At 42.1% G+C, this 288,358-nt stretch overlaps 2 protein-coding genes, 1 long non-coding RNA gene and 1 pseudogene across 4 annotated transcripts in view; 1 reads left to right on the top strand and 3 right to left on the bottom strand.

Annotated features, from left to right (window-relative positions):
• The window catches only part of LOC112915879 (uncharacterized), a 2,600-nt gene extending 479 nt beyond the window's left edge, over positions 1-2,121 (bottom strand). The window contains exons 1-2 of the long non-coding RNA XR_003234177.2: positions 1,762-2,121; positions 1-1,416 (exon numbers count right to left, since the gene is read on the bottom strand). The exon at positions 1-1,416 is cut by the window's left edge and continues 479 nt beyond it. This is a non-coding gene — a long non-coding RNA (uncharacterized lncRNA). The remainder of the gene's footprint in view (positions 1,417-1,761) is intronic.
• Positions 2,122-56,198: 54,077 nt separating this feature from the next.
• Positions 56,199-105,417, bottom strand: PANX1 (pannexin 1). Its single transcript, XM_072726187.1, has 5 exons — positions 105,105-105,417; positions 76,687-76,823; positions 63,068-63,291; positions 61,343-62,001; positions 56,199-60,833 (listed from the first exon to the last, which is right to left on the bottom strand). Exons 1-5 carry the CDS (start codon positions 105,283-105,285, stop codon positions 60,754-60,756), a joined length of 1,281 nt encoding a protein of 426 aa, XP_072582288.1. The 5' UTR covers positions 105,286-105,417; the 3' UTR covers positions 56,199-60,753.
• A 5,011-nt stretch (positions 105,418-110,428) lies between these two features.
• HEPHL1 (hephaestin like 1) lies at positions 110,429-197,670 on the bottom strand. 2 transcript variants are annotated; one of them, XM_025993237.2, is made up of 20 exons: positions 197,419-197,670; positions 183,500-183,744; positions 176,156-176,368; positions 175,056-175,235; positions 171,746-172,000; positions 168,925-169,093; positions 166,232-166,371; positions 165,949-166,080; positions 164,106-164,317; positions 158,259-158,409; positions 154,945-155,157; positions 149,346-149,559; positions 144,225-144,364; positions 141,552-141,692; positions 138,118-138,224; positions 119,951-120,173; positions 118,334-118,473; positions 113,032-113,194; positions 112,508-112,579; positions 110,429-112,413 (listed from the first exon to the last, which is right to left on the bottom strand). In XM_025993237.2, the coding sequence occupies exons 1-20, from the start codon at positions 197,586-197,588 to the stop codon at positions 112,211-112,213; spliced, it is 3,483 nt and encodes a 1,160-aa protein (XP_025849022.1). In that variant the 5' UTR covers positions 197,589-197,670; the 3' UTR covers positions 110,429-112,210. The 2 variants fall into 2 exon arrangements, with proteins under 2 accessions (XP_025849022.1, XP_072582287.1); XM_072726186.1 differs by lacking the exons at positions 144,225-144,364; positions 149,346-149,559 and having other exon boundaries at positions 197,419-197,647.
• A 23,672-nt stretch (positions 197,671-221,342) lies between these two features.
• LOC112915831 (cardiolipin synthase (CMP-forming) pseudogene) lies at positions 221,343-221,983 on the top strand (annotated as a pseudogene).
• Positions 221,984-288,358: the final 66,375 nt, after the last annotated feature.

Below are 288,358 nucleotides of genomic sequence, written 5' to 3'. Positions count from 1 at the left end.
TATTTGCAGATTTTTTTTCCCTTTAGAATGATCTTTTTAAAAAGTAAAGGTGGTTAAGATACTCCCATGTGAAAAACCCTTCCAGGCTTAATGTAAGCCCTAAATGCTTAACTTGTCACAAGGACCCTGTTTCATTTGGTCCCTGTTTCCTTTTCCGTGCTAATCTGCTGGGCTTTCCTGCCTGACTGCAGGCACTCATCCTGACATTTGTGACTGTCCTGTGCCCTCACTCTGCCTGGCTGTTCTCTCAGGGCTCACTCTCTGTGGCTGCTACCTCCTACTGACCCCTCAGCTCAGAGGACAGATGGCTTCTCAGGGAATTTGTGTGCCCCCGCAGGATTGGTGAGTAGTTCTCTCGGGCTTGCCACTGTCGTCGTGGAATTTACCACCCATCACTGTGAATGGCTGCTCGCAGCCTGGGGGAGGCAGGGTAATGTTCACAGCACCAAACACAGAGCATGGCCCAGAGTGGCTAGTCAATACACGTTTGCTGAGTAAATGAGCAGAAAATACCTGAGTAGAATAAAACTGCTTTTCTTCTTCCTCTTCTTCTTCCTCTTCTTCTTCCTCTTCTTCTTCCTCTTCTTCTTCCTCTTCTTCTTCTTCTTCTTCTTCTTTTTTCTTCTTTTTTAAGATTTATTATTTATTTCAGAGAGAGAGAGAGGGCATATGAGCCAGAGGGAGGGAATCTCCAGCAGACTCGTCACTGAGTGGGGAGCCTGACACAGGGCTCAATCTCACGACCCTGGGATCATGCCTTGAGCTGAAACCAAGAGCCAGACCCTCAACTGATTGAGCCACCCAGGCACCCCTAAAACTGCATTTCCTATACACACTGTTTTAATTCATATGGTTCCCTAGTTTAACCTGACCTATCCCCTTTCTTTGCTTCTCCTTCTTCCTTCCCTCCCTTTCTTCCATCCTCACCTATTCTTTCCCACGTTGAGTTTAACATAACCTCTCATTTTCTGTTCCCTGTCCTCTCTCCTCACCTTCCTCTCCTTTCTCCCCTCCTTTTCTGCTCCACCTTCCCTCACCCTTCAATTTTCTCTCTCATTCTCAGACTTTCACGGGATCATCTTTAGCTTCTGGTGATTTCTGTGAGATTTCAGTGTGTTAATTCTGGGGCCTTTCATCACCTCACTTTTTCGGTCTAATCATAACAAAGGAAATGAGTGTGAAGTCTGTCACTATTGAAGAGACCAAGTAGGTGGAGAGAGATAGAAAAGCATCAGAGTCCTGTGGGAAAGAGATCCTCTGAAAATCAGAGGGGAGAAAGGTATGTCACAATGAACAACTGTCTTTAGTCTCTTACTTATTTTTCTTCTCAGGCTGCTAGATTCTTCTCTCTTCAACACAGTTTCCCCATTGCCAGTGTCTCACTGTGACATTCAAACCTAGTCTGCTGCTGGGTATCTGGAAGACAATGTTAACAGGTAACCAAAGTTTGCAGGCAGTTTTATGATGTGCAGCTGAGATCAATCCATTTTCTCTTTCAGGCTTCCCAACATCCCTCCCTCAAATATCTCTTGACTCAAAGTTTTCCCCCAGCTACAAACCCGTCTTTCTCTCTTCTAAGCCTTGTTTCATTAAAGACTTGAGTATAGTCATTGTGGCTGCTGTGTGCCTCCTCACATTGATTTGTCAACCACTGCTATTCAGCTTCTACTCACTGTCCCATAGAATCTCCTCTTGCCAAAATCACCAGCAACCTCCAAAATGTTCTATGCTATGGGAAGGATCACTCCATATCATACTTACCTCTTGGCTGCTTTTGACCAAGGTAATCCCTCCAGTCTTCTTGAAATTCACCTCCTCCTTTTCCTTAGGGCTCTTACTCTGTCCTGGTTTCCCTCCAATATCTCCACTTGTTCCTTCTCTGTCTCCTTAGTAGGCTCCATTTCTTCCATCTGCCACTTGAGTGTTTTTTTGAACTCTATCTTTGGGTATCTTTTCTTTCTACTGTGCATACTCTCACTGCGTACAATCTCCTATATGGAGATAACTCTTAAATCTCTCTCCAGTCCTGACCTGTAGAATAACAGATATGTGTGTGTATCTGTTGATTTATTTCCAGTAGCAGTTTACTTGGATTTCCAATAGGCACCTTACACTCAGTATGACCTAGTTATTCTTAGCTCCCCATTCAATCTGCTTTTCTATTTGGTTAATGGAACCCTATTCTTCTAGTCATTCAGGTCACGGCCCTGGAGTTGTCTTGGAAACTTTTTCCTCCCCCACCTCATACAAATACTTTAAATGACATGCAAAATTCTTCATGGCCTCACACTCGGTTACTCTGGAAACTCCTGTTTCTCTCATTCCCATCCTTACCCTATACTTTCGCCATATTGAAGTACTTGCTGCTGTCTGAATTTGCCACTGCTCTGTACCTTAGTATCTATAATTCTATCTGCCAGGAACTCCCTTTCCCTGCTTCTTCACTCAAGTACTCATCCTTTGGGGCTCCACTCAAGCATCGTCATCTCCAGGCAGCCTGCCTTTGCCCCTCCCTGGGTTTGGGGCCCTTCTGTGGACTCCCATGGCTTTCTGTACATTTTAGTATTGCATTTATCACAAGGTAGTATAATCTTCTGCATATTTCTTTGCCTCCCTGTGTACTTTCTGAGTTCCCTGAGTTCCCTTATCCTGCTGCTTCTAACCCCTAGCATAGTTTATGATGCATATACGAGTCTCTAAATGCTTGAATAAATGAATGAGTGGTATGTGCTACATCTGGCCATCCACAGGGGCCTGCACCTGTATGTAGAACTCAGTCTTTCTGAACCCATGGAAAGCGCTCTTTCCGCATGATCCAATTTCCAGCACCCATCCCTTGAACATCCCACCTCATCTGCCTAGGATATTTAAAATTAAAAATTTGTTTGGAAAGGTGCAAACCTATCACTAGGTCCTCTCAAATGATCTTGAAACATTCTTCTGTATGTTATTTCAGTATGAAATAAATTTAAATAGTTATAATGTATATAGTTTAGTGACCCTGTCCAGGCATGGCTGCTTAAAGCATGACTCTGAGCACCACTGTGCCTTCCCTCTATCCCTCCCTTGCCACCATCGATGGGATGTGAGCCAATGCTAGTGTTAGCTTTAAAATTGTAAACACAGTCCTACCTGGTGAGAGAAAGAGACAGAGTCCCAAATCTCAGCTAAACCAAACTATCTTTAATACTTTTAACATTCTGTGGTCACTCTTTCCTTAGGAATTCACACATGCTGTTCCCTTTTGCCTGGGACCTTGTCTCTATCCTCAATACTTTTCATACTTCCCTTATTAGACACATTATTTTTTAGGTCTCAGTTTGGAGCAGTCCACATTCATCGAAGCCCGAGTCTAACTCAGGCGTCCTTCCTGGTGCTGTCACAGCCCAAGGATGATTTCTGCCATGATGCCACACTATCCCAGAACTGCCTGTTGACTCACATGTTCCCTACTGGTCTAAAAGCTTCTGGGCCAGGACAAACTGTGTCTGTCAGTTTCAGAGCTGTAACTGAGTGCCTGGTACATGGTAGGCACTCAGTAGGTGTTTGTTGAATGAACAAGTAATATTTTTGGTAAGAAGTATTCTCTCCTACGATTCATTTTTACAAAGAAGCATACCAGGACAAATTCTGGGAAACCTCAGAGTTTTCTTGTGTGGTCAGAGTGATAAGAGTTATGCATCCACAGTGTACAAGCTCATAGGTTTCCACCTTTAAAAAAAATTGTTTTTCTGCCTCTGATTCCCCTCTCACTTATTACTAAATGATCTGTGCTTGGAAGGTCTCAGCTTGCTCACCTTGACTCCCCACAGCTCTGCTAACCATGAGACTTGGCAAATGTGGTTGGTGAATTGTTTTTACTCTTAGGCGTGTATGCAATTTCAAGTTCAAAGAAAGGAATTGGATCAGTTTATATTTCATAGACTAAAAGAAAATAAATATATATCTTTCTAGATTTGTTTTAATCTTTATATCTTGGTCTTGATCTTACAATGAAAATATCTGAGAAAATGCACAGAAGGTTTTGAAGGTCCATAATGTGTTTTGTTGTTTATAGAAAAAAGCAGCAGAGAATGAATAATTTTAAGTTGGCAAATATTTGACTCCTTATATCCTTTTGCCTACAAAGGAAAAGATAGAGATGGGGAAAATCAATTTTGCAAGAAACTGTGCTTAAATCCCCTTCTGGAAATGCAATGATTATGCAGTTGCCATTTCTAGAAAAGTGACTTTGTGATTCTTTGTGACCTCTTTTATAAACCAGTTTAATATAACACTATTTGAAGCTCTTGAATGTATTATGTTTACTTAAGACTTAATTCTCTGGAAAATGTTAATGGTTGTGAATAGTCAATTACTTCAGTTTACAAAACTAGATTTTAACTTGCTAAGTGTCTTTTCACACTTGAGTGGATGATTCTGTTTTTTTTTTTTTTTTTTTTTACCAAAGCCCATGGAATGTCTGGTTGCTATGGATACTGGGACGTAAGAAGAACCACTGAGTCATCTTACTGTATTGTCCTTAAAGACAAAACACTGCACATATACACAGAAATATGGAAATTCTCTGTGTTCTCCAAGTTCCCTGGCATGGTAGCTTCTTTGGATTCTGAAGAAGTTTCCTGGACTTTCTAGTGCAAGATTAATGGCCCCTTTGGGTAGAGTAAAGAGACACAAGTCGCCTCTGGTTATTCTTAGAACTGTGCCTTCCCCATTCCAGGAGAAGGGGAAGTCAATTGAGGCTTCTCAAGCATTACTCTATTCTAGGCCCTATGGCAAACTCTTGATAGACCTCATTTCATTGCTGTATGTGCTAGTCAGGGACAAAATGTGTCCAGTTGAATACTGTATACCACATAGTTTGAATTGGTTGATATAAATGGTTGAGCAAATAATCCCACATAGGTATTATAAACCTATTTTACAAATGACCGGTTATTCAAGTTGTTTGAGGTCTTATCTCCTTATCCTCTAACATAAGATGTATTAGTAGCAAACTATATATCACAGTACTTAAGTTATAGGATATCAAAGGAGAAGAATGAACATCACCCCAAGGATCTGAATCTTCTTCTGGGGAGTGGATTAGCACCCTTCTGGTTGTATGTGGGATAACTGTATCTTGTGGAAGTATGACTGTATTGTCTTTACATGGAGATTAAGTATAGTTGAAGATGTGAATGGGTCCAAGCTGACAAGAGTAGACTGTAATAGTCAGTTTTGTACGTCAGCTTGTCTAGGTTATTATCCCCCTGTTATTCAGTAGCACTAATCTAGGTGTTGTTATGAGGCTGTTGTGTAGGACTTATTAAAATCCATGATTAGTGGTGAGGAATAAATAAGGATTTGAGTCTAGGTATATTTAGCCTCAAAGTCTGTGTTCTCCTGTTTTACATTAAGAAAAAAAGACCTGTTGAATTATTCCTTGGCACTTAAATCTTATTATAAAATCTGCAAAGTATTGCATGCCTCCTAGGACACTGGGCCAGAGATGTCACTCAGGTTAATACACAGCAACCCTAGATACCATCACCTCATCTATGGTCTTGAAAAATGTGGAGTATAGAAAAACCTCCATACAATGTTTAACTCTTTCCTGCACCATTTCTTAAAGGATGTTCCCTGAAGTTTCAGTCTTCAAAATGACAGATTTCTTGCCATGAACAAAAAATTTGGGAAAATATTCACGGTTACCATTTCCTGAGGACTCAGTGTATGTGCATGATATATTACAGACTTCAAAGAGTCCTATAGTAAAGACATTTCTTGAACTCCTCTGAACCTAGCATTTCCAAACATATTTGACCACAGCAGCCCTTTGTGTTATAACCATCAATGTCATGGTATGAGTGATTTGCTTAGGGAAAATCCTGGGTTGCTGTGTGGCACTAGGCATCAGTTTCACAGCAGCAACAGTGGGAAAGCTTCTCAGACCATGTCAAGCTCCTGGGCTGTGCATATTACTTAGATAATGCTTCACATTCATATTACATTTTTGCTAAAGTCTTAATGTGGGCTAATTTCTATTCAGAGGAGGATCTTTTTGCTCATAGGCTACATGTCAGATTCCAGTGAAAGAATTCTTGCATCATTTGGCAGAATAAGCCTGAGAATCTCTAAATTTTTTCATTTTTTATCTTGTGTGCCATTTTGATTTCCTCTCATTTCTTCTTTATATATGTTTTAAGTTCTTTTTAAAAAGATTTTATCTATTCATGAGAGACACAGAGAGAGGCAGAGACATAGGCAGAAGGAGAAGCAGGCTCTCTGTGGGGAGCCTGATTCGGGACTCAGTCCCAGGACCCCAGGATTGTGACCTGAACCAAAGGCAGACGCTCAACCACTGAGCCACCCAGATACCTCTTAAGTTCTTTTTTTAAATTAAAAAGAATTATTTATTTTTAAGTTATTTTCTAAATGATTATCTTGGTGATTATAATTAACATCCTAAAGTTCTAACAACGTAGTTTGAATTGATACCAACTTAACTTTAATAGCATGCAAAAAGTCCTCCTATACAGAATAAGAATCAGTAACTTGGAGATAGCTTCACATTACAGCTCCACACCCCTCTTTATGTTGTTTTTGTCACATATTACATTTTTATACATTGTGTGCCTGTTAATATAAATTTATAATTATTTTTATGCATTCATATTTTAAATCATATAGGAAAAGAAAGAGGAATTACAAACCAAAAAAATATAGTAATACTGGTTTTCATATTTGCCTATGTAGTTACTTTTACTGATATTATTTATTTCTTTATGTGGTTTTGAGTTACTGTCTGGTGTCCTTTCATTTCATCCTGAAAGACTCCCTCTAGTATGCCTTGTAAGGCAGGTCAACTAGCAATAAATTCCCTCAGCTCTTGTTTATCTGTGAATATCTTAATTTCTGTTTCATTTTGGAGGATACTTTTTCCAGGTATAGAATTATTGGTTGAGAAGGGGTTTTTCTTTTTCTGAGTACGTTAAATATATCACCCCATTTTCCCCTGGCCTCCATGGTTTCTGATGAGAAATCAGCTGATATTATTTTGAGGATCCCTTGTACCCAACTAGTTGCTTCTCTGTTGCTGCTTTCAAGATTGTCTTTGTCTTTTGCCAATTTGATTACAAGGTGTCTCAGTGTGGATGCCTTTTAATTTATCCTACAAGAACTCATTGAACCTTTTTGGAGGTATAGATCCATGTCTTTCATCAAATCAGGGACTTTGGGGACATTATTTCTTCAAATATTTTTTCTACCTCTTTCTCTGTTTCGTCCCATAATGTACGTGCTGGTATATTTGATGATGTCCCACATGTTCCTTCAGCTCTGTTCACTTTCTTTCTTTCTTCCTCCCTTTCTTTCTCTTTCTCTTTTTCTCTTTCTCTTTCTCTTTCTCCTTCTCTTTCTCTTTCTCTTTCTCTCTCTCTCTCTCTCTCTCTCTCTCTCTCTCCAGACTAGATAATTTTAAAAGAAGCTATCTCCAAGTTACTGATTCTTATGCCTGTTAGATCTTTCCTTGAACCCCTCTAGTGAATCTTTCATTTTGGCCATTGTACTTTTCAGCTCCAGAATTTTTATTTGGTTCCTATTATTGTTGATTGATATTTTCTATTTGTTGAGATATCATTCCTCTAGTTTCCTTTAGTTCTTTGAGCATGTTTAAGACAGTTGTTTAAAGTCTGTCTGGTTAAAAAAAATAGTAAAGTCTGTCTGGTAAGTCTAATATCTGGGCTTCCTCAGTTTATTGTCTTTTTCCTGTGAATGGGCCATAGTTTCCTGTTTCTTGACATGCTCCTAATTTTTTGTCAGAAACTTGGCATTTTATTTTTTAAAATATTTTATTCATTTATTCATTAGAGACACAGAGAGAGAGAGAGAGGCAGAGACACAGGCAGAGGGAGAAGCAGGCTCCACGCAAGGAACCTGACATGGGACTTGATCCCAGGTCTCCAGGATCACACTCTGGGCTGAAGGCAGCGCTAAACCACTGAGCCACCCAGGCTGCCCAAACTTGGCATTTTAAATATTATAATGTGATAACTCTATAAACCATATTCTTTCCCTTTTCCATGATTTGCTGTTGTTACTTATTGTGAGCTGCAATCATCCACTTAATTTAGTGACTTTTTTTTTTAAGATTTTATTTATTTATTCATGAGAGACACAGAGAGAGAGAGGCAGAGACACAGGCAGAGGGAGAAGCAGGCTCCATGCAGGGAGCCCGACGTGGGAGTTGATCCTGGGTCTCCAGGATCACTCCCTGGGCTGAAGGGGGCACTAAACCACTGGGCCACCCAGGCTCCCCAATTTAGTGACTTTTCCAAATGATTTTGCACAGTGTATTTCTTGTGATGTGTGGTCATGCCTTCTATTATCTCGGTAGTCATCCAGTGATATTTCCTTAAGTGCTCTGGATCCAAAAAGAAAACAAAATGGAAAATACTCTGTGGTATTTGCAGTCCTTATAGGTTGTTTCTGAACTAGAGCCCTTCTATGCTTAGCCAGACCATCTACAACTGCCTTAACACTTACCTCCTATTACATGGAGCCCAAAGATCAACCATAGATATAAGCATAAGATCACCTCAGGCTTTTTCTGAGTACATATTCAGTCTTGGGCATGCACATGACCCCCCAGATTCCCTGACATACCTGGGAGCCCTTCCAAGCCCTTATTCCTTCAGGTATCTTTCTCCTCAGGCTCCTCTTATCCAAACTTTCTGGTCTGTCAGCTGCTTGTCTCATTCTCCATCCCTTCCCCAGGTGACTGTCAGGAGTTAAAAAATAACCTTAAATCCTTTTGACAAACACTGTCCAGAAAGCCATACTGTCTGAGAAAATTCCAGGAGGATTAAAACAAAGGCAGCAGAAAGGGAGACAGAACATGGAAGACTCCTAACTCTGGGAAATGAATTAGGGGTGGTGGAAGGGGAGGAGGGCGGGGGGTGGGGGTGACTGGGTGGCAGGCACTGAGGGGGGCACTTGACAGGATGAGCACCGGGTGTTATTCTGTATGTTGGCAAATTGAACACCAATAAAAAATAAATTTATTATTAAAAAAAACAAAAAACAAAAAACAAAGACAGCCTCTGAGCCAATCACTTAGGGAACCACCAGACAGTTCTTTGATAACAAAGTTTTAATTTCCCCTCTGGCATTAGCAAGCTGTCCCACCAGGGATGTGAGTCTATCACCATGGCTGCTGGCCAAGTTAGGGTTTGGGGGATGGTGGGTGGATAAGAAAAATGCCACATGCGTTTACTAAAATTTAGCAGCTGCTGCTTCATTCATTCCCCTGGTTGTTGCGAGTCTTCTTTTTATTACATTCCTGATTCTGAATGTTTTTGCCAGCTTAACGTTTTCTTCAGTGGAAGGATAGATACTTGGAGCTCCCTATGCCGCTATTTTTGTGACACTTGTCTTCCAATACCTAAAACATATAGAAGCAGAGATGCTCTGCTAGAAGCAGGAATAGGAGGCCTGGGTTCCACTCTTGCAGGTAGCTACTCCACATTATCCTTTGTGGCACACAATTTAAAACCACCAGTACATAGGATACAGCATGAACTTTTGGGCTATGCAGCTCTGCCTACCTGTTGGCTTACTTGCTTTTTCATTTTATTTATGCATTTATTTATTCATTTCTCAATAAGTATTTATTGAAGACCATGTACTAGGCACAGGTTTGAACCCTGGCCCCATGGTTTATGAGCTGTGAGACTTTGACATATTCTTAGGAAAATCTGTTTCTTCACTGCTGGTGGAAAACTAAACACAGCCTGGCTTCAAGAGTGGCTATTAATGACTGGGCTTAGTACAGGTTTCCAATAGTTTCCACTAGCACCACTATAACATGTTTAAAATCGTATCATTCAAGTTAGCAAAGGAAACTGTATACATTTTAAGTTTTCTCTAAAATCAAACACTTCATCTCTTATATGGATAGTGTAATGGCTAAGAATAGAGCCTTTGCAGCAAGACTGCTTACATCCAAATCCCAGTTCTCCCTCATATCTGTAGTGTGACATTACATAAGTTGCTTAATTTCATAATGCCTTGACTATCTTTTCTGAAAATAAGCATATTAATAGTACCTAGCTCGTCATACTCTTATGATGTATAAATAAGTTATTAAAATGCTTAGAACATTGCTGGACACACAAAAAGCAGTAAGTGTTGCCTGTTATTATCATTTTCATCATCATTGTTTAAGCAGTGCTCTAGATAGTGTTTCCAGAGCTCTGGAGAGTGGATGAGTAAAGCTCAGGCAAATTATAAGAAATCAAACCTTTGCAGGATGCGGGTAAGAGAGAGAAAAAGAGGAAAGAGCATCTATAAGGTGAATCCTTTGTGGATACATTTAGCTCTTACCATAGAGCAGAGGGATTGTATTCATATCCTTGGGTCTTTCTCTGCCTTTTAAAAAAATATTCTATTTATTCATTCATGAGGGACCACAGAGAGAGAGAGGCAGAGACGTAGGCAGAGGGAGAAGCAGGCTCCCCGGAGGGAGCCTGATGTGGGACTCAATGCCAGGACCCCAGGATCACGACCTGAGCCAAAGGAAGACACTCAATCACTGAACCACCCAGGTATCCTCCCTGCCTTCTTTCTAGGGTTGTAGCAGGTACACAATCACAATTGTGGAATGAATGAATAAATGAATGGAAGAGAGGTGAATGACTGTATAAGTGAATCAGTGATAATGAAATGAACCAAGTCATGTTCCTTTTCACAGTCTTTGACACTCAGTTTATCATACTTCACCCAGACACAGAGGTCTGCTTATTTTAGTCTTTTTCAAATTAGGAATATGGCTATTTCTGCACCTCCTTCCTCCCATACCCGCCAAAGAGAGGATTCTCAGCTTGTGGCTGTGCTTTCTGGGCTCTGTGATTCTGTTCCAAATCTTCTGTGCTTCATAGATCTGCCCCTTTGCTTCCCTTCTCCAGGAGGGAACTGCAGGAACCCACCTGGCTGGCACAGAGAAAGCTGATGTTATCAGCAAGTCCTGACATAGTCCTGACAAGAAACAAATATGGTGTCATGTGACCCTGCTTTCCAGAAAGACTAGAGGACAATCACAGAACACTGGGACATTCAGGAGTAGCAGGACCAAATTTTCTTGCAAGAACTCTTGGATTAAAATTTCATGATAGAGAGAATGACCCTATGAGGTTACAGAGTGTTAGCATATCCGCTGGGTATTTATTTCTGTTCTACGTTGATCCTGAGGTAGGCACTTGTTTTCTGACATGGCATTGACATAAAGAATGGGTGGGGGGGAATCCCTGGATGGCTCAGCGGTTTAGCGCCTGCCTTGGGCTCAGGGCATGATCCTGGAGTCCTGGGATCGAGTCCTGCATCGGGCTCCCTGCATGGAGCCTGCTTCTCCCTCTGCCTGTGTCTCTGCCTTGCTCTCTGTGTCACTCATGAATAAATAAATAAAATCTTTAAAAAAAATGAAGTAGAATGGGATGAGACAGTGCAATGTATAATTTCAGAAATCTTTCAGTTCCTGGTATAGGAGCTCCCTTCAGTTTCCTAATGCACTGGAAGGGGAAGGAGGCTGTACTCACAACTTGGTCAGACCAAGTAGGTAGCAACAGTTCAGTTGAGCACGAGACACAGTGAATTGGTTCCCCTCTCACTCCATGTGGCACAGGCCCCTCTAACCCTCCCAGGCTCCAAGGGAGGTCACACTCCTGTTCTATAATCTCTGCATCAGGAACAAGGTAAGGGGACACCGGTCTGCCGCATCTGCATTTCAGGATGTGTTTTGTTTCATTTCCTCTTAATATTTACCAGATTTAGGGTTCTGACTCTCAGCCATTTTTCAGGCTTTTGGTAATTTGCATCCTTATTCTTACCTCACTCTCCACAATACTCTTCCGGATGTGTCCTTGGGACTTACAGGGTCTCTTCCTCTAGAGAGAGTTGAGATGAGGTGGCCAGCACTTGGGATTAATGCAAACACCACTTCAGTGATTCTTTGCAATCCTGTGGTCAAGCTTGTTCTAACCCTGCTTCCAGTAGCTGCTTCTCCAGTGCAGAAAAAAGGAGTACAAAATGGGCTGATGGTGGTGAGGTACAGGAAGGGAAAGAAAAATATAATTGTAGCACAGGTAAGGCACTTAATGCAATTTTGTAATTTCTATACATGCAATTATAGAAAATATAGGCCATTGAAATCTACATTCATAGCTTCAGTAATACTATCTTTCTGTAGAAAACTTTTACTCAGACTGCATAAAAAGGTTCATAGCGGGACCCTTATCCCAGAGAACACATGTAGTGAGGGACCTCATGGCCCAGGAGGCAGTACTTGTGATATCTGGGGTTGGAAATTGGAGGCTAGATTTCAGCTGTGGCTTTGCCATCAACTCGGTGTGACCTTCGATAAATTACTCTTTCTGGGCCTCAGAGTGCTCATATGTAAACTAGAGATAATAGTACCTATCTGGCAGTGCATGCAGATTAAATGAGAGAATGTGTATAAAGTGCCTAGCACAGGGCCTGACACTGTGAACTTTATGGCATTTCATAGGTCCTAACACCTTTATTAATTGAAGATAACGAGGTTTGCCTTGAGGACCTTGTTGCTAATGAGAGTGAGGATGTGGTTTGGAATGAGCCCTGTAAAGTGTTGTAGGGGTCCAGCACAGATCTGTTTACAAATAGCCCATTCTTGGTATTCAAGAATATACATTTGAATTCAGTAATGAGGCGTTGACAGACTCTGGGGAAGCTCTTGTTTGGTACCCCAGAGAAGCATGAGCTTTGTCAAGAGTTCCCCATTAGCTCTTTGGATGTCTGCTTCATTCACATTTATGTTCAGAGGGTTTCAAAATCCAAAATAGAAGTTGTAGATTGGTACAATTTACTGTGCTTCGCTTAACCAAGTTAAAACCATTCTCCTGGTTTCTGACTTTGTGGGGGAAGAAGGGGCAGATCCATGGGTCTATAGGAGCTTGGGCTTGGGGCCCCAGCAGGTGGAACATGGACACAAAAGGCATGGAAACTAAATTTCTGAGACCTGGGAACCCCTTGGAGTCTGGGAGAAGGATTATTGCTGATACTTGGCCTCGCACCTCATGCAAAGTTGGTACCTGGTTTTTATGCCTTAAAGAATGAAAGAAAACAAGTGCTAAGCTGGTGGGGCTGGGGGACATTCAGAAATCAGTACAGCTGAGTTCTGCTATCAATTTTATCATTTTCTAAGTACTGTACTTAATTACATATAGGATATGACCAACTAACTTTGGCAATTTATATTTTATTGATAATAATAGCTGTAATTCATTAAACACTACTTAAAAGTCTAGCACTGTGCTAAGTACTTTACAGATATTATTAAATTTATTACTATAGCCCTGTGTCAAATCAAACTTCTCTGGTTCCCTACCATTTAGCCGTACTTCCCTCTTACTTGGTAAAATGGTTCTCAGACTTAGTTCTAATGACCACCACCAGTTCTCTGGGGATACTAACTGGGTTTCCAGCAATTCAATTCAATTCTATCACTATCTACGTGGAGATAGTATTGGATCTCACAGGTTAAGGGTTCAGTCCCATAAGACTGCCCTATCCATCCTCCCACCCCCACTTCCGATGTCAGTCACACGCCCAAATGATCTGTGCTTCTGATCAACTCCTTGTGCTTGCTCTCTCTCTGTCAAATAAATAAATAATCTTAAAGAAAAAAAGAGTTGCCATACGTCCCAGTTCTGGCTAGTAGGACCTAAAGAAAAGTCCAGCACAAGGACTATTGGGAGGACTTCTATTTTCATGTTAAAAGGAAAGATATAGGTACCTTATATATAAATATGGTATCTGGATCCACAGCAGCCTTTTTGCAAGCATGAGGCACTAAGGATGACATAAAGACCAAAAGAATCAGGGAAATATTGAAGTACTCAAACAATATAATTAGTCACCACTTTCAGAGCTCTTAAGTGAAAGAAACTATTCCTTTTTGTTTAAGCCACTGAGTCTGATTTCTTTACTTGCAACCAAATTTTGAAAAAAAAAATGTGTCCTATAAATACTACCATATTCATTTTTGGATGAGAAGATAAAGTAACTAGTTAAAGGTCACACAGCTGGTAAATTGTGGTACGAAATTCAAATCTAGTTCTATTCAAATTTAAAGCCTGTCTTCTCAACCACTGGGTTATGTTGAAATTGTCATTGTCATTGATAAAAAAATATGTATCTCAGTGTCTGGGAACTCTAAAAAATAGAATAAGACAAGAGGAGGGAAAAAAAGGGGAAGAAGTAGGCTTCTCAGAGCCTTTGCTATATCTGGGGCCCAAGTCTTTCTGAATCTGGGATGCTGATCTCCAGTTAGAGGCCAGAATGGTCCTGCAGACTTATTTGCTCTCACATCTGGGGGTTCTTCCAGCTGCTGAAGGAGATAAGTGCCTACGTGGGGGTGAGGCCAGAGAGGGAAAAGCTGGGATTGAGGTTTTGGTGTACTAGTTCCACTGGATTGGTGAGGGAGCTGGGAGCAACCCTGGGAAGCTAGTCCAGGGACTGGATTGAGACCCAGCCTTAATAATGAGTTAGCAGGAACTGGACATCCAGCTACATCCCCTGCACAAAGTCAAGGAACATGGCAACTCAAGGCAGATTCACATCCAGAGAGCCAGAGACTGCCACTTGCTTGCATCATGCTTATCATGTAAACAGAAAGAAGGGAGAATCTTCCTGAAAATCACTCCCTAGAACGTGCAGTAGTGACAAGGGGGTGTGGGCCTAACTGTGGGGCATGGAAGTCAGCTGGCTCCTGTAGTCCCAGAGTTTTCTTCCAGGAAGTGAGGGCAAGGATACTTTCGACACCAGCTATATCTAGGCAAGGGAGAACAAAGATGTATACATTTTTGTACAATGTGTTAGACTCTGAATTAGGTACTTTATGCATAATATTTCATTTAATTCTCACTATAACACAATGAGGTAATATTGAGTAGTTAATTTTTAAAAATTAAATCTCAAATGACTTAAGAAAATTTTCAGGCTGCATAGCTAGAAAATGGTGAAATTGGAACTCAAGCCTAGGTCAATCTGTTTCCCAAGCCCATGGCATGTTATATCGACTCTCAGGAAGCTCAGGGTGGAAGGAAACAGATATATTTCTTCCTACAGCAGAGAGAAGGCAATAACAGTTCATGGTTCTTTGTGTGTGAGCTCTGCAGAGGATAAGATTGATGACAGGTCTAGAATTAACAGTGCCTGGCAGTTGTCACCACCCTAGACAGCAGGGTTAAGAAGGGGAGTTCTGAAAATGTGGGCCAGTGGAGGCAGCTCCTTTTCCTGAAATCACTATGGTTCTGATTCAAATGGTCAGGCACAGACACATTTTCCTTCTGTTTCTTCAGTGTCCAGGAGCTGTGACCCAGCCCAGTGTCTTGGGACAGAATGGAGGTGGAGGCAGAAATGATTGCTTGAGTACATTCACTCTAAGGATGGGAATAGAGGTTGCCAGGAAGTAGGCCACAGAACAGACACTCAACTGAGCACAGCCTAGATCAGGGGTTGTCCTTCAGTGGTTTTCATGCTTCATTGATCAGATTCTTTATGGCTATGAGTTCATTCTATGTCACAGAATCCCTGGGGTGAGCTTGGCTCCTGGACCATGCAGCCAAAGCCCCTCAAGATAGACCACATGTCCTCCTACGCAGGCCTGTAATGCCCACTCTTTCCTGAGCAATGACTGCTAAAATCACCACAGTGCATCTCTCTCACCACAGGGCTTTGGCTGTGTTGCCCACACCCCTGCCTTGCTGTCCTTCTGGCCGTTCCCTTTGGAGCCACTCTGTTCACTTCTCTAAACTCCATGCCATCTCTCTCATTGACCCCATGCCTTCTCCCTGCCTTTGGAGTAGAACCATTCTTCCCTGCCCTCACTGCTCATCTCAAATCTGATGCCCCCAGAATCTCTCCCAGACCAGAGCCAGCCTGTCTCAGTGCCTCTCATTCTCTCTCACATCACTCCATCCTGAAATGGACCCCCTTCCTACCACTATCCTTCCCCATGACCTCTCCTGCTCCCTGAGTCCTAGAGCTATGGAGGACCCAGCTGTAGGTAGTTTGGGGGAGAATGACAAGAGGGTTTAGAAGGGGTCAGACAAAATAGACCTCTGGACACCCTTCTTCAGGGGTCATTGTTGCCCAAGATGGTTAGATTCTAACATACTATTAGATATGTGCTGTAAGAGGGGTTGAACTACTTAAACACATGTTTTTGTATATAGACAAGTAGGTACTTTCTTAAACAGTTTTTCACAGTGCTTTTATATATATATATATATAATATATATATATATTGCTTTAAAAATTGTCAACTTAAAAAACGATTTTATTTATTTATTCATGAGAAACACCGAGAGAGAGAGGGAGAGAGAGAGAGAGAGGCAGAGACATAGGCAAAGAGAGAATCAGGCTCCCTGAGGGGAGCTCAATGTGGGACTCGATCCCAGGACCCTGAGATCACACCCTGAGCCACCCAGGCATCCTTAATAGTCAACTTATAGCAATAAATAAAGCAGAAGGGGCAACACAGTATATTTCTAGAGGCTTATTTTATATCATACCACTATTAAAATATCCAGATGTACAATTATAGGGCCAAAATCTTCTCAATGTGTATTGAGTCAAATGGCTCCCAGCTGCACCATTTCAAATTCTTTGCACAAAATTTGGGATCATAAAGCCCTGACATCAGGTCTTTTATGAAGCATTTAGGCTTAATGTAAGCCACCCTGATTGTGCTGGTTAGAAATAGCATTATTATAGTTTTTTAAAAGTATAATTATTAAAATAACTTCTACTTAGAAGAGTTCAAAGTAGTGCAAAATGAATCAAGTGAAAAACTAGTTTCTTAAATTCTGCTACCTCACCGATCAGTCTTCTTAGAGGCAAGAACTTTTACCCATTTCTTTCTTTTTTTAAAAAAAAAAAGATTTTATTTGAGAGAGAGAAATAGAAATAGCAGGAGCAAGGAGGAGAGGGAGAAACAGGCTGTCCACTGAGCAGGGAGCCTGATGCAGAACTCCATCCCGGGACCCCCGGGACCCTGAGCTGAAGGCAGGTGCCTAACCAACTGAGCCACCTAGGCGCCCCACTTTTAACCATTTCTAAGTATTTTTTGTTTTGGTTATTAACGTAATTGTAGATGAGCCTTCTGCCATTTCTCTGCTGTCAAAGAGGATGAATTTTGGTCACTTGCACTCTCCTCCCCATTAGCCCATGAGCCCCACGAGGGCTACCTGTCAGCATTGTAGACATGTTCAACATTGTCTCTTAAGAACTAGAGCTTCATTCTTCTGCATGTGCATGTCCAGTTTTCCCAGCACCATTAATTGAAGAGACTGTCCTTTTACCAATGGATAGTCTTTCCTCCTTTGTCGAATATTAGTTGACCACAGAGTTGAGGGCCCATTTCTGAGTTCTCTATTCTGTTCCATTGATCTATGTGTCTGTTTTTGTGCCAGTACCACACCGCCTTGATGATCACAGCTTTGTAGTACAACCTGAAATCTGGCATAGTGATGCCCCCTGATATGGTTTTCTTTCTCAATATTCCCCTGGCTATTCGGGGTCTTTTCTTATTCCACACAAATCTTAAGATTATTTGTTCCAACTCTGTGAAAAAAGTCCATGATATTTTTATAGGGATTGCATTGACCTAGAGCAATGAGTGGCATGTGCAGGGCGTGTAATAAGGTATTGTAGGGCAGCCCAGGTGGCTCAGCAGTTTAGTGCTGCCTTCAGCCCAGGGCCTGATCCTGGAGACCTGGGACTGAGTCCCACATTGGGCTCCCTGCGTGGAGCCTGCTTCTCCCTCTGCCTGTGTCTCTGCCTCTCTCTCTGTGTCTCTCATGAATAAATGAATCTTAAAAAAAAAAAAAAAAAAGGAACTGAACTAAATGATATACTCAAATATGTACTTCTGGTTCGATAAACCTGGGATGATCATTGCAGGGGTAATGGGCACATTAGAGCCAATGCAACATCTATGTTTCCTTTTGTCAATTACAGAATATCATTTGTACAAGTACCACTTGAGTTCTTTTCTGTACCTATAATTATGTCTCATGTTCTTTCTACAGACTGACTAAAAAATAATCACTACCAATATTATATTTTTCACTTATTGCAGAACCAAATATTAATTAAATCATATGTCACCAATCCCATGCAGTTCAAAGAATATTCAAGCCTATGGAGCAAATGAATTCTCTTATGTTCCATCATTGCTCAAAAACATGTCATTTTAGTTTGCTTCATCTTTGTTTTTCCACTGGGATTTTTTCTCACCTTTGTTTGTTTCTCCTGGAGTCTCTATTTTTTTTCCTTTTTTCTTGTTGAGAGAAATAGGTGCCTTTTTAAAAGCGAATTACAAGTTATTTCAGGTTTTAATGCTATCTGTTAAGCAAAATCCTTTTTTTTTTCTTGGAAATAGTCATCTTGGAGTCCTTTGAATTCAAATTCTAGTTTGGGCCAATTATTTTATAAACTCCCTATATAGTTGTCATCTAACACACCTTTTCATTGCATCCATGGAATAATTCTTTCTATTGCTATTGTTGTAGACATGCCTCCAATCCACATTGTTCTTAAATGAAGCTAAAAAAAACTTCTTTCCTCGATTTCCAAATAAGTCCTCATATTTTCAGAAAGACTATGGGAAAGAAACTCTTTGACCCATTGTGATTCTGAAATGAATTTAGTTCCCATGGTGAATGACTACAGCAGGAAGTGGGTTCAAGGGGCCTCACGTGTGGATCCTATGACATCCCAGAGAGGAATGCCTGGGAGATTCACCAGAAGACTAAGAGAAGGTTAATCTCTTCTAACTAAGAAGTTAGAAGAGACTAACCTTGGATTCACCCTGTCTCATCATAAACGCTCTGGAACATGCTGAAGTTGGAATGGGTTACATGTTCCTGGTGGGCTGGCAGAAAGAGGAAGAGGGTTCAATACAAAAATACACCAAGAGAGCTTCTTGACTGGGATGCTTACCTGAGGCAGATGGTGCGAAGCAGCTGTGTACCTGCAGGGAGATGTGAAAACCGAAGTTTTCGCTGAGTGTGCTGTTGCCCTATGCTCCGTATGGCTCTGCGTATACCTTCCCTCTGCATGGAGGGCCCCAGATGCTCTGCTTGTATCTGTTGCTTCTCTCCAGCCCTCCCTTGGACAGCCATGCCAATGGGCATACTGTCATTGGTTCCATTTTCTCAGTACTTTCTGGGTAGTGCTGGATTATACTCTAGCTTCCAATACTGATGGTATAATGTCTGCAGTCCCTCTAATATTTGTCCCTTTGTAGTTGACCTACTTTATGTGTGCTTAGTTTTTCTTTAATGGCAGCTTTTAAGAGTATCTATTCTTAGTAAAATTTTATACAGACGAACTTGTATATGTATCTTTTTTCATTCTTCTCAGCTTTTGAAGGTCACATTTCATTTGGAAGACGTGAATCTGGGGGGACCCTGGGAAATTTATATATTTTTAATTCCTCAATTATGTCCTCTTTCATGTACTAGATTCAGTTTTTCTGGGATGCATGTTGGATGCTTGGTTTGGTGCTTCGTGTCTTTTCTCTTGTGTTTTATATCCTTTTTCTTTTGTTCCATGTCCTCAACAATTTCCTTAATTTTATCATCCAGCCCTACTATTAAATTTTTGTTGCAGAAATCACATTTTAAATTTCCAATCAATTATTTTTTCAATGTCCTATATACTAGCAGCTGATTCATGTTCCATTGATGTAATAGCTTCTCAAATATCTGAGCATTTTAATAAAAATTGTTTTATATTTTCCTTTTTCTGAATATTGTTTCCTCTAAGGTCGGATTTTCTTTTCTTTTTTGGAATTAGTTTTGAATGTGTTTCTTGTTTTGTTTTTTCACCTTGGTCTTTCACTTTTAACCTATTGATTTTCCTCAAAAAAAAAAAAAAAAAAAAGCTTGTCATCCTAGGTTTCCTTTTGTATTTATGAAAGAGTAGGTCAGTTAATAGAGATGCTGGCAGAGGTTTTGCCATTTTTCCACCATATATGTTCCCAAGTGAAAAGGGCTGTCTGTGAGCTCTATATACTTGTACAGAGTATGTTAAGTGAATGACTATGTTTGGGGGAAGCAGACAACCCTCACCCACATCTCCATCCTTACAGATAAATAGAAAGATTTACTCTGAGGTGAACAGCAAATTCCTGCACTGAAAGCCCTGGCCTCTCTACATACTTTCTTCCTTATAGAACAGGTCTCAGGTTTTTCCTAGGGGTAAATACTGGTACCTATCAATTGTTCCATGTACTGAGGGGTTGCTGGTAGAAACAGAGAAAGGCACTTGAGTAACTTACTCAGCTGTTCAGTAGGTTAATTGTATGACACATGCCTCTGGTTAGCTATACACTACTAAGTAGAAGGCGGTATGGACTTTGAGGATTCATGTGTGTGCATGCACGTGAAGAGAGGAAGTAGAGAGGTAGGATGGGACTGAGAGAATGAATGATTTATTAGTATTCGATTATGTATCTGCCACTTGACTAAACTATTGGAAAGGCAGAGATGTCTTTATTGATTGGAAGTACACTGAAGAGAGAGGTTGGGCTACAGATACAGATCAGGGATGTAATAGCTGCAGAGATGTAATAGCTGGGACTGAAGAGACACATGAGGCCCTGGAGAGAGTGAGTCCCAGGGAAGAGGACAAGCACAGGGCCATGGCCTGTTGAGGCAAAAGATCTTCACAGAGTACATTATTATAGGGCCAAAAATAGAGTCTGGAGCAGACAGCCCAGCTCTGCCTTTTACCAGCAGGGTGGCCTAGGACAGGTAGGTGTCTTGAACTCTCTGTGCCTCAGTTTCCTTGTCTATAAAATGAATATAATGCAAACACTGAGAATTTTAAAAGTTAATAGATGTAATGAATTATAGCGCACCTGGCACACTCCAAATGCAATGCGTGTTAGTTGCTGTTATTACATAAGGGTTAGCTGTTCCTGTGGTAGTAGTTGTTGTTATAAGGGCTGGGCACTGTGCTAGAAGCTGTTCATACAATAATGAGTTGAATACACCCTTACCCTTGATGAGGAATATAGTGGTAAAGAAAGTAAGTAAGCAGCCTATTACAATAGCCTGATCCTGGTGCAGTGGAGACAAGCGCAGGACACCTCTGGGCCTGCAGAGGAGAGGTGCCATCCCACTTATGGGGTGTCAGGAACTTCTTCCTGGTGGGCATATTCTTCCCCTCCCTATTTTCTTCTGCCTGTGTTTTTGCCTTTTGCCACCCGCACAAGCCTTGCTGGATTTCTTTGGAATCCCTGTGGCCTAAACAGGTGGGACATCCAGGCATCCTCCCAGCCCCCTAGGCTGCAAGATACTTTTGCCAGGGCTGGGTAACCCAAGACTTCATCTCCTGAGCTCTAAACGTGACTTTCAACTGACCAGCTTTGGAACTCAGTCTTCTCAGAATGTAGCCAGTCTTTGTCCAAACTGCCTTTCATAGTTTCCATAGAAATGAAGGCTTCTGGCTGTGCCTATCCCTGTGGAAACTTCAAGGAGATTAATAGGCACCATTGCCATATTTTATTTATTTCCCACTTTCTGATTTGATTAAAACCTCATATCCCAGCTCTTTATCTTACTGGTGTAAAGGAGGACGAAGTCAGCAGTTCACAAGCAGCTTACATATAACATATATGTTTGATTTGTAAACACTGCTTCATGGTTGTGTCAACATCCTACTTGCTGGTTTGGATAAGAAAACATACATGAATTTGTATAGATGCTAATGTAGAGATGAAAATGACTGACTCTTAATGTTCCTCTGTTAATGGATGGGAACCTGAGGAACAGGACAGTGTTCTTTCTTTCTTTCTTTCTTTCTTTCTTTCTTTCTTTCTATTTATTTATTAGACAGAAAGTCAGAGACAGAGCACTAGTAAAAGGGGTGGGAGGCAGAAGGAGAGGGAGAAGCAGATTCCCTGCTGAGCAAGGAGTCTGATGTGGGGCTCTATCCCAGGAACCCAGGATCATGACCTGAGCTGAAGGCAGATGTTTAACCAACTGAGCTCCCCAGGTGCCCCACAATTGTTGTTTCAGCAGGAGTAGAAGGTCATACTGATTCTGAGTGGCCCTGATCTTACTCTTCCCAGGGCTGAGTCTGTATGCCCCCAAATGCCAAATTCTCCAAGAGGTCGTGACCCCAATCTGGGCAGCTGTCCCAGTGGGCTAGAACAAGAAAATGATTGTGTCTGTACCTTTTTCTTCCCCTTATTTTTCAAAGCAGGTGTATTGAGATATAATTTATATATAGTAAAGTTCATCATGTTTATGTACCAATCTGTGAATTTTGACACATAGTCATACAATCATCACTGTATAAACAAGATATAGAACAGTTCTATCACCACCACCCCTAAAAATTCTTTTGTAGTGCTTCGTGGTTCGCCTTTCCTCCCACTCCTTGCCTCTGATCGGTTTCCTGCCCTCTGGTTTTGCCCTTTCCAGAGAAAAGGTATACACAATTATTCATTTTTAATATTAAATGCACAAGAGTGTCACACCTACAAAAAGTGAACATCCCCAGATGTGAGATTTCAGAACTTACATGCTATCTTAATTGTGGAGGGTGTAGCAACTTAGGGGAGAGTAAACAATTTTTAGGGAAGATGAATAGGCCCTTAGGAAAATATATGAGAGATAGTATAGCTTGTAACAAAGTTTGCCTGGGTGCGGTGTCTGCTTCTAGTCTCCTTTCCTCTGATAGGAGTCAATCTTCTGGTTGATGGAACCTCAGCGAAGGGGATTTATGACAATTGAGTTCCTTTTGGAGGCTCTGTCTTTAAGCAGAGAAAGGTGTACAGAGAAAATCTCTCCTCTGCATTTGCTGTTTTTCGAGTGCTTTTTGCTCAAAATAATCACTATACCAAGTGGCATATCTTGGGGTGGCCCATCCTGGGCTTCTCCAGTGCACTAAAGCTCACCTGGCTCATGAAGGTGGGTCCAAGTCCAGGTCCTGAGCTTCCAGAGTCCACACTCCCTCCACTATTTCCCCACAAAGGAGATCCTGGCTGAGGAGGAACTCTCTCTCCTTACCAGCTAAGAGAGTGGAAGATGTGAGGAGGATGTGTGTGGTAAAGACCATCTGTCCGAGGGAAGAGATTGCCCCTCCCTCCATGAACCTTTCTGGATATCAGCATGTTTGAATTCCTTGTACACCTCAGAGTGAGGAATGTTCCACAGAATGTGGAGAATCTCTCTCCCTGTGCTTCAAAGTCTTCCAAGAATATGTCTGCACATCCTACTTATTTTTACATTGTGAAACTGCTATTCTGGAAGAAGGTTTTCCAGGGAAAGATTTGGGGTAGGCAACTGAGTGGATCGTGGTGGGCAGAGCAGATCCCCTGAGCTAGGAGAAGAACAGAGGCATGTATTTCCAGGTACTGCACTTTCTTTTTAATAAGTTGTTTGTCTTTTTTTTTTTTTAATTGATACAGAACAGATTCCATTTGTGTATCCATTATCTATTGCTGGATAACAAATCACCCCAAAACTTAGCGGCTTAAAATTATCAATATTTATGATTTCACCATTTCTGTGGCAGAGGAATCCAGGTACAGTGTAGGTGGGTGGTTCTGATTCAGGGTTTTTTTTTTTTTTTTACAAGACTATAGTCAAGGTAACAGCAAGGCAGATCAGGGAAGGGTCCACTTTCAAGTTCATTGGCTGTTACCAGGCCCCAGGTCTTTCCTGGCTGTGGGTCAGAAGCATCACATCCTTGCCATATTGCCCTCTCCATAGGGTAAGTTCACAGCAGAGCCATCAGCCTTTCCCAGAGTAAAAACAAGAGAAGAAGAGAGTCTCCTGAAGCCACAGTCTTTTCAACCTAACCCCAGAAGTGATAAACCATCACTTGCGCTGTATCAATTTGTGGGAAGTCAGTCATTAGGTTTGGCTCACACACCCAGGGAGGGCCTCATACAAGGGTATGAATACCAGGGATTGAGGACCATCTAGTGCCTGTCACAGGTATAATGTTATCACAGTTTAATGTACTTTAAATCCTAAGGATTCAAGTCAATGAGTTTTGACAATTGTATATAACCATGTAACCATCACTCAAAGTAGAGAACATTTCCATCCCCATAGAAAGTATCCCAATGACCCTTTCCAGTCAATTCACCCCACCTCTACCATCCCCCACACACCCACAGACCCCACCACCCACTTTCTTTTCTTTTCTTTTTTTTTTTAGAGACAATATCAAAAGGTTTATGTTGCCATACACACTTAGAAGGCAAGTTAGTGTACATTAAGGTTGTTTTTAAGTCAATAAACCCAACACTATTGGTATCTGCTATATTTTCTTCAAAATGTAAAAATGATCACCAATGTGTACTGACAATCTTCATCAAATAAATCTTACTACAAATTGTAAGATGTCTATGTACCTTATTTTTTGAGATGCAAAGGATGATCTGCTTTAGGTTGATCTTGTGTGGTTTTATTTTTTTATTTTATTATTTTTTATTGGAGTTCGATATGCCAACATATAGCATAACACCCAGTGCTCATCCCACCAAGTGCCCCCCTCAGTGCCCATCAACCAGTCATCCCAACCCCCTGCCCACCTCCCTTTCCACTACCCCTTGTTCATTTCCCAGAGTTAGGCATCTCTCATGTTCTGTCACCCTCACCGATATTTTCACTCATTTTCTCTCCTTTCCCTTTATTCCCTTTCATTAATTTTTATATTTCCCAAATGAATGAGACCATATAATGTTTGTCCTCTGATTGACTTATTTCACTCAGCATGATACCCTCCAGGTCCATCCACCTCAAAGCAAATGGTGGGTATTTGTCATTTCTAATGGCTAACATTCCATTGTATACATAGACCACATCTTCTTTATCCATTCATCTTTCGATGGACACCGAGGCTCCTTCCACAGTTTGGCTATTGTGGACATTGCTGCTATAAACATCGGGGTGCAGGTGTCCGGCATTTCACTGCATCTGCATCTTTGGGGTAAATCCCCAGCAGTGCAATTGCTGGGTCGTAGGGCAGTTCTATTTTTAACTCTTTGAGGAACCTCCACACAGTTTTCCAGAGTGGCTGCACCAGTTCACATTCCCATCAACAGTGCAAGAGGGTTCCCCTTTCTCCGCATCCTCTCCAACATTTGTTGTTTCCTGTCGTTAATTTTCCCCATTCTCACTGGTGTGAGGTGGTATCTCATTGTGGTTTTGATTTGTATTTCCCTGATGGCCAGTGATGCAGAGCATTTTCTCATGTGCATGTTGGCCATGTCCATGTCTTCCTCTGTGAGATTTCTCTTCATGTCTTTTGCCCCTTTCATGATTGGATTGTTTGTTTCTTTGCTGTTGAGTTTAATAAGGTTTTTGTAGATCTTAGATACTAGCCCTATATCTGATACGTCATTTGCAAATATCTTCTCCCATTCTGTAAGTTGTCTTTTAGTTTTATTGACTGTTTCTTTTGCTGTATGGAAGCTTTTTATCTTGATGAAGTCCCAATAATTCATTTTTGCTTTTGTTTCTCTTGCTTTCATGGACATATCTTGCAAGAAGTTGCTGTGGCCAAGTTCAAAAAGGGTGTTGCCTGTGTTCTCCTCTAGGATTTTGATGGATTCTTGTCTCACATTTAGATCTTTCATCCATTTTGAGTTTATCTTTGCACCACCCACTTTCTTATTTCTATCACTATGGATTCATTTTGCCTGTTGATGGACTTCATATAAATGGAATCAGTCTGATTTTTAATTCATGTTCTTTCATCTATGCTTGGTTATGTGGAAATAAACAAAGACCACCCACATGAGAACAAGTAAAGGCTATTTATTCAGAGCTTGCCCTAACAGCAAACGGAGTCAGCCACCATTGCCTGCATTTTGGCAGAAACTCAAAGGCAGACAAAGGAGTAAAAAATGTTTTATAGTAGGAAGAGAGGGAAGGCCTCAGGTGTGCACCAATTGGAGGCCGTTGCATAGGGATGCTGGAGGTGGGATAGCCAGAAACAGAGCATCCTGTGTTATTGGTGAGCAGAATATATTGGCATTCTCCGGGTAATCCTAAATTGGAAGTGAGGACAAAACTTAAGGAAACTGTCAGTTACTGGTCAAATCCAGACCACCTGGGGCCTGTTGCTACAGAGGTTTGATTCCGTAGACTGCTTGCTGCAGACTGGTTTGGCTTCCCAGGCCACTGTAGTTTGTGGGTCAGAGTCCTACTTTAACATATAGTTTGGCCATTGTCCATTTGAATATTCAAGCTTTTTGTTGCCTTCAAGGAAGTGAGGAAAGAGACGCTGGCCCAGAGACCAGTATTTTGTAAAAGCTTTCCTGAGCATCTTTTAGGTGCAGACAAAATGAAGAATCACTGCTCTGAGGGCATCTCTGGGCTAGCTGCCCAACAGAATAAACACAGGCCACCCTAACTTTCCTCCTGAGTACCTTGTGTCTTCTCTCCCAAGCTAGTGCACTATGCCTCCCCAACTGTCCCTCAGTGGTAGCCAAACTCCCACTCAGCAACTAGTGTTTGCCCATCCAGGAACTTGGCAGCTGAGCTGATTTTTGCCCTGTAATCCTGGTCTTATCACTCAGGTGGACATGACTCTCATCTCCACACCCTTTTTTCTCTAGTCAAGATGCTCAGTTTCCATCTAGTTTTGAGCAAAGACTCCCCTATTGGTGTGTGCTATTGCATATGATTCTCAAATTATTTCTTGAGAGTTCACTTCCCTAAAGAGATTTTAAACCCCACAAATTCAGAGTCCAATCTATTTCCAGGAGGGGCTAGCCAACAGTAGGCAGAGCCTCAATGTCTTTATCTGTAAAATGAGATTCTCTACAAAATATATGGGTGGGCAAATTATATCCTGTTTCAAAGGAGATGTTTGAAATGATGTATACAAAGTGCCCAGGATGATCTAGAACATAGCAAGTACCCCATGAGTGGTAGCTATTGTTGGATCAGTTGAAACCTAGGCATTATGACTTCAAGACCGGGTCTTCAAGACCCGGTTAGAAGACCAGTTCTTCTAGATCTTCTAGATAGCAAGTGCCCAAACTGACCTAGAGACTCAGAACTCTTAAAGTTTTGATGTGGAAGTTCTGAGTGATTAGCTTCATTGATTGCCTGCTGATTGCGATCTCTGCTCAGGAAATGAACATTTTGACAAGCAGGTTTTGCAAGGCCAATTACCATGAGAATGTTATGTCAACATGACCTCCTAGAAAACAACAGTGCTTGAGTCATTCAGAATACTACGGGGGTGACACTCAGGACTCCATCAGCCTTATCAAGCATGCTTGTGGTCCTCCTGCCAGGCCAATGCCTACCTTACTCTGTGAAAGACATGACTAGCTGGAGTTGACTCCCCCCCCCCCCCCCCCCCCCCTGCTCTGCTGAGCAGACTGTGAGGACCTGCTGTTCCCGACAATGTGCCATGTGGGCAGCCCATTCTGCCACTCAGCAGGAGGGATGCTTGCTTTGTGTTTTGTCTTCAAAGGAAACTGGAAACTGCAACTCTCAGATGTTGCAGTATTGCTAATTCAGAGAGAATGGAGAACTTCCCAAATTCCACCTCCATTCGGTCTCTTCTGGCAAGAGAAATGGATGTCAGATTGGAAAGGATGAGGTCATATTAGCCAGAGTGTATAGAGATCCAGGAGAAAAGAAATCATAGGAGGGCTCAGAATTCATCTAAGTGGCTTCGAGCGCTCCCCAATAGGATATTTTCCATTGTGCTTGGAGAGGTGGCAGATGAAATTTTGGAACACTTGTTGATGCACCAGGGAAAGGGGATGAAAGAGAAGTTCAAGACAAGGGAGGCCAGTGTTATCCCATCTGTTTTAGTTAGGATGGCACCAGCTGCTCTAACAGATAAATGCTGTGGTCTCAGTGGCTTAACACAAGGGGAACCTCTCCCTGCCACACAGTCTGCCGTGAGTGACATGGCCCAGCAGGCTTCCAACCCAGCCTCTTTCTAGCTTGTGTTCCACTCTCCTTATGGGAGATCAGAGTCTTTCTCATTCAACTGGGAGATAGGAACAGAGGTACACCTGCCTCGTATCAGAGTTTGCCCAGAAGTGACATGCAACACTTCTGCCCATATTCCCCTGGTCAGAGCTCAGTCACATAGCCACACCTGACTGCAAGAGAGCTGGGGAAGGTGGTCTGTGTTCCAGGAGGAAAGGGCAAGGACAGGACAAAGCAGCAAAGCAAAAACTTAAAGTTAACTGAGATAAAGATGCCAGAGCACAAGGCCAGACCAAGCCTTACTCCTCTGGAACTACTGGTTTTGTTTTCTTTCAATGACAGTCCGAATCTTCTTGCTGATTCGTTTTTGTTTTTTTTTTTTTAGATTTATTTATTTAGGGATCCCTGGGTGGCGCAGCGGTTTGGCGCCTGCCTTTGGCCCAGGGCGCGATCCTGGAGACCCGGGATCGAATCCCACGTCGGGCTCTCGGTGCACGGAGCCTGCTTCTCCCTCTGCCTGTGTCTCTGCCTCTCTCTCTCTCTCTCTCCCTCCGTGACTATCATAAATAAATTAAAAAAAAAAAAAGATTTATTTATTTATTCATGAGACACACACACACACACACACAGAGGCAGAGACACAGGAAGAGGGAGAAGCAGGCTCCATGCAGGGAGCCCGACGTGGGACTCGATCCCGGGACTCCAGGATCAGGCCCTGGGCCGAAGACAGAACCACCCAGGGATCCCCTTTTTTTAATCTTCACTTTAGCCACTGCAAGTCTCAACTGTAGAACTTTACAATGTCTGCCACTATGTATAATCTTTTTCTTCGGGCCTTATATTTATTCATTTGTAATAAATCTACATTTATTTTCCCCTTCCTCAGATTATTTATTTTGGAAAGATGGGTTTGCATATGAAGCAGATGATTTCAGGCTCCCACTTTTGGGGAAAGCTCAAATCAAAATTCAAAGTTTGGTTGTTTGTTAAGGCTCTTATAGATCTGTTCTCACTCTTTGGGGATCTAATTTCCTAAGCTGATAGAGAGGGCTTTTGCATTTCTGTATGGTTTGGAGGAGAAAGGAGAAACAAAGGATGGGAGAGCTGTGTGTCCTGGTGCTTGGGAAGACAGACAGAAATGATGCTTATGGAGAGAGTGGTATGATCTGGCCCCAGCCTAGACAGAAGCCTCTGTGAGAATACTCAGGGCCCCAGGCTGTTGGATTGGCTCAGGACAGACTTTGTAAAATGGGGTGACAATGTGACAAAGTTCAGCCAGAGGAAGGACAAAGACCTAAATCCTTTCCACAGCCACAAACCACAGCACACCTTTGTCAACAGAAATGCAGGGAGCCTACAAGTGGAGAGTACTCTCAGAGTGTTACCACCCACAGAGGTAGTAAGATGTGGCTCAAGAGTGAGAACCTGGTGCTCCTCTCTGATGGGGAGATCTCTTAGAGATCCTAGGTTTGTTGTTGTTTGGTTTTCTTTTGGAAGTTCCCTATAAACAGAGAGAGGCTGCCACTATAGTTAAGAGATGAATGCTAGGATGAGTGTGACCTCCTCATATGATCCAGACAATAAGAGGCTTGGAACATCCAGTTTCATTCATTTTTGTAAGTTACCTCAAACCTTTTGAAAATTGGATGAAGCCTGTTGAGTGTCCTCTAAAAGATATGTCCTCCAAGAGTGCCTGTAAATGTGACTTCTATGATGTAATTAAAAGATTAAGAAAGAGAAAAAAGACTGTCCAGATAAGTTCTTTTCCAAATTAGAAATGTATTTTATTCCTTTGGAATCTGGTGTGAAATCTCTGCCCCCAAATTGCCTCTTGCATTTCAAGTATCAGAGTGAGCATAAGACATTTAGGAAAACTACAGGAAAGCAAGATACCTCTATGAGGGCGTCTGGGTGGCTCAGTTGGTTAAGCATCCAACTCTTGATTTTGGCTCATGTCATGATCTCAGGGTCACGAGATCAAATCCCACTTTGGGCTCCTCACTCAGTGGAGGATCTGCTTGGGATTCTCTCTCTCCTTCTTCCCTTCCCCCTGCTCATGTATGCTCTCTCTTTCTCTTTCTCCAAATAATTACATAAATCTTAAAAACAACAACAATAACAACAACAACAAAAAAAAACCCTACATCTATGGAGACCAGCAGCTGAGAATGAGGGAGTCTCTTACTCCTTTCTGTACCACCACCATGTGGTGTCTGATATGGCATAGCTGCTCAGTAACAGTGTGATTCATTTATTGGTTATCCTGTTCTCCAACTAGAATACAAGTTCCTTGAAAGTGGGAGCCATGTTTTATTTTCTCAGTAGTCTTCTCTGGAAGCTGCTGTTTTTTTATCTCCCAGGATGCTTTCATTTCTCCCTACTTCCAGTAAGGGGGATGTCCTTTCCTTTGGGGATCTCTTCTTCACTCTATGTAGTCCTGGTAGGCTTTTACTTATAATGATTTTCCCCCTTCAGAGGGTTAGGCATGTGACCCAGAAAGGGCAAACCATAATTCGATATTCCTTTAAAGCCATGGATTAGTCTAAAGATGAGCACATGATTCAGGGTCAACCTTCAGAGTCCTTCATTGAATTCTCTCAAGTGAAGGGGACAGGGTAGCCATTTGTCTTGGGTTCTGAGCTGAAAGAACATTGCTTTTGGGCTGCAGCAGCCTAGTTCCCTGATACCAAGTAACCCTATTTGCAAGAAAAAGAATGAGGCCGAGACATAAGGAGAATTGATGTGTAGAGTAGGGAGTCTTGGGTCTCTACTCCAGTTTCTAGCTCTTATACTTCATCCCTTGGTTCTCTCACCTCCCCATGACCACTACAAGCTTTGTAATTCAATAAGTACTGCTTTTTTTTGTTTAGTCTGAGCTGAATTTCTTTTGTTTACTACATGCTGAGGTACACATGGTTACACATGGATAATGCCCATTGCAAATATTAATAGTGGAAAGTATTTATACATATTTGCTATGTACCAGATATTGTTGAAATTCTTTATGTATATTAATTCATTTAAAAATAGTACCATTAGATAAGTACTGTTATTATTACCACTCTTTTAGGGATCAGAAAACTGAGGTATAGAGAGGCCAGAGAACTAGTAAGTAGCAAAGCTAAGATCTAAAACCAGGAAGACGAAGACCGGTTCCAGAATGTGTGTTCTTAACAGGTATGCTGTTTTGCTTCTTAAACATTAGCTGCTTACTGATATTCTGTAGGGTGATTGGGTGACAGATAAGGAATAGTAGGAAAGCCATATGCCTCAGTGATTGTAAGGGAGAACTAATGCTATGGTCCACACATGAAGGCAGAGGAACACTCCTGCACTAAAAGACTAGAAGGAACCAAATGTCTGTCAGTAGGAACCAAGTACTCTAGTACTCAGATTGTGGTTTCTAAATACCACTTCTCATTAATAGAAACCAGGGCTTCTTGCAAAAATGGCAGTTTCCAGATCTGAGGCAGAAAAACGCACAAGTGATGTTTAGAACATTATGTCATACTGGCAAGAAAGAGGTCTATTGAAAACCAGTAAACCTTGTCAAAAGAATTCAGGAAGTAACTTGAAGAGACTCACACTGGCCAAAGATGAGACAGTTTGAGCAATAATAAAGATAATAGCTGCAATGGAGTAGAACACATTAAACGGGTTTAAATCTAAGTTTTTATCACATAATGATGCCAAGAAAAATTTTATTGATCATTTTTGCAGGATGCTCTAAAACCAATTTATTTGAAAACTAGCAAATAAAAGAAATGACATTTTTTCCTGTCTTTTCCATGAATAACAAATGGTCAATGAGGGGAGGGTTCTCTCTATATAAATAATGAAAAGAAAAAACTAGAGAATCACTGTTTGCAACCATTAATTAATGGATCTAGGCAATGATCAGCAACAACTGCTGAAGAAAGAGAGATGACCAAACCTTATATGCCTCCTAGAGGAAGTACCCAACATCCCCTAAAAGATTCTTGCCAAAAAAATCAGATGTGAATCTGATTATGTCCCTAGACCTAACTATCAATTTACAGGAAATACAGAGGGCAGAGACAGATGTTAAATGATGCCATACACATGCAACCAGCAAAATCAAGACTGTGGGAAACTACAGGACAAGCAGCTTGTTTTCTTCAACAAATAACTGCAAAAGGGAAAGAAAAGAGGTGGGGGGTATTGCTGGGTCAAAGAGACTTGTAAGATATAAAACTAAATGTCATGAATGGGTCTTAGTTAGAACCTAGTTAAAACAAGCACACTTTTTTCAAAAAGTTTAAAAGGTAACTAAAGCTATTCAAAAGTTCCCTGAACCCATTCATCCTCCAAGTTAATTTTCTCAGCTAGGCAATCCATAGCATCTCTGGCCATCATAACACTAATTAGACTATCTTATAAATGCTGGTTAATCGTTAGGTTCCCCTAGACTGTTAGCTATGGAAGGGCATAGCCATATTAATTTTGTTCTGCACTGTATTCCCAGAGTCTAGTATAAGCCTGGCACATGGCAAGTGCTTGATATTTGCCAAATGAATAAAAGAGTGTAGGAGGGAGTAGGCAGTCCCAGGTGCTTTGCCTTGGTCGTCTGGACCTCTGTCCTGGCTATGAGCATAATTAGATTTGGGAATAGCACCCAGAGGAGTTGGAATTAAGTGATGGAAGACCCAGACCTAGCTTGACCTAAAGGTTACCTAGAAGATCTAGCCGAGCCCCTGACAAGTAGAGGGCAAGGAAGGATCACTGGATTGGAAATTCCCATGAGAATATTACAAGTGTGATCCCCTCAGTCCATCAAGGACCTAGGATAGGTGGAGCTCACAGGTTTGTCACCTCCAGGGAGAGGCAGCCCCAGATATTTATCTCAGGATGCCAGGTAAATATTTCCATGCATGATATAAAATGGAGAAAATTAAGTTGGGAACACTGTGTTGGATGAATAAGGATATGGTCCCTGTCCTAGGGCGCGACAAGCTCTTACTTGGGAGGCACTGAGCATTTGGAACCTACAATGATACTTCAAAGTCAGGGCTAACTTGAGAAGATTATGCTGCCCAGGAAAAATCATCAGATCTCATGGGATCTGTCTATCGTGCTGAATTAGCTCCCAGCCAGGTTGACCCTTCTCTCTTACTTGACCCTGATCTCTACTACTTTGATCTTTTCTTTCTTACTGGTCTTGGAATAATGATCTTGACTTCATCTCATTAGGCCATTGCAATCAATCATGGGAAATTCATATGGCACCCAGCCCACAAAATGTATCACACCTGAGGGGATCTCTGCCCTCAGCCATGCAGCGATCTGCCATTTCCCAGCTCTCCTCCTCTGGACTGTATCCCTTGACCTATCCATGGTTTAAAATGTGGTACCTAAAGGCTCCAGGTACCAAAGAGAGTGATGAATGTGAGGAAGGAAGTACAGTTGGGCATGACTGGTGCCTCTCAAAGAACCAGTCTGAGCTCCAATCCCATATGGAGTCTGTCCATATTAATTAGGATAGGGCTAGCTTATGCTGTGATAACAAAAATCCCCAAATCTTCTTGTCTGCCCACAGTAAAAGGTAAATTCTTGCTCTAGCAAGGTCAACTGCAGGATCATGTGGCTCACCAGAGTAAATGTCTTCCATTTGTTGTCTCCTCATTCCAGGCCACTTTGATCTTGTAGTACCTCCATATGAAAATTTGCTTCTATGTGTTGGAAGTTGAAACTAGAAAAGGAGAACTAATGAGTTGACCACCAAGAATTAAATGCTTTGGTGCAAAAGTGACACAATGCCTTTTCTCATTTTACTGGCCATATCTAGCCAATATAAATAACCATCTCCAACTTTAAGGAACCAGGGAGGCACAATTCTCTGTTTACCTGAAAGAGAACCAGATATTGGTGATCATTTGTATGTCTACCACACTGCCTGGCATGGGGCCTCAGAGTAATGAATTTCAAGTCAGACCCACCTTGTTTGAGTCCCGGTTGTGCCACTCACAAAGTCTAATTACTCCATCTCTCTTATTTTTAATCTTTGTGTAAAATGGAGAGGACACCTGTTCTTCCTCTGGAGACATGATCTAATGTAATGGTAAGTGTTTTGGGAAATGTAAACATTAGCTATTGATTGTTAAAATTAATAGAAGCCCTTGCAACATTGAATAAAAGCTGAGGCTTCTAAATAGAGAAACAGCAAAGTATGAAAATGCCCTTAAGGGAATTGTTTCTAGCAGCTAGAATTAGAGAAGAAATTAATTTCTCATTAGATCCTTAGTCCTTACTGCCCTGTACAGATATTTTTATACTTCGTTTATTCATGAATTGTTGATCACCTCTTCGTGAACATATTTAAGATTTAGGGGACAAGAAATAGTAACCCTCTTGTCTACCTGAGTTTTTGAACCAGCCGAAAAATAGAAAGGGGTCAGGTTCAGGAAGAATAAAATACTGGTTTTGTTAGCAATAAAACAGTGGAAAATATGACACTAGGCATGATAGTGGATTTCTTAATACTGAATCCTAGGATTAGACATACGTCTTAAAGTCATTTAAATATAATCTAAGTGACAAGGGAAATGTAAGCAAGGAGCTATGGAAGCAGGGAAAGGGCAAATTATTTCTCAGTTCTTTGGTGCTAACCATAAGATGAGAATAGAATAGAATGCAAGCCCATCATTCATGGGCATACAGGTTGTGCTTTGCACATTTCTATAAGGTGTTATAGTCCATGAATCTCCCCTCCCCCACCCAAGAGTTGTGTAAGGAACAGCCTGAAGGGCTGTATACAGCGACCCTTGTAGAAAGAATGGATACCAATTGGGGGTGAGGGGTGCAGAATCTAAACTGTTTGGAGGATCAGATGAAAAACAGAGATACCAGTTATTCCTAGAAAGATGTACATGTTTATGGAGGAATTCTGCAAATAATTTCAGGAGTGACACAAGTGCCTGAAGCACATCTCTGAAGAACTAAAAATTCCTTGAGAAGATGATTTCCAAAGTCCCATATCGCTCTGATATTCCATGATTCTAGGCAATCTTCTGGTGAGATTGCCTAGAGATTTCTCCATTTTCTGGAGAAAATGCCTCAAGGTTGAGAGAAAAGACCACCTACGAAACTCAAGGCATACTTTAGCACAGAGTACATGTGGCCCAAGACTCTCAAATGGTCATGCAAAAACCTATCTCTCTTTTGACATTTAAAAATTGTGGTTATTTTTATTTTTAAAGCAATGAGAGAGAGAGAGAGATAAATAACCCCTGTGGTTTCATGCTGGTGGCTCTTATTTGAGGTTTGTTGTTGCCTGGAGGAGAGCTCTGCCCCGCTTGGCTTGCCATTTGTGTGACCTCTCCAGTGGCTGCAGTCAGTCAGGCTCAACCTCTGGGCCCTGCCCTTGACCTGGCTTTACTTTTGAAATCGGGTGGAGGAGAAAGTTATACAAGTAGGGCTATGTGAATGCCTGACTTTGACAGAACTTTGAGATCTCCTAGGACATGGTGGGCCCCCTGTAAAGATACAGGGAGGGGTACATTTAACCTTTCAGCTGCTTTATATCCATAAACAAAGGTGTTTGTCCTTCCTTCCCCCTCAAATTTTCATGGTATGATAATGCAGTATGTCCAAGCAGGTTTTTGAAAGACTTCACTCTTTGAATGCCTGGATGGCTCAGCCTTTGGCTCAGGGCGTGATCCCAGGGTCTGGGATTGAGTCCCACATCAGGTTCCTTGTGGGGAGCCTGCTTCTCCCTCTGGCTGTATCTCTGCCTCTCTCTCTCTCTCTTTGTCTCTCATGAATCAATCAATCAATCTTTTAAAAAAATAAAGACTTCATTCTTTAATATGAAATGTATCTCAATCTTTTTGTTGGAAGAAACATATTCATTCCCCCATAGATGTAGAAACACTGGAGGGGCACACAGAGGGCACCGATGGTAATGTCCCCAAGGACACTGGAAAGAAGGAGGGGTGAGAATATGGACAGGAAGGCTGGTATTTTCTCCCTGTAAGGAGTGCCTTTCTGAGAGCCCTGAAAAGTGAGAAAAAGGCAGCAGTAATCTGCTGGGAGTGCTCTCAGGGAATGCTTAGCCTGGGCCAAACAGGCACTTTACAGAGGTGCTTAATTTATTACCAAAAGTTGGGGCCTTCCATTCTATGCAATGGTTTGAACCAGTTGTTCTCAAGCTTCAGGATCACCTGGATGGTTGTTAGAATAGTTGGAGAAGGAAAAAAAAAAGAATAGTTGGTGAAGGTAGCTGGCCCTACCCTCAGAGTTTCTGATTGACCGGCCTGGGTTGGGGACCAAGGGTTTGCATTTCTACCAGCTGCCTGGTGCTGCTGCTATTGCTGATCCAGGGGTTACACTGTGAGAACCACTGGTTAAATTCTTCCCATTTTCCTATTCTCTTTTTTCACTCAAGGCTGACAAGAGATATACAGAGAATCCAAAGAGTTCACTGGGCAGAAGGGGAGAAAGGCTGAGGTAAGGGAGGTGGTTAGGAAGCAGTGTGTGGCTAATAATGGCTTAAAGTATATAATGAGGATCCAGTCTGTGAGCTCTTAATTGTATCACCAAACCTTCAAATTCAGGACTCCAGTTTTGGTTCTCTATAATACTCATTATTCACAAGGCATAAAAGGAAATAAAGATGCAACAACACACATAGCCCACCAAGCAGATCATGGATATTGTATAAATTGTACCACAGTGCTTGCTTTAAATTTCTAAGGCAGAAAATTAAGGAGTTACTAGAAGAATGGGTGAGGAGGGTGTCACCATGTGGTAATGGGAGACAGAGTTGTGACATTTCAAGAAGGAAGGCATTTAGTAGTAATACATATTTGTTGAAGAGTAAATGTATGCATAGGTATGTTATTTAAGTGTCCAATTCAAGACTATTGAAAAGACTAAAAATGGGGCAAACCTTTGAAGGCTACAAGCCCATTGGTTTTCAGATCATGCGAATTAATAATCTCACTGGACCTCTGTTCTTTCGTACTACAGAGGAAGACGGTGCTCAGCTCATGCCAGGACATACTGAGATGCAGTCATGTTTCTTGCATTGAGAGGAAGACGGCAGCTCTAGAAAATTCCTAGGTGAGGAGCTGCCATGTTATGCTTGCTTTTGGATGCTTGCTTCTGACCACCATTAGAGAGCTCCTGATTATCTCCAACATGCCTTGTCCTGAGCCTCAGCCTCAGAATTATGAGCACACTTGGCCTCAGGCTGGCCCAGGTACATAGGGGGTTTCCTCCTTCACATCAGACTCTACATGCTCTACTCCTGGTACAATAGAGCCTGGGACCTGGCCTGCAGCAGCACAGTGATTCTGACAATGAAAGAGATTTAAGATATTTTCTCTTGCAAAACAACTTCCCTTTTTTCCCCTGGAGAAAATTCCGAACTTCTCGCAAGATTGTTTCTGGATGTGATGTTCATTTTATGGCTACATATGTCTTATAAAGCTGAGACATAGTGTGTGGTACCCAGTCTCCCCTGGTTCTGGTTCAGGACTGCCTGAATTTTATCTTCATCACATCCTTTCAATGGGTCACATTTGGGTCACAAAAAGTGATTTCTATGGGCAGTTTGGACTTCAGAGCCCTATAAAACTCTGGGTGAAGCTCAGCAGAACTTTGCATTAAATTTCAGTAGCTCACTATTTTAACAGGCTCAGTTAACTGTGCACATGGGGTGCCTGCTGCAATCCATGTCTGTTCCTGAAGCCAAGCAGTTCATCCAAGTGAAATCGGCTGGAATCAACAATGAGCTTTGAGACAAGCACTCAACTTCAATTCCATACAAGGAAAAATGCACATGAAGCTATTCACAGGAAAAATAATTCTGTTCTTGGGTATGGGATTTGGGCACACTCAAATCCAAAGTTGGTTTCTTAAGGATGTCATGCTCCATACATAATACCGATAATGAAAATAATGGCTAATTTATATTGAGCATCCTCTGGCCCAAGTTCTTCATATACGTTTTCTGATTTCATCACGACATTGGGAACAATAACATCTGCTACAGGATGTGGCTTTCCATGGGCCTCGGTGATTTACATATATTCTTCAATGGGTCTTCTCCACAATTCTGTTCTCATCACCATTTTATAAATGAGGAAACTGAGGGTCTGAGAGGATAAGACCAGACTCCTTTGAGTGTGGATTCTAGAATCCTCAGAAGCCTAAATTCACTGGGCTCCTTTCGGAGTCAGGAAAGAGGAGAGATTCCCATTGTGAGGTGGTCACCAAGAGCCTGAAAAGGCAGAAAAGGTGACTGAGAGTAACATTGTACAGCAAACACGAGGGGTTGGAATCGAGGAAGGAGAGCTAACGGACGCCACTGGTGCCATCTTCACTTATCTTCCCTCAGTTAAGCCTCATAAGGGGGTTCTGAGGTAGGTGACACTCTCCCATTTTTCAGTTGAATATGGAGTTGTTGAAGAACCCCGAATTCATGCAGTAAAACCACACTGGGAGCCAGCCTAACAGCACCCCCTCTTAACCCTCTTTAAATCCACCTGCAAAAGAATGCCTTTCAAGCCAGTACTGCTTGACTGAAATGTCACAGGTTGCTAGAAAAATATATGTGTTAGAAAATTATGATGTTCTTCCTCTTCCTGAATGATTCAGTCCTAAAAGAACTAAGTGGGCAGAGCAAGGCCCTGGAGGGGGAAAACCCAAAAGGAAGAAAGGGGGAGAGCAAGAGCAGGGGCCCTCATTCCTCACAATCTCAAGGCTAGGAAGGGGGTTGCAGGGCCCACCCATGGGAACGGGGGTGCTGGCTGGCGCAGGACCTGCGCTCGCCTCCCACAGCACAAGGGCGTGGAGGCTGGGGGTACCCAGGAAGCTTCTCCAGCCTCCGCTGCAAATGCTCACAGGTTCACACCCACAGGGCCCATCTGGCTCCTCTTCGGGTTCTCGCTGAGTCAGGGACACTCCTGAATTGTTCTGGAAAGCCCCAAGTACCCTTATGATCCTCCCTCTCTGCTGCCACTCCTGTGGGGCCCAGCCACAAAGCCCGGGGATTAAGGGCAGGGTGTCCAGCTGCTCTAGGAAAAGGTAAAAGTTCTCCTGTTTTAGCAATGAGCTTTCCAGATATTTTCCCAGCCAAACGTCAGGCCATTGGGTTGTATGAAGACCTCGAAGCGGCTTCCCTTGCCCTCAGCTGTTGTGAGTGGGTTTCTATTTGAGGTAAGATTAGTAGCTACTGTTTGTTGAACTCCTATTCAGAGCCAGGTGTCTCATTTCATTGAATTTTCACAACAGCCCTGAAAGGGGGACTTTGGCCCAAGGAAAAACATGTAAATAGCGTTCCCACAGTCACCTCTTGTAAGTGTTAAAGCTAAGGAACTGAGCCAGATTTTCTGATCAGAACTCAAATTGAGCCTTTTTCCGATGCCAAGCTGCCTTTCATTATGTACCAAGAGTTTGGGCATTTCTAGTTTTCAAACATGGTTTACTTTGTGAACAAAGAAAATGCTGTTAGACTTTCAACCAACGTTTAGTGCCTTTATTTAGATGATCTACTTCGATCGTCACCAAAACCCTGTGATGGCATAGATATTATAAAGGAGGAGACCAAGGACCAGAGGAGTCCGGGACCAAGGTCATACAGAGGTCAGATGGAACCCTGGCAGTTTGAGGCATCCATTCCCTTAACCCCTTAATTAGGTCTCTCATCCCAAAACTAAGGGAACAGGCTCACCCTCACCAGAGTGTGAAGATTTAGGGAGCTAATGTGTATTTTTAAATGTCTGGCATGCAGGTGCCCAACAAATACTAATTCCTTTCTTCTTCTGTCTGAGTTCCCAGGATCTAGTGTGTGACAGTATGATCCCAGAAACACGGACGTTAGGCTTCAGAGGCTGGTTAGTCTAGCCCACTCTGAGCAGACGCCTAGGGGCAGTGAACTGATGGATGGAAACAAAGCCTTTCTCAGCCTTCCCCGCTCTAGCCACCAACATCCCCAGGAAGCTCCATGAAGCCCGGGACCTACTGGCTTGTTCAAATTTATATCCACCATGGGTCATAGTAGGAGTTTGAAAAGGCTTTCTTGAATGAATGAATGCCAGCCTCATCTGGCAGTGAGCAGAGTTTGAAGTCATGAAGTCTCCCCCCTGGAGCTTTGTATCTAGAGAAAAACCGACTATTTTTGGCTCCCTGCCCCAACTCAATCAGTGTTCAGAGGTGACTCACTGGCTTGGTGAGGAGCCAGTGTCCCAGCTGATGTGCTGCACACAGACTGCCCCTGGCCAAGTGAGGGATTAAGCAGCTGGCGGAGACTGTAAGCTTGGAAGCAGGCACGGTACAGTGGAAAGACGCTGGGAAGGGAGTACGTGACCTAGAGGCTCATATTTGGCCTCCTCTCTCTCTGGGCCTTCCTTACTACCCTTCACTCTACAAGGAGTGGACCAGATGAGCTCTGGCCACAGGGCTTTACACGACAAGGACAAACAGCGGGAGGGTGAATTCATGGGTAGTGGGAACCGCTGCCCTAGGCTGGTGTTCATCTTCAGCAAGAGCTCAGAATCAATTGCCAGGAACGTTTACCAGGAAAGTAGTGTGTACTGACCACTGTGCTAGTGACTTGCCTCTGCGCTTTTCTGTAGGACCCTCAAAATAAGCTTGTATGGAATACTCTTCATCAGTAAAAAGGAACAATCTATTGATACATGCAGCAACTTGAATGGATCTCCAGGGCATTATTCTGAGTGGAAAAAAAGGCCATTTCAGAGGGTTATATGCTGTATGATTCTACTTATACAGCATTCTAGAAATGACAAAATTATAGAGATGGAGACTAGATTAGCGGTTGCTAGGGATTGGGGAGGTGTGGGTGAGGCCTGACTATAAAGGGGTAGCATGGAGTTCTTTTGTAGATACGAAACAGTTCTGTATCTTTTTAAAAATTTTATTTAAATGCAGTTAACAAGCAGCATATTATTAGTTTCAGAGGTAGAGTTCAGTGATTCATCAGTTGCATATAACACTCAGTACTCATTACATCATGTGTCCTCCTTAGTGCCCAACACCCCACCCACCACCCCTCCAGAAACCCTCAGGGTTTTTTTTCTTGTAGTCTCATGATTTGTGTCTCTCTCTCTGATTTTTGTCTTTATTTTTCCATCCCTTCCACTAGGATCCTCTGTTTTGTTTCTTAAATTCCACATATGAGTGAAATCATATGATAATTGGCTTTCTCTGATTGCCTTATTTTACTTTGCATAACACCATCTAGTTCCATCCACATTGTTGCAAATGGTAAGATTTCATTTTTTTTTTTTTTGATGGCTGAGTAATATTCTTTATATACCACATCTTTTCCCCCCATTCATCTGCTGATGGGCTCTTTCCATAGTTTGGCTGTTGTGGATATTGCTATTATAAACACTGGGGTGCAGATCCCCCTTCCAATCACTACGTCTGTATCTTTGAGGTAAATACCCAGTAGTTCAATTGCTGGGTCATAGGGTACCTCTATTTTTAACTTCTTGAGGAACCTCCATATCATTTTCCGGAGTGGCTGTACCAGCTTGCTTTCCCATCAGTAGTGTAAGAGGGTTCCCATTTCTCTGCATCCTTGCCAAAATTTGTTCCTACTTGGCTTGTTCATTTTAGCCCTTCTGACTGGTGTGAGGTGGTATCTCAAATGCTGAGTGATGTTGAACATCTTTTCATGTATCTGTTGGCCATTTATATATCATCTTTGGAGAAATGTCTGTTCATGTCTTCTGCCCATTTCTTGAGTAGATTATTTGTTTTTTAGGTGTTGAATTTGGTAAGTTCTTTATGGATCTTGGATACTAGCCCTTTATCTGATATGTCATTTTCAAATACCTTCTCCCATTCCATAGGTTGCTGTTTAGCTTTGTTAACTGTTTCCACTGCTGGGCAAAAGCTTTTTATCTTAATGAAATCCCAATAGCTCATTTTTGCCTTTGTTTCCCTTGCCTTTGGAGATGTGTCTAGCAAGAAGTTGCTGTGGCTGAGGTCACAGAGGTTGCTGCCTGTGCTCTCCTTTAGGATTTTGATGGATTTCTGTCTCACATATAGGTCTTTCATCCATTTTGAGTTTATCTTTATTGTGTAAGAAAATGGTTCATTTTCATTCTTCAACATGTGGCTAATTTTCCCAACACCATTTGCTGAAGAGACTTTCTTTTTTATCCATTGGATATTCTTTCCTGCTTTGTTGATGAGTTGACCATCTTGGATGAACCCTCTAGAGTTGAGGGTCCATCTCTGGGTCCTCTGTTCCATTGGACTATGTGTCTGTTTTTGTGCCAGTACCATACTATTTTGATGACTATGACTTTGAAATATAGCTTGAAGTCTAAAATTGTGATGCCACCAGCTTTGGTTTTCTTCAACAGTCTTCTGGCTATTCGGGATCTTTTCAGGTTCTATAAAAATTTTAGGATTATTTGTTCCAGCTCTGTGAAAAATGTTGATAGTATTTTGATAGGAATTGCATTGAAGTGTAGATTGCTCTGGGTAGCATAGATGCTTTAACAATATTTGTTCTTCCAATCTACGAGCATGGAATGTTTTTCCATTTCTTTGTGTCTTCCTCAGTTTCTTTCATAAGTATTCTGTAGCTTTTGGAGTACAGATCCTTTGCCTCTTTGGTTAGGTTTATTCTTAGGTATCTTATGGCTTTTGTTGCAATTGTACATGGGATTGAATCCTTAATTTCTCTTTCTCCGGTCTCATTGTCAGTATATAGAAATGCAACTGATTTCTGTGCATTGATTTTATATCCTGCCACTTTGCTGAATTCCTGTATGGGATCTAGCAATTTTGGGGTGGAGTCTTTTGAGTTTTCTACATAGAGTATCATGTCATCTGTGAAGAGTGGAAGTTTGACTTCTTTGCTGATTTGGATGCTTTTCTTATCTTTTTGTTGTCTGATTGCTGAGGCTAGGACTTCTAGTACTATGTTGAACAGCAGTGGTGAGAGTGGACATCCCTCTCATGTTCCTGACCTTAGAGGAAAAGCTCTCGATTTTTCCCTGTTGAGAATGATATTCACTATGGGCTTTGTGTGTGTGGCTTTTATGATTTTGTGGTATGTTCCCTCTATCCCTACACTGCAAAGAATTTTCACCAAGAAAATCTGCTGTATTTCATCAAATGCCTTTTCTGCATCAGTTGAAAGGATCATAGCGTTCTTGTCCTTTCATTAACGTGGTGTATCACGGTGACTGATTTGCAGATGCTGAACCACCCTTTTGCCCTGGAATAAATCCCACTTGGTCATGGTGAAAATCCTTTTAATGTACTAATGGATTTTATTGGGTAGTATCATGCTGATAATTTTGGCATCCATGTTCACCAGGGATATTGGTCTGTAGTTCTTCTTTTTGGTGGGGTCTTTGTCTGGTTTGGGGATCAAGGTAATGCTGACCTCACAGAAAGAGTTTGAGGTTTTCTTCCTTCCACTTCTATTTTTTGAAACAGCTTCAGAAGAATAGGTATTAATTCTTTAAATGTTTGGTAGAATTCCGCTGGGAAGCCATCTGTCCCTGCTTTTGTTTCTTGGGAGGTTTTTGATGACTGTTTCAATTTTCTTGCTGGTTATTGGCCTGTTCAGGTTTTCTATTCTTGTTTAAGTTTTGGTAGTTTATATGTTTCTAGAAATGCATCTGTCTCTTCCAGATTGCCTAATTTGTTGGCATATAGTTGCTTTTAATAAATCTTATAATTGTTTGTATTTCTTCAGTATTGTGATCTCTCCTCTTTGATTTATGATTTTATTTATTTAGGTCCTTTCTCTTTTCTTTTTGGTAACTGGCTAGGGGTTTATTGATCTTATTAATTCTTTCAGAGAACCAGCTCCTGGTTTCATTGATTGTTCTACTGTTTATTTGGTTTCTGTTTCATTGATTTCTGCTCTAATATTTATTTTTATCTTCTCCTGCTGGGTTTAGGCTTTATTTGCTGTTCTTTCTCCAGCTTCTTTAGGTGTAAGGTTAGGTTACGTATTTGAGACTTTTCTTGCTTCTTTCTTGTTTCTCGAAAATAGCTTGTATTGCTATATACTTCCCTTTGCTGCATCCCAAAGGTTCTGAACTGTTGTGTTTTTATTTTCATTAGCTTCTATGAAGTTTTTAAATTTTTTAATTTCCTGGCTGACCCATTCATTCTTTTTTTTTTTTTTAAAGATTTTATTTATTTATTCATGAGAGACACACAGAGAGAGAGGCAGAGACACGGGCAGAGGGAGAAGCAGGCTCCATGTAGGGAGCCCGATGTGGGACTCGATCCCGGGACCCCGGGATCACACCATAGACCAAAGGCAGGCACCAAACCACTGAGCCACCCAGCGATCCCCTGACCCATTCATTCTTAAATAGGATGCTCTTTGACCTCCACGTATTTGTGTTCCTTCCAAATTTTCTCTTGTGATTGAGTTTGAGTTTTAAAGCTTTGTGGTCTGAGAATATGTGAGAAATAATCCCAATCTTTTGGTACTAGTTGAGACCTTATTTATAACCCAGTATGTGATCTATTCTGGAGAATGTTCCATGTGTATTTGAGAAGAATGTGTATTCTGTTGCTTTAGGATGAAATGCCGTGAATATATTTGCAAAGTCCATCTAGTCCAGTGTGTCATTCAAAGCTCTTGTTTCCTTGTTGACCTTCTGCTTAGATGATCTGCTCATTGTTGTGAGTGGGGTGTTAAAGTCCCCTACTATTGTTGCATTATTATCAATAGTTATTTAATCTTGTCATTAATCAGTTTATATAATAGGATGCTCCCAAGTTAGGGGCATATATATTTATAATTGTTAGATCTTCTTGTTGAATAGACCTTTTAATTATGATATAATGTACTTCCTCATCTCTTATTATAGTCTTTGGTTTAAAATCTAATTTTTCTGATAAAAGGATGGCTACCCTAGTTTTCTTTTGATGTCCATTAGTATGATAAATGGTTCTTCACCTCCTCATTTTCAATTTGGAGGTGTCTTTGGGCCTAAAATGAGCCTTTCAGACAGCATATTAATGGGTCTTGTTTTTTTTATCCAATCTGATACCCCGTGTCTTTTGATTGGAGCATTTAGCCCATTTACATTCAGAATAAGTATTGAAAGATATGAATTTAGTGCTGATGTATTATCTGTAAAGTTACTGTTTCTGTATATTGTCTCTGTTCCTTTCTGGTCTTTGTCACATTTGGGCTCTCTCTTCACTTACAGGATCTACTTTTATATTTCTTGTGGGGCTGATTTAGTGATCATAAATTCTTTTAGTTTCTGTTTGTCCTGGAAGCTTTTAATCCCTCTTTCTATTCTGAATGACAGCCTTGCTGGATAAAATATTCTTGGTTGCATATTTTTTCATTTAGCACCTTAAATATATCATGCTAGTCTTTTCTGGCTTGCCAGGTCTCTGTGGATAGGTCTCTTGCTGGTCTGTTTCTACCCTTGTAGGTTAAGAACTTCTTGTCTCAAGCTGCTTTTAGGATTTTCTCTTTATCTCTGAAATTTGCAAGCTTCACTATTATATGTTGACTTGTTGACCTGCGTTTATTGATTTTTGAGGGGAGTTCTCTGTGTTTCCTTCCCCAGATTGGGGGAAGTTCTCAGCTATAATTTGTTCAAATAAACCTTCTGTACCCCCACCACCTCTCTTTCTTCTTCTTCTGGGACCCCAATTATTCTAATATTGTTTTATTAGAATTTTATTGTATCACTGATATCTTGAATCTTTTTGTCATGATCCAGTAGTTGTTTATCTCTCTTTTTCTCAGCTTCTTTATTCTCTGTCATTTTATTTTCTATGTCACTGACTCTCTTGTCTGCCTCATTTATCCCAGCAGTTAGAATCTCCATTTTTTTTTTTAGAATCTCCATTTTTTATTGCATCTTAGAAATAGCCTTTCTTATTTTGGTCTGATTATATTTTAGTTCTTTTATGCCTTCCAGTAAGGGATTCCCTAGTGTCTTCTATGCTTTTTTTCAAACCCAGCTAGTGTCTTTATAATCGTTGTTTTGAATTCTAGTTCTGACATATTACTTATATCCATATTTATTAAATCCTTGGCAGTGAGTACTGCCTCTTGTTCTCTTTTTTGGGGGGGTGAATTCTTCCATCTTGTCATTATGTTCAGAAAAGAATAGATGAAAGAGTGGGAAAATATAATAATAGCAACAATGACATCAGAAAAACATACACTACACAAATCAGAAGAGAAACCAAAAAAGAAAAGAAAGAAAAGAAAAAAAAAGAAAAAAAAGAAAAGAAAAGAAAAGAAAAGAATGAGAATAAAAATCAAACAAAAAGTTGAAAAGAACAGTAAACTAGATTCTGGGTGTATTTGGGTTTGTTAGAAGAAACTTGATAACAAAATAGGAAAGAAAGAAAAAAATATATATATATACAAAAATAAAATTGAATACAATGAAAGGAAGCCAAAAGTGAAAGGCATATATACATATATATATATAGGAATTTTATATAAAAAATATATATATAAAGTAAGTGGATGGAACTGGAGGGTATTATGCTGAGTGAAGTAAGTCAATCAGTGAAACACAATCATATGGTTTCACTCATACGGGGAATATAAAAAATAGTGAAAGTGATTACAGGGGAAAGGAGAGAAAATGAGTGGGGAAAAAGTAGAGAGGGTGACAAAACATGAGAGACTCCTAACTCTGGGTAACAAACAAGGGGTAGTGGAAGGGGAGTGGGTGGGGGGATGGGGTGACTGGGTGATGGGCATTGAGGTGGGGACTTGACAGGATGAGCACTGGGTGTTATGCTATATGTTGGCAAATTGAACTCCAATAAAAAATATTTTAAAAAATGAAAATTAAAAAGACTTTAAAAATAATTGATAAAATAAGAAAATAGCTAAAAATGAAAATAAAATATAAAACTGAAGAACTAAAGAATAATAAGAAAACACCTTGAATGCTATCTTCTCTTCTCAGAAGTTGGAGTTTTGCAGTTCTATATAATGGGGAAATTTGGTATTTGCCAGAAGTTCCTACTGGTCTTTTGGGGGAGGGGACTGTTGTGTTGATTCTCAGGTGTCTTAGTCCAGGAGGAGTTGCAGCCCCTGGCCTGGGGGCCGGGTTCAGTGTATGTGGCTCCAGAGCTGGTGAGGAGGGGATGAAAATGGTGGTGCCCCGATCTCCAGCCCTGGAGCTGAAAGATCTCAGCCCCAATCTTCAGTGGGCCCTCACGGAAAAGCAGTTGATCACTCTTGTCTCCCTGGTTTCCACATGTACTCTGTGTTCACCCAGACTATAACCAAGCATTCTTATGTTTTTATCTCTGGCACGTAACCCCATTTAGAGTCTCCAAACTTTACGGATTCTTGTACTGTGCACCTGCGTCACTCTTCCCGGGGAAGGGAGGGGAGGTCTCCTCGCGGTTTTGCCTTTTGCTGCCCCCCCATGGGAGAGTGGTCACCTGACTGTGCAGTGGTTGGCAGTTTATGGCAACATCTAGTAGAAAGGCAGTGCCTGGGCTCCCTATTTGCAACTGATTTCTTTGCTCTCATGCTGGGGGCTCTGCTGTACTCAGGCACCCCCATTCTTTTTGTGACCCCAGGGATTCGGAGACCCCGCTCTCCTACCTGGGGTTCTGCCCTGCTTTACCTCCTGAGTGCCTTTTAGGCAAACTTCTAAAAGTTCTGATGTTGTGCTCTGCTGCTTATGGCACTTTCCCATAGTGTTAGAAGGCTCCCTCCCCCTGCAGTTTATCTTCCACTATCACCTCAGATTCCTGTCTCTGTACCTCCTGCCTTGCAAAAAGTGGTCACTTTTCTCTTTGTAGAAGTATAAAAATTCTTTTTTTCAGGTCTTTGGTTGATTTTGCAGGTGTTCAGAATGATTTGACAACTATCCAGCTGAATGCCAGTGACCAGACAAAATTAGAGTCTCTTATTCCTCCTCTATCTTAACTTAGGACTCCAAAACAGTTCTGTATCTTGATTGTGGTGGTGGCCACACAAATCTATGCATGTGATGAAATTGTATCAACTCTGCATACACACACACACACACACACACACACAAATGACTGTGTATAAAACTGATGAAATCTGAATAAAGCATGTAGATTGTACTAACATCCCCTTCCTGGTTTTGATACTGTACTACAATTATGTAAGATGTTACCATTGGGGAAGTCTGGATGAAGAGTAAAGGGGATCTTTCTGTGTTATTTTTACAACTTCCTGAGGGTTTATAATTATTTCCAAATTAAAAGTGAAGAAAGCTTAAAAGGTATTATTATCCCATTCTACAGATGGGAGACCTGAGGCTTATTGAGGTCGTAATGCTCTGGGCAGAAAAAGTAAGAATTTGATTCACTTCTCCTCTTGAAACTGCTTAAAAGCATAAAGTTGAACAAAAATCAAAATGGCTGGGCAGCCCCGGGGGCACAGCGGTTTAGTGCCGCCTGCAGCCCAGGGTGTGATCCTGGAGACCCAGATGGAGTCCCATGTCAGGCTCCCTGCATGGAGCCTGCTTCTCCCTCTGCCTGTGTCTCTGCCTCTCTCTCTCTGTGTCTCTCATGAATAAATAAATAAAATCTTAAAACAAACAAACAAACAAACACCAAAATGGCTATACTCATGCTTCATCAAAGCTCAGTTTTGTACTAAGTAAACTTTTCCTCTCTCCCCCAAACCTCCTGTCCTCCCTTCTTAGCCTTTGTTTCAGGAACCTGGTACCACCTAGAAAATGTAACAAAAGAGGATGACAGGAAGTACACAATTCCTGCTGAAACCAGCTAGATCCTGTATTTCCCTGTAAAGCCTCCAGCTCCTTCCTCTGGCCAGCTTACAGTTTCTGAAGGCCTTAGCCTACTATGGCCTCCTTTGTCTGGCAAAGCAGTAAAGCTTACTGTATTGTTCCTCTTTATCCCAAACTCTGTCTTTGAGTTATATTTTGGTTCCAAAGCACGCATGTTAGTTTTCAACAATGTTCTGACCCCAGAGCTGTGAGCTTCTCCCTCCACCACAGGGCCTTGGGCACAGACTGGGAGCTGCCAGAAGCCAGCTCAGGCCGTCCCAAGTTCTCCTCCACTCCTAGCTTCGAAGGTTTCTCTTTAGAGTTTCAGTGCCTCATCCTGCCAAGGGAATTCATGATTCATGTTTTTCTACCTGAGAGATGAGAGTCTATGACTTAGGCAGTTCACTAATAGGCAAGCCTTTTTGGAGGGTATCTACTGTGCGTCTTACTACATACACCTCTTTGCCCAGCTTCATCAAGGCTTTGGTTAAAGGAGAATGAGTGACCCTGAGCACCTGCAGTTTGATTGCTCTCCTCCCCACACACTTAACGTTCTCCGGCAAATTCCATCTCACTTCGTCTTGCTGTGCTTGGCACTTGAGGGACAGAGGTTGGGGTGGAGAGGTCTGCTGTGAAGACACCTGAATTTAACAGAGTCTATAGCCCATTTGAGGGGAACAAGGACAAGTAGCAATATACAAACAAAACAACAATGAAGGCAAGAGAACATGTGGTTGGGGAAGCAGCTATGAACTCTTATTCCAGATTATAGCTGCTTCAAAGGCAGGTATGTAATGTATATCTCATTGTGAGCAAGTGGTAGGTGATGTGGGGAAAAAAAGGCAGAAAAAAAATTATTAAATTTCCTTACTACCTACAGCCCATTAACAAGTCCTTGAAACAGGCAGAATGACTGACATTCCTAGGGACTCAACTGCCTCCATGTTAATACTTTGCTAAAGGCAAAAGGCAATCTTAGCCCAACCCCCAGGATCCTGTGAGTCTACTTTAACATATAAAATTCCTTTAGAAAAAAAAAAAATCCTTTAGAATTTTCCTTTCTTTCTAAACCCCCCAAAATACGTGTTGGCCACCATCCCCCACTGATGTACATGTGAAGGGTCTCATGACTAGGGTTTTGTTAGATGGTAATACATGACCTTTTCCCAATAATAACTAGCCCCTCAAGGTCCTGGAAACTTTGTTTCCAAAATTCCTTGGAGACTTACGCCATCCCTAACCCCCTCCCTACCTGAAAGTATATAATCAGCTGCCCCCCCATAACCCCAGTGCAGCTCTTTCTGCCCACGGGTCCTATCCCCGTGCTTTAATAAAATCACCTTTTTGCACCAAAGATGTCTCAAGAATTCTTTCTTGGCCATCAGCTTCGAATCCTAATGTCTTTTCCTGCATCAGTAGATACTCACAGACTTGAGTTTCAAGGTAGCAGAGAATATGCATCCTTTTGATAAGAAGGACACGTATTCTTTCAGAAAGGAGGTAGGCATCAGGAAAAGAGAACCCCAGACCAGAAGAAAGACACTGGCAAAGATATAAGCAGATTAAAGTACATGCCTTTAGGGTGGAGCAGATATGGGCAAAGCATTCTGTTGTGACATACCCTGTCTAATATGGTAGCCACTGGCCACATGTGACCACTGAACACTTTAAATGAGGCTAATCTGACCTGAGATGTGCTGTAAGTGTAAAAGACATGCTGGTATTTCAAAGACTTTGTGCCCTAAAAAATGGACCTCTCAATATTTTTTATATATTGAAATTCTATTTTTGATATATTGGGTTAAAATAATTACATTATTCCACCTGAACATTAATTTCACCTGTCTCCTTTTACTTTTTTATGTGGCTATTAGAAAATCCTAAATTACTTATGTGGCTCTTTATGTGATGTAGGATCTGGGAGCAAATGGTCAAGAAGGAGTTCTTGAGATGTTTCTTGTGCAAAAAAGTTGCTTTTATTATAGCACGGGAATGGGACCTGTGGGCAGAAAGAGCTGCACTGGGATTGTAAGGAGTGACTGATTATAACTTTTTAGTTTGTGGGGGGTTAGAGATAGCATAAGTGTCTAAAGAATTTTGAAGCATGGCTTTTAGGACCTTGAGGACCATGGCTATCCTAGCTGCTGGTAGGACAAGGTAATTTACCACTAGCCATTAGCCATGAGACCCTTCCGATATCTATCAGTGGGCCTTACGTTTGAAGGATGATTGTTAAAATGTATCTTGGGGGGAGTAGAGGTAAAGGAAGTTTCCAAAGGGATTTTCTTTTTCTTTTTTTTAAAATTTAAATTCAATTTGCCAACGCATAGTATTAACACCCAGTGCTCATCCTATCAAGTGCCCTCCTCAGTGCCCGTCACCCAGTCAACCCCCTCCCGTCCACCTTCCCTTCTGCAACCCTTTGTTTATTTCCCAGAGTCAGGAGCCTCTCATAGTTTGTCTCTCTCTCTGATTTTGCCCACTCAGTTCCCCTCCTTTCCCTTATAACCTTTTTCACAACTTTTTTTATATTCCCCATATGAGTGAAACCGTATGATGATAGTCCTTCTCCGACTGACTTACTTCACTCAGCATAATACCCTCCAGTTCCACCCAGGCCATGTAAATGGTAGATATTTTCATTCGTTAAGTCCTGGAGGGCTGAACAATGTTAAGCTAAGGCTGCTTTTTGTCCCTGGCAAAGCATTACCATTAAGGCAGCTGTGAGTTCCTGCAGGAATGTCATATTGGGCCTGCCTCAAGTGTTTGTCAATGGACTGCAAATTGTAAGGAAATTTAATTTTACCTACATTTCTCTTGCCTTTGTTCTCTCATCAGCTCTCATCTTATTCTATTGAACAGCCTGTCCAGGCCACGCTTCTTTTAATGCTTACTCTCTTTTCTGCTCCCTGCAGCCATAGTTTGGGATAATTACTTTTTTCTTAAATGAACTTCTCTGATCTCAAGGGTGATATTACTTATAAAGTACTTTAAGAGATGGTAAAGAGCCTCAAGGGCCTCGGTGCTTAACAGTGCTTCCTTTGAAGCAGTTTTGGTATCCAAACGAGCAAAGGAGATGAATGTTAAAATCTTTTCCTCTGAAATTACCATCAGAACGTTCCCTCTTACATTCCTGAATTTTCCAGGGAAGCTCGGATTCTGCTGGACTCAGCTTCCTGAGGGTCATGTGAATCACAGTTTGGATTTGGAAGTGATTTTTTATAGCATTTCAGTTTCTTTGGTTTCTCTTTTCCTTGCATCTGAAAAGCCACACTGAAACAATCAGGGCTCTTGGAAATTGAATTTTGGTTTTCTTTCATTCATTGGATTTGACTTGCTTTCTCCTTTCTTTGAAGGGTCTGCAGTCTCTGGTGTACCACCAAGGAGCATTTATGTGCTCCTGCTTTCAGCTCACTTTCAAGAAGAACTCAGAACACTGATGTCATTCGAAGGGGGAAGAGGTAGGATTTGAGTGGACACATTCTCCATTCTGTTTAGTTATTGTAATTCAGTTTTGTCAGGAAGGGTACAGCCTCCAGCCCAGCCTCTCCCCCCTTTCCCCCATTGTCCTCATCTCTGGGTGGTGGTGCTGGGGAGTGTGGTGGGGGTGGTGGGTGGGAGAGTTGGCAGTATAGTGGGAGCAGGGGAAGCACCAAGCCTCTCTAAGACTGTGACTATAGAAAAGATGTCATGGTTCTCCTCTTACTACATCACCATCAGCATTTCAAATCAGAATGCCGAGGTGCATAAGGTGGTGTATATTAGAGTCCCTGGAAAATGAAATGAGCCTCTCAGGTGTAAATTAGCATGGGCACCAATGGAAAAACCACCCACCGGGAAAGCTCTTTAGAAGTGTTTCAGAAAGGCCCCAGTTAAGCCCTCAGCCACTGAAGTGGGAGAAGGAAACGGGATGCTTGTCTTCGGCCACAGGAATTGGGCAAACTGGAGGGAGTGGTGGCGAGCCCAATGATGGGCCAGGGGAGTGTCCCTTCTCACCTGATGCTCCCATCCACACTGGGCATTCTCAGGAGATGAAGGGAGAAAGAATGGTGCGGCTGTGGGCCAGGTGCCCGGATTCAGGGACTAGGACGGGAAGGCGCTGCCTCTGTGGAGGGAGAAGGTGGGTGCTGCCTGGGGCTGAGACAGAGGCTGTTTGTCATTTCATCTGAGCAGGGCGGTGGGGGGGGCGCGGGGGGGAGGTGGGTGTAAGAGCAGAGGGCAGAGGGAGGTCTCAGAGAGCTGCCTACGGCCTATCCAGAGCATTTTCTTATCGTGGTAAAGTGCATGTGACATAGCAGTCGCTGCTTTCACCATTCTTAAGTGTACAGTTCAGTAGTGATAAGTGTATTCCCACTGTTGTGTGACCAACCTCCGGAACTGAGGTTTCATTTTGCAAGACTGAACTCTGTCCCCTTTAAACCACACTACTCTATTCTCCCCTCCCCAGCCCCCCGCCCGCCCCATTCTACTTTATCCCTGTGAATCACTCTCTCCAGCTTCCTCACACATAGTTGCCTTTTTGTGATTGACTTAACCTCACTGCATGATGTCTTCAAGGTTCATCCATGTTGAAGCCTGGTCAGAACTCCCTTCCTTTTGAAAGGAAGGTCTGGGTATGTACATTTCTTCTAATTGTTCATTCGCCGATGGACATTTTGGTTGCTCCCACCTTTTGGCTATTGTAAATAATGGTGCTATAAACATGGATGTACAAATACCTCTTCAAGATCCACTTTCCTAAAAAAAAAAAAAAGCTTCAATTCTGAGGCAAGTATCCTACTTTGGACTTGTGGACTGAAAAAAAAATCAAACTCAAAGTACGTTAGTAAAGGCTTCATTTCTTGTCTTGTAAGGACTACAGCCTGTGAGACAGTATTCCAGATAGTTCTGAAGGACTGCTCTGAAGCTTGTTAGCTTATGTTATGTTATGCAAAGAAGGAAGGGATATGCGTGCTCACAAGCAATTCTCTCAAGGTATGATTACGTGTCACAAAGTATAATTTGGTTATAAATGTTAAAGTTTACTGATTTTCACAGACACGTGAGAGACATTCTGGTTGTCTTAATACATTGTTTCTGTCATATCTGAGTTTTCAGAAATATTGCTTGCCTGCCTCTGCTTAACTGATTTTCTGGTTTTCTTGTTTTGGGTTTCTCCTTGAGGTCACTTGATGTGGTCACAGAAGGCTGACAGCAGTGGCCTGTCTTATGCACTGCACTTTGAATGCACAGACTAAATAGTTCTCTGCCTGCCCCCCCCACCATTCATAGGTTGAAGCCATAACCCCTAAGGTGACTGTATTTGGAGATAAGGTCTTGAGAAGACCTGAGGTCATAAGGGTGGGGTCCTAACACCATAGGACTAGTTGCCTTAGAAGAAGAGGAAGAGAGGGGCACCTGGGTGGCTCAGTCGGTTGAGTGTCCAACTCTTGATTTCAGCTCAGGTCATGATCTCAGGATCCTTATGGAGCCCTGCATAAGGATTTTTTTCTCAGCATGGAGTCTGCCTAGAATTCTCTCTCCTTCTGCTCCTCCCCCCCACCCACCCACTCTCACCCACTCTCTAAAATAAATAGACAAAAATCTTAAAAAAAAGAAACCCCCACTCCTACCCCCAATCACCAAACGCACCAAGGAAAGGCATGTGTGGACTAACAAGAAGGCTGCTATCTGCAAGCCGGAAGAGAGTTTTTTACCAGACAGTGAATTGGCTGGAAACTTCCACCTTGGATTTCTAGCCTCCATACCGAGTCTCCCTTCTCCTAAGAAAATAATTCTGTTGTGTAAGCCACCAGCCTCTGGCATTTTGTTATGGCAGCCTCAGTTGATGAATACAAACCCAGACATGGAACTGCTGATCAGGTGGTAATTCTCTGCTTAATTTTTTGAGGCCCTGACGTACTGCTTTCCATAGTGGCTCTGCGATTTTACATTCCCACCAACAAATGGAAGGTAAGAGGGGTCAGGGCAGGGAAGAGCACTGGAGAGAGGAGGGAGGAGGGGGGCCTCTAAGGAGCAGTACACAGAGCTGCATCCGAGATGGGAGGAATGGTGTTAGGTGGTACGGGATGAGCCTGACGAAGTGGGGCCTTTTGTGGCAGACACAAGTCTGTTCTTTATCCACAAAGCCAGGAAAGGTCCCAAAGGAATTTAAAATGGTGGAGGTGAGGTAGGGAGGGTTGGCAGTGATCAGATTTGTATTCTAAAGAGTCCCAACAGGAATGTCGAAGATGGCTCTATACGGTAAGACTCTAAGAGGAATTCAGGAGAGAAGTGATGAGAGTCAGCACTGGGAACGGAGTGAGGCCCGAGGAGGATGTTGAGGAGGTTATACTAGAAGCTCAGAGACAGGCTAGGATTTAGAAAAACTTCTTTGGGCGGCCCCAGGATTCCCTGATGTTTGTGCCCTGTGTTGTTCCCCCCACTCCCCAAGTGTGGATGGGACCTGTGACTTTGCTTCTGGGCGACAAAATATGGCAAAGCTGAAGTGATTCCACAGATGTTACGAAGCTCCCAAAGCAGCTGATTTTGAGTTCACCTAAAGGGAGAATATCCTGAGTGGCAGGACTTCAGGTACAAACTCCTGAAGGAAGGGTTGGGCCTTCCCTGAGGTGAGACACAATTCTTCTGGGCTTGAGGACATGAGCAGTCATGTTGGAGAAACCCACATGGCAGGGAACTGCAGCTGGCCTCCAGCCAACAGGCAATGAGAAGCAGTCAGACAGAAGGAAACAAAATCTGCTAGCAACCCGAGGGGGCCTGGATGCAGCTCCATCCCCAGCTAAGCCTCCAGAGGAGGCTGCAGCTGGTCTACACCTTGGCTGCGGCCTTCTCAGACCCTGAGCAGAGGATCCAGCTCAGCCACATCCAGACCCCTGACCCATAAAACTGTGAGATGATAAAGGTGTGTTGCTTTGAGGTGTTAAGGTTGTGGCAATTTGTTCTGGAATGATGGAAACAGAGTGCAACTTCTAAGGTTCTGTGGGGTGCTGCCCTAGGAAAACAGTTGGGGAGTGGGAGGAGGCAAGGAGGGCTGCAGCCAGTGTTTACGGATTACTTTCAGCCAGGCACCGCCGCTCTGGATGGCTGGGATTTCCTACCTACAGCAGTAAATTGTGTTAAGTGAGCACATACAAGGGAGTCCCCCTCTTGAGAGAGGCAGGCAGGCCAACCCGTGTTTAGCAGCATATCGTTTCCGTTCCCGCCTCGCCAAGCCCGGACAGACAATCCCCAATCAGAAGGCATGTGATTTCACCTTTGGAAATTACAAGGGTTGTAGGCCCTTAACCAGGGACTTTCCTCCTTTGCTTACTGCCAGCTGGATGTTAGTAAGCACCATGGCGCCTACTGAATGCTATGTATCCAGCAGAGAGAACCAGCCTCATGACATTTCAGGACTCATCTTCTGTTACATCTTCCCTGAAAAGACCAAAAATATTAAGATACATTTTTCCATTATGGAGAGAAGTTTTATTGAGGTGGATGGGACAGTACAAAACCAAAACATTGTTTTAGCTTCATCTACAGACAGGGCAGCCTCTGATCCCTCCTTAAAGGGAAGTCGGCTTGATGAGAATGCAGAACTTGGACAAATGACTTACGTGGAAATATAAAATGTCCCAGTGAGAACCATCAAACTGCAGAGCTTCCAAGATTCTTGTGCTTTTTCAAAGGATCATTTTCTAACACAATACGCTGTCATCTTTTGATCTTTGTGGACTAGAAAGCGATCATGATTACCGAATGGCACAGAAAGGAACACGCGTATTTTTCTTTAAAAGTTTTGAAGGTGTTTAGTCATTAAAAAGAATTTAAAGTATGCCCAGAGCAACACTTTAAAGAACTCCAATAGACTGTAATTATGGTGCTTTTAAGAAGCCAACTTGTTTAAGAGGAACTGGCGGCTTCAGCTTTTGTAGGGAACACTTGTGACACTGTTGAATTCTACAAGGATTTTCCTCCTCCACTGGGCAGGGGGAAGCACTCCAGGCATGAGAAACTACAGCAACTTTTAAGAACTTGAAGAACGATCACAGATCAAACTGCATGCTTTAAGTGACAAAGTATTTTTAACAGCTAAAAAGAAAACCCCCTCAATCATAATACACTTCATTTCAAGCAGGCCGAAAGAACCAATGGTTAATTTACATCTATTCTGCTCCACAAATGACACAGTGTCCTCTTTGACAACCTTTTTTAAAGGGTTCATATTACCTGTGAAAAACAAGGCCAATGGCCAACGATTGCCCAGAGGGGCCATTTCATCTCCATGCCCTCGTCAGAAACCCCAGTCAGTGCTAATTACACATTTCAATCTGCGATCCGTTTTGAGAGGTTGTTCTGGGAAATCACTGAGATCCGGAGCTTCAAAATTTCAATTCCGCTAATCATCGCAGGGCAAGAGTGAACTTGTGTTGAACTGAAAAGGAGGCCGCATCTGACTCCACAGTAAGAAGTTAAGAACCTTCTGTTCACTGCTTACTTGTGGAGGCCGGGTCATGGACACAAACACTCCTCTCTCCACCAAGAGGCTGAGTGAGTCTCCCGTTTCGTCTCCTGCGGAGGCCTGTTTGCCTTTTAAAATCAAATCACTGTTGCCAACACACCAGACTTCTCACAACAGTGTGTTCATTTGTTCAGCAAATATTTACAGACTGCCTATTACAGGCCAGTCACTGTCTTCACTTACACTACAGCGGTAGATAAAAACTCCCCTCGTGGATGTTCTATTAACCTGGCACTGACAATAAGCAAAATAAGCCAATACAAACACACATTAAGAACTGCAATAATCTGCCCTGGGAGTGGGGCTTGCCCAGGAGCAAGGCCAGAGGCGCCCAGCCATCCCAGCTTGGCTCGTTCTTGGATAGGACAGGATGCTCAGTTAACAGGTAGCTTCTAGGAACAAACATAAACATGCAACAAGACCTGCCACCCAACTGAAGTTTCTAGCATTTTCACAGTACCACCACAAAGTCGCACAAAGATCTGTAGAAGCGTTAAGCTCACCCTCTCCACATACTAGAGAGGCTTCACAGGGGTCACTGGCAACAGCCTGATCTCTCCAGGGTACTGCCACCCACCCATTCCCATAACCCGCTTTTTCAGCCTGTCTCTAAAAAATGAGATCTGCTCCTCAAAAAAGGTCTGGCACACTGGTAAGTGTGCAAACATGATTTTACTAAGTAAACACAGAGCTGAGACACCACTGGAAGCCTTGGCTTTCCACAAGGGCACAGGGGACTCTACTGTCTGCCTGTGGCCTGGTCTCTGGCCATGGGAGCACAGCATTTGAACCTTGGGTGCGCGGACGCCGGTGGCCTCAGAAGGTGTATTTAGTCTTATATGTGTATCACAGGAAAGGGTTTGTAGCTTTTAAAATATTTTGGGTTTGTAACTTCCCGAAAGTTCCAACAATGTACACGCTGGAAGTCTCTGCCCGTCCTGTGGTAAAAGCAAACACGTAGGTGGACACTGCTTTCAGAGTGATTGGTTCCAGCTCCAGCAGGTGGTTTACTAGCAAGGCATGAGCTGGAAACAAAGTCAGTAGCCCTGTGCACGCATTTAGGATCTGTCTGCCCATTTTCTGGAAAGCAATGAAAGGGAACCCTCAGAAGTAGTCCTTTAAGTCAGCAACTTGCAGGAGATGGATGAGTTCACTTTTCTGATAACACTTTTCCCCAAGCCGGCATGTAGGACTGGGGATCTCCGTCAGCCTCTTACCTCCATGACGGTCACTCAAGGGCTTGCCCCCTCCCCTCCCCTGCACGGTAAGGTCCAGAAAGCCATTAGAGCTCTTAGTGCTCAAAATCACTACGCTAGGGTTTTGTTCAAGTTTCACAATGGAAGACTGGTGCTAAAATATCTTTGGAAAAAACTACAACTAGACTCTAGAGACCACCAGCTACAGATGTTATGGGAGAGAGGAGAATAATATGATGCCTCCCGAGAACACAGAGCAGTTGCTGGGAGTTTTCTGGAAGGGCTTTTATTGTGGCAACTCTTCTTTATACCTGCTGCTGCCTTTGACTAGGCTCTGAACTCCTCCAAGATGGGAACTAGCCTGATTCATATGCAACGATCAGCAACGAGCATGACGAGCCTGGGACACCCCAGAACCTACTGGAGCTCAGCATGGAAGAGGGGAGAAGAATAGAGGTCAAGGAGTCCCACTATACCAACTCTGATGAAAGGATTATATGTGATAGGGCTTAGGGAGCTGCTGGTTTCCTAAAAAATGGATCCACTTTACTACTTCAAAACACAAATTAGGGTCAGCCTATAGACAAGATGGAGCTGGCGGGGAGCTGGACTGTACCCTAGAAAAAAATAGCTCTCTGAAATCTTTTCAAAGTATAAAAAGAAACCAGTCTGGAGAGCTGTGATGGACACTTGGATATGGTGATATAAAAATGAGGAAAATGGAGTATTTAGGTTTTGCTACTTCTAAGTCGCACTGTGATTCAACGGTAATAAATATCATATAAGAATAATTTAAAGCACTGATTGCATCCTTAAGATTTAGCATTAATTTTCCATCTCAGAAACAATCAGAGAAGTGCAACTAAATCTACTTCTGTGAATATTCCAAAAAGAGAGTAGAATGTTCTCAGAATACTCTGAGCAGCTTATATAATGTTTGTTTTTCAAACGTAATTAGGTTAGGTAAACAGCTTTCCCTAGGGTCCAATGTAAACTTTGAGGTTCCTGAGGATTACTCACTTTAGTTATGTGTTAACTTTCTAAGAGTAAAACCAGGGAGATCCACAGATAAAGTTTCAAAGGATTTTGTATAAAATGTAAACTTAGTTTGGGCCTAATTTACATGGTTAGAACTGAGAGGTGTTTATATATTCTGAATTGGCCTTAAATGTTTATGAAATAATTCTTGGGTGTTACATAGCCATCTGTAAATTCTCCATCAATGCTAGAACATCCTTCCCACATGGCTTCAATTCTGACATCACACGATTCTAAATTAAAATGAATTTTTAAAAAATGCGCTTAAATATAAATAAAATAAACCACTAAGCTGGTCTGGTTCCAAGCACACCATATGGCAGATGTCATTTATATGTTCTGATCAGAATAAGCAAAATGTCCCCTTTTTAAAAGCAATTCTGTGTTCTGTTCATAGTTTAAGTAACATCCTGTTTCAATTCCTTTGATAGCAAAGGAATGACCTCCACAAAACCTCTTGGAAAACTGATTTAAATAATTTGTTCATTATGTCCAGGCTTCCTCACTGGGCTCTCTGAGAAGCATCCTTGCCTGTACAGAAGTCACAATTAAATATCCCGGGGGGAACAGTCTTCACCAAGTTTCCAGGGGAAGCAGTGCGTGGGCCGTGGCCCATAGGAACAGAGAGCAGCAAACCGTGGTCGGCGATTTCAGCCTTGGCTGACAGGCAGCAGTGCAAAGAGAGCCTGGGTGGAACAAGAACCATTACACCAGCACTGTCCCCAACACAGGCCCCTGCCCACCACAGGCTCCACCAACGGCAGGTCCAGCTGTGAGTCCACTGCTGGCCAGTGAATGTTTTTCTTGTGCAACAGTCATTAAGGGCACATAGAAGTTTCATAATAAAATTGGATCCTGACATGTTTATATTCTTTCATACCACAAATAAACCCTTCCTGAAGTCCTCACTGGCACCTCTGAGTCCCACTGCACCATCTCTACAGAAAGGTGTTTTCTTGAGGCACAAACAGGGCTTGGACTTTGACTGTGATGCCTTCCCTCTTTCCATGTGACAAGGACTTACACATGCTCGCTGTGCTTTACTTATCATGGTGGTTCTCATCGGGAGTTCATGAACCACTCTCCCACAATGTTTTGCGGGTCGTCATTTTCATTGGAGACTCAATCAGGCACACTCAGTATCTCTACTCTACCAAGAACCACCTGCTGCAAATCAGCTGGGCACCTGACAGAGCGCTTCGGCCAATATAAATCTATGTCACTGGAGTCACGGATCTCAAGTTCAATGGGAAAAAAAATTATCAGCAAGAAGAATCCAGAAGTCTCTGTCGAGCATTTTTCTCTCCGTTGTTTACTTTAGTTTCACTGGGTACATTTGAATCTGTCAAAATGGAAAACAAATAGGACAAAAGTCACATAGCAGGAACCAGCAGCATGAATTGCCTTCTCGTCTATAAGCCTAACGTTCTTTGCCTTAACCAGGTTTTGCTTCTTAGCCAAAGTTCAAGGCATAGTGAAGTGAGGTTAGGGCTAGAGCTAAATTAACCAACTCTCTTTTGAAAGAGATGGAGGACAATGGGCAAGAGTGTCAGAGGTACAGGGACAAAGCCACCAGGATGAATGACAGCAAGGAGGGATGCCTGAGCCAGAGGCAGAGACGGCAAGAGAAAGACAAGGAAGGAAGGAGGACTGTCTGAAGAAAACACACTTTCCTTTGGAGATCTGGGGCAGTACCAATTCTTCTCCTCTGTCTGCTGGTACTAAGGGGTTTCACCCAAGACCACACAGGAAAAAGGCTTCGTGATGAGGGGGCAGGGGCAAGACTGCCGCTTGCTGACAAAGGACAGCTCTGTGGGCTCCCTCAGCCTCTGCCCTGAGAGCTAACCCTACCTTTGAGCTCTGTCATCGGGTCCTCTGGCTCCTCTCCCATCATTTCCATGGGTTCAACTCTCTTGCCGTCGACGACATCCATCTTGATCATGCCAAGGTGAGTCAGGAGGACCATCGGGTCAATGCCTTGGCCGCTGCTTTTAATATTCTCCAGGACCTTCAGACACTTGTATGACTTGAGCTCACTTATATTCTCCTCCAAGAAAAGGTTGTAGAGACTCAGGTCGCTGTATCCTGCAGACTGGAAATGCAGGACATCAAAAGTGGGCAGGAGTTCATACACTCTGAGGACGTCTGTCTTCTGTCGGAACGGAACAAAGAGTGTGTAGATGACCACGGGGGCCAGCAGAACATAGACCACGAGGTTGATGAGGCTGAGCAACTGGAAGACGCCGACAGCGACTAGTTTGCACTGAAAGCCAGCGGGGATGGTGCTGTCGTTCCTCAGGATCCCCGTCTTGATGCTGCACACGAACTCATCAGACCGGGAGGACAGGCTGAAGTAACAGCCCAGGTAGACGCACGCCAATAGTACGATGCAGAGCGTCAGCAGCCGACAGCTGAGGTACTTGACGATCAAGGTCTTACAGTTTTTCTTTGTCTTTAAGTACTGCTCCACAACTGGGTACTTGAAATGGCTTTCGGAGATCTCCCACAAACTGACAACAACAAAGGAATGAGAGAAATCTATACTCTTTGGAAATCAGATATCGAAGACGTAAATGCACAGAGCGGTATCCCACTAAGCATCTTGACCACCTTTCCTCCCTCCCTACTTTACCTGCAACTGCACTGGCGCGGTGGGGAACAAAATCGAGTTTTTAAAAAAAAGAAGAAGAAAAGCAAACACAGAACAGTGTCCCCCTGAGTATTTTAAAGGAGGTCTGGTCAGTTAAATGAGTTAGAGTTGGAAATTCTTAAGATGCCTGGCACCTGGTAAATGCGAAAGGTTGACTGCTCTTATTTTACTGTCTCTAAACTATAGTTTTCTCAATGTGCAGAATAAAGGAGACGTTCCAGCCTGAAAAGAACACATGCACCTTCTCCAGGCAGGAGGGGCGGGAGGCAGACAGCCCAATGGGCACAGGGCTTAGGCTTCGGGCTCAGGGACCTGGGTTGGGTTCCAGCTTTCCCACTGATCGCTGTAGGGCAGTTTTTATCTGGGGAGGGGGCAAAAGAGAAGGCAAGAGAAGGCAGCAACTGCAAGGACCCGATGCAGTTAGTTGTAATGACGTTCTGAGGGCTAAGTGAGATAATGTACCCAGAGAACTCCAAACAGCCTCTGGGAGATAGTATTTTAAAAAATGAGAGCTATTAATATGATGACCCTTGTTGATAACAAGAGTGAGGAATAATGTGAAAAGGAAAAGGTGCTGCCTCCCACTTCTCTCTCAGAGGTTCTCCAATCTTAGTGGCCCCATAATCCTCTGCTCTCCTCCATTTATGGAGTAGGTCAAAGCCAGCAAGTACCTGTTACCCCAGCTGCAACTGCCTTTCAGGACATGAGACAGTGGGAAAGCCTCTGTGTGTGAGGACAGGTGCTGGGGCAGGCAGGTGGGAGTGAGATTTGGGGAGAGTGGGCCTCCCTGGCTGACAGAGTGTCTGTAGGTGGGTGATAGCCCCCACTCATCTACTATAGTGTGAACACTAAGCCCAGGTGGGCTGGAGGAGGGCTGAGACCTCATGCCCCCAAACCTGCCAAGATATCTGCTGGGGTTGAATTACCTTTGCCCCATGTTCTCATTAACACCCACAACTGGGCTGCCACCATCTCTCATGTCCTGATCACACACGCTCTTTGCGGCTTTAATTGCACGGTTGTAAACTTTGTCAAGTTCTTCCATGATAAACTTCAAATCTGAGCAAAGATGAGGAGCAGCTGCAAAACGCCAGAACAGGGAGGGCAGGTACAGGAGGATGGCAACTAGCAGCAGGATGTAAGGGAAGAACTGCAAAACAAGAGAGCGAATTAGGAGATCCATAGAGTCCTCACATCAGTAACCTGAGTGTACAAGTGAGGCTCTCAATTTTTTTCATTTTGAGACAAATGTGCATGCTCATGTCAATTACTGAGGAGGCTCATCACCTCCTATTTAAGGCTAAATTCACCTGCCCAGGCACTTCACATCACTACACCTTTTTTTATCCCCTTCAATAGACTTTAATTTGAAATAACCAGCAACTACATGGTGACACATGGTGGCTCCTCTATAATCACAGAAAGAAACAAAAAAAAATAAAATTACTTCCACATCCTTTACAGCAATCCGTTAATAAAATCCCAATTAAGGAGTAGGTAAATGTCACAGTGGCCTCTGCTGGGTTTGGAGGGTTGATTTTAATTGCCATGATTTTAGGAGGTCACTAATCTTAGAGTTCTTTTCTTCCCCTTGCTCTAGAATATGGGAAAATGACACAGAAATGCCGACTTTGCCCAAAACAAATTAGAAAAATTGTGCCTTCGGTGATCCAGTGATCATGCCATTGAACAGCTGGAATAAGCAGTTAAAATTCACAGAATGGACCTTCCATGCTGGGACACACCTGAGGAGTACCCAACACCCTCATTTTACAGCTGAGTGATCTCAGGCCCAGATAAGCCAACCACACTAGGGCCACAGCACGTGGAGAGCACAACACTTATGTTGCACATATGTCCACCAACAAACACAAGGAGATTCTGAAGTCAGAGAAAACAAAGAGCGACCAGTAACTAAGTGCATCAGGCCATGGGGAAAGGCTCAGCCTTAAGAGAAGGTAAAGGAGGACCATGGACTACAGTTAGCACGGATCTGAATTTAAGTTCATCTTCATGTCCTTGGGAACTGAGGTCACTGAGCCTCTGACTCTCAGGTTCCCTACCTATGAAACGGTTGGGTAATATAGGAATCATGACAGTTGAGATAGTTTGTGCAAAATGTTCAGCGTGGTACCTGCTGTGTAAAATGCACTACAACACACCAGCTGAAAACAACGAATGGAGTACTGCATGGGCACATTATCTTTATCTCACCTCGACCCTGGTAAGGCCTTTCTTGATGACTTCACTGCACGAAGGAGAAGAGGAAGCCCTGAACACTTCCTGGCCATGGAGATGAAACCAGGGACGGAATGTGAAGCCTGCCCTCTGAACCCAGAGCCATGCCTTTTCCACCATTAATACACTGCAAATCATTTTACTTCTCTGGAAAACGTCTCCCTAGGTTTGAGTTAGTCTCTCCAATTTCCTCAGAGTTGTAACAGTCATGGCCTTGAGAGGACACGGAACACACACATCTGGGAGCAAACAGCAGACCCATCACTGGGCCTCTCTCACTGTAAATTCAGAGATACAGAAAAGTTGCAAAGACAGTAGTGTTCCCACTGTTAACATTTTTCATTTGCACGGTATGCTTGCCAAGCCTAGGAAGCCATCATCAAATAAATTTCAGGCTTTCACTTGGATTTCTCCAGTGTTCCCACTTTGTTGCATTTAGTTGTCATGTCTCTCTAGTCTCCTTGGTTCTGTGACAGTTTCTCAGATTTTCCTTATTTTTTCATGAAGAATGATGTATTTTTTAAAGACTTTATTTTAAAGTAATCTGTACACCCCATGTGGGGCTTGAACTCACAACCTCAAGATCAAGGGTCCCACACTCCACCGACTAAGCCAGCCAGGAGCCCCAAGAATAGTATTTTTAAATGTATAAAATAGTATCCAAAAGTTCACAAAAGAAAGGGATGATAACTGACATAGTTATCATGACATTAAAAACCAAATTGAGATGTGTTTATTAATAGGATCCGAAAAATGGTCTAACACCAACTTTGAAGCGGTGAAGCAATCGTGACAAAAATCACAGTTACCACTAATCCCATTAGGGATTGTTGCCTACATAATACATATCTTTTGATGTTAAATTTTTGTTAGAGATGCATTAAAAAAAAAAAATTAAGCTGTCACATGTTTTTCTATCCTGGTTCACAGACTCCCTGACACAATCTTGGAGGCCACGTTCGGGATTCCCACCCCACGGGAAAGAGGGCAGCAGCACCAATGTTTCCGAAGCTCTGCAAAGCCCAATCCTCAATACCACTGCTTCCATATGGGGTGCTGGCCTGGGATAGGGTTTCCGAAAACCATCAGCCCAATCTGCAGAGGGCCACTACACAGTGAATACACACCAGTCTGTCATCAGATGGATTCTGGCTACATAATTCATAGTTGGCGGAAGTGAGAAGCACTGTGCCTTTGGTCCTCACCTGCTCTGAAGGGGGCCCATTAGCACAAAAATGTCACTGTGTGATGCGGAGTCTGTGCTGCTTTCATAACCAAGACAGCCAAGCATTTTCTGGGGAAACTACACGGAGAACTCTATTTCTAATTCAGGGCTGTGGGATATCTTTACAGGTCAGTTTTGTTTCAAGCTTTTTTAATTAAAGAATTTTACCTCAAACTGTTCTTCTGGATTAAAAAGTGACTGTTTACAGTCTGTGACACTTTTTCCAACATGTCTACGTGGTGCAATAATTAGAACCAATGAATAGATCAGTATAGCTCACTGTAATTGGAAAATGAGTATTTAAAGCTATTACATATTAGGTGTTTGCTTTCTCCTCAGATATCCTCGTACCTTGATCGTTGGTACCTCGTACCTTGATCTGCAAGGAATGCAGGTGAATTCTCCATTTCTCAGTTTCCTCCACAGTTATTAAACCTCTTGTTTCTTTTTCATCAAAAATGAAACTGTGATTTTGAGTGACTCTTGTAACAAGCCGGTATTAAAATCAATTTCAACTGAAACAGGAATGCCAAAAAGCATTAAATTATAGTCTTTAAGATCCTTTTGCCCACATAAGGAACACAAGAAAACTGCCGAGCTTTAGGAGTGTATCTGCTGGATGGGAACGGCTTTGTCCATTAGCTCTGTCTACTCCAAACAAGGTCTGAGACCCTTAGCATCCCTCAAAGCCATAGACAGAATGGTTGCAGACAGAATACAGAGTCGGCTCCAGGACCACACAGACCAGGTGGGAATACACACTAATAAATAAATAATCAAAACATAAAAGTAATGGCCACAAAATATGCAGGTACTAAGTGCTGAGGACTAGAAGTGTCCTTGGGGAGGTCAGGGAAGGCTTTGCAAAAGAGGTGACATCTGAACTATGTTTTCAAGTACTGTGAGGCAACAAAAACATACAATAATGCCATTCATACATTAAGACTCCACTCAAATTGCACCACTTCTGTGGCCCTTTGGACATACTCTTTCCTCTGCATGGAATTCTATCCCCTTTTTTGCGCTGCGAATGCCCATCCATCCAGGGCACCAAAGCAGACAATTGAGCCCACGGTGAGGACATAATAAGAGCTAAGGCCAGAGGGATGGACTAGGATGAAAGGTGTCCTGCCGCCAAAACTCACACCAGCAACCTCAGGATGTGAGCTTGTTTGGAAGCAGAGTCTTTGCAGATGGAATTTGTTAAAATGAGGTCATACTAGAGTGGGTCCTAATCCAGTGACTGGTTTCCCTCTAAGAGGGCCACCTGAAGACACAGAGATAAACAGGGGAGAAGGCACATGAAGACAGGGGCAGAGACCAGAGTGACATACCTACAAGACAGGCAACACCGAATGTAGAAGAGGGTGCACAGTTCTCCCTCGGAGCCCCCAGGAGGGACCCCACCAAACTGACACCTTCATTTCTAGTTCCTGGCCTCCAGAAATATGAGAGAATAAACTGCTGTTGTGGCAAGCTACTGAGGTGGTAGGAACTTGCTGCAGCAGGCCTCGCCACTCACACAAAGTGGAAGTAGGAACTAAATCACGAAGCCCACGGCTTCCCATATCACATGCAATGGGAGGCCCCTGGTAGAGGACATGATGGAAATTGATGTTAGAAAGATTGCTATAGCCATGGAGAAGGGAAGCCGGTGCAGGGGAGAGAGACAAGGCAGGAGGTTCCCACAGCAAAGCAGCCAGAAGTGCTAGGCACTGGACCGAGAGGCAGCAGAGGGAGGGGGGAGGTGTATGGAAGAGCCGCAGACAGCCAGGAACAGATGCTGCAGTGCCCTTTTGGAAGCAAGGGTGCTGGTGGCAGTGCCACTGGTTGAACCACAGAAACAAAAAGGAACGGATTCCCAACAGAGGGGAGTGAGGTGGGAGGCAGACCCAAGAAGATCACAGTTCACAAACTGTGAACATAAAATACTCATCCTCAAGAATTCAAACCCTAGTAGAGATGTGAGGAGGTAACTGAAAATAAAGGGGAAATATCCAGCTGACCTTACAATTCAGGATTTTGTAGCACACAGAGATGATCCAAGCCAAGAATGGCTGAGCTCATCCAAGGAGCATGTGTAGAAGGAGACAAGAGGGCCAGGGATGGTCATGGGATCCTAACAGCAGGGTTGGGCAAAAAAGAGAACCCTGGAAGAGATGGGAAGAAATGGTCCAAAAGTAGGAAGCAGGTAAACCAAGAACAAACTGTATTAGGAAAATGACATAAAAAGACACATGAGGGCAGCCCAGGTGGCTCAGTGGTTTAGAGCCTCCTTCAGCCCAGGGCCTGATCCTGGAGACCCGGGATCGAGTCCCACGTCAGGTTCCCTGCATGAAGCCTGCTTCTCCTTCTGCCTGTGTCTCTGCCCGCCCCCCTCCTTCTGTCTCTCATGAATAAATAAATAAAATCTTTAAAAAAAAAAAAAAGACACATGAAAGATGACTGCGCTTGGCCACATGTCGTTCAGACAGTAAGATAATTCCAAATGTGGGAAGTCATCGGTGAAGGGCTACCCAGAATGGCTAGTGCATCCATGAGCAGCTTCCAGAGGGCAGGGAAGAAAGGTGGTATACTCCATTCCACTCTGCACTCACAGGAAGACACCCATAGGCTTCATGATTCAGACATTCTGGGAGGGTCCTGGCATGAGGAGAGGTCGACAGAAGACAGGATAGTAAGCATGGCGTTTATGTGTGCGGCGGAAGCAAGGACGAACTTTCCTAAAGATCTGTGTGAAAATGGAATGAACTTTCCCAGGAGGCAGGGAGTTCCTTTCAATGAATCACCTGGGAGGGCTTTAGAATTCTAGATCAGGGGCAGGCAAACTTTCTCCTGCAAAGGGCCAGACAGTAAATGTTTGTGAGCCATAGGACCTCTGGTGCATAGGCGAAAGCAGACACAGGTAATGTGTAAAGGAAGGGGTATGGCCGTGTTCCAATAAAGCTATTTGCAGAAAGAGGTGATGGAGGGCCTAGATTTGGCTGGAGCATGTAGTTTTTTAATCCCTTGCTCTGGATCCTTGTTTCTCAAAGAGTGGTCCACAGAGCAGCACCTTCAGTATTACCTGGGAACTTGTTAGAAAGGAAGAGTGCAGGCCCGGTCAGACCTACTGACCCCAAGCCTACATTTCAACAAGGTCCTAGGTGACTTACACAGACACAGAATCTGCAAGATACTAGGCAGTATCAGCATCTCCTGGGAGGCTGAACAAAACCAGATTCCTGGCCCTCAGGTAAGGCTAAAGTTTGGAAACCTCTGGTCTGGGAGCCTCAGGGGACCCCTCCAAACTAAATTTCTGTGAATCCACTTAAAAGAAATAAAGACTTGTCCATTCTACTAATCTTATTTTCTTGTTCTGTTGCTTTTGGGTTTTGTTTTGTTTTTTCAAGGAAAACCCTGCTGTCTTGTTTCAGAAAAAAAAAATCTTGCCTAGTAGCTGCCTACGCGATAAACTTGAACAAAGAGAACTTAAAAAAAAAGGGGGGGGGGTCACTTATCAAACAGTCCTAGAGCACCACCTGCCGGTCCCCTCGAATGCACACACATTTCAATTAAAAACTCCCTTAGAGGTCACCAGAAATGGGGAAGAAGAAAGGAGACGTGAGTCTAAGTGGTAGCTGAGGACAAATCACAGCATTAAGAATACCAAGGCCATAAACTTCACACTGATAGATACTTAAATATTACAGCGAGCAATCTCTTTGCAGGGAGCCTGGGCCTCCTGGTGTTAAGTCTCGTGTCAGAACTGAATTGAGGAGTGTTCACATAAACCCTGTGCCTCAAATCCCCTCAGGAGACCCAGAATGCTCCTGGAGAACGAGGTCTGTCCTGAACAGGGCATACAAATCGCTTCATTCCCCTCCTCCCTTCCATATATGTGTTCTGAGCACACACTGTGGGTGATGTGCTGTCTCAGAAGCACACTGATGAATGAGATCCGGGCATAATCCCTCCCTGAGTGGAATGTGCAGTCTAGAAATAAAGAATCAGTTAAGTAGGATTAAGGCAAATAACTGCCACCTCCCATGGTTGTTCCAGGAAAAGCACAAGCTGCTTTGGGAATGCCCAAACAGACCAGAGTGTGGTGCACCCGTGGTTCTGCTCAGCCAGCACCCCATTTTCAAGATCTCACTGCCTTAAGGCAGATTGTGCAGCCTGTCCACACAGAGGTTTTGTGTTGACCTGCCTGGTCTGGCCCTGAATGAGATCTGACTTGGCAACAACCCTCACTCTGGAGGCTCAGAGGAAGCGTCCAGGTGGCTAGGAACATTTAAGCTGAGACCAGAATAACACGTTAGGAGATAGCCAGATTGGAGGTGAGGATCAGGGAGAGGTTTTCCAAAGGAAGGTGTGTGTGAGACAGCTAAGACATGTGCGAGCTAGAGGAAGTCAGGGTCCCTGGGGCCCCGGGGTGGTGGGGATGGGCTTAGCAGGGAGGCTGGGGGGTTCGCAGGGGCCAGTGGGACAGTGAACCTTGGTAACCAAAATAGCTTGTCTTCTAAAAGGAACACAGACATTGTGTCGGGACAGTGGAGGGTTTTGTTTAGGGAAATTACAGTCAGAAAGGCCAAAAAAGGACCACCTATAGTTATGTGGAAAGAGGTAAAGGAGGAGCAGGAGTGAGGGCAGTGGGAAGGAACACTGAAGGAGTCTGGGAGGGAGAAATGGTGGCCTGCTGGGCCCTCAGATTCCTGGTAGGTGTCAGAGTAGATCCCTCTACAGAGCCAGGGATCACAGCAGGGACAGGCAGGGAAATGGACTTCGGCTTCGAGCACGTGCTGGCGGCACATGCTTGGTCATCAGGGAGCACAAGCTCACGACACAGAGGGGTGGGGTGGTCAAATTTGGGGCTCAGGAGGGGCAGGGGTTGCAGACAAAGACCTGGGTGCTGATGGCAGAGGGAAGGAAGCCGAGAGAGGCACTGGGTGAGGTGATCCAGGAAGGGGGGCAGTGTGAGAAAGGGAGGTGGTCCAGGACAGAGCACCGGAGGAACCCTAGCTTCTCAGTGCTGGGCAAAAGAGAAAGAACCTGCCAGGGAGACCGTGCGCCAGGAGTCCAGAGCGCTTCTGCAGCACAAGTGCATGGCTGGATATCACAGAGAAGTTAAGTAGGATAAGCCCCTGGGGTAGGAGAGGAGCAGTGTTTGTTTATACAGCAACAGAGAGGTTGCCGGTGATGGTGATGCAGTGAGGGCGGACTGTTGGACAGATGTGCCAAAGCGTTCACGGGAAGAGAGCTTGCAGGAAGGGGAGGCTGAGGATGTGGAGGGAAAAGATGGGGGACGAGGTGTTCCTGCAGCCAGGGGGGTGGGAGACTCCAGAACAGAGGTGGGACACACGGGGGGGTGGGGGCCAGCCCTTGGTCAGGAGATGGGGGGCCTCTTCCATTTCTTGGAAGGGAAGGAAAAGGTTGGGCCTGCCCTGCCGACATCTGATCAGTCTGACGGCAGGACGCTGCGGATGTTCTCATGTCAGAGCTTCTGTGTTCTCTGAGAGTGGTGGGGGAGGGCCCCGGGGGTGGGAGGAGCTGGCAGGGAGTGGGGCGCCCTACTTCAGTTCCAGGTGATGACGAATGCAGGGTGCGGGCAGCCGCAGGAACGGAGGACACACAGAGAGGGGGCACAGTCCTTGGAGAGCAGAGGATGGTGGGCTGCATGCCTCATCCAGGTCTCATAGGCTGGAAATGCCTGTGAGCAGTCACCAGAGTCGTGGATGAATGAGGACTGACTGGGAGCGTGACAGCAAGGGACAGGAGTGGAGAGGGCAGCTGCGTGTCCAGAACAGAGAGGGAGCCAGGCTTTCATGCGAAGGAAGAGCAGTGAGGGTGAAGAATAAAGCTCTGCGGAGGAGACGCACGTGTTCACGGCCACCTGGGACCACGCCCTCGTGGTGGTCCCCCGTTAGTTCCCCCACTGGACGGCTCTTCTCCTACAAAATCGCCTTCTGCATGGAGCTCAAGTTCACCGCCTGGTAGCCAGCCCGGGTGAGGGTGCAGACGTCGGAAGCCACACACACTAAACCTGCACCTTCTCCGGCACAAAGACCGCTGAGATTCGGAGGCCACGTGTTCTCCCACCGGCTGGCCATGGGGCCCTGGACCCAGCACCTACCCCTGTACCCTCAGGTGTCTGAGAGGGCCCTTGCCAGCTCAGCAACCACAAGTCCACTGAATGTGGAGAGACTAGAAGAAAACCATCAGGAAAAACTTTTGACACTCTGAGAAAGGACCCAGCAGCATCACATCCTGGCAAATACAAGACCTGCAAGCAGGGACTCGCACAGGCCCCTGGACACGTGTGTTCACAGTGGCATTAACTGCAGAGCCCTGAGGTGGAAGCCACCCAAGGGCCCGCTGAGGGATGTGGGGACAAACAAAATGTGGTCTATGCACAGACGGGGTAGGACAGAGCCTTAAAAGGGGGGAATTCTGATCATGCTGCCACGTGAGCAAACCTGAAAACACCACGTGGAGTGTGGAGCGCAATCAGCCAGATGTAAAAGGACACATCGACCTCAGCGATAGGAGGCACATGGGAGAGTAGACAAAAGACAGACAGAGAACGGTTAGAAGGGTAAATTTCATGCAGTGTGTATTTTATCACAATTTTAAAAAAAGCTGACAGAAGAAATCTATGTGAAAATAAAGCAGCTAGGATCACAGAATCTGGCCTGGCCAGCAAAGCCACGCGGACATTCAAATCTGACATAGGATCGCTCTCTCCTCCAATCAGGCTGGAGCCTCAGTTTCTTTGACCACCTGCTTCAGTTCCCTATAGGGCTGCCATGACCAGGTCCACAAGCTGGGCTGTTCAAACCCCAGTTTCCATCAGAGTTTGGGTGGCTGGGCATCTAAAATGGAGGTCCCAGGGCCGCTAGGGGAGGACCCTTCCCTGCCTCTTGCAGTGTGGCAGCCAAGCGTTCTGTTCTAGCTTCTGTCACACGCCATCTCCTGCCCAGTGTGTCACATCTCCGCCCTCTGTATATGTCTGAAGACACTAGTCCTAATGGATTAGGGACACTCTACTCTGGTAAGACCTCACCTTAATTCCACCTGCAACAACCCTATTTCCACAAACGGTCCCATTCGAGGGGACAGGCATTTGGACATCAATACATCTTTTAGGGTTCCACCCACAACACCAACCATAACAAAGACTTCATCCCCATGTCTTGGCAGCACCTGACACAGGGCACTATGTTGTCACAGGCCTTCATTACAGGGTCTCCTGGCTCTCCTTCACGCAGCACACTGTTCTCGTTTTCCTCATGACCCCCAGCTCTGACTCCTGCACCAACTCCTCCTCCTCTGGCAGCTCAAATGTTGAAGCGCCCTCAGATAGTGTTCTGTCTACACTCCCTCTCTAGGAAAGCCCACCCCAACACACAGCTCAATACCACCTCCCTCTGACACACTGCTATGGGACGCGTCCACACCCCTCCTACCCTGGACCTCCAGACACATCACAGCCCACTGCCTATCTGACACCACTCCAGGCATCGAGCAGCTCTGATGTCACGTTTTCAAGCAGATCCATTTGGTTTCCTCCAAAACCTTCTCCTTCCCCAGACTTCTTCCAAGTAGTGAACGGCCTCCCTGTCACCCAGCACCTAAATCCTTGATTGTGCCGTGTCTGTGACTCTGACCTTTCCCTCACCCTCCACGTCCAGCTGGTACACCTTCTGAGATGCCCAGAGTCTTTCTGTTCCTGGCCACTTGCACTACTATTCTCTCGGCCCACAGAGCCAGGAACCACTCCCGGGAGCCAAATCCAGCCACAACTCACCGTGCACACATCATCTATCTTGGCAGAGCTGGGGAGCTGTGGCTGAAGCGTGCCCCACCAGGACAAGGAAATGGACCATCTGGCCCTTCAAAGAAAAGTTCACTGACCCCTGGTCTAAACACTGACGTCACCTTGGGCCATCCTTCAGTATAACCCTCTAGTCAGCAATAAAACACCTGTGTTGCTTTTTGATTGTTCTTTACCTTTCTGGAGATGAGAGCTTCCCTTCTTTTCTGCCTCCAGAATAAAGGCCTCACCCTGTGCCTGCCAAGTGGCTCCCTCCCTGTCCCATTCTCTCCTGCACTCCATCACTGAGGATAAACTCCTGGAAACACCAAGGTCCCTCACTCAGGGACCTGCAGTGGCTCCCACTGTCTCCAACATTTAGCCTCCACATCTGTTAAGTTTTCTGAGGCCCTCTATAACCTGGGCTGACCCTGCAGAGTCAATCACAACCCCACTGCCCCCCAAGAGGACAAGCCAGCACCCTTCCTTCTCCCAGCAGGTGTCACTGGCCCTCCCCAGGCAGTGCACAGTCAGCCTTTTCTCTACCTTGCTGCCGTCAGCATTTATGTGTATTCTATAACGCCCTCCTATTACAAAATTTCCCACATCCCCAAACCTTCCCTCCAGCTACCACTCAGCTTGTTCATTCTTCCTTTTCCCAGCAAGAGAGATTTTCTGGAAAAAAACAAAAAATCTGAAGAAATTGTCTACTACCATCACTCTCATCTCCTCCCGTCCCGTTCACCCACTGCCATCTGGCACCTATGCCTCTCCTAAAATCACTCCTGCCAGAGTCACTAAAGATTTCACCAAGGTCAGTAAGTTTGTTTCATTCCTCCTATATTGTCTCCTCTGCAAGAGCATCGAACAGAGTTCACCGCTCTAAGGACACTCTCCTCTTGGTTTACACGATAACCCATCGAGCTGTCTGATTACTCCCTCTCAGGGTCTCTCTACACATCTGTCTTCTCACCTCCCCTGCAACCAGACAGGGAGTTCTCTGAGGAAGGGGCCACTGCATGTGTGGCTCTCTGATGCCATGTATACACTCTAGTATACGGCAAGCAGGTCTTCAAGAAGTTGGCTAAAATCAACTCTCCAGCATCTATTGTTTTCAGTTCAAGAATTTCCACTTCTCTTGAAATTCCTCATATTATCTTAATTCTTTGACCAGATTATTCAGTGATTATTTAAATGTGTATCTGATCAATCTATTATCTTGATGTTCTGTGGGTCTGTCTCTAGTTCTGATTTTTCTCTTGGTTTTCTTGTACATTGGTTATTTTTTTGATTGACCACTGAAATTACATGTGAAAAACTAGACAAAAGTTTGAGGTTCTGGATGAAGTTACTTGCCTTTCTGCTGTTGGCTGGTGGGCAGACTAGAGACACTAACAATCCTCCTATCTCCTCATTCATTCAGTACTGAAATGATTCAAACCAGGCCTCTAGCCGCCATGAGGGCTTTTCTAACTTAGGATCATCCTTTGCTCCCCAGGAATGGACTTTCAAGTCTGGGGTGATGACCAGGGTCCCTCTAACTTGGCTGGTCCCAACTCTAATTTTTGCCCCCAAACCTATGAATCTGGAAAGATCTCTTAGCCAAACTTTCTTCCAAATAAACTAGACTACTAGCACCAGAAAGAGAGCTCCTCAGTTTCTTACTGACACTGGAGGAGGCGGTTTGAACAAGTGATTCCAAGACCGAAGGCTTGGCTGCCCACACTGCTCTACACAGTTTCTCTTCCTCCACTGCAGGGGCAGTAGATGGCCAGGGACCTGATTCTAGTCTTAGAGCCAGCAACTAGTCCTGAGTCCCCAGCTTGCTGCTCTCTCTAGGTGCCCTTCACCTTACACTGCATCAAGATCCTCGCGTTTCTTCCTACTCTAAAAGTCACAGTTTCTAACATCTCTGCCAGTTCTTAAACTGAACAAGCCAGATTATACATTCTTCTTCTGTGGCTCCATCAATGCCCAACCCAGCAATTAGTTACCACCTCCTTTCTCCTAAGAACAAAGGGATCTAAGCTATAACTGCATAGATTTCGACTTGCAAACACAGTTGTTCAGCTTCTGGAACTATGCCCATCCATATTCTTATTCTTTGTTGGCCTGGCTACTAAGACACGAAGGGCTGACGGGGACCCAACTGACACTAAGATTAAAAGTCAAAGAGAAAAGCCCAACCCCAAAGAAGAAAGAAGTCATTGTAGGGCATCACTGTGCCTGATGGCATGCAATAAACAAACAGGGGAAGAGGCCCGAGTCATAGCAAAGGACTTAAATTGTTCTTTTTAAAAAAGAAGGATGCTGTGTGTTCCACAAGAGGTCAAGGCTGGAGAGAGTCAAACTTCAGCTTCTGGCTTTTCAGAAAATAAAATAGCATGCTTTCCATAGTGGAGGAGAAAAGAAGAAGAAACATAAATCTTCTACTTGTTTTCATGATGGACAATAGAACCAGTGATTGAAAATAATGACTGGCTGATGCACAGTCCTACTTCTATACACACAGAGAAGACCTAAAGGAGCCACTTCATTACACAGAGAACATTCTCCTGCACAAACTTGCCAAATCCAGCTAAGTTCCTCACTGCCCATCTTCTATGTAACCCCCCACCCTCCCCCCCGACCACGGAGTTCCTGACTGTCTGTACCTCTTTTCTGTAGGACACTGGTCTCTCCCATGCAGTGTGCCTTCCCTTCCTTGCAACATCTGGACCCATCCAAAAGCAAAGGAATCTATCCCGAAGACTGTGTTCTAGCCAATGCCCGACCCCCCCCCCCCCCCCCAGAGAATCATCACTCGGCTTCCCAATGCTCTAGCAACACATAGGCTAGAGAAAACTAAATTGTATGTTGGCCCTTACTTTTATACTAAGGATCCTGTGACCAGTGGAAAAGGCAACAGCCAAAGCTAGGTTTGAGTCCTAGCTCTGCCCCTGTCTAACACTGCCCACCCAGGCATTCAGGAGGCACTGAGAGCCTACTCTGTGTCAGACGCTGTAGGGCAGAAAGAGTAGAAAGAGGCACTTAGACACAAGAGGCAGCCACTTGAATAGGGCTAAAATCCAAAGAGTGCCTCAGCCCCCTCATGGTCTAGTGAAGGTTCTGGACCAAGTAACCTCTGAGGTTTCTTTTGACTGGAAAACACTATGGCTGTATGATCCATGTTACAGCACTGCTGGTTGGCGACACACCTGTGTGTGGCTGTGGACTGGCATAGCCTCTCTGGGCCTCCGTTCTCACATCTACAAAGCAAACAGGTGAAATTTGCAAACATCCCCAGTTACCTTATGCAGCCACAGTGGAAGGCGTCCAGAATCGCCCTGCAAGGAGTCCTGCTGAACAGCAGCCCAACAGTAAGAATCCACGAAGGCAGCCTGCCGCCAGGAGAAGGAACTTGGGGAAAAACAGCTTATCTGTGTACCTGAGAAGCAAGAACAGATGGTGCCAAATAAATGAGTGCAGAGTATGGACCTTTCCTCCTTGGTCCCCCTCCCCACCTCAGGTCTCTCAGTATTAGCAAAGTCATGGAGCACCACTAGGCCAAGACTAGGTCAAAACTAAAACCCAGAGCCCAGCATCATATTCAGACTGAGAATTTAAGACATTTTTGGTCAACAGTGGTCATGACAGCAGCTTGGGGTAAGGTCATGGGCTCAGCTGGGGTAAGCTCTGGAAAGAAGTGCAACCACCATAAAAAGAAAAAGTGGCCAGGAAAAGATCCAAAGCCAAAAGTATAGCAGGGAGACATGTACAAGGCCACCTGAATTGGGTGAGGACTGAGACAAGGGAGGGTTATGGAGCAGGGGGAGGAGGAGGAGGGCTGATCAGAAAATTGGACTACAGGAGAGGTCCTTCAGAACAGAGAAGTCAGGACTTTTAGCCTGACCAAGGAAGGCCAAAGGAACCTTTGGGTGATAGATCACGGGATGGCAAATTGGTTTTTTGTTTCCTCCAAGAAAAAAGGTGGCATAGGTGAGAGCACAGCCCCAGCAGGATAGTGCAGACCTGCAGACAGAGGGATGGGTTTGGGGTGGGGTGGCAGGAAACATGGGGGAGCATGTGCCTACGTATGCAGGCACGGTGACCAGAGGCTCAGGCCCAGAGCAGCCACACTGCCTTCCATACCCCGCACAGCCTAGCAGGTGCTAATTGCTCATGCTCTGATGCTGGTTCTTATCGCCACCCAAGCCTGCTGCTCATAGCTGGGTGACCTCAGGTCACTTCACTTTCTGAACCCAAGGCTCTCCAAGCCTTGGGTTGGAGACAATGGCATTAATGTCTGCATTCTCTGTATACTGCCTGGTTCCCGGCAGTTGCTCAGGAAGTTGTTACAACCTTCTCTGTGAACTAGCAGGCTCCATTATTGCTTTACAGAGCAGGGGCATGTACACCCTAGAAAGAGGGGAAAGGATGGTAGGAAGCCACTGGGGTAGACTTCCCTCGTCCCTGGGGCAAAAAGAAGCCCCAAAGGGTAACCTCCCTTGGGGAGGGAGTGGGGCTTTTTACTTGTGGTAGGAGAGGGTAGTAATGGAGGTTTTCCAGGGAGCAGATTCTTGCAGTGGAGGAGGTACAATGGGCCGGGAGCACCACTCCCCTTCATCAGGTACTTCTACGCCCACAGATATCAAGAAAGGACTCCTTGGCAGGAGCCCTTAGAAGAGATCACTGAGGGGCACCTGGGTGGCTCAGTGGTTGAGCATCTGCCTTTGGCTCAGGTCATGATCCAGGCCTCCATCAGGCTCCCCACAGGGAGCCTGCTTCTCCCTCTGCCTGTGTTCCTGCCTGTTTCTGTGTGTCTCTCATGCATAAATAAATAAAATCTTAATAAAAAAAAAAGAGAGAGAGAGAGATCACTGAAAAGTCACATGTCATCAGAAAGTGTACTATGATACGGTAAGTTCTTGCCAGTTAGGAATGGCTCAAACATGAGTTGGGGGTAGGTCACAGGTTTGAAGGACCTTTCAATGCTCACATGTTAAACTTGGGTTCTTGCATTTTTTAAAAAAATAGACTAGTCGGAACAACACAGGGTCACAGGACTCAGGCCACAAAGCTCTGGAGTTAGCATGACTTTGCTAAGTGCTGCCTAGGCAGTCCCACCCACCAAGGCTTACTGAGCGAGCAGCAGACACACGGGAGGGAGCCAGGCCCAGGTCATAGATGGATGGTTTCTGGTGAGCTGCTTACTTGGCAACATCTGTCCAAATACTTTCTCATGAAAATGGACAGTGCTACTAGGATTTCATGAAAATCTGTCTGGCCCAGGCATCTGTTGGTAGTCCTGGCAGACCACACAGCCAACACATACTAACATTCTTTCTATAGGAAGAGGTGGGGCATGTCCTGTCTTGGGACCTCCCAAATCTCTTCCAAGGCACTGGTGGAACCTGCCAGAGCATAAATAATTAAACTTTTTACACCAGAGGTTCTGCAAAAGGGGAAGAAAGAAATATAACTGAGTCTAGAGAGACGGAAAATGAGGATGCGCTGAGCTCAGGAGTAAATGTTCTTCATCTGGAATGGAAGGTCAGAAGAAAAGACATCAGACAACCAATATTCACAGGACACTAAGCAGTCCTTAAATCACTGCCTCATTTAAACCTCACAACCCAATCAGAGAGGGAGGGAGAAATGTATCTTATCTTCCTTTTACCCTGGATGAACCCAAAGCTAATTCCTATCCAAGCTAGTAACTGGTAACAGCAGAATTTTAATCTCTTGATCTCTTAAAAACACTCTGGGCCAGTCACTCCAGCGAGGGCACACTGGGGAGGTCCTGGGAGCCAGCTCTGTCGGAAAGGAGGCGGTTTGAACAAGTGATTCCAAGTGACAAGGAGGGGCAGAGCTTTCTGGGAAGAGTCAAGGCCAAATCCTGGAAATGAAACAGATCAAGCCCTGAGGTGTAGTCCCAGGCCTGCAATGAGAAACAAAGGAAGTCAAGAGCCAGGCAGCAGCGAGAGCCAAAGTGAAAGGTGGTGGTACTGAGAAGGGCAAAGCATGAGGGTGGTGGTAGGGGAGGAGACTGCCATGAGCTGGGTGGGTTGTGCAGCCCAGTGCCTCTACACCCTGGGAAAAGCCCATCCTGGCTTCCAGGCACACCGGCCAGGGTGCTCAGCTGCTGCTGGGAGCCTAGGATGCTCGGGACCTGGATGGTCCTGACTCATATCTCCAAATGTACTTCCATAACTTCTACCTCATTCAGTCTTCAAAATAATATTGGGAAATATGTAAGGTGCTTTACATATTTTCCTAGTGGCCTTCCAGTAAGGAAAGCTTCCAGTTTCTCCCTCCTCTGGCTGTTTGAAACGATTCACCAGATTATTCTTCCTAAAAGCCCAGTTCTAGTCTTCGCACTTCCTTGGCTCAACAATTTTTTGCTGGTTCCTACTGCCCACAGTATAAATCCAAACCGATGCTTCAATCCAACCCAATCAATGCTATGGCTTGCCCAGGCCCGATCTGTTCCTAAAATCTGTGTCTTTCCTCACACTAGTACCTCTGGGTGGAGGGGGGTTATGTCTGACACTTGCTTGTTAAGTCAATGTCCCATCTACACTGTCTACTGCCATGGTCCATCTTTCAAAGCCATGAAGCTTCCTCCCTACTGAGCTCCATCAGAGACATGCGCATCATCACCTTCAACTATGCTGTATAAATATGCATGTGTATCTTATCACAACTCTCCACCAACAGGGTGGACACACATATACACGAACACACACACACACACACACACACACACACACAGTCTTTCTGGCTCTCTCAACTGCATATAAAACCCTGTATCAAATAAGTAACACTTGTCGGGTGCTTTAAATGTTTTGAACAACTATCATAAGTACTGTCTCAATGTTCAAGCATCCTGGTAAGATAGCACCATCCCATTAGATAGTTGAGGAAAGAGAGCTCCCTGCTGACCCAGGGAGCTCCCTGCTGGAGCGACCCTCCAGCCACATTCCCACACTCTTCCCACTCCTCTGTGTTGTGTGATGGCTGAATGAGCACTCTGATTTATAGGGAGTAGCTTTAGTGAGATATGAACTGTCTTTCACAACTGTGCAGAAAGCAAGAAATGAGTTTCAGGTTTACACCAGGAACAAAAAACCCCACAACTTTCGACTTGCTGAGAGTCCAGAGGCTGCTGTGGGCTTTACTCTGATGTGTCTGGCCAGATGCAGTGAAAGATAGTGTGGAGGGAATGTGTGTTCATGTGCCTCATGGACGCGTGGCACCAGCTAAGAGAGGGACCCACACCACAGACATCTCCCCATCCATCCTCCTGGCCTTAGCCTGAGCCTTAGAATCTTAGAACTAGTATCTCTTTCTTCAAAAGAACCAAATTTCTCCCCTTTCATCTTTCCAGGATACATCAACCCAAAGCTTCACACAGCAAGTAAATACATTCTGGAAGTCCCAAATGGGCTACTAGGCCTTCATTTGAAGGCACTGACCCCCAGGTGCAAACATGTTTCAAACCAGTGGGAAAATGCAAGAATGTCTATAGCCCACATTGACAAGAAAAAAAAAAAAAAAGGCAGGGAGTTGAAACAACAGTTTTGTTTCCCCTTAAATCAAATTGACTCATCAGGTCTCTGTTCTCCATACCCAAACCCGAATTTTTCCTTTCTTAGAGAGGGAGGTGGGGTGGGAGGGACGGAGGAAGAGGGAGAGAGAGAATCCCAAACAAGCCTCCATGTCTGACGTGGGGCTTGATCTCACAACCTCAAGACCATGACCTGAGCCAAAATCAAGAGTCAGACACCTAACCAACTGAGACACCCAGGCAACCCCCACCCCCGGCTTCTTCTTTTTTTTAAGATTTTATTTATTTATGAGTAAGACAGAGAGAGAGAGAGAGAGAGGCAGAGACACAGGCAGTGGGAGAAGCAGGCTCCATGCAGGGAGCCTGACGGGGGACTCGATCCCGGGTCTCCAGGATTACGCCCTGGGCTGAAGGCAGGGTTAAACTGCTGAGCCCCCCGGGCTGCTCCCCTGCCCTGGCTTTTAAAGAGAACCCAAGCAGGGCTAATCAAGTGTTTTCTTGTAACTGAGTTCCAAGTCCTCAGGTACTTCGCTACCCATCCCAGCTCTATAGAGCAGAATGAATGGTTTTCCCCTTCGAGGCCTAACAAATTAGAAAAGGCCCCATCGGTGCACAATGCTCTCACTAAATGGACAGGAATAACAGCCTGTACCTACTGACCATGTGGTCCAGGATGGGTGACCAGCAGACTGCACAGTCAAAGGGTACACACAACCAAGCTGGCGAGCCTCAGATGGAATCTACGAGGCTCCTTTCATTCAGGGAAGCACTGATGGCATAAGCAACACAACAGATTAAGCTTGCTAAATGCAAGAGCAGAAGAGAAAAGGAAGCTGGAATCAGACCCCGCCTGCACGGAACCATGGAGTCAGCCTCTACCCAAAAGAACAGACTGGAGAACTAAGTAGTAGTCTGAGCAGTTTCTTTTCTGTGGTGAGGAACCTGGAAAGTCTACATTACAGGACAGAGGAGCTTGTGTAAACCCAGGGTAAAACCTGATGATTGTCCAGTGAATAAAATTCCCATGACCTGGGTACAAGGGCAAAAAAAGGCATGAAAAGAACTCAGTGTTCTAGGAAAGAGGCAAAATAGTATTCAATGTATTTAAATATTAGATTATTTTTAACATCTGAGATTGATTAACTCAAATACACAGAAAATTACAGAAAATAAGATAAGAGACACCCTGGAGTTCAAAGCAATATTTTGTTGTATTTACCTCTTTTTTTAAAAAAAAAATTGAGCATTTTACTTGGATTTTTTTCAGACCTACAGAGAAATTACAGGAATACTGCAATGATGTTCAGCCAAAAAAAGGAAGGAAATCCTGCCATTTGCCACATGGATGGACTTTGAGGACGTTATGAGTAAAATAAGTCAGAGAGAGAAAGACAAATCTTATATGATCTCACTTAAATGTTTTATCTAGTAAAACCAAACTCCTAGAAATGGAGAACAGTTTGGTAGTTGCCAGAGGTGGAATACGGGGGTGGGGTACAGGAAATGGGTGATGGTGGTCAAAGGGTACATACTTCCAGGTATAAGGTAAAGAAGTTCTGGGGGTGTAATAGCACAGTGATTATAGTTAAAACTACAATACTGTATTTGTATACTTAAAAGCTGCTAATAAGCAAACAGATCTTAGAAGTTCTCATCACAAAATAAAAGACTATGTGAGGCGCTGGATGTTAGCTAAACTTACTGTGGTAATCATTTTACAATATATGCATCTGTCAAATCATTACATGGTACACCTTATATTTATACAACATCATATGTCAGTTGCAGCTCAACACAACTGGAAGAATTCCGTAAAATCCATAAACATGCATAAAATATAGTATCAGTATTAAAAAAAAAAAAGAATAGTGAAATCACAAATACTCAACCACTGTCAACATTTTGCCACCTGTCCTCTCTATACATATATACATAATACATAATTTCTTTTTCTTCCTGATCAGCTTGAGAGTAAGTTGCAAAGGTCATGACACTTTTTCTCAGAAGCATATATCTTCTAAGTACAAAACATTCATATATGACCCAGTACAATTATCAATTTTTTTTTTTTTAAGATGCAATACTGCTATCTGTATTTGGATTTTCCTAACTCTCCTTTACAGAAACTTTCTCCCCCTCCTCTCAGGATCCAATCCCACACCAGACACCATGCATTCAGATGTCACATGTCTTTTGTCGTCTTACCCTGGAAGGGTTCCACAGCCTTTCTCTGTCATCTGCAACCCTAACAGGGATGAAGAACACAGGTCCTCTGTTTTGTGTGATGCCTCTTGATTTATGTTCATCTGACTGCATGCTCTGACCAGGTTCTGCACTGCAGGCAGGACTCCCACAAATGGGTGTAGGGCCTCGACAGGACACCTCAGGAGGCACCAAACATCAGTTTCCTTCAGGGCAAGTGATGTCACATATGACCGTTTCTTGGTTAAGCTGTCGTCAGGGCTGTGCCGTAAAAATGCCCTTTTCCCTGAGAAATAATTTGTCTGAGTGGAAATCTCTGACTGTGGATGTATCCCATTCCTCAGCAAAGCTTTCACCCCGTGGTAAATCAGACGCTTCTACTGGGGTTGCAAAATGGTTTTCCAACCTTATCCTTCCCTCTGTGTTTGTTAGTCACTATTATACTACAAAGAGGAAGTTCCTCTTCCTCCAATTTACATTTTTCAGTATCAGTATGGACTCATATAGTCTTTTTTCAATACTTTACAAGCTGTTACCCATTTTGATGCTCAAACTGTTTCAAACTGTTTCAAACCAGCTTCCATGTCCTTTGACACATTCCCCTTCACTTCCGAGCACTCTGCACATTATGGCCCAAGACGTTCTGGGTTCCTCTTATACGTTCCCTGCCCCAGCCCTCCCACTGGCCATTTCTTCAGGGAGCCCTTGGTTCCTTTTAGTGGGTAAGAAAATGTCTAAACCTATGGATGCTGGATGTGCTCATTGCTACTGGGATGCCATTGCTCTTAGCTGCCTTCAGCAGACACAGCGAGGAAATCAGTGAGGTATGTGTGTGTGTGCGTGTGTGTGCGTGTGTGTGTGTGAGAGAGAGAGAGAGAGACGGAGGGAGAGAGAGAGAGAGAGAGAGCGAGCTTATGCTGAATATTCAAATTCCAATTTAACACCATGACCTTCCCCCAGTCCATATTTGTATCTTTTATCTTTTACAGAGAGACCCTCTAAATACCAAATATACCAACATAGTCACTCATTTTCTCAACCCTAAAATTCACACAGAATAATTTCAGAATTTTTAAAGCAAATACATTTTATGATTTTCATTTTAAAAGGTTTACTCTGGATGCTGTGTCAGTAATTGCCCATCCAGAGTCAAGAATAGAAGCAGACACAGGGCAAGAGTCTATTGCCATCATGTAGGTGAGAGATGGTATGAAGAACCAGTCACAGCACACACTGGCTTCCAGTCTCTTCTGTTACCTCTAGGTCCTAGCTCAGTCTGGGCACAAACACCTCTGCTGGGATACCATTTATGTGTTAAAAAAAGAATAGCTGTGCTTGGCAAAATCACGCAAAATCTGTACCAAGAGTATTAACCAAACAGCACCAATCCTGATAAAAACACACTAGTGTGACGAAGGGGTATATAAGGAAGGCACCCAAGGATAAAAAGCAAAATGCCCAAGGACTAGAGAGACCTGCCTGGAGGCATTTCTAAAACATGACACATGGCCAAATGGAGCCAAAAAGAAGAGCCTGTGGCAAATGGGCATCGTGTATACTCCAAGGCTTAAGAACCAGTGTGACTCCCCCATTATGCTGGTATTCCCCTGTGTACCCATCACACAGAAGCTCTTCCCATCACAGAATCGCCTACTAAAGGAGAATGGAAGTCATTTATTAAATACTATGATTAAATAGGAATTAAATGCTCTTGTTCAATTCAATGAAAGAGCCTATAGACTGGTTATCACTTAGTTCCATTTGTCAGATGTAGAAATAAGGTTCAGGGTAACTTCCAATGTCAGACAGTCAATACCTGGCATAGGTGTGACACAATCCTAAGTGTGTGGCCCTATTCTTTGTCCAATGTGATGACAACCTGGGAATGAGTGACCAGGGAGGAGAGAAGATGAGAGAAGATGGAGGCAGGGCAGGGAGGAGTGGAGAAGAACAGGTGCTGCGGGCAGTGCCAGGCCAGCCGACACAAGAAGCTGCAGGAAATGGCCAGCCTCAATCTCCCCAGAAGCCTGGGCCCACGCTCCAGGCCTGAGTTCATAAGAAAGTGTCATCAAAAACCAGAGGCAACCAGAGCCAACCAGAGCAGCCCCATGTGGTCAACAGCTGGTGCGTGAAGACCTACCCCAAAACACTTACTGCTGTTCTGTGCAGAATAAGATTGTTGGCAAGGTGAAGGAGATTGCAGGCATGGGCTTTACTCAGTAAGGATGGAGGCTGGACCCACACAAGGGAAGGGACAGATCAGATAAACTGTATCTTCTGAAGTGTCATAGGGGGAATAGGAGATTTGAGAGACAGAATAGGTTCTTATGGCAGTGCCAGACTTGCCACACCTCTACCAAAGGAAACGCGGTCTTGACTTCTGCATTGTAAGAGTGTGGTGGGGAAACAAGGCACCATTTCAAAATGAACATAAGGATTCTGCCCAAAAAAGGATGTCAAGGGGCATGAGGTCAGCCTAAGAAAAATGTCAAATGAACAGACCACTTAAAGGCCACGAGCAATGTCAGAGACACTTTTAAGTCAAAAAGGGTTAAAAGAAAGCTACTGTCTAGCCAGCCTTCACTGACACAGGGTCAGTGAAGGAGAGAAGCATGGAACCACTTGGCAGTCCAATTAGATAGAGGGAAGGCCTGTGAGCTTCAAGGAGCAAATTAGGTACATCTATAAAACAGGGCTCTGGCCTCTTTATTCCTGAATATTGCTTTTAACGAACATCTCATTATGCTGAATAGCCACTGGGTTTTCTCTTTTACTAACAAGTCCCTTAACCTCCGTGAACCTTATTTTTCTCATCTGCAAAACCTCACAGAACTCCTATAAAGATCAAAGGAAGGGACACCTGGGTGGCTCAGCAGTTCAGTGCCTGCCTTTGGCCCAGGGCGTGATCCTGGAGTCCCGGGATCAGGTCCCACATCGGGCTATCTCTGCCTCTATTTCTTTCTCTCTCTGTGTCTCTCGTGAATAAATAAATAAAATCTTAAAAAAAAAAAAAAGGATCAAAGGAAATGCCTGCTATAGCACCAGCACACAGTAAGAACTCAATAAACAGTAGCTCCCTTTTTTTTCTATGCAGCAGGCACCAAGGCAAGCGCTGGAAACAGAGAGACAGCTTCCTTTCTCACATCCTGTATGACTTTCTTTAGTGCACTTAGAATGATCTGAATTTCACCTGTACTCACTGGTTTACTCGTTTGTCATATCTTCTGTGGCTCTCAAACATCTGCACCATGAAAGCCTGCCATGGATAACTGGGATCTTAGATTTAATGGGGCCACAGCCTGAGACTAGACCCAACATTGTTGAGTCCTTTTGCATCATCTCTCCCTCAATGATGGCTTTTAAAAGCTAGCTTTGGGTTCTGGCAACAAAGGAACCCTACTGTGTAGAAGGCCTTGAGTGTCTCAATCTGGTAATGAATCAGAGATTAGTGACTCCAACAAAATGAAAAGAACTTACAACTGTTACCATTATTTAGATAATCAGTCATGAGACTTCTTTGCAAATACAAAGGCATTCTGAGTAGACCATCACGGGTTTTGGGGTAAATGCTCTTTTCTCAAGAAACCTCAGAAAAGAAGAGAGACATCCAAGTTTATCTGAGCTGGGTATTTAATGGCACAGAGCCTCTGTGCCAGCAGCATGTCAGAGAGAGCCAAGGACCTTTGCCCTCCCCAAGTGCTCTCTTCTTCCTGTATCTATTATGGGGCAACAGAAAAAAGATGTTCTCCCAAAGGTACCCAGAATTCAATAGTGCTGAGCTCAACCCAAGGAGTCACTGGGCATCTACTGTGTACATAGTGCCATGTAGGACACAGGGGATTCAAAGCTAAAGGCGGCATGATCCCTGTCCTCTGACAGCTTACAGTCCAGTGAGGGAGGCCAAGACTAAGAACCGCTAATGATAAGAGACAAAACAACCTGCATAAAGATAATGGCTAAGCCATGGCAGGTATTCCTATCTGAAGGGAGGAGGACCCAGGCTAGGGACCCGGCACAAACAAACACCTAGAGTCTTCCAAGTTCACAGATGGTTATGAAGGGGAGCAGACCACTCTGGAACAGAGTCCAGCTGGGGGTAAGGGCCATCCCTGCAGACTTGACTCTATGGTGCTGGCAGGGAAGGCCTGGCAGGATGGGGTGGGGGAGCTGTGTTTTAATGTCCTCAGGGCTGTCATCCACACAGCTATAGTTCTGATGACCCACAGAGGCCGAAGTGCTGGGCTGGGAGGGACTGGCCATGACTGTTACAGAGCAGGTGGCCTCCCCAGCAGGGATGCAAGCAGTTGGGAGGATGATCCCACAGCAGCAGGGCCCAAGCCCCAGCATAAACGAGCAACTTCTGTGCTGGGGTGTGAGCCTGCCCTGCTCTCTGTCTGCTGCTCCTCACTCACAAGGCAGGTGAAGGGCCGAGTGCACAGGTTTCGGAATCAGAGCCGCTTTCCAGCCGAGGTCTCACAGTGGATGGGTCATCTGCCAGGATCGAACCCAGGCGTCTGGTTCCCAAACTCACTTTTCTTTTCTTTCTTTTCTTTTCTTCTTTTCTTTTTTTTCTTTCTTTTCTTTCTTTCTCTCTCTCTCTTCCTTCCTTTCTTCCTTTCTTTCATTCATTCATTCATTCATTCATTCATTCATTCCTCTATTTGGGAGAGGAGAGTGAGTGATACAGAAAGCACAAATGGGGTGGAGTGGCAGAGGCAGAAGGAGAAGCAGACTCCCCACTGAGCAAGGAGCCACCGTGGGGCTGGCTCCCAGGACCCCAGGATCATGACCTGAGCTGAAGGCAGACACTTAACCAACCGAGCCACCCAGGTGCCCCCAAAACTCACATCTTAACTATCCCACAGTCTCTTAAAAGTGAAAAACATGTAACTGTCCAGAAGGGTTGCTGCTTAACAAACACTGTGCTCACAGGACGTAGCACACAGGCAATGTCAGTCTATGGCAGCTTCATCTGGTAGAGAAGTGTTACCCAAAATACACAAGGAACTCTTAAAACTCAATAGTTAGGAAACAAACAACTGAATTAAAAATGGGCCAAGGAGTTTAACAGACACTTCACTAAAAAAGATACGCAGATGGAAAATGAGCATATGAAAAGTGTCTCCACATCGTATGTCCTCAGAGACAGGCAATTTAAAACAGGGTACTAGTGTATGCCTACTGGAGTGGCCAAAATCTGGAACACTAGCAGTACCAAATGTTAGCAAGGACGTGGAGCAACAGGAATGCTCATCCATTGTGACTGGGAAAGCACACACAGAGATACTCAGAAGACAGTATCTTATAAAATGAAGCATATTTTACACATGATCCAGCAATTGTGCTTAGTATTAGCCCAAAAGAAAACCCAGGTCTACACAAAAACTATGCATGGATATTTATGGCAGCTTTACTTATAACTGTCAAAATTTGGAAGTAGGGATCCCTGGATGGCTCACCAGTTTGGCACCTGCCTTTGGCCCAGGGCGTGATCCTGGAATCCCAAGATCAAATCCCACGCCGGGCTCCTTGCATGGAGCCTGCTTCTCCCTCTGCCTATGTCTCTGCCTCTCTCTCTCTCTCTCTCTCTCTGTGTCTCTCATGAATAAATAAAACCTTAAAAAAAAAAAAAAAACTTGGAAGTAACCAAGGTGTCCTTCAACAGGGAAATGGATAAACTGTGGTACAATGGGATAATGGGCACTCAGCACCAAAAGGCAATGAACTATCAAGCCATGAAAAGACATGGAGGAAACATAAATATATATGACTAAGTGAAAGAAGCCAACAGGCTATAAACTTGTATGGTTCCAACTCTATGACACTGGAAAAAGCAAAACTAACAGACAGTAAATGATCAGTGGTTGCCAGGGGTTGGGGGGTAGGGCGTGGGAAAATAGAGCACAGAGGATTTTTAGGGTAGTGAAAATGTTCTGCATGATACCATAATGATGGACACATGTTGTTCACATTTTTCCCAAGTCCACACAATGTACGACTCTTGCGGGGGATATTGATAACGGGGAAGGCTATGCATGTGTTGGGGCAGGGAGTATAGAGCAGATCTCTGTACTTCCCCTCAGTTTTGCTGTGAACCTAAACATGCTCTAAAAAAGTAAAGCCTCATCAAAAAATGTAAATATGTATGTTTACATATGCACACCCAGGAGCTGTTAACACTGGTCCTAAAGACAGCAGAGGAAGGCAGGCAGTAAGGGCAGGCACAAGTGGCATTCCCCTTCAGGACGCCAACCTTCCACTGCCCCCACCCCCTGGGCCAGGCCCTCCCAGAGCTGCAGCTTTTCACAGGCCCAAAGCAGACAGGGCTTCCTGCTCCACCAGGTGATGAGCACCGATCACTGGCTACCTAGGACCAGGCTTCCACACCAGCTCTGGCCCACTCCTTCCTCACTGCCCCATGCTAGGCCAGGCTTCAAGTGACCATGAAGCCCCAGAGCAGAAAGCCACTGAATGGGACCAGCTCGGGGCCTTCCCAGATCAGCCCTAACATCCCAGGAGAGGCTGGTGAGCCCCTGCGTGCTCACAGTGCCCCCACTAAACTTTTATAAGATATCCTGGGCACCTGGGTGGCTCAGTGGCTGAGCATCTGGCTTTGGCTCAGATCATGATCCCAGGGTCCGAGGATCGAGTCCCATATCAGGCTCCCGGCAGGCAGACTGCTTCTCCCTCTGCCTGTGTCTCTGCTTCTCTATGTCTCTCATGAATAAATAAAATCTTAAAAAAAAAACAACTGTCCCATACAATGTACCATGGCAGAGTCCAAGACACCTGTGACAGTCCCTGTCCTCCAAGTGCACAGAGATCATCAGTCCAAATTCAACTGCAATAGCCCCTAACTAGTGTCTCTACAGCTGCAGTCCATTCTCACGGTGTACCTGGGGCAAGGTTTTAAATTTCGTATCTGATGATGCCCCGTACCGCTAAAAGCCCTCTGACTGCTCCGGATCAACACTAAAGTCCAAATGCCACAGTTGCTCCATGACCACCAGGCCCCTACCTGCCTCTCTCATCTTACACCAATCACTCCTCCCCCTGCTCCACAGGCCCCAGTAATACTGATCCTGTTCCCTTTACCCCAGAAATAAAACCATGTCTGTCCTCCCCTAAGAGGCTCCGCACAAGCTGATGGGTAACTCAGTCCAGCGCCTCTCCTCATCAAGCCATCCCTAATGGGGAGGCTCCCCACCAGGGCACCTGTTCCAAAACACTTCTCATAGCCAGCATGCAGCAGTTACTGGGAGGCCATCCCCCCGGCCAGGCTGCAAGCTCCCAGGGGCAGTGCTCAGGGATGGGCCAAAAGGACAAGAACACGACTTAATGGAAACAAGATGTGAAAAAGAGTAATGACCCTAAGGTGGGGCAGGAACCACAGCGCCAGAATCAAGAATCAGAAGGGTCCTGGAGGGCACCCAATAACTAATTTGAGTCCACTGTCCTCATGTTGCAAGGGCTGAGACTGATTCTGGGGCCAGATGCCTTTTGGGCACACATGCGCCATGCAGCTGTTCCTTGCCACTAAGCTATACAGGCATTCCTTCAGTTCTTTAACAGAGCATCACTTTCCTGTTTCGGTATTCACTCCACTGTGTGCAGAAAAGAAAACTGAAGGCATAAGGCTCAATGAGTTCAGAGAGACTTAAAAGGAATGATGCCTCATTAAGAAGAAGAATCGCAAGATCACCAGGCTCTTTCCTCTAAGGGACCCAGGGGAAGGGACAGGAGGCTAGTGAGGTCCTGCCATCCAGGCTCCTCCTCTGGAGCTGAGCCTCCTACAGTCCTCTGAGTAGGGCCTGGGCATGAGTGAGAGCTGGAGAGAAGTGCTCACCTTGGCTATGCTGGTTTATCATGATATTGCAGAACACCTGCAGACTGCAGATGCTTAACATGCACCGGCTTCAGCGTCAAGCAGCATGTACTAAACACAAGCCAGGTACCAGGCTGTTTTCCATGTAGCATCTCACTTAACAGGCATCATTTTCTGTTTTGCAAAGAAAGCCTGGTCAGAGGAGAGGTGAGCCTCCCCAAATGAGGGAATAGAACTCTCTCTGTGCTTTTTGAAACTCTAAGGACCCTTACACAACACAATCATCAAACATGCAACAGATGTTAACATTTAGAAGAAAGACTTTCTGAAAGACATCTTAACATTTCCCAAAAGGTATTTGCTAGTTCTGCTCACTGACCAAACTTAAATAGGGAACAGAGGGAAAGGATCTTTTTTTTTTTTTTTCTTTTTAACTTTCAGCTTAAAACAAATAAAAAGAAACAGGATAGATTGGGGTTGGGGGAGATTTCATAAGGCAATGATAACCAGCTGAGGCCTGATGGTCTCCCTAAGATCAAATACCCAAGGCCAAAAGGCACCAGTAAATGGGCTGGAAAGAATGAGCAGTCCCTAGAACACTGCTCAGTGTTACAGCCAGAGCCCAGAACTATGTCTTGTGACAGTGCAAATAGGGAACTACAAACCGAAACAGTGAGATGCTATTTCAATGAGAAGAGCAAATAGAAAACTCTGAAAATATCACACATCAGTAAAGCTGTAGGGACAGGCCTACTCCCCTCCATCACCGGTAGGAGGGTGAGGGAATATTCTGGAGACCACCTGGAAGTATCTTTTATGTTTGGAATATGCACATCTGTGACCCTTTAACTTCTTTTGTTTTTGTTTTTTTTTTAAGATTTTATTTGTTTATTCATGAGAGACACAGAGAGAGGCAGAGACACAGGCAGAGGAGAAGCAGACTCCATGCAGGGAGCCTGATGCGGGACTCGATCCCCAAACCGGGACTCGATCCCCAAACCGGGATCATGCCCTGAGCTAAAGCCAGACACTCAATCGCTCAGCCACCCAGGCGTCCTGACCCTCTAACTTCCAACTCCACCCTCCAGTTTGACCCTGGAGCACTGGTTCTCTGGGTGTGGTCCAGAACCTGAGAATCTTTCCATGGAAGATTGAAGTTCCGTGATGTGAAGCCTACTTTCACAGTAATAGCAAGTTTTATTTGCCTTCATATTCTCATTCTGAGTTTATACAGTGGGGTTTCCAGAGGCCACTGACATGGGAGATTGCCACACAATGAATGAAAAGCAGATGTGAAAATGCAGTGGTCTTCTATTAAGTCAGACATTGAGGAGATTTGGTAAAAGTGGAAAACAACATCACTCTTCTTACAAGATTTTTGGTTTTAAAGTTATTTTTTAAAAGATATATAGGGTAGCCCTGGTGGCTCAGCGGTTTAGCGCCGCCTTTGGCCCAGGGCGTGATCCTGGAAAGCTGGGATCGAGTCCCACGTCGGGCTCCCTGCAGAGAGCCTGCTTCTCCTTCTGCCTGTGTCTCTGCCTCTGTGTGTGTGTGTGTGTGTGTGTGTGTGTGTGTGTGTCGTGAATAAATGAATAAAATAAAATAATAAATATATATATGTTGACATGTAATCAACTTATTATTTAAATTGTTTTCAAATTTTCTCAGTTTTAATTTTTAGCATGATAGATACTGATAGATACAACTCCCAATCCAAAGTTCTCTGAAATCATCAAAGGAATTTAAGAGCCTGAGGTATATAGGGGTCATGAGACCAAAAAGTTTAAGAACCACTGATCTAGAGAAACCCATCTTGCCTGAGGAAGCATGTCCTAGGATGTTCCCTGAACAACCATGTATAGTAGGAAAATGCAGAGTGAACATACACGACCCTTAACTGAATGGTTAAATGAACTGGGGTGTAGTCCATACTATGGAAAATTATGCCACACCTAAAAAAGAACGAGGCAAATCTACATGAAACAACATGAAAATATCTCCAGGACACATTGCAGACAAATGAGCAAATTGCAAGCTCTTAATGCTTGGCATAATATTTTGTTTAAAATGTAGTAAGAATAAAATACAAATAAAACCATGTTTTTCCAAAGGAACACAGAGCAGCATAAAACACTAACAAGTAACAGTAGTGGTAGTTACCTCTGGGAAAGAGACCAAGAGTAGGTGTGTCCAAAAAAGGGCAGGGCTTTCACTTTCTCTTGCTGTCTGAACTTGAACACAGACACACACAAACACACAGACTTAAAGATATGTTGCAAATTAGAATTTCGAATCAAGGAAGCTCCCTCCACTGTCACACCAGCAGCAGGTGGTGTGGGATGTACTGGGGCTGGTGCAGGGAGCATCTCAGGAGACTCACTGCCCACAGCCTGTTTCATCAGCCGAAGCACTGAGGCAACATATAGCCTATTCATCCTTCCTCCTGGAATATTCACCGCATTCCAAACCAATTTGGAAGCTGTAATTCTTCTCAGAACCCATTTGTAATTGGTTACAACTTCCTGTAATCACAAAGATACTAGTAATAGCAGTGATCAAAATATGGAAGCTGCAGCAGCCTAAATAACATCCCAAAATGTGGCAGTGTACTGGTTCTCATAACTATCGAAAAGAAAAAAGTGTCCAGTAGTTGAGATGACCTGACAAGTTCCAATAAGGACCTCTTGATCATGATCCTCTTTCTAAAATTCAGTAGCATTCTAAACATTTACTATATTATGAGGAATTTTATGCTCTGAAGATGCAACACTCTGCTCTAGGCAAGTCAGACACTTCTACTGCTGAGCTTTGCTTTGGTTTCCTTGTTCATGGTTCCACTATTTCCAGATTTTATTTATTTAATTTACCCAGGTACCTCCTTGCATATAGGATGAAAGCAGTAACAGGATGGTCTGGTATTTTATGAGAATTAATAGACCAATAGAACAATACAAATAGCCCTAACAAGGCTTATTCACATCAGAGTTTATAATAAAGAAATCACCAGAGATCACTGGGTAAGGAATAGGCTCCTCAATAAATAACGATGAGGGAATTATCAGCAAGAGTCTTAATTTACAGTATCAAAAGACCAAAGCAGATTGAAGAGGTAAATTCAAATAAAATCATCAAAGATCATTAGAAACAAACTAGATGGATATTTAACTGTCATAAGGAGGAGCTACACTGGTCTAATCATAACAGAATTGAAGAAATAAAAAATTAAAAGGCAGACAGTTTTGACAATTTAAAATAATTTCTGCTCATCAAAACTAACCATAGTCACAATTCAAAGGTAACTGACAACTGGAAAGGAAGGTATCTGCCTTTAAGGATGGCCCCCAAATATCCGAAACTATCTTAGAAGTTAATAAAATCCATTGAGAAACCAACTTCCCCACTGAAAGACAAGGAAAAGACACGAACAATTCACAGAATTATATAAATGGTATAAGTATCTAGGGAAAAACATTCAATGCTGTGATTGAATCAATGTGACCTGAAACGGCATAGCTTTATCCATCTACTAAACTGTCAATGACAAACTACGTGCTGCTGACGTTGGGAGAAGGGCCCTCTCCTACCTGCTGGTGGAAGTGGCAGGGGACGATCCTTCTGGAGGGTGGCCTGCCATGTCAATCAGAGTCCTGAAAATGTCTGCACACTCTGACCTCCTAATTAGACTTACACAATTTGTCAAAATACTGAAATCTTCATTGGAAAGAGAGCTCTGTTCAAGTGTGTCCTCCACAATGCTATTTATATTAGCAAACACATTGTGAAAGGGTTACATTTTGATATTCCTATTCAACATTCAATTTTGTAGCCAACAAAAAACAAGTTTAAGAATACATGGTAAGATGGCCCTGATTTAGTGTTTGATTTTTTAAGAAGTAGAAGCTGTCAGCTATGTAGATCTAAAAAGCCTCGGGGGAAGATATTACCAAGATATAAGAGTGGCTATCTCTGGCAGTAGAATTACTACTATTTTTTTCTCTTCTGTATTTTCCATATTTTTGACACTGAGCCCTGTCTTTATCATCAGATAAAAACATAAAATACAGAGAAAAAGAGGCACAAGCTTTAGAGAGGATGAATAAATCCGTGACAATGAAAAACCCCTTTCCCTGACACACACCTGTATCCCACAGACAGCCAGGCTTGCTTCAGTACCATACAGGTTCTCTCTGGGTCCCTGCACTCCCGGCCACCTATGTCCCCACACTGTCTGCCTCACTCAGCCAGGGCACAGTGGGCATGATGCTCGCAAACTGCCTCCCCTTCTCCACTCTGGGCCAAACTTACTGCCTCAGTTAGGGGTTTGGGCAAAAAGCAATCCAAGGAAGTACTGTGCAGAGGAAAGGTGGTGCTTATGTGTTTTTTTTTAAAGGGTGTTGCTAATCCAAACTAGAAGCTGTAAAGGTTCCAAGATGTACTTTCAGTTTTTGCCAGTGGTGGAAATTCCATCTATTATGAAAGAATAGACTTTCTTCCATAGTTTCATTTTCCTTTCTTCCTTTTTTCTTGGGGCAGGGGTCAGGGTGGGGGCAAAGGACAGGGGGAGTAAATAATAAAAAATGGGTCTTCTAATTTCAAGTCAGGAAACAGTGTTCACTAAAACAAAGAGAAAGAATGCCTCCCAATGACAGCACACAATGGTTCCTTTTTCTCCACATCCTTGCCAACTTATTTTTTTTAATTTAATTTAATTTAATTTAATTTAATTTAATTTTAGCCATTCTGACAGATACATGTGATATTTCATTGTGGTTTTTATTTGCACTTCCCTGACTAGTGATGTTGAGCATCTTTTCGTGTGTCTGTTGGCCATGTGGATGTCTTTAGAGAAATGTCTATTCATGTCTTCTGCCCATTTTTAATCAGACTGCTCTTTTTTTTTTTTTTTGGTGTTGAGTTGCATAAATTCTTTATATATTCTAGATATTAATCCCTTATCAAATATATCATTTGCAAATATCTTCTCACATTTAATATCTTGCCTTTTTGTTTTGCTGATGGTTTCCTTGGCTGTGCAAAAGCTTATTATGTGATTCCAATCTCCTTATGTAATCCCAATAGTTTATTTTTGCTTTTATTTCCTTTGCCTTAGGAGACATACTAGAAAAATGTAGCTATGGCTGATGTCAAAGAAATCACAGTCAACATTCTGTTCAAGGATTTTTATGATTTCAGGCCTCACATTTAGGTCTTAATCAATTTTGAGTTTATTTTTTTGTATGGTGTTAGAAATTGGTTCCATTTCACTCTTTTGCATGTAGCTGTCCAGTTTTCCCAGCACCATTCATTGGAGACACTCTTTTCCCCACTGTAAAACTGATACAGGAAAATAGTACAGAGGTTCTTCCAAAAAATAAAAACAGAAATACTGTATGATCCAGTAATTCCACTACTGGGTATTTACCCAAAGAAAACAAAAACATAATTTGAAAAGATATATGAAGCTTTATGTTTATTCCAGCATTATTTATAGAAGTAACCTAAGTGTCCCCCAATAGATGAATGGATAAAAATGTGGTATGTACGCATACACACACAGACAAAATATTATGCAGCCATAAAAAAGGATGAGATCTTGCCACTTAGGCAAACAGATGGACCTGGAGAGTATTATGCCATGTGAAATAAGTCAGACCAAGAAAAATGAATACCATATGATTTCATCAGACATGAAATCTAAAAAACAAAAGAAATGAATAAATAAACAAATAAGCAAAAAGCAGAACCACATCTATAAATACAGAAAACAAACTGATTGTTGCCAGAGGGAAGGGGCTGGGAGGAAGTAGCAAAACAGGTGAAGGGGAATGGGAAGGGGAATAAGAGCCTCAGCTATGGAATGATAAGTCATGGGAATAGAAGGTATAGCATAGGAAATATAGGAAATTGACTATAGGAAATATAGTCAATGATATTTTAGTAGCACTGTATGGTGACAGAAGGGACCTATACTTGTGGTGGGCACAGCGTAACATATAGAGATGCTGAATCACTATGCTGTATACCTGAAACTAATATAACATTGTATATCAATTAATGCCAAGTAAAAACATTAAAAAAAATAAAATAAAAAAGAAAACAGACCAAATGCTGCTTGGGTAAGTTCTAGTTACTTTAAAATTGATCTCATCATTACTAAATGTTTGCTTATCTTCTCTCAATTCACATTCCTTCCTCTATTATTGTTTATTTGAGTCAGTTCCAATGATACTATTCAGAGTTTCCAAATATTTTTGACAAACTTTTTAAAAACTAACCCTTTGAAGATACATAAAATTCCATCTTCCAGACAACAGAATAACTAACATTCAGGATCCAGTGGGACTGGATATTCTGTTCATTCACACACTCTGTTGAATGCCTACTATGTATCAAGTCTTAGTTGGAAACTATGGATATAGCAGTCAACCAGAGGACAGAGGGTTCCTGCCCTCCAGAAACTTATGGTCTGGAAAGGAAGGAAGCTGAGGAAAAGAGAGAAAAACAACTAAGAGCCCACAAAGAGAGACTCCAAGAATTAAATGATAGTTTGAGAAAGAATAACATTCATCTCATTGGGATTGCAGAGGGAATGGAGAGAGAAAGAGAGGACCAGATACACATGAACAAATCATGTCTGAGAATTTCCCTAATCTGGGGAAGGAAACAGGCATCCATATCCAAGAGATAGAGAGGAACCCCCACTGAAATCAACAAAAACTGATCACCACCCCAACATATAATAGTGAAGCTTGCAAATTTCAGAGATAAAGAGAAAATCCTAAAACCAGCTTGAGAAAGAGATTCCTAACTTCTATTGGGAGAAACATCAGATTAATAGCAGACCTATCCACAGGGACCTGGCAGGCTAGAAAGGGCTGGCAGGATATATTCAGGGTACTAAACTAGAAAAACGTGCAGCCAAAAATACTTTATCCAGTAAGACTGTCATTCAGAATTGAAGAAAGATAAAGAGTTTCCCGGATAGGCAAAAACTGAAACAATATGTGACCACCAAACCAGTTCTGCAAGAAACATTAAGGGGGACCCTGTAAACAAAGAGGAAGCCCAAAGAAACAATCCATAGAAACAGGGACTGTATAGGTCATATTATGACACTAAATTCATATCTTTCAATAGTTACTCTGAACGTGAATGAGCTAAATGATCAGTCAAGACAGAGGGTATTGGACTGGATAAAAAAGCAAGACCCATCTATATGCTGTCTACAAGAGACTCCTTTAGACCTAAGGACACCTCTGGCCTGAAAATGCAGAGGTGGAGAACCATTTACCATTCAAATGGTCCTCAAAATAAAGCTGGGTTAGCAATCCTCATATGAGATAAATTAGATTTTATATTAAACACTGTAGTAAGAGATGAAGACGGAGACTATATCATACTTAAGGGTCTATCCAACAAGAAGACCTAAAATTATGAATATTTATGCCCCTAATGTGGGAGCAGCCAATTATATCAACCAATTAATAACCAAAGTAAAGAGACACATAGATAATACATTAATAGTAGGAGACTTCAACACTCCACTTTCAGCAAAGGGCAGATCTTTTAAGCAAAACATCACCAAAGAGACAGGGCTTTGAATGACACACTGGATCAGATGGATTTCACAGATATATACAGAACATTCCATCCTAATGCAACAGAATACACATTCTTCTCAATTGCGCATGGAACTTTCTCCAGGACTGAACCACATATTGGGTCACAAATCAGGTCTCAACCGACACCAAAAGACTGGGATTATTCCCTGCATATTTGAGACCACAATGCTTTGAAACTACAACTCAATCACAAGAAGAAATTTGGAAGGAACTCAAACACTTGGAGGTTAAAGAGTATCTTACTGAAAAATGAATGAGTCAACCAGGAAATTAGAGAAGAATTAAAAAGATTCATGCAAACCAACAAAAATGAAAGCACAACTGTTCAAAATCTTTGGGATACAACAAAGGTGGTCCTAAGAGGGAAATACATTTCAATACAAGCCTCCCTTTAAAAAGCTGGAAAAACAACAACAAATGTTGGTGAGGATGTGGGGAAAAGGGAACCTTCTTGTGCTGTTGGTGGGAATGCAAGCTGGTATAGCCACTGTGGAAAACTGTGTGGAGGCTCCGTAAGTTAAAAATAGAGTTACCCTATAACTCAGCAATTGCACTATTGGGTATTTACCCCAAAGACACGGATAGAGTGAAATGACAGGACACCTGCACTCCAATATTCGTTGCAGCATACTCCACAACAGCCAAACTGAGGAAGAAGCCATGATGTCCTTCGACAGACAAACAGGTAAAGAAGATGTGGTCTATATATACAATGGAATATTACTCAGCCATCAGAAAGGATGAATACCTACCATTTACACTGACGTGGATGGAACTGGAGGATTTATGCTGAATGAAGTCAGTCAGTCAGAGAAAAGACGATCATCATATGGTCTCACTCATACATGGAAAATAAAAAATAGTGAAAGGGACCATAAGGGAATGGGGGAAACTGAGTGGGGAAAAATGAGAGAGGAAGACAAACCGTGAGAGACTCGACTCTAGGAAACGTGTGGAGGGTTGCAGAAGGGGAGGAAGGGGAATGGGGTAACTGGGTGACAGGCTCTAAGGAAGGCGCATGATGAGAGGAGCACTGAGTGTTATACCATATGTTGGCAAACTGAATTTAAATAAAATAAAATAAAAGGCAAAAAAAGAGAAATTTTGAAAGAACCTAAATGTGCCTCATTAAGAGTACTTAAATCAATTATAAGAATATATGACGCTCTGTAAGAACATGGATGGAGCTAGAGAAAGACAAATACCCTATGATTTCACTCACATGTGAAATTTAAGAAACCAACAACAACAACAAAAAGAGACAAACAAAAAAAAAAGACATTCTTAAATACAGAGAACGAACTGGTGGTTGCCAGAGGGGGAGTAGGTGAGAGGATGGGCAAAGGAGTGAGTAATGCAGGGAAGTGCTGAATCATTACAGCATACACCTGAGATTAATATAACATTGTAAGTTAATTATACTTTAATTAAAAAAATAGTGAGGTAATGCCTATGTACTAACATGAACACCCTCCAAAACATATGAAGTGGGAAAACGCAAACCCCTATGTAAGACTCAATTAGTTTTTAAAAGAATGTATACCTGTGTACTCATGAGAGGAAGGAGACTTTGAAGCTGTTCTAAGCATCCATAATGGTAAGTCACCTCTAGCACATGATGAAGGTGGTTTATGCATCATTTACCATGAGAATGTTTTTAGGTACTATTTGTACAATAAAAATACAATAGTAAAAAAGAAAAAAAATTAACCCAGAAAAATTGTACCCATCAGTAGCCTCTCCTGAGTGGAGGAAACACAGGGAGAACTGTAAGCTAATAGTATCAGAAGCAGCTATAGTCAGCATCTATGTCTGTCCTTTGGCTCGACGGGGCTTGGGGCGGTGTTGGGCTGGCCTAATGCTGGCCCTATAAAACTAGCCCAGACAGACCAGATCCCTCTGCCCAGAACTGTGGGTGCTCGTTGGGAAGGCAGCAGGGAGAGAAGGCTCCTCGGGCAGACAAAACACCTTTTCCAGGGTTCTGCTGGCTGCCCCCGCTGCTCATCTGGTCCAGCCAGCCTGGCTCAGGGCAAGAAGCACCCTGGCAGGAGATGGAGGCTCTCCTCTCCCAGGGCCTCCTGACATGCCAGGTTAGGGCACCAGAGAAACAAAGCAGGAGGAATACCTTGGCACCAGGACCTATATATATACAGCCCTAGGCCAACGGCATGGCAGCCCCTGTGGAAAGACTCCAAGAACACGGGTCCCACTGATGTTGAAAGGAAGCTTAGGGAATCTATTTCTTTAATAGCTTAGATAAATGCTCTTAAAACTTCAGAGCTTAAAGGCCATGTAGCCTACTTAGGCATTCTTTTTTGTTATTTTTTTAAGTAGGCTCCATGCTTAGCATGGAGCCCAATGTGAGACTTGAACTCAGGACCCTGAGATCAAGACCTAAGCTTAAGTGACTATGCAAGCCACCCACGCACCCCTATTGATGCTTGTATTCTACACAGAGTTGTCACTCACCTATTTCTAAACTCTAAACTCTGGGGATAGGTGTATTAGACAAGGGTCCTTCTGTGGCATAGAACTTTGCCTCCCTGCAGCTTCCACACTGGTGACACGTGTGTGTTCTCCGGGCCACAGGAAATGGCATTCATCTGCCTGACCTAGTAGAGTGCTTCAACATTACAAACACAGCTCCCTCTTCATCATGAAATATTGCCAAAGGGAATCCGGGGTACACAGAATATAATCCACACTTATAAGTCAAACAGGGCAACTTGGCTCCCTCCCATGATGACCTGTATCCGTGAATGCTATTATTGGGGACAGACATCAGGATAGAAACCACAACTCAGCATGACTTGTGTTCTCAAATGCCGGGTAGCCCAGTGACTGGGAAGTCTCTCTCTCCATGCCAGGAACCCTTGTCTCTAGCTGGTGAATTCCAGGCACTGGGTGGGACCTGGCAACTGGAATTTTTGACCTAACCTTATCCTTGGAACCTGGCTTCCTTTCTTCCATGCTTTCCCTTCCCCAGAATGCCCCTGCTTCCTCTGAGCCCAGCCACAGTCCAAGGGAGGACCCCAGAGAGTCCTTAATGTGCTCCAGCATTTCCTTCATTGTATTTTTATTGAGCACTTGTGTACAAGACATGAGGCAAGGCAAGGGGAGAGAAAAATTTAGGGCCCGTAAAACAGATTGTCAGTTCTCCCTTCTCTGGCTTCCATCCCAGTCTTCCTAGTCCAGGCACGACGACATGGAAACTGTCTTCTGCTGTGTGCCAAGTTAATGTAAAGTTGGGTTGTTGGTTTCTGTGCAAACCCGCTTACCTTATGGGGAGCTGGGCCTGGAGCGTTTTAGACCAGCAGAGTTAAAAGTATCAGGCCTCACTAGACCAGGTGCGTGTTTTAATTCTTACATTAGTTCAACAGCCAGTAGCTCACTATCCCAAAGCCTTCCAAATGCTCCTGGCTACACTTCAGGAGTTAAGGATGTCTCCTAGCAGGGGCGCCCCTGAAAAGGTGATTTTTCACATTTTATATATACATGCCACCACCCGTGGGAAAAGAGTGAGATTTCCTGCTCTTCCCTATCAGCCTGGCTGGACTGACCTGACTCTCACTGTCCCAACTGAGTACTCAACCAGACATGTCTTCCCCAGTCCAGCTGGCTTCATCCCACATGCCTGAAGCATCTGAGAAGAATGGGAGTCTGCTCCACAGCTTCCCCCAACCTTCACCTGCTTGGGGCTCAGAGCATGACACTGTCTTGCCATTGAATTACATGCTGCTGAATGTCACCTGTCAACATGTCTGTCCTAGCACCCAGACAGGAGGTAAACTCTTACAGGGTGGGAGGAAGACCATGCTTCAAACTCCTTTCATGTCCCACTCAACACACAGCAGTGCTCTGCGCATAGCGTAAGGTCAGACTCCTGCTGGGTGAACCTATTCCCAATGCCAGCCAAATGCCTCTCAGCCCATCAACTTAAACTTGTTGAAAGTGCTTCTGCTTTCTGAATCCCTCTACTATGGGGGGGGGGGGGTAGATGTCAACTTTGATCACCAAGGGTAACCAACTCCCTCCTCCTGGCATCAGGTGCCCAAGACTGTTACTCCTCCATGACAGGGACTGTGCCTCATTTACTCCTGGGCCCTGGGGTCATAGCACTGGGTCCAACCCATAGCTGGTACCCAAAGAACATCTGCTGAAGGGAGAGATTATCTCTAGGACCCAAGCTGCTTGGTGGTTTTCCTTTCTACTAGAAGTCCCAACTCCTGTCCATCTGGAAGGCGGAAGGAAACCCCAGGACTATGCCTGCCCAAAGACAAAAAAACTGATCACTTATTCTCCACAATGAATTTGGCAACTTCCTGCCACACTGAACAACTTAGTGCTGTAGATCACAAAATTAAGCTTACCATAACCCTCTTCTAACTAACTCCTCCTGCAACTTCACTATTCTCCTCGAGTACCACCATTCTCAGGGTACCTGGGGGGCTCAGGCTTCTGACCATGATTTCGGCTCAGGTCATGATCTCAACATCATGAGATCGAGCCCCCGTATCAGGCTCTGCACCCAGTGGGAAGTCTGCTAGATATTCTCTCCCTCCGCCCCTCTCCACCACCTGCTCTGTGCATGTGCTCTTTCTCTCTTTGTAAATAAATAAATCTTTAAAAAACAAAAATCCCCCCCACCATTCTCTCACTCTGGGCTGCAGCCTTTCTATCAACTCTGGTCATATCTGCCCTTCATTGCCTATTAAAAACTAGGTACCCAGGTGCCACTTATTGCTCCTTGATCTCTTAGAATTCACCCCCTCCCATCCTTTCCCTTCAAATCTTGGCCCCCATCCACGCACAAGACCTCAACCAAGGCCCCATCTTCTGGCATCTGTTCTCCCTAACTCCGGTTCTCCTCCTTGATCCCAGACCCTACATGATACCATCAGGCTTATTCAGTACTGTTTTCAACCAGTCCATCCTCTGTTCACACAATTAACTTTGCACTTTTAAAACTACCAAGCCTGTATTCCTCTGTTCTAACGGACCTGGACCCATATTCATGCTCATAACCCAAAACTGTGACTAACGCTCCTCCTCAGGGAGTACAATCATTATCTTTCTCCTTCCAGGAACATATATAACATTCTCTGCGATCTCAGAACCTTTTTTTTTTTTTTTTTTTTTTTGGTATATTTTTTTATTGGAGTTTGATTTGCCAACATACAGTATAACACCCAGTGCTCATCCTGTCCAGTGCCCCCCTCAGTGCCCATCACCCAGTCACCCCCACCCCCGCCCTCCTCCCTTCCACTACCCCTTGTTCATTTCCCAGAGTTAGGAGTCTCCCATGTTCTGTCACCTTCTCTGATTTTTCCCACTCATTTTCCTTCCTTTCCCCTATAATCCCTTTCACTACTTTTTATATTCCCCCAATGAGTGAAATCATATAGTGTTTGTCCTTCTCCGACTGACTTACTTCACTCAGCATAATACCCTCCAGTTCCATCCACGTCAAAGCAAATGGTGGGTATTTGTCGTTTCTAATGGCTGAGGAATATTCCATTGTATACAGAGACCACATCTTCTTTATCCATTCATCTTTCGATGGACACCGAGGCTCCTTCCACAGTTTGGCTATTGTGGACATTGCTGCTATGAACATTGGGGTGCAGGTGTCTCGGTTTTTCACTGCATCTGTATTTTTGGGGTAAATCCCGAGTAGTGCAATTGCGATCTCAGAATCTTAACAAAGGTCTCACCTCTGCTTATGCAAATTCCACTGTGCTCCACGGCCAGAGGCCAGCACCATTTCTCACATAGGCTTTCCCCCAGGCCCAGCCCCACCGTCCTCTCTTCTCTCCCACCGCCCATCAAACTGTTTCTAGCTACTTTCCTGTTGACTCGAAAGTATCCTTTTTCTATGCTTCAGCTCTTGAGGAAGACCAGAGAGTCTTATTAGGCAACTACAAGATCCTGCCCCAAACACTGGCACCTCAGAAGCGTTATTATGAGTAAACGACAGTCCGCGTGAAGGGGGCTCGTTCATCCCCCATTCATAATGAGGCCATGCAGATGGAGGATTCTGGGGTCCCGCTAGTACCTGCCAAGTGCAGTCATTTCCCATCATTCACAACCAACCCCCAGAGCTCAAGTCTCGGTATCAACCAGTACGGCAGTGAAGGGGGTGCACAGATTTCATGGAGCACTCTTCTTCACGCCCTCCGCTCAGCCACTCCGGAACTTGTCTGCTCCAAAATTCTGGATAATTACGCAAATGTGGGAGAGAGAGGACGCGATGAGGAGGCCGTGGTTTTCCACAAATCTGACAGCGAGGGCAGGACGCGCGCTCCAAGGCGCAGTCGGGGTCAGCGGGGCGCAGGCAGAACGGGGGGGGGGTGCAAGCGGGACCCACAGGGCCGCAGCTTGAGGCCACCAGCCGGGGCTGCCTTTCTGCCCCGCGTCCACGCGACGGGGCGCGCAGCCACACCGCGTCCCGCAGCCCCAGGACCGCGGCCACGCGGCCCGCCCCGCCCCCGCCCCTCCGCCCCGCCTCACCCGTCGAGATTTCCTGCGCGAAGGCCAGCGAGATGAGCAGCAGCGGCAGCCCCACGGCGATGTACGTGACCATCTTATCCACGGCCAGCTCCAGCCGCAGCCCCTTGAACTTGGGCTCCGAGGGCTCCTTCAGCAAGAAGTCCGAGAACACGTACTCGGTGGCCAGGTGGGCGATGGCCATGGCCGCGGCGCCGCGCAGTCCCCGGGCCCAGGGGGCGGGGCGGGGCAGGCCCGGGGCCCCGCTTCGGACCGCGGCGCCGCGCCTCCGCCGTCACCTGCCGCCCGCGCGGATTTCGCTTTCCCTTTGCCCGCTCCCGGGCGGCTCACACGTGCGCCAGCCTTTGTGCGCCGGGCGCGCGGCCGCCTGCGAGGCCCAGCGCCGCCGCCGCGCCCCCGCCCCCGCCCCCGCCCCGCGCTCCGCCGCCCGCCCCCCGCCCCGCGCTCCGCCGCCCGCCCCGCCCCCAGCCCCGCCCCGCTCGCCCCGCTCGCCCCGCCCCGCCCGCCCCGCCGAGCTCTTCCGGAACCCGAGCTCCTCCGAGCTCCTCCGAGCTCCTCCGACGGCCGACAGCCGGGGCGCGCGTTGCTGCCGGGGCCAGCTGTCCCGCCCAGCACGGCGATCCCCGCGGCGCCGCCGAAGTGCCCCGCCCCCTCGGCCCCAGCGCCCCCTCGGCCCCAGCGCCCCCTCGCCCCCGTCCTGGGCCGCGGTTTCTGAAATCCTTTCTCGCCGCCTAGACGGACGGTCCCCGCTGCGCCCCGCTCCCCGCACTTCTGCACGATGGACTCCGCTTAGGAGGAGCTGCAGACGCTTCCAAGGGCCACGGCTGCCGCCAGAGCCCGGCGGCCGGCGTAGAGGACGGGACCCTGCACCCTCCGCGCCTCGGTGACCGCGCCCGGGGGCCGAGCCTCCAGCCTCCGCCGTCCGCGCGTGCTGCCTCCGGGCGCCGCCGACCGCCGCTGCAGACCCACTTCCCGGAGGTGGAGCCTGAGAAGCGCGAGGAGCTGCTGTGGCCGGCAGAACCCGCAGGCAGGAGGGCCCCTCGGGCTGCGCGGCCTCCTCCGCTCTTCCCACCTGGGCCGCCCCCCCCCCCCCCCCAGGCTGCGCTCAGGTCCCTCGCGCACGTCTCCACCTGTCCTAGCCTCCGAACGCTCTTCCAGCAGTTTCCACCGCCCTCCGCCCGGGTGGCTCCCAGGACTTCGGACTCCTAGGACCCAGGAACGCAGGCCTTATCTTCCTCTCCGCTGAACTCCGGTCTGCCCAGCCGGCGGAAAGCACCACCATCCCCCCAAGCCAGAGCCTCCAGCGTCGTCTTTAAGCTTCCAGTTCTCCCAGCTGCCATAGTTTGGAAAGTGAATTTCCAAGTTCACTTGGTCCTCGCCAAGTGAAAAGGTGATGGTTTTTCTCCACATGCCCTGCCAGCACTGGGATTTAGGCCACCGTCCTTTCTCTTTCTCTCTGTATATTCTTTTATCGGAGTTCGATTTGCCAACATATAGTGTAACACCCAGTGCTCATCCTTTCTCTTAACCACACACAGCAGTGGATCGCATAGGCGTATAAGCCACTTTTCTCCCACAGCGGCCAGAGGGAGCTTTGAAATGCTCCAATCGGATGGTGTCACTGCCCTACATAAAGTGTGTGTTGCTTTTAGGATAAAATCCAAATTTCTTAGCGTGGCCACTGCCTGCCTCCCCAAGCTTCACGATCTCCCCCATGGGTTCCTCAGGTTGGTTAGCCAGGCCCCCTACCTTTTTCGTAAATTGCCCTCGGCCCTGGCAGAGTTTTTAAAATTTAGCAGGGAGTCAATGCACGTTTGTGGAATTCAAAATAGAGGCAAGAAAGAGAACTTGTTAGGACGTGGGAAGTACAGAAATCTGACACTGGTATAGGGAAGATGAAGGTGAGGGAGTCAAAGATGAAGAGGTTGGACCAGAGAAGGTAGTCTGAACTTTTTTTTCCCCCCTGGGCATTAGGCAGTTTGGGGAGGGGAGTGATACAAATAGCGTTGGGCTTTAAAAGGGTTAATCTTCCAGCCCTGTATAAAATGGATGGGGAATGCTGAGTGGAGGCAGGGAGGCCAGGTGAAAGGCTGTTGAAATTTTGCACATGAAGTATAACAAGAACCCAAACTGGTGCGCTGTCTTTGATAGAGATGAATGACACAGAGGAGGGTGACGAAGGGAGCCATTTTCCTACCAAAAAAAAAAAAAAAAAAAAAATTCACATCAGTCTAACATGTGCCAGGTTTTTTCTGGACACAGTAAAAAAGCAAGAGCCTGGGTTCAGCTCCAGGATTTGCCACCCAAATTTGCTGTGTGACCAAGGATATATCACTGGAAATCTCTAAGTTTCAATTTCCTTATTTATTTAGATAATACCACCTACCTCATGGGGCTGTTCTGAGGATTACATGTATGTAATAGTGCATGCCACATCCTGGGCACTGAACCCTTGGTACCTGTCATTACCAATCTCAGAAGCTTAAGGTGTCACACTAGAGTATATGTAACATTGCCTTAAAAAAAAAAAAAAAAAGACTTTGGAGCATCTGGGTTCTAGATTTCGGCTCAGGTCATGATCTCAGGGTCGTGAGATAGAGCCCCAAGTTAGGCTCTGCACTGGACATGGAGCCCACTTAAGACTCTCTCTCTCCCTCCCCCCATCCCCTCCTCTTAAAAAAAAAATAAACTTTAATTTTTAAGAGTAGTTTTGGATATGCGGAAAAATTGAAGAGATGATACAGAGAGTTCCCATATACTCCCACTCTTGAGCCTATTTTCCCCTCTTGTTAACATATTAGTATAATACATTTGTTACAACTAATGAGCCGATGCTGGTACATTAATATTAATGAAAATCTAGTTTATTCATATCTCCTTAATTTTTAGGAGGCCCTCCTAGCTGCAACAGTTTCTTAGACTTTCCTTATTTTTGATGACATTGCTTTTTTTTTCTAATTGTAAGGTGCATTTAGGGGTTGAATAACACATGCTCCTCTCATGTCCCCCCAGCCCCTACCCTTGGTCCAGTGTCATTTATTAGAAGGAAGCCAGAGTAGCTGTTCTCACAGCCACTGTCCCAGAATCTGTTTTTTTTTCTTTTTGTTTCAGACCCATGACATTTGACAATTGAACATGAGACTTTTTGCAGCCGAAATACTCAAAGTGAGAATAGTCAAGCCTACTACACTGTCTGTTCTGTTTATACATTTATTCAAGTAATATTGCTGAACAATTATTATATATCTGCACTTGGTCTGTGCTGGAGATGCAGCAATGAGCAAAGCAGGTCAGGAGTCTTTGCTTTCATGATGCCTACACTGCAGTCAAAGAGGCAGAAGAAAATCAAACTAACAAAGATAAAATGTTCATGTCCCATGAGAAGTGCTACAAAGGAAAATAGTGGACATAGGGGAGGGATCTGCTTTAGAGAGGGCAGTCTGAGGAGCTCACAGATGAGCTAGGAAAGTTAAGAAGGGGGAGGAGGGTGCTAGAGAGGAAGAGTATTCCAGGCTTAAAAAGTAGCACATGCAAAGGTCCTGAGGCAGGAAGGAACTAGCAGGGCACAAGAACTGATCAAAATTAAAGCACGGAAGAGTTGGAAATGAAGTCAGAGACGCGGTCATGGGCCAAATCAGGCTGGGCCTGAGACCAAAGTAAGGAGTTTGGATAGAATTAAAAGTGAAATGGAAAGACGTTGAAAGGTATTAACCAGGGAGTTGATGTGATCAGATTTGGAAGAACACTGCTGCAGCTGTGTAGAGTGGTGGGAAGGGACAGTAGTGACAGCAGAGAGGATGGTTGGGAGACTGATGCAGTGACCCTGCTTAAGCAGGATTTGTGGCCTGCAGTCTAAACACATTTTTAATGTGTTAGCCTAAAGATGGTTTTTAGATTCACAAATTTGGATAAAATAATGTAGGGAGGAGGCTGTAACAAATGACCACGAGTGTGATGACTCCCATTTATTCTCTTAACAGTTCTGGAACTCTTAAATCCAAAATCATGTTTACTGGTATACGAGATGCTGGCAGGGCCAAGCTCTCTCTGGAGGCTCTGGGGGAGAATCTGTTCCCTTGCCTTTCCCAGGTTTTAGAGCAGCATTCCTTGGCTTGTGGCCCCTTCCTTCATCTCCAAAGCCAGCAGCATAGTGTCCTACTTCACTTATCACTTGGCCTTCTTCCATAGTCACATCTCTCTCTGGCTCTCTTTTAGACGGGTGCTGTAACTTTTATTTATGGACAATCTGAGTCATCTGTCTCAGGATCCTTAATCATACCTGCAAAGTCTTTTTTGCCATCTAAAGTGACATGGGTTCAGCAATTAGGACACAAAATCATTGGGGACATTATTCAGCCTACCTCAGAGAGCAAAAAAGAAAAGAGGGCCCAGTGTCAAGCCCTGAGGCATGTCAACACTTCAGTGAGATGGGACACAAAGAGCTAGCAAGAGACTGAAAAGAAAAAGCAACCAAAGAAGGAGGGCTGGCAGGGATCACTGGAAAAGCCAAGGAACTACAGGGTGTTTCAAAGGAAGAAGCTATTGATTGTTACAAAGAGGTGAAGTGGATCAAGATGGGAAAGAAGCCATTGGAAATGGTATTGTGGTTGATCCCATCCCAGCAGACTGGGAGGTGGGAGTGAGGTACGCTGGATTAGAAGTCATTGGAAAAGGTTGAAGCATGCATGATACAGGCAGAAAATTCTGCTATCAAAGGAACAGAGAAACTAACTGGGTTACAGAGGGTTATGAAGTTAATGACAACAGTCTTCTGTTTGTTATTTTTTTTAAAAAAAATATTTATTTATTTGACAGGGAGAGAGAGAGAGAGAGAACACAAGCAGGGAGAGCAGCAGGCAGAGGGGGAGGGATCCCAGGGGCTTGAGCCCAGGACCCTAGGATCATGTCCTGAGCTGAAGGCAGATGCTCAACCACTGAGCCACCCAGATGTCTCTGTTTGTTTGCTAATGGTGGGTACCACTGATATCCTTGAGAAAGCAAGAAGAGATAAAGTCCAGAGCCAAGTAAGAGACCCACCTACTAGGAATAGGGACACCTCTTCCATTGTAACAGGAGATGTATTTAAATGTAATTGATTTTCTTAAAGGACTGAAGCAAGGAAAGGAGTATGGTACATTTGAGGAAACGATATTCAAGGAGAGTCCTATCATTCGCAGAGATGTAGTTATTTTGTTTCATTTCCTTTAGCAGGTATAGCTAGGATAGTTGTTAAATATCTAAAAGACAAGTCTCCTTTAAGGAACCCCTTGCCCTAGGTCTAGTGATCCATAATATTTAGTGAAAAAAAAAAGCAAACTGCCATCTTATGATCTTTGAAACTTTATTAAAAAGAGAAATGGTGTAATCAAACTACTTTATGGTTTCATTTCATTAAAAAAATAGACTAAGAGAAAAGGAAAAAACTGAATAATTTGTTGTCTAGGTGAGTTATAAATAAGGCATTTATCACAATTATTACTATGAAATTATACAGCCTACACATGCATGAAAACTGTAGAGCACATACTACAAAATCACATTATCAGTGGCAAGCAGGCTGGAATTCAAAATCTTTTGGGTACACTGTTCGATATGACATTCAAGCAAACTAAGAACAGAACTATTAGCATTGGCATCCTGTTTTATGTAAGAGTACAGCTTTTATCAAATTACTCGTTCCCCCTCACCAAGATGAAGATGAGAAAGTATGAAAGGTCCCTCCACCAGAGTATTTTTTTAGGTTCTAGTTGTTCACCTGGACATCCAAATGAATCTGCTAAGGCAAATGTACTGATATCACTCATCTGGCATTGACATTGGCATCGCAGGGCATCTTGCCCTGAGCTAAGGGCAATTTCTCAGTATAGTAATAAGCAAAGTTGCTTTTATCTATCTTAACCTAACGTTTAGGCATGCATACAGAGTATGGATCGCCTTGTAATGGGTTGAGTTTAGTTGTCCGATATTTTATTTTTACACGTGAGCCTTGAAAACTGTAATGTATATCTTCAAAGCCAATTTAATGATTTAAAAACTGTTTTCTAGGTTTTTCTTTTTTCTTTTTTTCTCCTCCCATAAAGAGCTGTCTTTAAGAAGCATGGAATCAAGAATTTTGTGAGATCTCTTCTCCCAACCAGTCACATGATGAGACTGTTTTTATCTCCTTGAAGATGCAGACTTTGGAAATATCTTGCTAGGTGAGGTGAAAAATCAGACTCAGGGCTCAAGTCCAGACTCGCCTCCTACAAACTTTCCTTCCCACGTAGAAGCTCCCACTAAACTTTTAGGGATTCTCTGCCTCACAGTGGGAGAACCTAGCCTGCTTTTTTATAGCTTCCAGCCCTCCACATCCTGAAATACAAATACAAATTTTCTAGGTGACTTTGGAAAACAGCAGCAACAACAACAACAACAAACGTTGCCTTGGAAACATTGTGAAAACATAACATGAAGTGAGTTGTAAGCATTAAAGCACCTCTACAGGTTTGCATAAAAATAGCAGCAATCTTTTTTTAAATGCTGATAACTTTGCCTTCTATGGCAAACAGTGCACAGACTATTTGTATTCAAGTGGAAAAGGCCAAGAAAGCTGACTGAAGCCTCCAACAACTTCATTTGATCAAATTTTATCAGCAGATACTAATTTCGACATTTCCATGAACTCCTCAGAAAGTTATTTTCTCTGGAGCGACTAAGGGAAACATCTTACACAACTGTGTTGAAGAAGTCAGCAACGTTCCAGTTAGGTGTCTGAGGCAGTATAACTCTTTCCCAAAGCCTTCCATCTAGGAATGTGGATGATTGGTTAAGGAAGCACCCACCGTCTAATCTGAGAATTATGAAACATGGAAAATAAAGATATCTTTCAGAGGTTTTCCCCGTGTCAGCAAATTCATTCAGAAAACATACTGTGTTTTCTCAGTCACACCTGTTCTTCTTTCTGTATGTTATACCTGAGGATTATTCACAGCCCATTGAAAAATAAATAAGTAAAAGCAAATTGCTTTGATTGTATTCTGGAGGATCAGAGCCTGATCCAAGATATAATGTAAACCTTTCTTGATTAACGATGCCTTGTCCAGTTTCACTGCTAAGGAAGACCAGTTGGTTCACAGAGCATCTGTGGGGAGTGCGCAGGACTGAACTTGCCGATATGCAACCTGCTTCTTTGCAGAGTGCAATCTGAGGGAAAGAATCACCGTGGAGATAAGGAAGAGGAGTCCAATGATGAAGAGGATGACCAGGGCTGCTTTTGCTCCCCTAGGATGCAGATTCTTGCCAAAGAAATAGAGCTGCTCCTTGCCGGGTTCTTCTGTGGAAAGAAGAGTGAGGTGTCAGTCCTCTGCCTTTCCCTAGGGAGTGAACATTGACTGTTCACATGTGGGATTCAGGGAGGGTATCATTACCATTGGAGGGCACTGTGGCTGGGGCGGACGCTCCTCCAGATGGAGACTTGGTAGAGTAAGGGATCCTGTTGTCTGGACAAGGAAGACAAGTTGATTGTTTTATAAACAACAGAAGTAGATTCTTTTCATGACATGAGGTATTTCAAGAGTCATGTCATTTTACCAATGAGGACTTTATCCCATTTGTATCTGCAGGTCTTTCTTAAATTCTCACTGTTCTACTTCATACCAGTACACATGCTGTCCTTACCCCATCTACCTTTCAAGCTTCTACTCACCCATTAAGATCCATCTGAAGCATTATAGCCTCTAGAATGTTTGCTTATATCCCACACTGTTAATCATTACCTCCTACTGCTGCCACTGAGCCCTGTACTCTGCACTCTCTGTTGGCTTGTATCATATTCTATTACAGTTACTACTTACATGTCTATCTCTCTTGCTTGACTCTGAGCCCTTGGGGGCTCTTGTGCCTACAGGGCCTACAGGAAGCCTGGTGCTTCATCACTGACAGAAAACAGTACCTATGTTCCGAAGGACTGTGTAGGTTGTCTCCATGCCAGCATGGATGTGGTCAGACACATGACAGTGTATCAGCCATGTTCCTGGGTGATCTGCAAACAGCTCAATGGTTTGGAATGTCCCAGGAAAGAGATCGTACACATCTTCTCGGTAAGATTTATCTATCTGCAAAAAGAAGGTAATAATGATAAGAGCAGAAATCAATAAAACTGGGGACAGAAAAATAATAGAGATAAATCAAAGAAAACAAAAGCTAGTTCTTTGAACAGGTCAATAAGATTGATAAACCTGGTGGTACCATCCTCCACAATGGCCCCCAATGATCCCTGCCTCCTGCTATTCATAACCTTTGGAGTCCCCTTCTACATTGAGAGTTGATCTGTGAGACCAATAGCATATAGCAGAAGTGATGGCATGCTACTTCCAAAAGACTTAGACCCTCTCTCTTGCTCTCTTTTCTTGGAATAGTCGTCCTGGGAGAAGTCAGCTTCTATGCCATACCCATGTGGTGAAGAACTGAAGCCTTCATTTAACAGCCCTGTGAATGATTTTGGATGTGATTCTCCAGCCCTAGTCAAACGTGATGACTACAGCTCCACCTGACATCTTGATTGCAGCCTCCTGAGAAATGCTGAGTCAGAACCAACTAGCTAAACTACTCCCAGATTTTTGACCCTGAGAAATTATGAGTTAGTGTTTGTTGTTTTAGGCAACTAAGTGTAGGGGTAATTTGTTATAAAGCAATAAATAACTAATACAAACCCCTAAACAAACTGACCAAGATAAAAAAAGACACAAATTACAAATATTAGGAAGTAAAGAGGGGACATCACTATAGACCTTATAGACGTTGAAAAGGATAATAAAGGAATATTTTTAATAACTGTGAATTCTACAACTTAGATGGTATGGACTCACTCCTTAAAATGAAAACTACCTAAGATCACTATTCAGGTTACTATTAAAGAAAATGGAATTATATTAAGACTTTCTGACAAATTAAAACTCTGGGTCCAGATGGCTTCTTTGGCAAATTCTACAACATTTAAAGAAGAAATGATACCATCAAAGAAGGACAATCCTCATGTGGTTTCATTCATATGTGAGATATAAGAAATAGTGAAAGGGATTATAAGGGAAAGAAGGGTAACTGAGTGGGGAAAAATTAGAGAGGGAGACAAACCATGAGAGACTAACTCTGGGCAACAAAGGGTTGCAGAAGGGGAGGTAGGTGGGGGGATGGGGTAACTGGTGACAGGCACTAAGGAGGGCACTTGATGTGATGAGCACTGGGTGTTATAGTATATGTTGGCAAATTGTATTTAAATTTAAAATAAAGATACTATAGAAAAGAAGAAATGATACTAATATTAAAACAAACCCTTCCAAAAGATAGAAGAGGATAGACCACTTCCAAACTCATCTTATGAGGCTGACATTACCCTGATATCCAAATCATACAAAGACTTAATGAGAAGAGAAAGCTACAACCAATATTCCTCATGAAAATAATTGTAAAACCCTTTAAAAAATACTAGCAAATTGAATCTAGCAATACATAAAAAGCATAATGCATTATGACAGAGTAAGATTTATCCTGAGATTGAAAATTGGTTCAATATTTGAAAGTCAAACTATGGGGATGTCTGGGTGGCTCATTTGGTTGAGCATCTGCCTTTGGCTCAGGTCATGATCTCAGGAGTCCTGGGATTAAGCCCCACATTGGGCTTCTAGCTTAGTGGGAGTCTTCTTCTATGCTCCTATGCCCATCCCTCCTATTTATGCTCATGCTCTCTCTCAAGTAAGTTTTTTTTTAAAAAGAAAATCAATCTATGTAAATCACCAGTTTACTAAAGAAAATCATCCAAAAACTAAAGAAGAAAAATGTGTTCATCCCAATAGATGCAGACAAAGAATTTGATAGAATTTAACATCTGTTCATGATTAAAACCATCAGCAAACTAAGAGTGGAAACTTCTTCCACTTATTAATAGGATCTACAAAAAAACTACAGCTATCTTTATATTCAGTGATAAATAACTGAATGCTTTCCCCCCTAAGACTAAGGCAAGGATATTCATTTTCACCATTCATATTTAAGAATTATACTAGAAGTCCCAGCCACTGCACTAAGGCAAGAAAAAGAAATAAAAGACATACAGATTGAAAATGAAGAAATAAAACCATCTCAATTCACAGAAAAGAAGATTGTCTATGTAGGAAACCATCACCCAAAATCCATAAAAAAGCTACTAGAACTATTTATCAGAGTTGTAGGATATAAGATTAATTATATAAAAAATCAATTATATTTCTATATATTGGCAATGAACAATTAGAAATTGAAATAAAGTCTATCACCAAAACCTATGATATTACTTAGATAATAATCCAACAAAATATATACAAGACCTGTATGCTGAAACTACAAAATACTGACGACAGAAACAAAGAAGAGCTGCATAAATAGAGAGGTATATCATGTTCATGAATTGGAAGACTTAATATTGTTAAGATATCAATTGTCCTCAAACCCATGTACAGATTCCAAGCAATTCCAATCAAAATCCTAAAGGAATTTTTAATAGAAATCAACAAGCCATTTCTAAAATTTATATGGGAAGGCAAAGATCTGGAATAGCTAAAACAACCATTGCTTGATTTAAACACTCTCACACTAAAGTAATCAAGACAGGATGGTATTCAAAAAAGGACAGATACATAGATCAACGTAACAGAATAGACATCCAAGAGATAGACCACCTTATATATGATCAATATGATTTTGACACAGGGGGAGAAAGAATAGTTTTTTCAATGAATGGTATTGGAATGACTGGACACCCATATGTAAGAAATAAACCTTGAACCATATAAAAAAGTTAAAATGGGTCAGAGGCCTAAATATAACACCTAAAACTATAAAACTGCTAGAAGAAAATCCTTGTGACCTTAAGTTAGGCAAAAATTTACTTTCACACCAAAAGCATGATGCACAAAAGAAAAAAAAATGATAAACTATACTTCATTAGAATTTTCTATTCTTTGGAAGATAACATTAAAGGAATAAAAAAGATGAGCCCCAGACTGGGAACAAATATTTGCAATCACACAGCTGGCAAACTATTTGTATGTAGAAAGCCCACAAACTCGAAGATAAGGATATAAATAACAAAATTTAAAAATGGACATAAAATTTGGACACTTCAAAGAAGATTTACAGATGGCAGATGGTAAATAAGCACATGAGAAGATGCTCTTTATTAGCCATTTGGAAAATGTAAACAAAAAACAATGAGCTACCGGTACACTTAATAAGATGGCAAAGAAAAAAATAAAATAAAAATGGAAGAAACCAAGTGTTGATGTGGGTGTGGAACAGGTGATGCTCTTATACTTTTCTGGTGGGAATGCAAAATGATACTGTCTCTGTGGAAAATATTTTGGCAGTTTCTTATAAAGTTAAGCATATACTTATCACATGGTCTGGCAATCCAACCCCTAGGTATTTTCACAAGGGAAATGAAAACTTGTGTTCACAGGGAAATATGTCCACAATATTTATAATTTTATTTGCAATAACCAAAACCCAGAAATAACCCACATATCCCTCAGTGGGAAAATGGATTAACAAACTGCAGTATATTCATACACCGGACTACTACTCAATAATCAAATGGATCAAAATACTGATACACACAAGATGGACACAATTCAAATGCCTATACTGAGTGAAACAAGCCCGTTTCAGAATGCTGTAGATGGTATGATTCCATTTATACATTTCAGGAAAGGCAAATCTATAGAGAGAAAATATATCAATATAGCAAATATATATATCAGCATAAGGAAGTAGCTGACTGTAGAAAGTGCAACAAAGACATTTGAGGGAGTAATGTAGATGTTAATTAGGATTAATTATGCTACCATATGTGTTTTCCAAAACAGAACTGTACCCTAAATAGAGGGACTTTTACTCAATGTCAATTGTACTTTAATTTTTAAAGTTTATAGATGTATACAAAATAATTGTATAGGTGTATAGGATAATTTTTACAGTTTTATTACATTTTATACATTTTTAATATATTTTTAAAGATGTGAGTTGAAAAAGCCAAGTTCTGAAAAGCAGCATAGCCATTTAATATATAAAACTATAACCACTATAAGCTAGTACTTGGTGTCTTAAACTATGTTAAATAAATACACAGAGGAGAAATATTAGGTGTTTTATTAAAGTTACTATTTATTGCTGTATAGCTGGAAAAAGACCAATGCAGTTATTTCCACTGCATTGGAATTCTTTTTTATTCTTTTTCCTTTTAGGTTTCACTAAGCCTTTTGGGATGATGGCCTATTCATTCTTTCCTTCTTTCTTTATATTTTTTTTCCTTTTCTTTTTTTCCTTCTTTCTTTTTTAAAGATTTTCTTTATTTGAGAGAGAAAGAGAACATGAGCAGGAGAAGTGCAGAGGCAGGAGAAGCAGACTCCCCACTGAGCACAGAGTCTGAAGTGGGGCTTAATCCTAGGACCCTAAGATCATGACCTGAGCTGAAGTCAAACCCTAACTGACTGAACCACCCAGGTGCTGCAGGATGATGGCCTATTTAGACCTTATACTTGGGATTCTGATTCCTCAGGACTGGTGTAGGGCCTGGCGATCTGTTTCTTAAACAGCTGGGTGATGCTGTACAGCCAGTACCACCCAGATAGTACAGCTTGAGGCTAGACAGGCAGAAGGCTATACATGGTCCAGCCCAACTCCGTAAGACAAAACAAAACAAAAGACAAAAAATAACGAACAACCACAAACAAACAAACAAACAAACAACAAAACAAAACAAAACAAGATAAAGTTTGGGAGCCCAAGCCAGAGCTCAAAGTATCTCCTTTACTGGATAGGGCTATTCTGATAGTTAATGACATAGAAAAGAAAGGGAAAAAAACAAAAGTGAAAGAAAAAAAGAAGTTTAAGAAAAAAGGAAAAACCAGTACATGTGCTTTCACATACAGTATTAACAGCATAATCCAGAGTGGTAAAAATTAGAATGATGAGTAGTCTGATGAGAATACTGATGAGAAAATTCTCTTCTGAGGCTTGGAGAGTTTCTCACAAGCACAACAAAATATATGTACATATTAAGAAATATCAATTGGGGGAAGGGGATAATCACATTATTCTCTTCCACTTTCTAACATGAACCTCATAAGCCTTACTGCTAAAACCCATCTTTTTTCACAGTGAACATACATTGAATCTTTTAGTTCAAAAAGTCTTTTCCAAAGCATATTCCTTATACTTACCTTGAAAAGAAAACTCTCAGCATGATAATGGATGGTGTGTATGTCCACTTCACTTCCTATTCCCAACAGATACCAGTTTGTCATCGTATCTTCATTCATGATAAGGCCATGGAGATTCCCAAAAATCTTTCCATTGATAGCTAAGAAGGTGAAAAGAAAATATTCTTTATAAGTGGTCATTACTTAATCTGGTTTTAGAAATGATTCAAGATTTTTAGGTTACCAATATTTTCATCTACCTGATAAACACATAACAAACTTACACCAATGTCCCCACCATTCTAGACCCAAAATCCAGGTTAATAAGAAATCCTTGTAAAAGCCAGAAAAAAGAAGTCACAGTTTATTTTTAAAAGCTACATCTTTGGTAGCAGTGTGTTTTGTTTGTCTGCTTGCTGGTTTGGCATGTTCACTTTGTAGAGTGGGTTACAGGCTCATTTCTGAAGCAGCCATTATTTATATCATTCTGTAGACAAGTGAACGATGACACAGAGAATCAGGGTTATATAAATCAAAACTGAATGAATTAGAAGCTATTCCCTCGATATTTCACTTTCTGAGAACTAGTTTGGGGCAAGTTATTCAGTATGGCTGAATTGCCAAAAGAAGGAAAGCTTCACATGGGATGAGCCCATGCCCTTGCCATGACCAAAGCAAACTCAAACTCAGTGGACAAGATGGGGACTCTCACTCTGCTTTCTTTTTTTTTTTTCTTTTTTTTTTAAGATTTAATTTATTTATTCATGAGAGACAGAGAGAGAGAGAGAGAGAGAGAGGCACAGACACAGGCAGAGGGAGAAGTAGGCTTCATGCAGGGAGCCTGACGTGGGACTTGATCCTGGGTCTCCAGGACCACACCCTGGGCTGAAGGCAGTGCTAAACCACTGAGCCACCCGGGCTGCCCTCACTCTGCTTTCTACTAATTTTTTATTCTGGTCATCGTGCCACAATTAAATGAATTACATTTATTAAAAATAGAGAGCATACTAAGAAACTTTGGGGAGAGGGAAGCAAAATTGTAGGGGAAAGAGTAGCTGAATTAGAAATCAGCCAACATATTCCAATCGATGTTAACAATTAGCTAACTTTGTGACCTTGGGCAAGGCCTATCTTTTTGTATACTTTTGGTCAGAAGTAGATCTTGGTGAGAGAGTGAGAATGTGTCAATTAGAACATATTATTCCCACTTAGAAAAATTACCTTAAATTACATAGAATTAAATAAATAACATAGTCAATAACACATTAAAACAGAAATTTGGTGATGATATTTCATGTCCCAGAGTCAGTTAAGCCAGGCTCTTAAATTTGATTAGCTAGATGTATGGTGTATTCTTATAGAAATATACCAATAAGTCATATAATTCATTTTTAAATTAATTTAATTTGTGGTTTAGGGATCCCAGCCTTCAGAGATAGAGCTCCCCCAAGTTGCACTGGACCTTGCTGGCAGTCAACCAACGGCTTAGTTCACCCTCGGAAGGAAAGTTTTAGAGGACTTTCATTAGGCCAGGTGCCCCTGTGACTGAGGAAGGGTTCAGAGGTGGCCGGGACCTCCTACAGTTTTAAGAATTTCTATGAGCTTATGTCAGCTTATGTTTTTAAACCTCTGATATACCATGCATTTTGTTGCTTTCTTCAAAATCGTCACTGCGCTTAAAATATCGTGGATCTTTATTGAGATACTTTTTAATATTGTCATCCAGATACCAGGATTCATTCTCATTAAATACCAAAAACAAGAGAACGAATTCATAATCAACATCGCTTCTTCTTCCCTTCTCATTCAACACTCCTTCTCTGCAAATAATCAGAGGACCCATCAAACCACTGTATGTATCCTGAAAGAAAAATAAACTGAATTAGATAAGCCTTTAAATAATTTAATAACACAGATTAAGTGCTAGTAAGAAAGTCATTATAAAAAGACTGTTGATCACAAAATAATAATTTTTTAGAAGATTTATTTATTCATTGGTGGGAGAGGAGCAGAGGGAGAGGGAGGGAGAGGAAGAGAGAGAAGCAGACTCCTCACTGAGCATGGAGCCCCTGTGCAGGGCTCAATCTCATGACCCTAAGAGCACAACCTGAGTGAAAACCAAGAGTCAGCCACTTAACCGACTGCACCACCCAGGCACCCTTACCACAAAATAATTACTAAGAAGCCCTGAAGATGTAGGAATGCTCCTAAAAGTGAGCTACAGAGTCACTTCTTGCAGCGCTGAATCTGTGTCCCTCCCTCATCACTGAGTCTCCAGAGCACAGTCCAGTGGCTAGTACATAGAAGATGCTCAATAAATATTTCTTGAATAAATGAATGCTTATTTCTATTTTCCTGTTTGCTTTTCAAGTGAGACAATATATATACAGATGCTTATATTCCACTTTCTATGGGTAAAAGTGAACAAGGTAATTAGAAAATGATATAGGACTATGGATGACTTCCATGTCAAATTGTTCATCCCCAAGCTTTCTTCTGAAAGAAAATTCCTACATTTCCAACTGCTTATTTAGATATTCCACCTGAATGTGCATCCTGCAACAATTCAATCTGCTGAGCATTTTTAAGTGGATTTTATTTCCCTCAAAACATGTCTTCTCCTGAACTCCCTATTTCTGTTAATAGCACTATGCTATTTTCTGTCATTTAGGTCAGAAAATGATTTCAGTGTTTAATCTTTCCCTTATCCTCACCTTGTCCTATCTGTTTGCTGTCAAATCTTGCATTTCTTTTCCCTTCACAATGCCTCTTCATTCTGTGACTTTCTTTCCATTCCATTTGCCATACATCTAGTGTAGGATCTTACTGCCTTACCCTGGACTGGAAATTGGCTCCTCTCTGGTCTCTGGCTTACCTCACCTCCAGCCTGTCCTTTTGACTACCATCAGATTAATCTCATCACTCCCATTCCAGCACTCTTCAGTGACTTCCTAGTGATATTCTTGCTGGATAAAATACAAATCCTAGATAGGTCCTTAAGCCCCTCATGTGCTCCCCCAATGGATTTTTCTAGCTTAAGCTCCCCAAACTGCTTTCCTTTTGTACCTTATATGATAATCAGAAGGATGCTCAACATTTACTAGTAGTGTTCTCTCTTCTTAGACTCTCTTCTAAATGCTTCCTATATAGCCCTGTACTCCTATTGAACTTACCAGATGCTGAGTTGTTTTATAATTATGGGTGTGCACATGTATTATTTTCCCCAAAGATGATTAATTCCTTCAAAACAATATTTACATTACTTTATATCACTCATAGAACTTGGTAGGATCATTTATACATATTACAAGTGCTCAATAAATATTTATTGGGGTGTATAAAGAAATAAACAAATGCAGGTTGCTCATAATTCCAGTACATAACTTTATTTTTTCAAATGTCTTGTATTTCTCCCCTGAACCCTTGCACTGTCCAATACAACTCAAGGATGTTAACACAGCATATAATATTTAAGAGGAAATTAAGATAATCCTTCACCTTTTTTTAAATAATAGGCAATGCTTATATGTCAGATATGACTTTAGTTTGGATTTTGATTTATGACATATAATTAGAGACTAGTTGTTTTACATACACATATCTGACTCAAATTCAATATTGAATCTTTAATTGCTAAGTAAAATTAGTCTGTCATTCAAATAGTTTGTAGTTTCAGTTATTATGTTTGGGGTCTGCTTTCTTTCCTGAGTCTGGATAGTAATGGTAGTGCTTTAAAAATCATAGAATTCACACATCAAAAACCATGATATAAAGTTACGTTAAAATATATTTTTCCTTTGTTTTATGATTATCTATTTACATATTCTCTTTTGCTTTCAGCTATCTTGTAAATTCTAAATTTGATTACTGAAACTTTGTGATTTTATCTGGGTTTTTAAAACACATACTTTAGATTGAGGGTCAGCAAATTTTTTTTGGTAAAGCACCAGAGAGTAAATATTTTTTCTTTGTTGGCCATACTGTTTCTGTCATGACTACTGTTAACAAAGAGATGATAGACTCCAAATGGAGTCACTAATGCTAAGCCTATGTCACCAAAACGAGACTTAATATCTAACTTAATTATAGTTTCAACTTCTCCCAGGAGTGGAATCTTAATCTGGAGTTACCTGGAGTTACCTGGTTATCACTAGTGAGATAATCTGCCTCATAGACCTCTGCTATCCCCTAAAGGAAGGTGACCTTGCCACAAACAATCCATTTTTTACTAATAACTTTCTTATTCCACCCCCGTTCTGCTACAAAAGTCTTCCATATGGAAGCTCACTTCCATTAAAGCTCTCTTCTATCTGCTAGGTGGGATGCCGCTTGATTCATGAATAATTGAATAAAGCCTGAAGGACCTGAAAATGTACTCAGTTGAGTTTTTTTTTTTAATATTTTATTTATTTATTCACAAGAGACACACACAGAGAGAGAGGCAGAGACAGAGGCAGAGGAGGAGAAGCAGGCTCCATGCAGGCAGCCCGATGTAGGACTCGATCCTAGGACTCCAGGATCACACCCTGAGCTAAAGGCAGATGCTCAACCACTGAGCCACCCAGGTGCCCCGAGTTTTGTTTTTTAAGAGAATTGGTATCAGTGATGGAATCCAAAGGACATTCCTGATGGCTAGGGACAATGAGAAACATAGGCATGATACGGCAGACCCTTTGAATTCTCTTTCTTGCTGTTTCTGAGGGCTGTGGGTAAGCTTTCCTTGGTTCTGAGCTCCACTCTCTTTGTATCAAGCTCTCAATCTAATTAGCTTTCCATAGTTCCCCATTTGATTGGAATCTCCAACCTTTGGTTCAGTCCTCAGATTCCACATAGGGAACTGCTACTGGCTGGAGTCAAACAGGATCTGACTTAAAACCTGGGCTCGGTCCAAAATAGATTTTTATTTAACTTTTTTTGTGTAAGTAAAGGCCATTGTTAAGCCAAATGCTGCAAAATTGGTGGGCATGGGCTGAGCATTTAAAAGCTATTAGGGCATCTGCTATACCTGACTTTAAGACTTTAAGAATAGGTTGGTCATGGAATGGGTTAGATTGATACTAGGTCACTCACCAACTTCAAGAAAATGTGTGTGTAACAAGGCACACTGTAAAACACTACATAATCCCCAACCCAGTAGCATATCCCCCTAAGTATTAGTTTGGCTCCAAGAGACCCAGGGGTTTAGCTTTTAAAAAAAAAAATCCTCAAATTCCAAAGAGTTGAGCATGCCCCCTTTTGGCACATCTGCTTATTTTATGTCTTAGAACTATGGTCCTAGAAGCTGTAAATAGTACCCAAATCGCAAAATCTAACTAAAGACAACCTAGAATTGCAATGGTCATTATGGGGAACATTCCAATGATACAAGATTTTTTATTTAAGAAGTGCACTTACAAACAAGGCTTTCCAAATCAAGCAAACAAAATGGGATGACTATTTTAACTGTCATGTAAAAACTTCCAAAAAGCTTTAAGATTCCAAAATAACTTCATTAAAAGTTTCCTCACAAAGGCTAATGAAAAATTAAAGATGCAGAAGGTATCTAAAACAATACCAAGGCCTTCCTCATCACACTCTCCTAGGGGTCCATCATCAAAACTCTGGCCTAGAAATTGATGTCTCATTTTTAATCAACTGGGACATAAGGAGAAAGACTGTCCTCAAAGGTTTTGTGCATATCCTTCAATATTAACTCAAATACCCCCATATCTACCTACAGAGGAGGGTCCCCTATGGCCCCCTCCCAGAGTTGACAAGACTCTGATGGATTTTGTGTATTGCTGTGTTATTCCCTTTAAAAGACCAGGGGAAACGAAAATTAAAATGAATTTAAAACCTTGCCAAATTCCAGTAGATAGTGGAGCCTGCAGAGAGGGATCCTGAGAAAACTACCAGAAGCCAGAGAAGGGTAAGAATCCTTACCAGAGTCAGCTTTCCTGAACCTCTGTCTGTAGTGTCCAGTCAAGTGAGGAAAATAAACTTCATGTATCCTTTCCTTTCCAAATCCATACCTATTGGTTATTGATCATTTCTTTCCCAGGGATAGCTATTGCCTACTCACTTGCTTTGTTTTATGTCCTAAGAATTTGGCTTTCCACCTGCCGGGGACGTGCAGGTTGTCATTTCTTTCTGTTGGCAGTCTTTGGGTATGACTTTGGATCTTAGGAAAGTAGTAACATTTTTACCCTCTTTCAGGGACTGATTTTTATATATGGGGTGGGCAGAGATATCAATACTGCCAGAGATATTCTCATGGCTAAAAACTGACAAAATATTTACAAGAATTTTTAAAGTAGTTCTGTGGTGGGAGGTTGGCCTAATTGGAAGCTGATATTCAGAGCCTGGTAGAACCATTTTTTAGATCTCCTTCCCCAAGCAAAAATAAAACTATGTATCCAGAGGGAAAGAAAACCATCTCAAACATTTGTAGAAGGATTTACTAAAACATTCCAGAGACAAACAGCTCTAAATCCAGGACACAGAAATCTTTTGATTTTCATCTTACTTGGAAATCCTCTCCTGATATATATTTTAAAAAGCAAATTGAAGATAATGATGTTAGGTGGGTAAATCAGCCTCTTGGTATTATTTAGGCTGCAATCCAATTCTTAGAGGAATTATAGCAACTACCTTTATCTCACATACCTTGACAAAACCAAAAATGCAGCTCTAGAAACAATTCAGAATCTACCTATTCTATTTACCACTCCCTCAAACCTCCCCTATTAATTGCAAAAGCCTTGTAAATATTGTAAAAATTCTAGCCTTAGGAAACAAATGTATTTTTGGAAGACCTTGCATTCTTTCCCTGTGCCTTTGAGATTGTAAATATTTTACGTGGTCTTAACTAGGAACTCTTATCTAGCCATCTCCTTGAAATACAAACTTCATGGAGGTAATTCTTATCAAAGAAAAACAAGGGGGTGAAGACTTTCTTTGGAACTTGGGCAAATGAAAAATCATAATTGTCTTCTCCACAAATATTAATAAAAAACTTTGACCATCCTAATAGGTAACTTTAACTTTTTCCATCTACCAGAAACACAATTTGGATCCAACTTCTTTTATACTAGTGGATTTTGTATTATTGTGCTTGAATCATTGCAAAATATTAGAATAGAATCTGTAAGGTGTGTGTGTGTGTGTGTGTGTGTGTGTGTGTGTGTGGTGATAGATGTGTGATATTTTCTACCTGGGGATGGTATTGCCAAAATGAATTTGTAAAAGAGCTCTAACTGACTTATAGAAAATTAAGTACTTACGTGAATTAAGTATTTATAAAATTCTCAAAAATACAAAACTAACCCAATTGCTTTTTGGGTTTATGTGATCTGGAAAAATATTCAGTATTAAAGCTAATTTAAGTTTGATGGCTTAATTAAAAAATGTACATGTCTTTAGAATTATATAATGCAAACCTACTTTGCATTATCCAACTTTTATTCTACCTGGTTTTATTGGTCAAATAAGTCATATTACCGCTGTTAAAAATTTTGTCAGCAAGAAAAATAACTTTTATGATGAAATTTTTACAATTAATCTAAACATAATTGTTGAAAACAAGTGAATTAATTAGATGTAACTGGACTTAAGAATTTTTTGGTGAACTTTTTTTAATGTTTGAGGTTTTTATTTAAATTCTAGTTAGTTAATATACAGTGTAATACTAGTTTCAGGAGCAGAATTAAGTGATTCATCACTTACACATAATACTCAGTGCTCATCACAAGTGCCCTCCTTAATAAACCCTCACCATCTAGCCCATCACCTCCACTCCCCTCCATCAGTCCTCAATTTGTTCTCTTACGGTTGGCTTTCCTCTGTCTTTATCCTCCTTCCCCTTTTGTTCATCTCTTTTGTTTCTTAAATTCTACATATGAGTGAAATCATATGATATTTGTCTTTCTCTGACTGACTTATTTCCCTTAACATAATACTAACTCTAACTCCATCCACATCGTTACATATGACAAGATTTCATTCTTTTTGATGACTGAGTAATATTCCATCACACACACACATATCACTTATTCTTCATTAATCAATCAATGGAAACTTGAGCTTGGCTCAAGTTTGGCTATTGTTGATCATGGTGCTATGAACATCAGGGTGCATGCACCCCTTTGAATTTATATTTTTATATCCTTTAGATAAATACCTAGTAGCGCAATTGCTGGATCCTAGGGTAGTTCTATTTTTAACTTTTTAAGGAACTTCCATCTTGTTTTCCAGAGTGACTGCACCAGTTTGCATTCCCACCAACAGTGTAAAAAGGTTTTCCTTTTTATTCATCCTTGCCAACATCTGTGGTTTCCTGTGTTGTTCATTTTAACCATCTGACAGGTAGTGAGCTGGAATCTTATTGTGGTTTTGATTTGTATTCCCTGATGATGAGTGATGTTGAGCATCTTTTCATGTTTCTGTTGGCCATCTGGATATCTTTTAGGGAAAAATGTCTATTCATGTCTTCTGAGCATTTCTTAACTAAATTATTTAAGTTTGGGGTGTTAGGTTATATAAGCTTTTATATATTTTGGGTATAACCCAGAGATGTCAATTTGCAAATAGCTTCTATTCTGTTGGTTGCCTTTTAAAGGTTCTGTTGATTATTTCCTTTGCTGTGCAGATTTTTTTAAAGATATTTTTAAAATTAATTAATTTATTTATGTAAGAGGATGATGGGGGCAGAGGGAGAGAGAGAATCTCAAGCAGACTCTGTGCTGAACACAGAACCTGATTGGGGGGGGGGGGTAGATCTCACAACCTTGAGATCATGACCTGATCCAAAATCAAGAGTCAGATGCTTAACCAACTAAGGCACCTAGGCACCCCCAGAAGCTTTTTATCTTAATGAAATCCCAATAGTTCATTTTTGCTTTTGTTTCCCTTGCCTCCAGAGATGAATCTAATAAGAAGTTGCTACAATGTCAAAGAGGTTGCTGCCTGTGTTCTCCTCTAGGATTTTGGTGATTGTCTCATTTTCATCCATTTTGAATTTATTTTGTATATGATGTAATAAAGTTTCCAGTTTTATTTTTATCGCTGTCCAGTTTTCCCAACACCATTTGTTGAAGAGACTGTCTTTTTTCCACTAGATATTCTTTCCCTCTTTGTCAGAGATTAGTGGACCATATAGTTGTGGGTTCATTTGTGCGTTTTTATTCCATTCTCTGATCTATGTGTCTGTGTTTGTGCCAGTACCATACTGTCTTAATGATCACAGCTTTGTAATATAGCTTGAAGTCTGGAATTGTGATACTTCCAGGTTTGCTCTTCTTTTTCAAATTTTCTTTGGCTATTCAGGGCCTTTGTGGTTTCACACCTTCAACAATAGTGGTATTTTATGGAATGTCTACTTAAATAGTCTTTCCACATCTTTTTGGTAACTTAAAACCTTTGAGTTTTGCTAAGTGAAATGAAATGATGAATAGTAATTTAATATCTAGATCATTTCCAGATAAGATAAAATACTGAAATGCTAATTACTGAACATGGGTTTACTTACTTTTTTTAAAAATTTTATTTCTCATTACCAGGAAATTTGAGACATTTGGGTCTATTAGTAAACAAGTTTTATGCCACATGAAAAATTTACTGTGAGGAAGAACGTATTTCCACAAATCATAAAATGTATGTATAAATTTGGCAAACCACAGAATGCTAGTGTAGAAGACAGTTAACAATTGCTTGCTTTTTAAATTTTTTCACTAGGAATTAAGGTGTTTAATGGTTAAAAATTCAATATATATGCAGGATGCCTACGTGGCTCAGCAGTTGAGTGCCTGCCTTTGGCCTAGGGCATGATCCTGGGGTCCTGGGATCGAGTCCCCCATCAGTCTCCCTGCATGGAGCCTGCTTCTCCCTCTGCCTGTGTCTCTGCCTCTCTCTGTGTGTGTCTTTCATGAATAAATAAATAAAATATTTTTAAAAATTCAATATATGCAAGCTTCTAGAAACAATAAGGGACACAACTCTGTTTTCAAGGAGACTAGACTGTGTGTTTTTGATAAAAGAAGGTCTGAGAAATGGGGATACATTTTGTTGAGAGAAAAGAAAGTAATTTTGCCCTAGGTGGTGCTGGTTATTTCAAACTAGGATGAGGAAAAACAAGGACAAAATTTGGAGGTAAGAAAGGAAGTTGTAGAAGGTTTGTAGGAAGGAATTTTGGGAAAGAAATTTTATGTGGGTAAAGCTGGCTAAGACTATAATAAATTTAAATTAAAAATATTTTAATAGTGAGAGTACACTGATAAATGGGAAATATATGGGAAATATGATATATAATATATGATATATGGGAAATTCCACTGGCCTCATGGAATGAATTTGGAAGTTTTCCTTCCATTTTTATTTCTGGAATAGTTTGAGAAGAATAGACATTAATTCTTATTTAAATGTATCATAGAATTTACCTGTGAAGTCATCTGATCCTCAACTCTTGTTTGTGGGAGTATTTTGATTACTGATTCAATTTCATTACCAGCAATTGGTCTGTTAAAATTTGCTATTTTTTCCTGATTTAGTTTTTGAATATTTTGTTTGTTTTATTGCTTTTATTTTTTTTTTCAGTTTTTGAATATTGTATGTTTCTGGGAACTTATCCATTTCTTCTAAGTCATCCAGTTTGTTCAATAATTTTTCATAAATTCTCGTGTAATCCTTTATAGTTCTGTGGTGTCAGTTTTTATTTCTCCTTTTTCATTTCTGATTTTTGTTTGAGTCCTCTCTCTTTTTTTAGTCCTCTTTTTAGTCCTCTTAATGTGTTAAAGGTTTATCAATTTTGTTGATCTTTTCAAAGAACCAGCTCAAGGGTTTGTTGATTTTGTCTACTGTATTTTTTAATCTATTTTTTTTAGTCTCTGTTTCACTTCTTTCTGCTCTGATCTTTATTATTTCTTTGCTTCTACTATTGTTGGGGTCTGTTCTTCATTTTCTAGCTCCTGTAGTTGTACGCTAGATTATTTGAGATTTATCTTGCTTCTTGAGGTATTGCCATAAACTTCTCTCTTAAAACTGCTATGGCTGCATCCCAAAGATTTGGGGCCATTGTATTTTCATTTTCTTTTGTCTCCATGTATTGTTTCTATTTTCCCTTTGATTTTTTGATGGACCCATTTATCGTTTGGTAGCATGTTGTTTAGCCTCCATTTAATTGTGTACTTTTCAGGATTTTTTTCCTGTTCTTGGCTTCTAGTTTCATATAGTTGTGGTCAGAAAGGATGCTTGATATGATTTCAATCTTCTTAAATTTATTGAGACAAGTTTTGTGGCCTAACGTGATCTGTCCTGGAGAATGTTCCATGTGCACTTGAAAAGAATGTGTATTCTGCTGTTTGGGGATGAAATGTTCTGTACATATCTGTAGGTCAAAGCCATTGTTTCCTTGTTGATTTTCTGTCTGGATGATCTATCCATTCTTTTAAGTCCCCTACTATTATTGTATTATGTCAATTTCTCCTTTTATGTCTGTTGCTTTATTTATTTAGGTACTCTATGTTGGGTGCATAGATATTTATAATTATTTTATCCTCTTGTTGTTTTCTTTGTCATTGTGTAATGCCCTTCTTTGCCTCTTGCCATAGCCTTTCTTTTAAAGTCTATATGTCTGATATAGGTATTGCTACCCTCCCCTTTTTTTTTTCACTTCCGTTTGCATGGTATATTTTTCTAGCTCTTTGTTTTCAGTCTGTATGTATCTTTACATGTGAAGTGAATGTCTTATATGTAACACATAGATGGGTCCTGCATTTTTAACCATTCAGTCACCCTATGTCTTTTAATTGTAGCATTTGTTACATTTATATTTGAAGTATTATTGATAGTATATATTTATTGCCCTTTTGTTAATTGTCTTCTGCTTGTTTTTATGATTCTCTCTATTCTTTCTTCTCTTGCTCTCTTCCCTTGCAGTTTGATGGCTTTCTTTAGTGTTATGCTTGGATACCTCTCTCTTCATTGTTTGTGTACCTATTATAAGTTTCTGATTTGTGGTTACCATTAGATTTATATGTTATATCTTATGTGTATAGCAGTTTATGTTGTTAAAGGTTGCTTAAGCTCAAACATATTATAAAAGCACTAAATTTCTACTTCTTTCTACATTTTATGTATGTGATCTCATATTTTGTATCTTTTTATCTTGTGTTTCCTTTGACTAATTTTTGTAGATATAATTGATTTTTACTACTTCTGTGTTTTAACCTTCATACTGGCTTTATAAGTGATTAATCTACTACCTGTACTATATGTTTACTTTTGCCTGTGAAATTCTTTCATAATTTTCTTCTTACTATGGCCTTTTTTTCATTCAAAGAATTTCCTTTAACATTTCTTCTAAGGCTGGTTTAATGGTGATAAACTTAACTTTTGTTTTTCTGGAAAACACTTTATCTCTCTTCCTATTGTGAATGATAAATGATAACTTTACTGCATAGTGTATTCTTGGTTGCAGGTTTTTACCTTTCAACACTTTGAATATATTATGTCACTCCCTTCTGACTTGGAAAGTTCTTGTTGAAAAATCAGCTGATAGCCTTATGAGGTTTCCCTTGCATGTAACTGTTTTCTTTTCTTTTGCTGCTATTAAAAACCTCTCTTTATCATTACTTTTTGCCATCTTAATTATTATGTGTCTTAGTGTGCATATCCTTGAGTTAATCTTATTAGAAGTTTTCTGTGCTTCCTGACTCAGGACATCTGTTTTTTTTCCCCAGATTTGTGAAGTTTTCAGCTATTATTTCTTCAATTGAGTTTTCTTCTCCTCTTTCTCATCTTCTCTGGGGCCCCTATAATGTGAGTGGTATTATGCTTGATATTGTCACTAGGTTCCTTTAATGTATCCTCATTTTTAAATTATTCTTTTGATTTTATTTTTTTTTTTAATTTCTCTATTTGGTTGCTTTCCATTATCCTGTCTTCCAGATCACTGATCCATTCTTCTGCATTCTATAATCTGCTGTTGACTCCCTGTAGTGTGCTTTTTAAATTTCAGTTATTGAATTCTTCATCTCTGACTGGGTTGGGTTGGTTTGTTTGTTTTTTGTTTTGTTTTGTTTTGTTTTGTTTTTTGTTTTGTATTTTCTATCTCTTTGTTGAAGTGTTTGTTGAGTTCATCAACTCTTAAGTCCAGTATCTTTATGACCATTAGTTTGAATTGTTTATTAGGCATATTGCTTATCTCCATTTCATTCAGCTCTTTTGCTGTGATTGTGTCTTATACTTTCATTTGAGACATATTCCCCTCTCTCTTCATTTTGTCTAACTCTCTATGTTTGTTTTTATGTATTAGGGAGATCAACCACATCTCCTGCTCTTGAAAGTATTAGCCTGGGATCCCTGGGTGGCGCAGCGGTTTGGCGCCTGCCTTTGGCCCAGGGCACGATCCTGGAGACCTGGGATCGAATCTCACGTCGGGCTCCCAGTGCATGGAGCCTGCTTCTCCCTCTGCCTATGTCTCTGCCTCTCTCTCTCTGTGTGTGACTATCATAAATAAATAAAAATTAAAAAAATTATTAAAAAAAAAGAAAAGAAAGTATTAGCCTTAGTAGAAGAGGCCCTGTGGCACCCTGTAGCACATTGCACTCTGGTCACCAGAACTAAGTGATACAGAGGTGTCCCTTATGTGGGTTGTGTGCCTCATACTGTTGTGGCAAAGATGTGCTTACCTTCAGAGCAGTGAGTTATAATGATCTGTTTTGCCTGCTGTGGATGCACTGGGCAGGCTTTGGTCCCTGTGCCATTGAAGGGCCTGTCTAAGTCTGCTATGGGTTCATAGATGGTGAAAGATCAGCATGTTACCCTGATACCAAAACAGATAAAGACACTACAAAAACAAAACAAAACCCAAACTATAAGCCAATATCTCTAATAAACATAGATACAAAAATCCTTAACAACATATTAGCAAACAGAATTTAGCATTACAGTTAAATTCATTCATCACATTCAGGCAGGATTTATTCTAGGGATTTAAGGGTGGTCAATATTTGCAAACCAATTTGATACATCATATTACAAGAGAAAAGATAAAAATCATATGATCATCTCAATAGATGCAAAAAAAGCAATTGACAAGACACAACATGCATTTATGATAAAAACTCTTAATGAAATTAGTCTAGGGGGAATATACCTCAACATATTAAAGTCCATATACGAAAATCCCACAGCTAACATCATCTTCAATGGTGAAAAAACTGAGAGATTCACCTGTGATCAGGAACAAGACAAAAATGTCCACTCTCACCATTTCTATTCAACATAGTACCAGAAGTCCTAGCCATAGCAAAGAGATGAGAAAAAAAAAAAAAGTCATCCAAATTGGTAAGGAAGATGTAAAACTGTCACTAATTGCAGATGACAAGATGATAGCATCATGTCCTAAAGAAAACCTGAAAGACCCCACCAGAGAACAATTAGAACTTATAAATGAATTCAGTAAAGTTGCAGAATACAAAATAAATGTACATAAAACTGTTGCATTTCTATACACTAATAGTGAAGTATAGAAAGAGAAAGTAAGAAAATAATTCCTTTATAATTTAATCCAAAAGAGCAAAATATTTATTTATTTATTCATTTATTCATTTATTATTTTTTTAAAGATTTATTTATTTATTTATTTATTTATTTATTTATGATAGACATAGAAGAGAGAAAGAGAGAGAGGCAGAGACACAGGAGGAGGGAGAAGCAGGCTCCATGCAGGGAGCCCGATGTCGGACTCGTTCCTTGGACTCCAGGATCGCACCCTGGGCCAAAGGCAGGCGCTAAGCCTCTGAGCCACCCAGGGATCCCCCAAAAGAGCAAAATATTTAGAAATAAAATTAACCAAAGAGGTGTAAGACCTGTACTCTGAAAACTATAAAGCATTGATGAAAGGAACTGAAGATGACACAAACCAATGGAAAGATATTCCTTGCTTATGGATTGGAAGAATAAATGTTGTTAAAATGTCTATACTACCCAAAGCAATCTACAGATTCAATGCAATCTCTATCAAAATACCAACAGCACTTTTCACAGAGGTAGAAGTAATAATACTAAAATTTGTATGTAACCACAAGATTGCAAATTTTCAAAGCAATGTTGAGAAAGAACAAAACTGTAGGTATCACAATCCCAGATATCTTGATATACTATAAAGCTATAGTAATCAAAATAGTATGATACTGGTACACAAACAGACACACAGATCAATAGAACAGAATAGAGAGACTAGAAATAAACTCATGATTACACAGTCAATTAATCTATGGCAAAGGAGACAAGAATATACAGTGGGGAAAAGACAGTCTCTTCAATACGCTGGGAAAATTGGACAGCTAATTGAATGCAAAAGAATGAAACTGAGTGGGCCACTTTCTTACACCATACACAAAAATTAACGTAAATATATTAAAGACCTAAGTGATACCTGAATCCATAAAATGCCTAGAAGAAAACAGATAGGACTCTCTTTGACATCTGTCTTAGCAACATTTTTCTAAATATATCTCCTCAGGCAAGGGAACAAAAGCAAAAAATAAACAATTGTGACTACACCAAACTAAAAATATTTTGGACAATGAACAAAACCAGTAACAAAATGAAAAGGCAGCCTAATGAATGGGAGAAGATACTTGCAAGTGATTTTTCAATTAGCGATTAATATTAAAAATATATAAAGCACTTATAAAATTCAACACCAAAAAAAACCACAAGTAGCCAAATTTAAAAATGGGCAGAGGATTTGAATAGATATTTTTCCAAAGAAGATATACAGATGACCTACAGACACATGAAAAGATGATCAAATTCACTAGTTTCAGGGAAATGCAAATCAAAACCACAATGAAATATCACCTTCCATTCATCAGAAGGACTAGAATAAAAAAGATAAGAAATAACAAATATTGGTGAGGATGTGGAGAAAAAGGAATCCTCTTTCACTGATGATGGGAATGTAAATTTGTGTAGCCACTGTGGAAAACAGCAAGGAGATTACTCAAAAAATTAAAAACAGGGGAGCCCCGGTGGCTCAGTTGGTTGGCATCTGCCTCCGGCTTAGGTCATGATCCCCACGTCCTGGGATAGAGCCCCACTTGGGGCTCCTTGCTCATCAGGGGACCTACTTCTCCCTCTCCTCCCTGCTCATGCTCTCTCTCACTATCTCTATCTCTTTCTCTCTCATAAATAAATAAATAAATAAATAAATAAATAAATAAATAAAATCTTCTAAAAAATTTAAAAAAGAAATGCTATATGATCCAGTAACTACTAGGTAATACCCAAGGAAAATAAAAACACTAATTCAAAAAGATATATGCATCCCTATGTTTATTGCAGCATCATTACAATAGTCAAGATATGGAAGCAACCCAAGTGTTCATTTATAGACAAATGGATATAGAAGAAGTGATATATATATATATATATATGAATATATATAATATATATGACAATTACCCATCATGTTATAATGTATATATATATGATTATTACCTATAAAAAAGAATTTGTGAGTCTTTGTGACAGCATGGATGAACCTAGAGGATAGTACACTAAGTGAAATATATCAGACAGGGAAATTACCATATGATTTCACTTCTAAAAAGTGAAAAAAATCTAAAACCTAAAAATGAACAGAGAAAGAAACAAAGAACAAACAAGCAAAAAAACAAAACCAGGAGTCTTAAATACAGAGAACAAACTGGTGGTTGTCAAAGAGGCAGTGGGTAGGTGAGTGGGTGAAATAGATAAAGGAGATTATAGGGTACTAACTTCTAGTTATACAATAAATTAATTTAGGGAATGAAAAGCACAGCATAGGAAATATTGTCAATAATATTGTAATAATGTTGTAGGGTGACAATGACTAACACTTATTGTGGTGAGTATTGAGTGATATATAGAATTGTTGAGTCAATATGTTGTATCCTTATAACTAATAGTATGTTAATTATACTTCTTTTTAAAAGTACACTGGTATAAAGTTAGAATTTGATTTCTTCTCTGTTAAAAAGACAAAGTTTTCTTGGATAATTGGTTTGCTCTTGACAAAAGATAATAAAAGTTTGTGTGTGTGTGTATGTATGTGTGTGTATGTGTTACCTTTTAAGTAATCTGCCTAGAAAACAAAAATTCTGTCTTATCAAAATAATTTTCTGTGTTTCATATCATCTTTATCAAGTCTTTGTTTACTTAAGAGAACTGAGACTTCTTCACTAAAAGAGCTAAAACTATTTTAGAACTATTTAACATTCTGTATTTGCTTTGTAAAGCCTTTATCACTATGGTTAAATGGATAACTATTTACTGTTTCACAGAGACCTATGATCTTATTTGGCCAAGTGTTTTAAAATCTTTTGATATTTTTGAGAAACTTCCCAAAAAGCAGATTCTAAATGAAGTCTTTATGGCCTTGGACCAACTTTGGAATATTTTAAGAGGGTCCCTGGAAGATTCCAAAAGATTTGTTCTCAGAGCACCTGGGTGGCTCAGTCAGTTGAGCATCCAACTCTTGGTTTCAGCCCTGGTTGTGATCTCAAGGTTATGAGATTAAGCCCTGCCTCAGGCTCTGAACTTGGCAAGGAGACTTCTTGGGATTCTCTCTGCCCCTCCCCCCTGCACTCTCTCTCTTTCTCAAATAAACAAATAAATAAATATTTTTTTTAAAAAAAGATTTGTTCTCTCTCCTTATTAAAAGAGAGATGTTAAACTAAGTATATTTGAGTTGAATTACATGGGAAACATTGTGAAATAAGAAGTAATATTAAGCCTTCCTTATATTTATATAGATATATATTATAAATGTTCTTGAAATTATATAAAATTCCTAGAAATTTGATATATCCTAATATAATGTTATCAATCATAATTCCAGTTATTATTTTAAAATGTTTATGTTACAAAAAAATGTTTATGCTAGAGAAATAACCAAATTTCCTTGTGAATTTCATGATAATGAATTCCTATTAGATCTTTAATTATGGGCAATTTTAAAGTATTTTATTATTCACAGAGAGTTATTTTTCTCTGATATTTTTGTAAGAGTGAAACTCATGGGAAGGGCCTTATCAAGTGGTCCTGACCACTGATACTTCTGTAAACTAGATCTTGAGTATGTCTCAAGGCTGAAGAAGGCTCTACCTGACATCTCATCCTGTATTAACATTGGAGATTTTCAAATCAAATGGACTAGGAAAAGAAATAGCCTACATTGAGATAGATTGCTTCCATCCAAGATACCACACCAAAGCTTCATACTTTAACTAAACATGAAACCTTCCTTCTTCTCTTTCTTTCCTTTATTCTGGCATTGGTCTGGAAAGATAACACTATCAACCATATCTCCCAGGCCCTGGTTAAGGAGGAGTAACCTTTCAGACCGCTAGATTTGTTATCAAATCTTCTGTCCATGATGCTAAAGACCCTGTGGTCCTCCTTCTGAGCAATTTTTCTTCTATTCTTAATCGACCCTTCACATTACCATTTAGGAGTCAATTACAGAGCCCAATTTTTATGGTCAGAATATCCATGTCTTGTTTTTACCTTTCTCCATTTATAACTGTACTTTGTCCAGTTAGACACAAATGCCTATGCAAGTTATGGTATATTTGCACTTCTACATTCTTATGATTATTTGAATCAGACCTGTCCCAATCACAAAAAAAAATCTAATAGCAGTACCCATCTATGCAAGGCAAAAATTGTTCTGCATCATAGGATAGCCTTTTATTATCTTCTAGCTGAACAAAGAAGTGTCTGTACTGTGGCCAACACCATTTGCACCTCAATAGCATTTGTGGGGAAGTTGAGGCTGAGACACACAAAACCTGATTAAGCCACTTGGCTTAAGAAAGTGACTCCTTCAATGTAGACTTTCTTTGGCTTATTTGATTTGGATTGGTTTGTGCTTTGGGGATAATGGCTCCAAAAAGGACACCAGACAGTGGGGATTATCACAGTAGTCTCCCCGGTGCACTGTATTCCTTCAAAAGCTTGAAATGCATGCTCATAGCTGCTAAATGATCTGGCTAAGACTGGAACACCAGAAGAAAAAAGAAAAGAGAGAATAACTAACCTAAGAAATGTGAACATGGTATTGTGACCTATGAATATCACAGAGTTTCAACAAAAAACATCATGACCTATGATTACCACACAGAGGATCAACAAAAATTGTGAGAGTTTCAGAGCAGTAGCTGGGAGAGGTGCTAATGCCTTAAATTTTTTTTAGCACATCTCTCAGTCATAATGAGAGTCTGATCAAAAGGGGGGAAATTGTTAAAAAAGAGAGACAATGGATCCAAAATGAAGTCACCTATACTAAGCTCACATCATCAAACCAAGACTTAATTCCTAGATTAATTACAGTTTCTCTTGCAGGAATGGAATCTTAAACTAGTCAATCATTAGCACTAGTGAGTTAATCTGCTTGATAGACCCCCAAAAAGAAGGTGACCTTGCCATAAATAATCCACTCTTTGCTAGTTACTTCCTTGTTTTGCCCCCTTCTGCCTAGAAAAGTCTCTCATTTTGTACAGTTCTTCAGAGAACCTTTCTATCTGCTAGATGAGAAGCTGCCCAAGACATGAATTGTTGAGTAAAGCCAATAAGATCTTTAAAATTCACTCTGTTGAATTCTGTTTTCTTAATACCACTCAATTCAACCATAGACAATATTAACAAATATGTGTGGTCATAGTTTGAGATCCTTGCTCTCAACCATTACACCCTTCACATATACTCACCAATGTGATAACTTGAATAATTAATTTAAAGTCATATTACTTTAAGCATTTTGGTTGCTCTCTCAATCTTACCTTCACAAAGTTTACTGTTGAATAGTAAACCCATGGAATACAATTTGGGTCATTTGGTCCTGGACCAGACCTTTTAGGGACATTCCACCTGTAAGTATTTATTTCTCCTGAAAAAAAGGAGAAGAAATAGAATTTACTAGTGTTACCTCTGTTTTAGATGTTTTACCTGAAGAAATAACAAACAGATCGTTATATATTTTGGTTAATGTTTATTGCTGGGGAGAGTTATTCATTAGAAATGTTCTGATTAACCTTACATCTTGATTTTCTGAATTTGCAAAATGGCAGATTTTTCATTCCAGACTACAACTTTCTTTCTAATGTGCCCTTTCTATTATCAACAGATGTTTATTCAAGACATGAAGACTTACTGTATTCCTAACTATTTTTTCTCCTCACATTTGATTATCTCCCTCCCAAGAGGTGGGCTTGAGCACACTTGAGTTACTGTGGGACTCAAACCTGATTTCTGATTGAACCATCAGGGAGTTTTGTAAGCTTTTACTGCTGAGGTCTCATCTCAAGCCAAAGAAATTAAAATATCTGGAACGTAGGACTAGGGCATCAGTATTTTTTTAAAGCTTCTCAGGTGATTCTAATGTGCAGACAAGTGACATCTACTTAGAACCAGAGAAAATCAGAGAGACTGAGTTCCAAATCTCAACCCTGTCACTTCCTATTTATCTAACTTTTGACAAACTGCTTAACTTCACTGACTTTTAGTCTCCTTACTTGTAAAGTAGGTTAGTCATTCCACTCTTCAGATTGTTGTAAAGATTAAATAAAATAAAATACCTACATTAGTGCCTCTCATTGAAGGCAGTTCATAAATGTTCATTTCTATATATGCTAATAACAAATGAATGCCAGGTATCACATTTATGCCTTCCCTGTGGCTGACCCAGAGTCTTGCAGAAGTGTCACAGATAAATTTACATAAATTAGCAAAATAATCACATTGTAAAAGTTTTAAATAAAAGCCACATTATCTCCTTTTGGACTATCTAGATCTTATCCCAACCTTATCAGGACATATAGCTTATAGCTGAAGGCAAGCCACAAGGCAAAACAAAAATGATGCTTACGTGTAACTTGTTCCATATTTGCTCATACACCAGTAGGTTAGCAATATAACCTTAGGTCTAGTTTCCATTACCTGTCATTATAGTGCCCCCCTTCCTTGTTAATTGCAAAAGAAATTGCTGATACGTAGCTTCCTAAATGCAAATGGCTAAGGGGTGGTGTTATTAAAGTTGGGATGATCCATTATTCACCCCAGTGGAGAGCACAGCTCTAAATAAAAGATGTTCAGTACGTGTTCGTTCAGTGGCATCATGGAAAAGAAGAAGGGGAAGAAATTTGAGAGGGTTTGCTTTTCTAATCTCATGCATGCCTGGATTAACCATTCTTCAACTTTTCTGGATTTTGTGTACAAGACTAATTTCTTGCTCCTACCCTCAATCTCTGGGCTCTTCCAAGCCTTTCATCTTTGTCAGAGATCCTTGTGGGGATTCTCTCCTTCAGAGTTCCAGTGAGAAAAATGCCCCTTTGCCACATTCTGATCATTGTTCCCTCTACCTGCCCACCCCAACCCCCAAACTCCATCAAGGGCCCTTAGAAGGGCAGTCAGCACAGAAGAGCTATGTACCTTGCCAGTCCTCACCATCAGGGCACAGCAGCCTGTAGGGCTCACCCCAGCTGGCCCACAGCCCTTCCTCATGCCTGATTGACACCTTTCTTCCCCCTTCCAGAATTGCTTTTAACTATCAAAAATGAATGACTTTTAAAAAATGAATAACTCTAATTGCTTTTTTGACCCATTTAAAACAATCTCCCTCTTCATAAAAGCAAGACATCCATTACAGAAAATGTTGAAATTAGAAACAATGTGAAGAAGTTGGAAGGAGTATCACTGTTATTACTTAAAATACTACCCCAAATATATAACCATTATTAACATTTTGGCTTATTGTTATTTTAATCTTTGTTCTATGCTTGTATTTTGCTTAACATGATACCACAAGTTTTCCCCATGTCATTAAAACCTTCTTAAGCATCATCTAATGGCTGTGTAATAGATCATTGTAGGGAAATTCCAAAATATGTTTAAGTATCTACCTATAGATAGACATTTAAAATGTTCATGAGAAATTTCCTGAAGCAGCAAAGCACAGGCTTCTGAATTAGGGGTATGTGGGGTATGAAGCGGCAGGAGAGGTTGGAATTGGGCCAGTGAAGATTTCCTTTCCTCAGTCCCATCCTTGTAGGAATACCTTGCTAACTTTTTCTAGTGATCCATTAGATTGCTTTCTTTTCTTCCTTCTATGCATCTTTAAAATTTTTAAAGTTTATAAGACCTTTATTGTAATTACTATATTTAGTCATATATACATATGAATTCATAAATATATTCATATATATATTCATATATATACACATATGAAGTAAAATGGAATATAGTTCCTTTGTAATTATACCTATGACTGCTCTCAATTTCATAACTGAAAGTCATAGAGACTCTTGACATTTACTACAACCACATCTCAACTGTGTAAATGTTATGCGAAGCTCTTTAAGTTATGATATTTTTTCTCCCTTCAATGCTAACTTTCCCTAATTACTCTTTTCTTTATTTGTTCCAAATCAATCAATCAATCCTCATGGATTTTCTTTCTCTGAAACTTTTATGAACACTCCCAGATACATTCTTAAAACCCTTCACCACTTAGAATTTCATTATGTATAATCCACATTACTACTGAAATGATTAGTCTTATCTTTTTTTCTTCCAAACTAATTTTAAACAACTTGAGAGAAATGTATGGCTAAGAGCATAGGTTCTAAAGTCCAACAAGTTGAAGTTCCACCATTACTAATGTATGACTGGTAGAGTTCTTTACCCCTCTGTTCTTTAGTCATTTATTAAGTGGACAAAACAATACCATATATTTCAATTATAGGATGTTCACTTTTCACATTTTAACATAACTGAAATCAAGATGCATCTTTCAATCAGCATGTTAAGGTTTAATTGACAGTGCGGTCTTTCTTTTAGTGACAGATAAAAATAATGATGGATATTCTAATCAATGACATCAGAGTCAATGACATATGTTACTGTTTACCTTTTTGGGTTATTATAAGGAAAATGAGGTTATTAAAAAATACAAAGCATAGCACCTGGCAAAAGATGGACATTCAATATGTATTAGCTATTATTATGTCTCACTACACTTTTAGGTCTCTATTAAGCCTAGAACACCATAACCACTTGGTCATTGGATAAATGATGAGCTCATATTAGGAGTTATTAGGCAATGGCTAGAATGTATTGGCATTAAGATGAACTTTCCAAGAGTCTTCAAGGGTCAGAAAAGATCAAAAGAGAGTCCAGTGTCCTTATCAGCATGGAATAGATCTCTGGCATAACTTACCTGGCTTTGTGATGGGCACATGGAGTTGCTTCCCACTATCCATGTCTTCAATACCATGGGCTGAGATGGAGTAGGGCCGCTTGGCTTTGTTCTTAAATATGATCAGGATGGAGTCACCCACTTCAGCATGAACCATTGGGCCTAAAGGCAAAACACAAGCCTGTGTGCATTATCACTGCTCTTTTCAACACTGATGTAATATATATGTATGTGGGTTTTAGCAAAATAAAACAAAGGTTAGCTTTTTCATTAGGGTACTTCCTTTAGAGGGCAATATAAGTGGTATTAAATACTCATGTAGTGTTTGGCAATTGGACCAACCTGGGTTCAAGTTCTGCTTCCTTCAGTTATTAAAGAGGCCTTGGATAAGTCAAGTAACCTGTCTGCTTCTTAATTTCCTCACCTATGAAATGAGTTTAATATCACCTTTCTCATAGGGATATAGTGAGGATTAAATAAGATAATGTATGTAAAGTACTTATTTCAATGTATTGAAATATAATAAGTACTCAGTAAATGCTTAAATTTTACTACTGCTGAGACATTCTCTGGGAAAAGCCATATCCACACGATATGGTGACTTCTACTTGTAATCCTTCTGTATGTAACTTTGGTAAGTCTGAAATTGTTCATTATCTGGTAAGTGGATATATTAATGATAATAACCATAATGAAGATCCAATGAAATATTGAACATAAAAGGGTTTTGAAAGATAAGAATAAAATTAAAATATCTATGTGATGATTTACGATCAATACAGTGATTTCACTAATGCACATCCAGTGCTATTTCTCAGTACTTGGATACCTTGATGAGACATGTGCTCCTCAGCAATCACACATATGCATTTCTGTTAGAAGCCATCAGCCTCTGTGACGCTGAAAATTGGTTCACATCCTGCTGGAAAGCCCTGTGCCAGCATGATCCGGGGTGCCTCTTGCCTACACCAGGTATTTCTCACCAATCAGTGCATCAGGAGTGGCACAAATACAGTTAGCTCAGATTGACAGAGCACCATATACACAGAGTACCACACTGACAGAGTACCATATACACAGGTCTTCATGCAGCATTGTTTCAAGGAGGATGGAAGCAGGCTCCCATTTTGGAATCTCCTCAGACCTGATCTTATGGTCCCTGGGGATTTATTTGCATTCTTGGGTATTCACAGCATTTTACATTCATAGGGAGATAGACTCACAGTAGGTGGTCTGACCACACCCATCCACTCTTCACTGAATCACACTATGGTTATAATTGTTTTTCTATATGAGTGGGAAATATCAGAAAGGGAGACAGAACATGAAAGAATCCTAACTCTGGGAAATGAACTAGGGGTGGTGGAAGGGGAGGTGGGCGGGGTGTGGGGGTGACTGGGTGATGGGCACTGAGGTGGGCACTTGACGGGATGAGCACTGGGTGTTATTCTATATGTTGGCAAATTGAACACCAATAAAAAATAAATTTATAAAAAAATAAAAATAAAAAAATAATTGTTTTTCTGAGAAGACCACTAAAGTCCTAAATGAATCTAAAATTTGTTGGACTATTTTTATCTTTGGAAGAAAATATTTAGTATGATCCAGGAAGTGTCTAAAAAAAACCCTACTATTTTGTTTTTAATGATAAAGCTAGAAAAGAATGCATGTTTTTAAACAGCAAATTTGGGCTTTTTGAGGGGCAATCCACCCTGTTGGCAGGACCAGTATCTTTTTTTCTGGAGCTTGCTTGACATATACAGCTCAAAAGAAGGAATGTTCCCACTGGGGCTGACTCTAAATGTCACAATCCAAGCTTGCATGCCAGAGTTAATAGACAGTGAGTGTGCAGGAAAGGTGGATGGGGGCATTTAATAATTTGTCAACTTAGCTGTCCTGGTGCCTTCTTTAATATTAAGAAGGACTGTGTAAAGTCATACTACTTATATAAGTCACCTCATACATTTAAAAATGAGGACAGAAAAAAAAAAAAGGCAATGGATTTCAGAAAGTCATCTAGATTAGCCCTCTGCCTAAAGATCTCATCTTCAGGATGAGATCAGATTTGGCTACTCCCAAGGGGAAATCAGGGAAGGAAAGCCAGAGGAGCTTATCTGATCGTCAGGTCAGGCAGCCCAGGGCATCAGATGGGCCCAGGAGATTCTGAGAAGGCCAAGTTCAGGAGGTCCCAAATGCCTTACACCCTCAGTACTCAGTGTATGCCCCTTCCACCCTTAGTGCTCTTCTCTTGTAAGGGATTTCTCTTTTACTTGTATTATTTTTATGGTGTGTTTTTACGGCTCTGTGCATGGATAATCCAGGACCTTGAAGGAGTTATGCAAATACTTTGCCTGCCCTTCAGAGGCATCAAATTATTCCAAGTTAAAATGTCTCGCTCAGCAGAGGGGGAAAAGGAACTTCAGGGCAACAGACGTTGGTTAGACAACCTGCTGTTATGGATTGCTGTTTGCATGTTATCTGGTTATCTGGTTGACCAATATCTGGTTGTTTGAATGAGCTGAGCACACAGCATGCTCCCTTGACAAGGGATGGCAGGAAGATGTCACACTTGGATGAATGCAGTCAGGCTACTCTGTCCCTGCTGCCTCTTCTTAGGTGTAAGTGTGACAGTATATGTGTACATGTTCATGCACCCTTGGGGCTGGCAGTGCACGGCTGCAATCTGTGCCCTACCCAGGAGTTCCAAATGCTTCTCTCGTGGTGGTCGAGCCTTGATCTCCACGAATTCTCCATCAGTGTATTCTCTGTAAACTACCTTCTTGTACTGAGAGCCAATCCAGTTTTCAGTGTGGTTCATAAATATATCTCCATGTCTGTAAATCAGAAACATCAGAAATTAAAGTTGCCAGGACATAGAGAAAACTTTAGTGCTTCGGAGTGATTCCGAGGTACTCCAGAGCTGTGTTTCCCAAATCTGGCACCATCAGGATCTCCCTGTGGAGCTGGACTTTTGCACCAGGCTCTCTGGAAGTGGGGCCGGAAATCTGCATTTGAAAGCACCTCAGGGGGTTCTGACTGGGGCAGGCCAGTACTGGCCCAGGTCTTACTTCTTGGGGACCCTCACTGCAAAGCCCTGTTGGGTGCTGAATGGGGCCAACATTATTTAGAGACTCCCATGAGATGGCACATTGCTTCTTGGGACCAACTAACCTCACACACATGCACGTGCATGCACACAGGCACACACTCACACTCTACCACCCTGAATTCTTTCAGATGTCATATGTATCATTCCATACCTTGTTCTACTTTTCCACTTTAAAGATCTCAAGAAAGAGTCTGGGTTGTATATTGTGCATATACTCATATACAAATATAGGCATAGTTGATTCTTGTTATTCACAGGAGTCATGTTCTAGAAAGTCACCTCGAACACTGAAATAATGAATACTGAACCATTGTTCCTAGGGGAAATACAAGGTTAGGTTTTGTAAATGTTGACAATGAATGGCCCCAAGATGTGCCACTTTGGCATGTGGATCATTTTGAGCTGAAAACAATCAAGACCCAAAATTTTCAGGAATAAACTTTGACCTTCCCTCAACTGCCTAAAAGAGTTTGGGTAGAGGACCTGCTCCAGGAAGGGACTATTACCAGGGGTAACTATAGTATATTATAAAATAAGGGTGGGAGATAGTGAGGAATTTAGCGAAGTCTGTTAAAATTCTTCTCTCTGTCCCATTTTTTTCTGAGTGGCCCAGCCAACATCTGTTTACCTAACATATACTCTTTTTCATCTTCCTATGAATTGTTTTCCTTTCCTTTGAAGTCCCAGATTCCTTCCCCCTTCTTAGTTCAGGATGACATATATATCTCATTTTGCCTATCTTTGGAACCTGTCATGTTTATGTTGATTCTCCCTGTGTAAGCAAATTTGATTTTCTCACATCAATTTTATTCTTAGACCAACCAAAAGAATTTGAAGGGTAGAGGAAAACTCACCTCCCCTAACCCTCAAAACCCCCCAGTTTCTTCAAACCTCCAGTCACAATATTTTCATCGACAGATAAATATCCTTGGCTTATATATGTTTCTGTTTAAAGATATCTTATTCAATATCTATAGCTAATTCATTAACTTTGAACTCATGGCCAATAGCACTATAATTCATGCCTGAATGAAGCTTATCTAGTACATGTACTTCCTCTGTAAGTCACATCACAGCCTCCTTGCACTTGAGAACACTAGGCAGCACTACTCTGGGGGGCATTTTGACAGTTAAGTCACCAACAAAAAGCACACACACACACACACACACACACACACACACACACACACACAAGTGGCACTAAATAGACCACAAAGAGGATGTTTGTTTACAGTAAAGCTGAAACAAGAAGGCAGAGGGATTCTGTGTGTCCCTCCACTCACGCTCTCTCTCTCTCTCTCTTTCAAATTGATAAAAAATAATAATCTTTAAAAAAAAAAAGACAAGGATGCCTTGTTTGTCTAAGCTCAGCTGGGAATGTGTGCATTGGGTGACACAAATTCTCAGCTGCTTTATGCATTCCTGTAAATGACCACAAAAATTGATTTTGGTGTTACAAACAAATTTCAGTGAGTAGGCAAATTCACAAACATGGAATCTGCAAATAATGAGGATCAACCTCTATTTAATTCATCACCAAGACAGATGACCACAAAAAGATGGGAAAAAAAATCTATCGCTCCTTCACTATCTGCATCTGCCAACCTCCCAAACCTTGTTTCCTATCACTGGCACCCATACACTCTGCACTCTGGTCATATAAACATTCTCTCTTGAACTCCACATGCCCTCCCCACCTCCAGGCTTTCCATGCATTGTTATTCCCTGTGCTAAGGGCACTTTCTCTTAAGAAGCTTTCCCTGATGGTATACTGGTGTACTCCTCCCGAAGTTCTCCCCCAGCTGGGGCCATGTACACCTGCTGTGAACTTCCTCTGAGCCCTGCATTTCCCCTCTCATGGTGATGGCCTTGCTCATATGCTTGTTCTAATGTCTTCCCCATGAGCCATGAATTCTGTGGAAAAGGGCCTTGCCTGCTCTTGTTAGCACCATTTTACCAACACTTGGTACAATGCCTAGCACACAATAGGTGCCTAACAAACATCTGTATATCTTTGACCTAGACCATATGCTCTCCAGGGGAAGAGGATTTTTCTTCTACTTTCATTTTCAAATAGTCCTAGTAACATGTGTAATAGTGACCCCAACACCTCTGGAACCACACTTTACTGTTTATCAGCTTTCCTATTCTGCAAAGTGGAGTGATCACAATGTATCTGCCTCCCTAAATTGGTGCAAAGATTCTATGGGTTAAGATCAGTAAAGCACTGTGCCACACACATACTGAGCACCATGTAAGTGCTTGCTCTATCACCATCTTGTGATGGCATGTCATGTGATTTGCTGGGTCAAGGCTTACTAGATAGGTCAAGTGTATTGTGAGGGTCATTATCAGATAGAGTCTTAAAGACCCTAGCAGAATGCCCGGAGCATGGTGGCTGCTCAATACATGGCAGTTGTTGTCTCAAATCCCAAGTTGGTTAAATTAAATGCATATCAGTCCACAAGCCCTGGAGTACTAAGAATACAGCTTTATTTCCCTAGAGCAACTTAATTTATCTCTGTTTTCAAATTTTCTCCCTGGCACAAACCCTGGCATTGCACTGATGGGTCCCATTGGTTGCTTTTCTGGGATCCTGAGGCCTTTTCAGTGTGTTCTGGGAAAGCCCTGGGTATCTGGATCCCAAGTTGAGGCAGAGAGTCTGTGCTAATTGGGACAATAAATATCTCAGAGATGACCCATACCAACAGGTAGTTTGAAAACCAGATGTGGGACACTTGGGTGGCTCAGTGGTTGAGCATCTGCCTTCTGCTCAGGTTGTGATCCTCGGGTCCTGGGATCAAGTCCCTTATCAGGCTTCCCACAGGGAGCCTGCTTCTCCCTCTGCCGGTGTCTCTGCCTCTCTCTGTGTCTCTCATGAATAAACAAATAAAATCTTTTTTAAAAAATGAAAATCAGATGTGCCCCATGCCATAGCTTTGTCTCAAAAGGTAGAGTCATAACAACTGGGAGCAGAAGGGGCATTTGTCCCTGGGCTCCCACCTGCAGAGGTACCACAGATGTGCCAGTAGGAGGACTGGTCATCTTCATCTGTACTGAGTTTTTATCTACAGATTGGTGGTACTTTGAATATGTGAACACGTTTTCATTTTACTTTATTTTCATTTATTTATGGGCAATATCGAGAGTGGCAGGGTAGAGTACAAACACCCCAGCACCTCTATCTCTCTGTTTCACCCGGGAAACAGTCCCAGAAGACTGAGGCTAGAGCATCCTGCCAGCTCAGAGAGATGGTGATCTGAAAACAGAAATCACACTGAGTTCCAAGAAAAGTTATGATAGCTACATTTCTTATACTCTCACAGCTAGGAATATGCATAGAACAAGATTATTACACAATTATTTCTTTAGTTCTAACAGCATTGTAGTAAAAATAATCATTTTAGAAAAGGCTGAATTAGTATTCATTTCATCTTCCATGGCCCCAGTATCCGTCTTTAGTTTGTATCAATAGCACTGCTTTTGCAGAAGAGGAGTGTCTGGTTTAATAAATGAACTGGTGGGGCATGGAATAAATTTTAAATCATCCTGTCCCTGAGGCAAATCTTTTTAAAATGAAGGAATGATTTTTGTTTCTTCATTTATCCATAAGGTGACGCTGTTATACCCTTTTCCAGGAGTCTACACCCTCAAAACAGGCCAACAATTAAGATGAGAAAAAAAAAAAAGACATGTGAAGATTAGGAACAGTTGAGTATAGGGGATTTGTGTGGAACACGGCCAGAGAGAATTAGTATGGGGGGCAGCGGTGGTGGCTGGAGCTGATAATACAGAACAAAGAGGACCAAAGACATGCAAATTAACATGTCTTGGTGTTGAGAACACAGATTTGTCCTGTAAGAGGTCTATTCAATTCCAGTGCCCATGACTTGTGGTTAGCCTTAACTCTGCCCTGAGTCTCCTGGTCTGTATGTGGGGACGGGGAATATCCACACAGCATGTTGTTGTTTAGTGGAGGAAGTCTATAGGTCAGCCCCTGGCAGATGCCTCTCTACCTGTAAGACTCTACCCCAGTTTACGCAGGTGGAAGGGGAGGTTTGGGTGTGGGACCAGTGCTCACATACCTGCACCAGGCTCCAGCCTTGCTGACTCTTTGGTGCTTAGCACTGGCTGACAGTACTCTCATGGGAGGGTCACTCTTGGGGACTTTCTGAGTACAGGGCCTAGTAAAGAGACCAGCTCTTTCCATCTCAATTCTCTGCCAAAACAATGCCTCCTATACTCTCCTAGGTTGTCCTCCATCTGGATGGATGCTCTTTCCCTACAGTCCTCAATCTACAGCACCCCATCTGCTCACCTCGCTGCAACACCTCATCTCTGCCTCCCTCTGTACCATTTTGTCTTCACAGTCCCCCCTGTCACCGGAATCTGCCTCTTTCCCTAATCCTTTCATGCTAGGTGCTTGCTCAAAGGCACTCACATTCTCAGGACAGCCATACATGAAACCTGCCACCCTACGGGTGAGGATGCATTGAACCTGCCTGGCGTGCCCCCAAATGACTTCAGATTCCCCTCTCAGATGCAGATGGGCAGCTTCCTTCATCTCTTGGTGCTGATCCTAACAGTCTCTGTCTGCCAAAATTGTGCATACAAAACCAGGGCAATGTTAGGTTTTCACACTTGACAAAAGTCTACAGAGCATGTGCAATCCCACCCAAGAGACTTGGTGGCTTGGCCCATGGTACCTTTCCCCTCCTGCGTCCAAGTGCTGCTTTTCGAACTCCCAGTTTTTGTTAGGGGCATAATCCCATTCTACCTCTTCAGCAGCGATGTAAAAGGTTCTTATCATCCCGTACGGCTGCTCAGAAGGGTCCTTGTTGCCACAGCTGTTGACCTCATATATTTGATTCATGCCTCTCACGAAGTGGTGCATGGTGTAACAAAACACCCTGAAAATACCTGAAAGAGGAATGACTTGGCATTGTGTGCGGAACTCAATAGTTTTGGTAGTTTTGGTTTGCTAGCAATCTATAGCACTTTGTTCCCAAATAAATAACCGGTAAGGTGGATTTTTAAAATACCAGGTTTATATAGTATTTTAAAGCTGGACTCCAAGAGGAATAAATTACTTTGAATATTTTTACTTACCAGGGGAGAAAATACCACCTGAAATTCATCTGTAATTGAAAATGAAAACTTGCAAAGTTGCTACCAAGAAATAATTCCTCTGGGTCTTCCCTATTGTACACACATGTTAGAATAGAGTTGCTCCTGGAAAATCACTGATACATATGATTATCTTAGCCCAGCCCAGTTTAAAATGAACTAATTACCCGTAAGATTAATAGTCTAAACAAAGTTGAAATAAGGGCGCATTTCTGAAACCATGTGTTTTGCCCTAAAGGATTTCATAAACTATATAAAGTGAAATATACACATAAGGTATTATTACTAAAGCCAGGCATATTACTTTATTAAGCCTTGGAACAAAGGAGGTTCTCATTACCAATGGTAGGTTTACATTATACCAGATGAGAAGAAAAAGAAAGTCAACTAGATTTCCCTATACAATGCCCACAATCACATCATGTACTTTTATAAACTGATGCAATTTTCTAGATTGGCATCAGGTAGCTATATCTTAATTGAACTCACCAAAAAATCACATAAAATTATTGGAAGTTATTAACTGACAGTGGAATTACTGGGTCAATAAATCCTCCCTTTCGTAGACTCTGTTCTTAGAGACAAGCAAGGAGTGATTATTCTCATTATCATCTACAATGCGCAGTGATAGCTTTTATCATATTATGCATATCTAAATATTGCCAAATTACCCTTTGAGAATGACAAAAACCCATTGGTTCAGTGGGTACTTTAGCTGCCTCAGCACTGACCAGGACCCTCACGGGGAAGTCTCTTTGTGAAAACACACAGTAGACATTCTGAAGGCAGACATGGAAAGAGCTCCCTCTGTATGTTGTTTGCTAGTCAGCCCGTTATTCATGTGTTCATCGTGTTCTTTGCTAGCCAAGGAATTATCCTCTCTAAGAACAAAGAGGAATTTAAGGCTTTGATTGTGGTGATGGCTTCACTGATATATGCTTAACTCCCAACTCATCGATTTGTTCTTTCTTTTTATGCATAAATATCTGCTTATTGTTTTCTATCTTTTTTTCTTTGTTTGTTTTCATCCCCCTGGTAACCATCAGTTTGTGCCCTATAGCTAAGAATCTGTTTCTTGATTTCTCTCTCTCTCTCTCTCTCTTTTTTTTTTTTTTTTTTGTTATCCTTTCCTTTTTTTTCCTTTGCTCATTTGTTTTGTTTCTTAAATTCTACATATGAGTGAAATCATATGGTATTTATCTTTCTCTGACTAACTTATTTCACTGGGCATTATGCTCTCTATAGCTCTGTCCATGTTGTTGTAAATGGCAAGATTTCATTCTTTTTGTGGCTAAATAATATTCCATGGTATATATTACCACATCTTCTTTATTCACATTTGAGCTGCTTCCATATCTTGGATATTATAAATAATGCTGCTATAAACACAGGGGTGTATGTATCCCTTTGAATTTGTGTTTTTGTATTTTGGGGGGTAAATTCTCAGTAGTGTAATTCCTGGATCTTAGGGTAGTTCTATTTTTAATTTTTTGAGGAAACTCCATACTGTTTTCCAGAGTGGTTGCACCAATTTGCATTCCCACCAACAGTGCATTAAGGTTCCTTTTTCTCCATACCTTTGCCAAATCTTTTTGTTTCTTATGTTTTTTATTTTAGCCATTCTGATAGATGTGAGGTGACATCTCATTGTAGTTTTGGTTTGCAAACCCTAAGATTCTACCAAAAAACTATTTGAACTGATAAATGAATTCAGTAAAGTCTCAAGATGCAAAATCAATGTACAGAAATCTGTTGCATTCCTATACACTAATAATGAAGCAGAAGAAAGGGAAATTAAGAAAACAATCCCATTTACAGATGCACCAAAAACAATAAATTATCTAGGAATAAACTTAACCAAAGAGGTGAAATACCTGTACTCTGAAAACTATCAAACACTGATAAAAGAAATTCAAGATGATACAAAGAAATGGAAAGACATTCCATGCTCATAAGCTGGAACAACAAATATCGTTAAAAGGTCTATATCACTCTAAGCAATCTAGATTTAATGCAACCTGTATCAAAAGACCAACAGCATTTTTCACAGAACTAGCACAAACAATCCTAAAATTTATATGAAACCACAAAAGACCTCAAATAGCCAAAGCAATCTTGAAAAGAAAAAATTGAAGGCATCTCAATCCTAGATTTCAAGTTATATTACAAAGCAGTAGTAACTAAAACAGTATAGTACTGGCATAAAAATAGACACATCAATCAATGGAATAGAACATAAAACCCAGAAATAAACCCACAATTATATGGTCAGTCAATTTTCAACAAAGGAGAAATGATTATGCAATGGGAAAGAGACAGTCTCTTCAACAAATAGTGTTATGAAAATTGGACAGCAACACACAAAAGAATGAAACTGGACCACTTTCTTATACCATACACAAAAATAAACTCAAAATGGATTAAAGACCTAAATGTAGGATCTAAACCCATAAAAATTCTTGAAGAGAGCACAGGCAGTTCATATCTCTGACATTAGCCATTGCAACATTTTTCTAGATATGTCTCCTGAGGCAAGGGAAATAAAAGCAAAAACAAACTACCAAGACTACATCAAAATGAAGTTTCTGCACAGTGAAAGAAACAATAAAACTAAAACAATAATACTAAACCTACTGAATGGGAGAAGACATTTTCTTTTTTTTTTTTTGGTATATTTTTTTATTGGAGTTCAATTTGCCAACATGCGACATAACACCCAGTGCTCATCCTGTCCAGTGCCCCCTTCAGTGTCCGGCACCCAGTCAGCCCATCCCCCACCCACCCATCTCTCTTTCCACCACCCCTTGTTCATTTCCCAGAGTTAGGAGTCTTTCATGTTCTGTCACCTTCTCTGGTATTTCCCACTCATTTTTTCTCCTTTCCCCTTTAATCGCATTCACTATTTTTTATACCCCCCCCCCCCCATGAATGAAACCATATAATGTTTGTCCTGGGAGAAGATATTTTCAAATGACATATCCAATATATAAAGAAATGATACAACTCAATACCCTAAAAATAAATAATCCAATTAAAGAATGGGCAGAAAATATAAACAGACATTTCTCCAAAGAAGACGTATAGATGGCCAACAGACACCTGAAAAGATGTTCAAGACAAATATATATTAATTATCTATTTAATAAAGTGGTTAAAAAACAAAAACAAAGAAAAATATTTGAGTTGAAGCCTAGGATCTACTCACATTTGGGGAACTTTTTTTGGCCTATAGATATGGGACAGGAATTGGTAAAATGACCAAGCTATTAAGCAGTCACAGATTTATACTCAACACCAAATGTAAACTGGTAAACATTGTCATAAGCAGCTTAGAAGCTTGTAGGGTACATATGTAATACACAAAGTGCTGGAATAGTTAACCCATGTTCCTAAAATTATTCCAGCCAACTGTAGCTCTGAATGCCTGTTTCTATGGATTAAAACTGGCTATTTCCCTTCTCTCCCATCTTTGGTCTTGAAGAACATATTAAAAAAAAAAATCATTGTGCTTAAGGCATACCTTGATTAGGGTGATTCATAATTGACCAATTATACTAATGTAGAAAGGTTAAATACTCAGAGTCTATAAGGCAGGAGTTAATGGAGCTCCTAGTTTCAGGCAGTTCTTGGACAAAAGTTTTGAAGCCCAAGCCTTATTTTTAAAATTTTTTTTATAAATTTATTTTTTATTGGTGTTCAATTTGCCAACATATAGAATAACACCCAGTGCTCATCCCGTCAAGTGCCCACCTCAGTGCCCATCACCCAGTCACCCCCCCCCCCACCTCCCCTTCCACCACCCCTAGTTCGTTTCCCAGAGTTAGGAGTCTTTCATGTTCTGTCTCCCTTTCTGGTATTTCCCACTCATTTTTCTCCTTTCCCCTTTATTCCCTTTCACTATTTTTTATATTCCCCAAATGAATGAGACCGTATAATGCTTGTCCTTTTCCGATTGACTTATTTCACTCAGCATAGTACCCTCCAGTTCCATCCACATTGAAGCAAGTGGTGGGTATTTGTCGTTTCTAATGGCTGAGTAATATTCCATTGTATACATAGACCATTCTTTGGTCTTTATCCATTCATCTTTCAACAGACACCAAGGCTCCTTCCACAGTTTGAAGCCCAAGCCTTAAGTTTTTAACTGATGACACTGAGAGGCATCAAAACTGCATTTCTAGTGTGAAGTGGAGAATTAAACATCAATTCATAAAGGATACAGAATCAGCAAGTAAGTACTCCTCTTGGGTAGAATATTGGTTTCTTTTTTTTAAAGATTTATTTATTTGAGAGCGGGAAAGAGAGAGCAAGTGAGAGCACGTGAGGGGAGAGGCAGAGGGAGAGGGAGAGAGAGAATCTCAAGCTGACTCCCTTTCAAGAAAAGGGCTGGATCTCACAACCCTGAGATCATGACCTGAGCCAAAATCAACAGTTGGATGCTTAACTGAGTCACCCACATGGCCCATAACAGTTTCTTTTTAAGACTAATAAAAAAAAGTTGGGTTGGAGAAATATTTTGAATGCCCATAACATCTGCAATCCTTATTTTTCATGCGGCAGGTAGCATATGCTGCCACATATTGCTTCATATGTTTTATAAAAATTTCCCAATTATCTAATTAGCTTGGAAATCTCTAAGAGAAGGAATGAGTACTGGCACTTCAATGAGTCCTCCCTGGACTTCAGACCCAATGCAGCTTAATACAGTTTACCCTCTAGGGAAACCAGAGGTGCCCAACAAAATGAAAATGGAGAAGTCTCCAAACAACTTATCAAAAGGCTACTATCAGTCTCTAGGGAAGGGAAACTAGGTCATGTCCATAACCAGAAAGCATCTATGGGCTGTCCGTGTGTGGTGCAAAAGTTGGTGCTTAAAGGGAATAAGAAATATCCTCTTCCTTGGGGCTGAATCATTCCTGGGAATGAATTAAGAGCACTCTCCTAAGATTTGTGTGAGAAGGTCATTTAGGGAACTTCCATTTCTCCTTTGTGCCATTTTAGATACTTCTCTATTCTTTATATTGTGTGTCTGGAATAAAATAGCTGGGATTGTCTGATTGGAACCAAGGCTATTTGTCCTGCTATAGGCCTTGGAATGCTCAAATTCAACCAATTTCTTCTAGAGTATATGCCTGAAGATAGGAGTTTGGTCACCTGAGATGGTCCTGCCAAGTTTACCTGCGTGGTCCGGCTGCATGAACACCGTTGTGGAGGTATGCGGAAACAGGGCTAGGGTGTCGCGATGAGTCCCTCGTAGGTGGATGGTGTTCCCTTGAAAATAAACTCCATGCATATCAGTGTCGGTGCCCATTCCAATCATATGCCAGGAAACTCTATCTTTTTTGCACATGCTTAGGCCTGGCTGGTTGCCATACATATAGCCATTGATCGCTAAGGAAAGGAAAAAGATAGAGCCCACTATGATCTCGTAGGTACTGAAGACGCACCATTTTCGTTGAGGATTATCAGTGTGTGTGTGGGAAGGGGGCAGGCTGTTCAAGTGTTCAAGTTCAAACTGTTTACAGAAGCTTCTAACTACAAGAGAGTAAATAGTAATGGAGAAAAGTCACACAGTGAACCAATCCAAACTGGAGACTAAATTGAACAATGAATAATGAAAACACACTAAAATTGTGATGTTATACTTAACAATGTATATGCAAGGGCACAAGTTCTAAGAATCAATAAGGAATAAATCAGGTTGTTTTCTGGCATAATTTTTTCTGACAAAATTGTTTGATAGTGTAATATGATATCCTGCAATTCACATTTTAGTTTTGCAGATTTTTTAAAGCATCATCCTTGTAAAAATATTTATGAACTTCATTCATTTTCCCAAAGCCTGCTCCAGAATTCTTGATTTGAAAACCATTTTTTGAGGTTATTATCCTATTATCTCCCGTGTCTCTCCCTCAGATTGTTAAATCATTTAATTTTGTTAGATCTTCATCTGCCAAGGGATTTGCATTTGATTCCAGAAGTTGCCAGATATCCCTTTACTGATTTCATGCCTGTAATGATTTGCAATTGATTGACATTGTATTTGCACATCTGGTCAGTGGAGAGGGATTTTTTGCAGGGGAGAGGGGTGCTAAGTCTATGAGAGGTTAGTCTTTGAGGAAATAATTTTGTCTTTTGATAACTTTTATTTCCCTACCTCGATAAAATAACTGAAGGGACTTTGAATAATGATGACTTAATAATGAAGACCTGTATCTCCAGAAACGAAAGTTGGTTTCCTCTTTTATATCAACTTCAATCCACTGATAGTGACTACCTGGAACAGTGCCTTGAAAAGAATTTAGAAACCACATTCTCACTCTATGAGGGATAAATATATTAACTGAATAGCACTGTTTGAGGGGGGACTATACATAATTATGTCTCATGCTTGATGTCCCTTGGAGAGATAAAAATTCTATCCACACCCTACTCCTTACTAGTGCCCATAGTTAAAAAGAACAACTATCATACATATGAATGATCTTCTTTTATGATCCCATTATCAGATAAAATTACTTTTTATTTCTGTGTCTGCAGAACCAGTAGTACTGGGCAATTTTACTCAAATATCTGGGACTTTCAGTAGAAAGTCTAAGAAGCCTAGAGGCTTCTGAGAAGAACATGGTATCTTCTGAAAAAACTCTTTGATAATTATATAAATTATCTTTTTTTGCAAATTATATAAATCTTGTCCATTGAATTTTAGAGAGATTTTGTAAATTGGGGTGCTAATAATTTAGTCCTTGACTGACTGGTAGAGAATCTTCTCTTGCTTTGGAACTCTAGTTCAAATCCTCTCTTTCTGGACCATCCATTCATGAACTCAACAAATACTTTTGTTTTCTGTTTTGTTTTGCTTTTTAACAGTACTCTAAAAATTTATAGAAAGAATGATGTCATTGCTGGTTATAGTGTCAGGTAAAGGTAGCCAAAGCCCATGATAAGGTAAAGAAGTTACACTGTTCTGCCTTCTTGTGTACACAGTCCATATTTGTTGACAAGGCCAAGAACTACTGTAGGTAGGCCTCTTTTTTGTCATAAAATATCCCCAAAGGCAGCTCACAAGCCGTTGGGGATCCGTTGGGGATACCCCCTAGAGAAAGAGATCAACAAATACCTTTGAATATAGACTAATGTTTATCTCTAAAGTAATGTAAAGCACTGTCTACTGTGTAAGGCACTTTCTCTTTGGTACTGTTGCCATCATTCTTCCTTTTACTCCAGTCAAGCAAGCCTAGAGATAGCATTTAATTTATAATTAATGTAAAATTTAAATTAAAATACATTTCTTTCCCCGCATTTTGTTTTAAAGGTGGCATACTCTGCTTGTCCAAAATATGAGAGTGTATTTCACATTGTCAAACCAGGGTGGGGATGGATGTGATGAGATCCATTAGGGTTTAATGCTTTCTCTTTACAGGCCACTCTTACAATAAATTTCTTTTGCAATTGAGTTTCCCATGAAGAAATTACTATGTTTTTTCTCATTTCTACTTTATTTCCTCCCCCACCTCTCCTTTTTTTTTTTTTTTTTTTTTTTGGCTACTAGGAAGGTTAGAAACAAATTTCATTATTCAGTTATAACAACAATTTTGTAGAAGATGGTATTGAAAATGAGTTACTCTGTGCTCTTCATTGGTCCAAAAGGAGATTATTGGCATAGAACACTTAGGACTATAGGGATCTGTGAGCTGGCTGCTGTGGGTCACTTGGAACTTTGGAGTTTTTTGGACTTCCTTGTGGGGAAGGGAGAGTAGGGACTATTTTGTTATTTCCATGTAATGTCTCAAAGGCAATAAATAGTTGTTATCCTTGGTTCTAAAGCAAGCAATTTGGCTCCTGTTATCTTAGAGTGCTTGGTTTAGCCCCTTTGTTGACAGCACTCTTAAAATTGTTTGAGTTTGAACTCTCGCTAATTATTCTGTCACTTTGGGTAATGTGCCCAAGACCAAGGAGAATCCTGTGTTAGTCACACCAATTATGAGGTGGTTTGCCACTGTTACAACAGATATAAGAGATACAGAGAAGGGGAATTAAATAATTCCTTCTAAATAAGATCTGGGATAGGAATGGGTAGCGTTTTAAAAATTAGCACTTTAGACATTCCTTCATGTAACTTGATAAGAGATGCTTTGCTGTTTAATGTTTATCTCTAATGATCACTGGATTATCAGACTTAATGATGTGATTACAAACCCAAGGGAGGGCATTCTGTCAGTAATTTTCTACTTTTATAATGTACTGTGATCTTTGCAAGTTCATATTTTGTGTTGCTTCATCTCAAGCTAATGAAGTATTTCAGAAGTGTTAATTAAATTTCACAACATCCTTGGGAGATAGGGAGGTTTCACCATCCCTTCTGAGATGACGTCATGAAAAGATTTACTCGTGACCAAGAACAATATCCAAGAAAACAAAATTAAGATATCATTTCCACTTCAAATGCAATTACACCTTTCCCTTACAGAAAAGAAAGTCATTTTTCATACCATGCATTCGGTTGGACTTCACAAAATCCTTGTCTTCTTTGTCAACACTGAAGGGGCGCCATGTAAACCTCTGAATGTTTTCGTCAAGGTACCTGCTCAGATTCTCATCAAAGACTGTGAACAGTAGGTAAAATTCCTTATCTATTCCTTTCTACAGGGAAGAAAGAAATGAATGTATTAATGTAATGTAAGAAAGAAATGAATGTATTAAAAAGTACACCTTGGAGGAATTCTTATTTCTACTTCACTTTCAGAGTTAACCCGAAGTAACTGAGGACCAACATCAGCTATGGATTTACTGGGTCATTTTATCAATCAGGATGTTGAGCATGATTCTGATAAATTCATTTTATGCCCTATATAATTTCATCTTTCTCATTATATCCTTCTTCCTCCCCATGAGACTTGCTCAGAGGTGATAAGTCCTTGCTCAGAAGCTTTCCTACACTGTGGGACTCCTGTTTTCAACCTAGTCATCACTCTCTTAGTCTGCTTACCAGGGCTTCCATGCCCTGGCCTCTCTCTCCAGGTTCATCTCCTTGTCCTCATCCCTTGCTCACTCCAGCTACCCTGGTCCTTTGCTTTTCTATGATCACTCAGCTTCACTCCTGCCTCAAGGACTTTTCATGTGCCATTCCCATTGCCAAAAGTTCCTCCCAGGTCTTGCCTGGCTCACTCCCTTACTCCATTCAGTTCTTTGCACAAATGTCACCTCCTTCGAGGGCCCTTCCCTGACCACCCTGTCTAAAACGGTCGTCTGGCTTCCACCTTGCCTGCAAACTTACTCACTCACCCCCCACTGTACTCTTCATAGCACTAGTCTCCATGGGAAATTATATTTTATTTATGAACTTATTTTTTTTATTGTCCCACTGCATTGTAGCTTTGTGAGTGTAGGGACATGTAGGGTTCCTCTCTGCGTCCCCAGTTTGAAAAAAATGCCTGGAAAAGCAGGTGCTCTACATGTTTTTGAGTGAAGTAATGGGTTCATATAACCCATGGGGCTTTGCTAGATTGTATTAACATAAGTTGAAATTGAGGGGACCATGGATTACTTCTCACTGTATGTATTCCTAATCTATTTATTTGAGCACGTCTGACCACACCGTATCTTGCGTTGCTGAAATATGGTTTTCTTTAAAGCTGAACCAGAGAAGTGACTGTATTTTCTGTCCCTCAGCCATCTTCCTGTTTCTAATGTGCTCCCCTCCAACCCACCCTTTACCCTACTGCCTGCTCCGGAGGGACCCCCAGCAATGCCACTGATCATATCTCTCTTTCTCTGAAACTGGAAAGTCCAATCTAAACTCAGAGTGATCTAGTCCTTGCCTACCTGCCCAGCCTGATCTCTTGGCCCTTCCCTCCTGGCACTTTGACAGAAGTGAGGCCAAGCTCCTTGCAGCAATCTAAACTTGCTATGTTCTACAGGCCTCCATCCTTCATGCATTCAACTTGAACACCACCACCCTCAAAGGTCAGTTTAGCTGTCCTGCCTCTGTGATGCTTTCCTGATGTATCATTCAAGATGTGGGTACTCTTTGCTCTATTCTCATACCATTCCTTATATACACTTACTGATTTATCATGTGGTGTTTTAGAAGGCAGTAGTTTAAGATCATGGGCTATGAAAAGAAACAATGAGGGCCTAAAAGTAAAATATAAAAACTGGGGGAGTAATAAAAGGTCAAATATATTTTAAAAGATTATGGGCTATGGGTTCTAATGTCATTCTGCTTAATTCACTGTGGAAACTGGGGCAAGCGATTTACTCTGTCTAAGCCCTAATTCCCTCCTTTGCAAAAAGGAGAGTAAGAGTACTTATCACTTCCTATTTCTTGGTGAAGGTTAAATTAGATAATATAGGTAAAGCACTCAACACAGCATCTGGAAAATCCAAAGTGCTCAATGTTAATTGTGATTATTAGCTATGATTGCAACTGTCCATAAGACAAGAAGGAACTGCTAAAAGGTGTTGAGTTGAAGAACCTCACTTGGAAGGTAACTGAGTCAATGTGGGTGGGAAATTAACCCAGGAAAAGGTTGGAAAGTAGGTGATGGGACCCTGTGTGATGGTTAATTTTATGTGTCAACTTGACTGGGCTCCAGTGCCCAAATAATAGGTCAAACATTGTGCTGGGTGTTTCTATGAAGATGTGTTTGGATGAGATTAACATTTGGAGTTGATAGATGGATAAAGCAGATTGCTCTCCCCAGTGTGGGTGGGCCACATCCAATCTGTTGAAGGTCTCAATGGAACAAAAAGTCTGATCCTTCCACAGGTAAAAGGGATTTACTCCTGCCTTTGAAATGGGACACTGACTTTTTTCTGCCTTCATATTCAAACTCAAACATAGGCTCTTCTTGGATCCTGAGCCTGCTGGACTTTTCTGTCTCCTGGGTCTCTTGCTTGCCAACTCTCTGCAGATCCTGAAATTTGTCAGCCTTCATAACCATGTAAGCCAACTCCTTATAATAAGTCTGTTTGTGTTTATATGTACATCCTCATGGGTCTCTTTCTCTGGAGAACTTGGATTAATCCACCTGGCCACTTGTGCATAGGATGCATCTTAGTGAGGGTTAGTATCCACAGCACAAAGCTCTTTTGTGAAGAGCACTTACATATAATAGTATGTTTTAGGCTCCCATAGCAGCAAGGAAACTGGGAGGTCTGAACCATGATCCATCTCACAACTCTGAGTGTTTAAATGTGGATATGGGAAATGAATTTTGCAAATAAGGTTGTCCTGGAATTTTTAGTGTCTACTTGCAGGCCACACATTTAATGTTTGAGTTGTGTAATGTGACATTTTCTGCTACCTAAACTTCTTAATATGATTTTGAAGATAGAAGTGCTTATCCTGTATTTCATTTATTCAACCATAAATATCAGTTGAGTGTGTACCAGGCATTGTTCTGGGAAATGAAGATAAGACAGACAACTTTCCTGCTCCATGTTACTTATATTCTTGTTAAAAGAAACATACCAGACATATAAAAATAAACAAAGAAAATGTCCTACAGTAGTAAATGATATTAAAATCAGGTGATGTAATAGAGTATGACTTTAGCTTGGTGATCAGGAAAGGCTTTTCTAAGGAGGTGACAGGAAGAGTCAGCCATGCAAAGATCAGGGGAAGGCATTCCAAGCAGAGGGAGCCTAGTAAAGAGGCCCTAAGACAAGGATAAGGTTGGCCTGTTCAAGAAACAGCAAGGCTTATAAGGATGGAGAAGTAGGTACGAGTGTGGGAGTTCTATCAAAGTTGGAGTCAGAGGCTGGGCATATAGGTCTAGGCTAAGAAATGTAGATTTTTATTCCAAGTGTGATAGGAAGCCACTGGAGGATGTTTAACGTGGATATTACTTCATCTTATTTGCATTTTAGAACAGTCACAATTGCTTTCCTGTGATGAACGAGATCACAGGAGAAATAGGGGCACGAAGAGGGGATGATGCATGATCTAGATCAGAGCTTGGACCAGGCAAAACATATATTCCTTTTGTTATGAAGGATATTGGAAAGACAGCAAAATTTTCAAGGTGCTTGAATTTGAAAATAGTACAGTATCAAGACTAATTTCCTGACCTGGATAATTATGTTGTGTTTATGTCAGAGAGTGACCTTGCTTTTGGGAAACACACCAAAGAGACATTAGATCTATAACCTACCTCAAACAGGTCAGGAAAAAGAAAACAACAGAAAAATAAAGAGAAAGCTAATAAAGCAAATGAGGCAAAATGTTTATTTTTGGGGAATCTGGGTGAAGGGAATTCTGATTAAGTGGCCAGTGGAGAAGGCATGACTTTTAGCAAAGGGCCCTATTAAGTACCTGGTTAGATTCTATGACATCCATTCACCCCTGGGAGAATTTTTTGGAAAGAGAGGCAAATACCTCTTTGGTGTTCTCTAACTGCTGAGGAGAGACCTAAGCTTTGACCTATAGAGGGCCTGTCTTAGTTTATGTTTCATTAGTATTTTTTTGCATTGAAAATAAGGGAAGCAGGGGAAATGGAATGGGGAAAAATCAGAGAGGAAGACAAACCATGAGAAACTCTTAACTCTGGGAAACAAACTGAGGGTTGCTGAAGGAGAGGTGGGTAGGAGGATGGGGTAATTGGGTGATGGGCATTAAGGAGGACATACAACGTGATGAACACTGGATGTTATACTATATGTTGGCAAATTGAACTTAAATTCTAAAAAATAACAGGAAAAAAAGAAAATAACTTTGGCCAAATGGATTTCTCTCTCAATGAAATCCCAAATGTGGGGTATTTCAGGTTACTATTAATTTTTTCATGAACTTCATGTAAATGGACTGACCATGAGTGGTGTTCGGTTCAGGCAACAACTTTCCCATACTATAAGGTGCTTCTAGCAAGTGTCCAAGTTACCATTAAATGGATACAATCGGGGAAAAATCAGAAGTACCTTTCAGAAGTTTTCTGGCATTCAATTTCCTGGGCTCAGGTATTTATTTAGCTCTAGGAAGCAGGGTAGTATATTAGAAAAACAAACAAAGTTGGAAGCTCAAAGTCCTGTTACTGCTGAGTTCCACTAATTACTACTTGGGATCTCATTCAATGTCTCTGGGCATTAGTTTCTTTAGTTTTTTTTTTTTTAATATTTTATTTATTTATTCATGAGAGACAGAGAGAGAGAGAAGCAGAGACACAGGCAGAGGGAGAAGCAGGCTCCACGCAGGGAGCCCGATGAGGGAGTCAATCCCAGGTCCCCAGGATCATGCCCTGGGTGGAAGGCAGCATTAAACCGCTGAGCCACCAGAGCTGCCCAATTTCTTTAATTTTAAAATAGGGATAGAAAAAAAAATTTTTTTTAAAATAGGGATAGTTCATTCTATTTTGCTTTATATGGTGGTTGAGGGTACAGTGTAACTGTTCAATCTTAGTACACGTGCATTATTGAGGAGCCATTTGGAGGGCCAGGGACATACTGAACCTCTAATAGACATTTCTCAGATTGGACCCTCATGCTGGGGAATGAAAATCTATAGTGGATCACGACACTTTGTGTCCTCTACCTAGAAATTCCCTGGAGCCCAGAAGTGGGTACTTACAATGCCAAACATTATAAAATATACCATGTAAATAAATAGTCTTACTATTTCTGACTGGTGAAATAAATCAAAATGGTTAACATGATTCAATCTTCCTATTTTCATCAATATATTTAATATCATATAGACATAGCTTGAAATGGTGTGCTCTGCCACATGAGTCAGTGCAACCAGCAAAGCCTCCAAGTCGGGACTTGCAGGAATTTATCTGTATGCTTTCTTGTGTGTCCGCGGCGATTCACTTGCAGTTTGCAGTGGTAAGTTACAGTGGTTCTCAACCACTGGAAAACGCATGGAGGTTCTGATTTAATCGGTCTGGAGCACCAGAATGGAAGATGTTTAAAAGGTCCCTTACATGATTCTAACATGTGGCCAATTTGAGAAAACTTGTCCAAGAAGAAAGGGTCCCAATTCATAGTCCATGTAGATCTCTGAAGATTTCTAGAATCAAAGCAATGCACAGGGACAAGCACCCACCAAATTCCAACCTCAACAAGCAGAAATGCTGGGTTTCGGAGGGGAGGGGAGGCATCTGTAACTTTCGGATCTTAAAGTTACATTAAAATCACGTTAAATTTAAGTTCAGATCTTAAATTTATTTAAAAAAAAGGTAGAATAAAATGCTCTTTATGTATTTTAAGTCAATTTTAAGAGGAAGGAGGAAAAACCACTTTTCATACCTGACACTTTATTACTTCCTGATTCCTTGCCATATTACTGCTCTTACCCACATACAACCCTGAGGAGAATTTAGTGACCTCTGACGGCCTACCTGTGTCCCATCAGCATTGAGTGCGCCCTTTTTACAGACTAGTAAAGGCCCCACAAGGCCAGAGCTGGTGTCCTGGATTGGTTCAACCGCTGAGAAGTAAAGATAGGTCAGACAGGGGGGATCACCAGCTGTCGGGCTTACACTCTCAGGCACCGTCCACTTGTATGTGAAAGTTTCACCTGGCTTAACATGCGCCCCTGGCTTCAGAAATCCTGAGCAGATAAAAAAAATAACAATTACTCTCAACGCAAGACCAAGAACATCAAATTTGTCAGACTGGGTCTTCCAGCACTAGGGTCTCTCTCTGATGATGTATTTTGTAGAAGGACAATTGTTTCCACTTAGGTACCCTACCAGGGAGGTCACTGCCACAGTCGGCTGTTTCATGAGATAGAAGCTTATATCAAAGAATTATCTTCTTCAGAGATTACAGTTAGTGTCTCCATAAATACTATTTCCTACTCGAATACTGGGCTTAGCAAATATAAAGAGTGATAATTACCTTTCTCACAATTAAATGTAAATCAGTCAAGTATCATTGAGTGCCTTCAGATGTGGAATACATTATATCAGCACTGAGGAGGATACCCCAAAAAGTTAAGCACGAGCCTATCTTTAAAGAGTTTGAAATCTAGTTGAACCAGGAAATAACCCAAATAACCATAAGATAGAGGAGGTAAGTGAAGACACAAGGTGATAAAGGTGGTAAGTGGCAGATCTGGGATTCAAACTCAGGGCTGTCTGATTCTAAAGACTTGGCACTGGACCTGCACATTATATTGCCAGATGAACTCGTTGAGGGTCTCCAGCCAGACTGAGACCAGAAACTCTTGACTCCTTGTCCAGAGCTTTGCAAAAAGGTGCCCAGTAAATTTGCTAAGTTAAACAATAGAAAATATAGACATTTGGGCTGTCACTGGTGGTCTTCCTGCACACACACACACACACACACACACACACACACACAAAGTCATTGTGAGCATTTTGACCAAGGAGAAAGTACAGGTGAAAGAGATGTTGCTGCAGGAGGAGGGATGATGATGGGTCTGGTGGCGGGGGGTGCGGGTGGGGGAGTTCTCCCTCCATTCTTTCCTACTCTGTTGCCTTACCATCATCTCAAAGCCTGCTCTGGACTGGGCCTAGCTGCATCCTTGGGCATGAAGTATCCCAGACACTCATGTCTGTTGCAGTGATAGGAAAGACTTCCAAGGAGACTAAGAGGTTCCAAAGAGCAGTATCATGAGGGGAAGGACAGTTCCTGCAGCCACTGGGTGCAGCTTCCTTTCTTACATGTACAGAGTCTGTGCTACCCACTCTGTGATAGAGAGAGGCCATATATGATGGTAAGTGCACAAGACTGATTATAAATAAATATTTGTCCACAGAGACAAAGCAAAGACTATGTGTAGGATTTTGATGTTAACCAAATCAGATTTTATTCTCAGCCTCCACCCACAGAATCCCTTGCAACCTGTGGCTGAAAAACTCTCCGACTTAGGGAAGTGGAGGTAACCGTGAAAGTAGCTCACTTTGACATTTATCACATTATTGAGGGAAAAGGAAAGGAATTAACATTTCCTTTTTTTTTTTTTTTTTTTTGGAATGAACATTTCCTAAGTGCCTACTGTGGACCAAACCCTGCCCTAAATTCTCTCCAGCTCCTTCTGAAGCCCTGTGAGGTGAGTGTCACTATCTGCATTAGTAGGGAGAAGAGTAAGGCACAAGCTCACATAAGTTCCCAGGGCTGGTAGTAAAAGGGGCCAGCATTTGAATCAAATCTATCTGATTCCAAGTCTTCTGTTCCCCCATCCTCTTTCCTCCCAGAGACTAGGCTGAGACTCACCATCTATGTTTGGGGCTGCATCAGATGCCTTGTCATAGATCACGCCATGGGGCAAAATACTGTAGACTTTGTCGGCTTTGTTGGCAAAGGTCACTAACAGAGTATCACCCACCTCTGCCCTGATGACGGGGCCTGAAAAATATCAAGAGGAGGAGGGAGAAGAGGATGAAAAGGGGCAGAGGGAAGTGAATATAGGCAGGAGGAGAGGAGTCATTCCATGTACATATATGTCCCACTAAAGCATCTCCCCCCATTCAAAACATGACAGATGGTTTTATTCTACCAAGAATTCCAAGATGGGCTTCTGCCTCAGAGAGTCTCTTTCTTCGAGTAAAAGTTGCATCAACATACTCCATATACTGAGCCTTCCAATATTTTCCTCCAATTCTGTTGTCCCCTTGTGTGAAGTAGAGCTCGGAGTCACTGTGTAAAGAATAGGAACCTGACTGAGAGCACATCTCTACATATCCACCAGATGCCTTAATTATGGAGCTTCCTTGTATTATCTTTAGCTCATTCACCCACCCATCTCCCCAAGAAAGATGGCCCAGTCTTCAACCAAGTTTCCAGGAATAGTCAGGCAGCCTTGAAAGACCTTGGATGATGGTCAAGCTCATTCCTTTCTTAGCCACCATACTTGTCTTCCCCAGAGGTCCAGCAACCAAAGAAAGCACAAGTGAACTCTTTACTTACCAGCCCTGGAGTTCCAGAATGGTGTTCTGGAAAGAACTAACTGGAAAGTAAAGAGCTAATTGGTTTCTTTGCAGAATAAGTATCCCTCTATCTCTTGCTAATGTCAATGTCAATATGAATAGTCTCAGCATACAGTAAGCTCTTTGATATCTGGCATGATTAAGGAATGGAGTGTCTAGTTAGCCAAATAGTTTAGTCAATGGAGAGTTATTGTATAAACCATATACATGAAATACCAGAGTCCAAAGTTGTGAACTACAGTGATATAAATTCTGACTAGCATTATCTCTAGAAACCTTATTTCTGCCCGTGGTGCCACCAGTCCTGCAGTCTCACAGGCTGACTTTGTCTTCTTTCTCTCCTCATCTCCTTATCTTGTTCAGCCTTCCTTCTCTGTACAATTTTTGCCTCTTTTGCCCCGTTTCCTTGCCTTTCTCCCCACTGCCACTATTGCCATACCTGCCCTCATCACCCTGTGTTTGCAACATTTTACGGAGCCTCCAGCTGCACACTCTGTGCCCTCCCTCTCACCTGGATTGGTCCAGGTTCTCCCTTAGCATATGCATTACTACAACATTAATCAAGATGGTAATTTCCACAGCTAGTTACCTGCTCCAACATCTTTACTCAATTAAAACTGCCAATCAGATAAAGTTCAAAAGGATTATGGGATCTCTGTGGTTGATACCCAGTTTACCCAATCCTCTCCCTATAGCTCTATGCAAACATCCACTCCCCTGTGCAAATCCCCCACTCCAATCATTTTGATCTCACTCCCTCCTTACTATTCACTTCTATAAATTCCACTATTCTTCAGGACTCTAAGTTTCATTTCTCTGTGAAGTGTTCTCTGGCTGTCTTAGCATTCTCTGAACGCCCAGAGAACCCACTTGTCTGGACAACTCATTTTAATCTTATTTGTAACTTGCAAAGTTAGTTCTTTTCTGGGCATGCCGATTCTTTCTGACTTGAGGGTGGGAATGCTGGTTTAGACCTTCCTGTAACCCTCATGTCACTTTTAGTGTTGTATTTTCATATATCACATTAAGTATCAGCTAAAGATAGTTTAATATTCCATATTTCATAAGATGCTTCAGAATCTGGAAGGCTTCTAAGACAAAATTCCCAATGCCAATTCTCATTATTCTGTTTATGGAAAAATACTGGTCAATAGGGACTGTCAATATCAAGCAGGTTCAAATAAGGTTCACGCAAATCCTTTAGGCTGGGTTCAAAGGCATTGGTTTGGTGGGAAAAAATGAATGAATGAAAGAATGAATGAACTAATGATGAAAGAAATGGAAGGTGTCTTCTCCATCACAAAGAGAATTTTTAAAACATTATCTTGATTATAAAAGGGATCATAGGGTAATAACAATCATTCTTGGTATTATACTGTACATTTTCTTTATCTTTTAAAAGATTTTTTATTTATTTATGAGGGAGACAGTATGAGAAGGGGAGAGGAACAGAGGGAGAGGGGGAAGCAGACTCCCCATTTAGCAGGGAGCCCAACGTGGAGCTCAATCCCAGGACCTCAAGATCATGATCTGAACTGAAGGCAGATGCTTAACCAACTGAGCCACCAAAGTGCCCCACATACTGTACATTTTAAAATGCGTTCATAGGCATAATTGCACAGTATTCTATAATAACAAGTCATAAGAGTCCATATACACTTAATGAATTGTTAGATTCAGTTTGAAAAATACTACATGCTATGGGAGACAAAATGATTAACAATGACTCAGGAGTTAGGGGAGGCTTCACTTAAGCGTGACATTAGAATTAGATTTTGAAGAAAAATAACATTTTGCTGGATAGGTAGGAAAGGACCTTCTGCATAGACAGGGCAAACTTATCAGGCTGTCCTTGAACCAAAATGGAAACTTTCCTTGGCCAGTTTACTTCCATTGAAAGAGAGCCCTGTCTTATTCTCTCTTTAGAAGTGTCTCTTTTACATGTGCAAAGGCCTTATCCTATTCTCTGTCAGCTTAGTACTACTCATGGCACTTAGAACTGCAGTTTGCACATAGTATGTGCTAAAGAAAATGTTTGGTGAATGAATGAATCTAGTGCTTTGATTTAGCCAGCCAATCATGAAACTATAAATACTCTGCTAATTCTCAGCAATATGTCCATTATCACCCCTTAGTGGTGGTGTCATGCCATCTAGTGTGTCCTCATAGGAGAAGGGCTGGGAATTCAAGTGAGGTCAGAGGAAAAAGTCTAACAGATGCTTTTCCTAGGAGAGTCTTAGAAACACCAGCAAAGACTGCTTACCTGCCAGAGGCATTAAGGGGAAGACCACTGAATTTGTTATAGCCTTGAGGAGCATAATCCCAAAGAACTTTTTCAGCTGCTATAAAGTAGTGTCTCTGCTGACCCTTCATCATGGGATGAGAAATATCACCTTTGCAGTTACCAACATTGTACTGTCCCAACATGCCAGCTGCAGAACAGAAGAAAACCACAAGCCAGGGTATAAATGCTCACATAGGAAACCAGACAGGAAAATGGAAAATGGACAAAGGACATACATTATTCACAAAATCTATCTAAATACTTGTCAACCTATAGACACATGAAAAAAGAGCTCAACCTTAATAGTAATCAAGCGATACTGTTGTTCATTTATCAGATTGGTAAAGATTAGAAACACTAATAATTCTCGGTGTTGGCAGATGAATGAGAAATGCTCACACACTAAGGGTGAAGAGTAAAAGGAAATTTGGCAATGCAAGCCTGTCCATAGCTTTAGAGAAAAATCAAACTCTTTGACCCAAGAATTCTAAATCTAAGATTTTTCCCCAAGAAAGACCAGACAAAAGTGTAGTATATCTGCAAACTGAGGTTTTTTAGTATGGTTTATAATAATCAAAAAAAGGGAGGGGATACAAGTGTTAGGCAGTAGAATATTGGTTAGGTAAGTCATAATTGCCTTTGAAAGGACCCCGGGAGGATTAACAATGATGAAGTAGCTCTATATTGACTGACATGGAAATATATTACTGATATATTAATAAGTGGGAAAAGTAAGATAAAGGGCAATGTATTAATAGACTAATTTCATGTTATAAATAACATGCACTTATGTATAAAGGTCTAGAAAATAGAGGGAGGATACTCCTCGAAATGTGACACCATTAATCTAAAACAGGATTGCTGATTTAAAAATTAAATGTATTTTCTAATTTTTTATGATAATTTTTTCTGAGTGTATGGACAATATAGGAAATATTATATTTTAGTAATGTACAAACACCAGCTTATGTCCGCAACCACTGGCTATGCTTAGCAATCTTACTTCAATTTGAGGCTTCAAATAGCTGCAAATGCCTTGATTTTAAAACTAGTTTCTTCCCAGTTTTAAGAGCATGAGACCCTGTAAGAATATGGATCTTGTGGCAAGAACACTTAATATCTACCCTCCTAGGAAATTTCAAGGACACTACAGTTTTGACCATAGTCACCATGCTATACGTTAGGTCTCCAGAACTCGTTCATCTTGTATAACTGAAACTTTGTACTCCTTGAGATCTCAAGTGTTTCTAGCATGGATGTGTGCCACCGCACATGCACGTATGAGTGCACGCGTGCACACACACACACAGAGTTAACTATGTGAGGTCATGGATATGTTAATTAGCTTGAGTGTGGTGATCAGTTCATAGTATGAATATATCAAAACATCAAATTGCACATCTTAAATATATGCAATTCCTATGTGTCAATTATACCTCAATAAAACTGGGGGAAAATAAGAATAGGACTTGATCATCTTTGTCTTCCCATGATAGTATCTGGTACATATTTCTGATCAACTCAACATTTGTTGAGTTGAATTTAATTGGAATAACCCATCTGACTAATGTTAAGATTAGCTGCTTAAGATTGGTAGGAACAAGAATGTGTTATCAAAGCTGCCCTGGAGAGTTGCATCCCTGTACCTGCTGGTGACTACATGTAGTCAGTATTTAAATTTAATTATGCATTATTTCTTCTGTGTCTATGTATCTAACACTTTTTTTTTGTATTTTGTTTTCACCATCTTAAGCCAGACCTTTTCTATGTCATAACTCTAATGTCAATGCTTCTTAACTAGCATCCAGCAGCCAGAATCTCTCCATCAAATCCTTTCTGCACACAGGTATCATATTTATCTTCCTAGATTGCTGCACTATTATGTCACTGGTATGCCTAAGAATCCAGAAGAACTCATTATGGACTTCCAGTCCTGACTCCTTAGCCTTGCCTTTCAAATCTCCTTCCACTGGGCTCTGACTGCAGGCTTCTCTCTTATCACTCTTCTGGTATAAGCCTGTGGTCCAGCTAAGTAGGGACCCAGTCTGTGTGGTCCCAAAGGAACAAGACTAAATCATTCAACAGGCATTTAAGTAAAATAATGTTTATCATGTACCTATGGGATTTTGCAACTATCATTGGATCTTGTCTCAATACAAGGAAGAACATTCTAATAGAGCAGCCCAGAGAGGAAATGGGCTGCTACAATTAATTGAAAGACACATCCAAAAGGAAATTCAAGAATTGGATGTGGGGTTGGTTCAGATTATCTATAAATTTCTCTCAAATGCTAAAATGTTATTATTCTATTTAGAATTGCTTATATAGTACATGTATTTTTCCTGGTTCCTGGCACTTCCTCTGCCTGGAAAGTCTTTCTTCCTTTCTTCATCTGTTCAATTCCTACCCATATTTCAAGACTCAGCTTAGGAGCCAACTCCTCAGGAAGTACCTTGGATTGTCCCAGAGAAGTGACTATAGCAAACAACGAGCAATTATCTTTCTGCCTCACATTTTATTCATTTGTAAATGTCTATGTCTAGCTACTGGACCATAGGCTCCTTGATGGTCTTACTATTTCTTTCATTCATCTCCCACCTTTTTCATATGGAACTGATCAATAAATATATGTTGATAGGATGCCAAGTAATTGAGCATCGTACATCTTCCTCTATATTCAATATTTAATTAAATATAGCACAAGAATCAATCTAAAAGCAGATGTTGAATGAGCAACATTGAGAGCATGATATAATTGCCCCACTCTAAACATCTACATGCTTGCCTTTGCCCTTTTTACCTTGTAGGTGATCACTGACTTGGCAAGTTATCATCCACTTCCCAGGATTCTCAACCACCATTTCTGTTGTCAGGAAGGTGGCTGGGAACAGGTTGACGACATCAGTCCGATGCCCTCTGCTGATGAAGGTGTTTCCATAGAAATAGATGGAATGGATGTCTATCTCATTCCCCATCCCAAATAAGTGCCAGGACACTGATTCACCAACACACATATCAGGCTCAGGGAGGTTTCCAAAGAGATATCCATTGAGGGCTGAAAAACAGAAACACACTGGTGGCAGAGACTCTCCTGCAGAGGCGAGCAGGACCAGAAGCAATGGTAGCACATACTCTAGCATGGCTGAAAAATTAGCACTGATCATTGGTTGTAATTTTTTTGTGCAGGAAAGCATGGCTCCTTTCATAAACTATAGTTCCAGAAAAGAATGAAAGGTATTAGGTTTTTCAAGAGAAAAGCACTCAATAAACGTGGAGATGAGCACACATGAAAGCAGCCTTGGAGCTGCTGTGTGAACTCAATAATGAGATCAGGAGTAAAAAGAGCACTGCTCAGATTTTCCAGGTGGCTCAGCCCCTTTTTATCATGATCCTTCATTTTCATACCTGACTTCCGTAGGAGACTCTGTCCCTTGACATTAGAAATCTACTCTTACTCATTTCAGGGCTTTCAGGACCCAGCAGAAAAGTTGGCACATAGTAGCTACTTCATTTAAGTAATTAAAGTAAACCACAAAAAAAGGAAATGAAGGGAGCTGATTAGAAGGGACCTAGGATACATGTTTACTCTAAAGTTTTGTTAGTTTAAAAGCAGGGAGAAAAACCCATTTTTACTAGGTCTTTCTGGGGCAGAATCTATTTGATTGAGCTTATACTGGAAGTCCGAAACCTAGTCTTTTGAATTATCTCAATGGGAGCCAGGAATTGACCAAGTGCAGGAGAACGTGATTCAGGGTTTTAAAGAGTCATAACATCACTTCTTAAATTCAAATTGAAATTCAAATTTTAAATTTAAATTCATTTTAAATTCAAAAAAGCAATTATTACTAAGATAATAATGATTAAGACAGCACAGTTGATTCTAAATAATTTTAGTAAGCTTAAATGAATTTATTAATATATATTATACTGATTGAACATCTTCTATTGACTAGTTTGTTTTTTTTTTAAGTTAATGTTTTTTCAATTCTTGGTTGGGTCTCCTTTACTAATTCAAAGAAAGGTTGTTTGCAAACACCTATTTCTGCATACAGCTGATTTTTTTTAAAGATTTTATTTATTTATTTTATGAGAGTGTGAGTGGAGGAAGGTCAGAGGGAGGGAGAGAGAAAACATCAAGCCGACTCTGAGCTGAGTGTGGACCCCAATGAGGGGCTTAATCCCATGATCCTGAGATCATGACCTGAGTTGAAACAAAGAGTCGGACACTTAACTGAGCCATCCAGCCACCTCTATATTTTTTATTTTTTAAGAGTTCATTTTTAAGTCGTCTCTACACCACTGTGGGGCTCAAACTTAACAACTCTGAGATCAAGAGTCGCATGCTCTACCGACTGAGCCAGCCAGGTGCCCCCAGGCTAGTTTTCATTTTAAATAGTCTATATTTGCTTATGTAATTGATTCCTTTTTGTTGGCCATTTTCATTTGAAAGAGTAAGAGGAATTATGTGGGCAGCTGAGTCATAAACCATCACAGTTAGTAGTTTTCAGCAAGATTTGAGATCATTGCCACCGTTTTGTAAAGCACAGGAATAAAAGTAGACTGGATGTAGCAATGTTCCAAATTTAAGTCTTTGTTTATTCCACCTTTCACTTCCTTCCCTGTGTCCCTCCCTTCTCTCCTTTACTTCTTCCCTTCTAAACTATTTTCCAAACACCTGCCTCACACATGGTTGCTGAAACACTACTAGAAAGAACAGAAGGTGTGCAGTGCAGTGGAAATTGTCAGTATACTGACACTCACACCTCAACACACTTTAGAATCAAACACCACCAAACTAACTAACATTTATTTGCTATGGGGCTTCCCTCTTAGCTTCTCTCAGGCAAACTCTGGCCCAATGATCACTTTGACCTTAGACAAATCATTGATGGTCTTTAGACTTCAGTTTCTTCATCTGTAAAATGGGGGAGGTCAGATGACCACTAGCTCTTTCCTTCTCTCTCTGATTTTATGACTACATTGACGCTGCCTTGGTTAGGATGATTCTGGGAGACAAGCAGATATGGAGGAAATTTATCAATGAATGACATGAAGTGTTTGTTTACATTGAAGATGTCTATTATGTTCATTAGAACTTTCTGGGTAAACAAAAGAATGAGACTGCCTAATAATCCTCAAGTCCTAAAATTTTGTATTAAGCCACTACTCTGCAAAACAGACATGGGTAAGTGGTCTGTCTCAATGGCAAGGATAATTATAGAAATTCAATATTTTCAAATATGGGGTCTGGCACAAAGTAAATGCTCAATAAATGTTGATGAAAAGATCTCTGGGAGAGGCACCTGGGTGGCTCAGTTGGTTAAGCATCCAACTCTTGGTTTCAGCTCAGCTCATGATCTCAGGGTCATGAGATTGAGCCCTACATCGGGCTCTGTGCTGGGCATGGGGCCTGCTTAAAATTCTTTCTCTCTGTCTCTCTTTTTTAAAAAATAATTTCGGGTGCTTGGGTGGCTCAGTCAGTGTCTGCCTTAAGCTTAGGTCATGATCCTGGAGTCCTGGGATCAAGTTCTACATCAGGCTCCTTGTTCAGTGGAGAGCCTGCTCCTCACCCTGCTCCTGCTCTCTCTCTTTCTTTCATAAATAAATAAATAAATAAATAAATAAATAAATAAATAAATAAAATCTTTCTAAAAATTAACTTTTAAAAAAGAATGGGAAACATAGAAAATTCACAAATGTGTATTTAAACTATGAAATTTAGCAGCCATTTAGAAAATGGTTACAGGATAAGTGCAAAAGGTTGCAAAACACTGGATTATTACATAACGATGATTCATTCTCCTTTCTCATGTCAATATAAACCCACTCATCCTCTCTAGGCTCACCTCCTGATTCTTTCCTGGTTATAGCATTCATCCTTCCATTTTCCATACCATAGCTTGTCATACCCAATTTTGCCTCATCTCTTCTCAGATTGTTTTACATTCTGACATGTATGATGTTTCATATCACTTCATAACCATTCTTGTCACTGAATTATAAATCCTAGAAAGCCAGGTCAGACATTTCTGTGGTTTTTTTCATCCCTCATAGTATCAGATCCACAAAAAAGCATTCAATATATATTTGATAACATAGGAGACACTCACCATGCATTTTGTTACTTCTCTGGAAAACAGCATCTTTTTTGTCAACTGAGTCAGGGTTGGTGCAGAAATGTCTGATATTTTCATCAAGGTACCAACTTTGATTCTCATCCACCAGAGTAAACATGATAATGAACTCTCGGTCCACATCTGTCCTTGTGCCTGTATATTTATTCAGGATACCTATTCAAGGGAGGGGGGACATCCAAAAGAGTGGAGCAAAAGTTCAAAGTGAATTAAATCAAGATGAGTTTTGCTTCTTGCCGATAGTATTAGGTAAGTTTGAAATCTGCCAAAGACTATAGGAACAAAAGTAACTTCAACATGAAAGCAGCAAAGGATTTTTAAAAATTTTTTTTAAAAAATTTATTTATGGTAGTCACACACACACACACACACACACAGAGAGAGAGAGAGAGAGAGAGAGAGAGAGAGAGAGAGAGAGAAGAGACATAGGCAGAGGGAGAAGCAGGCTCCATGCACCGGGAGCCTGATGTGGGATTCGATCCCGGGTCTCCAGGATCGCGCCCTGGGCCAAAGGCAGGCGCTAAACCGCTGAGCCACCCAGGGATCCCCAGCAGCAAAGGATTTTAATAGAAATGACAGTCATAGAAAAGGAAAGTCATAAAACAGAAGTCTTCACAACCAGACTTGAAAACCTTGGTCCTGAAGGGAGCCAGTGTTACTGACAGCACAGACACACTACCTTGATTAATAGGGAACAAATCACAAAGTGATCATGAGGGTGAAATATTAAAGCAAAAGTAAACCTGGCCACTTGGCTACATTTTTCTACTTTATGTGTGGTGTCAAGCTGGCATGAGTGGCTATCAATATGGTAGGGCCCTGGTTTGGTTTTTTTAAAGCATGTAAGTTTCAGAATACGATGATGGTTCTTTGACAGAAGTCTGAATTATTGCCCCTTTTGTGGTGTCAGATGGATCTTCCATGTTAGAAAAATCCTTCTAATCTTACAGAATGCTTGGAAGGAAAGACATCTTCCATATGGAACAAGGGAGGTAAGCAAAACACTTTTTAACACATCTGGGAATAGGCTTCTGTGTGTGTCTGTGTGTGTGTATTGGGAGGGAGGGGCTCCTTACCTTCCTTGCACACCAGGAGTGGGCCAATTAACCCAGAGCAGATATCCTTAGGAGCATCAATGTGTGAATGGTACACCCAGGTCAGACAGTTGGCGTCTGCTGGAGCAGGGGCATATTCTTCTCTTACTGGCCAGACATAGGTGTAGTTTTTGCCAGGAGGAACCATATCATCATTCTTATTCCTTCCAGATGTTCCATCTGGGTATAGAGCTCCTTTCAAGAAACGATAAAGCATAGTTAACATACAGAGATTGCATGCTATAGTGGTCAGTGTAGAGCTTTGGAATCAAACACATATGATTCAAAATTTATTTCCTGCGGGATTGAGACAAATTACTTAAATTCTCAATACCTTGGCTTTCTACCAGTGAAGCTAGAACTTTGATACCTACCCCACAGGGTTGTGAAAACTAGTTTATACAATGTACACAAAGCATCCTGCACAAAACCAGATGCTTAATAAATGTTCATAAGGACCCCTTCTGATAGGCTTCTTGTAACCAATCAGGAAGATTTGAATCCACCTTACTTAACATCAATTCAAGAAGGAAAGGAGAGGGGCCGCTGGATGGCTCAGTCAGTTAAGCATCTGACTTTGGCTCAGGTCATGATCTCAGAGTCCTGGGATCGAGCCCCACATTGGGCTCTCTGCTCAGTGGGGAGTCTACTTCTCCCTCTCCTTCTGCCCCTTTCCCACACCTGTGCTTTCTCTCTCTCTCTCAAATAAATAAAGTCTTAAAAAAAAAAAAAAGAAGGATAGAAACAGTAGAAGAAATAATGAAATTCTTGAGCACTTATTATAGATTCAGCACCTGTTTGAGTTCTCATGAAAGATAGGAAGGAAGAGTAAGACTTTCATGTTTCCTCGAGAGATACTACAGTTTTGTTTGAGCAGATCAGAATAGGAATTATTAGCACATGGGACAACTGGAGAGTAAAATAGGGTGATGTGTTGAACATAATGGGTTTTACTAGGTGTGGAGGTCCCACAGAGAGGATAGAGGTACATAGGCATGGCATTCCCTTTCTGTTTTGTGAAGTAAGATTGCATCATATTTTTCTTTTTTTTTTTAAGATTTTGTTTATTTATTCATAGAGACACGGGAGGTGGGGGGGCAGAGACACAGGCAGAGGGAGAAGCAGGCCCCATGCAGGAAGCCCGACGTGGGACTCAATCCAGGGTCCACAGGATCACAGCCCAGGCCTCAGGCAGCACCAAACTGCTGCGCCACCAGGGCTGCCCTGCATCGTATTTTTCAATTAAGGAAAGTCTACTGCTAAAACTAGTTTGATAACCACCTAGATAGAAGGTAGGGGCCTGGAAGGACTGGGAGGAGTTGGATAGCACTGGGAAGAAGGTTGGAGAATGAGGGTCCAAGGAGATGGATGTGGATACACTCCAAGTTCATTCTTCATTCTTTCACTTATTCACCAATTTATTCAACAAACCTACAATCCTGAATCCCTTGGACTAGATCAATTTTCTAAAACGCATTCACACAAGTTAGGGCAGTAGAGCCAGGGAGTAGCTAAGTTCACAGCCATTGAGGTTAGACTGCCTGGAATCAAATCCTATCTCTATCACTTGTTAGCTGTGACTTGGGCAATTTACTTCTCTTTTAGGAGGCTTGGCTTCATGATAATTATCACACCTATCTCATAGAGTTGCTGAGGCTTACATGACATAAGATCTATGATACATTTATCACAGCACTTGGTATATAGTAAGTTTGCAGAAAACATCAGTTATTATTCATTCATAGCACCTGCCCAAGATTTTAGTTAAATATGTATAACACTATGTATATAATTGTTTGATTAATGTCTGTCTCTCACATTAGACTGTAATTTCCACAAAACCAGATTTCTTTCTGCTCATAATTTTATATGCAAGATCTACCCCAGTGCTTAGTATAGTAGGTGTTCAGCACATATGTGTTGAATAAAATAATAAATGACTGGCACAACTGTACACCACACCATACACCAAGGTCCTGTGAATAATATGCATGGCTTGGAAGCTTTTGAGCTTATAAATGGAGAGACTGAGTATCGGTAGCTAGCGGAGGATGAGTGGGTAGTGGATTTGTCTAGAAGCTTCAACTCATGAAGATGAGTTCACTCATTTTGTTTTGCTTATATGATATAAATCAATACAAACACCAATTTTTCTAGAGACTCTTTTTTTCACAATTTATTTATGTGCTTTCTTTTTGCCCATTATTGTTGGCGGGTGTTGATGGCTATTATTGAAAGGAAAGGCTGGAGTCCCCAAACAAATCCTTGGTGTCACCACTGAAAATAAACCGTGAATAGAAAGTAAAAAGTGATTTCGGGGTGGGTTGCTTTTTAAGTTGTTCTGAAAGTTATTCTTAGGAAGGGATTTTGATTTGACAAGGGTTTTGAGCAATGGTAACATTAACAATATGAGAATATTTTTAAAACATTCATTTGGTATTCTAGAATGTGTGTGGGCTTTTATAAATCAAAATATACAAGTTTTCACCCCATCAGATTTGAGACTATTGAGGATTGTTGAAGTTGTAGGAGAAACAGGCCAGCTCATGAACAAATGGTGGAATAGTAAATGTGCAATTTTTTGGAGGACAATTTGCCAATTCCTAAAAGAAAGAAAGAAAGAAAGAAAAAAGAAAGAAGAAAGGAAAGAAAGAAAGAAAGTGAATATAACCAGCAATTTTACTTTTAAGAATTTAACATTCTTGAAAATGTTTTCCAAAATAAATGTACTGGAAAATTCACTATAGAATTGCTGGTATCAACTCCAAACTGAAAGCTACCTAAATGATCATCATTAATCATCAATAATCATCAATGTACTAAACTGGTACATTCATACAATAGAACATTGCACAACTTTAAAAGAAGGTCTATGCGTGCTAATGTGAGAAAATCTCCATCATGAAGTAAAAATGAAAAAGGAGACTACATAACAACCTTAGAGTATAATCTCTTTTTTTTTACAAATGAACAAGTATAAACATACACATAACCACACACATTCACATATAGGTACAGGAATTTTTCTAAGAGAAATTTATGAGACATTAAAGGCAATTGCTTTTCTGGTAAGAGACAAGTAAGAAGCATTTTTACTTTCCTTATTATACATCTTTGTACTCTTAAAATTTTCTATGTTCATATACTACTTTTTGTTTAATCTTTCATTTTGAGCTCATTTTAGTGGATATATAGGGAATCAGAATGTGAGGCATTTACCCCTTTATGCTTTTCTGAATTAAAAAAAAAACAATAAAATTTATTTTTAAATAGTCCTAATACATAACTATATTTCATATGGAGATCAAAAAAGCACCAACTAATTCCATTACTAAGTGAGATATTGTATGTAAGAGCTCTAGCATAGGGATTAGCAAATTGGGGACTGTTTAATCAATGTTAATTCTACCTACCAACTTCTGAGTTCATTCTCTACCACTTCTCAGGTGAAATCTTGGAAGCAACAACTATGTATTTACTCATTTTTGCAGCCCCAGTATCCAGCAATAAGTCTAGTTCATAGTAAACACTAAGTTGAACTGAGCAGGGACTTTCAGATTAGCAAACTTGGAATGGTAGTGAAGAGAAAAATTCATCGAAAGAGAGCGAAGGCATCAGCAAATGCTCTCCCCCAAAAGTAACATAAAGTTGAATGAAATTGAAAAATACCAACCATTCCATTGCCCTGGAAATTAAATAAATTCATCCAGTAATGTTTATGCTTGAAAAATTACTGAACATCAATTATTTGTCTCTCTCTACTGACTTTAATGCTGTGTGCTTGCAAAGAGGAGAAGCAAAGGGCCCAACAAAAACTAAAATCCAAGGCAGACAAGAACCACCTAAACTTTAAATGGGTTCTCTATCTACCCACAATTCCAACTCCAAAGAACTGAGGAGTTAATGATACTTAAGCACAACCTCTGTCCAAGCATCTGCTGACTTCAAAGCTAATCAGATTTAGAGCTGACCCCTTAGCAGCCAGCCTTCAAAATAAACACAAGGAAGAAAAAAGAGCAGAAACCTTGGCAGCCTCACACTACAGGGAAAACAGATTTCATGGATTTAGCCCAGGCAAGTTACTAAACAAAAGAGCAAACCAAGGGATGCCTGGTTGAGAATCTGCCTTTGGCTCAGAGTGTGAACCCCAGGGTCCAAGATCAAGTCCTGTATTGGGTTCCCCACAGGGAGCCTACTTCTCCCTCTGCCTATGTCTCTGCCTGTCTCTGTGTGTGTCTCATGAATAAATAAATAAAATCTTTTTTGAAAAATCAAGCCAAGAAAAAAACAACCTTGGATGAGGGAAGGACCTGAATCCAGAGTTGTTTCAACATATGCTCAAAAATTTCCAGTTTTTAACAAGAACAACAAAATGAGACATATAAAGAAACAAGAACGTATGACCCATTCTCAAAGAAAAGTCAATACACATTATCTTAAAGTGTCTCTAGATGTGAAATTTAACAAATAGACTTTAAAGCAGTTATTATAAAAATGTTCAAGCAGGGCTGCCCGGGTGGCTCAGTGGTTTAGCGCCACCTTCAGCCCAGGGCGTGATCCTGACCTGGGATCGAGTCCCATGTCGGGCTCCCTGCATGAAGCCTGCTTCTCCCTCTGCCTGTGTCTCTGCCTCTCTCTCCTCTCTATGTATTCTCATGAATAAATAAATAAAATCTTTTTAAAAAATGTTCAAGCAATTAAAACAAGTCATGTTTAAATAATTAAAGAGAAATTGGACAAAATGATTCAACAAATGGAAAAATCTCAACAAGGAGGTAGAAATTATAAAAAAGAACAAAGTTGAAGTTTTGGCATTGAAAAGTGCAATAAATGATATAAAATATTCACTAGAGAGTCTTGACAACAAATTCAAGATGGCAAAAGAATCAGTGAACTTGAATATAGATCAACAGAACTATCCTATCTGAAAAAGGGGGGGAAAGCTTGAAGAAAATAAGCATAATCTCAGAGGCCTGTGGGTCAACATCAAGTCTATTAACAGGTGCAATAGTAACCTGCCAAAGGAGAAAAGAAAGAAAAAGGGACAGGAAAAAAATGTTTAAAGAAATAATGGTCCAAAGTTTTCCAAACTTAATGAAAAACATTATTCCACACACCAAAGTAGCATAATGAACCACAAGTAGGATAAATACAAAGAATCTATACATAGATACATTGTTGTCAAATTGTTAGGCAAAGAGGTAATATTGGAAGCAGGTGAAAAAAGACTCATCACATTTGTGGGAGCATTGACATGATTAACAGTCAACTTCCCATCTGAATGGAGACGAGAAGACAGTGAGATAATATATTCAAAGTGCTGGGGCGAGTGGGGGGAATGCAAATGGAGAATACCCTATCCAGCAAACTATCCCTCAAAAAAGGAAGGTAAGTAAAGATGTTCTAGATAAATAAAGAATGAGTGAGTTTTTTGCTAGCAGATTGTCTAGCATTGGCTAGAATCTTCAGAATAATATTTAACGATAAGTGGTGAGAGCAGACATTCTTGCCTTGCTCCCAATCTTATGAAGAGATCATTCGGTCTCCGTCCTATTTAGCATGGCATTAGTTGTGGATTTTTCTTAGATAACCTTTAGCAAGATAAGGAATTTCCTGTCTATTCCTAGTTAGTTGGAAATTTTTAATTTGATAAGTACTAGATTTTGTTAAATGCCCTTCTGTACCCTTTGAGATGGTCATGTGGTTTTTGTCCTTTATTCTATTAATATGTTTTACTTATTTACATATTTTTGAGAAAGAGAGAAAGCTCTTCAGTGGGCGAGAGGGGCAGAGGGGGAGAGAATCTTAAGCAGGACCCATGCTCAGAGTGGAGCCTGATCCAGAGATCAGTCTCAAAAACTCCAAGATCGTGACCTGAGCTGAAAAATAAGGAGTTGGGTAAGGCTCCCCAGCATGCATTTATTTTTTAGTGTTAAACCAACCTTCCAATCATAGGATAAATTCCATTAGGTCATGTTGTATAATTCCCCTGGTATATAGCTCTCCTTATAATTCTGTTTGCTAATATTTTGTTAGGAATTTTTTGCTAATATTTTGTCTACATTTATGAGGAATACTGGTCTGTAGGTTTGTTGTGATGTCTTTATCTGGCTTTGGTCTTGATGTTTGCCTCATAGGATGAATTTGGAAATATTCCTCTATTTCCCAAAAGATTTTGCAAAGGATTGGAATTATTATTATTTTAGTCATTTATAGAATTTATAAATTTAATAATTTGAGCTTGGACTTTTCTTCAAAGGAAGATTTTTAATTTTAATATTTTTTATTGAAGTTTGATTTAGGGGGAAGATTTTTAAATGCTAATTCTATTTCTGTATATTTTATAGGTCTGTTCAAATTTTTATTTATTTTTAAGTGAGTTTGGGTAATTTCTTTCTAGGAATTTGTCAATTTCATTTAAGTTGTCTAATATTTTGACATAAAATTTTTTATACCCCCCCTTATAATCCTTTTAATATTTGTGTGATCTGACTGATGTCCCATCTTTCATTCCTGACTTTGGTAATTTGTGCCCTCTCTCTTTGTCAGACTAGATGAAGTTTTCTCAATTTTGTTAATCTTTTTCAAAGAGCCAAATTTTGGTTTAATCTATTATATATTATTTGTTTTCCCCTTCTTTGAATTTCTGCTCCAATCCTATTTTTTCCTTCTTTCTGCCTGCTTTAGGTTTCATTTCCTCTTTGCTTTCTAGTTTCTTAAGGTAAAAACTTATGTTACTGGTGTGAGACTTTTCTTCTCTCTTCACATAAGTATGCAAAGCTCTAAATCCCCTCTTAATTACTTCTTTAGCTGTATACCATAAATTTCAGTATGTGTTGTCTCCATTTTTATTCAATTCAAAGTATTTTACAATTTATCTTGTGATTTCTTCTTTGACCGATAGGTTATTTAGAAGTGCCCTATTCATTTCCAAATGTTTGCAAGAATTTGCAAGATTTCTTTTATTGATTATATTAAATTGAATTCCATTGTGATTGGAGAATATACTTTGCATCCTATCCATTCTTTTAAATTTTAGATTTATTTTATGCGCAGTCTACTGTCTATCCTGAGGAGTGTTCCACACAATCTTGAAAAGAAGGCGTATTAGTTGGAATGTTCTGTAGATGCCAATTAGATCAAGGTGGTTGATAGTGTTGTTGAAGTTTTCTCTATCAGGGGAACAGATGGAGATGGGGAGAGAAGGATATGGGGAAAAGACAAAGGAAAATCTGTAATCATTGTCTTTTAGATCCCTTTAACTGTAGCTGACAATTGCCTTATGAAATAGAGACAAGACACCAATAATAGAGGATTGATATTTACCTTCTGAATCTTTGTTGTAGAAAACACCATGTGGATGCAAAGAGTAGGGTCGGGAAGCAAAGTTCTTCAAATGAATGACAATCACATCACCTACTTCAGCCCTCAAGATAGGGCCCAGGAATCCGAGCCAGGGAGGTTTGGGAATCTCTGTGGAATAGGTCTCATCTGTATAATGTCTGTAAACAGCCTTTTTGTAAAGACCACCTATCCTGTTGGGCCCTCTTTCGAGAAATAAGGTTGCAAGCCTAAAAGTAAGAAGGAAATATTTTATAATTATATGACATTAAGAAAAAATCCTAATAGCTTACTGTAACTGTTCATAAAGTACTAGCATGTATGATTTCTTATTTGGTGTTGGAAATAACCCTGTAATCTCAGTAGAGATGGTGAGATTATCTTCAATTTATTGATAAGGAACCTGAGGCCAAGAGAGTTAAGTGGCAAGCCAAAAGACACAAAGAGTATTCACAACAAAACCAAAGCTAAACAGAATACTCTATAAAGTCTCACTGTCCATTTGCCCCTTTTCATTCAACACATTCCCCTTCACGTTTTCATTCAACAAACACTTAGCATGTATTTTATCACGATCCCAGCACTTTGCTACGTGCTATACAAGGATACAAAAGAGTTTATGGCCTAGTGGGAAAATTAGGTAATGACATACAGCAGTATATGATTAAGTGCCATTTGAGTTGCTAGAATCACACCAGGTCTGAGAGGCTCTGTATTGACTAATGGATTTATGTTTGCTTCAGTAAGGTTGGGGGAAGCACTATAGATCAAAAAGCCAAAGACAAGATATTTTCAGGGCCTCATCCTCATTTCCTCAAAGAGATTATCCAATGTTTGTATACCAGTGACTCAGATACAAGCTCCTAAGAAGTTCCTACTACAAGGCTCCCCAGCAGTCGCTAGTTTGAATGGCAGCTTTGCCCACCCTACAGACTTTTCAGGATGATGGAGCCAGAAAGCAGTGTGTCAAGTGGCCAGACAAGCAGCCCACCATGGAGCAGAAGATAGAAGTGCAGGTAGATGGAGGAGAGGGTGCCTGGGTCAAGCAGGGGACAGGGATCCAGTGCTCAAGTCAAATCAGGAGCAATCTTCTTTGGTGCTTCTAGCCCAGCTTTGGTACATCTCTCCAGGCTCATTTCCTCATACCCTCTTTGCCTACTTCCCATGGCCTCACCCTTCCATTAGGCATCATGCTCAGCCTTCCCAGAACATGCTGCATCCTTTCAGCATTCCAAGACTTGCACACATTCTTTTCCTGTGTCAAGATGGTATCCCTCATTCTCTATCTGCCAAGCACCCTTCCAGATCAGTTCAAACGCTTCCTCCTTTCCCCTTCCATACGCACACAGATCAAGCACTAATAACATACTTGCCAAAACGTGTTACAGTAAGGTATGTATATCTCTGGTTTGTGAGCTAATTGAAGACAAAAATCCTTCAAATACCTTTTTTATTGTAGTGCTGAGTAATTGCCTGGAAATGTTGGTGCTTAGTGGCTTTGTAATAAAGAAAAAGAAAAGCCTTGAATTTGATCCCAGATTGGCAAGTGATAATTTTGCAGACTATATTTGCAGAAAAGTCTGTGTTGCCATACCCAACTTTGAATATTTTCTAGGCCCAGGATGGTAAATAGGTTTTAACTTGTGCATCAAATCTGACTGGTTGGTAGTGACTGCTTAGAAAAAAAAGTCAAGTTTGAGTTCAGTCAGAGGGAAGAATTAAACACTCAGGTTGTCTACTGTGGATGGGGGGTTGGAGGCATACTTGGTGCATAGTTGCTCTCTTTCCTCTACACAGGCAGCCAGGTAACATCTTACTTTGAGGTCTCTGGGTGTGGCCTTCTCTACAACTGGATGACATAGTACTACCAGTACTGGCAGACCATACACCAAGTTGTTGTGTCGTAGCAGAAATAGACAGGGAATGAACTCCTGTTCATTTGTCAGGTCCCCTTTGTAACCAAACTACAGAAGACATTATATCTGATGATGGCTGGGTCCAGGGTAGAGTTGGTGGACACTGGAAAATATCCAGTGATCCTCCCTGAAACCCAACCTGTGACCTTATGAGATTTGATTGCTGGACCTGCCTTCCAAAGACTTTTTTCTTGCTCCCAGGGACCTTGCTAACAAACAGGGTTTGCAGCTGCCTTACTTTTTTGTAATTTATAAACAGAAGCTCACAGTATAACAAAATTTAAAAGAAAAATATTTAAACATACGTAGCATGGTTTTAAAATCAAATTGTGAAGTGATTTCTTCACATCATTACTTCCTTGCTCGAACCAGCTGGGGCATCCAGCCTACTCCAGACCACCACAGGCTATGGTCAACCCTGTCAGCGATAAAGCCCCTTTTAAAGAGACTGGACTTGGCCTCAGAAGCAGGGGAACTTCCGGGGGTCCTCAGCTAACCCAAACTAAGATGTGGAGCCACTAGGCCTTAGCTCTAAAGGGCATTGCAACATCACCGGGGAGCTGGATGGCTTTGCTGGGAGGATAAAATTAACTGGAAATGACTTTGGGAGTGGAGAAAATCGCAACTTCCGGAACTTCTCTGAGGGCAAGTACTGTATATGTTTGGAAAGGATTAGCTTCCTCAGATGGGGTTTGAGAGGTGGAAGGAGGAGACCTCAGGGGATGTGTGCAAGTAGTCACTGTAATCTCTTCCAAGAAAGATTGTTCCAGTGAGCTGTAGAATAAATCGCTTCTTCTTGTGACCAAGGAGATGGTAAAAACTGCCACCACCAGGCCACCTTCTCTCCTCAGGGCTCAGCCTTGTCTCCAAATAAGAGTTGAACAAGTATTTTTCCAAATATCAGTTGAAGGAGCCCCAATATTATTTATTTTCCCAGAGCACCAGATTACTGGCTGCTCAGCACCCACATGTGTCAACCCTGGTGCTGCCCTTGGAGTGGAGTCAGTAAGCAGGAGGTTCCTAAAACAAATGGGAAAACCATGGGCTGAGGCTCCCCTCAGAGGAGCCAGGAACCACAGTACTAGTCTTCCCAGAGGTAGCAAAGCTCTTTCTTTCCAACCTGCTAGATTCAGCACCCAGATAATAGGACTTACAAGACAGGAATCCTGGCAAAAGGGTTGAAGTATTAAAAATGATTTTGGTAACAAAAACCTGGAAAGACCAAAATTCTCTTCAACTGGTGGCTGGATAAGTAAATTATGGTACCCTCATACCACATAGCCACACAACAGAATGAGGTAGTTCTATAGGTGACAATATGGCACAATCACCAAGACACTACATGGAAAATTGCAAATTGCAGATTAGCATATAAAGTATGATTCCATTTCTGTGGGGTTTTTTTAAAGATTTTATTTACTTATTCATGAGAAACACAGAAAGAGAGGCAGAGACACAGGCAGAGGGAGAGGGAGAAGCAGGCTCCGTGCAGGGACCCCAATGCGGGACTTGATCCCTGGTCTCCAGGCTCACACCCTTGGCCGCAGGCAGTGCTAAACCACTGGGCCCCCGGGGCTGCCCCATTTCCGTGTTTTTTCAACAATGTGCTTTATACATATATGCAAAGAAAATAAGACATTTGGAAACTGGCCATGGAAACTATAAGAGTATAACCTCTGGGTCATGGGCTTGAGGCCATAGGCAGGAGCACGAAGGAATGAGAAGTTCACCCTCTTCCGACCTTGGGAGTGTTTTATTCTGTACCTCATTTACTTTCACAATAAAAAAATTCAGATGCAACGAAACGTCGGGACACCTGCACCCCGATGTTTCTATCAGCAATGGCCACAATAGCCAAACTGTGGAAGGAGCCTCGGTGTCCATCGAAAGATGAATGGATAAAGAAGATGTGGTTTATGTATACAATGGAATATTACTCAGCGATTAGAAACGACAAATACCCACCATTTGCTTCAACGTGGATGGAACTGGAGGGTATTATGCTGAGTGAAATAAGTCAATCGGAGAAGGACAAGCAGTGTATGTTCTCATTCATTTGGGGAATATAAATAATAGTGAAAGGGAATATAAAGGAAGGGAGAAGAAATGTTGGGAAATATCAGGAAGGGAGACAGAACATAAAGACTCCTAACTCGGGGAAACGAACTAGGGGTGGTGGAAGGGGGGAGGAGGGCGGGTGTTGGAGGGGAATGGGTGACGGGCACTGAGGTGGACACTTGACGGGATGAGCACTGGGTGTTTTTCTGTATGTTGGTAAATTGAACACCAATAAAAATTAATTAAAAAAAAAAAAAAAAAAAAAAAAAAAAAAACAAGCTCACATCTTAATTAGAAAAGGTCCAGGCTGTTTGACAACTGAGTGGCCAAATTTCTCTTCTTGTGGGCCTTCTCCCTCTGAAAGCATAGCTCCCTCCATAAAGCGTGCTGTTCGGGTGAGTTCTCCTCCGTGGGGGGCTGGGCGCCCTGAGGAGGTAGCATAGTGCCTGTGGCCTGAGTTGGAGGGAAGAGAATCACTGCTCAACCTCTGGCTTGTCAAGTCCACTTTCAGGTGTCAGAACTGAGGACTTGGGGCATATTTGGGTGTGTGCACACCCCACCTCCTCCCTCTGTATATCCACTGAGCCTGTGTGTGTCTGCCCGGGCACAAGAGTTTGCCTCTTCTGCTCTGTGAAGCAGAAGCCTAAACTTCCCTGTGCAAGATAATGGGATAAAAAGTCCAGAAGCTTGACACTGAGGCTTCTTGATAGAAGCTCTTATGTTTCTTAGCCTCACTTGAGGCCTGGATGGTCATGCAACACACTTTTAGCCAATGGGATATATGCATGTGTCATTCAGTGGTACTTGTCTGGACTCAGCTGGCAGAGACCCTTGTAGTTTTTTGCTCTTCCCCTTATTCATGCCTGAAATGGAGATCTGATGATGAGCTTCAGCAGCCATCTTGAGAGAAGGGGGAAGAGGGTCATACCCTATGGATGGTTAAGTGGAAAGCCAAAGGAATCTGGGCCACTGAAGATTGTCAACCTCTGACTTTCTTTTGCATAAGCCAAAAAAATACATTTGAGCCAGTGTTTTCCAGGCTTCTGTTAACCAGCAGTTGAATACAATCCTTTTTTTTTTTTTTTTTTTTAATTTTATTTATTTATGATAGTCACACAGAGAGAGAGAGAGAGAGAGAGGCAGAGACACAGGCAGAGGGAGAAGCAGGCTCCATGCACCGGGAGCCCGACGTGGGATTCGATCCCGGGTCTCCAGGATCGCGCCCTGGGCCAAAGGCAGGCGCCAAACCGCTGCGCCACCCAGGGATCCCAGTTGAATACAATCCTAATTGAACAGGCTGTTCAGAAGGAGGAGGAGGAAGAAGCAGAGGAAGAACTGAGTCATCCTCAGGCTGGCTAAGCAGCCCTAGAGCAAGCAGAGTTACCTGGCTTTAGAGCTGATGCTGGGCCACCCAGTAAGTCAATGACAAGGGAAGGATTAGATTCAAAATCACTGGTGTCTCTCTAGGCTCAGCCTGATGGATGAAAAACTAAAATGAGGTTATTCATAGGGAGTGCCTTGTCATTCTAATGGCTCTGCAGGAAAGATGGACATCTGAGTCTCCACCGCACCACTCTGCTCTGAGCTCCCAGCGTATGTGTGCACACGCGCGCAAGTATAAACACACATGCAAATGCATGCTGAGTGTAAGAGTTCCTTATCACACGAGTTGTCTGGCAGAGCCACCCAAAGAGGCGAGCATATCAGAAGGAGGGAAATATTTGTTGACTTCCCACAGCACTTATTACATATGCTGCATATTTTAGCATTGAGTTATATATATTGACTTGTTTTGCACATTCCTGGACAAGTCTCAGTCTTACCACATAGACAGCCGATAGTCACCCGGAGAGATTAGGTTGTCTAAAACAAATGTTCCCAAATGTCCACCCATGTATCGGCCGGATCAGAATTATTTGGGACATTTGCCAAAGATTTATGTTCCCAGGCCCCAGGCAACTGAATCAGACATTCTGGCGTGGCATTTGTATTTTCCCTAAATTCACCAAATAATTCTTAGAGGGAGTTTCCCTGTGCTTACCCATGCTGACTCTTCTTTCCTCCCAGCAGAAGGGAGAACAAAGAGCTTTCGCAGATAGATGGAGCCATGGGATTTTGGCAAGTGACATGTGTCACTTCTGGGCCAGGACATTTAATTGCCATTACAAGACCCCATAACACTATGGTTCAGGGAAAGCCTCCAGTGAAGTTAGTGAAGCTTCAAGATCCCAGCAGCCTGGTTTAATAGTTGTTCCAAAAGGCCAGTTGTCTTGGAGTCATGTGACCCTCTATGAACCTGAGTGGGTGAAAAATACGCCTCTGATATCTAGGGGTTGTTTGTTGCTAGAGCACAACCTAATCTGGTCTAACTAATACAATGCTGAATGTACATACAAGTCAGGAAATCACTTTCCATGGTACTCAGTACAAAACAAAAGCCATAGTAGCTATTTGAAACTAGAACATAGTCACTATTTGAAACCACAGGAACTATCCAAAGTGGAAAAGACAGGGATAGGTGAAAGTAAGAGAAATCCATCTTTTTAGTGTCTCTGCAGCAAATCACTCCTAAGAACACTTTATGCATTTGTAACAGTGGGACAGAAGCTCCATCTCTTGTGAACCCTAGAAAATGCAACCCTTGCCCAAGAAATAAAAGTGGGTGACTTCAAGGAAGGCATCCACAGAAAGCTTCTGACATAGCTGTAGAGCACTTGTTAGAATGCCTGTGCTCATGGGCTTCATAGTATTTATAGTGTAGCCACAGGCTTGCCCCCCTGTGAGGGACTGAGCAATCACTACCCCTCAAGTTCAACCCCAACCAATATTCTAATACTTTGACTCAAACTGAGGAAATATCTATTTTATGCTGTAAGGAAATCCAGTTGGGCTGGAAAGTTTCCGTATTAGAAACTGCTTTAAAGACAGAATGAGGATGTAGAACATTTACATTGCCAAAGCCAAGAGCAATACCATGAAAGGAGATGCCTCCTGAGAGCAGGTGAGACTGACCATTGTTAGAAGAAATCTTCTCGTGAGAATCATCTAACCAGTGCAGAGATGGGTTTCGGGGTCAGATTCTAAGGAGTTGGTGGCCCACAGTGGGTGTGCACCTCACCAGCACTGCTGTCCCCCACAACCTGAATCTTTCAGTCAGATCTTTTCCCCATCCATTCAACCACTGAGCAATTATTAAACCTCTACACTATATGGGACCTTAAACTAGAAAATGGGGCCGAGACGTATGAATGTCAATCCCTGCACTCAGGAGATTTACCATCTGGCTGGGAAGACAAAACAATCACATTGGAGAGTAAATAGCAGACCAAGTTTTCTATATTGTGACAACTGCACCATATAGATCCTGCAGGTCTGAGTGTATAGAGGCGAGATGGTGTGAAGGCAAGCAGCAGCAGAGGCTATGGTCAGAGCAAATGTGTGAGACCATCATGGTCACAAGAAGGACAAGCCACATTGTTGCCTGAGCTTGAGAAGGGACGTTGAGAAAATAGGATTAGATTGGGGCAAGGGCTACTTGGAAAAAAGAGGGCGGAGACGGTGATTACCTGTTGTACTTGGGCATAGCCATGCCCTCCCTAATTAGATTGATATATTTTAAGCCATCCAAGCAATGCATCCCTTTACACAGCCTCTTGCCCTGATTCCCCTGGCACCACTCAGGTCTTGAGTTCTTCCTTCTCCCACTTCATGTCTACAAAAGCCCATAAGAACCCACACAGGGGGGTTAAAAACAAATTTACGCAGTAAATAGAAAAGAGAATGAACTTGAATCCCAGCTTCCTTACTTGATGCTGTGAGATCTTGGAGAAGTAACGTCTCTGAACTCAGTTTCCTTGGCTAAAAACTGGTGACCATGACAGGACCATCATGAGGAGTAAATAAGACGGTGGGAAGCCCCATGAACAGCATCTGGGAGAATGAGTGCTCAGTCAGTGGGACTTATGGCAAAGCTCTAATTAGAAAGATGGAAATGTGACCATTTGTGGTCTCTTTCCCACAGAGCTCCTGCTGTCCAGAGACCCCTCGTGATAGGAAAGCTATCATGATGACTAACATTTCTGGCATGCTAACCCAGAGCCAGGCACTGCATCTGGGCACATTTACAGATCCTGTGTCATCTGAGCCGCCTGATCCCCTCAAAGGGCGGGCTGATAAGGACTTCCAAAGATAATTCCCAGTCCTAATCTCCTTATTTGGAAAAAGGGTCTGCAGATGTTATTAAGTTAGGGATTTTGAGAAGAGGAAAAAGATCAGACACACATAGAAAAGGTGATAGGAAAATACAGGCAGACACCAGAGCAATGCCACCAGAACCAAGGATTGCCAGCAGCTTCTACCAGAAGCTGGAAGAGTCAGTAAACAGATTCCCCCTTAAAGCCTCCAAGAGGGAATGTGGCCCTGCCAACCTCTTCATTTCAGGCTTCTGCCTCCAGAACTGGAACAGAATAAATTTCTGTTGTTTTAAGCTGCCCAGTTTGTGGTAATTGTTACGGCAGCCCCTGGAAACTCTTAAATCCCCAAAGCAAGTACTATCATTATCCTCATTTTACTCATGAGCTTATTGAGGCAAAAAGAGATTCAATTACTCACCCAGTTGGTAGAACAAGAATTGTAAGCTTGTCAGTTGATGTGAGATGCCCCCCACCTACATTCCCTAGCCAATCCGGCTGCCGTAGCATCTCTGTTAGACCACAGCTGGGCTACACTTGGCTGAGGAAACCCACGTTGGGCTGCTGGCCCCCCTGACCAGGGACAGGACATCTCTCACCCCCTGCCTGGCATGGAAAGCTTTTATGACAATGCCTGGAACAAGAGTGAGGACGCAGGGATACTTAGCTGTTATACTGCCTGTGAGTTCTCTTAAATCCCACTAACTAGGACTTGGGGCTCCACTCTCTAGAGGTGGAAAAAGGAAGAGGGAGACTAAGAGGGTGTTTGTGAAGGTTGAGAAACAGGGAGAACTGAGGTAGGGGAAGGTGGGAGGGACTGCCTGCTGTCTTAAAATATTCACGTTCCCTTCTTTCTTAGTAACAAAATCATATTCCACTTTTACTCAGAAACAAAAACACAAAACTAAAAGACTATATTTCCACCCCCTCCTTTTTGTTGCTTTGATTATCCAGAGAGATATACATAGAATTGGTTGTAGGGGGTTTCCATGAGAGCCCTTTAGAGGCCAAAGGGCTAATGCCGCAGGACTTAGACCTTTCTACCTTCTCTCTTCCTCTTACTTCTTGGCACATAGACATGAGGGCTGAAGTTCTAGCAGCGATACTGTGACCATAAACTTCCTTGAGGAGTGAAGTCACATGCTAAGGATCATAGGTCAAAAATATAGAAGTCCCCCGAAAACCTATCATACTACCTGTCTCACCAGGCTGGGACTGTTCATCTCTGGGATTGCTTTATGAGAGAATACAGAAGCTTGTTTAAGCTGTTCTATTCTGGTCTCCACTTGCCAGACAGCCCAAATCAATCACTATCTAATCTAAGGAATAACAGCAGCCCCGAGATATTCATATGGCATCAGACCCAACACATGATTTCTCTGCTGATCCAACAGAAGTTGGAATTTGAAAGTCACCCTCTAAGATCAAGCCTAAATGAGATGATACCCTTCCCTTTATTTAAAAGCCTACAGAAGACTCTGTCTTCCCCTACCTGCTTCCCTTCAATCGGTTCTTGTTCCAAACAGATATATAGGTCTTTCCCTTATGCCCATCCTAGGGTCCGCTTCAAGGGGATACCCAAAATCCTTTGTCATCAACTGGGCTGACACAGTGATATGGTTAAGTAAACTTCTTAACAGACCTAAAACTTGGGGTTTGAGCAATGGTTGGCCTCACTCATGTCCAAGGGTGGTTCTAGTTAGCACATGTGAAAACTCTGCATTTCACTGGGAAGAAAAATCCTGCATGTGTTTTGGTTGCCTAATGAGGTCTTTGATGAGAATTGTAGCTTTAAATAAGGTGACCCCAGCACTCTGGTTCCATTAAAGACTAGGCTTTACCACCGAAGCACAGGCACACCTTAATTAAGCACTTTATGAGCCAGAACAGGATAGGCATGAATGGATCAAATGCTGACAGCATCCCCAGGCAAATCAAAGGAGCTCAGTGTCCCCAGTAGGCCCAGTAGGGAACGGGGGAATATATTCATCTGGGTAAAATATTTCTAAATAGGATATAATGCCTAAATTTCATGCTTTCTAGGAAATGTTAGTGTTTACAGTTTAAATTATATTTCTAAGCTCTGTGATTAAGCAAAGGCACCAAGATGGAAAATTAAATTGTACCATCTGACTGCTATGGAGTCTTGGCAAAATGATCTCAATTTATTTCCTATCTAATCTGTGTGAATCAGGATTTATTAGGCTCTTGGCACTGCCTAATTTTGGTTTCCAAGGTTTTTACATCACAGAAACTTTGGCACTCACCATTCTGTTCCCCTCATTTTTGCCATTCTCATAGTCAAAGATTAGGCAACAGGAAAAACTAAATTGACAAAGTGATTAGTTTTTAATGATCTAAATGAATACATTTGTGCTCAGTCTTCCATGGATTATCGGCACAGTCAAAGCTCAGGGTAGAGGGCATGATTAAATATACTCTGGGCCTCCATCTCTGCCAACACAGTGATTATCTTTCAGCTGCTGAGGCGACCAGTGTACCTCAAATACCCACACAGTAATGTAGAGAGAAGAAAATGCTGCGTCTAAGGCTTAAGGAAGATGCCAAGCTCCATGAACAGTGAGGAAGGAAATAGATCAGAATAAGCCAGAGTTGTGGGAAAATGCTTTTTGCATGAAGAATTGGAGATAATTCTTAAAGAACAGGAGAAAAATGGACAGGCAAAGAAAAATATAGAATACTTCAAAATTTGTCATATATCTCCACTCTCAGATCTTCTCCAAGTTGGATTCCTAGACTGAACATTTACAAATCATCTCTCTCATACCATTGTAAAAATCTTTCTAGAACTGGAGAATCAGGTAAGTTTTTCATTCAGTTTCAAAAATTATTTTTGAATTCTTGGAATGATGCTTCTCAAGTGACTTTAGGGATTATAGTTCAACTCCCTTGTAATACAAATTAAGGAAATTGATGTTCAGAGACGTTGCATGAGATGTTCAAGGTTTCATAGCAAGTTGAGGGCAGAGCAAGGACTGAAATCAGGTCTCCTGAGTCCTATTTCAGGCTCTTCCCACTCATAGTGAGATACTAGGTACCTGGCTCTCTAAATATCGGGCAGTTGTTTGGGTCTGAATATCTTCAACAGCAGACTGTCCTCAGAAGTCCCAGAGGCTTAATGAGAGGCATGGTCACATTATCCAAGATGATTCCTTGCTACTGGTGAAAAGGCACAAGATAGACTCACATACTGAACTCCATAAGTCCCACAATTGTGGCATCTTCACCTGTGACACCTGTGGCAGCTGTGACACATGTGAATCACATGTATTCTCATAGAGAATGTGTCACATGTGTCCTGTATTCTTCAAGTAAGAGTCAGCAGCCCACTACAAATGTGCCTTCTTAGGGACTTGCCCTGAACCACCTGCCGCACCAGTAGCACTGCCAGACATGATTGCTAATAAAAGCCAATATGCACTAAATAACCCAGGCTTCCCTTTTAAGAGTCAGGAGGCATCTCTGCACAAACACCATCCCTTTACACACTGGAAGGAAACATTTGGGGACTTGGGCATTATGGGCATGATGTCTAGAACCCCAGCTGTGCCTACAGGGCAAGAGTCCTCTCAGGTGGGACCACAGCATTTATTAAACCACCCTATTCTAAGCTGACACCAAACTGTGTCTTAGTCATGCCTATTCTTTTTTTTCTTTTTCACCATAAATATTTTCAGACACTTTATTGTATGTTCTTCAAAGCACCATCTTCTGGCTGAAACAATTAACAGCCCCTAATTTCTTCCTTCACTCAGCTTTGTGGAAAAAGCATTGTAGCATTTGAGTATTTAAAATACTTTGGGAACCCAGGTAACCAGTCTGGCCACTGACACCAGTGATCATTCCAACGTCTTTCTGGGAAGAGTGACCCATGAGACTAAACCTACCTTTGGTAAGAATTGGGACTTTCTAGAAAGTCCTTTTTACTAGAACCCTTGGCTTCCATCAAAGCTGAGTTTAATTCAGTGGGAAAGCATCGCCTTCATCAAGAAACAGGTTACATGGCAAAAAAAAAAAAAAAAAAAAAACAGGCTCTGTAGCAATGTGACTTTGGTGCTGCCTTTATTCTGTAAACTCCAACAAGTGCTTAATCTCGGGGGTCTTAGTTCCTGGTTTGTAAAGTGGGAATAAGATCATCTGCAAACAATAATGAACTGAAAGTCTCTGGTGGAACTCCTGGGTCGGAATAAATGCTCACAAACAGCTATGCTGACATTTTAGGAGAAAGATAGACTTCTAAGCTTTTTACTCAACCATGTGGAAAGGCAGTCAATATCACATTGTGCTTAAAGACTATTCATTATGCTCAGCATACACATCTTGAACAGTCTTTTGTTCAGTAGCTGCCCACAATGACTATTTTCTATTGAGCCCTTTTTGAGGACAGCAGAACTCAATCTTAGGGAATGATGCTGGCAGTTAGGGTAGCCTCTTAATCCCATTCCATTTGTCACATATGAGATCGAAAGAAGTCCAGAGCTCTCTTCAGAAAGTGCCCCCTGGACATTAAGTTTCCTGGTACAAAGCTTAAGGAAGTGTTTCTTGGCAGCCTGGCTGGCACTATTTTCATCCTTCTATAACCAAACATGACTATGCCACCTTTGTATTGTTAGAAATCTGGAAACTATGTGTCTAAGCCAACTGGGTCTTTGGTCTTCCCCTACGGCAGTGGGACCCTTAAAGACTCATTGGAAGACCCCATGGTATTCCTGAATCTTAGCAACTAACGTTGTTTTTAGAAAATGGAACTTGGATGCTGAATGAACTGGGTTCTGTCTATCAGAAAGAAGCCAGGATATCCAAATATCTGATAGTAGCTGCCAGAACATCTCAAAAGATGTTCTAAGAATCACAAAATTGGAAGTATGCATTACAGCTTCTGGAGCCAGGAGGTGATTTTAGTACGAGCTCCAGGGAACAAATAAGGGATATAAGACACTGGACCCTGAGGGAGAAAGGGAGAGCAAGGGTTGTTTTCTGCAAAAAAAAAAAAAAAAAAAAAAAAAGCAGAGACATACAACAACACTGACACCATCTCACCCAGCTATGCCATGGGCCTGGTGGCTAGAACATTGCCCTCAGATTGAATAAATTGTGGTTGAAACAAACTTCTTACCAGTGAAAAAGCCATTTCTAAGAGTACTTGGGGAAACTGTTGAAATACCGGTCAAATCTATTATAACTATTCCCCCTTTAACCATTGCTAAACCAAAACAAAACATAACTACTTACAGCATGCTTATCTCCAATTATGAAGTTTCATTCCAAAAATAAAACTGAGAAAACAGTGGTTTTTAACAGTAAAGAATTCTTGGAAATTCTCAAATGCTCATCCCAAGAGTTACATTTTTTTTTTTGTTTTTCTGTTTTGTATTTTAAAAAACAAGCTGAGTCCAGAACCCCCCGGAAGTCCCTACTGGTGTTCAGTGAAAATTGTCCTTCTATAGAGTAAGCTATTATTCAAGGCACCTGGTTGTGTATAAAGCACTTTACAGACAAGGCTGTGCATAGATGGCTCAACAAATGCGTAGGGCCAAGAATATCTCTCTTCCACATTACATGCCCACCCTTGTGTGGGCTCTCCAAACAAACACAAACCCCTCCACTTGGTTTAGATCAGGTCACCCCCACTATAGTGACCCAAGGACTATAACCCTCTCCATGTAGAGTCAAAAAGAAACCAAACCCAGGAGTCTGTGGGAACCCCAACTTTACTCACTTGTCTTCGGAAAAACTTCCACCAGTAACAACATTCTTCCCTTGGGGTACATAGTTCCAGTATTCTTCCACAATCCCAATGTGGTATGTTCTGGTAACTGCACCAACCAGCCCAGACAGACCCAGGAATGTGAAGAGAAGGATGCAGTCAGCCTGCTGCTTCCGAGGCATTTGTGGATGTAACTCAAGCAAGCAGCCTGCTCAGGAGGCAACCCTGCCTGTCCCTCCCCCTCACTTGAAGCTAATTATAAATAAGGAATGAACAAGGCCCAGCTCCTCCTCCTTAGGTAGCTTGGGGTTGGGACAGAGGCTGTAACTTGTATAAGCAGAGCACATGCCGAGGGGAGTTGCTATGACAACAAAACTTTTTGCCGGCCATCCAAGAAATGTGCAACTGGCTTATTTATTTACTATGCAGGCCAAACAGACCTGTTTCTGTAAGTTTTGGTGCTCTCCCTGTGACATTAGCCATTTATCTTTGCCAGGAATGGCATTGCAACAAGTTGGGCCAATGGGTTTCCTCCCTTCTTCCTCATTTTTTTCCACACCTATTACAGGAACATATTAAGATCTGAAAACTGGGCTGGCCTGAGTGGGGCTTCAGGAAAGCTCTTGAGCCCTAAAGAAGGCTTCATCTCTGTTGGGAGGGCAGAGGGAGTGATGTAATCACCCTCCACCATCTCTGACTTGTTTTATGAGGCTACATGAAACAATCAATTCACATCATAAAGTTTATAACAACATCATAAAAACTCACTAATTCTCCATTTGGTCATGCACCATGTCCCCCAAATTCTCTCAAATCCTACCAGCAAAAATGAGGGATTCGGTTGCCCAGTTCAGCCAAAATTTTAGAGGTCATCATGCTCTGTGAGCTGTCTTTGTAAGGATGAATGAAAATGACACGGGAGTACCCTTCAGGCGCATGAAGATAAAATTCAACAGCAGGTCTTTGAGTCAAAAAGGCGAAGGGAGTACTCGTTTTTCTGTGTGCTCTAATGTGTGACCTAGAATCTCAGTGTTGACAGAGACCTCATCTAACCCTGGACAAGAGCCAATCTGATCGCCACTGAGAGTTGCTCTTGAGGCAGCAGCTGTAAAGAGAGAGCATCCTGTGTTTGAATCCAGTCCCACCACTTACTAACTTATTACATTGAAGAATCACTTACCATCCCTATGCCCAGATCTGTAAAATGGGGATTGAGGGATTTTTAAGAAGATTTAGAGGATCACACAAGAACAAACCCAGACAATTGTGGGTTTGATGGTGACTTTTTCAATACAACACCAAAGTCACAGTCCATGAAGGAAATAACTGCTAAGCTGGACTCAAAAATGAAAAATGAAAAATGAAAAATTCTTGCTCTATGAAAGATGCTGTCAAGTGAACAAGAACAGGAAGCACAGACTGGAAAATATTTTTGCAAAAGACATAACTGATGAAGGACTGTTATCCAAAATATACAAAAAACTTTTTCTTTTTTTTTAAAAAGATTTTATTTATTTATTCATGAGAGACACAGAGAGAGGCAGAGACATAGGCAGAGGACCTCAGGACTCCAGAGTCACAACCTTTGGCATGAGCCAAAGGCAGATGCTCAACCACTGAGCCACACAGGTACTCCTACAAAGAAATTTTAAAACTCAACAATAAGAAAACGAACAGCCTGATTAAAAAATGAGCAAGAGACCTCAACAGACATCTCATCAAAGAAGAAATACGGATGGAAAATAAGCACATGAAAAGATGCTCCACATCATATGTCATCAGGGAAATGTAAATTAAAACAATGAGATACCACTACACAATGACCAAAGACTGGAATGCTGACCACCAAATGCTGAATGTGAAGCAACAGGAACATTCATTCATTACTGGTAGGGATGCAAAATGATACAGCCCCTTGGGAAGATAGTTTGGCAGTTTCTTACAAAACTAAACATACAAATGGAACATTCTTCAAAATTGATTTCATGCTAGGACATAAAACAAATCTCAATTAATTCAAAAAGATTTTTTAAAACCTAAACATATGGCGCACATTAAATATCTTATAATTTTATTTGTCAATTATACCTTAATAAGACTAAAAAAAAAATACTCTTCCCACAATTATGTGGACATTAAGAGCGACAGCAATTATGCTCTTAGGTATTTACCCAAAAGACTTGAAAACTTCCATCCAGGCAAAAACCTGCACATGAATATTTATAGCAGTTTTATTCATAATTGTCTAAACTTGAAAGCAACCAAAATGTCCTTCAGTAAGTTAGTGAGTAAATAAACTATGGTACATCCAAACAATGGAATATTATTCAGCATTAAAAGGAAATGAGTGGGATCCCTGGGTGGCGCAGCGGTTTGGCACCTGCCTTTGGCCCAGGGCGCGATCCTGGAGATCCGGGATCGAATCCCACGTCAGGCTCCCGGTGCATGGAGCCTGCTTCTCCCTCTGCCTGTGTCTCTGCCTCTCTCTCTCACTGTGTTCCTATCATAAATAAATAAAAATTAAAAAAAAAATAAAAAGGAAATGAGCTAGCAATCAATGAAAAAATATGGAAGAAATTTAAATGCATAGTACTAAGTGAAAGAAGCCAATCTGAAAATCTACATATTGTATGATTCCAACAAAACGAATTGCTGGGAAAGACAAAACTATGGGGATAATTAAAAAAAAGATCAGGGATTATGAGGAGTTAGTGAGTACAGAGGATTTTTAGGGCAATGAAACTACTCTATATGATACTGTTTTGGTAGATATACATCATTTTATATTTGTCTAAACCCATAGAATGTACAACACCAAACGTGAACTGTAATGCAAACTATGGACTTTGGGTGATGATATGTCAGTGTAGATTCATCAGTTGTAACACCTGTACCATAATGGCAGGGGATATTAGGGAAGGTGGGGGTAATAGGGAAGGCTAAGCATGTGTAGGGGCAGGAAGTGTGTGGGAAAACCTTGTGCCTTTTGCTCAGTATTGCTGGGAACCTACAACCATTCTAAAAAATGAAGTCTATGTTAAAAGAAGATATTTAAAAAGATGTCTGCAAGGTGCCTACCATGGCTCCCAGCACAGAGTTGGTGAGTAATAAATGTTAAATTCGTTCTTCCCCATTCACACCCTCTAAGAGAGATACCCTCAGTTTCTGTGATGGACAGACTGGCATTTCCAATCTTCTGCTCTCTTTCCCAGAGTTCCATACACCATGTAAAAGAGTTCTTTTCCTTTACATTTTACTTTATAGATGTTCTGTAGCATGAGTTTTGAATTATCGTCCATCTTAGCTAATAAAATACATGCTGAGTATTCTGTTTCATAACCAGGCTCTTAACATCTCTAATTTGTTTTTATGTCAAGACACTTATAGAGTAATTACCATAGCACATTTCCCTTTAACTGAAATCTACTCTTCAGTATGTGTTGGGAAGTGCTTTGTGTGAGCTTGTTACTTTAACAGCTACTACAGAGGAAGGACTCACAGGGTAAACCTGAACTTGGCCTTAAAAGTAGGGCTTCAGGAGTTCTTGGAATCTGGACATGTCTTGGGTCAAATAGCTTTGTGTTTATACCCTGGAAAAGCAGATTATTTTAGGTCAAATAGGGTTGATGTAGTTTCAAAAACTTCATTAGAATATATTCCACCCCAATTTTTTAAGAAGAAACGGAGGTATAAATGGCATAGATCAAAAACATAAAAGAGTTAGCTTTCCTACTTGGGTTTGCTGAATGCATTTGATTGAGTCCCCTAAGGGAGGCATCACCTAACCTCTAGTTTGAACCAAGGCTTACAGGAGGATAGAAGAGGCCTGGAGATCCAGAGCTGCTGGAGCAGATCAGTGCATTTAATCCATCTGAAGCCAAGAGTGTAGGTACTGAGAAAGAGTCAGGGAAAGAGTTTACTGAAAGCAATGAAATAGTGTCTGGAAAACATACTGGAGCTCTTCCTTACCCTCAGACAATAAAGATGCTCAGCAAGCATCTAAATTACATTAGAGCTAAAGAAAAGAAAGAAACTGGTATAAGTGAATGCAGTGTTCCTGTAACACTCATTTCTGGGAATTCACAGTTAAATACAAGACGTGACTGACAGTGTCTAGAATTCGATTAGGAAATCTGTGAGTGATAACATTAACAAATGTTTTCAACTCCTTTGGACACAATTCAGACACTAAAAAAAAAAAAAAGGCAGAGAAACCCAGTGTGTCTAGAGCACCTACTGGGTAAGATCGACAGTCCATTATTTCCTCACTAGAATCACCAGGTTGGAGATATGTTAAATTCAATGCCATGCATTAATAAGAGAGAAAGATAATTTTGAATCAAATTATATTTCTCTGAAACACAGCACAGGATATTCAAATAATAAAACTTTTCATGGGAGAAGCCAATTCAGATAAATACTATTCTAGCTAGCCTTAACTGAGGTGTCATTCTAAATAATATGGTGTGAATGATGCATTTGGCTATCCCATTCTTTAGACTTTTGCATGATTTAGGAGATACATTAAATATTCCTCAAGTGACTCTTCATATCCTAAACTCTGACTGGAAATTCCTATGAGTCTGGCCCTCTTACTCCCCTGCTACAGTAGACTGTGGCCCTTGGACCTCATTAGGACCCTCAGTTCCTTGGTGGTACCTCAGTATTTCTCACTTGGGATTCTACAGTTTCCTAACCATTCTACCTGGGACTCTGGGACCAGAGTGACCTTCCCAAACACAGATAGCACCAGGTCCCTCCACTGCTTCAGATTTTTCAGTTACTCCTGTGGCCTTCAGGATAAGGCTGACTTTCAAGGCTAGTCTTGATCTGACTCCTGGACGCTGGGATGTCTCCTCAACATTTCATCCATGCTCTGATGATCATCATCATGGCAACCAGTGTGCCCTTCACCTGTCTTTCCATCAACACTCTCTGTGTGCCTTTGCCATAGCACCCATCACACACATGATAATCACCTGTTTATTTGTCTTTACTCCCACACAAATACTCAGCACAGGCTTCTTATGGGCAGGGACTGGGCCTTATTCATACCTGTATTCCCCATGTCTGATGTTAAATGGTGAGCCAATGCATGTGTGAATGAATGATGTTTATCCATATATACCAAGTGCATATTATGTAGTGGTTTCAATACTAAGCCCTCTATGTGCATTATCTCATTTGATTATCAAAACAACCCTGTCAAGTGTGCACCACTTTTATTCCTGTTTTACAGATGAGGAAATTCTAAGTGTAGAAAGGTTAGGTGATTTTCTCAATGCCCCACAACAGGTAAGTGGCAAAGTCCTGTGAGACTCCAAAGCCAGTATTCTTACCCAGACTGAGAACAGGAGAGGGGGTGCCTCAGGGATCATGGTGGCCTGCTCCATCCCAAGCAAGACCTATTCTCAGTAAAGAAACATGAGCCTCACCTGACCACTGAAGTAAGGAACCCAAAATGCCCCTCCATTCCAGTCCATGCACTCTCGACAGCCCAGGTAAAGCCCTAACATGGCAGAGCCTTGAAAACACCCAAATACCATTCAGCTTCATTCCTCCATTTCAGACCCCAACCCTCCACCCATTTCATCCCTCACCCCCACTAAGTTCTTTCTTATCCTCCAAATCCTCCTAGCTATTCGTCTCTGAAGCCTTCCTTGGTTCCTGCCACACCCACTGCACCTTCCCTCCCATGCCATGGCAGTAATAACTCCCTCCTCTGTGCTTCCTCTAGCTTTAGCGTGCACACTTACCCCTGTTTATAATATTGTTCACTTACACACCAGTCTTCTTTACTAGACTCTAAACTCCTTGACAACAGTGCCTGGCCAGCCCTTAACATCTCTTTCACACTATACCTGAAGTCCCAAGGCTTTATTAAAAGAACCTGCTCCAGCTTCCACTTGACTCTCTTGGGCCCACTGTCTCCACACTCACTCTTCTGAGAGTCTCACCCTGCCCATCCTTTTTGGACCATCGACTCCCCTGAGTTGGGGTTTTGGCCTCTCCTTCCCCACAGTGCTCTTTCTTTCACTCATGCCTCTCCTCCAAACTCTGAGACCCGAGAGCCAGTCCTGTCTCACCTTCACTCCCAGGTCTGGTGCTCAGGCCACTTCTGTCTGGATTGGGAGATTTAAAAGGCATCTGTTCATCTCTGTCTCTTCAGTGGCTGGGAGTAGGCACTGAGCAAAAAACAGTATTAACAGCTGTAACATGTCAGGCAGCATGCCAACTTACTGAGCAGAAAGATGTATCTTACCATAATACACTATGAGGTAGATATTTTTATCCTTGTATTTCAGATGGAGAAACTTAAGATTTGGTAAAGTGAATAACTTGCTCAAGATCATGTAAGTAGAAAATAGCAGAGCCAGGATTCAAACCCTCCCCAGTCTACATGTCTCAGAAACTCCACACTGGACCACCAAACTTGAGAGATGTTAATAGGACTGGACTGAATTGAAAGGCAAGGCAAGGTCAGGAGACCATTTCAAGAAAAGCAACATTAGCAACACACAAGAAGTTCCTTCAAATATAAATATGACCTAAGAATTTAAAAGGAACAGAATATAGAATGCACATGGGCAATTAGCTCACCAAACAAAAGTCCAGTGATAATATCCATCATTCAACCATTGGAAAATATTTGCTGAGCATTTACCTTATTAACTGTTCTTGTTAACTGGGAATGAGACATGCATGGTCCCTGGCCTCAACGAGTTTATATTCTACTGAGGAAGACAAATTATAAATGTTTTAAAATATTAATTAAAGGGGTACCTGAGTAGGCTCAGTTGGTTAAGCATCTGACTCGATTTCAGTTCAGGTCAAGATCTCAGGGTTGTGAGATTGAGTCCCATCCCCATACCTCTCCACCCATGTCAGGCTCTGCGCTTAGTAGGAAGTCTGCTTGAGATCTTGAGATTCTCTCCCCTTCCCTTTCCCTCTCCCCCTCCCCCCCAAATAAATAAATAAATATTAAAAAAATAAAAAATTAACTAAATATTGTATTGATTTCAGTGGAGTTCAAGTTAAATTCAGTACAAATGGTGTGGGGAGACTGTCAGGACCACACCCAGGGAGTATCTGAGGTGCTTGGGGAGGTGGTCCAGCAACTTGTTCTGAAGCACACTTATATTTTATAGGATGGAATAGAGCATATTGATATTTCATCCCTAGAAGCTGTCATTAAAAAAAAAAAAGCACACAAAAAACCCAAGGTCAGACCTAAGAGACACTTTGGTTGAGTTCTATGAGGAAAGTTAATGGGCCACATCCCTGCCCAGTGGGAACTTCCACTTTCAGGCATTCTGTTCCTCCACTAAGGAAGTGTCTGGTGATGTCTCACTTCCCTTAGGCCTGAGGCAAACTCTGGTGCCAGAGAGTCAAGAGAGCCAGCCTTCAGTTACAGATACAGTAAAAGGAAGAACAGAGGAAATGGGCTTCCCTTCACTCTCTCCTCAGACTCCTCTGTCTTCCCATTTTCCACACAAACCAACACAAGTGGGGGAGGTGATTCAATCCCCTCATGCCTCTTTGATATATAGATAGGTTCAGGCAGGGCTGCCCCTTGGGTGTGTGTGGCAGAGTATTAGCATCCTTCTGGGAGACAATCTTACACAATCCCACAAAAAAAAAAAAAAATCACACCTGCTAACAGGAGCAATCTGCCCTGCAGGCTACCCTCCAGGAACTGAAACTGGCTATGGAGCCCTGGGACAACCATGTAAGAACAAGTCCTAAAGCCTATGGAGACATCTGGTCAACCCCATGCACCAGCTAGTGGGTTGGAGAGTGCCCAAAGATGTGAATATGACCACAGACCAAGGCCCATGTAAGTTCCTGTCTAGGCTCAAGGTACCCTATCCAGATGGTACTGCTAGGCACAGATAGTCTCAGACACCAGAGGAAAACCACTTTTGAGGAAGTCTCTCTAAAACAAGGAACCTCCTAAGAGCCAGAGCTCAGAGTAGAGGCTCCATTGCCAAGTCTAAGGACAATATTGGGTTTAGCTCTCTTCCCAGCTCCTGTGTGTGTGTGTGTGTGTGTGTGTGTGTGTGTGTGTGTGTGTGTTTAGAGGGGAGGGGAACAATCTGGCTTTTGTGGTCTAGACAGGGTTTTCCCATAGCATCTCTTTGATGACACTTCTGGGCCCTTTGGGGTGATTCATTCAAAGAGAGAAATGAAAGCAAAGAACTAAAAGAGATCCACATCTTGTCTGTTTCCATATCAGGGATTACTTTGCACCATCTCTATGACATCCTGACCATGCCAGACTGTTCTCCATCCTCAAATTTCATGGCCAGCTCTGTTGTAATTTGGACACATGGCATGCAATCACAACTTCTAACCCCAGTCTCTAAATGTTCCTGAGACTCCCTATGTGTGCACAATCCATAAACAAAGAAGACAATGGTCTGACAATTATCTGGGTGGTCAGTAACAGATTCCATTGCAACAAAACTCTAAGGATTCTTTTGTGAGACCTAAAATTTTTTGTGTGTATCCAATAGTCTCTTAAATAGTCTCACCTCCCTGAGCCTTGAAGCTTGTTTTATAATAATCTTGATTATAATAGCCTTGATTTATACCAGCAGAGAAAGCCACATTTCCCTTAATCATCAATGACCAAAGAAGAAATCTTGGAGACTCAGAATTCTCTTGTCTGAGGCTCCAGGGTTTCAGAGTGATATCTGTATGAAGGCATTTGGCAAATCAAGATGGTATATAGAGTCAATCCAGACTCTAGACCTCCCATTTTTAGATGGAAAATTCCCTCTACTTTCACCTACCCCTCTATGGCTCTTCCAGTGAGGCTCTCCTTAGTACATCCCTGGTGCCCTGGCCCTATGGAATGTACAGGAGGAATCCTCAGAAAGGGATTTATTGGCTGTCCAATATGTTTTCTGGGAAGATACAGGCTGCTCATCTCAACACTTCTGAAAAACCCCACCCAAGGAGCAGAGCTCTTCAGGAAGCCCTGGCATCAAAGATGTTGGCTAACTATAGCAAATTTCTGGATGTGGGAAGTGATTCCTATTAGAAAGGAGGGCTATGGCTCCAGGTGGGGCCTACCTTACCTGAGACCTCCTTGGGACATAGATTCCCAGGAGAAATGTCTCTAACAATCAAAGCACCTAGTGATTCTGTAGAGAAGATCTTTATAGGTAGTGCTTCAGCTCCCAGGTTTGGGCATGTAGGCACATGTAGCATGGATTCTGGAGAACAGCCAAGGCTCCCTGCTCTGGTCTCATCACTGATGCTCAAATTCCAGCATCAGAGCTCCCTGATTTTGGCTTAAGACTAACACTTTGAAAGTGCAAATACGTTTCACGGTATTGGTCTCACTGGTTGAGGTTGCCCTCAATGAATGAGTTTATTAGATCCTTTCCCATGAATAAATAGGTTTAGATTGGGAGAAAAAAGAGAGGGACACCTAGCCCAAAACTATGTGTCTTCATGACCCTGAATTTTGGTACAAGCTTCCACTCAATGCAAAGTCCTTTCGACATCATCATGAGGTCTGTCTTTATTAGTTTTTCACACATGTATTCAAAGTATGTATACTGCACCTACTACAGGCAGGCTTATGAAAGCATAGAATTTTAGAGCATGAAGAATCCTTGGAGATGTTCTAGTCTTACCACTTTATTTCACAGATGATATAACCAAGACCCAAAGAACTATGTGACTCATGTAATGCCACAAAGCTGCTCCAAGGCAGAGCTAAATTTAGTGAGAAGCTGGGTGGGCAGAGGTGGCTGCTGTCTCTCTTGAGACTGCCAAGCACCTGACTGAAACCCAACTACACTTCAGCTATGATTCTCCCCTAATGTTAGTTCAATGATTCTCAAAATGTAGTCCAGGGGCCTTTGGGGTTCCCAAGATCTTTTCAGGGTACCTGTGAGGTCAAAACTATTTCCATGATGAAACAAAACTATTGTTTACTTTTGTTACTCATTCTCTCATGTACATATGGAAGTTTCTGGCAATGCATGATGTGTGATATAGCAACAGATTGAAGGCAGAAGCATATATGAGAATATCAAGCTGTCACTGAGCAGATTAGCCTAACTGCATAACTATGCCACTGTTCTCAAATATTTAATATTTGTTTGAAAAATATATTGCTATTTTTAAAATGTTATTTATATCAACATTTAATAGGCTTTATGTTAGCATGCATTATTATTCATTTAAAATACATTAATAAACAATGTTAAAATTTCAGTCTTAATTTATAATGTGGTAAATATCAATAGACATAATCCATATCAACTATTGCTTTTTGAGGCCTTCAATAATTTTTAAGACTATAAAGAAGTCCTGAATTCAAACAGTTTGAGGACTGCTAATTTATTCTGATAAAACTAGCAAAGGAAAATTAATAATACCTGAATTTTTTCAGCAGGCATACGGTCATGTAAAAGTGTATAATTATTTTTTAAAAAGGAAAAAAATTGAATGAGATCCATTTTTGCTTCTTAGAAATGAAAAATGGGGGTGCCTGGGTGGCTCAGTAGTTGAGCATCTGCCTTTGGCTCAGGTCATGATCCCGGAGTCCTGGGATTGAGTCCCACATCAGGATCCCCAAAGGAACCCTGTTTCTGTCTCTTCCTATGTCTGCCTCTCTCAGTGTGTGTCTCATGAATAATAAATAAAATATTAAAAAAAAAAAAAGAAATGAAAAATGGTGTCTTGCAATGTGGTAGGCCCCTTGACTCCCTCAGTTACCTCAAGGTAGGCCCCTCGACTCCCTCCGTTACCAAAGACTGGATGGAATAACCCTGGTCCTGTGGTGATTAAACTAGGAAATAAGGGCCAGTGTTACGAGGATTCAAGCTCAACTCCTACACCCACTCCTTCTGCTTTCATCTTAGCTACAAGCACCGCCATCATGGGGGGCCTTAGCCAAAACCTGAGCTCCTCTTCCACTCTCCTCTTACTTCCTACCACACTCACCACTGCTGTCTTCCTCAACAGCTCTGGTGCCTTTCCTCTTTGCTGTGACAGCTGCAGTTGAGACCGCCATTATGTCATGCTTGGAAATGGCTTCTGTCTTGCTGGTTTCTGGCTCCTCTTGTCCCCTTCATGTTGGCCCCACTCTGCTTCCAGAGAAAGTGTTTGATTACATGAATCTAACAATGATCCATCCTGTTCAACCTCACTGTCTCACACACCTCTTACCAACTTTATTTTCCACCATGGAGAACTTTGCAAACCCATCATGTGCTTTATAGAAGGGCTTCAGGGCCTTTCCACCTGGGATTGGGAGTTCACCCAACCTGGAGTACACTTCCTTCCTGCTTATCTACCTGCCAAACTTCACACCTCAAGTTTCAGCTCAAGAACTCCCTTCCTCTGGAGGAAGCCTCAGCTCCTGGAAGTGCCCAATGCAAAGATAATAATACCATAAGCATTTGTGAAAATGAATGAATGAATCATTTACTTGAAAAATTATTCTATACTGTCTGTTAAATTTCCCTGCCTTATTAAGTGTAGCATAATGAACTGAACTGTTAATTGCCATCCTGCAGGGTCAGTGGTCTTTGCTCTGGACCAGGCCTCGTACATGCTGCAGGGTAGAGACAGTGAGTTGGAATGAATGTTCATCAACCTCAGGACTTGACGCAGAAGTTGGTTTTCTTTTAACATATCTTTAATATCAACTGTTTTCTTGTCTTCTGCTTATTTCTCCTTAAAATGGAAACACAGGGAGAGATCAAGATGATTGTATTTCTAAATAGGTGATTAAAGAGTACACTGACCGTGATGAGCACTGAGTAATGTATAAAATTGCTGAATTGCCACATCATATACCTGAAACTAGTATAATACTGTATATTAACTATACTGGAATTAAAATTGAAAATTTATTAAAACCATAAAGAGAAAAAAATACCTTTAAAAAAAGATGATTTGTGGTTTTAATAAATTGGCTTCTGGTTAATCGGTTTTGTCACTTTAAGCCTAATAATATAATACTTATGAAGCTTTTCTCTAGTGTAAATAATTCATGGATATTATTCTTATACTTTCTCATTTGAAACAGTACTTTGTAACATTAATTCTGGCAGCATCTTTCTTACAGTGTCAACATGAAACAGGATAGGTTGTCTCGGAGCCTTTTGCCTGATTAAAATAACCTGTGCTCTCTATTTCTTATTAATAGAGAAAACTTTAAAAAAAATAGAGAAAACTTTACAGAAACAATGTAATCTGTTGAAATAACCCTTGTCAAGCACATAAAAGAGGGTTTGTCCTGTGGTAGGAACAATAAATGCTAGTTCTTCTCTCCCTCACCATTAAAGTCATATTTGACAAAACCAAGTCCAAAGTTTTCAGCATGGCACATAAAGCCCTCCTGATTTGTACCCAACCCCACATCTGAAACCAGCTACTCTCCCCCTTACAACTTTGCGTTCCAGCGACAGGCCTTGCCCACAGTCCCTGAGACACCATGCCATACTGCCTCTCCTCTCTGCCTTTATTCATTCCGTTTCTCTGCTGGGAATGGCCTTGCTGCATCTGTCTCCATCCGGTCCTGCCAGGCTCAGAGCAGGTATCACCTTCTCTGGAAACACTTCAGGTCCTCCCCAGCCTAGGCTAGCCACTACACCTTGAAGCTCCTGCAGAACCTTAGGCTGACCTCTCTCACAGCTATATGACCTTGGGCACAGGACCTGACCTCACCTCTCTTATCTCGGTTTCCTCATCTGTAAAATAGAATAATAATGGTTTCCACCTCACAGTGTTATCTGGATAATTACTTGAGATTTATGTAAAGTTCTTAGAATAATACCTGGGACATATTAATTACCCTCTAAGTGCTAGCTGTTGTATTTATTTTGGCATTGCTTACCATAATGAAAATATCTGCGCACTTACCTGGGTATCTATGACTTTTGTTTTCCTCTGTCTCTGAAAACCTAGCATAACCTCCTAGCAAGTGCTCTATAAACTGAACTAACACTTTACATCACTCAAAATTCTATTAGCTATCAATGTACATATAAAGCTTTATACCATAGTAGTCAGCAGAGAACAATAGTACACCTTCTGATCTTTCACTTTACATTATCCATGCTTTTGGCAATTTTTTTTAAGTAGGCTTCATGCCCTGCACAGAGCCCAATGCCAGGCTTGAACTCATGACCCTGAGATCAAGACTTGAGCTGAGATCAAGAGGAGGATGCTTAACTGACTGAGCCACCCAGACGCCCATCTTTTTGCCATTTTTAACAGCTATATACATGTATATTCATTTCCCTTTATGTTTCCATAATTGATTTGGTTATGACAGTGACAGTAAGCTATTATTTGGTTAAACTTATAAACATCTTTACAACACTTGTGGGGGATCACCACACTGATCTCCAAAGAGACCAAGCTAATATACAATTTCTCATGAAACTATTTCTTCCCAGACTTGTCATCATTGGATTTTATCACTAGTTTTGTTACTTTAATGGGGATATAATAGTATCTCTGAGTTGTTTTTATTTGTCTGTTTTTAATCACTAGCAAGGATGGACATTTTATCACATGATAAGATACTATGTCCTTTCCATCAGCAACAAAACATCTATTCATTTTTTACTACATTCAAAGTGAAATCCAAATAATAACATTATATATTTCTCTCTTTTTTTAAGATTTTATTTATTTATTCATGAGAGACACAGAGAGAGAGAGAGGCAGAGACACAGGCAGAGGGAGAAGCAGGCTCCATGCAGGGAGCCCAACATGGGACTAGATCCCGGGTCTCCAGGATCACATCCTGGGCTACAGGTGGCTCTAAACCACTGCACCACTGGGGCTGCCCTATTTCTCTTTTTTTTAAGGTTTTATTTACTTGAGAAAGAGTGCAAGACAGCATGAGTGGGAGGAGGGGCAGAGGGAGAAGGAGAAGCAGACTTCTCGCTGAGCAGGGAGCTTAACATGGGACTTGATCCCAGGACCCTGAGATCATGACTTGAGTTGAAGACAGATGCTTAACCAATTGAGCCACCCAGGTACCCCATAATATATTTCTATACAATTTTTATGCTTCTTCAGCTATAAAATTTCCCAACCTATGCCTTTTCTTTTTAATATGTATTTACAACTTCTTCTGCTACCACAGAATTTTGTACCTGAATGGTGCCCCTGGAGTTCGGGCAACAGTGATACTGACATTCAAGCTATCTATGACAATCTTTGGTAGTCTTCAGTTATGCTAATTTTTTACTTCAAGCTCCTTTGTTTGACAGGTTGTTTTTAAGTAGTTCATTCTTTGACTTATTGAAGGTCTATTTTATGGTATAGTTCTGAGTTTATTCTCTTCACTACTGAGATCCAGTTTCTACAAAGCAGATTGAAAAGTGATTCTTGAGGAGGTAGAGGAGTAGGGATCCTCAACACACCTGGCCTCACCAACTTACCTAGGGTTATTTTCAAACCATCCTGAAAACCTACGAATTCGACTTGAAATTTAAAGAGAGAACAGCTGGAACACTACAGAGAGAAAGGTTTTCGCCTCTAACAAGAATCATCTATGGTGAAATTTACTGAGGTCATGGTTGATATTCTTGACTCAGCCTGCTCATACAGCCAGTCTGCACTGAGCAAAATGACTAGAAAGAAGAACTCACCACAAAAGAAAGAATCAGAAACAGCACTCTCTGCCACAGAGTTACAGAATTTGAATTACAATTCTATGTCAGAAAGCCAATTCAGAAGCACATTATAAAGCTACTGGTGGCTCTGGAAAAAAGCATAAAGGAATCAAAAGACTTCATGACTGCAGAATTTAGATCTAATCAGGCTGAAATTAAAAATCAATTAAATGAGATGCAATCCAAACTGGAGGTCCTAACGACAAGGGTTAATGAGGTAGAAGAACGAGTGAGTGACATAGAAGACAAGTTGATGGCAAGGAAGGAAGCTGAAGAAAAAAGAGAAAAACAATTAAAAGACCATGAGGAAAGGTTAAGGGAAATAAATAACAGCCTCAAAAGGAAAAAATCTATGTTTAAGATCCAGGAGATAGAGAGGTCCCCCCCCCCAAAATCAATAAAAACCATTCAACACCTCTATATTTAATAGTGAAACTTGCAAATTCAAAAGATAAATTGCTAGAACTCATACAGCAATTCGGCAGTGTGACAGGATACAAAATCAATGCCCAGAAATCAGTGGCATTCCTATACACTAACAATGAGACTGAAGAAAGAGAAATTAAGGAGTCAAACCCATTTCCAGTTGCACCCAAAAGCATAAGATACCTAGGAATAAACCTAACCAAAGAGGTAAAGGATCTATACCCTAAAAACTACAGAGCACTTCTGAAAGAAATTGAGGAAGACACAAAGAGATGGAAAAATATTCCATGCTCATGATTGGAAGAATTAATGTTGTGAAAATGTCAATGCTACCCAGGGCAATTTATACATTCAGTGCAATCCCTACCAAAATGCTGTGGACTTTCTTCAGAGAGCTGTAACAAATCATCTTAAGATTTGCATGGAATCAAGAAAGAATAGCCAAGGGAATATTGAAAAAGAAAACCATAGCTGGGGGCATCACAATGCCGGATTTCAAGTTGTACTACAAAGCTGTGATCACCAAGACAGTGTGGTACTGGCACAAAAACAGACACATAGGTCAATGGAATAAAACAGAGAACCCAGAAATGGGCCCTCAACTCTATGGTCAACTGATACTCGACAAAGCAGGAAAGACTATCCACGGGAAAAAGGACAGTCTCTTCAATCAATAGTGCTGGGAAAATTGGACATCCACATGCAGAAGAATGAAACTAGACCACTCTATTGCACCATGCACAAATATAAACTCAAAATGGATGAAAGATCTAAATGTGAGACCATGATCCATCAAAATCCTAGAGGAGAACACAGGCAACACCCTTTTTTAACTTGGCCATAGCAACTTCTTGCAAGATACATCAAGGCAAGGGAAACAAAAGGAAAAATGAACTATTGGGGCTTAATCAAGATAAAAAGCTTCTGCGCAGCAAAAGAAACAGTCAACAAAACTAAAAGACAACCTACAGAATGGGAGAAGATATTTGCAAATGACATATTAGATAAAGGGCTAGTATCCAAGATCTATAAAGAACTTATTAAACTCAACAGCAAAGAAACAAATAATCCAATCATGAAATGGGCAGAAGACATGAGCAGACATTTCACAGAGGAAGACAGACATGGCCAACAAGCACATGAGAAAATGCTCCACATCACTGGCCATCAGGGAAATACAAATCAAAACCACAATGAGGGATCCCTGGGTGGCTCAGTGGTTTAGTGCCTGCCTTCGGCCCAGGGTGTGATCCTGGAGACCCGGGACCAAGTCCTGCATCAGGTTCCCTGACTGAAGCCTGCTTCTCCCTCTGCCTGTGGCTCTGCCTTGGTCTCTGCCCCCTGCCCCCCCACCCCCGTCTATCATGAATAAATAAATAAAATATTTAAACACACACACACACACACACACACACACACACACACACACACACAATGAGATCCCACCTCACACCAGTGAGAATGGGGAAAATTAACAAGGCAGGAAACCACAAATGTTGGAGAGGATGCGGAGAAAGGGGAACCCTCTTGCAGTGCAGACACTTTGGAAAACTGTGTGGAGGTTCCTCAAAGAGTTGAAAATAGACCTGCCCTACGACCCAGCAATTGCATTGCTGGGGATTTACCCCAAAGATGCAGATGCAATGAAACGCCGGGACACCTGCACCCCGATGTTTATAGCAGCAATGTCCACAATAGCTAAACTGTGGAAGGAGCCTCAGTGTCCATCGAAAGATGAATGGATGAAGATGTGGTCTCTGTATACAATGGAATATTCCTCAGCCATTAGAAACGACAAATACCCTCCATTTGCTTCAACGTGGATGGAACTGGAGGGTATTATGCTGTGTGCAGTAAATAATTTGGAAAAGGACAAACAGTACATGGTCTCATTCATTTGGGGAATATAAAAAATAGTGAAAGGGAATAAAGGGGAAGGAGAGAAAATGAGTGGGAAATATCAGTGAGGGTGATAGAACATGAGAGACTCCTAACTCTGGGAAATGAACAAGGGGTAGTGGAAAGGGAGGTGGGTAGGGGGTTGGGGTGACTGGGTGATGGGCACTGAGGGAGGCACTGGACGGATGAGCACTGGGTGATATGCTATATGTTGGCAAATCAAACTCCAATTTAAAAATATACAATAAAAAAGAATAGTGATTCTTTCCCCTACTGTAATACTGTTTCTAGCATGTTATAAAGTTCTATACAATTTTGAATTTCTGAAGTTTCTATTCTATTGCACTGCAGTCTTTTAAATTGCAAGTTATATGGTTTCAATAATTGTTACTATTTTTATTAAGTTTTTAAATTTCAATTCCAGTATAGTTAACATATAGTGTTATACTGTATGTACAGGTGTACAATATAGTGATTCAACAGTCCATACATTACTCAGTGCTCATCATGATAAGTGTACTCTCAATCCCCTTCACATATTTTGCCCATCCCCTACCCACATCTCCCCTGGTTAAGTCTGTTTCTTAGTTAAGAAAGTCTCTCTCCCTTTTCCCTTTGCTTATTTGTTTTGTTTCTTAATTTTTACATAGGAATGAAATCATATGGTATTTTTCTTTGTCACACTGGCTTATTTTGCTTAGCATTATACTTTCTAGCTCCAACCATGTCATTGCAAATAGCAAGATTTCATTCTTTTTTGTGGCTGAGTAATAGTCTATATATATATATATGGTGGAGGATAGAGAAATATATATATATATATCACATCTTTTTTATCCATTTATCAATTGCCATATTTTGGTTATTGTAAATAATGCTGCAATAAACATTGGGGTGCATGTATTTCTTTGAATTAATGTTTTGGTACTCTTTTAGTAAATACCCAGTAGTGTGGTTACTAGATCATAAGGTATCTCTGTTTTGACTTTCTGAGGAATCTTCATACTGTTTTCCACACTGGCTGTACCAGTTTGCACTCCTACCAAGTGTACAAGGGCTCCTATTTCTCCAGATCTTCTCCAACACCTGTTGTTTCTTGTGTTGTTCATTTTAGGCATTCTGACAGGTGTGAGGTGATATCTCATTGTAGTTTTGGTTTTTTTTGTTTTTTTTTTTAATTTTTTTTTAAAATTTTTTTTTTTATTTATTTATGATAGTCACAGAGAGAGAGAGAGAGAGGCAGAGACATAGGCAGAGGGAGAAGCAGGCTCCATGCACCGGGAGCCTGATGTGGGATTCGATCCCGGGTCTCCAGGATCGCGCCCTGGGCCAAAGGCAAGCGCCAAACCACTGCGCCACCCAGGGATCCCCTCATTGTAGTTTTGATTTGCATTTCCCTAAATAATGAGTGATGAGCATGCATCTGTTGGCCATCTGTAGGTCTTCTTTGGAAAAATGTCTGCTCATGTCTTCTGCCCATTTTTTAATTAGATTTTTTGGGTTTAGGGTGTTGAGTTACATTAGTCCTTCATATTTTTTGGATACTAATCCTTTATCAAAGATGTCAATTTGCAATTATTGTCAAATTGCAATTTGCAATTATCTTCTCCCATTCCATAGGCTGTCTTTTTATTTTGTTGATTGTTTCCTTTGCTGTGCGGAGACTTTTATGTGATGAAGTCCCAATAGCTTATTTTTGCTTTTGTTTCCCTTGCCTTACGAGACATATCTAGAAAAATATTACTATGGCTGATGTCAGAGAGATTACTACCTGTGTTCTCTTCAAGGATTTTGGTGGTCTCCTGTCTCACATTTAGGTCTTTAATCCATTTTGGGTTTATTTTTGTGTATAGTGAAAGAAAGTGGTCCAGTTTCATGTTTTGCATGTAGCTCTCCAGTTTTCCCAACACCATTTGTTGAAGAGACTGTCTTTTTTTTTTTTCCTATTGCAAGTTATTTCTTGCTTTGTTGAAGATTAATTGACCATATAGTTGTGGGTCCATTTATGGGTTTTCTATTCTGTTCCATTGATCTGTATGCCTATTTTTGTGCCAATAGCATACTGTTTTGATTACTATAGCTTTGCAGTATAACTTGAAATCTGGAATTGTGACATGACACCTCCAGCTTTGTTTTGGGTATTTGGGGTCTTCTGTGGTTCTGTACAAATTTTAGGGTTCTTTGTTCTACTTCTGTGGAAAATGTTGGTAATTTGATAGAAATTGCATTAAATCTATAGGTTGTTTTGTATAGTACAGACATTTTAACAATTTGTTCTTGCAATCTATGAGCAGAGACTATGAGCAGACACTTGTTTGTGTCATCGTCAATATCTTTCATCAATGTTTTATAGTTTTCAGAGTACAAGTCTCTCACCTCCTTGGTTATGTTTATTCCTAGTTTATTATCTTTGGTGCAATTGTAAATGGGATTGCTTTCTTAATTCTCTTTCTGTTGTTTCATTATTATATGAAAATGCCACAGATTTCTCTACTGTGATTTTGCATCCTGCAACTTACAGAATTCATTTATCAGTTCTACTTTTGGTGTAATCTTTAGGATTTTGTATATATGATGACATGTCATCTGCAAATAGTGAAAGTTTTGTTTCTTCCTTACCAATACGGATGCCTTTTACTCTTTCCACTTGTCTGATTGCTATGACTTAGACTTCCAGTACTATGTTAGATAATATAGAACCGAGAGTGGACAGCCCTATCTTGTTCCTGATGTTGGTGAAATGCTCTCATTTTTTCCCCATTGAGTATGATGTTATCTGTGGGATTTTCATAGAAAGCCTTTATTATGTTGAGGTCTGTTCCCTCTAATCCTACTTTGTTGAGAGTTTTTATAATGAATGGATGTTTGTACTTTTTTTGTATCTATGAAATGATCATATGGTTTTTATCCCTTCTTTAATTGATTTGGTGGTCTCCTGCCTCACATTTAGGTCTTTAATCCATTTTGGGTTTATTTTTATGTATAGTGAAAGAAAGTGGTCCAGTTTCATGTTTTGCATGTAGCTCTCCAGTTTTCCCAACACCATTTGTTGGCATAATTTTTCATAATATTCTTTTATAGTCTTTTGTATTTCTGTAGTATTGGTTGTTACTTCTTTCATTTCTAATTTTGTTTGTTTGAGTCCTCTCTCTCTCATTTTTGTTTTGTTTTGTTTTGTTTTGTTTTGTTTATGAGTCTGACTAAAGGTTTATTGATTTTGTTCATCTTTTCAAAGAACCAGATCTTGGTTTCATTGATCTGTTCTCTAGTTGTCTTAGTTTCTGCTTTGTTTATTTCCAATCACTGTTGTGTTGTAACATGCTGTACAGTCTATTAGAATAAGGGGAATGTTATCACTGATCTAAAATGGTTTTGATGTTTTTTGCCCTCATTTCTTCTTTAGGGGTGGAGGATTGAGAACAATGAGAACCAGAATGATCAGGGAATCTCACCTTTCTTTCCCATCTGCAGAATTTAGACAGCTGTAATGGCATACAGCAGGCCTCAGTCACTGGCTGCCCTACCTGACCCACAGTCTTGTTTTGTTCAGAGGACAAGGGTAACATGGAGTTAGTGTTTCAGGATATTAGAGTTTCAGCTTCAGATGATGGAAAGGTTCTGGAAATGGACAATGGCAATGGTTGTACAACAATGTGAATAGACATAATGCCTCTTAATTGTACAGTTAAAAACGTTAAAGTGGTGGGGCTCCTGGGTGGCTCAGTCAGTTAAGCATCTGACTCTCTTCAGCTCAGGTCATGACCTCAGGGTCTTGAGATCAAGCCCCAAGTTGGGCTTAGCACTCAGCAGGGAGTCTGCTTCTCTCCTAGTTCCTCTGCCCCGCCCCCCCCCCCCCCACTTTAGCACACATGGCATGAATACACATTCTCTCTCTAAAAACAAATACATAAAATCTTTTTAAAAATATGAAAATGTAAGTTTTATGTTATGCATATTTTACCACAACAAAAGACTTTTTAAAGGAATTATAAACGTAAGGAACAAGGGATGACATGAAAAATATTTCTGATATAAAAAAGCATAACATAAAATTATATCTATACTATCATTAAAAGAATGTAAAATTCATACATGAAAATGGATTAGAAAGGATCATGGATAATTAAAAGTATAATAATTTAGGACCATGGGATTATGTATGAATATCTTCTTTTCTCTTATTTATAATTTTAATAATGTTGGCACAATGTTTTTTACCTCATTTAACATAATTGAGTAGTGAGTACCTACCTTCATCCTCCCCTGCCCTAAATGATGAATTTGAATAAAGGAATGTATATAGATAAGATGAAAAGTACACAGAAACATCTCCTTCTGCCAGGAGGGCTCAAGGAATAAATCAGTCTGGAAATGCTTGAGGAGAAATAGAAAAAAAAATTATCATTTGGATGAGTCCCTGGTCTATTCTCAGTGTTGTGCTCTAACAGGATGGCTTTCTATGACTCTTCTTTACTTGTTACTTGTCAGAGTGGACCAAAAATGCATCTTTTCAAATCACTGTCTGTATTAGCAACAGAATCAATTAATATGAATTCCTCCAGAGGTCATGGTATTTATGACCATAGATCCTTCTTTGGGTTACTTGTGCAGAGTAGGTTATGAAATAGCTATAGCACATTATAGTTCAAAGAAGGAAATGAATCTTTTTTGACCACTTAGTACTGACCACAAGCCAGATTCTGAACTAGGAAGTTAGATAGGTATTTTAGCTTACTCTCAGAGCAAGGTGGTGAGATAGGTATCTTTATTTCTATTGACTTGAGGTTCAAAGGATTAAGGAACTTGCTAGTGGCTTACAATTTGGGAATATGAAGAAGGAAGTAAGCTCCCTGAAAGTCCTTCACTCTCATACCCTGGAAATGTTGGGTATATTTATGACTGAAGAGATAACATTTTAAATACATAGATGAATTTACAAGAAAAAGGGAGAAATATATAAATGTCAGCAATAAGAGAAAGGCATAAACAAGAGTAGTGAGAATAGTAAGTAGTGAAAACAAAGCCTGTGGCTTTCTGAAGAAGACGCTAGAACCTATTAACTTAGGATTTTATCACCTTGGGAGAACTGAAAATGAATTCTTGGTCCTGCAAAGAATAGAAGTTAGAACTGAGATGCATACACACAGCCAGGATCACATACAAGTAGAATGATCAGTAAAAAAGAGAATATAAAATCCATCTACCAGCACCAAATGATAACGAAGAATGTCCCTGCTTTTGCTTAGAATCTAAGTGAGGAAAAAAAGAAGAAAACAGTTTCAGTTATGAAAACCTGGAGCTTTATTTCATGAGGATTTGTATTTTATTTTCTTTTGGTTACTGCTTTTTGGTTATTATCGTGGTCTCAGAACCCCCAGGCCAAGGGATTCTTCTAATAATTGATCCCAATCCAGTGATACCTTGCTTAATTCTGAGAGAATTAAATGGAAAACTTCTCTGGTGGGAGGCCAATCCAGGCCACAAGGATATCTCTCAGGAGAAACAAGCAAGTCTCATCTGTGATGAGCTCATAATTAAAATTTTAAAAATATATAAGAAGGATGGAGCTAGAGAGTATTATGCTAAGCAAAATAAGTCAGAGAAAGACAAATATCATATGATTTCACTCATATATGGAATTTAAGAAATAAAACATATGAACATATGGGAAGGGAGAAAAAAAAGAGAGGGAAACAAACCATAAGAGACTCTTAACTACATAGGACAAACTGAGGGTTGCTGGAAGGAGGTGGGTGAGCGATGGGCATTAAGGAGAGCACTTGTGATGAGCACTGGATGTGATATGTAACTGATGAATCACCAAATTCTATTCTTGAAACCAATATTGTACTGTATGTTAACTGACTAGAATTTAAATAAAAATTTGAAAAAAAATAATTTTTAGTATACCAATTAATTTCTAATAACATTTGTAGGGGTGCCTGGTGGTTCAATCAGTTAAGTGTTTGACTCTTGATTTTGGCTCAGGTCATGATCTCATGGTCATGAGATGGAACTCTGAGTTGGGCTTTGCACTGGGCTGGAAACTGCATAAGATTCTCTCTCTCCCCACCCTCTCTTTGCCCCTCCCCACTCTACTAGTGCATATGCTCCCACACTCTCCCTCTCTCAAAATAATAATAATAATAATAACAACAACAACAACAACAGGGATACCTGGGTGGTGCAGTTCATTGAGCCTCTGACTCTTGATTTCAGTTCAGGTCATGATCACAGGATCATGGGATTGAGCCCTGTGTTGGACTCCACATTCAACATGGCTTCTACTTGAAGATTCTCTCCCTCTGACCCTTTCCTGCACTCTCTCTCTCTCTCTCTGAGATAAATGAATAAATCTTTTAAAAAATATATTTGTAACAAAAACTAATAATAAAAAATAAAAACACATGAGGAAAAAATTCATCATGTGCACAAATCAGCAGACACAGTAAATATCAGGATTTGAGCCTTAAAACTTGAGACACTGGAACTGAAATCTAAGAGATATGATATAAGTATATTTAAATTAATGAATCAAGAAATAAACTCTAAGAAAAAGGTATCAGGATGCCTGCGTGGCTTAGTGGTTGAGCATCTGCCTTTGGCTCAGGTCATGATCCCAGGGTCCTGGGATCAAGTCCCACATCGGACTCCCCACAGGGAGCCTGCTTCTCCCTCTGCCTGTGTCTGCCTCTCTCTCTCTGTGTCTCTCATGAATAAATAAATAAAATCTCCAAAAAGAGGGTATCATCATGAAAAACAATGGGTAGATTTTTAAAAATAGAATTTCTAGAAATGAAAAAGCAATCATTGAAATTGCAAATAGTGGATGGATCAAATAACTCATCAAACATGACTTGAGAGAGAACAAGTCAACTGGATGATAGCTATTAATCCATCCCCTGGGCAAGGCCACTGCTTGGGCACAGGGAAGGTGGCCCTCATTCTGCTACTGAAGCCCCAGATGGACAGTGCGGCCTGACAAGCACCATCAAGCCTATATGAAAACCTGTAGACAATTCCATATATGTTGTCAATGAGGAGAATCAATTTAGCCACAGTTCGGGGCTCTTTGATTACTAGAGAAGATTTTGATATTGCACTAGGAGTTTTTGCTCTAGTTGGGCTCACTGATTTGTTGCTTGGATTTATTGCTTGAAACTGGGACAATTGATAACCAGCTGTGGGAAACATTCTTGGTCCACTTGCTGATGAAATCCTTATCAATGACCTATATATTAGCGTGGCCTAAACAGATTTTATTCCAGTTTCACTTATTTATATGATAATTTTGAAGATGTAATATTGGTTGCTATCATCTTTATGTCAGATATCGAATTCTTCCAACACTGAGAACACTTGCTAAGTACTTTAAGTATTTCAACCCTTGCTGTGTCACTGCTAAATTAAAACCAACATGTATCCACAAAGTAAACATAGCAGTCCAGTTAATCTTGGTGGTTTCTTTGGCAGCTGTAGTTTTCAATTATGCTGACAGTATTTATCTTCAGATACTGTGGTGTTTTATATTTTGCAGCACAGATGCATCAGCTTATAGTTACTATCATCATGCTCAGAATGCTGTCAAATGAAAAAATGCAGACGAAGTCATCCGTCATCTTTAGGAAAGAAGCAGTATACATCACTGGCACCAGGGCCACTTGGAAATCTACAGGAATTTCCCATTTTAGTGTTCAGCCTGAGAAAGGATCGTTAGAACAAACATGTCATCAAAATTGAAGTGCTGCACATTGAAGATAAGCTCTATCATGAAGATATGCAGAATTTCCAATGTATTTTTAAATGAAAATAGAACTTAGCATAGCATTTTATTTTAGAGTTCTTGATTACTTTATAAAATTACAAGTATTCCAGTTACTATTAATCATTTTTAAATACATTTTAAAAATTAGTCCAGAACGTGGAAACTTAAATCACCACCTCTTTTAAAATAGAATTTAGATTAGTCACAAAGCACTATAGGGAATTTTGCATGTTTAGATACATATCTTACACATGGCTGAAAGAGTTTTGCATTTGATTTTTAGATTTGTGGACATTAATAGTTCACGTGGTTAATATCTAATTGCTTAGGATAATGACAGAATAAAGAAAGTTTAGCTGTGAATAAAGAAAAGTTTTAACAAGAGTTAAAATGCAGGAAATTTTGAAGATAATAAATAAGATCAAACATAAAATAAAATCTGTTGAAGTTTGTGTTTAGGAAAGTCTTCCAGGGCAGCCCAGGTGGCTCAGCAGTTTAGCACTGCCTTCAGCCCTGGGCCTGATCCTGGAGTCCCTGGATTGAGTCCCACGTCGGGCTCCCTGCATGGAGCCTACTTCTCCCTCTGCCTATGTGTCTGCCAATCTCTCTTTCTGTGTCTCTCATGGATAAATAAATTAAAATCGTTAAAAAAAAATTTTAAAAAAAGGAAAGTCTTCCAGCTCTCGGGTACCTAACAGTTTATGTATTGGGATAATAAATAGCACAGGGAGCTGGAATATGAGAGCATGTTTAGGAGGCAGTGATTTACATCATGCCTTTACATTGTGTTTCTTACATAGTGATATTTGCATTACGTTGGGATGTATGTGATATGAAAATAATATGAAGTTATATATATTTTTAAATTTTTTTTCAGTTTTTTAAAATTTAATTTTATTAAATTCTAATTAGTTAACATACAGTGTAATATTGATTTCAGGAGTAGAATCAAGTGATTGATTCATCGCTTACATATAACACCCAGTGCTCATTACATCCTGTGTCCTCCTTAATGTCCATCACTCAATTATCCCATCTTCCATCCCCCTTCCCTCCAGCAACCCTCAGTTTGTTTCCTATGATTACTTATGGTTTTTCTTTTTCTCTGATTTCATCTTGTTTTAATTTTCCCTTCCCTTCCCCTATGTCCTCTGTTTTAAAAGGTTTTTAAACTTTGAAGGTTTTTTTTTTTTTTGATAGGTTAAAGGAATAAGAGAGTTGGAAATAAAAATAATTAACAGGATGCAGCACAAAGAAGTAATGAACAATATGAAAGGGTGATTGGGATAGAGAGATAAGGTCTAATATTATCTCTTAGATGTTTTACAAGAAAAGAAATAAAAATATTTGAATTATAATAGTTGAAGTTTTCCAGAATTTATGAAAGACATAAATCCATAGAAAAAGAGCATGACATATGCAAACAGAATTTTAGAAATCCATGCCTTGGCATATTGTATTGAAACTGATAGAGTAGACAGTTAAACAGGAGCTGGAGGCAAGGGAGATGATAAATAGGTTACACATTAGAAGCCTGAGGGCACAACGTCCTGACTTTATGGCTCTCAACATCTTGGTCTTCTGGCTTCCAACATCCCCAGGCTGACAAATCAAGAGCCACAGGTGCAGAACACAAGCTCTCTCTCCTCTTACACCTCCACCCCAGGGTAACCCCTAGGCTCATTATAATTCATTTGCATTACCATTCCCCCACTCCATGGGGAAAAGCTGCCATAAGGGTTCTGTAGGGTCAGAACTTTGTAGGGTCAAAACTCCCCCTCCTAACCACTGGGAGGTGCCCCCACAAATGATTGGAAGCAGCCTCCATTAGACACCACCCTGCCCATGATCCAAAACCCCACTTACACACAAAGAAAATAAAACCTGTAGCTTCAGGGCAGTTGCCACCTGTGGGCCTGCCCTCTCTCCCATCTGTCCTATAGAAACTGTTTTGTACTTGGGATGCCTGGGTGGCTTGGTGGTTGAGCATCCGCCTTTGGCTCAGGGTGTGATCCTGGGGTCCTGGGATGGAGTCCTGCATCGGGATCCCCGCAGAGAACCTGCTTCCTCTACCTATGTCTCTGCCTCTCTCTCTGTCTCTCATGAAGAAATAAATAAAATCTTAAAAAAGAAAGAAAGAAACTGCTTTGTGCTTGCTACTTTCCTTCTGGCTGTCTTTCTTCTAGCTAGCATGGATCTTCATATAAATCTTGAGGTAAAATGAATAATAGGCCTGTGCTGCATAGATAAGGCAGTTTGGTTAACTGGTCAACAGGCAAAAGGCAAGCACTTGAGGCCTTCAGCTCCCATCTTTGGTTCATTTCTTCTGGAATGTCATATTCGTTTCTTCTGGTTGGAGGACGAAGCTCGCCGTGGAGAAGACAGGCCGGTGTTTACTCAGCCTTAGGCTCTGGAGCGGCCGATGCTCAGCAGGTGGATGGGCTGCTGGGGTTGTCTGTCCTCCTGTGTTTTCAGGGTTTTCTGGGCCTGCCTTCAGGTGTGACCCCGCAGCACTGTCTACGTTGGGTCTCATCTCCCACGTCTTCATTGCCATCCCCTCTAGGCGGTCTTCACCGCCTGCGCCCTCGTCCATGTGCCGTCTCACGGGTCTCCCTTGCTCTCCTGCATCCGCTTGTCAACACCCTCCATCCCTTCCCATTGCGCAGGATGGGGAGCGCAGCAGTTGCCGAAGGTAGAGTCCCGGCGGGGTCAGGTGGGCTCCCGAGCCTGGGCAGGCGGGTGCGGTGGGGCCTGGCCTCGAGGGGCACTCTCCACCCCTCCTTCTTTCCCTCCTCTCACTGTTCTGGTACCTCTGCAGGTCATTGCTGGGAGGCCCCTTGCTCTTGGCTAGGATGCGGTCCTCTGCGGACTTACTGCCTCGCACTGGGGCTCCAGCAGGGCGGGTAGCATTGCTTCTTCTCCTCCAACATCAAACTCCATAGTCTCTGCAATCCCCGTGCCTCAATGTAGGGGTTCTTCTCCTTCATGGCAGTTTGGTGTACAAAAACATCCTCCTTGGTGTCATTCCTGTTGGTGAAATCATATCTATTTCTTACACAGAATCATTTTATGGTTTCCACTACCTTTTTTGCAATGACATTCTTGTCCCCTCCGGCAGGTGTGTCAGTGTCAGCCTCCTGGGATGCTGTGCCCTGGTCCACTGTGGGCGTGTGGGGCTCTGTGAGGGCAGTACTGAGAGCAGGTGGCTGTGAGCTACCCGGCCTCCATGTCACTGCTTGGGGTCGCAATCACAGTGCCTGGACCCTGGGCCAGCTTCAATGCTGTGGCCCCTCCCCAGTGTGAGTGTAACTAGGCTGGCCGTGGCTGTGGGGCTGCTCAGGGCTCTGGGGGGTCCGCTCTGTGCTCACACTGTGGATCCAACTCCAACTGTACACTTTAAATGAGTGAACCCTTGGCATGTGAATTAATATCTCTATAAAGCTGTTTTAGAAAATCTTGATAGTAAGTGACAGCCTGAAAATAAAACTGATTTGAACCAGATATCCCAGGATCAAGGGCCACTTTGATCATCTGGGCCTCTGTTTTCATATTTATAACATATACTAGATGACCCCCTAAGATTCTTTCCACCATTAAGAACACAAGAGTCTACAAAAGACAGAGGTCAAGAGCATCAAGACAAATTTCTCCTAGTTGAGAAATTTGCTAGTTGAAGCTCCAGTTAACATAAGGTCAAGTGTTGGTTGCTCCCTGTTTGTGGCAAGTGGTGGCAAAATCTCCCTGAGACATCCCCATCAACTTTGTTAGAGACACCAAAATGAAATGGAAGAAAAAGAAAATACTATGAACCCAGTAATTTAATCCTGGCTGTGATGTTGGAGCCTTGATCTGGTCCCAGGCAGTCCTTAGGGGATTGGGCCAACTTCCAGATCACCCATGCGTTGCAACACAGGCTGTTGCTGTCCACCCTGCCCCCATTGCTCTATTGCCAAATTCATATTTCATAAATTATGCCTATCTTTATCTGTATAAAGAAAAAGTTAGTATATTAGGCCTCATTCTGTTTAGCTCCAGAATACAGAAGCAGGCAATGTGTAGGAACCGCTGAACACTTTGGCTCCAAATAAGAAGAAATTTTCTAACAATTAAGATGATATGAAAATGGAGTGACAATCTGATAATATGATGAAACTCATTAGTGGGCATGTCCAAGAAAGAGATCACACCACCAAGATTGCCATAGAGCAATTCTCAAACTTTCTCTGCATCAGAAACACCTGGGTAGCCTGTTAAACCACAGATTGTTCAGCTGTCTCCCAGAGCGTCTGATTCAGCATCAGGACAAAGCCAGACAATTTACTTTTCTAACAAATTCCCAGGTGCTGCTGGTTTTGCTAATTGGGGGACCACACTTTGAGGACCACTGCTAACGGGGATCTCCTGCCATTGGGCTGGATGCAGTAGCAGATAACTTCCAAGGCATCTGTCAGCTCTGAGATTCTGTGAATCCATGAAAGGCCCATACAAGGCAAACGGGTTCTAAAGAGATGAATTTGCTCCAAAAATAGAACTCAGTTCACTTTAGTTCACAGAACCAACTACTTATAGAGCACTCATTATATTCTTAGTAATATGCTACCAAGTACTCAAGGTATGATTTTAAGAATTACAGCAAATGATCCCAGCTCTCAAAGAGCCTGCATTTGAACTAGGAAGGCAATTCCTACTTCCTCCAAGTAACTTTCACCTATTTGACAAATGTTTATTATGTGTCTACTATCCTTCCATCTATATAAGCTGCACATGGCAGTACAAAGGAGGGAAAAGGGTGATCCAACCTAAGAAGTACATAAAGTCACAAGAATAAAGATGAATACAGTGCAATAAGATATTGAGAGACAGAGAAACCACATTCACATTACTTTTATTACAGCATATTGTCATCATAATTGTTCCCTTTTGTTATTATCTGTTGTTAATCTCTTACTGTGCCTAGTTTATAAATTAAATTTTATCATAGATGTATATGTATAGGAAAAAACATATATAAAAGGTTCGGTACTATTTGTGACTTCAGGCATCCAGTGAGGGTCTTGGAACATATCCTCATGTATGAAGGGGAGACTACTGTACTTCTTTTGTCTGGGATACTTCATATCAGAAATAGAATTTGATCTGGTCCTTAAGAGTTGAGGAAGTAAGATCATGGCCATCATATCTCCATGGAACAAGTGAGTAGGGTATTTATCTAAACACTCCTCACTGTTATCTGGTTCCTTCCACTGTCACAGTTTCTCCTCCTCTACCAGCAGAACTAAGTCTCAGAGGACCCTGGATGGTGCTGTTCCTAAGTATCTCGGATGGTGATGAGCTGATAAGCAGCAATGTACAGAGTTTCTCAACTTCAGCAACATGATTTCTTAGATTGGATAGTGTTTTGTTACTGGAGGCTGTGTATCATAAGATGTTTAGCAGTATCCCTGGACCCTATCCCCTACAAGCTAGAAGCACTCCTTCCCCAGTTATAACATCCAAAAATGTTTCCAGACACTTCCAAACGTCCCTGTGGGGTAACATCACCCCCAGTTGAAAAACACCTGTGTAGATGGACTCTCACACACATAGAATCGCCAGGTTTAGCAAATAAGAATAGAGGATCCCTGAAAAAATAACCCGTAAAGTGGGAGAAAATATTTGCACATCATATATCTGCTATACATTACCAGGGATGAATTTCAGAGTATACAAAGGACTCCTACAACTCAACAACAACAACAACATAAGACCCCCAATTAAAAATGGACAAAGGACAGTTCTCCACAAGACATAAACATGGTTGATAAGCAGGTAAAAAGCTGTTTAATATCCCTAGCTATTGGGGAAATACAAATCAATATGATAGCAAAGCATAGGGGGAAAATGATGGAATGGAAGAAAATATTTGCAAGTCATATATCTGATAAGGGATTAATATCCAAAATATATAAGGAAACCCTAAAATTGAAGAGCAAAGAAATAGCTCAATTTAAAAATGGGCAAAAGCCTTGAATAGACATTTCTCCAAAGAAGACATGTAAATAGCCAAAAGACACATGAAAAGATGCTCAACAGCATTTATCATCAGAGAACTGCAAATCAAAATCACAATATCACCTCACACCTGTTATGATGGCCATTATTTTTCTTTTTATTTGAGATAGAGAGAGATATGGAGAGAGAGAACAGGGAGAGGAGCAGATGAGGAAGGAAAGGGGGAGGGACAAGCAGATACCCCACTGAGTGCAGAGGCTGATGCAGAGCTCCATCTCATGACCCTGAGATCATGACCTGAGCTGAAACCAAGAGTCGGACACTTAACTGACTGAGCCACCCAGACACCCCTAGTATGGCCATTATTCTTTTAAAAAAAAGAAAGAAAAAAGGTGGGTGTTGGCAAGGATATAAAGAATGGGATCTTTGTACACAGTGAATGGGAATGGAAAATGATGTAGCTGCTTGAAAAAAATAGCATTAGAGATTCCTTAAAAAACAAAAACAAAGGAAAACCAAAACCAAAACAAAACAAAACAAAACAAAAAAACAAAAAATACCCCTACCATATGATCCAGCCATCCCACTTTTAGATATTTATCCAGAAGAACTGAAATCAGAATCTTGAAGAGATATTGGTACTCTGACATTTGCTGCAGCATTATTCACAACAGACAGACAAGACAACCTAGAAGTTCATGATGGATAAATAAAGAAGATATGGCATTGTATATACAATGGGCGTACATCGTACATGGAATGTTATTCCGTCCTTAAAAAAGAAAGAAATGTTACTTCAAGGCAACCTGGATGAACCTTGAAGACATCGAGTAAAGTGAAATAAGTTAGTCACAGTCGGACTACTACCTCATGATTCCACTTATCTGAGTTATTTAAAATTGTCAAACTCATGGAAGCAGAGAGTAGAATGGTGGTTGCCAAGGGTTGGGGAGGGGTAATGGGAAGATGTTATTCGACAGATAACAAATCCCAGTTACCCAAGATGAATACTTTTCTAGAGATCCACTGTACAACATGATGCCTTGTTGCTAACAATACTGTCCTATGCACTTGGAAACTGTTAAGAGAGTAGATCTCATGTTAAATGTTCTTACGACAATTCAAACAATAATAATGAAATAAAATGGAAAAAACACAATGAGATATTTCTTCACACTCATTAGGATGGCTATACTAAAAACAACTGTTTTAAGCACGGAAAATAAGAAGTTTGGGCAAGGATGAGGAGAAATAAGAATCCTTGTGTACTGCTGATTAGGAATATAAAATGATGTGGCTGCTGTTTAACACCAAAAAGTTAAACATAGAATTACCCTACCATCTGGCAATTCCACTTCTAGGGAATTCAAATCAATCAATCAATCAATCATCAATCAAATCAGGGACTTCAACAGAGAGTTATACCCCAATGTCCACAGCAGTATTATTCATGATAGAGAAAAGTTGAAACACCCCAAATGACCACCAACAGATGAATAGATAAAATGTGGTGCATACAATGGAATCTCATTCAGCCTTAAAAAGGAAGGGAATTCTGATACATGCAACTACATGGATGAGCCTTGAAAATGTTATGCTAAGTGAAGTAAGACAGACACAAAAGGGCAAATATTGTATGACTCCACTGATATAAGGCACCTAGAATCGGCGGATTTATAAAGATGAAAAATATTGTAGATGTTACCGTGGCATGTGGGAGGGAGTGAGGAGTTCTTTTACAAATGGGTACGGTTTCTGTTTGGGATGATGAAAAAGTTCTGGAAATGCACAGTTGTAATGGTTGCAGAATATTGTGAATGTACTTCACATCACTGAATTGTACACTTGAAAATTGCTGAAAAGGTAAATTTTATGTATATTTTATCACAACAGCAAAAAAATGTTTAATATAGGACCACCCGTTTCCATTTGAAATTTATATGAACAATGAATTTTTTAGCGTAAGTGTGTCACATGCAATTTTTAGGCTGTACTTATTCTAAAAAAAAAAAAGTTATTGTTTTCTAACATTCAAATGTAGCTGGGCATTCTGCATTTTCTCTGGAACCCCGACAAAAGAAGCTCAGAGTCTTAACTTAGGTAGAAACAAAAAAATGGAGACGATTCCGGAGATGTTTTAGGATTAACACTGATAGGACTTGGTGACCGAATGGGATGAGCACATGCTGAAGAGAAACAAATTTTGATTAGCATGGAGGTTTCTGTTTTATAGCACCAAAGTGTCATTCATGGAGATAAAGAGCCACCACGACCATCCAGTTCATTCATTTGTGCACTAACCTGTACACTTTGCTGACATTGTTGTATGGGCTGTCCAGACCTCAGTGGGTAAATAAGGGAGTATAGGGTTCAGTGGCACAAAGGACAAGTAAGGAGACAGTAACAATAAGTTATGAAGAGTTCCATGATGAAGTACCCACGTGGCAAAGACAGCTTGTGGCAGGGGTTCCCAGACAGGATCAGATGGCAGCTCACTGGAATCTGGAATAGGGGAGAAGCAGCATCTGGAGTCCTTGGAAGAGACTGGGACGGTCCTGGCCTCCGGGGCTGTCACCTGAGGTGGCTCTGCAGACCAGGAGGAATCTCACTTTTTTATTGTCTTCCAAAGATCAGTGTCCTAAGGAGGAACTTCACAGCTCTTAACCCAGCCGAACCTGTTGCTGGCAGATTCAGATATAATCTTGCAAACTGGAATGACTACCGTCTGCCCTGCAGCCTTCCTGGAACAATGATTTTATTTTATTTAAAGATTTTATTTATTTATTCATGAGAGACACAGAGCAAGAGAGAGAGAGAGAGAGAGAGAGAGAGAGAGAGAGAGAGAGAGGCAGAGACACAGGCAGAGGGAGAAGCAGGCTCCATGCAGGGAGCCCAACGTGGGACTCGATCCTGGGTCTCCAGGATCACGCCCTGGGCCCAAGGTGGCGCTAAACCGCTGAGCCACCAGGCTGCCTGGAACAATGTTAAAGATAAAATATAAAATACATTGCCAGGGTCCTTCCCAACCACAGGTTTCCCAGCACCCGAAGTGGGGCAGCCAGTGGGACCTGGGAAATGGGCAGCTTCTCGGCTGGGTTGATTCCTTGGCTTCCCTTCTGCACCGGCTAAACTGGCCCCCACTGCTGCCTCGTATACTGTGTGCATCCATAAATTATCACTTCATTAGACACGTTGTAGCACCACTAAAATTACATCTGCAAAATGCACCATTAAAGGACAGGAGTGAGTCACAAAGATTAAAGAAAAGCCATTTCTAAAATCCTGGCATTTCTTGGGAAATTCCCTGAGGCGGCTCAGCAGGAAGTTAAATGGCCTTGTTAGCCAACTGGATTCTCTGTAACTTTCTGTGCCTAGAGACGCAGCCTCTTCTCAGCTCCTTTTGGATCTTTCTACTTGGTAGGCAGGGTGAATTTCTTGTCAAGTTTGGTGAAGATTTAGAGGTGTCTGGCTATAAATCAGCCAAAATCCTGGGGCTGGCTAGGGTAACCCGAATATATCCTGCACTGTGATTTTAATCCAAGTGAATGTACTCTTACCTTATTGCATGGGCACAGGACGCATGGGGGCAGATCCTGAGAATGAGAGGGCTGAGCAAAGGAGGCTGCAGATGGAATTTTTAGAGCAGTAAAACTATTCTGTATGATGCTGTCATTATACACTTATCCAAACCCACAGAATGTACAACACCAAGAATGAGCCCTAATGAAAATTGGATTTCAGGTGACAATGTATTGATATTGGCTTATCACTTGTAAAAAATGTACCCCACTAAGGCCAGAGGTTAGTAATAGTTGAAGCTAGGTGGGGAATAAGAGGAGCTCTCTATACTTTGTGTTCAATTTTCTGTAAACTCAAAACTGCTAAAATGAAGTCTCCTAATTTAAAAACAAGAGAAGGGGGCTGCAGAGTCTTCCCAGGGTAGGACTAGGATAGAGGCAGGACAGGCAAGGATTGGATTCATTTATAAATGGGTGAGGTCTGAGCAAGCAGGACTGTAACCATTTAAAAGGCGGGGACTGGGTGGCTCAGTGGTTGAGCATTTGCCTCTGGCTCAGGGCATGATCCCCGGGTCCTGGGATCGAGTCCCACATGGGGCTCCCCATAGGGAGCCTGCTTCTCCCTCTACCTGTGTCTCTGCCTCTCTCTGTGTGTCTCTCATGAATAAATAAATAAAACCTTAAAAAAAAAAAAGAAGAGGGCAGGGACTTTTATTAATCTCTGTATGTGTATATCATAATATGTTTGCTATATGAGTGAATGAATAAATGAATGAATGAAACTGATTTAAGGCAGTTATCAATGGGTCAGTGATTTAGAAACACCAAGGAATCTTTCTCAAAAGATAGAAGTCCGTTTTTCCTTCTATCCAGCCCATTAGACTTGCAACACACACTCACATGTGTGCACAACCTTCCCCCCTCCCCCTGCCACACACACACACATATAAAGGTGCCTCATCCCCAACTAATCCCTGGGTTGAGAGCTACAGTTTTTAGGGATTTCCTCACCCTTCATGCACACAGCTAACAGGATAAATGTACTATTGCCCTGTGTTGCCTGGAGGAGACCCAGGCTAAGAAAGAACCCATCTTTGCCAAATGAATTTTTCATGTAACAGAGCCATGCATGCAGGCAGAGAATGTGGCTACCCATAGCATATGCAAAAAATTCTCTGTTTCTCTTCTTACTGCTTCTATCTGGACAGAAGCCTCCCTCCAAATGCTTACTGGACTTCATTAAGGACGCCAGAAGGCCTCTGTTAACACACCTGAACCACTCCTGTTCTCCCCACAGCAACCTAAGCATGACCCATTTACCTGATAATCTAGCTGGCACCTTACTCCTTGGGAAGAGGTGGGGAGGGTAAGAGGCCAGCTTGGATTATAAAAGGGTGTGAAGGAGGCTGGTAGTGGAAGAGTTATCATAACTTCATTCCCTGGAAGGTCAGTCTAGAAGGGTATCAAAGGCTTGGAGTGAGCTCTGGATTCAGGGGATCATGGAAAAGTTGGCATTTAATCTCAGGTTTAGGAATAAATAGTAATTTCCATGTAGGCAGAGAAGGCAAGAAGGAATTAAAATCAGAGTTTGAATGTTTCAGATATTGTTAGGATTTGGCCCATTGCCCACTGCCCATGTCTGACAGCAAGAGAGAGGCAGTTTTAAGTCACTTATGCATAGAGTCCTGGGCCTACATCAGCTTTAGCGGAAGGGCTGGTCTCAGAGCAGAGGAGCTACCCAGTGAGTTCCACCCCTGGACATTCTCGGTGTTTCTGGCTTAGAGCCTACTCTGCCTAGGTAAACATGGCCTTTCTTCCTTCCTGTCTCCCTCCTTCCCTCTTTCCCTCCTCCTCATCCTCCTCCTTCTCCTCTTCTTCCTTCCTCTCCTGCTTTTTTTTTCTTTATCTTTTTCTTCCTTCTTTTCTTCCCCCCCCTCCCCTGTCTCCCTTCCTTCTCTCCCTCCCTCCTTCCTTCCTTTCTTTCCTTCTCTTTCTGATGTTGTCCAAAATACCAGGAACATGTTCCAGCTGTCCAATTTCTTAACTTGTCTAAGGGGCAAAGCATGGTAATCTCACTCCACAGGAACTTGGATAGGTTTCCCTAAGCCAAGAAACAGCACAGTGTGTCTCACATTCAGAAATCCCACATAGAAGCCTGTGATACCAGCTGAGCAAAGGATTAACTTTATGAATTACACAAGTGCTTCCCAAACTTTAATGTCCTTACAAATAACCTGGGGATCTTGTTAAATTGTAGGTTCTGATTCAGTACATCTAGGCTGGAGTCTGAAATTCAGCATTTCTAACCAACTCCCAGAGATTACTGTTGATTCTGGTTGGTGGGATCCACTCTTTGAGTAGCAAAGGATACATCATACCAATAATGTATAAGGGTGCAAACTCTTAGCCTCATTTGTAGAATATATGAAAGAACGTTCAGCTACCACCTGTCTGCCCATGGCTACTTCCAGGTACCAACTTCTGGGATCTGAAGGGGCATGTTGTGGTCTGACTGGTTGGTCTAGAATATATTCATCTCTCCCCCCAGAGAGTAGGCATCACCTTGGACCAGGGGTCAGTAAGAATCTTTCTACTGAACTATGTGAACAAGGCAAGATGAGAAGAGTGCTTCTATTTTTTTTTCAAGTGGAAAAAAAAAAAAGGTATTAACAGTCATTAAAATGTAAGCTCCAAGAGGATAGATAGAGGATTTTTTTTTGAAAAATATAAAATTTTAATAAAGGCTACATCTCTTAATTACAATAATTATTGTACCAAGTAATTTTCCTTAAATGAACTCTTTATAATGCATAATTTACAGTATAAGTAGAACAAAATGCCATGGCAAAAGTCATTGAGTACAAGACTTGTAATAAAAAGGCATAAAATATATTTATACATAAACCCCTTTCAAAAAACAAGGGAAAGTTGGAGCCCTCAATATAGGGCGACACACGGAGTGGGGCGCCGTGCAGGTACAGGTACTGTACTGATTTCAAGTCAAGCACTAGAGATAGTGGATTAATACTCTTCTGTCGTGCAATATATACAGACGTATAGTACAGGTAACAATGGCAAACAGAATGTACAGATTAACTTAACACAAAAACCCGAACATTAAAATGAAGGTGTCTGGAGGAAAGGGTGCTGCTAGGTCTTCCCACAACTGTCCGCTTCTTTGCAGGGGGGTGGTGGTGGTTTCCAGAATGGTGGTGGTCCAAAGACTAATTTTAAAATGAAATTAACCAACCAACCAACACTCCAAGGAACTGTTGTTTCGATACAAGCACGAGTTGAACTACAAGATGAGATGAGAAGAGTGCTTCTATTTTTTTTTCAAGTGGAAAAAAAAAAAAAAAAGGTATTAACAGTCATTAAAATGTAAGCTCCAAGAGGATAGAGATTTTGTCTTTTGGTCATCCTTTATTCATACCATCTACCCTAGAACAGACTTTGGCACATGATAGGCACTAGGTGTGTGTGTGTAAATGAGCAAATAATAATAGTTATCATACACTGAACATAGAGTATGTGTCAGTCTATGCAAATTATCACATTTCTTTCCTACAACCCAGACAGGAGTTTTATTAATTCCAACCCTACTGGTAGGTCAAGTAATGCTTAAATAGCTTGCTGAGCTAATAGACTTAGTGGTAAAGCTCAGGCTAAGGCTTCCTTTATACCTTCTGTGGCCAGTCGTCATTCTAGCCTGTACTCTGGAGATTTTATGGGTTGTAAGCTTTCCCAGACTTGTCTTTCTTGGCACAGGAGGGTAACTAAACAAGGGCAGGCAAGGGTACATTGAAGAAACAGTCAAGCAAAGTCTGGACAATCTTTGTGGCACCACTGAGGCCAGAGGCACTCCATGGGGACCATTTGTAAGCAAGCCACATGTATTAAGAATAGTCACAGAGTTCCTTATTTACTCTCAGACCCATCCTCTGTGTTTCACAAACCCCCTGGTCTACTGGCTTCTGGGTGGTGAATCCAGTAGGATGCATCGACAGAGGAGAGCAGAAACCAAGATAACTCTGTTTTTCCCAATCTGCCTTGGAGTGGCATTTCTGACAGTGGCTGTCTCCTCTGAGTCCCAGCTTTTGTGACCTTGTGGTTCCACCTCTGGCTGGATATTCTCACTGTGGCTCTAACTCCAACTACATCCAGCATCATACTTTGACAAGGCTACCTTGTTCTGTTGTCCTGCCAAGCCTAAGGATGGAGCAGCATCCTGCTGTTACTAATCATAGGATTATCTCATCTTCTCATGCTTGGTTTCTAAGTGCTTTCATCTTTTCTATAACTGATTCCTTATATTAGATTCTCTCTATTGAAAGACTTAGAGTTGTATCCAAATAACCCAACTAAGAATGGGCAGAAGACATGAAAAGACATTTCTCCAAACAAGATATCCAGTTGGCCAACAGACACATGAAAAGATGCCCAACATCACTCATCATCAGGGAAACGCAGATCAAACCACAATGAGCTAGCACCTCACACCTAGTCAGAATGGTTAAAATCAAAAACACAAGAAACAAGTGTTGACAAAGATGTGGAGAAAAAAGGCACCCTAGTGCACTGTTGGTGGGAATGCAAACTGATACAGTCACTGTGGAAGAGTATAGAGTTTCCTCAAAAAGTTAAAAATGGAGCTACTCTATGATCTAATAATCACACTACTGGGTATTTACCCAAAGAATACAAAAAACACTAATTCAAAGGGTTACATGCACCCCAATGTTTATAGCAGCATTATTTGCAATAGCCAAGATATGGAAGCAGTGCAAGTATCTGTCAATAAATGAATGGATAAAGAAGATGGGGTGTGTTCATACAATGAAATATTGCTCAGCTACAAAAAAGAATGAAATTTTTCCATTTGCAACCACATGAATTGAACTAGAGAGTATTATGCTAAGCAAAATAAGTCAGAGAAAGATAAATACCCTATGATTTCACTCATATGCGGAATTTAAGAAACAAAACCAATGAGCAAAGGGGGAAAAAGAGAGAGAAAGAAACAAACCAAGAAACACTTTTAACTATAGAGAATAATCTGATGTTTACCAGAGAGAAGTTGGGAGGGAGGTTGGGTGAAATAAGTGATGGGGATTAAAGAATACATTTATTATGATGAAAAAAATAATATAATATAATATAATATAATATAATATAATATAATATAATATAATATAATATAAATATAAAAAAGAGTAGATTTTTTTAGCAAGCACTTTTCAGCTCAGAAATACATAATTTCTACTGAAAGGCAGTTTCATTCAAATAAAGCATAACAACCAACGCATATCACTGTCCAACATTAAACATAAATTAATCCTTGAGTCTCCTATCACTGGAGTAGACCAGTGACACTTGCCAAGACACCTGGAGTAAGGATTCTTTCATCAGATAAGAGGATTGCATCAGATGACCTCAAAAAAATATCCCTCTTATATTTATGATAAGTATAAGGTAAACTAAGAGCTCTTTAAGATCTGTCTTGCCCACCATAATATTCCCAACACCTAGCACAGTACTTAGTATTTAATAGGTACCTAGTAAACATTTGTTAAATAAATGATTGGTGGTTCTTGGATTCTTGGGCCTGTGACTCTATTATTGGTGTCTGAAACTTAGTTTATGGCACTTACCACACTGTGTTGTAGCTGTCATTTTATCTGTTATCTGCACTCATTTCTGACCTCCCTAAGGACTAGGGCTGCTTTTTTCATCTTTACTAACCAGGACTGCACACAACAGAAAGTGAATACTAAGCCAACATTTGTTGGAGGCAGGGAGGACAGTATATGAGCAAATGAGTAAGTTCTTTGATCCACAATCTTATGACTTAGGAATACATCAACTGCACACTTGTCAGAGGTTCACTGCACACTCTGATTCACTTTTAAAAAATCAAAACATAAGTGATAAAAGACACATAACAAAATGGCAGAAGGGATTCTGGGGAGAAAGTTGACTATGGAAATGATTGTTAACATTCTACATCTGAAACTAGTCAGGGTAGAGGGGAAGCCTACTATGCTCATGTCCCTTCCCTAAGTGCTGAGAGGTGATAATTCAAGCTTTCCAGAACTCATCATATAGATTAGTGGTCAGCAAACTTTTTTGTAAAGGACCAGATGGTAAATATTTTCAGCTTTGCAGGCCAGATGCTCCCAAGGCAACTACTCAGCTCTGCTATAGAGCAAAAGCAGCCATAGATAATATATAAGCAAATGAGTATGACTGCTTCCCAATAAAACTTTATTTATGAACCTTACAATTTGAGTTTCACAGAATTTTCATATGTAGTGAAATATTGTCTTTTTTATTTCTTAAGTGAAGCACAGGGAACTTTTAGGGCAGTGAAACTATTCTGTATGATACTATAATGGTGGCTACACATCATTACATATTTGTCAAAGCCCATAGAGTGCCCGACAGCAAGAGAACCCTAGGGGTTCCATGAACTATGAACTTTAGTGAATAATAATGTATTAATATTAAGTTAGTGAATTTTAACAGATTTGCCACACTAATGCAAGATGTGAATGGGGGAAACTATGTGTCTTGGCACCGGTGATGAGGTGGGAGAGGTAGATACATGGAACTGTAGGTATGATCAGTTATTCTGTAAATTCAAAACTGCACTTTAAAAAAGATCTTTTAAAACGTGTAAAAGAATATGTCTCCCACATGAAGTCTGCCTGGAAACCAGTTAGTAAGGCTCCAAGTAGCCCAGTGATTGACTTGGGCCCATCAGCGATGGGAATAGCTTTACAGGTGGCGTCAGGGCCACCACTCACTCTTGTCTTCACTGAGCTGAGGGTCAGGGGTACCTTCTGCGGGGTCTTGATCTGACCATTGCCCTCTCACAGATCAGTGACCAAGGCCCTCTGCAGAAATCATAGCATGAGGTCATAAGTCTCCAGACCTTTCTAATACTGTGGAAGAACTTTCTGTGTTCATTTCAGAGATGAATCCTTATAGAATGGAAGAAAAAAAAAAGGAGTAGGAAAGGAAGAAGGATTAGAAATGAAGAAAACTTAAGAGAATTCTCAGATCAAGTTTTGCTGAGCCTGCTTTTCTGAATCTCTGGTCAGCATTCTCTAAATCAGAGCCCTTAAGAGGCAGACAGGAACTCTTGATCCCAGAGATGGGGACTGATAATGAAAGAAGGTGAGCAGGGGAACTGTAGATTCAAATATGAACAAGGCAGTACATCTGAGAAGAATGAAAAGAATTCAAGACGTAAGGTGACATGGTTTCCTTAGGTCCAGTCAATATTTGATAAGCGTATCAGGCCCTGAGCAGGATGAGGATAAAAAGAAAAGTGAGCAGAATGTTGTGTTCCTATCTTCAGGGAACTGATGGTGGAAACATTTGTAGACAAAAGATGATCATCTTTAGCCTCTCTCTTGGAACAAAGAAATTGATTTGCCCCCTCTGCTCTTTAGTGCAGCAAAAGAAGCACAATTCCAAGGGAATGCCCCCTCAAACTACCCCCTTCCTACTGTGTCCCCAGCTCAAGGCTCACACCTGAGCTGTCCAGTAGGGTAGCCACCAGCCACAGGAAGCTATTGAGCACCTAAAACACGGCTGGAGGCAGCCCGGGTGGCTCAGCAGTTTATCACCACCTTTAGCCCAGGGCGCCATCCTGGAGACCCGGGATCGAATCCCACGTCGGGCTCCCGGTGCATGGAGCCTGCTTCTCCCTCTGCCTGTGTCTCTGCCTCTCTCTCTCTCTGTGACTATCATAAATAAATAAAAATTAAAAAAAAATTTATAGTGGGCCTGGATTTTTGATGACCCAAAAATTGGAAGAAACAAAAATCTCTAGAGAAATCTATTTCACCTAGGTGTTAAAGAATGTACACAAATAATTTCATAAGAAAAAAAGAGCAACTTATAGCAAGAGATGAATAAGTACAAATGGGAAAAAAAAAAACTATGAGAATCAGTAGAAAGGATACATAGTAAAAAGTTAATAAAAATTCAGTATTAAAATCGTGAGACACAGAGAATAGCACCACAATAAAAAACTTATATAGGTATATAATATAAATATATATTATATATGATAGGGGATCCCTGGGTGGCGCAGCGGTTTGGTGCCTGCCTTTGGCCCAGGGCGCGATCCTGGAGACTCGGGATCGAATCCCACATCAGGCTCCCGGTGCATGGAGCCTGCTTCTCCCTCTGCCTGTGTCTCTGCCTCTCTCTCTCTGTGTGTGTGTGACTATCATAAATAAAAATTAAAAAAAAAAAAAGAAAAAAAAACATGGCTGGTACAATGGAGGAACTGAATTTTTTTTATTTTTAATTAATTTTTTTTAAAAAGACTTGATTTATTTATTTGAGAAAGAGAGCACATGAGTGGCGGGAGGGGCAGAGAGAAAGGGAGAAGCAGACTCCCCATTAAGCAGGGAGCCCGATTTGGGACTCGATTCCAGGACCATGGGATTGTGACCTGAGGCAAAGGTAGATGCCTAGCAGACTGAGCCACCCAGGTGTCCCTGCTTTTAATAACTTTTAATTTAATTACTGATAACTAGTTCAGTTATTGGGAAACATTGAAGTATGTGTGGAACAACTCATGTACACAAATCAACTTTTCAGCTATAACTTTTATGAAATCTAAGTACAGATCGAGTATTTCCAATGAAAACTTACCAGTTAAGTTGAGATGTGCCATTGGTGTAAATGCACACTGGAATGCAAAGACTCAGGAGGAAAAGGCCATCACCTAGTTTATTGATAATTTGTGTGTTGGTTACATGTTGAAGTGTCTTATTTTCAATCTCTCGGGGTAAAGTATATTCCTTGTAGTAGCATCATCTTTTCTTTTCTACCCTTTTGATGTGACCGTCGGACATTTACAATCCCGTATGTGGGCTGCCTTCTATTTCTACTACACAGCACTGCTCTGAAATGACTCCAGTTTCCTCCTTGGTCTCCAGACCCCCACCCCTACCCCACCCCGAGTGGTTCTGGGTTTTGCTCAGTCACCTGCCCGTGCCAGGAAGCCCCTTCTCAAAATCTGATTTTCACATGGCAGTTTTCCACTAAGTGTCTCTGGGATTGTAAGTGGGATCAGGTCAGATTGTCACGACCCCCAGCCACATCTGGGTCCCACACAGCCCACACCACTCCACAGCATGTACTTTCTACAGTCTCTCATCAATTTCCTGCCATGCTGCCTATGCTCTCACCAAACCCACGTTTTGCCAAGTCCATTTTAGTATTGTTCTGCTTTTGCTCCTTTCCCAGCACTCCTTCCCTCAAATCTCATCACTCGTCCAACCTACAGCTTCCACCTCTTCAAGGTGGGTCTCAAGATCCAGCTCTTCCAGAAATACGGCCCATAGCAACGTCGACCCTGCCCACTTTCCCTCACTTCCCCAATTCCTTGAACCTTTAAGTCCTGTCGTAGCTGCTCTTCCTCCAGTGCACCTGACTCCCACCGAGAATGTGCCATGGTTCATGTGCAAGTGGCCCCATGCCCATGCCTCGTGTCCCCAGAGGGCTAGCCAGTTCCGCAGAACACGTGCATGTCTGTTCTTGCGCGGCGCCCAACAACACCTGCTGCTGCACTTGGTAAGTGCTTATGAGTGAGCAGCCTGTGCTGCCATAGCCCTAATGAGAGAGGTGTACAGACAGAGGCTAGGGCTTTCATGTATCGATACTTCTTCTTACAGACTTGTTTTATGTGGCATGAGACCACATCTGGCATGTCATCTTTCATGTCACTCGTAGAAGGGACACACCTTCATCAAAGCCTTCATTTGCCCAAAGCATTTTACAAGAAAGGCCCCTTGGTTTTGAAGCAGACATTTGTACAGGCAGAGCTGTCAGGGTTCTATCTAAAAAATTACTTAGCATTTCCCTACGTCAAAAGCAGCTTTCACTAGATGACCTTAGTGCTCTCCTAAGCCAATTGGCTTTTGCAGTTGGGACTTTTTGTAATTTTTAATGGCAGTACAGTATTATTGAGCTAATCCAGCCTTAGAAGAAAAGCTCCATATAAATTTCAGTCCAAAAACATTCTTCCCAATGTCTGATATACACACAGGGAAAATCATCTTCAAAAATGAGGATAAGGGGCATCTGGGTGGCTCAGTGGTTGAGCGTCTGCCTTTGGCTCAGGGCATGATCCCATGGGATCGAGTTCCACATCAGGCTCCCCGCAGGAAGCCTGCTTCTTCCTCTGCCTATGTCTCTGCCTCTCTCTCTGTCTCCCATGAATAAGTAAAATATTTTTTAAAAATGAGGATAGGGAGACCTGGGTGGCTCAGCCATTGAGCATCTGCCTTTGGCTCAGGGTGTGATCCTGGAGTCCAGGGATCGAGTCCGCATTGGGCTTCCTGCATGGAGCCTGCTCCTCCCTCTGCCTGTGTCTCTCCCTCTCTCTCTCTCTCTTTCATGAATAAATAAAATCTTTTTAAAAAATAAAAATAAATAAGGATAAAATAAAGATTTTTTAGATAAAAAGTAGCTGAGAGAATTTCTCACACTACAGTTGACCACACTATCAAGAATGCTACATTGCGGGGATCCCTGGGTGGCTCAGTAGTTTAGCACCTGTCTTCTACCCAGGCCGTGATCCTAGAGTCCCAGGATCGAGTCCGACATCAGGCTCCCTGCGTGGAGCCTGCTTCTCCCTCTGCCGGTGTCTGTGCCTCTCTCTCTCTCCCTCTCTCTCTGTGTGTCTCTCATGAATGAATAAATAAAATATTTAAAAAGGAAAAAAAAAAAGAATGCTACATTGCTCCTCAGGTTGGGGGAAATGCTACAATATAAAAACTTGATTCTACAGAAAGAATAAAAAGAACATCAGAAACCATGGGTCAATATAAAATACTGTAATTTGTTTTTCTTCTAGAAATTTCTTCAAAAAGATAACTGGCAATTTAAAGTGATAGTAATAAAATTGTATGGATAGGTTACAATATATGCACAACTGAAAGTCCTAACAAGAAAAAAAATGAAGGGTAGGGAGAGTAGGTGAATGGAGTAATACAGATGGAAATATTACTATACTTGTGAGGTAGAAAGTGTCAGGCATGAAGAGGAAAACTGGAAATGTGAAGGCTAAGGCATAAAAAGAGAAGTAGAAAACGTGAAGGGGTGCGATGTTGACTTGGATGGCCGTTGATAAGTTAAGGACACATATTGCTATGATGAGAGCAGCCACAAAAAATGTTTTGTCTCAACTGAAGTATTTTATATCATCTGCACGTTATTATTCATGTTTGCTAAATTAACACTGTTACGTTAACTATGGCATTAGATTATGCTACCAATATGAAAATTGGATCAAGGCCCCAAATATGATTCACTGAAGTAAAAGTCATGATTAAAATAATAACAGCAAGACCACATTTCAGAATAAAATCATAAAGAGCGAAAAGGATGCAAGCATACGTAGAGACCATGAGAGAGGAAGTTACCTATGGGAAACACCATTACCAAATGAGAAGTTGGTCTAATGATGGGGCAATCCACTCCTCTCTGGTGTGCAATGCCCTGTCTGTAGGGGAACTTCTCAAGGACAAAGCCATTAGATGCTCTTGTTTTGTGTTCAAGCAAAGACCAGTGGCCTTGTTTTTCAAGAAATAGGTTAATCGAGGGGCACCTGGGTGTCTTAGTTCAGCATCTACCTTTGGCTCAGGTCATGTTCCCAGGGTCCTGGGATGGAGTCCTGAGTCAGGCTCCCTGCTTAGCAAGAAGCCTGCTTCTCCCTCTCTCTCTCTGCCCCTCTTCTGCTAATGCTCTTGCTTGCTCTCTCTCTCTCTCTCAAATAAATAAATAAATAATCTTAAAAGAAATAGGTTAATCTAGAAACCTTTTTTAAAAGATTTTATTGGGATGCCTTGATGGCTCAGCGGTTAAGCATCTGCCTTTGGCTCAGGACATGATCCTGGAGTCCCGGGATGGAATCCCACATCGGGCTCCCTGCATGGAGCCTGCTTCTCCCTCTGCCTATGTCTGTGCTTCTCTCTCTCTCTCTCTCTCTCTGTCTCTCATGAATAAATAAATAAAATATTTAATTAAAAAACCTAAAAAATAAAATATTTTATTTATTTGAGAGAGAGAGTGAGAGAGAGCATGGGCTGAGGGCAGGGAGGGCAGAGGCAGAGGAAACAAAAGGGCCCTCTGCTCAGCAGGGAGCCCAAGTCCAGGATCATGAACCCAGCTGAAAGCAGACATTTAACCAACTGAGCCACCTAGGTGCCCTGAAATAGGGTAATAAAAAAGAAAGAAAGAAAGAAAGAAAGAAAGAAAGAAAGAAAGAAAAGAAAGAAAGAAAGAAAGAAAGAAAGAAAGAAAGAAAGAAAGAAAGAAAGAAAGAAAGAAAGAAAGAAAGAAAGAAAATGGTAAATGCAGTGATTGGAGAAAAGAAAAAACCTACAGAGGCATGCATGGCTCAAACTTGTGCTCCTCATGACAAAAATAAATAAGTAAATCATGTTTCCAGAGCTTCTAAAACCACCCCCAAAGTTCAGAAAAACAATATGATACTTAAAGAGAAAACAGGAGCTAACGATAAAATTCCTGTATCAGATAACATCATGGGACAACCGCGATGAGCCCATGTGCATAGTAGCAGAAATTCTGCTTAAGAGTTGTTTGGAATACACTGATGTCTGAGTATGATTCAGTTCTTGAAATGGAAAATACTTGTATTGAAAGGAAGTGCTTACAACTTTTCTTTTTAGATTTTGTTTATTTATTTGAGAGAGAGGGAAAGAGCATGTGTGCACCAAGTAGGGGGCAGGAGAGGGACAAGAAGAATCCGTGCTGAGCATGGAGCCCAGCATAAGGCTTGATCTCAGGACCCTGAGATCATGACCTGAGGTGAAATCAGATGCTCAACCAACTGAGCCACACAAAGTTGTGCCCCACAACTTTTCTGTTTATCACTGGAAACCAATGTTATTGGAGCAGAACATTTTGTTAATTCAAAATCAACATGTGATTTCTGATATGGACTGAAAAGGTGTTTTGAAATCACTATTGATGAAGAAGTCCTGTTACAGTGACTTGAGCAAGTCACTCCATCTCTTTATCTCGATATCCGCCCTCTGTGGACTGAGGGTCAGGTTCCATGACCACCAAGGTTCTTTCTAAGTCCCCCAGGTAGCCACCGAACTCAGGCAACCCGAGGACAGAAGCTGGGTATTAGTCCATTAGCCTTTTGTCTTCATGCTGTTCAGGAACGTAGTGCTGTATAACAGTTCAGAACAATGGCTCTAGATTAGCCTCTCTGTGCCTCAGTTTCCTTCTGTGTTAAATGAGGATAATGTGATGAGACCACTCACTACAAAGTGTTGTTGTGCATCTTAAAAAACAATCACTTAGCAGAGACTTAACATGAAAGAAACACTCCATCCATATAAGCTACTATTACTATTGTTATTTGTTATTATTAATTAATATTATTATTACCACCTTCCTTCTAACTGATATCAGTTGACAATGAGGACAGCTGGTAGGAAGACACCAACTTAGGAAAGGAAAATTAGGAAAAGCAAAATTTCAGTTATATATTTCCACATCTTAGAGAAAGAAAGGTCTGGTTGGACCTGTTCTTAAATGGGGAGACTGAGGCAACGAACTATGGAACTGCAGATCAAAGGCCCTCCAATGAGTCAGTAATAGAACCTGGAACCAAGCCCAGGAATGGGTTTTCTGAGGAGAGTGGTAAAGGGTGTTCAGTTCTCAAGTGGTAGGAGATTTCCCAACAAGAAGGCATTCCACTTTCTCTACACTAAAATCAGCCTGAAGGCCATGAATCAAAGAAAGGCACATGGTCCCATGCACTGAGTCTAGAGGGTATTGGAATGAAGCAAAATGTTAAGGATATGAGGACACGTGGTGGTAAGCTCGGAAATAAATGTCTCTTCCCAGAGCTCTCTCATGGAGCCTTGGAGTACTGACGAGTAAGAGGAGCCATAACCCCCCATCCCACTACAAAGACAGAGGTCATGGACAAGTGCTCTAGGATGACCCACCCGGCCACAGAAGAAGACTATAACAATCGCTGACTGCATGCACACTCACTGGAGGTAAAAAAAGAAAAAAGAAAAAGTGCTTTGTCCTCTTCACTTACTGTCAGGAGACACAGGAAATGAATACTGCTCACTGATACTGCTTGGATCAAATCCTTATTGCTTCCTGCCACTACTCCACTATTTAAATTCCTAGCTTTGAGTCATCTGAATGCCTCTCTGGCTTCTGCTACCAAACATATTTAAAATCAAAATGTAACTGAGCATATCTAAGCTTTTGGTGATATTTAGCTCCCCCATATTTACTCCCTCCACTGAGACGATCACTGCTTTCCCATTCTCACTCAACAGTTTGGACAGAGATGACCCCACACCCCTAGCTCAAAAGGGGCGTATGTGACACAGGACTAGATATCAGAGCACCGTATCTTCCTGGTCTCAGCACCTGGCTCAGAACATGTGACTCAAAAGAGCCAGCCACAAACAAGGGGAGTTTATCTGAAGCTACAGAAAAAGAGGTGGAGATTCTTTTCCACTTAAACCTTGAAGCGTCTGACCCAACCCCACCCAGGGCCAGCAAACAAAGGCAGAAAGGGAGGACCCGGAGCTGAGAGATGAAAGAAGCCACATCTGGTAATGGCATGGGGCCCCCTAAATTCAGCAGTGGTCAAAGCCAGCCTACCACCTATTAGTTATGCGGCCAATAAATTCTCCTTATTAAAAGGAGCCAATTGAAGTTTGTTAATACCTATACTTGTCGTTTGAACTTGACCACTGTGTTAGTCTGCTAGGGCTGCCGTAACAAAGCACCACAGACGAGGTGGCTTCAACAACCAAATGTACTTTCTCACTGTTCCAGAGGCCAGAAGTCCAAGTTCGCGATGTCAACAGGTTTGGTTTCTTTGGAAGCCGCTCTCCTTGGCCTGCAAATGGCTAACTTGTGCCTGTGTCTCACCTGGTGTCTCCTCTCTGTGTGTCTAAATTTCTTCTCATAAGGACGCTGGTTATATTAGAACTAGAGATGGTGGAAGAGTGCCTTCAACGTTCTAGGCAAATGACAGTTTCAATCTTGGATTCTCTATCTGAGCAAACTCTCACTTACATTGAGGGCAAAATAAAAACATGTCTAAGCATTCAGACCTCAGAATTTGTTTTTAATAGGCTTTTGGGGGGAAGCTATTAGGGATAGTCCCTAGCAAAACAAGAGTAAGCCAAGAACAAGGAAGACCTGGAAGCAAAGACATACACTCACTCCAAGGCCTGGAAGCATGAGGAAGTCCCAGAGTAGTGACCATTTGGCAGGCAGAGAACAGTCAATCAGAGGAGAGAGGCCCAGGAGGGAGTACTGGGGTGGGGGGGGGGGGGGGGGGACAGACACAAAACATTTAACAGAATGCCTGTTTGGATCAAGAATTAAAAAATAGGGATGCCTGGGTGGCTCAGTGGTTGAATTTCTGCCTTTGGCTGAGGTCATGATCTCAGGGTCCTGGGATCGAGTCCCGTATCAGGCTTCCAGGGCAGAGTCTGCTTCTCCCTCTGCCTATGTCTCTGCCTCTCTCTCTCTGTGTCTCTCATGAATAAATAAATAAAATCTTAAAAAAAAAGAATTTGAAAGTAAATTAAGGATGTAACAAAAGCAACCAGCGCCAGACAAAGAAAGGACTTATAGGAAAAATCCAAAGCTCTATAAGAGAGAAAATATAATTGTTGTACAAAATTAGGTTCTGCCCTCAACAGTTAAAATGATCTTCCACCCTTAAATGAAGCCCCCAGACAGAGCACAGTGTACAGTTATGGTGTCAGGAGAGAATGTATATATGTATGTACGTATCATCAATCCTGACAACATGGAAATCCAATGGGGGGACCTCAGGAGGTGAGAGGCAGGGAGGGGAGCCGAAGGGCAGGGTAGGGATGCCAATGGCCTCATTTTGCAAAGCGAGTGTCACCAAGCTTCTAGAGCTGAACAAGACATAGAATGGTAAGTTTGTGACAAAATTTCCAAGGAAACTGATAAAAGAGGCAGAATAGTGATGAGCTAAAATCAAAGGTTGTGAGGAGGGGTACGGAGGATGGTAAAATCATAACAGATCAATGGCAGAAATTCAGTAACTGATTTCTAAGTGTGAACAATCAAAACAGAGGACTTTAAACATTTTTCTTTAGAGATGTGAGGAGTAATACTAAAAGAACCAGTAAAAACGTGACAAGTGGCTGCCCTGGGGAAAAGGATAGGAGTTAGGAAAGGAGGAGGCAAGGAACTGTGGTTTTTGTGACCAAAGTTCTATACTATTTGATGTATTAACCAAGCTCAGTTATTTTATAAATTTATTTTTTTAAATTGTAAAGCATTTTAATGTTTCCTTTGGGGTCACTGTCATATTACTTCTTGGCCCTTGTTTCATGTACAGATTCGCATTCTCATGGGCAGCTGCCAGGTCCCAGGGCCAAGAAGTCCTTGGGTGCAACCCCCTGTCTTTTCATCCATCTTGCTGTGAACCCCATAAGCAATGAAGCTTCCATGATCTTCCAAAAGTCAAGGGCTTTTAATAGCACTTGATATTTATATGGTACCTTTCATCTGAGGACTGCAGTGCATGTTACAACATTATCTCACCACATTCTGTGGAGAAGGTAGGAGGCAGGTGCTATTAACCCCATTATACATATGGGAAAACTGAGGCAAAATGCTCTCATGACCAACCTGATGGTTGGATCTGTCACTCAGGATTAAGGGGATAACTGCTGAGCCTCAGGACCCTTCTAAGGGATTCTGGGAGATTTAACCTATTTTTTAAAGTCCTGAAGAAGATTCTCTCTGAGGACACTTGTGAGTGGCCTAGTTATGAGCTGCATCTTTTCCCTCCTTTGGAGTGGAGCCATCCATGGAAAGAAGGGAGTAAGTCACAGAGTGGATGAGGAGAGGCAGAAGGAGGAAGAAAGCCCTAGATCATGGCCAGAGTCTTGCCATTCACTAAGTAGCCCAGCAAGTGTTTATAATGCCCCCTATTAGGTTTTTGGCGCTATGCTTGATGCCTGGGAGAATTCCAGGAAGAACAGAATTAGCGCTCATTGATCAGTACCTCGCCATTTCCACGGATTCATAGGAAATATGTGCATTAGAAAGCAAACAATGTTCCACTGTGAGGCACAAGTGAGAGAGCAAGTGAAATAAGATTTTAGGGGAAAGTAAGGCGAGCAAGGGTTTGAACAGCCATTTGTTTCAAACCTGTGGGGTTTTTTATTCAAGGGAATGGGACCCAGTCTCATTTTCTGGAACAGAAACAATAGATGGCCCGTGACACCAGAACTCGGTGGTGGCCGCGAGCTGGGCCAGTCCCAGGGCTGCTGTTCCTGAGTGTACGGAGGAGAACCCAGGAGGGCCTCTGCGCCTCGCCCAGGCTGAGGCCGGGTCGGAACCGGCGGACCCAGCCAGCACCCAGCACCCTCGCAGGCTCACGGCCCGGGCGCCCTGCTCCTGCTCCTGCTCCTGCTCCTGGGTGCCACCCCTCTGGTCCCCACCGCAGGGCGCTTCCCCTGACAGAGCCTGATGCTCCCCTAGGAGCTGATGATTGGTCTTGTTACCACTAATTTTTTTTAAAGATTTTATTAATTTGAGAGAGATGTGCACGCACGTGTGAGCGGAGGGCACAGCCGGCGGGGGGGGGGGGGGGGGGGGGGGCGGGCGGAGGCAGACACCCCGCTGAGCGGGGAGCCCCGACCTAGGCTGGCCCCAGGACCCCGGGTCCCCGCTGAGCCAGCCAGGCGCCCCAATAATTAGGTCAATATCAGCGAGTGTTCCGTTCATTCCAAGCAACGCCATAAACCCCAGTACGGCCCCGGGCGGCTGGGCGGGCGGCTGCCTTCCACCCAGGTGTGACCCCAGGTGTGACCCCGGATCCCGGGATCCAGTCCTGGGTCAGGTCCTGGGGCCGAGTCCCGCGTCGGGCTCCCTGCGTGGAGCCCGCTTCTCCCTCTGCCTGTGTCTCTGCGTGTGTGTGTGTGTGTGTGTGTGTGTGTCTCATGAACAAATAAAATCTTTAAGAAAAAAAAAAAAACAGCATAAATGGGTGCAATCATTACTCCCATTAGTACGTTTAACTATTTGATTCACAAAGCCCCCTGTAGGTTTAATGGACTTGTCCATGAGCCCTCAGGAAATAGGCACACATCTTCCCAGGCGTAAGATTTTCTTAATCAGCAAAGTTAAAGACCGAGTAAGAGGCGTCCTGCTCCGCGGCTCCTCGCGCAGCCCTCCTCCTCCCTCCCGGGGCTGTGCGCGCTCACGAGGCCTTGGCGCCCTCTACTGGTCATTTGTGGTTACAAAGGAGCCCCTCAAGCTCACCCAGAAACCCGCCCTGCTCTGTCCCCTCCAGGGACACATAGTAGCCCCAAATCGGATGTGGCCTCTTAGACCCCCTGGAGCCTTCTGATATTTGCAAGCACTAGAGCCCAAAAAGGTAAAGATGAATCCAAATTCCCCTCAAATGATCATTAGAAAAGGAGCCAAAATAAAATTTTGAAACACACATGAAAGCTAGTTAGCAACTTCTTGGCAGAGGCTGAGACTTTGGTGCTTGAATCCAAAGAGCCACAAAATTACAAATAGACATTAGACCCCAGAGGTGTGAAAGGATGTGACACTCATGTGGTTCAACTGCCCACCTGATCTTCAGTTCCCTCCAACACATTCTGCCAAAGGAGCCAGCCAGCCTGCCCGTAGCCTGACTCGGGTGTCAGTCCAAGTCGATGGTGAGAATAATCAGGCTGGCTGTTCATGGGGCAAAACTGGAGAGGAAGTTCCCATCATCCTTTTAAAAAAGAAAATAAAGAAAAGACAGTATCTATATCCTTAATTCCTTATTTAATTAACTATCCAGTTCATTAAAGGCAGAAGAGTTATACATGTGTCGTTTCATGCTTAAAAATCCTAAATAAGTAACAAAAGCAAAATCACTTGTTCTGAAGTTATTTCAAATGTTGTATTTCCAATGTCAATCTTAAAGATGACCAAACAGGACTACCATTTAACCATGAAGGATGGTACCTGTGTTTGTCTCTGCCCCCTCCTGAAAACTCCCTCCAAAAACACAGTACAGGAATTGAAAAGGATAAAAGAATGAGAGGAGCTCTCAGATAGGAAATGTGAATGTATATGGACAAGATGGAAAGCAAATGCAAGTGTGGTCCCTAGCTTAATCAGAAAGGAGGAGAAGCTGGACTCTAAAAGCCTAAGGAAGAGGACACTGATGAGAACCCCATGGACCCAGCTTTTTAGCCTGAAAAGGCTCAGGAACCAGTTATCTGGTCAGGAAAGTGGAGGTGGATCATAGAGCTAAAAACATCTTGTGGCTCAAGCATCTTCTAGGATCCCCGCATCCAGCCAGCTGACAACAGAAAAAGAGGATGGAGAAGTAGTACATGTCACAGCAGCCTGTACTCCACTGGCCAGAATATAATCACATGGCCACGCCTATCTACCAGGGAGGCTGGGAGGCTGCCTCTCAGTCCAGGAGAAAGAGGGGACAGGATTTGGTGATTCTATAGCAGTGTCTGCCATGGGCTGAGACTCTTCTAATTGATAGAACAAGTTATAAAGTTCCCAGTGCTTGGTTACAGGGTGCTCACCAAATACTAGATCCTTTATAGTCTTAAACCATAACTCTTCTGGGGGTTAACTCTGCATGTTTAATAGTAAATTGCATAGTGTATACTCTGCGGAAGCATGGTTTTAAGTACTTCACACATATGAACTCATTTAATCCTCACAACAACCTGGGAGATAAAATATTATTATTATTATCCCCATTTTACAGATGAGAAAACTGAGGGAGGGAGAGGCTTGTAACTAGCCCTGATCATGCAGCAACTTAGTGGCAGAGATGAAATAAGAAATCAAAAAGAAAGAAAAAAAAAAGAAAAAAAAGGAAAGAAAGAAGAAATCAACCAATACGGATCCAGAGTCTATATAGCTCTTTTTTTTTTTTTAAGACTTTATTTATTTATTCATGACAGACACACACAGAGAGAGAGGCAGAGTCACAGGCAGAGGGAGAAGCAGGCCCCACACAGGGAGCCTGACGCAGGAGTCGATCCCAGGTCCCCAGGATCACACCCTGGACCAAAGACAGCGCTAAACCGCTGGGACAGCAGGGCTGCCCTATATAGCTCTTAACTTAAATTCTTCCACCCAAAATTGACCTTTTATGGCATCAATAGGAATATTCTTTGGGTTGTCTCAAAGATGGAGGGAGAGGATATTTAGCCAGGAGCCGTCCCAGTATTCATGGCTCCACATGGTGCAGTAGCCATTTTCAGTCTGAATCTTAACCAAGGAGCTCCTTCTCCTGCCACAGGGCATTTACCACCCCTCCCCACAAGGACACTGCATGTAACCAAGACCCCAGAAATGCAGACTAGAGAGCTACAGAGAACATCAGTACCAGTGGCTGTTCCCAGGGCCATTGTCAGGTGTCAGCATTGCACAGGGTATGGTGGAGGGAAGCCCCCACCTTGGCAAGGCCTTGGATCATGGTGATCCTAAACATGTCCTCAGAGAGTGCAGTTTAGGGCTCGGCACTCAGTGCTCCCTAGCACAATATAACTGGGTGGCATTTATTGAGCATTTACTCTACATCAAGCACTGTCACATGATGTTTTGTGACTACTACCTCTCTATTGACAAATAGTATTTGCATGTGCTAGGAACCTGTAATCTTCACCATAACCCTACAAGTTATGAGATCATCCTGCTATTACTGTGATCCCCATTTTAGAGATAAGGAGACTGAAATACAGAGAAATTAAGTAATCTACCCAAATACATACAACTAGTAAGGGGCAGAGCAAGGTTATTAGTGTCCAAAGTCTTTGTGCTATTCGGCAGCATAATGCATGAGCGGCATGAAAAATGTAGGAGAGGATTAACAGGGCATGGGAGAAGAGAAAGCTCAAACTGGACCCCATTGAAACCACCTCCCCCGCTGGGCAGTTACAACACTCTTGTAGTGAGATGGAACTGGAGATGCAGGAAAACTCTATATAGAACTCAGTTACAGCCTTGCATGTATTTGTTTGCACTAATAATTACATCCACAAAATCTTTCTGCAATCCCTGTAAGGTCCTTCTGGTTGTCATAATCAATATCTGGACAGGGCAGACCATTGCAGCCAGGATTCTGGGGACCAGAGGGGCAGACCTGATAAGCACATCACCCCACAATGTTTCAAAAAGTCAAACAGTTGTGAGTGTGCCTTACGTTTCATATGCTGACATAAAATCACAGGTGCATGTAAGTACGTATGTACACATGTAAATAAGAATGTGTATAATACTCATATGTTGGTGAGCAAGGCTTCCTCTTCCATCTATTAATTGTAAGACTTGGGGCAATTTCTTAATTCTCTCTGAAGGTCAGGTTTCTCCTCTATGAAAGAATACCTCTCTCACAGGGCTACTGTATGAAATGTATTTGAGATCTCTTTATAAATCAGAAAACTTGATTTAAGAATGTGAATTATTGTATGCATATGTGTCTAAGTATAACACCTATACTTTATTGGCCTGCTTGACATTTTTACCCTATTACCTCTATGCAAAGCTCAAGCGAAACTTCCCGATCTCTCCTTGTCTGTTCCTAGAAGCACATTCGTCAGGGAATGATGCAAAGGCTATGCTTTGGATGATGTCTGCATTGTTTTTGATCCTTAAGAATAGTGTACTCTTGTTAAAAGGCATCAAATAGTACAGACGTTTGGCAGCATGGAAGTGAAAATCTTCCAAGCGCCACCTCTACCAGGCCAATGTGGGGGCCAGATAAAGCCACATCTTTACTGAAAGTTGCCCCAACCCTCACGCCCTGCCCTGGCTTGAGTGCTACCTTCCATGGAAGGCAGCCTGTCCAGGCACTTTCTGTAGGCGACAAGCAGCGTACAGTAGACCCAAGGACCCATAATCTACTCTGGTGGGATAGCCCCAGATCAGAAGCTCTCTCAGTGCCATGGGAAGAGCACAAAAATGAGACCCTTGAGTGCTCTCTTGGTTGCACCGACCTTGGGCAGTTCAGATCTTCGCTGATCCTGGCTCCCCATCTGAATAATGAGGAAAAAATAATATGCTGACAGCCTCTTGGGCTCGCCAAGAAAAGAGCATAGGCGCAGCCCAGAAGAGCACTTTGTTAACACTGTAGTTACAGATGATGACATAGTTAGGCCTTGAGAGCCAGGTGTCTCATCAGAGAATCCCCCGTTCCACTTTCTCAGGGGCTTAGCACCACTTGGGCAGTGGCTATGTGTAGGAAATGTAAAACTTCACAGGTTGCTAAAGGGAAGTGTGTTCTCATGGGCCAGAAGGGGTGGCAGCAAGCCCAAAGACAGAGAGGACATTGCAATCTTCCACAGCCTCCAGCGGTGCCTGGCTGGGAAAGCCGAAACAGAAGGGGAGCAGAGCCTGGGGCTCTTCCCACTGGGCAATTGGGTGACCACATTCCTGGCACTGTGCCCCAAGTGATTACACTTCATCTGTCTCTTGCCACAGCTTCAGGGGTGGGGGGAGGATTGAGAAGGGAGAGTAGGCCCATCCATTTCTCTTCCTTGACTGACTGAGAGACCAAGTCCAATCAGGAGGCCCCACCACCCATCTATATGAGGTATGACCAGTCAACAGCACTGAGGCTTTGAGCAGGGGATATTTGAGAAGACAAGATGGCCAGGTGATGCTCTGACCCCCCAGTCCATAATGCAGGCCCTTCCTCACAAGTACATGCAGGGCTGGTGGGCCCGTCTTGCCTGCCAACATCCAGAGCAACCACGTCCCCCACCCCTCCTCCTGTCCCAGCTGAGTGGAAATAGATCGACCAGGGAAACTTTTCAGAGGTTATCAGGAGTGACCCAGAGAGAGGAGCAGAGCGCAAGTGCCTTTGCAGCTGGGTGACTAGGCCCATCCCTGAGGGCCACTTGGCAGTGGAGACAGTGCTGGTTCTTACTGGGGGAATATGAGCCATTTTTCCAGCCTGGTGGAGCAGGACAGAGGTGGGGCCAGACAGGAAGCAGGCCTGTGCCTCTCAAATTCCAGTGTGCCATCATGCTGGGAGGCCTCAGAGGGGCCCCGGAAAGGGCTTCTGCCCCTGAAGAGATGAGGGACCTCCTCATCTGGAAGACTTTAGGGAGGACCAGGTGGCTATAACCACACTGACCTGCGAGGTGGATGCCTGCTAAAAGGGGGAAGGATCCAGACAGAGCCTGTCCAGACACTTCCAACAGCTGAGCTGGAATGCTCTCTGGAACTGCCACATGGCTTGCAGGACCCCTTCACCACCACTGGCCTGGCAGCGCCTGGGCGCCTTGCCCAGAAGAGGCTGCCAGTGTATCTGTGCCCCAAGCCCCCACCGACCAGGTACTGGGCTGATATGTCTGTGTGTCTGTGCTTAGGAACGGGCAAGATTGGGATTGAAAGCACATCCCCACAGCCTGGTGCTACACAGTTGGCCTAAGAGCCCAATGCAGCAACCATGCTGTCCAAACCAGATTTAGGGTGTCATCGTCTGACAAGTATGAATATGAATATACGGGGAGTATGAGACAGATTTTCTAATAGGAAGTCTGTGACTGAGGAATTCAAGGGCTTGTGGTTTTCCCACCTGCTAAGCATGTTGAGGCCCAAAGCTGTGGTAACTGGACAGACTAAGATGAGCTGCCCATTGCAAGTTGTGTGACCTCAGACAAGTTCCTTAGCTTCTCAGAGCCTCAGAATGTTCAGCAGCAAATGAGCAAAACAGGTCTAACAATGATGTGTCTGTTGTTGGACTATGGCAGAATGAAATGAGAGAAGCCTGTGAACGTGACTGGCAGCTATTTTTGCTACTATTTCCAACTACGTAGCGTCTAACCTTCAGCTAGTAGTTACGACTCTCTGGGGCCGTGCTTCCTAGGAAATGAAGGGCGTGGATTTCCAAGAGGCCTTAGCTGCTTTAACATTCTCTGCCAGGCCCCAAGAGAACAATGGGCTTCTCGCTGCTTTAACTGAGTGTCCACCTTGGCTGCTACATGGCTCCCCTTTCCACATGTGGCCCCAGGCCCTACCCCTCACCCTCCCTTTCCTCTTCAGAAGATCTGCAATTTTCCTGGAGAGTTAGTACAGCCGTATTCATTGCAGCAAGAGCTGTGACATCCAGGCATCAAGGAGAAATGGGGGACTTTGGGCTTGGTACCCTTCTATGGGATGCCAGGAGTCTCAACAATGCTCTTGGTGCTGACTCAGCTGCCCTAAGGCATGCCACCTAGGCATGATTCCAGGTGAAAATGAGCGGACCTATATTTGAGTGATAGATCAGTAAGTGACCAGCTGGGAGACCCTGGAATCTTACTTTACTTCTATGAGCCTGTTTCCTCCTGCAGTTATAAAGCTGTTACCTCACGGTGGATGTTCTGAGGATTGAATGAAATCACGTCAGGCATGTGTCTAGGGTGAGAAGCAGCAGCTGTGTGTGTCGTTGTTGCCTATCATAAAGGGTCATTTCCCATTAAGCATTACATTCTCACTGTAACTACTGTTGTTGATCGTAATGGGGAGTGGCGTCAGGAGTCTCCGTCTCCCTCATCCACACAGAGGAGCCAGAGGCAGCACCCCATCCAGGCATCAGCTTTCTGCAGCCGTGGATTTGGATATCAGATAGAAATAAAGCCCCAAGCATTATCATCCTACTTAAGGCATTGTTTCTTAGTAACGTTCGCTCTTCTGTGGGAGTGGAAAGCTAAGGCTGGACATTCTCAGTTTTGTCCCCCAAGAGAGGTCCCTGGCTCTGCAAATTGCTCCAGGCTGCCCCCGTGAGAAGGGTCAGTGGTGGCATCAGGCCTCTGTGTCTGGGGACCGAGGTGGTAAATGTAAATGAGATACTATTCATGAGCCCATTAATCTCAGGCATGAGTTGAGAATGGGCACAAAGGAGTGTTAAGAGCACACCACTTAAAAAAAAGAAAAAAGAAAAAAAGAAAAAAAAGAGGGCGCCACCTAAATAGAAATAGGAACCCCTCCCTGGGTCACAGAGACACATGTTCCAGAGCCCTGGAGTACCAGCGTCGCAAGCTTCTCCAGCAGCCTTCACTCAGCAAATGAGATACTGAGTTTGTTCCAACTCACTTATACTCAGGAACATCGGGTACAGAGAGAGAGAAAAAAAAAAGCAAGATGCAAAACCTTTCCTCTTTCCGCATGCCTCCACCCAGCTTCTCAGAAATCTCCAGGGTCGATATTGACAAAGAGAATGAGGAAGGAAATTTTCCACCTAAATGAGAGGCCAAGATCATTCCGAACCCCTTAGTTGTTTATTCTGTAGCTGCCACTCACTGAGAGCTTTGTAGGAGAACGTTCTGAATATATCATCTTATTTTCATCCTGTCAACGATCCTACAAGGTGAGTGCTATGGTCAGTCCCACTTTCCAGATGAGGAAGTTAAGGGGAATGATATAAAATAACTTGCCCAAGGTCACGGTCACACAGCTGCTAAGCCAGGGAGCCAAGATTTAGATCCAGGACCTAAATTCATAATCACTAGGGGAGTTCCCCAGGGAGTGGGTGAAAGAACCAGAACAGGGTAACAGCCAGTTCTGAAACATTACCTCAGTCCCCCAACCCTTTAAAGAAAGCCTGCTGAACTATCTATTATAAATCAGATGCTTTCACATTTACTGTACTTCCTTTCGTCCACACACCACCATCTGTGAGGTCGATATTTTCCTTACTTATGGGGGGAACTGAGGCCCAGAGAGGGGAGACAGCTCCCCAGTCCAGTGGGGGAGCTGGGCTCGGCATCTCACTCTTGGGGGGTCTGCAGTGGCTGGACCAGGCAGCTTTCTGGCATCAGTTGTTCTCTGTCTCCCTTCCAGGGGAGATTCACCATGTGTTCTGAGATGGGCTCCAGGGGCACGGGCATGCAGCTCTTGGCCTTGGCCATCATGACCGTCATCGCCAACCTCCTACTGTACTTTCCCAATGGGCGGGTGCTGGAGCCTGCCCAGATTACAGACCTGTTCTGGTTTTTCCATGGCCTTCTTGAAGCTGGACTCTTAGTAAGAATGAGGCTTAGCTACTTTGTAAGTCACAAAGCAATCATGTTATCTTGCACCCACCTTCCCAGAGCATGGCTAGCTCTCTCCCTCTGTCCCCCACAATGCATGATACATGAACACTTGGCATGTGGTACTATAAGCATCTAATTACGTACTCCCCCAGTGGGCTATGAGCCCCTCAAGAAAACAGCTCAGGTCCCATTCACCTTGGTCCTCTAAGTGCCTACCTAGCAAAGTGCTGGCTTAGACCAGAGTTTAATATGAGCTGGTTAATAGCATGAGAGATACACTATAAAAAGCACAATAACCGAGTATTTGTCGGGTTCATCAGGTTTCAACATCCCATCAAGGCTTCCCTCAGCAAAATTATGGGGTTGGCAACCTTTTCCTGTAAAAGGCCAGATAGTATTTCCAACTTTGTGGGCCATGTGGTCTTGTTTCAACCACTCACCTCTGCCACCAAAGGGCAAAAGCAGCCACAGACAATACATAAACAAATGAGGGTAGCTACTGTTCCAATAAAACTTTATTTATAAAGACAGGCAACCTGCTGGATTTAGCCCCCCACCTTTAGGTACTGAGTAGATGATACTCAGCAAATGGATGATTGCATGCACCAGGCACAAAGAATCCTCAGAACAAGGTGACCATCTCCCTTCCTGTTTCTTTTCCCCACACAGCAGTAGACACAGTGACCACCTGTCCCCCCATGATGGCAGAGGCTGGGCCTTTCCATTTAAATCAGCAATACCTGAGGGCAAAGCTTGTCTGTGTCTCAGCTCAGAGCCCTTCCTGGCCTAGGAATCTGAAAGACCTTGATCAAAGCATGAGTCTGCCGCTCCCTGAGCCTCAGTAAAAGGAGAATCACGCCATTTCGAAGCAGAGAACATGAAATGAGAACATAGACAGGACACCCCGCACATAACCTGGCAGCCAGTAAAATGCAATCTGCCCCCTTCCCTGGCTCAGACTATCAGCTCCTCCTCTCCAGCCCCCACCTTGCTTACCCCCGAAGGACCACAGGGCCGGCTTGCACCTGTCAGCCCCTCCACCAAGCAAACGCTGAACTCCTCTTGACCTCATTCTCCTCATCTGGAGGATTTATAGGCCCATCAGCACCCAACTTCTCTCAAGATAGAAATAAGCAAATGCAGAAACTGTTGAAGGGAGTCAGGTCAAGCACCTCGAGGGAATTTAGATTCCCCAGTAGCAGGATCTCTTGAAGTTTATTGGAAGAGAGTGAGCCAGAGGGAAAACATGGCCTGGTTGTCAGGAAAGCAGAGTGGATCCTGACTCAGGCCCTCTTTCTCCTCTTTTTCTTTCCCACTTTTCTTCTTTATTTTCCTTCTTTTGCTGTTCAGTCTTCAGTGTCCATTCTGTGCCTTCACACGTACCAGCTCCAAGGCACACTAAAATGGAGGCGCTGGGGTTGGAGAGAGGAGGGTGCACTGGAGCTAAATTAGAAGGTGGAGCTGATACACTGAAGATGCTAGGGGGTGGGGGGAGAGAGAGGTCCCAGTTTGCTCCAGGCACCTGGGGAGACGGTGGGGGTATATGGGGTAGATCCCTGAGGGAGGCAGAGATTCCCCATTCCCCTGAGGGATCAGAGGAAGCTTGGCTCTGCTTGGAGACCAGGAGAGAGGCCAGATGGAGAACCACTGCGGGAGGTGATGAGGAATCCCAGAGGCAGAGGGCCCACCCAGGGCTCATGAGTGGAATGAGAGGAGAAAGGAAGCCAGGTCAGAACCCCATTCAAAGACTCCAAGGAGGAGGAAAGCATGGGAAGGAGACTGAGCAAGAACACTTGGCAAGTCTCAGGCGAAGCCAAAAAGAGGCAAGGAGAAAAGCTGAGAACATTTCAGGGAGCGAGGGGTCACAGCACCCACTACCGTGCAAGGGTCAGGGGCGGGCCGGCCAGGCATCTGGGGTGCTGCGAGGTGTGCCGCGATCTCTTGGCTGGACGGTCTTGAGGCTGGCAGGGCTCCAGATTGCAGAGGGCTCAGGAGTGAGTGTGGGGGAGGAGCGGGGATCCGAAGAAGGGGAGGAAGGACAGGAGGCAGAGCTGCCTTCCTGCTGGGGGGTACCCAGATCCCAAAAGCCACCAGGGACACTCCGTGGGCAGTGGGAAGCACAACCACTTACACAGCATCAGCTCCATTCGAACACTCTTTAAGGATCTGTGGATCAGCCAGGGTCCATGGTTTCTGCCCTGTGACAGTAACTGTAACAGGCACCTGCACAGAGGTGTAAACATACAATTGCATTTACTTCCCACGGCCACTTTGCAAAGTGGAAATCACTGTCCCCTCCATCTGGGTGAAGAAGTGAGGCCCAGGCTGATTAAGTCACATGCCCACAGTCACACAGCCGGCACAGGGCAGAAATGGGACCGAAACACACATCTGAGTCCAGAGCCTGTTCTCCCTCCCTCTCTCCACCCTTGATGCACACGTGCACCCACAACACAGGATGCAGAGAAAGATAGCATGCGTGGTGCTATGGCAGCAGGGGCCCTGCTCTGCACCACATCCTGGTGAACAGGACACGGAGGCACCTGCAGGGCTGCTCCAGACAGTGCTGCTTTTCAGATAAGACATAAAAACAGGACCACATGAGTCACCCCCCCCTTCCCGCCCTTCCCATCCTCCCAGCCCTCCCTGCCAGGTAGACTGCCATTTGGGGCTGACTTCCTCCCGCAGTCTCTCACTGCCATGGTGTGTAAGGACATGTCCAGCACATGTCATCTCCTTGGAAGGGAAGTCCCCTGCAGCCTCCTCCTATTGTCGCTGGAAGGCAGCCTTGTGACATCAGCAAGGCTGTCGTCTTGGAAAGCCAATGCCAAGGATGAAAGCTCTCTATTTGCATGGAGCCACACGCCAACCCTGAACTGGCTGGCAGGCTCCTGCAGTTAAACAGCTGGGCATCTGGGACAAGCATACCCTGAACTGGGTGCTCCAGGGACTGAGAAACAGAGCCCCCAGGTCTGTTCGTTGTTGTTGGGTTTTTGTTTTTGTTTTTGTTTTTTTCATGTAACTGGTCTGTTTTCCGGGAATATCATTTGTGGACTTAGCAAGACTTCTAGGAGGGAGAGCTTCAGACTAGTCAGTGGTGTGGTTTGGGATCCCTTGGGGGCCTGATTGGAAGCAGAGGGACTACAGTGAGTGGGGGTCTGCCCAACCCAGCAGAGATGGTTCCTATGCTTCTTCAGGCCAAGGAAGATGGCCAAACACATCAATAATCCAGCCCGATGGGGTACGTCCCTACTGCAGTGGAGCCTAGGGTCTGCAAAATTGGAAACAATTTACCTTTGGGAACCAAGAGAGGCATCCCAGAGAAGAAGGTGTCTGTGCTGTCCTGTATAGAACGAGTAGCTGTTTGTCAGGCAGAGGAAGCAGTTTGCGCAAAGGCATAGGAGCATCACAAATTGAGATGCATCTCAACGCATGAAACGTGCAGCTCGTTGCAGCAGGGCCAGGGCTGCTTAAGTGACAAAGCAAAGGGAATGATGCTGGAATGCAGACTAAGGCAAAATTCCAGATGACCTTGCACACCACACTGACAAGCAGCTTCTTTCCCTTGAATACTTCACCCACAAGCATTTACTGAGCACCCACTACATGCTAGCACTGTTCTCGGCATGAGAGACACAGCAGTGGAAAAAAAGCCAACAAAATTCCTGCTTTCTTAGTGCTTAGTGGGCAAGAGAAAAACCATGAATAATTGACTGTATAATATGATGTCAGGTGGAAAGTGTTAGGAAGAAAAATAGTTAAGAAAAAACAGCATAATGCAATGTGAGGAGGTGTGTTTGAGCAGCCACTTGAATGAAGAGAAGAATAAGCCATGGTGATAAGTGGGGTAAGAGCATTCCAAACAGAGGGAATGGCATGTTCTATGGCCCTGAACTGGGAATGCACTTGAGAGTTCCAGAATCATCCAGAAAACCGGGTAGCTAGAGCCAGCTCAAAAAGGTTGAGGAGAGAGCATAGGAAATGAGGTCAGAGAGAGGAATAAGTGGCCACTGGAGGTTGAAAGAAGCATGAGTGGGTGACAACAAGTTATGACCACCTAGCCTGAAGCCATCGGTGTATTCTGAGCCTGACCTTAGAGCCTGGCTTGCTACAAGCACCAAACTGTGCTCCTCAGAGGGTGCTCAGAGAGACTTAGCGCTCATGTCCTCTACAGTGATTCCCATGGACCCAGACTGTACCCTCACCGCACAGTCTCCAGCTGGTCCTCCCATTTGACCCAAGGGAACTTTGAGTCCTCCAAAGCCCAGCGAAGAGCAGAAGTAATTCCCGATGCCAGAAGAGTTATCAGAACTAGGAAAAGCAGCTCACAAAAGGAAGTGTTATACCAGCTTCCAGGATACAAGTGTACAGGAACCTGAGACCCAAAGCTGACTGCAGTTCCCCAACACCACCACCAGCAGGGCAGCCCAGGGGCCCTGGCCTCTCTCTTCCTACCTGGAAGTTTCTCATCAGCTCTAGATCCCAGCACTGAGTTACCTAGAGATGACTTTGAAAATCTGAGAATTTGGTAAAAACACTTCATTTAAAGAAATATGCCTGAATACAGGCAGCCCGGGTGGCTCAGTGGTTTAGCACTGCCTTCAGCCCAGAGTGGGATCCTGGAGACCCGGGATCAAGTCCCACGTCGGGCTCCCTGCATGGAGCCTACTTCTTCCTCTGCCTGTGTCTCTGCCTCTCTCTCTCTCTCTTTGTGTGTGTCTCTCATTAATAAATAAATAAAATCTTTAAAAAAAAAGAAATATGTTCATTGAATAAATGGGAAGCACACACACCCATTATACTAGTCAAGCTTTTCCTGAGAAGTTTAATATGCTTTATTCATGCCATAAAACAGTTCAGGGCACACAGTCATTCAATAATTTGCATGAGGTCTGCAGGAAGTACCAGCAATTCTGGTACTTCGAATAGTCCTCTCCTCTGGGGTTAAGAATTCAACTACGTAATCTGACTGATATCGTTGTTGGGGGGAAAGAAAATGAGGTAGAAAACCAGGAGGGGAGAGGGAAAGAGAGGGCGAATAGGCCCTTAATAACTTCACCTCTTCGGCTCCTAGAGGGAAAGGGCTCCCACAACAAATTCTCCAATCAAAAGAAAAAAATGCACCCTGTATAGGGCACCTAGGAACTGAATCACTGAACTAGGAAGAAACTTCGATGTCAATATTGTAATCCCTCTACCTTTTATAGATTAAAAATGAAGAGGCGAGAGAGGTTAACCTGGATCCAGCCCACAGAGCTAGTGTATGGCACGGCAAGGGGTAGAATGCAGGTCTCTGGGCTGAAGTTCAAACGATGCCCCAGACAGAGACAGGGACAGCTCCGAGCAGCAGTACCAGGGGAGGGGGTGGGGGGCAGTTCTGGTCAGGGTGTGTTCTGCTTGCACCCCCACCCCATTCTCTACAGTGCCCACCATTCCCTATTCGACCAGGATACATTTTCTGACTGAAAATGACCTGCCTCGCCTCTAAAGGCAGGCCTGTGAGCTTGCCTCACCCCACTTCAGACTAGCAGGTGAAAGGATACACTTGGGTGGGAAACAGGAAATGATTATGTTTAGCACCAATCGCACATGGACCACACATTCCCCAGGGGACGGTTTCCCGGACGCCTGCAACGGCAAGCAGGCTACCGAGCCTCCTTCAGGTGAGGCGATTTTTTGTCAGCGTCAAGTTCATCCATTACCTATTTAGTTCTTGTTCCTGGCCCCGGCCCTGTCAAGCCAGGGGTGCGTGTTCTCCCGCCCCACACCTCCAGAAGAAACTGTTTTACCTCCCTGGCACGGGGTCCTGAATCCGTGGTGGCACTCTGGTGGCAAGTGCTGACCCAGACCTCCGTGCCTGGCCACGAGAAGCAGGATGCCCTGTGCTCAGCGCGGCAGGACAGATGGGCAGGTGTGAGGGCAGCAGTGACTCGTGCTGCTGGGCGGGGGTCACAGAGAACGACAAGGAGGAGGTGTGTAGTTTTCCTACAGCTGCTGCAACAAATCGCCACAACTTGGTGGCTGACAATATCAGAAACGTAAGCTCACACTGTCCTGGACGCCAGAGGCCCTAGGTAAATGTGTTGGCAGGGCCCACGTTCTGGGCCCTGGGGCAAGCCCGCTGTCTGCCCCTCCAGCTTCTGGGGCTAGCCCTCGGCGTTCTTTGGCTTCGGAACTCACCACTCCAATCTGTGCCCTCATCTCCGCGTTGCCTTCTCGTCCCTCAAAGCTCCTCAGGACTCCTTCTGCCGGCAGCCCCTGTGGTGCAACGGTTTAGCGCTGACCGCAGCCCAGGGCATGATCCTGGAGACCTGGGATCGAGTCCCATGTCGGGCTCCCTGCATGGAGCCTGCTTCTCCCTCTGCCTCTGCCTCTGTCTCTGCCTCTCTGTCTCTCTCTCTCTGAGTAAATAAATAAATAAATCTTTAAAAAAAAAAAAAAAAAGACTCCTTCTGCCTCCCTTACAAGGATACGTGTGATTGTATTTAGGGCCCACCCAGATAAACCAGGATAAACTTCTCCTACGAAGATACCAACCGCATCATCCTTTTTTATATATAAGGTGATATTTACAGGTCCTGGGATTAAGAAGTGAATGTGCCTTTGAGGGGCCGTTGTTCAGCTTACCACAGGAGTCAACACGTGAACTGGCCCTCTGAGGGTGAATAGGAGTTGACCTCATGGCAAAGGGTGAAGGGCATATTCCAAGGCCCAGAGGCAAAGTCCTGGCCCTAGCCTGGGAGCCCAGAGGTCTCGATGATGGAGAGGTGAGAGGCTCTGGTGGCTGGGCAAGACCACGCCACAAAGGGCTCATGTACAAACTCCAGGGCTGGTGTTGTATTTTGCAGTCAATGAAAAATCATTAGACATTTTTCAGTAGCTAGAGACACCTCAAAACTTTGTTCCAAAAAGGTAACGTTCCCCTTATTCCAAAAGCATTTTCTTTGCCACAGGTAATGGTGCCAGCGCTAATGCTGTTGAGAGAAGGCAGAGGGGGTGCTGTGCTCACAGATGTGTGGTAAGTGCTGTGGGGTCCACGGCATGTTTACCCTCCCACCACACCCACCCCACAAGGGCTTATTTGCAAAGCTGTGTGCTTTCTCTCCTCTGAAGGATAGGCTATTGACCAATGTCTAGTACCCTCCTTTTAAAGCACAATGATCTAGGGGTGCCTGGGTGGCTCAGTCAGTTAAGCATCCAACTTTTGATTTCGGCTCAGATTATGGTCTCAGGGTCCTGGGATCAGGCCCCACATTGGGCTCTGCACAGTGTGCAGCCTGATTGAGATTCTCTCTGTCTCCCACCCCTCCCTGCTCTCTTGTGTACGCTCTCTCTAATGAAAATAAAATACTTTTTTTTTTTTTTTAAATAGGGGCACCTGGGTGGCTCAGTGGTTGAGCATCTGCTTTTGGATGAGGTCATGATCCCAGGGTCCTAGGGTCAAGTCCTGCAGGGACCCTCCTTCTCCCTCTGCCTACATCTCTGCCTCTCTCTGTGTGTCTCTCACGAATAAACATAAAAAATCTTTAAAAAAATTTTTTTTAAATAAAGCACAATGATATTATGTAGGGCTCTAGCCAACAGAAATGGGGACTGCTGCAGGAGATCCCAAGAAAAACAAGCCTGAAGAGAGGGGTGGAGAAAACCATTTGTGATGGCTCCGTTAGACCAGCCTGCTGGGTTTTGTGGGCTGTTTCTCTCAGCCGTCTACAGGAAAGTCAAGGACTCTCCCATCCTCTGGCTTTCTTATTTCCCCAGTAGCCAATGGAGCAACACATCACAGAGCTGAGATTTAGGCCAGAAGGGATGTTGGAGATCTTACTCCCAAAGCACTTCCACAGACACACTCTTCCATGGCCCGGTGAAGAACAGAGGCTGACACTCGAAGTTCGCCCATTATGTATTTATTTCCTGTTCCTGACTCCTGGCCCTCCGAAACCACTGCCCTTTGTCCTGTCCAGCACTGACAGAAAAAAGTTGCCAAAATATCCCTACAAATTTTGTGACCTTGTTTCCATTTGACAGCTAGAAAAGGAAAAGCCCAAAGAAGCTGGACTTATTATTCATGTCTGTCCAGAACCTTAAAAAATGATCCTATTTGGAAACACGTAATTAGTTAAGGATCAGGATGAGATTGTTATGAATTAAATCCAAGGCCTGCCCATATTTGCACAGCCTTAACTTTAGATCCAGAAAGGACGCTTAGGGAATTATCTGGCCAACCTCAGGAAGACTGTAAGCTCCTTTCTTCAGCACCAGGCCCCGATCTTATCATCTGTGTACCCCAGATGTCTGACACAGAGCTGGTTCTCTGGTCATTCCAAATGAAGGCAAGACTGGCCGAGTTAGGACTCAGTCTCTGCTGCCTGACTCCTGGGACCGTGCTCTCTCCCACAAGCTAAACTGCTTCCTGGTGTCCCTGATCACAGCCAGCTGCTCACCGCCCTTCCAGTCCATACACCATCTTACTTCTCTCTTTGGCTCCAAAGCTCCCTCTCCGTCTCTTGCAGCCACCAGTCTTGCTCCCTCCCTAGGTCCTTAGCCACTGTGTTGTCTGAGAACCATCTCCAAGGGGCTCCCCGAGCCCTTCCGTTCAGCCCCAGCTGTCCCCCTCCCTCAGGCCCTGTAGTAGGAAAGACACAACATGGACATAACAGGGACAAAAGCTCATACTTTGAAGCAAACAAGTCCATCAGCTTTGTTCCATTTCATTAATGCACTAATATGCCGGAAGGTCACCTCCCCTTGACACTCACATCACTGCCACACTCACCTGCCCGTCCAGTCAACACGTATTTATGGAGTTTGTACACAGTAAAGCCCTGTGTTGGTCACTGACTCAGCCATTAGAAAAACAAGTCCACTCACCCAATCATACAACAAACATTTGCTGAACACCCCCCACCAAGAGGGCTAATAGGTTTCCTTTAGAGTGCCAACACCAACTGATGGACTGCTTGTTCTGTGGAGGACTGGGAGGCCTTGTCCAGGGCTGGTGGGGAAGAGTGCTGGAATCGATTACGGATGTCTACTATGAGCGCAGATGAGGAGACTGGCAGCACACCTCATTTCTGTGCCAGGCAGTGGGCAGGCGGTAGGCGCTGGCAGTTCAGTGATGAATAAGTTGCATTTCCCGCTCACAATTTTGTAGTGAATGATTTCATTTCTTTAGAATTGCAGCTGGGGCAGGTGTATGGACGGAGGGTTTCTCAGCTCTCCTACCCTATGCTCTGTGCATTTGGGATGGAAAACAAAAACACCAATGTACTGTTGTGGTATCTACAAGAGAAGATTCAGAGCGTCTTCAACTTACCAGGAAACTCGGGGAATGCGTCTTTAGAAAGCACCAGCACCTCCCTCTCCCCACTATGGCACTGAATTGTTTTACTGCAGATTCTGTTTCCTGTGCTTCTGGCCATGCAGGGCACAATGAGGGCTGTGTACCATGTGGCCATTTCTTTACACGGTTTGCTCTGTGGCCCCTTCTGTGACACAGGCAATGGAACCTATACCTACCCTTTCAGGCATAACACCATGGAGTGAGTAGCATTGGGTCAGTGGGCCTTGGGTCAGTGTCCACCACCTAAAGATGATACAGCTGATAATCACAAAGAGCATGTGCTCTCAGTATTGACTGCCTCACAATGTGGCGAGTTACCTCCAGTCACACCCTTGTTCCTCTCTCCACACCTGCTCCCAAAGCAGGAGTATCTAGGAGGCGGTTGGCCAAGACAAGGAGCCCTAGTGTGGCTATGGTATTCAATACAATAGCTTATAATGAAGCTACATCCATCTGTGGTATTCAATACAATAGCTTGACTCCTTTAACCTTAATCATTAAATTCAACTGGGTATGTGCTGAGGACCTGCATAGTACTGGCTAGGCACCATCATGTGAGAAAGGAGTACAGAGGAAAGATAAGGCAACTTGCCTATTTGCACGGTGCTTATATTCTAATTGGAGAGACAATTACCACACTTGGGGTTGCACAAATATCCTGACATGGCTGGGCCCTGAGATACCCATTTGTTTTCCTAAAGGAATAAGAAACCCAGCACCAAAGACTGAGAGAGACCCTGCTTCTCTTCTCATTTTGTGTTGTCTCCCTAACAGATCACATCTGTCCCCATGGCTTTCAGAACCATCCATCTATAAATGTAAATAATCCCAATATGTTTATCTCTAGCCTAGATCTTTCATCTGCATTCTTAACCCAAATACCTAATAGCCTTCTTGAAATTGCCTCTTGAACACCTCACAGCATTTCAGTATTAATACGTCCAAACCCCTTGCTGTTCCCCCACAAATCTCCTTTCTTGGTCATCCCCAGCCCATTAGATGGCATCTACAACCTGTGAGTCATCTTTTTCTTCTCCTTTCTTACTTTCTCCATTGAGTCCATCGCCAAATCCTACCAATCCTCCCTCAACAGTATATCTTGAATTGGCCACTGCTGTTCACCTAGACTGCCATCACCCACTTCCAAAACCTATTCAGCACCCTTTACCTCCAACAAGTATCCCATTTCCATTTTGCCCTTCAATCCTTAGACATTTGCCAAAGGGGTTCTGTGAAATGTAAAAGTGCTGACAAGGCCATGAAACTTTGCATTCAAGAAACTTGTGATCTCATTGGGAACCCAATAGAAATGGATATGGATATATGGGTAAAGGTAGAGATAGAGACAGGGATATCAAATAATACATAGCCCCATGAACTATGGCCTGAAAAACCTATTCCATTTCCTTCTGTCCAACTAAATTTGCCTTATGATTTTTGCTTACACAGTATGTCTTCTTACAGCTTGTTGCTCTTCTCTCTGCTGCTGCTCCTTCAAGGCCAGGTGACTCCAGCTCTCTGAAGTCTTCTCCAGTTACTTGAGACCCCTCATATCTCCCCTTTCCATAATAATGATTGGGATGTAATTACCTACTACATGGCAAGGGCTGTGCTAACACCTTACCTGATCCTCCCAATCACACTATGGAATTAATGCCATCATCAACCCCATTTTTGATATAAAGAATCTGATGTTTGGAAACATTTAGGAAACTTACCTAGAACATAGTGAAGGGGCTGGAATTAGGACCTAGGTCCATGGGATTTTGAAGCCCAAGCTCTTAACCACTCCTAACTGCCTCTAAGATCTGTACAGCAGTTAAAATCTTGTATCACACAATTTCCTGCTTCTCCATATGCTCTCCTGTGTGGCTACATATGTACCTACAATGCCTTGCTGAGCTGTTGTGCTATTAGAGGGAAAGGTGATATGTTCAACCCTCCAACCAATGGGCAATAATAAATCTGCTGTCTTTATGAAGATGAGAGCAACAAGACGCTGTAAGCTTTGTAAGCACCTGTGTTAGACTCATGCTTCTCTATATGTGTAGGTAGCAGTTCCCTCCCTTTCCTGTCCCTCAAGGCCAGGCTAACATTCTTCTTCTGTCCTGCAGGGACAACTACTTATTCAACCAGCCGACCTGGGCCACCTGCCAGGAGCCTGAGCATATCATCCTCTGGAATGATTTGCTTTCCATTCTCCTGGGCATTGGTGTGCTGGAAGCTATGCTCTGCCTTCTTCAAGTTGCCAGTGGACTCTGTAACATCTTCTGCGGTACATGTGTCGGAAAAGGACAGGTCGGTACTTCTGGAACCCAGGAATTTTCAAGTCATTTCCCCCGATCTGTTTGCTCTATCTCCCTCCTACTCCAATCCCAACACTCTCAGAGGTAAGCCAGTAACTAGAAAATGCCTTCTGAAATACAGAACTTCTTTTGACACTTTGGGCTTAATTTTTTTCCAGGTGGACATAACTGGCTCCTGACCTAAGAAATCACAAATGATTGACACATAAAGGAGACTTCCTCAGGTTCTGAAGAACTGGATTTGGTGAATGTCAATCCCCAGAGTTCTGAGAAGCTGAGAATACAAAATAACAACAACAACAACAACAACAACAAAACTTTCCTTCTAGAGTAGATTTTTATAAAAAAGATAAGGGTTTTGAAAACTTTATCTTCTTTATTAGAATCAATATTGTCAGGATCCCTGGTTTGGCACGATCCTGGAGGATCCGGGCACGATCCTGGAGACCCGGGATCAAATCCCACGTCGGGCTCCCGGTGCATGGAGCCTGCTTCTCCCTCTGCCTATGTCTCTGCCTCTCTCTCTGTGTGTGTGTGACTATCATAAATAAATAAATAAATAAATAAATAAATAAATAAATATTTTTTTAAAAAAAGAATCAATATTGTCATTTCGCTCAAATGACGTGTAAGAATGATACACAATGTCATAAGACTGTACAATATTAGAATAATAAATGATAATCTAACAGTAGGTGTTTAATATATTCATTACTATATCCCAGATTCTGTGTTAAGTACTTTATCTACATTATTTCAATTAATCCTATAAAGCAAGTGTTATTTTAACACCATCTTAAGATGAGGAAACATCCTCAAAGAAGTTTAGTTACTTGTCCAAAGTTCATGAATCTAAGTTTTGAATTTGAGCCTGATTTCAATATTTATATGCTTTAAAAAAATATTATTTATTTATTCATGAGAGACACAGAGAAAGAGAGACAGAGACTTAGGCAGAGAGACAAGCAGGCCCCCTGAGGGGAACCTGATGTAGGACTCAATCCCAGGACCCTGGGATCACATCCTGATCCAAAGGCAGATGCTCAACCACTGAGTCACCCAGGTGCCCCTCACCATTTATATTCTTAACCACTCTCCAGTGGTTCTGAGTTTATTGCATAGAGACTAGGTCCATGGATTGTAATAGGTGTTACTTATTCACAAAATAAGGGGTGCGGAGGACTCTGTTGTCAAGTTAATTTGAGATACCCTGGATTAAACAAAGATTAAACAAAGTTTAATACGTTTCTTCACTACAGGACTTGTCAAAACCTTTATAAAGCCAGTATAAGATATTGTTAATCTCCAGGAAGAGCATAGTAAACACATAGTTGCCCAGGTCTCTTTGACCACAAAATCCTTTTCTCCTGGAACAATTTTTACGGTGTTAAGATCCCATGGAGCACACTTTGAGAAACACTGCATAACTCAGTGATGAACTAGAACCTACCTCACTTACCCATGAGAATTTAAGAGACTTCCAAACCACCAGTGAAGCAGAAAACTATAGGATGAAACAGGTTAAGGACTACTCACCTATGCTTTAAAAAGGAAAAGTAGAGAAGAGAAAGAACAAGAGAAGAGGAAGAGGAAGAGGAAGAGGAAGGGGAAGGGGAAGGGGAAGGGGAAGGGGGAGGGGAAGGGGGAGAGGAGAGGGGAGGGGAGGAGAGGGGAGGGGAGGGGAGGGGAGGGGAGAAGAGAAGAGAAGAGAAGAGAAGAGAAGAGAAGAGAAGAGAAAGAAGAGAAGAGGAGAAGAGAAAGAAGAGGAGAAGAGAAAGAAGAGGAGAAGAGAAGAGAAGAGAAGAAGAGAAGAGAAGAGAAGAGAAGAGAAGAGAAGAGAAGAAGAGAAGAGAAGAGAAGAGAAGAGAAGAGAAGAGAAGAGAAGAGAAGAGAAGAGAAGAGAAGAGAAGAGAAGAGAAGAGAAGAGAAGAGAAAATAGATTGTGTAAATCTGGAATCAGAAGTTTTCTTGTCAGGTTTCTTTACCGTCATGGCAACAGACCTCTGTGGGAGCCCAGTGTACCATACAAGCTATGACAATTACCAAGGAGGCATCAGACAGGGTCTCTGCTTTATAAACTTGCCAACTAATTGATCCTGCATGGTTGGTTGCTTCCAGAGAAGATCTCCTGGACCCCTGCCAGCTCAAATGGCACTTTTGCCCACATTAGAAAAAGGGCAGAGGATACAGCTTGGCAACTGCAAATTTTAAAAGGCACCTTCTCGTCCAGGTTGATGCAGCCTGTAGGAGTTGCATGTCACCCTACAACCCCACTTCCCCCACCAAAATTCATGTTTAATAGAAACCTCAGAATGTGACTTTATTTGGAAATAGGGTCTTTGTAGATGTAGTTAGTCAAGAAGCGGTCATACTGGGTTAGGTGGACTATAACCCCAAACCCAACATGATCAGTGTCCTTATAAAAAAAAAAAGAAGAAGAAGACACAACAGGGAAAAGGCTGTGTGAAGATGGACTCAGAGGTTAAAGTTAGGCTGCCACAGACCAACGAATGCCAAAGATTGCCAGCAACCATCCGAAGGAGGAAGTCATGGAACAGATTCCCCTTCTGAACCTCCACACAGACCCAGCTGACATCTTGATTTCAGACTTGTCGCTTCCAGAACTGGGAGAGGAAAAATTTCTGTGGCTTTAAGTCACCCAGTTGGTGGTAGTTTGTTAGTCCGTTAGTCTGGTAGCAGGTCTAGGAAACTCAGACACAGCCCCACACCAGGGGACAGGTGAGCAGGGCACAGGCTTCATTTCAATACTCCCCACCTCCCTCCCCCTCCATCTCCGGGACACACTGCCTTGTGTAGAAACAACCTGCTCAACTGAACAGGGTGGCCCTGCTGCTGTCACCCAGCTGCCTGCTTATGCAGGCTCCCCCTTCAGCTTCCTGCTACAAATCTAAACACACAACCCCAGGGAAGAGATGTGCCCTGCAATGAGCCCAGCACTGTGCTAGCACCCGATTGCTCCCTCCCTGAGCCCTGACAGCACTCTGACCTCACTCCCCGTGAGGAAGCAGGGCAAGTCTTTAGGACAGTTGGTCCACCAGATGGGATGGCTCTATATGCTATAAGTACTATTTCCCTGGGAGGGGAAAAAAAGCCAAAGCAAAGACCTTTATTAGCTTTTCCTCATTGAAACACCCTCTGTGTAAATTGATGGATTTGGAGCAAGGGAGGAGAAAAGTGTTCTACTTCTGGCAAAAGTCCCTCTTGTGGTTCTTCCTTTGGTGAGTAAAAGGAACTCACTCTTAAAGACACCAAAGTACAAACATTCTGCAGCCAGTAAAATGGGTGGAGGGGGCACTGAGCCGCCCTGGGGTGGAGCCCAGCTCATAAAGGCAGCAGAGCTCTGCTACAGTGCTCTGCAAGTGGCTTGGGAGGGAGGGAAGAGTGTGGGGCCAAGCATGAAATGGTCATGATCAAGCCACTAAAAAAAAAAAAGAAAAAAGTGTTTATTGCCAAGTAGAAAATAACTCTGAAATTAAGCAGGTTTTCAAGGCTGACCTAGGTCTAGTCTTTAGCTATTCCACACTTATTTCTTGAATTGCCACTATGTGCCAAAGCAAAGTGCCTGAAGGAAGGAAGGATGAAAAGGCTCTCAGTTCTGGAAGAAAAAGTCTAAGTGGAGGGAAAAATCTCACTGCACAGCCACCCCAGAGGATTGGCCGAAATGGGGGAACTTCTAATCTCATCTTTTAAAATTCCTCACCCTCTCAGGAGAAACTGATGTTTTCCAGACCACTGTGGACTGATATTTCTCAAAGTTACCTTCTGGACATTTAAAATTGTTTTCCTTCAGTAAAAACTATTCAAAACAATAGTTTTTAGAATATAATACGCATGTTATTGGGAATAAGAAAATAGCTCTCCATAGTGAGTTCAGAAAGTCTTCCCACTTTACTCTTTACACCTTCTAGAGTATGAGCATTTTCACATTTTTCCAGAATAAGCAAGGAAAACTGTTATAATGATAAATATATGTGAAAAACTTGGGTTTATCATTTGCGGAAACTCTCTAGAAGACTGCCATGTCTGGTGAAATACTCTTGAAGCCCTAACCTTTACTTGAGAGAAACGTCAGGGCTCACCAACAAACCAACCTACAGTATTTCTTCCAAGCCAAGTGGTCTGAAATAATTTTAACACAGGGAGGTGCACTGTAGGCTGTGTGTGTTGGAGAGGGGGGCTGGGAATGAAGCTAACCGAAGTAGCTTGAGAAAATCTGGAGAAGGTTGTGTTGCCTGGAAACGGTAAGGCTAAAGAACAAGGGAACTGTACGCCAACTCTACTACAAAGTTGTTTCTCCGAGAGGTAGGAATGAATGAATCCAAAGCTGCTCTGTTTGTACCCTGGAACTGGATGGTAGGTTGTGGGAAGCAGGTATCTCAGTGTTTTTTTTTGTTTTTTTTTTTTTTATTATTTTTTTTTTTATCTCAGTGTTAAAGAAAGAAGTTTCAGACAAGCCAGGAGGGAGAGCTAGAATGACCCACGTAGTACTGGGCCACAGTCAAGGACATCAGTGTAAACTCATGTTTAGCTTCATATAGATGCAGATGGGTAAGTAGAAAAATACAAATCTGTGGATACGTAAAGATTATTATCTATCCATGTGTTTCCTGGCTCTGTCTACCAAGAGAGCTAGAAGCAATGACCCTCCAGGAGCAATGAGCATACCCGTGCTCATTTTTATTTGCTTTAAATAATATATGATTTTTACATTTAAAATTCTATTGGATTTATTGAGTTATTAAGAAAGAAAAGAAAAAGGAAAATGGGCTTCCCTGATTAAGAGGCTTTGAGCTTCTCCACCTACCCCAGCGGCAGTCTTGAAAACCCAAATCATCCATAATTTGAGGCGGACTCAACTAGCTGGGCCCGTGTCTGAGCATCGTCACAACCAAGAGACACAAGGGCTCATTACGTAGGCTTCCTCATTCAGCCTTTTCCACCAAGGTAGTGTGCTGAGAGGGGGTCAAAAGAAGTTAGTTTAGGTCATAGAGACAATATCCATGCCCCCTGACCCCTGAGAAACCAGCAGCAGCCCTAAAGTGACTGAGAATTCGGGTGCAGGAATATAATACAGTGAGACCCATTCCTTTGCATTGGATGGTTTCTTGCCCTACCATCATGTGCCATTGCATGCCTGCCATCCCCTCTGACCCTGCATGCAAACAATACCCCAAGGATAATTGACAACCCCCTGATTTGAGCAGGTGACCCCTCCATTCCCATATCCCCATTGTCACACCCACCTTGTTCACATGCCAGATTCCTCCACCTGGCTGTGATGCAGGATAGGACTGATTTCTCTGTCTCCCCAATGCCCAGGGCATGACAGGCTCTCCATAAATGTTTAGTGAATGAATACATGAAAGAGTGAATGACCAAATATTCCAAATCTGCCAAGGAGTTCTGGAAATGTACATATACCACGTAGTTTATACAGACTGAATGCACAGCTCTTTGAAAGTCACCTTCCCTTCTTTTTTTTTTTTTTAATTTTTTATTTATTTATGATAGTCACACAGAGAGAGAGAGAGAGAGGCAGAGACACAAGGCAGAGGGAGAAGCAGGCTCCATGCACCGGGAGCCCGACATGGGATTTGATCCCGGGTCTTCAGGATCGCGCCCTGGGCCAAAGGCAGGCGCCAAACCGCTGCGCCACCCAGGGATCCCTCACCTTCCCTTCTTTCATCTTCCTCTCTCTCTCAGCACCCTGGCCCAATGTGGATATAGGAAACAAAGCCAATCCGAGAGGAGTTTTATTTTGCAACTGTCGGCAGAACATATTCCATCACTTGCTATCACCCTTCAGCTGAGGTTTATGTGAAGTTCTTGGCATGGACCATGCTGTTCTAGATGCAGCACTGTGCTCTTGTGATTTGTAATAAAATATATATATATATTGGTCTCCTAGAGCTCCCAAAAAACCCTTAGACGCAATCAAGGCATCTTTTGTTACTCATAATGAGCCCCTTTCAAATCACACTTAAATTTACGTTAATAACATGACTTTTGGAAAACCCCTAAGAATGGGGACTGTCAGGTGAACCAGCCACATGATTAGAGAGTTGGACCTTTCAGCACTACCACCCCGACTCTCACTTCCAGGGAGGGCAGAGGGGTTGGAGGTTGAGTCAATCACCAGTGGTCAGTGATTGAATCAACTGTGCCTGGGTATGAGCCCTTCACAAAAACCCAAAAGGACAGGGCTGGGAGAGCTTCTGTGTTGATGAACACATCAAGGTACTGGGTGGGTGGCACACCCAGGGCAGGCATGGAAGCTCCACGCCCCTTCCCACATACGTGCCCTACAAATCTCTTCCACCTGGTTGTTGCTGAGTTATATCCTTTTTAAGGTCACCTAGCAAATAAACTGGTTTCCTGGGTTCTGTGGGCCAGTTGAGCAAATTAATCAAACCAGAGAAAGCGTTGTGGCAACCTCTGATTTTAGCCAGTAATGCACAGATGCTTTCGATTGGCACCTGAAGTTGGAAGTGGCAGGGAGGACAGTCTTCTGGGACTAGAATCCTAACCTGTGAGACCTGATGGTTTCTCCAAGTAGATAGTGCCAGGATTGAGTAAGTTGTAGGACACCCAGCTCCTGTTGCAGAATTGTCTCATGTGGGAAAAGCCACCACACAATCAGTACCAGGATACAGCAGTATTCAGAGTATTGGATGTAGAATAAAGGAAAATAATAGAATTTTTTTTTTCTTCAGCATAAGACACAAAAATCCCATGATGGTAATGTCTGGGATCCTTGCAAAGGCTGGATCATTTGCAAAGCCCTTTACCCACACGATCGTATCTGACCCTAAAACGGTTGCATCAATTGTCCAGGAACAAATGGTGATCCCTGTTTTACTGAGAAGGAAACCAAGGTTCAGAGGTAGCTGCTCAAGGTGAGGCAGAGAGGAGGCCCAAAGCTGACCTTCTGACTCTAGGTCCAAGGGTTTCTTCCATGGAATCTTGCTGCTTGTATCCTCATTGAAGAGATAAGGCCAGTCAGTACAGAGGAAAGAACGAGAAGGCTCTGTGTGGTGGGCTGGAGCCATAAGTGTAGCCTCAGGAGGAGAGGAGCTTGAGCTAGACAAGTGGACCAAAGAGGCCATCCCGGGCTGAGGGCACAGCAGGAGCACAGAGAAGAAGCAGGACTTCTCAGAGCCTCCGAGAAGCACAGTGAAGAGGCCTGGTGTGAGGTATAGCGGCTTCACATGATGCACATCCAGGAGAGAAGCTCTGCTATCTGTGAACTTGTGATGTACCAACTTTCACACAAAAAACAAAGGGCAGCCCCGGTGGTGCAGTGGTTTTGTGCTGCCTGCAGCCTGGGGTGTGATCCTGAGGACCTGGGATCGAGTCCCGGGTCGGGCTCCCTGCATGGAGCCTGCTTCTCCCTCTGCCTGTGTCTCTGCCTCTCTTTTTCTCTATGAATAAAAAAATAAAATGTTAAAAAAAAAAAAAAAAGCTGATTCCAGAGCCAAAGTGCTCTTGACCAGCACGAGGTGGTATTAATAGTCATTTTGCTCTCTGACATATTGTTAGGGTATGTTGCTATGTTCAAATAGTTTTTTGGTTTTGTTTTTTGTTTTTTTGGCTTTTTAAGTTTTTACTTAAGTTCCTGTTAGTTAACTTAAAGTGTTAGCTTAGTTTCAAGTGTACAATATAGAGATTCAGGACTTACCTGGTGCTCATCACAAGCGTGCTCCTTAATCCCCATCACCTGGGTCACCCATCCCTCACCCACTTCCACTCTGATGACCAGCAATTTGTTCTCTGTAGTTGAGTCTGTTTCTTAGTTTGCCTTTCTCTTTTTTCCCCTTTGCTCATTTGTTTCTTAAATTCCGCATATGAGTGAAATCATACAGTATTTGCCTTTCTCTAATTATAGCATTATACTATCTCGCTCCATCCATGTCACTGCAAATGGCAAAATGTCATTTTCTTTTATGGCTGAGTAATATACCACGTCTCCTTTATGCATTCATCAATTGATGGACACTTGGGCTACTTCCATATCTTGGCTGTTGTAAATAATGCTGCTACAAACACAGGGGCGCATGTATCCCTTTGAATTAGTGCTCTTGTATTTTTTGGGTAAACACCAGTAGCTCCACTGCTGAATCAGAAGGTAGCTCTATTTTTAACTTTTTGAGGAAACCCCATTCTGTTTTCTGCAGTGGCTGCATCAAATTGCACTCCCACCAACAGTGCACAAGGGTTCATTTTTCTCCACATCCTCGCCAATACCTCTTGCTTTTTGTATTGTTGATTTTACCCATTCTGACAGGTGTGAGGTGATATCTCATTGTAGTTTTTATTTGCATTTCCCTGATGGTAAGTGATGAACATTTTTTCATGTGGCTGTTGACCATCTGGATGTTTACTTTGGAGAAATGTCTATTAATGTCTTCTGCCCACTTCTTAATTATATTATTTGTTTTGGGGATGTTGAGTTTTATAAGCTCTTAATATATTTTGGATTCCAACCCTTTATCAGATATGTCATTGCAAATATCTTCTCCTATTCTGTAGGCTGCCTCTTAGTTTTGTTGATTATTTCCTTTACTGTGTAGAAGCTTTTTATTTCAATGAAGTCCCAATAGTTTATTTTTGCTTTTGTTTCCTTTACCTTGGGAGTTTGAAGGCTTTGCTAAGATTATTAAGGAAAGGAGCATCCTTCAATGGAAACAAAGGTAGAGATTTTTTAAAAAAAGGAGTTCATAAATGAAAAGGAAAGGATCGTGTTGTACATTCTAATGGCTGAAGTCTTTGACAATAGCAAGGATTCTCAAAATCAAAGAAAATTCTGGCACATGTCAGGAGTGCTATAACAGCAAACATGTAGCAGCCAGGAAGATATTAGAAAAGGAATTAATTAAATGGAAAGCTTTTGAGTATGTACACAGCTTAAAGGTCAGCATGGGCTCAGAATATGTGATAGACTAATGTAATTAGGAGTCAGCTGCGACTTATTCATTCAGTCATTCCATAATATTTTTTGAGCATCTACTATGTACCAAGAACCATTCTAGATACTGAGGATAGGTCAGTGAACAACTTAAAGTTCCTGCCCTCATGAAGCTTTGTAAGTAAGGAGAAATAGATGGAAAACAATGAACTTATCAAGTGCTAATAAGTGTTATGGAGAAAAATAAACAGGGCAACCAGGTTAGGGAGTCATGATGCGAGCAGGGCAAAGGAACGTTGGTATTTCTACTCAGTGGCCAGGAAGACCTCTCAGATAAGATGGCTCTGGTCAGAGTCCTGCTAGAAGTGAAGAAGTGATTCTTTGAGATTTACAGATTTGAACACAATGAAAATGCTGACAATGAAACTTTTTGAAGTTTTAAAAATTTAATTTTTGTTTAAATTTTTAAAGATTTTTGCTTATTTAATGTGGGCTGGGGCAGAAGACTTAGGCTGCAAGACACAGAATCTAGTCAGTTCAAGGCCCCTGGAGAATGTCGTCACATTAAGAAGGCCTGCAAGCCAGTCGGGTCATGTGGACACCAGAGCTGGTGGAGTTTTTTCACATACTTATAGAGATTCTCAAGGAAAATTCCTGCTTGCTTTGCTTCTTCTTCTTCTTCTTTTTTTTTTTTTTTAAGACACATTTATTCAGTGTCATGATCAGACTATTACATTTAGCAATCAACAGCATGGGTGCAAAAAAAAAAAAATCTACATTAAAACCCTTTGTTGGAATGCTTTACGCTTTCCACAGAACAGAAACTAAAATAACCTGTTATACAATTAGTCACAAATACAGTCCTCGAGTTTTTTGCCCATACACATGAGTATTGTCTAAAACATGTCTTCTTTGTAGCAGCTAGGCCCTGCCACCACTGTGCTTGGCTGAGTTCACAAATCTGTTGTAACCTGTAGCTTCCCTGTCACTTCTCTGGCTCTCCTCTCCTGCTAAGCTTTGTTTCCTGGCAGTAATTAAAACCTTCTGCCACTGCCATAGCTGCTGCTGCTGCTGGAACCACCGTAGCCACCTTGGTTTCGTGGTTTGGCAAAGTATTGGCCTCCACCACCATAGGGGCCAGAGCTTCTGCATCCAAAATTTCCTCCTTTCATGGGTCCAAAATTTGAGGATTGATTGTTGTAATTGCCAAAATCGTTATAGCTTCCGCCACCTCCAAAGCTGCTTCCGTCATTACCAAATCCGTTATAGCCATCCCCACTGCCACCGTATCCACCACCACCTCGACTGCCACCGAAGCCACCTCGACCACTGAAGTTCCCTCCACGACCAGAGTTGTCATTCCCACCAAAACCACCTCCACGACCACCACCAGTTTCCAGAACCACTTCGGCCTCTTTGGCTGGACCAAGCACTAGCCATCTCTTGCTTCGATAGGGCTTTCCTTACTTCACAGTTGTGGCCAATCACAGGATGGTATTTTTGAATGACAATCTTGTCTACAGAGTCATGGTCGTCAAAGGTCACAAAAGCAAAACCTCTCTTTTTGCCACTGCCTCAGTCAGTCATGATCTCAATCACTTCAATGTTCCCATACTGTTCAAAATAATCTCTTAGATGATGTTCTTCAGTGTCTTCTTTAATGCCACCAACAAAAATCTTTTTCACAGTTAAGTGGGCACCGGGTCTTTGAGAATCTTCTCGGGAGACAGCCCTCTTTGGTTCCACGACTCTCCTGTCCACCTTGTGCGGCCTTGAGTTCATGGCCGCGTCCACCTCCTCCACGGTGGCCTACGTGACCAACCCAAAGCCTCTGGAGCGCTTGGTGTTGGGGTCTCTCATTACCACACAGTCCGTAAGCGGCCCCCAGTGCTCAAAATGGCTCCTCAGACTCTCATGGTTTGTTTCAAAGCTCAAACTTCCCATGAAGAGCCTCCACAGCTGCTCGAGCTCTTTGGGAGACTCTGACTTAGACATGACGGCGGTGGGAGGGGAGACTTTAACGATGCTTGCTCGGCGGCGTCCAGGGGCAGAAAGCGCTTGCTTTGCTTCTGCTTCAGGCAACTGCCAATGGACCAGAAACAGGCCTATTTTGGCAAAAGACACATGATGATATAGTCATCACTAACAGGTGGTGAGTGTGCTTGAATAAAGCCAGAAAGTAACTCATATCTCTATTAGGTAGAAGTGATCTGGGAAACACAAACTTCAACAATTTTTGTCATTTTGATCTTAAAAACCTACCCCATTGGTGAGCTGTGGTGCTGAGAATTCATTTCCTTCCATTTTAGTTCTTCACATTTGCTTTGCCTTCCAGAGACTGGCAGTAAATCTCAAATGCTGTCATTTTTGGACCAGAAGCCACAGGCACCCTACACTTTGTCCACAGGGAGCATTCCTTCCAACTTCGAGAGTGCATTTGTCATGCATCTTGCTGGCACCAGCCTGACACAGAAACTCTCATAATTCAAAGCCTGTGGCATTGGGTAATGAAGCAGAAGCAAAGCAAGCAAAACTCAGAAGAAACACAAAACCAGCCCAGCTGTCAGCCCAGATGGCCTGACTCATGGTCTCCAATGCCCAGGGGAAGATGGGTTGGCCTCTGGTGACACTCACACAAGCCAAATCAAGCACTCTGAGTTGGACTGTTCTGGAAAGAAAATGGAAACTCATCCCTTAATTATTTAATATCCTAAGATTCCATCCCCTGTGTTGTGGAACGTGAGCTCTGGAGCCACTACCTGGGTTTCCAGCTCAGCTTTACTACTATGTTACCTTGGGCAAACCGCCTCTTTCCCCACTTCATAGGAAGGTTGTTAGCATAAAATGGAAGCCTACTATGTGCCTGGAACATGGCAAGCTTTGAATCAATGTGAGCTAGTAATGTTATTCCTGCCCCCTCGTGGTCTCTTGCCTAGACGACTGAAGTGGTCTCTCAGTGTGTTCCTGCCTCCAGTCCCCACCCAAATCCATCCCACACACTGTTGCCTATCTTCTTTCAACACACAAATCTGATTCTAAAACCCTCCAGTGATGCCTCTGCCAGGATATGCCCAGGTTCATACACAGGACATATCAAACTACCACCTGACACCTCTGCACCTCTGTCACACCACATGTCCAGCCTAGAAGGCCCTCCCACACATTGACCACCTGAAAACTCCAACTCGTTTCTTAAGACTCAGCATAAGCATCATTTCCTTCAACCTCCCCTGTCACTTGATGCATAGTCAAACATCTATTTCTTCTTGTTTTTTTTTAAGTAGTCTCTATGTCTAGCATGAAGCACAACATGGGACTTGAACTCATGACCCTGAGATCAAGACTCAGATGCTTACTGATCAAGCCACCCAGGCACCCCTCAAGCATCCATTCCTTTGCTTCCTACAGAACACTCAGGGTCAGCTTTTATGATGGCACTGACTGCATTGTGCTGTCATATTTGCCTGGCATTCTTCCCCTCTAGGCAGTTTAATTTAGCCAGATCACAGGAGTGAGACCAGGTTCAAGGACTGGAAAGAATGGCAACTCGGACTCGAGAGTAGTGCTTTTACTCTATGGCACTTCAGTCAGCTGGCAGCTCAGAGAACATGCATGATGCAATACCATCTTCTCTGTGATGCCAAGGACTTCAGGTGTTACTCTGCAGAGAGAATAGTTGTAAGAAAGGGGAGTGAGGTGATTCATTTTCAAGAACTGATTGTAAAGACCAAGACCAGAGGCAGGAGATGAGTGAGAGGAATAAAAGGTTGCAGTTTCCCAGACTAGAGAAGATGACAGTCTGAACTAGGGCAGTGGCAGTGGGTTGGGGAGAAGTGGAGAAATTTCAGAGACCCCAGGGTCATAAAATACAATCACTGATTGGAAGCAGGGGTAAGGAAGGAGTTGACTAGGGATACTATTAATTGAAGTAACTCAGAAAGTAGAAGTCTGTAAGAAGAGATAAATTCAGTTTAAAAAAATACACACAAAATCAAGGGTACATAATGATGCAAATGGTCAGTGACAGTCCCTGATTCCCACAAGGAGTGCCCAAAGTTCAGAAGTCTCAGCAGACTCCAGGGAGGGAGTCTACAAACTGCTAGGTCAAGGAAGCCCAGAAATGAGGGTTTGCTGCTTTTCATGCAATGTTAGGACCATGATAAGAACCATGGAAGATCCTGTCACTGGTCCTAATGTTAGGGTCAAGTATCTTGCTGCACCACAGTTACACAAGACATTTACTTACACAAATGCAAGGTTTCAAGGTAGTAGGTCTGACCCTGGCTTACCATACTGTGCATATTTTGCTGACAGAGACTATATCTACCTACAGAGAGAGAGAGAGAGAGAGAGAGAGAGATAAGGTGATCAATAAGTGTTTTTTTTTAACAAATAAATCAATGGCATCTATAAATACGTATAATACTAATTTTGTAAGGTTATATAAATTTGATGAGATAACTAGGTATAAAGCCAGACTATAGTTTATCTGCAGAAAAATCCTGCTGGTATTTATTGGAAATTTAAGTTACCATGTTTTAGCCTTATCCAAAGGGACCTAAATTATTTTATCATATTCATTCAATTTTTTTCATTCAATTTTAATATCAATTCATTGATATTGAATTCAGTTCATTGAATATCAGTTCATTCAATTTCAATATTAATATCAATTCAATTTTATCAATTCATTCAATTATTTAATGTGTCAACTGAATATATACTTTATATAAGACACGTCAAAGCAAAGACATATCAGAGACATATAATCTAATGATCAAATGCTGTGAATAAAAAAATAAAAACAGGATGAAGGAATTGAAATTGACAAGTGAGGAAAATTTTGTATATCAGGGAAGCTTTTCCTGAGAAGGTAATATTTGAACAGATACTTAAATGAATTGAGGTGTTATGCAGACATCTCGGGAAGGGGAGTTCTAGGCTGAGAGAGCAGCAAACCCAAAAACGCCCTAAAACAACAACAGCTACAATCAGATTTTCCTAAGTCGCAGAATGTCTAGTCATTCTTATTGGGAAGCTAGACATTATGAATTTTTTTTTTTTAATTTTTTTTTTTAATTTTTTTTTTTATTTATTTATGATAGTCACAGAGAGAGATAGAGGCAGAGACACAGGCAGAGGGAGAAGCAGGCTCCATGCACCGGGAGCCCGACGTGGGATTCGATCCCGGGTCTCCAGGATCGCGCCCCGGGCCAAAGGCAGGCGCCAAACCGCTGCGCCACCCAGGGATCCCCGACATTATGAATTTTATACTGAGTATTGAATCTTGTTCTATAAAAAGTGTTGGATTTTCTTCTGGTCAGGTAAGCAAATTACTGAGTTCAGCTTGATCCTTTTGGGCCTTGTTTTTAAGTTTGGTTAGTGTGGGTCTAAAGTTGTCTTCACTTTAGGACTAGTTTAGACCTATAAATATGGCACTAGCCCTTTGATATTTTTACTAAATGTCCCAGGAATTCAATACTACCCCCTCAGCTAATTAGAACCCAAACATCTTCCAGCTTTCTAGGCATAAGCACTGTGAATTTCTCAATTTCTAGGATCAAGTCATTCTCTGCTTGGTCTCCTAGAGGTTTAACCTATGCATACACAGTTTAGTACTCAGCAACAGACTCAGAGGGAACCCCAAAAAGATTTTTTTCCTCTGTGTGACTCCTTTCCCCTCTTCATTACTCTGCTTTGCTGATTTTAACTACCTTAGCCCCTCCAACTTGAATCTCTCCTCAGCTCAGCAAGATCACCACGTTTTGCTTGGATTCTGCTCCCTGCACTATAGCCTGGAAAGCAGTTCCAGGCAGCAAGCTGGAGTGATCATAGGGCTCACTGTATGTGTTTCTAGTTTTCTGATTTGTGATTTTAAAGGTTAAGTCTGGCTATTATGTGAATAGAATGAAAGACAAGAAGAGTGGTGACATGAGACCAATTAGGAGACTATAGTCTGGGTAATGATAGAGTTGAGCAACTGAGGAAATGAGAAGTTAGATTCTGGATACATATTTTAAGGTTTATTTATTTATTTGAGAGAGAGAGAGAGAGAGACAGTGAGCAGGGGTGGGGTCAGTGAGAGAGTGAGAGAGAATCCCAAGTAGACTCCTGGATGAGCACAGAGCCCAACACAGGACTCAGTCCAACAACCCCAAGGTCATGACCTGAGCTGAAATCAAGAGTCAGACAGGTAACAGACTGAGCCACCCAGGTGCCCCTAAATACATTTTGAAGGTAGAACCCACAGAGTTTGCAGAGGATAGGGTGTAGAAGTGAAGGAAAGAGAAAAATCAAGGGTTTTTGTTTTGTTTTTTATTTATTTTTTCAAATTTTTATTTATTTATGACAGTCACACAGAGAGAGAGAGAGAGAGGCAGAGACACAGGCAGAGGGAGAAGCAGGCTCCATGCACCAGGAGCCCGACGTGGGATTCGATCCTGGGTCTCCAGGATCGCGCCCTGGGCCAAAGGCAGGCGCTAAACCGCTGCGCCACCCAGGGATCCCTGTTTTTTTGTTTTTTTGTTTTTTTTAATATGAGCAGCAAAATGAGTTGTGGTACCACTTACAAAGAGGAAGAACACTGAAGGACTTGGGGGGAGGTGGGAGATGAAAAGTCTGGTTTCAGGCATGGCAAGTCTGAGTTTCCTATTGGCATCCCTGGGGAGATGATACATAAGCAGTTGGCTATGTGTCTGGAAAGTAGTGTAAAGGTCAGGATTAAAGACATAAATCCGGAATAGACAATGAATTTAAAGTTGGAACTAGGCAAAATCACCTAAAGAGTGAGTATAGCTAAAGAACAGGTTCAAAGCCTGAGGCTTAGGAGACTTAAACATTTAGAAGGCAAGAAACCAGCAAAACAAACATTTTTCTTCCCATTACCATAGTATCATTTCTCTGGCATCTAAAGTGTGAGGTTTCCAGAAAGAATACAAGGGCTACATCAGAGTGCAGCCCTGAAGAGCTATCCTATGCCTAAATCACCCCAGAAAGCAGGACTACACTAAATGGCACACGTGTGCCTGAGACTCATCTGATTTGGAATTGTTCAAGGTGAGTTTGTAAATATGGCACAATGCTGTGACAAATTCACAGGAAAAGCATCAGAGATACACTCCAGACAATGGCTTTAATTAACTGAACTCAAGCAAATATCAACTACTTTTAGTTCCTTCACCTATAAAATGAAGAAATTTAGATAAGTGGTCCTTAAAGTCTCTTCCAGCTTTTTATCTCAAAAATCTTAAGAGAAAAAGTTCTAAACACCAGGGGAGAAATATTTGTAATTCCATCCTTCACTGAAGATATGCTCCCTAGACTTCTCCAAATGTTCTGGAACAAGCAGTGCCTCTTCATATATGTAACTGCTCCTACACCCTGTGCCTCCCTTTCAGAAAGGAGACTATCTAGGAGAGGACCCACCAACCCCTACAAATAGAGAGATTTCTCATTAGAGCTCTCAGGAATTTCCAAGACTCAAGGTACCTGTCAGAGTGTAGTCCGTACTACACCAACTACCACAGTAATTATTTGAATAAAGATAATTTAATGTAAAGAACTGTTAGGTTTGGAACAGCTGAAAAGCCAAAAAGAAAAGTCTAAGCTATCACAGGCAACAAGTGCAGGATGTAGTTCCCACCCCTAGGCCTGGGAAAACAAAGGGAAGTGACTGGAGTGAGTGAATAATACCTAGAAGCTTGGAGGAGAGGCCTGATGGGGCAGGGGTCCAGCCTTTGGAGGAGGAGGCTCTAGCCAACTGGAGCTGTTGGCCCACATCAGGCAGGGAAGAGTGGTGCCACAAGGCCGATTCTACAAATGTTGGGAAAAACTGCCAGTTGGATTCACCTGCTGCTATTGGACTAACTTGGCCCCGCCATGGTGAAGAAGCAGCATTGCTAGGGTCATGCTAAGGGACACCAGAAAGATGACTATGTCCACTTTTGCTCTTCCAGCCTTCCTCTACCTACTGGTGCTACCTAGGAGCAGCTGGCAAAGGAGAAAGGTGATTTGCAGAGCCCTGGCCCCGGAGCCAAGTACAACAGTGCCGCCTTGTCCATGGGGGATACGTTCCAAGACACTCAGTGGACATCTGAAATGGCAGATAGTCCCAAACTCTATCTACTGTTTCTTCCTATATATACATACCAATGATAAAGTCTAACTTACAAATTAGGCACAGTCAGAGATTAACAATAGGCAATGATAAAATTGAACAATTATAATAATACATTGTAACGAAAGTTATATAAATGTGTTCTCCCTCTCTTTCTCAAAATATCCTAGGGTAATGTTCTCACCTTTCGTCTTGTGATGAATGTGAGATGATAAAATGCCTACTTGAGGAGACGAAATGAAGTGAATGACACAGGCCTCGTGACCTAGCTTTAGACATCTATTGATGTTTTCTGATGATATGTCAGAAGGGAGACCATCAGCTTCCTAAACATGGTTGACCTGGAGTAACTGAAACTGGGAAATTAAAACTACAGATACAGGCAACTTCTGTATAGAAGAGCAGATTGAAACCAGGAGATAAGAGTTTAATTACCAACACCTGTATTTTGAAATTACTAAGAACAATACTGGGTTTGTAATCTGGAAGACATAATGCAGTATTTTTTAAATTCTCTGTTGAGCAACCTAGAGCTTTCTGTATTTATTTTTAATGGATCTGAGTCCTATACTTTTTTAAAGATTTTATTTATTTATTCCTAAGGGACACAGAGGGAGAGAGGCAGAGACACAGGCAGAGAGAGAGAAGCATACTCCTCATCGGGAGACCGATGCAGGACTTGATCCCAGGACTCCAGGATCACACCCTACGCCGAAGGCAGGTGCTTAATCGCTGAGCCACCCAGGCTTCCCTGAGTTCCTATACTTAAAGGTATGCTTTTGAGCCCAAGAAATAAATGCTCCCACAATACCCAGATGGCATCTACATATCACATTCCATTACACACCCAATTACTCTGTCACCCCATCAACTAATATTTGAGTGGTTATCACACACTGCCTGTTATTCTAGGCACTGGCTTCTCACCTATGTGACTTGAGAGTAACCAGAAGTGGAGTTACTCTGCACTGGACAACAAAGAGTCTTTTCTTCAGAAAACACCATTAAAATGTAGTCATGGCCTGGCATGTTGGTTAGTCCTCTAAACCTCTCCTGCCACTATTCACAAATCTCTTCCCCAACATCCCCTTACCATTCACATTCATTATCCCGTTGATCCCCTAAACTCTCGAGAGACAGATGAATATATCCATGTCACTGAGGGAAAAAAGCAAGATTCAGAGAGGTGATCAGTTGACACACAGCTTTGCAATTAGCGGAGCCATTATTTACACTCAAATCTTCTGGGTTAAAATGCAGGACTCTCCCCACCACACTAGAATGTCCTTTGCATAAATTAGTTTATCGGGTTGGCTGGTATTGTAGACCTTCTAGGGAAGGTACAGAAACAATATCAGGGGAGCCTAGATGGCTCAGTCAGTTAAGCATGTGCCTTCAGCTCAGGTCATGATTCCAGGGTCCTGGGGTGGAGTCCCACATTGGGCTCCATGCTCTGCGGTAAACATGCCTCTCCCTCTGCCTCTGCCTTCCTCTCTCTCTGTCTCTCATGAATAAATAAATAAAATCTCAAAAAAAAAAAAATGTTCAGTCTCCCCAAGCTGCCCAGATCCCCTATAGCCCCACATCAGTACACCTAACCAGCCCGGCTACCTCATTTGACTGACCACTGATAGCATCTTATCTGAAATCCTGCAAGGTGGAAATGCTGGGTGCCCTGACAACTCAGAGGCAAACTAAGGGCAATGAAGAGCCTCACCCTGGCATGCAAGAGGCAAAGATGAATGCTCATTTCTCTCTCTGCTTCCACCTCCAACCCTCCTGCACTCCACACATAAATATTCACAGGACCTCACAACTACATACCCAGTAAATAGAAGAGGAGTCGGTGATGAAAACCAGAGCCAGTAAGGAAAACCAGATGAGCCCCATGTTCATTAATGAAAAGAGACATTCA

Source organism: Vulpes vulpes, chromosome 11 (genome assembly GCF_048418805.1).
Source record: "Vulpes vulpes isolate BD-2025 chromosome 11, VulVul3, whole genome shotgun sequence".
Taxonomy (NCBI): domain Eukaryota; kingdom Metazoa; phylum Chordata; class Mammalia; order Carnivora; family Canidae; genus Vulpes; species Vulpes vulpes.
Note: the sequence above shows the minus strand (reverse complement) of the source record. Positions and strands in the feature narration are given on the sequence as shown.

Bases quoted from the DNA above. Each gene is read 5' to 3' on its own strand.
- PANX1 (XM_072726187.1), bottom strand. From the start codon at position 105,285: ATGGCCATCGCCCACCTGGCCACCGAGTACGTGTTCTCGGACTTCTTG. The intron at 76,824-105,104 runs GTGAGGCGGGGC...CTTGCTTCTCAG, and splicing joins CGCGCAGGAAATCTCGACGG to GTACACAGATAAGCTGTTTT. The intron at 60,834-61,342 runs GTAGGGTTAGCT...CCATTTTGACAG, and splicing joins CCCGATGACAGAGCTCAAAG to ATTCAAATGTACCCAGTGAA.
- HEPHL1 (XM_025993237.2), bottom strand. From the start codon at position 197,588: ATGCCTCGGAAGCAGCAGGCTGACTGCATCCTTCTCTTCACATTCCTG. The intron at 172,001-175,055 runs GTGAGTGTCTCC...TCTGTTTTTCAG, and splicing joins GAGAAGTAACAAAATGCATG to CCCTCAATGGATATCTCTTT. The intron at 118,474-119,950 runs GTATATCAGAGG...TCACCTTCTTAG, and splicing joins AGAAAGCAACAAAATGCATG to CTATCAATGGAAAGATTTTT.